Source organism: Schistocerca piceifrons, chromosome 4 (genome assembly GCF_021461385.2).
Source record: "Schistocerca piceifrons isolate TAMUIC-IGC-003096 chromosome 4, iqSchPice1.1, whole genome shotgun sequence".
Lineage (NCBI taxonomy): Eukaryota > Metazoa > Arthropoda > Insecta > Orthoptera > Acrididae > Schistocerca > Schistocerca piceifrons.
Window position 1 is genome coordinate 142,148,940 of NC_060141.1, and position 288,358 is coordinate 142,437,297.

Below are 288,358 nucleotides of genomic sequence, written 5' to 3' on the forward strand. Positions count from 1 at the left end.
GTTGATCATTTCGCCCTACGTAGGCGGGTATCAACAAAATATTTTCGCATTCGGAAGAGAAAGTTGGTGATTAAAATTTCGTAAATAGATCTCGCCGCAAAGAAAACCGCCTTTGTTTCAGTGACTGCCACCCCAACTCGCGTATCACATCACTGACACTCTCACCCCTATTACGTGATAACACGAAACGAGCTGCCCTTCTTTCCTTCTTTTTCGATGTCCTCCATCAAACCTACCTGGTAAGGATCCCATACCGCACAGCAATATTCCAGCAGAGACAGACAAGTGTAATGTAGGCTGTCTCTTTAGTGGGCTTGTTGCATCTTCTAAGTGTTCTGGCAACAAAGCACAGTCATTGTTTCGCCTTCCCCACAATATTATCTATGTGGTCTTTCAAATTTAAGTTGCTCGTAATTGTAAATGTCTAGTATTTAGTCGAATTAAGGGGAGCTGGAGGTGCCTATACTGCCCATGTTAAAATCACTGAGTTTGAGGAACATTTATGAATAAACTACCAAATAGAAAACTTTGAATTTTTTTACATATAGAGTGGTTTAGTATTGCAGTTATGACAGAGGGATTTTGGAGTATCTTTTCTAGTTTCCTTCCAATTATTTTTTTTATTAATGACCCAATTTTTTTTACAAATAATTGCTTTATAATTAAACTGAAATGAAACTACTGAACATATTGCCAAATGGCTGTGTTACAATGTAAGTTTGACCACTAGGAGTGCTGTATAAAAATTTCATCTCTCTAGCTTGAGTGGATTTTGAGAAAATGTTCCTTATATTCGAAAAATTCTAATTTACGGGAAATGCCTATCAAAGTTTCTCAGTACATTCCTGCACTATAGGATGGATTATCAGGATCTTCTCCTTCATCCTCCAAAAGCTTCCTCTTCTGTCTTCTTTTCTGGCCTGTTGTTCCATCGTACTTCATATGCCTTTCTCTTCTTTCTGCTCCTCTTATCCTTTCTCTGTCAATATTTCTTAGTGCTCGTACAGTGTTCACCCCAGCTGTAAATCCTAATGCCTTCAGAACTTCACACTTCACACTGTTCCCTTGGTTGTAGGTTGCTATTGCATTATAAATGCCAAAGTGCAGTGTTTTTATGCTTACAAACACTCTTTTAGGAATCACTTTCCAAATAAAATTATTTACGCTCTCATTCGGATTCTGTGTCTTTCCGTGTAGACATTTGTGTAACAATTCTGGCTGTGCTAAGTCATGAAAAATTGGTTTTATTGCATTTATCACAGCTGCTGGCAAACCATGTTTGTAATCATAGTCCTTTTTTGCATTATATTTGCACCAGGAATCTTTTGGGCACAGGCTGTGTTGAGGGTATTCATTGGAAGAGGCAGTATGAAGGAACAATGCCCACACTGCTTTTTGCATGTCACTAACATTACTAGTATTTTGCCTTATAGCATACCCATAGTATCTCTGTAGATGTTCAGTCACCTCATCAGTAAGCCTGCCTCTCCCTCCTATTGTCTTTCCATCACTGAACTTACTTGAACCCAAAGTTTGTTTCAGCCTTCGAAGCCGTGCACCCATACGCTTTTGCACATGCCCAATGCATTCCAACTTTTCAACTACAAATTCATTTCCATATGGTTTCAGTTCCTCTATAGTCTTGAAACCTTTGGAGTCACTATCCCCAAGGTAGTATTTGTACCTAACATTGTATCTGGGAACTGAACATTCAGAAATTTGTTTCACTCCATCCACTTCCATTGCTCCACTTGATCCACTAAAATTTGCCTCACAGGTTCCACTGTGCTCTCCTTTGATTTTATTATTGCACCTACAATGTTTTGATAATATTGCAACATCTATCACTTTTGCACTATCATCACAAGTAGCAGTTACAACCCCATTCAGGGATTTATGACCCCTCTTTTGCCAGGAACCATCTAATGCCACTACCAAATCCCTAGAACCACCGTTCATTTCTACAGATTCCTCCACTGCTTCCTTCATGGTTTTCAAAGCCACATCTTCAACAGAGGATCCTACCAGTTCACAGTAGTACCCAAATTTGTTGGAGGTGATGGCAAGTTCATAATACCACAAAACAGTTTACCAGCAGCAGACCCTTTTCCCATGGATAGAAGACCATACACAAGTCGAAAATTCACATCAAACACTCTAGATCGTCCATTTTCACCAAAGAGACTGGCATGTGAATTGTAGAAAGTCACTTGATACTTGCAACATGCACAGATTATCTTCATCTCACAAGCTAAACCAAAGTGCTTTGTTATCTCTAGTCCCACTCCTACACTTGAACACATTTTGCACAGAACACTTTCTTTCAGCACAGAAGATAATAATCCAATATTCAGTACTTCGTTAATATCATCACTTTCGCTAACATATTCACGAAATCTGTCACTTCCACCAGTCAGCTTCTTGCTAGAAGATGTCACAGGGCTATGGCCGGCCATGTGTTGCTTAGCAGAAGAACGCACTGTTTCAGTAATTGTAGTATTGCAACTTGGTATTAGTGCTAATTTTCTTTTCCCTACATTCTTCCTCTTCTTATATACACGGTTACTAAAACGTGGCATCGCAACCAGAACAACGCTTTACACAAGAAGTATAATACTACCAACAACAGGCGCAACACTGGACTAATTCGAAACGGTAAACAGCAAAGAGACGATGTTCCGCGCTCTTAGTGCTTCATTTGTCACAGAAAACAATGTAGCCAACCCCTGCACACTCGCTGTACGCGTAACATAAGGCGCTGTGTGCGTAACAGGCCGAGAAAATCCCAAGCAGTTCGCCAGGAAGTCACGAGAGGGTGTTAGATGCATTCAGCGGCCGCCCATTTCCTCTGCAGGCGTGGGGGAAAATGGTAATAAATCCACTTCTAGGGCGAGTAGAACAATAATTCAAAGTTTACATTAAAGAGGAATATTCCAATTAATTTTCGGTAGCAAAAAAAAAAAATCGTAATTTTTTGGATTTGACCACCTCCGGCTCCCCTTAACAGCCATTAGATTTGTGCGATTTATCGTATACCGAGAATTCTTCTGGGTTGTATGGCTGCGGTCGTTGGAACTCTTCTATCCCATGGACAATGGCCATACAACCCAGAAGAATTCTCAGCAGCTGAAACATCCAGCCGTAAAAGCGTTCATTGTATGATTTATCGTATACCCAAAATTTATTGGATTTCTTTTAGTACCCATGTGGACGACCTCGCACTTTTCTTTGTTTAGTGCCAATTGCTACTTTTCGCATCATACAGAAATTCTCTCTAGATCATTTTGTAATTGGAATTGATCATCTGATGATTTTACTGCATGGTAACTTACACCGTCATCTGCAAACAATCTAAGGGGGCTGCTCAGATTATCACCTAGTTAATTTATATAAGTCAGGAACAGCAGAGGGCCTGTGATACTACCTTGCGGAACGCCAGATATCATTTCTGTTCTACTCGATGATTTACCATCTATCACTATGAACTGTGACCTCTCTGAGAGGAAATCACGAATCCAGTCACACAACTGAGACGATACTCCATATGCACGCAATTTGATTAATAGTCGCTTGTGAGGAACGGTATCAAAAGCCTTCCAGAAATCCAGGAATATGGAATCAATCTGATATCCCTTGTTGACAGCACTCATTATCTCATGGGGATATAGAGCTAGCTTTGTTGCAGAAGAACATATTTTTTGAATCTGTGTTGGTTATGTATCAATAAGTCATTTTCTTCAAGGTGATTCATAATGTTCCAGTACAGTATATGCTCCAAAACACTACTGCAAATTGAGGTCAGTGATATGGTTCTGTAATTCAATGAGTTACTCCTATTTCCTTTCTTGAATATTGGTGGGACCTGTGCTACTTTCCTGTCTTTAGGAACAGATCTTTCGTCAAATGAGTGGTTGTATTGCTAAGAAAGGCGCCATTGTGTCTGCATACTCTGAAAGGAACCTGATTGGTATACCATTTGGACCGGAAGACTTGCCTTTCCTAAGTGATTTGAGTTATTTCGCAACACCCAAGATATCTACTTTTATGTCACTCATGCTAACAGCTGTTCTGGTTTCGAATTCTGTAATATTTACTTCGTCTTCTTTCATGAAGGAATTACGGAAAACTGAATTTAGTAAGTCTGATTTAGTGGCACCATCATCAGTAACATTTCCATTGCTATCGCGCAGTGACGGTATTGACAATTTTTTTGCCACTGGTTTACTTTACATATGACCAGAATCTCTTTGGCTTTTCTACCATATTTTTAGACAATGTTTCATTGTGGAAGCATTGACGTCCGCATTAAATTTCGAGCTTCCGTGAAACTTAGCCAGTCTTGGGGATTTTGCGTTCTTCTGAATTTGGCATGCTTTTTTCGTTGCTTCTGCAACAGTGTTCTGACTTGTTTTGTGTACCATGATGGATCAGTCTCGTCTCTTATTAACTTACATGGCATGAATCTATCTATTGATGCCGATACTGTATCTCTGAATTTGATCCATATCTGTTCTACACTTACATAATTAACTTGGAAGGAATGGAGACTCTCTCTTAGGAAGACAGCAAGCGAATTTATATCTGCTGTTTTAAATAGATATATTTTGCGTTTATTTTTAGTGGTTTTAGTTGATATTGTTATAATCCTCGCTACAATGACCTTGTGTTCACTAATCCCTGTATCCATCATGACGCTCTCTATTAGATCAGGATTATTTGTGATTAAGAGGTCAAGTGTGTTTTCGCAACCATTTATAATTCGTGTGGGCTAAAGTACTAATTGTTCAAAGTAATTCTCAGAGGAAGCATTTAATACAATTTCGGAAGATGTTTTCTGTCTTCCACCGGCTTTGAACATGATCCAGTAACTACTAAAGGAACCTTGGTGGTATCAGACGTTACAAGGCACAAAGGAAGCTCGCCTCAAACTGCGCGAACAATGACGTGGGGCTGTCAGACCAGGACGGTGGTAGCCGTACCGCCAGTCTTGATATTGTTGGTGCATCTGTCTCTGACATATTTATGTTATTGAATGCGATAATCTAAATTATAACACTCGTAAACCATGGAATGTCCGCGCACGGCGGCGATGTGTAGTCACATGTTAGCACTCCTAGCGGACAGCGCGTGAATTCAGTTGACACGCAGAAAGCAATAAGTTGACCGCGCGATGACACATGTGTGACAGGTTTTATTTATTTTATTTATTTATTTATTTATTCATCCGTGGAACAATAAATATTGTATGGATGTCGTCAGATTACAACACATGAGCACACATTTACATTTACAATTAAACAGGTTTCTCATATTTTGTGTAGTTTTTATAACTAGTCATACACATATTTATAATTACATAATATTTTGGTGATAATGTCATATGTTGCTAATAATCTACATCTATGTTAAATATTCTTTTACAGTATAACAACTTTTACTTACTAAAAAGGTTTTAAGCTTTTGTCTGAAAGTGAGGGGCTCATTTATTTCTTTAATTTCTTGTGGTAATTTGTTGTACAGTTTTATCCCATTGTAAAATATGCTTTTTTGCGTCTTTGACTTGTTCTTTCTATGTTGATGGAGGTGGTGACAAGCTCTTGTTTCATGGTCATGTATTAGGCTGTTTGTGTTGTACATGTTGAGATTTTTTATAATGAACAGTATGTTCTGAAAGATATACTCACAAGAAACAGTTAGAATTCCTAGCTTTCTAAACAGACAGTGGGCCCTGTTGTTGCTATTTGTTATTATCCTTATGGCTCTTTTTTGTACTTTGAACACAGTTTGTATGTTACTGGCACTTGTTCACCAAAACATGATCCCATAGCTGAGGACTGAGTGTAGATATCCGTAATATGTTATTTTAAGACAGGTATTATTGGATACCGGTGCAAGGATTCTAAGAGCATAGCATGCTGTGGATAATTTCTTTGCCAAAATGTTGACATGGTTTGTCCATTTCAGTTGGCTGTCTACATTCATCCCTAATAATTTGGTACTTGTTACACATTCTAATTCATTATTATTAACTTTTATTCTAGTGGCATTGTGTTTTTTGTTCAATTGGAAGTTAATATAGTTAGTTTTCTTTACATTTACGGTTACTTTGTTTTTTAATGACCAGTTGTGGACATCATTGAGAGCCTCGTTTGCTCTTTCTGACAGTTGTGTTGGATTTTCACCTGTTATTACTATGTTGCTATCATCAGCAAAAGGTATTTTTGCACCATGTCTGATACTTTGTGGGAAGTTGTTAATGTATATAAGAAACAATATTGGGCCTAATACACTTCCCTGTGGGAAGCCTTCATTCCAGGAAAGTATGCATGCGTATGCGTAGATGCGCTTGTCGGGTTCAGCTAAACTGGTGGCTGTCCGACCTTTGCTTAACGTGATTCAGAAGAATAAAGACCTTCAGTTCAGCAACAATAACCTTATTGCGAGCGCGTATCTGACGACGCCCGGCATGCATGGACTGATCGGAGTTACAAAATTTGCTTCCAGCCTTTACAGAAGGATCCTTAATCCTGGGAAAACTTCCGTAGTTATTGGAGAGAAAACAGTACTCGTCCACACGAGCCAGGAGGCACGGAACTACTCATTAACTCAAAATACAAGGCATATTAATAATAAACAGAACGTATATAAAAACTAGAAAACACAGCGCCTCTAGAGGCTGGGCGCGGAACTATACAAACGTCGTGTACAGTAATTACGACCGCACAGCACTGCACTGACACACGCGCACACACCACACACACACACACACACACCGGCGAGCTTGAATTAGCGCGCGGCAGCGTCGCTACACGCTATTAGAAATTTATGTGCATGCGTAAAGTTGAACATGAGGCATCGTGTTGAGTCACCTTAATATGTCAATAAATATTAAATGTGTGCAGTGAGTAGCTACAATAGGCGTTCGGCAGAAATCCGTCAATTTTTTGTTTTGTGGTGACATTTCAAGGGCTAGGTTATGTTGAAAGGTTACGAGTTGGCGAAGCCATAGAATGCCAAAGGAAGACTGCGCTAATAAGGCTTACCTCTAGCGTAACCACTGCTTACGTTCGCGTTATATTTTCTTGGTCGATTTCAAGGGAACGCCAGTTGCACCGTTCACATTATAGATGATCATTAACTTGTAACCTTCAATATCTTTGCATATCTTGACTTATCCACCAACAATGTCATATTTGTATTGAAAATCTTTGGCTGAGTTATAGTGTTTGGTTTGTTTGTGTAGGTATTGTCATGGCGATGTCGGAGCCGCCTGTCAAGCCCCCTAGGGGCGTAAAATATGCTAAAGAAACGGTAAGCTCATTGGTAATCACTTAAAAGAAAATAAACTTTGACATTGTTGCTCTGTTAATACAAAGTAGCCACTCCTTATCACAGCTTGACATATTGATTTATGTGTCAGTTTTATGGAGCAGTGGGAATTAGATCATTTAAGATAATTTACATCTTGACAACCACAATTGGAATGGAGAACATATATGCATAATTTTCCATAACAAGCTATCATACACATGATTTTACAGATGTGCAATAGTACATATAAGTAGTAAAAATTTATTTTCTCGTGTTCGTTTATCAACAAACACGGATCATGTATATTACACGGAGTTTAATGCACTCTGCGCGTCATATCTTGTGCGCCACTATGCACGCTGGAAAATGTTTGTTCATATATCCCCAACACTCCCCCTTGAACAAATATTTTTCAAATTCTCAGCGCTATACATCCGAGGTTAAACCATAATGTTTCACCAGCTTCTGAAATTTGTCGTTACTGAGAGGCTTGGTTAGGAGATCCTATAACATTTCTTCTGTGCATAGATATCTGAGGATTATATTAACCTGTTCCACGTGATGTTTTATAGTGATGCCTTATGTCAGTATGGTTGGATCTTACACTGGTGACATTATTTTTTGCAAGTTTAATAGCTTCCATATTGTTACAAAATACCACAATTGGCTTTAATGTTGGAAGAGATTCTATTCCACTCATCAGTGTATGGATCCAAAGAGGTTCTTGAATAGTGGAGGACAAGGCCATATATTCAGGTTCTACAGTACTCAAAGCAACAGTTCATTGTCTCTTACATGACTATGATATCAATCCTCCCATTAGTCTAAAACAACTTCCAGTGATGGAGTGTCTGCTTTCTAGCTCAATTCCCCAATCTGCGTCACTATATCCTTCCAAATTTACATTGCCAGTTTTAAAATACTTTTAACTTATAATCAGCAGTTCCATCTAAATATCTGAATATTTTCTTGACTGCCATCCAGTGCTTGTCTCTCGGATCATTGTAAAACTTGCTTGCTGCATTTGTGGCAAATGCAATGTCTGGTCTGGAAGTCAGTGCTAAGGACAGTAGACTTCCTACAGCTTCCATATAGGGTACACTTTCCTTACATTTCTTGTCATCATCAATTATTAGCAGTTTTGCATTATTTTCCATAGGAGTAGAAACAGGTTTAAATCATCTACCCATATGGCCATGATTGCAATTTCTACATTGCTCCTTTTATGGTATATACTTGGATCTGCTTTTGATTTTAGCATGCCTAGTTTTATGCAAACATTTATTCCAGCAATGGCCACTTTGCTTTAATCCATATATGTTTTTCTTCAAACACCAAATTCTTCTTTTCTCTTAACTTCATCAGGTGGAATCACATATATTTCCTCTTCCAGCCTTCCATTCAGGTAGGCTGTTTTCATATCCATTCGATGAATTAATAAGTCTTCCCTTACTGCAAGAGCTAAACGGTATCTTAATGATAAATACTTCACCACTTGTGAGAAAGTTTCATTGTAACCTATTCCTTATTTCTGGGAATATCCAATAACTAACTACCAATCTGGCTTTGAACTTTGGTATTGCACTCTCAGGATTTTAATATTAAACACCTATCTTGTTCTTGGAGGCTTTTTAAATTATCAGGCATACCAACCCATTCATATGTGTCATTTTCCACAAAAGATTGCAGCTCCTTTTCAATAGCCTTTTTCCAATCTTGAGCATTTGAACTTGATGAAGCTTCATCAACTGTGATTGGTTCATTGTTGATTGGGCAGCATACATTTCATACTCCAGATATTCTCTTCATTTTGCTATATGTGAAGACCATCTTAAACTGACTTCCTCTGTTGAATATTCTTCCACAATTTGGTTCTTGGGTAGCACATCAACTTCCTCTTTATTCTCGTCTTCCTCTGTTTCAGTTTCCATCTCTGTTTCAGCACTATTGCACATTATGTTTGGTTGCATTACTGTATCATTTTGACTACTGCCCTTTATTTTAGGTCTATAATCCTCTAAAAATACTACATCTCTATTACTTATTATCTTCTTATTCACAGGATTATAAAATCTGTAGCCTTTTGAATCCTCACAGTAGCCAACAAAAATATTTTTTTGAGATTTTGCATCCCATTTTCCACTTAATGGTTTTGGAAACTGAACCATAGCTTCACATCCAAAGACTTTTAAGTGCTTTAGATCCAGTTTCTTCCCAGTACATACTTCATAAGGTGTCTTGTGTCTTACAGCTTTGGTAGGTGATCTGTTAATTAAATACACTGCTGTTGACACAGCCTCTGCCCAAAAACACTTAGGTAGCTCATCATCGCTTAACATACTTCTTGCCTTTTCTACAATGGTTCTGTTGGCTTATTCTGCAACTCCATTCTGAGGAGGACTGTAGCGAATGGTAGTCTGATGCCTAATACCCATTCCATTCAACAGTTTCTTAAACCTTCTGTTTACATATTCTGATCCATTGTCTGATCTAATAATTTTAATTTTCTTCCATTTTTCATTTTGCAATAAACAACAAATACATCATTCACTTGATCCTTGCTACTTATAAAATAAACATACTTATATCTAGGAAAATCATGTATGAAGCTACCTCCTAAGGATTTATTCTCCGTAGGTCTACAGAGATCTGGGAAATACGGAAGCGTCCGATCCCACCCGTATGCATTGACCCATGACGTCACAAATATGGCGGAAACAAAAACACACACACACACACACACACACACACACACACACACACACACACACACCTTTCCACAAGAAGCCTAATGACACTAACGGGACAAGCGCGGGAAATGGGGTGTTTTGGGTGGGGGGCAAACTAAATATAAACAAATTTAGACGCCTTGCGTAGCTACAACGTGTAAGTGAAGACAGCCATGCATGAATACCCACCCACCTCCCCATGGGTCGTAACCCCTGCAACCCATAGAAGATAAAGATGCTTCAGTAGCTGATTAGTGTTTTTTGTCTTTTTTAAAAAAAAATCTCACAGGATAGAACGAACAGATCAGAAAGATAAATATAATGAACTAAAACAGAAATTCGAGGAAACAGATAATTAAAATAAGTAATAAGTGTTTTTAAATTTAAAAAAAAATATCTCACGAGATAGAATGAACAGATCAGAAAAGTAAATAAAATAAGATAAAACGGAACTGGAGACAGCCACACTCAAACCAAACTCCGCGCCGTCATGTCGTCACACACGACAACACCCTTACGTCACGGGTCAAAACAGAGGCGTGGGATCGGACGCTTCTGTCGACCCGAGATCTGAGTGTATGAGTTGCAAGACTTCGGTAGACTTGCTCTGACTCGATTTAAATGACAATCTAGCCTGCTTCCCTTGCAAACACGCCTCACATTGGGCATTATTCATTCCATAATTTTACATCCCAGTTGCCGTATTCTTCAGTAAAGTCATACTTTTCCTATTCAAATGTCCAAGTCTCCTATGCCACAAAAAACCCTTTGCAGCATAAACAGGGTGATTTCCTATTTCAGCAGTATTTTGAGCTGTATTTGCTTTGTAAATACCTCTTACATTACTTGCAGTACCTAAAATATCACCACAAGAGTCTGTCACTTTGGCTCCCTCTGTATCAAAGATAACTTTATTGCCCTTCTTTACTATTTCACTCACTGACAACAAATTAGTTGCAATATTCTTTTCATTATGTACATCATGAGCAGTAACAATTTCCTTTTCCCCATTTGCAAGCAAATTAAGATCCACTTTTCCTGCGAGTTCACACCCTAACTTAGATCTGTCAACTGTGGCAATTCCAATGTCAGTCCTTGACTGACCATCAAACAAACCTGATGGAGCTTTGGTAGTGTGCACAAATGCTCCTGAATCTAGGAACCATTCTGCATGATTGTCACTCGCTTAATTAAAAGAGCAAAAAACAGAAAATGCTGTACCTTTTCCCATAGTCTCTCTCTCTCTCTCTCTCTCTCTCTCTCTCTCTCTCTCTCAGGACTACTAGAATTAACATGCTTCTTTTCTTCTATACTTAAATTTTCATTACACTGTGAAGCAATATGTCCGATTTTCTGGCATCTGAAACATCTTATTGGCTTCTTCTTCTTGCACTTAGAGTATTAAGCCAACCCTGTTTCTTTTTCTGAAGCATTAGATTCTGGTTCATTCTTAACATCCTGTAGAATCTTTATTTTAACACTATCCACTGTAATGGGTATTCCTGAACTTTCCAAACTCATAATCATTGGCGAATATTTCTCTGGTAGTCCAGCTAACAATAAAGTTCCAATCCATTCATCCGCAATTTCTAAACTCCTCAGACGATTGGAGATTGAATTTATTTTATTCACATATTCATCCATGCTTTCATAAATATTCAGTCTTGTGGTTATCAGCTCACGAAGTAATCCTACTTTTCTGGTTAAACCACCATCTTCAAATGTGTTTTTCAGTTTGTCCCATACCTCCTTTGCTGACGTAGCCTTTTCTGTGTGAACATAATTCACTGGATCAATCAAAAGGATTAGTTTTGATTTCGCCTTCTGATCCTTAGTAGCAAAACTTGATTTCGTAGGTTCCAATTTACCATTTACGCCATCCCATAAGTCATCCAAGTGCAAATATGCCTCAACGGCAAATTTCCATGTCGCATAATTTTCACGCCGTACAGGCCACTCTATTTGCGGTATCTGTGTTGTACTCATTTTACAGTAATTTTTCTTCTTCGTATATCGTACACAATCCAACTTAATACAAACTTGCGTGCACTTTTTGTTCAAATACACGTCACCTTGAAGCTTATTATTTTGCTTAAATCCAGTAACTGGGCCCATGACCTGTTGTAGTTTATGCAGATTAACACAGCTAAATGACAAGTAACAACTATTTAAGGGAAAAAATAAACTTTTGCTTTATTCGTACAACAAATATTATTACATGTGCCTACGCAAATATATTACGTTGCCCATCAGCAAACATGGAACATGTATATTCCACAGAGTCTAATGCACTCTGTATGTCATATCTTGTGCACCACTATGCACACTGGAATATGTTCACATATCCCCAACAGTATAAGCATTTTCACAGAGTCTATTTTTCTGCTAACTATCTTAGTAAGTTACCACAGTGATGAAATGCACACTTCAAGTTGACAGACAGCATTAAAATTATAAATTTCATTTCGTGAAACGCTGTACATACGGCTTAAACAGGCTTTTGTAGAAATTGTAATGAATAACAAACTTATTTCTTTTTTAATTAAATTTAACAGCCAGAGTCTTCTCACAACTGAATGCTGGGATGGTTCCTTTGATGAGGCCATGGCCGCCTATCTGCTTGATCCTTACTGTATTGCATCCTATTTTGTAAATATTTTATTTGTATATATTATTTCTGTTTGTTTCTGACATGTTCAATACTATTGTACCAAATGGTCTATGAATGAATAAGTAAATAAATAAATTGACATATATTGTGTGGTTCATCTTCTCTTGCCTGTAATGTAGTAGATTGGGGTTGTTGTCAAAGTTATTTTTTAGTTTGTCCTTTGACTAGCTTATACAGTTGTATTGCAGTATTGCAAAAACAGATTAGTTAAGCTGGACGGTTATTTCTTTAATGTGTCTGATGAATGTGTGGTAAGCTTATCTCAAATAAGAGATTGTATATAAATTTTTTTTAAACTTTCAATTTTCACACCGAAATTTACACTTTTTAGTTAATCCCTGTAGCTGTCATGCACTCTTTGTAACCTCAATTTTGTTTCTTAAAACATCAAAAACATTTATTCCTGGCTGTAACAATATGAGCTTGACTCAAAAAAAAGATTCTGACTTATCCTTAATTAGACAATAGGAAATTTTATTTTATTTGAGATACGTATTCCGTAGATCCAGTAGTGCATGATTACGCATGGATGTGGAACGAGTCAAAGCAGATACAAATATAGATATCATACAATACATACTGGTATATTACACATGGTAGATGAATGATTCAAAACTGGTACAATACAATAATATAATCAAGATGATAAACAATACCATACAATACAAAAATACAGTAGTGATAAAAAACAATACAGATAACAATGACAAAGAAAACAATCTGAATTACTTCTCAAATTATTTATCTCTGTTGAAGAATTCATCTAAAGAGTAGAAACATTTTTCCAGTAGGAATTCCTTTAGCTATTTTTTGAACAGGATTTTATATTCTGTTAGAAACTTTATATTACTCGGGAGTGCATTTAAGGTTTTTGTACTTGTGTACTTTACCACTTTTTGTACCAGAGAGAGCTTTTTCCGTTCACAGTGCATATCACCTTTCCGTCTTGTGTTATAATGATGATATGCCTCATTTGTTTCATATTCAGAAGAATTGAGAAGAGTGAAGGCCATGAGTGAGAGGAGATATTGTGAGGTAGTGGTTAATATACCTAACTGTTTAAAAAGATATCGACATGAGGTTCTTGGAGGAACACTACATATAATTCGGACTACTTTTTTCTGGTTTACAAAAATTGTTTTTGAAAGTGGTGATTTGCCCCAAAAAATTATTCCATAGCACATCACTGAATGAAAGTAGCCAAAATATGCAGACCTTGATACGTTGATGTCTCCAGTTTTGGAGATTATTCGGATGGCAAATGTTGCTGAGCTAAGCTTTTTTAGTGTTTGCTGTATGTGGAATTCCCAGTTGAGCCGGTTATCTATGTGAACGCCTAGGAACTTTGTGCACTGAACGCTCTGTAACTGTTGGCTCTCGTGTGCAATGTTAATCTCTTCTGGGCTTATGTAACTGGATTGGAGCTGCATGTAATTTGTTTTACTGAGGTTTATTGCTAGAGAATTTGCCATGAAACAGTTCAGAGCATTTTCAAGTGCTTGGTTGGTATTTAATTCTACATCAGTGGAGAATTTGCTGACTGTCACTATTCTTGTGTCATCTGCAAACATTGTGATATTGGTAGCACAATTTGAGGACAGGGGTAGGTCATCAATATATATAATAAATAGGGGGGGGGGGGGGGGACCAAGGACTGACCCTTCGGGAACTCCATGATGTACTGTTCCCCAGACAAGACTCTACTTCTCCTACTTGTAGATTGTTAACACCTAATACAATTTTTTGTTGTCTGTCTTGTAGATATGATCTGAGCCAGTTACTGGTTTAGTTTGTAGGCATAATTTCTGTACGTGTGTAAAAACATATGGGCCTTCATTTTTCAATGAGAAAAGCTATGCACTCATCATTTGATACTTGATGCGTGACAAAATGTTGCTTCAGTCTTGAAATATAATTATACCAGGTTTATAGTTTCCGGTCAAATGCTGAGATTCTGCTTCAGATTTGGCCAGGCCAGCCACCAAGATCTCCTGGAGTGTTGTAGTAGAAGAATGATGGGCAGTAGTACTTCAGGTTGAGCCAGTTGTGAAAAATACAACTCTGTACAGTGTATAATTCCATGTAATCTTCCTGGTAAGGAAACGGTGTTAGTGGTCCGTAAACAGTTTATACAAGAATGATAAATGAAAAGGCCTCACTTTATCTAGTGTCAGCCCCCGGTAGGTGAGTGGTCAGCGTGACAGAATGTCAATCCTAAGGGCCCGGGTTCGATTCCTGGCTGGGCCGGAGATTTTCTCCGCTCAGGAGCTGGGTGTTGTACTATCCTAATCATCATCATCATTTCATCCCTATCGACATGCAGGTCGCCGAAGTGGCGTCAACTCGAAAGACCTGCACCTGGCGACCGGTTTACCTGATGGGAGGCCCTGGCCACTCGACATTTACATTTACTTTATCTAGTGTGTTGCCACAAAACTTTGTTCATGTTATTTCATGCACTCACTAAATTGGTCTTTGACAATGAAAATTCTTGTTTCTATTTCTGGTTGGCATAAATTCCTGTAAATCCTTTAGATATTATGGTTTACCCTCATCGCTATTTTTGAATAGTGGGACTAATCCTTTAGGAATCCTGTTTTGTCCTAATGCCATTTTTGAATTTTGTATTTGCCAAAACAAGTCTGGTGCCCAACATAAAAGGTAGCAGGAAGTGAACCCTCTAGCACAGAAAAATCATTGCTGTACAGTGTATCTGGCTTGGACACTAACAACTATACAGCTCATAGGGCGGTATAACTATAGCACACTTAATATCGGTGACACAATGAAGCAAGTAAATATTGTGTATTAAAATTACAGCACCTTCCGTGACCACCGGCGGTGTACGTTGGCCCCAAAAAAAAATGTTCAAATGTGTGTGAAATCTTATGGGACTTAACTGCTAAGGTCATCAGTCCCTAAACTTACACACTACTTAACCTAAATTATCCCAACGACAAACACACACACCCATGCCCAAGGGAGGACTCGAACCTCCGCCGGGGCCAGCCGCACAGTCCATGACTGCAGCGCCTTAGACCGCTCGGCTAATCCCATGCGGCATTGGCCCCACATAATGCCACCCCAAAACAGCTGGGAACCTCCACCTTTCTGCACTTGCTGGACAGTGTGTCTAAGGCATTCAGCCTGACCAGGTTGCCTCCAATTACGCCTCCGACGATTGTCTGGTTGAAGGCATATGCGACACTCATCGGTGAAGAGAATGTGATGCCATCCTGGGAGGTCAATTCGGCATGTTATTGGGCCTATCCGTACTGCGCTGCATGGTATCGTGGTTGCAAAGATGGACCTCGCCATGGATGTTGGGAGTACAGTTTAAGTCATAACACGATGTCCTGTGGCTGCGTGAAAACATTGTTCACCATGGTGGCATTTCTGTCAGGGTTCCTCTGAGCCATAATCAGTAGTAGCCCTTGGGCGGCCTGAGCAAGGCATGTCATCGACAGTTCTTGTCTCTCTGTATCTCCTCCATGTCCGAACAACATCACTTTGGTTCACTCTGAGATGCCTGGACACTTCCCTTGTTGAGAGCCCTTCCTAGCACAAAGTAACAGTGTGGACGTAATTGAACCGTGGTATTGACCAACTAGGCATGATTGAACTACAGACAACACGAGCTGTGTACTTCCTTCTTGGTGGAATGACTGGAACTGATCGGCTGTTGGAGCCCCTCTGTCTAATAGTTGCTGCTCATGCATGTTTGTTTACATCTTTGGACGGATTTAGTGACGTCTCTGAACAGCCAAAGGGACTGTGTCTGTGATACAATATACACAGTCAATATCTATCTTCAGGAGTTCTGGGAGCCAGGGTGATGCAGAACTTTTTTTGATGTGTGTATGAAGGTAAAGATTCTACAGAGCATGAAAAATGATCCAGTTTCATATGATCCAAAGATAGAAACAGTGTCGGCTTTATACCTAAATACAAGAAGGAGAATAAGAAGGAGCCAGTAAAATGTTTGATACCATAACAGTGGACATTTTTCATCACAGTATAACAAAAGGTTGAGTATAATGAAAAGAAGCATGTTAATTCTAGTAGTCCTGAGAGAAAACCACCCGTAAAGGTAAGGCACTTCCTGCTTTTTATCTTTTAGTGAACTGAGTGAGGATCATGCAGAATTGTTTCTAGATTTGGGAGCATCTGTGCATATCGTTAAAGCTCCATCAGTTTTGTAGGATATTCACTCAAGGACTGACACTGGATTTTCCACAGTTGCTCGGTCTAAGTTAAAATGTGAACTCGCAGGAAAAGTTGATCTTAATTTGCTACTGAGTGTGGAGAAACAAATTTTTAGTGCTCATGATGTACATTATGTGAGGAATATTGCAACTAATTTGCTGTCCATAAGCAAAATAATAAAAAAAGGTAACAAGGGAATCTTTACTATAGAGGGAGTCAAAATAATTGACTCTTGTTGCGATATTGTAGCTACTGCAACTAATGTAAAAGATATTTACAAATTAAACACAGTTTAAGATACTGTGCTGAAACTGGAAGTCACCCTGTCTTGTGTGACATAGGGGACTTGGACATTTGAATAGACAAAGTATCGCCTTATTGAAGAATATGGCAACTGAGATGGAAAGTTATGGAAAGAATACTATACAATTTGAGGTATGTTTGCAAGGGAAGCAGGCCAGATTGCCATTTAAATCAAGTCAAAGCTGGTCTAAGGAAGTCTTGCAACTCATTCATACAGATCTCTGTGGACTTACGGAGAATAAATCACTATGAAGTAGCTATTATTTCCTGATATTCATACATGATTTTTCTACATACATTCAATTATACTTTATAAGTACCATGTTTACTTTATAATTACTCAGTACAAGACTGAGTTATATGTGGCACAAGAAAAGGTACTGGTTAGAGAGCAGAATGGGGTGCTCTGCGGAACTCATGGACTTCGAACATGGTCAGGTGAGTGTGTGTCACTTGTGTCATATGCCTGTACGCAAGATTTCCACACTCCTAAACATCCCTAGGTCCACTATTTCCAATGTGATAGTGAAGTGGAAACACAGGAATTCCAAAACGCATCAGGTTCCACTGCAAGTACTATGACAGTTAGGCGGGAGATAGAAAGCTTGAATTTCATGCTCGAGTGGCTGCTCACAAGCCACACATCATGCCGGTAAATGCCAAATGACACTTCACTTGGTGTAAGAAGTTTAAACATTGGACGATTGAACAGTGGAAAAACATTGTGTGGAGTGACAAATCACCGTACACAATGTGACGATCCAATGGCAGGGTGTGGGTATGGCGAATGCCCAGTGAACATCATCTGCCAATGTGTGGTGCCAGCAGTAAAGTTCAGAGGCTGTGATGTTATGGCGTGGTCATGTTTTTCATGGTGGGGTCTTGCTCCCATTGTTGTTTTGCGTGGCACTATGACAACACAGGCCTACATTGGTGTTTTAAGCACCTTCCTGCTTCCCACTGTTGAAGAGCAATTCAGGAATGGCAATTGCATCTTTCAACACAATTGAGCACCTGTTCATAATGCACGGCCTGTGGCGGAGTGGTTACATGACAATAACATAATAACATCCCTGTAATGGACTGGCTTGCACAGAGTCCTGACCTGAATCCTATAGAACACCTTTGGGATGTTTTGGAATGCCAACTTTGTGCCAGGGCTCACTGAACAACATTGATATCTCTCCTCAGTGCAGCACTCCATGAAGAATGGGTTGCCATTCCCCAAGAAACCCTCCAGCACCTGATTGAATGTATGCCTGCGAGAGTGAAAGTTGTCATCTAGGCTAAGGGTGGGCCAACACCATCCTGAATTCCAGAATTATTGATGGAGGGTGCCACGAACTTGTAAGTCATTTTTAGGCAGATGTCTGGATAAGTTTGATCACATAGTGTAGGATTTCACTGTCTCATAACTCACTTCAGCATGTTGCCATTTGATGTTTTCAGATAGCCAGACACTCAATATATCAGAATGATGCAACCATGCTGCTTTTAACATGTTATAAGAAAATAATTTTTCCTTCATCCACAAGCATCGAGATAGCCTTTCGCTATGAACCCCAAAGCACAGCACTTAAAACACCATCGGAAAGTGTGTTCTTTTCAATGGTTCTTAAGACAGAAAGCCTTCCAATCATTGCAGTGTTTGTATTATTAACTTTATTCTCTAATGTTCGATTTGCTTTGCTGTATTTGCTTGATGCATTTCTGTACAACAGTTTTTTCTGATCTTATAGCAGCAATCAGTTTTACAAGATTCTGAGTGTCATAATTGCCCATTCGAAGATCTCCAAAACTTCATTTATAAGTCTGCGTCATTGTCCAATATTCCCTCAATGTATGCAGACGTACAACAGTTTTTTCTGATCTTATAGCAGCAATCAGTTTTACAAGATTCTGAGTGTCATAATTGCCCATTGGAAGATCTCCAAAACTTCATTTATAAGTCTGCGTCATTGTCCAATATTCCCTCAATGTATGCAGACATGTAAATAGTTTACCAGACATTAGTGCAAGAGAGATACATGGACAGTCTACCTTCACATTTCCCTCTTAACATTTAAACAAATAAATTGTAAAGAATTTATGCTTGCCATTTTTTTCTCTTGTAGCACAGTGAAGATAACTAACAATAATTGTACACTGCACTGAAAACTGCTATACACACCTCTGCCCCAACTTCCAAGTGCAAAAATGTATTTTCTGATGTGCCTGACACTATGGAACATTCATCAACACTAATGTAAGAAGAGAATTATGCTGTTCCTGTATGAATTTACCCCCGTGTCCGATATTTCCCCATCTTACAGTATGTGAAACAAAATAATTCCCAAATTCAGCTTTGATGCAGGACAACTCGTCTTGAAAACTTGAATGTAGTGATTGGTCTGTTGTCTCTCACTGCAGTTTTTGTGTAAAACTTTTTGATAGGAACACATTTTCAGGAATCCCAAATTTCATGAACAGTTGTCTTGTGATTTTTGTCAGATGTGTTTCTTAAGATAACTGTACTTTACCTACCAATATTAGCTGGCACCATAGGTTTTGAGGAACTGGATGTTATTTATGTGTCTTGTTGCTGTGGTCTTCTGCAAATTCTTACCACCTCATCTCTATCTCATCTGCCTTCACTTGCTCTTTATAATTTTTATTCTTTAACATGACAGTTTCTGAAAGTATTTTTGAACACCACCCTAATGCTGTGCATTCATATACAAGTTTTTAACCATTCTCGTTTGCTTCTGCAAGTCTGTGTTCAGTTCCTTAACTGTATTATCCCAGAAAGAAAAATGCAATTTTCAAAATTAAGTGATAGCGTTGTACCAAGTCTCCCCCCCCCCCCCTCCCCCCATCCGTATGTCATGCTCGAAGAACATGGTACCAAAGTACAAGTTGACTTACTATCCCATCCTCCTCACCAGATAATATGTTATTGAAACTTCCTGGCAGATTAAAACTGTGTGCCGGACCGAAACTCGAACTTGGGTCCTTTGCCTTTTGTGGGCAAGTGCTCTACCATCTGAGCTACCCAGGCATGACTCATGCCCCATCTTCAGAGCTTTGTTTCCACCAGTGCCTCGTCTCCTACCTTCCAAAATTCGCAGAAGCTCTTCTGCGAAACTTGCAGAGCTAGCACTCCTGGAGGAAAGTATATTGCAGGGGTATATTCTGCAATATGTTATTGGGTCACCAGTCATGCTAATTGTATTTCTTGAAATAGCTTGCGTTGAAATACACAGAAAAGAAAAACAGTCAAGTTTCAAAAGGCCCAGAAAGAAAGGCAAGCAATCCAAGCAATAAAGGTAAGGCACTTACTGCATTTCATTCTTTTGGTAAAACTGAAAGTAAGAGTACAGATTTGTTCCTGGATTCTGGAGCTTCTGTGCATATTACAAAAGACCACTCAGTTTTATATGATGATTCTCCTAAAGCAAACGTTATTGTTTCAACAGTGGATGATTCTCAATTACGGTGTGAAATGGCTAGAAAGATAAACTTTAATTTGTATGTTAATGGAAAATCACAATATATTACGATATGTAATGTACATGATGTGAAGAATATTACTGCAAATTTGCATTCAGTGAGTGAAATAGTGAATAAAGGCAAAGAGGTAACTTTTGATTTAAATATACAGAAATAACTGATCAGAGTGGCAGTGTAATAGCCACAGCAAGTAAAGAAAGGGGTATTTATAAATTAGATGTTCTTGTACTTCAAAATAGTTATCCAGAATATTCTGCAAAAAGATTTTCATGGAATTAAGACTCAGACACCATAATAGGAAAAGTATGGCCTTGTTAAAAGATGTGGCCATGGGGTAAAGGAAAGTAATAGTTGTAACTTACCATGTGAAATTTATATACGAGGAAATCAAGCCAGATTACTGTTTAAAACAAGTAAAAATAGATCTACTGAGCTTTTGTAGCTGATAAATGGAAGAAGAATCTCTAGGAAGGTAGTGGTGTTTCCTTACCTTGATTGATGGTTTTTCAACATATACCCATGTTTATTTCCTTAGAACCAAGGATAGAGCGAGTGAAATATTTACCAGTTTCCGTGCCGTGGTTGAAAGATAGAGGGGTAAGAAGATAAAAGTTATCAGATCAGACAATGGTACCAAATATGTCAACAAAGCTGTAGTTCTGATCAAAATGGAGTAGCAGAATGAGCTAACAGAACAATTCTAGAGAAAGCAAGTGGTAAAGGATGCAGGATTACCAAAATGTTTTTGGTAAAAGCAGTATCAGCTGCAGTATATCTAAATAACAGATAGCGCTGGCAGGTTGATAGACACACGAACAAACACAAACATACACACAAAATTCAAGCTTTCGCAACCAACGGTTGCTTCATCAGGAAGGAGGGAAGGAGAGGGAAAGACGAAAGGATGTGGGTTTTAAGGGAGAGGGTAAGGAGTCATTCCAGTCCCGGGAGCGGAAAGACTTATCTTAGGGGGAAAAAAGGACAGGTATACACTCTCACACACACACACACATATATCCATCCGCACATACACAGACACAAGCAGACATTTGTAAAGGCAACGGTTGGTTGCGAAAGCTTGAATTTTGTGTGTATGTTTGTGTTTGTTTGTGTGTCTATCAACCTGCCAGCGCTTTCGTTTGGTAAGTCACATCATCTTTGTTTTTAGATATATTTTTCCGACGTGGAATGTTTCCCTCTATTATATAAATAATAGATAGCCTACTAAAGGCCTATCAAGCAAGACTCCTGGTCCAAGAATTTTTGGATGTAAGGCCACAGTACAAGTTTCCAAACAACATAGAAGGAAATGGGACTCTGAATCTGAAAAATATATATTTATTGCATATTGTGAAGATTCCAAAGGTTATACATTTATAAATCCTGAAAACAAAAGGATAATAACTAGCAGAGATGTAATATTTTTAGAATCTGGTGAAAATGAAACAAATTGGGAAAAGTAGGTGTAGATATTAATACTGAAGAAGATAACCAAGATCATGCAAAGGTGCCAGTAAATTTAGAAACTAAAGGTCATGGAGAAGTTGTTCAAGAACAACCAGATGTGTTTACTGGAGATGGAATAGATAATGAGATCCAGGAAACTCCAACAGAAGAAAACGTAAATTTACAGCATTCAACACTTATAATAAAACCAATGTCATATCCAGATTTTGAGTTGTATATGGCTGTTCAAACATTCAACAATGAACCTTCTTCAGTTGAAGAAACCTTGGTCAGTCCAAATTCAGATATTTGGAAGAAAGCTGTAGAAAATGAATTACAGTGTTTTTCCAATAATGATTATTATGAATGGGTTGATACACCACAATGAAAGACACCATTACTAGTGAGCTGGGTCTTTAGTATAAAAAAACCCAGAAGATGCAAAAGCAAATTTTAAAGCTCATTTAAGAGGTACGGCTGCTCTCAGATAGAGGGTGTAGATTATTAAGTAACTTTCTCACCTGTGGTAAATGTGCTTCTGTAAGATCTCTCCTGTTCCTTGCTGCAAAAGAAAATTTATTTATCCACCACACAGATATAAAGACTGCTGCATATCTCAAAGGAGAATTGGTGGATGAAATTTTTTTTTGAGTCCGCCAGGGGAAGCCAGGAAAACTCCTTAAGAAAAGAATAAAACTTGATGTCTGAAAAGAGCATGTGTGGTATTAAACATGATACTGCTATATACAGGGTGAAGCGAAATTCACACACTCGGGCTTCGCAGTGTGACACCTCACATGCCAGTGATAAAAAAAATGTCTCTCCCAAAATTTCGTCTCGCGAGTATATCTGGCAGAAAAAGGACAGTAAAGGGTGACAATTGGGCAACGCTGTAACCACATGTATGGAACTACCTCTGTCATCACATCTTGGTTGCACTGTGCTGTTGGTGGAGTGTGTAAAGTTTTGCAGTATCATGCAGGAGGTCGAGGGTTCAATCCTGTGTTGAGGCATACGTTTTATGTTTGGTAAATGTAGTCCAGGTGGTACAGTATCAGGCATCTTTATCGTCAACAGTGATTGCAGCGGGTATCTCTAGATAACATCGTGGGCATGAATTTATTCGCACCACTTCATCTACTAGATGTGAAACCTGTTTTGTTTGTACCTTCCTTCAGTGTTCCCATAGATTAGTACCAACTATTATTCTTGCCTCGTTCACGTCCATTACATTTCGTTAGGGCCTTACGTTACCAGTAGGACTAACAGTGTGCTTTGCGAATGATGCCCAAACTCGGTTAATATTTGTATGTATCACCATGGTCCCACTAATTATGCCTTTCAGCATTAAGTCTGATAACTGCAAGCTGTTTAGTACTATCTCAATGCATTATTATTATTATTATTATTATTATTATTATTATTATTATTATTATTATTCTTTCTTTTCTCGGACGTTATGTCTGGTCAAAAAATGGAAAGTGACGCGGACCTTGATCAAGCGTGACTCTCCTTTTAACTGTATGGTATATGTTACATTGCATTTAGGAACATTCAGGTAATTGAACATGTATCAATAATTACAGATTTCTGTAGTTGTATAGATACGTTTGGATGTAGCTGTATTGCGTTGATGTACTGGTGGATATTGTGTGGTATGACTCCTGTAGTTGATAGTATAATTGGTATAATGTCAACTTTATCCTGATGTCACATGTCCTTGACTTCCTCAGCCATTTGGATGTATTTTTCAATTTTTTCTCATTATTATTATTATTATTATTATTATTATTATTATTATTATTATTATTATTATTATTATATCGATAGGATTGTGGAAACATCACGTCTATTACTGTTAGGGAAACAGTGTAATTCGAAACCAAACATTTCACAATTAGCGGTGTCAGGATGAATCGTGTTTATACTGTATGCACTGTCCACCAGACAGGGACTAGTTGCGAGCAGAGTAACATGCCCGTGACAGACTCCAATGTACATGCATGTCGAATTTTCTCATTGTAAATCTCTAATCAGTGTGGCAGACATATGGCATAGAAAAACAATGTATATGTGGATATGCTTCTGGTTCTTGGTGCATCTGATAATGGGGCTGGTGTTGCTGCTCATGAATATGCTGCTAGATATCCTCATCAACACCATCCAGAAAAATGTGTGTTTTCTCATCTGGAGCTGCGCCTTCGGGAGTCAGGTTGTCTCCTTCCACCATCACGTGACAGAGGTCGTCCACAGACTCACTGTACCCCAGCCACTGAGGAAGCTATTCTGGAGGTCATACACCAAGAACCTCAGTGAAGTACACGTAGCGTAGCAAGGCAGATGCGTGTCTTGCAAAGCCCAGTCATTAACATGCTGCATGAGCATGTGCTGCACCCTTATCATTATGCTTTCACGCAACACCTGCATCATGCTCATCACATCAGAGAATGCTATTCTGTGAATGGTTCCAACAACAGAAAGCCAACGGTGACTTTGTGAACACCGTAATTTGGTCAGATGAACCAGCATTCACTCGTGAGGGTGTCTTTAATATGCACAATGCCCACCATTGGTGTGAGGTTAACCCACACCTCACCCAAGACCGTGGATACTGAGTTTGCTTTGGTATCAATGTCTGGGCCGGAATATTGGGTGACAGGTGGTTGGGCCCTAAATGTTGCCTGACCAGTTGATTGCATGAAGATATCTTGCATTCCTCTCGAACTATCTGCTTGATGTGCAGGAAGATTTTCCACTACATGTTCGGCAGAGGATATGGTTTCAATGCAATGGTGCACCTCCACACTCTTGTGACAGTATTTGGACAGAACATTTCCAGGGAAACGGCACAGACATGGAGGTCTAGTTGTATGGCCACCACTTTCACCTGACCTAAATCCCTTGGGTTTCTTCCTGTGTGGACACCTTGTAACCTCCCCTCACTTATCGACCTTAATGACAGTAAAAATTAAACCACGTGTACCTAATGGAAATTTGGGAAAAGCAGTCATCACCGAAGTTAATCTGTCAGTAAAGAGGGAGGAAAGGGTTACATATAAATGAAAGGAAAAATGCAAATGAAACTGGTGGAAACTAATTTTGAAAAGGGGTAAAGTTAATCAAGAAAGTAAATGTGTGGTTGCTACGTTAACAATTAACTGCCGTTAATTAGATATTTGAGATTTGGGGAAAATTACGGTCGCCAGTCCTATGGACAACTACTATAATAACTGAAAAAGAAAGGTTATTGCACACATAATTAGCACTAAAAGTGTGGCAACTGAAGGTTGACACGTGTCGTGTGAAAACTGAATGTTTGTCAGAAGTAATAAATTTCGCTACACTCTTGACTTAATTTAGCAAAAGAATTAATAAAACCAGAAAATTGAAAGTTAATTTAGTGACTGAAATTAATAGTGAACTTTCTTTCTGAAGCACTACGAAATTAAATAAAATAAGGTTAGTCTTGGGCTACCTCAACAATCATCTCAAAAGCAACTTGAATCTACACAATTTGGAACTAAGAGATTTAACTTTGAACTTGAATTAAATGATGTTGAACAATTAACAATAGTAAAATTTAGTACATGCCAAGCTGAGCTGCAGTCACAGGTAAGCTAAAATAGGGTAACAAAACTCGCACTCTTAATTTGTGCTTGTGTAATCTAAATATTGTAGCCAGCTATGAATACTTTAACTGAACTTTGAAATTAAAGCAGTGAAATGGAATGATGTTACTTTAATGCTGCTGCTTGAATATCAACAACACATGGGTTCATTTCTGAAAAGGAAGCGACCCTGCTTGGTAATGCAATTGGGACAATGAGCAACAAAGGTTCATGCTAAGTTGCTATATTTTTGTGATGCGAATGGAACAGTTTGAAAAGCTGAGGTCTGCCATACAGTTCTAAACCTTTACGTGCTTTCAGTCTTCCTTGTTGGTTGATAGAAGGTTTGAAGTCGTCAATCGAAGAGGTGGCGACAAGCACTTATTGTCGGCCGTCGCTGTTGCAGAAGCTGGATGTTGGCGCACCTTCTTCTCGACACCAGGCAAAACGGGCTCTTGATGTGTGCCTGCTAATGTTTCCCATCTGCGACACCGTGCCAGAAACTATCATAGCAAGTCGAGCGCAATTACATGCTGCCAAACCCCGGAAGCGCGGCAACTCGCGGGAGCGTCACTCAGCACACCTGCTCCATTGCCCTACTCCAGCCAGACTCAGCTCTGCCTGTGCTCCACGCGGCAGAGTTAAAACTAACAAAGATCCTAAACACTTTGGTTCTCCACACGATTGATCGATGTAATTGTTTGATGGCATAGTTTTCCCTAGGCAAGACCCAGCGTAAAAATACAAATAGTGTTTACAAAACAAACCAATTATACATCGACATAATTGCATAAATATATATATACAAATAGTAAAACAATTACAATATATAAAGACACAGAAATATCATATCTTCAGGTAACAAAATAAGGAAAAAAATTTATAGTACAATAGATGGAAATAGGAGGATATGCATCTCCCTGTGTTACAACCTGAAGGAGCACATGTAATCTACTCTGCCGACGAATGTGGAAGAATTGGTAGCGTGTGTTCATGCTGCTCTTGTTACTGTGGATGCACCTTTGGTGCAAAGGGACCAGAGCTTCATGGTCCGGCGAATTGCACAATTTTTGGATGTGGAGGGAGGTCACTTTGGCCATCTGTTGTTCTAAGGACAATGTATTCTGTTGTGAAGGTCATGCAGTTTAATATGGACATTATCGTCACTGGTTGCTAATGTGCGACATCTGAGCGCTCATATTACATGTAGTATAAATGACAAGTAGATGTTGTGTTATTGTACTGTGCTGTCATCTTTAGTATTTTGAAACCGATATTGTTTTTGTAGTTATTCTGTCCTATGACAGTTTGTGTGTTTCAACTGTCTGTTTCTTATTTGTGCAACCACATATTTGTTATGTTCAGCGTTGCAAAATGTTGTAAATTTAGGATACGCGTGACCTAAGAAATGCTGTATATTACAGAATAAAACGTCAGAATGAAATTAGCAATAAAAAGGGGGGGGGGGGGGGGGCCCAACCCAGGATCGAACCCTCGACCTCCTGCATGCTAACCCAAAACTTTATACACTGCACCAGTATGTGCTGACAGAGGTAGTCACCATACATGTGGTTACAGTGTTGCCAGACTGCCACCCTCTTTAACGTCCTTTTTCTGCCAGATGTACTTGCCAGACGAAATTTTGGGAGAGACATTTTTTTATTGCTGGCATGTGAGGAGTCGTGCTGCGAAGCCCGAGTGCGCAAATTTCACTTCATCCTGTATATCGCAGAAAAAATAACGAAGAAACCATAATTTTGGATGTATTGGTTGACGATATTTTTATTTTGACAAAAAGTGAAAGTTAAATGAATAGTTTTTAGAAACAACTTCAATCTGAATTTTTTATGCATGATTTAGATGAAATGAAATGTATCTTGGTGAAGATCATAAGAAGTTACAATGGAGAAGAGCTATTAATTGACCAATGAATGTACACAAAAAGAAAACCAGAAAAATTTGGCATGAATAACTGCAAGCCAGTTTCTACACCTACCACAGGGTGTGAAGTTATTAGAGCCAAAAGATGATGAAATATGAAGGTAGCTTACTTGGAGGCAGTGGGAAATCTTTTATATTTAGCTCAAATGTCTATGCCAGATTTTGCCTTTGCTGCTAATACAGTGAGCAAATTTTGCATTGTGCTGCCCCCTACTGCCAGGTACTCCATATCAGCAGCCTCAGCAGTCACTAGACATCGTGAGAGAGCAGAAGGGGGAACTCTGTGGAACTCAAAGACTTCCAATGTGGTCAGGTGATTGGATGTCACTTGTGTCATACATCCGTATGTGAGATTTACACACTCTGAAACATTTATAGGTCCACAGTTTCCAAGGTGATAGTGAAGTGGAAATGTGAAGGAACACGTACAGCACAAAAAACGTACAGGCCGACCTTGCCTATTGACTGACACAGACCGCCGGCTGTTGATTGGTTGGTTGGTTTAAAGATTAAAGGGACCAAACTGCAAAGGTCATCGGTCCCGCCGGCAGTTGAAGAGGGTCGTAATGACTAATAGGCAGACATCTATCCAGACCATCACACAGGAATTACAATCTGCATAAGGATCCACTGCAAGTACTATGACAGTTAGGCGGGAGGTGAGAAAGCTTGGATTCCATTTTTGAGCAGCTACTCATAAGCCAAACATCACGCCAGTAAATTCCAAACGAGGGTTCGCTTGGTGTAAGGAGTGTAAGCATTGGACATTTGAACAGTGGAAAAACATTGTGTGGAGTGACGAATTACGGTACACAATGTGGCGATCCAATGGCAGGGTGTGGGTTTTGCGAATGCCCGGTGATCATCATCTGCCAGTGTGTGTAGTGCCGTCAGTAAAATTCGGAGGTGTTAGTGTTATGGTGTGGTTGTGTTTTTCGTGGAGGGGGCTTGTACCCCTTGTTGTTTTGCATGGCACTATCATGGCACAAGCCTACACTGATGTTTTAAGCACCTTCTTGCTTCCCACTGTTGAAGAGCAATTCGGGGATGGTGATTGCATCTTTCAACCCGATCGAGCACCTGTTTATAATGCAGGGCCTGTGGCGGAGTGATTACACAACAATAACAGCCCTGTAATGGACTGGCCTGCACAGAATCTTGACCTGAATCCTATAGAACACCTATGTGGGTGTTTTGGAATGCCGACTTCGTGCTAGGCGTCACCGACCGACATCGATACCTCTCCTCAGTGCAGCACTCCATGAAGAATGGGTTGCCATTCCCCAAGAAACCTTCCAGCCCCTGATTGAGTGTATGCCTGCGAGAGTGAAAGCTGTCATCAAGGCTAAGGGTGGGCCAACACCATATTGAATTCCAGCATTACCAATGGAGTGCGCCACGAACTTGTAAGTTGTTTTCAGCCAGGTGTCTGGATACTTTTGATCACATAGTGTATGTTAGATGTCCTGTGATGTAGTATGCCTTTATATCGAGCTGGGAACATACTAAATATAGTAAAATATACGTTCCTAAATAGTGTTTCTCCATCAACACTATTTTACTGTTAAAAAATATAATCCAATATACAGGTAGAAACATTAAAAAAGTAAAACCTTGTACTTAATTCATTTTTTTACTACATAGGACCTTTGTTACATTATCACATGAACAGGGACATATTGTTAAGGGAAATTAATACTAGCCGGCTGTGGTGGCTGAGCGGTTCTAGGCGCTTCAATCTGGCACCGCGCAACCGCTATGATTGCAGGTTCGAATCCCGCCTCGGGCATGGATGTGTGTGATGTTCATAGGTTAGTTAGGTTTAAGTAGTTCTAAGTTCTAGGGGACTGATGACCTCAGATGTTAAGTCCTACAGTGCTCAGAGCCGTTTGAACCATTTTTGAAATTAATACTAATTAAGAAAACATGCCTTAACTGGAAATTAATTACATACAGTATAAAATAAAAGTAAAGCATTTAATGTGACTGCGTAAGTTGTTAATTTCAAATTATCAATAATCGACAGAGAATGAAGATGATGATGACAAGTTCCATTTATTAGGAAGCATCCCAGATTTTATCTATAATTATTTGAGAGCCTGAAAGTCATCTGCAAATTTGTGTCGTGTACAGGGGATAATGATGAGAGACAGATGTTTTCATGTTATTAAGCTAACTTGTTCCAAATGTGTACAGATATAAGAGAATTGTATGTTCAGCATAATCAGATGAAGAATTAAGACACTGGCCACTGATTCATTAGGATATAGTCTCAGTCTCTGTCTGGCTGTCTTGATTTAGGTTTTTATTTTCCTAAACCTGTTCTATTATATTCCAGAAAGCTCATGGCAACCATCTGCCCCTTGCCTTTCATTAAATGAATTTCGTCAAATGTTTTTCCTTGTACTGAGCTGACAGGCCTTATGTCATTGTATAATGATCTTTGTACAAATAAAATTACTAATACTAGTACTAAAGAAAATCCAAATTAGGATGACTGAATGAGATAACAGTCCTGCTACAACACCACACCCTTAGTTGCTGAGATAGGAACTAACAATTCTGAAAGCTAGGATTATTTTTTATTACTTTTGTATGCAACTGTCAGCAGTACTTAGAAGTTTGGTTCTGGGAGAGGCAGGGTGTTACTACATCTTCATCTACATGACTAGTCTGCAGCTCACACTTAACCCTAACACTTGGATCTGTCACATGGATGTCTAAAGGGGGGGGGGGGGGGGGGGCAAAAATTGACCTCGCATTCTTTTCACTTTCTAACATTTTTTTGTTTGTTTGTTTGTTTTGTTTTGATTATTTAATGAACTAGGAATTTCTTTACTAGGTTGCACCACTCTTTGCATAGTTATCAGGAACATTATAACATATAACATGTACAAATGCAATAAATAAAGTAATGAATATGAGAAATATTATATTTGTATCATGAAACTAACACTTTCATATACATCTGACTTATATTAAGAAATCATAAAAAAACGTACAATGGCAAACCACAAATAAGAAAACAGAAAATCAGTCAGAAATCACAATTGAGTTTTTCCCTCACTCACTTTCAACTTCGCAACCTCTGCATATGATTGTTTTTGCAGAATGAGTGGAACACACATACTTGGAACACCTGCAATAAACTATAGACACTTTTGTCATCTCGTCTTTTTCCTTTTTAGAGTTTTTACTCTTCAAACAGAGGTGACATCTTCCTCTTGAATAAAATTCAACAGATTGAACAGTTTCAGTAATGCTAGGCAGTGTTTTCCCTAGAACACTTTCCATTGCAGAGATGATAGGCTTTTGTAATAAACTCATGATATTCTTTGCTCTCTCTTCCACAGCTGGCCTAATGAGCTGTTGACCTAATTCTAGCAGATACAACCTTCTTACATTATACTTCTTATTCCTGTCGACTCATCCACCTTGTTATCATTGTGTTGTGTGGAAAGAAGTAGGAGATTCTTAGTAAGCTTCAGTTTGGAGATGTATGAAAACAAGGTAACTGGTGTGTTGCCTGTTTTTGGATCTGTGAATAAGAACTTAGAGGAATGTAGCTCTTGACCCTGCATCTTCTTTAGCTGTTCTGGTATGTGTTTCCTGTTACTGTAACTTGTCATCATTGTAAAGCTCCTCGGCTAGGTCTATGGATGTATAATAACAATCTGTTGTTATATTTCTTCCACTTCCTACCTGCGGCTTCTAACTCCGGTCCTCGGCAGATCGTTCATCCATCCCTGCACAGACCTCCATTTTTAGAAAATACCGAGTGTGTGCATCTGATTGCATCCTAATGAATATGCCATACTTCCCAATTTTGTCTTTCATAAAGACCCTAGAGGGACATCTTCCTCGAAATTGGGAGAGCATTTCATCAATCGTTTGCACTTTGTATGTAGTATTTCACAAACATTTCGTCAGTTTTGTCGGAAATTTCGCAAAGTGGGCAAAACTTTTCCTAAAACTTCCTGGCAGATTAAAACTGTGTACCGGACTGAGACTTGAAGTCGGGACGTTTGCCTTTCGCAGGTAGAGCACTTGCCCGTAAAAGGCAAAGGTCCCGAGTTCGAGTCTCGGCCCGGCACACAGTTTTAATCTTCCAGGAAGTTTCATAACAGCGCACACTCCGCTGCAGAGTGAAAATCTCATTCTGAAAACTTATCCTGCTTTCATCTTTTAGTTCTTATTCCTTGATCATCACATCGAATCAGGGACAGAAGTTCTCCACATCGAATATGACTTATTGTAGTTATGTAGATGTTCTTTCCAATTACTTTTCCCCATAAGTCCTCAAGAGGCAGTCTAGTGTCATTATTTGTGTCCATGAGTATCAAAATACCAATGAAGGCATACATTTCTTCTATGGTTGTAAGTTTTAAGTTCTTGTTATGAGCTTCTTGGTTTGTATAGTCCACAATAATCCTCATTATTTTGGGCGTTATAAACTTTTTGAAAGATTCCGACACACTAGAGGTCAAGCCTTCATGCGTCAAAACTTCATGAAAATTTACTATATTTTGTACTGACCTGTGTACTTGCCTTGGAGGCACAGTAATATATTCCATACCACTTTTTGCTGTAACAATGATTCTGGAAGCAACTGCATGCTGTTTAGCAGGGGATGAACTCCATGAACTTGACTCATTTTCAATTGCTGTGTCAGTATCATATGTCACAACTATATCATCTTCTTCTGGATCACTTTCATCACCTTCACTATTATACTGACACCTCTTCATCATCTGTGAGAAACCTCTGATACTGATGAGACATTTTATTAGAACTACGAATAATGTACAACTGCTTGAACAACAAGGAGATCTATTTCAAAGCAATGACGGCAACACTATACCGTTGCTTCTTCACTTCAACAATTAGATATATTAGACAAATAAAACAAATACTGTGGCCAATTTTTGCCCCCCCCCCCCGCATAGTGGTGCTAGGATAAAATTCCTGGCAGAGTTCATTGAACCACCTTCAGTCTATTTGTCCATCATTCTGCTCCCAAACAGCGCATGGGTAAAACGAACACTTAAATCTTTCCGTGTGATTTCTGATTTCTCGTATTTTATTACAATGATCATTTCTCTCTGTGTAGGTTGGTCTCAGCAAAATATTTCCTCAGTCAGAGGAGAAACTTGGTGACTGAAATTTCATAAAACGATGTCATCATAATGAAAAAGCCTTTGTTTTAATGACTGCCACCCCAGTTCATGTATGACATATGTGACACTGTCTCCCTTATTTCATGGTGATAGAAAATGAGCTGTTTTTCTTTGAACTTCGACGATCTCATCTGCCAATTCTATCTAGTATCAGTTGATTTGTTTGCACCACTTAACGCCCGCTGTTTACTTCCTTCTTTGTTGCTGAGCGATGTATCACTTTTCGTTCTGACGCCTTTCCTGTATCTTTACTACTTTTTATCTGTATAAATAATGAACTATTGGTTTTGCCGTTTAACAACTTTTTAATAACTGTGGAAGTATTACAGGCATCAGGTCCCACCTAATGTGTCACCCGCCTATACGTTTTACATGAACCTTTCAAGACTCAATCGATCTGTTTACAAAGAGAAAGCAGAATATCTCTTCCTTTGACATTGTCCAACAACGACCTAGGAAGCTCGACACTCTCGCGGCCCAGGCTCTTCCATGGCTCGCGGTAGTTTGCAGCATTCGTTTTATTGTTTACCCACTTGCCGCTACATCGAACTTTCGTGGTGATCGTTGGGCAATGTCTTCCACGTTATCTGCAACATAAATAAACTTTCTTCCCACAGTATTTTTGAAAACCCAAAAACAAACTTAAAGAACGTAATAATAATAACTGTTCTTACAATTATTCATATAAGTCTTGGTCGATTTAATGAGAGGTGGGACAGGCCTAAGCCTTGTGACACCACAGCAGCAATGCCCTAGAAGATTATGAACAAGTATAGTGTAAGCAGTTTCTCTAGCAGACCTGTTGCATCTTCTAAGTCTTCTGCCAATAAAACACAGTCTTTGGTTTGCCTACCCAACAGCATTATCTGTACGGTCATTCCAATTTAATTTGTTTGTAATTGTAATCCGCGAGTATTTAGTTGTCTTTAGTCCTTTAGATTTATGTGTTTGGATGATCTCATGCTTCTCATTATTTAGATTCAGTTGCCCTTATTTGCACTATACAGATATCTTGCCTAAATAATTTTGTAATTGGTTTTGATCTTCTGATGACTGCACTAGATGGTAAATAACAGCATTATCTGCAAACACCCTAAGAGGGCTTCTCAGATTGTTTCCTAAATTGTTTATATAGGTTAGGAACAGCAGAGGACCTGTACCACTTCCTTGTGGAATGCCAGATATCACTTCTGTTTTACTCAGTGACTTTTAATTGGACTGTGACCTTTCTGACAGGAAATCCTTCATCCAGTTCTACAGCAGAGATAATACTCCATAGGCACACAATTTGATTTGAAGTTGCTTATGAGAAATTGTGTTAAAAGCATTCTGGAAATGTGGAATCGTTTGGGATCACTTTGTTTTATGCTGCCTGTTCAACAGATCTTACTCACTCACACCCAGTTTTGTATATCAGTTTACTGAAAGGCATCTCCTACCAGACATTGGAGGAGAAACCAGCCATGTTGTGGTTCAGCAAGTAAGTGTTGTGTGTGGGCATGTTGAAAAAACATGTTGTTCACTTGCACAAATGGATCTGTGAAATCATTCCTTTGAGTGAAATTGACCGCCCACTTGCTGAATATGCTGCTTGATGTAGCACATCCAATTTCAACAGCTGCTTCATACAGAAAAAAATACTTTCTTTATATATTAAATTGGTATTTTATGTTTGTGAAACAGTTCTGACTTGTGGTTGAGTCAGTCTCCTTCCCTAGTCCACAGGCATGTTTTTTCCCCAAATTGTTCTTCCTTTCTTTCTCTAGCCCTTACCCTTTTTTGTGTCCAGAAAACTTCCCTCAGCGAATTTCTGAAACTGTTTCCTGCAATTCTCTACTTATTGTTTTCTGCTGATATCTGTGCTTCAGTATTATTTGGCTTGTAATTTTGGAATGTAATAATGTTAAAAATACTACTAAAAGCATATATTAATTGTGTATTATTGCAAGTTTAACAAAGGGTTAATGATTACAGAGTGGATTATTGATGTCAGTGATACGGACTCTGTCTGCAAGTGAATCAAATGAACAGCGAGACAGAGAAAAGGGTAAATTGGAAAGAGAATACAAGAAAAGTGACCAAAGATTGGATGAACTTGTCTCATTGCATGATCAAGATCTTACACGTGTTATGCAGGTAACTGTAAATTGTATAATTTAGAGTATTAAAAATGTTTTAAGTAATTCGCATGATCATAAAATGTATATATTTTCTTTTTTTTTTTATTCAGCTGTTTGGAAAGCTCTCTACCCGAGTGCAATTGTCACGAGAAAAAATTCATGCTGTTAAAGAAAACTTACATGCTTGCAAAATGCTCCTCCGGTGTCGGAGGGAGGAACTGAAAAAATTGTGGCTTGAGGGAGTTGAGCATAAACATGTTCTGGAACTCTTAGAACAAATGTAAGTTCATTCTTGTGCTTGACAGTAAAACATGTGATTAATTTTAATTAAACGTTATGTTTTGATGTCTATGTGCCATCCCATTTTGCTTTATTAAATCTTTTATCATCATCCTCTACATTAACATTCACCTGATGCAACACAAGTAATGCCAAAACCACACTTCCAAATGTTGTTGAGAGAAATTATTGATAAGAGCTCTTGCTCAGTTGTATGTACCTGTGGCCTTAACATTTGTGTGTTTCTTTTCATGCCTGCGTAAAGCTTGGCAATTTCTCATCCTTACCACTTGAATGTCCTATCTCTCATTACCATTTTCATTTGATTAGTTACACGCTATCCTCCAATACACAACTGTTATTCTACCAGAATTTTTAAATTTTTGAAAAACTGTGATATCTATTCATTTGTTATCCATTATTATGTTTGGGGTGACTGGATAACAAAAGTTCATAATGACAAAAGAAAATTTAGAATAATGAATCAGGAACTGTTAGTTAAACAACCTTCATACTCAAATTGTGGGCAACATTTGTACATAGTCACATTGAATTCCCAGTGTTTCTGCCTGTTCAGTATATTTAGCTTATTGACGTACAACTTATATGAAATCCGTGTCCGGCCATCCTGATTTAGGTTTTCCGTGATTTCCCTAAATTGCTTCAAGCAAATTTCTTCCCAGTTCCTTTGAAGGGGCACGGCCGACTTCCTTCCACATCCCTTTCTAATCCGATGAGACTGATGACCTCCCTGCCTGGTCCCCTCCCCCACATTAACCAATCAACTTATATGAACTTTCTGAAAAGACAACAAAATGCTCTCAGAATCTGCACATTAAATATAGTAATACATATAATCAGTACTGGTCATACTGAGAACAAATCTTTGCTCAATGGCAACTGAATGCAATGCGTGGAGATTTGTTTAAAGTTCTCTTGAAAAAGAATCATTTTATGATCAGAGAACAAGATAATTAGTGAAGTTGCATTTGTTGAATTTGAAGATAGGAAAACCTCTTGTGATATGGAATGAGTCAAGGTATATGTTCACAAAAGACAACCAAACCATAGAAACTTAATCTTTACAATGTACAGATACCCATATCGTGCAATATTGGCTGGATATAACTTTAACCTATTGACTATAGACTTGGACATCTGTGAATTCATTTCAGGTGGTGTGCACAGACAGTTTCTGGAATAAAACCATCAAGAAGGGTAGGGGAATACTTATGCTGGGGAGAGCAGAAAAGCAGTTGTTAGCAGCCCACATAGATAGTGAATGGACATCATTTAGTTCCAGCATAATGGATGTAGAGGAATTATGGGCAGAGTTTAAACTGATTGTCTCTGGAGAAGTATGTGCCGAGTAAGTGGATTCAGAATGAAAAAGACCCACTTTGGTTTAATTATGAAATCTGGAAAATGCTAAGAAAGCAGAGATTGTTGCACTCTCTGGTCATAACAGAACATGGAAATGCCAACAGGTAGAAGTTAATGGAAATTCATGCATCTATAAAAGTCCAATGCGTGAAGCATATAACTTCTTCCATCATCATCGTTAGCAAAGGATCTTGCTGAATAGCATAGAAAATTCTGTTCATATATAAAATCACTAAGTGGGTCGAAGGATTCTATCCAGTCACTCATTTACTAATTTGATGTAGCAGTAGAAGACAGCAAAACTAAAGTTGAAGTCTTTAAATTTCACATTTAAAAAGCATTCTTGCAGAAAGATATACAGACTGAAGTATTTATGGATCAGGTTCTTGCTTTTAACTGAGTCAACAATGGTCCTTAATGGTCTGTCACCCTGATGATGATCATGAGCATTTTTACCTTATTTAAGATTTGCTGCTGCTGTACAGTGCCACGAATGTACCATAGTACTCATTTGCCTCCTGCAGAGGATTGAGAGCTATAAGAGAGCTCACATCTTGAAACACCCCCGTTTAAATTCCTTTATTGGGTTTTGTGTGATTTACAGAAGCCGCCAAGCAGTTAATTATTATGATTATATGACCATGTTCTTAGTGGATGAAAGGCTTCTGTGGCTTCGGGGGGTATTTCAACCGAGTGCGGCTGTTCTGAGACTGAACAGTTAATGATTGAACATTTGTCTATTATTAAGGACCACAAAGGTTGCGATGTACAAACTGGTATATATTTTCTACTAACACACAAATTCTGAGGCAGTTGCTACCTTCGCCTTACACGTTTAGTTACGGTTATATCTTTAATAGGTTGCTGATTTTAGGTACTTCGTCACACACAATGATGATGGTTAACATTCACAACAATCCTCACTGCAATCCATGGTTGTTGCTGGCTGATGCGGTTGACGCGAAACACGAAATTCGGCACTTGTCACTTTTGGTTTTATATCACTCGTGAATTGGTATTGATGAGGGTCAACTCCATGATGATCGGGGGGGGACGCGCTCATTCGTCATACTCCGGTGAATTTGCTGTTTACAACTCACTCGACCACCGTTCTTGCCCGTCTCTCCAGTACTACCGCTCACTCGACACTCGTCGCACTGCCTCCTTCTGCTCTCGTCAATCGACTCCTGTCTGCTATCGACCTTGGTGTCAGATACTAATAACTATGTTTGTGATCACGTCATGGATCCCTTACAGTCTACACCAACTCACTATGAAATGACATAACTGCCTTTTTAGAGAACTTTCTTGTACTTGCTTGTCCTCATATTTAACGTTTACGATGTTAGGTGATAAACCTCTTATTACTCAGAACAACACATCCAAAATGAATCACAGGACAGAACATGAAAGAAAAATGACATTTCTCCTCAGTTTCTTTCAACTGTGTCTGGGTGTTGTCATTGTGGGTAGCGGTGCTTGATCTGGCCTTCCAAAACACTGCCAAGCTTTGATGCCAAAGTATAAATACTATCTCCACAGCAGGTGGACACTCTTGACAGCATCGCATGTTGCTGATGTCCTGTGCTCATGTTTCTCCCATTGTCTCTGCACAAACCAAATTTGAAGCCTGCACAGTGGAAATTCCCCACATTCTAACTACCTGAACAGTGTTTCACATGAACATCTTTCATCTGACTGCAGGGAAGAGATGGAACACCCTGTTACACCACTATACATACCGTTGTTCAACTGTCACACAGTCTCTCATATGTAGGACATAGAAGTTGACATCCCTGGCATTGAGATGCAAATGAAAGAGTTGAAAACAAATAGGAATCTCAGTTCAGTTTTACAGAGAGTACTCTATGGGATGGCCCCTTCTGTTTCCTTGCATTTGTCATGAATCTTTTGTCCAGTGCAAAGTTCAAAGTGACTGGAGAAAAGCCCAGGGGATTCCTATAAACATTTTTATAAGAAGACGACAAACACTGGTCTGGCTATAGAAAGTTTTTTTTTTAACCACGACCAGCTTCATGCCAATTTAGGTGCATCCTCTGTTGATCTAAACAGGGATTACCAAGGAAGTATTTCACAAGTTTCCTTTTTACACTGGCATTTTTAATATTGTTAGGAGTATAATAGTGCCGTGTGTTAGGTGCTTATGTAAATTGTGTCTACAACATTATTGTACACTTTTCTGACACCTCTCCTTGTCCTCCACTTCGTAAATAAATTAAAACCCGCTAGAAGCATTTGTCAAATTAATAAAATGTCGAGGTCCTTAAAACAAAATAAAATGAGTATTTGGTGTGGAGAGAATAAAATAAGTCCTACAAAGCATGCAAAAAATGTATACAAGCACCAATAAAAACATACCAAATTATCAGCTGGATGCAATGCAGGTATGGCCATAAGGAACACTGAACTAGCTAGAGCCCTATGCAAGCTGCAATGAGGAAAAGTACATTGACTGTGGTGTTTGAAGACCCAATGAGATGGCAAAGCATGAAAAGAGGGGAAGGTGCTGTGTGTAAAAATAAATTACAATTTAAGTTGGCAAATACTATGAAACATGGACAGTGCATGGATAGAAAACTAATGCAGTAAAAACCTTATCATGCAGACTACAAAAATTTCTAATGGATTTTATTCCATGCTATTTGAAAACCAGTGAAGAATTTATAAACAGTAAAGGTTTTTACATGAAGCAAAATACGTTGTCTAAAAATAAGAACAATGGGCTATCTGGTTAGATAGTAAAAATTTCCTAAAAATATTCGTGTGTCTCAGTTGTGTCTTGGTCCTTAAGATGAGCTCAGGTGGTTTTTGTAAGTCTCGGAAAATTGCAGTCGCTTAAAAAATATTAAGGTTGCTACTATTATTCTCCAAATGGACACTACTATCCATTAAAATTGCTGCACCACGAAGATGATGTGCTACAGACGCAAAATTTAACCAACAGGAAGAAGATGCTGTGATATGCAAATGATTAGCTTTTCAGAGCATTCACACAAGGTTGTCGCCGGTGGCGACACCTACAACTTGCGGACATGAGGAAAGTTTCCAACCGATTTCTCACACACAAACAGCAGTTGACCGGCTTGAATGGTGAAACGTTGTTGTGATGCCTCATGTAAGGAGGAGAAATGCGTACCATCACGTTTCCGACTTTGATAAAGGTCGGATTGTAGCTTATCGCGATTGCGTTTATCGTTTCGCGACATTGCTGCTCGCTTTGGTCGAGATCCAACGACTGTTAGCAGCATATGGAATCGGTGGGTTCAGGAGGGTAATACGGAATGCCGTGCTGGATCCCAACGGACTCGTATCACTAGCAGTTGAGGTGACAGGCATCTGCACGGCTGTAACGGATTGTGCAGCCACGTCTCGATCCCTGAGTCAACAGATGGGGACGTTTGCAAGACAACAACCATCTGCACCAACAGTTCGACGTCGTTTGCAGCTGCATGGACTATCAGCTTGGAGACCATGGTTGTGGTTACCCTTGACGCTGCATCACAGACAGGAGTGCCCACAATGGTGTACTCAATGACGAACTTGGGTGCACGAATGGGAAAAGTCATTTTTTCGGATGAATTTAGGTTCTGTTTACAGCATCATGATGGTCGCACCCGTGTTTGGCGACATCGTGATGAACGCACGTTGGAAGCGTGTATTTGTCATCACCATACTGGCGTATCACCCGGCGTGATGGTATGGGGTGCCATTGGTTACACGTCTCGATCACCTCTTGTTCGCATTGACGGCACTTTGAACAGTGGATGTTACATTTCAGATGTGTTACGACCCGTGGCTCTACCCTTCATTCGATCCCTGCGAAACCCTACATTTCAGCAGGATAATGCACAACTGCATGTTGCAGGTCCTGTACAGGCCTTTCTGGATACAGAAAATGTTCGACTGCTGCCCTGGCCAGCACATTCTCCAGATCTCTCACCAATTGAAAACGTCTGGTCAATGGTGGCGGAGCAACTGGCTTGTCACAATACGCCAGTCACTACTCTTGATGAACTATGGTATCGTGTTGAAGCTGCATGGGAAGCTGTACCTGTACACGCCATCCAAGCTCTGTTTGACTCAATGCCCAGGCATATCAGGGCCATTATTACAGCCAGAGGTGGTTGTTCTGGGTACTGATTTGTCAGGATCTATGCACCTAAATTGTAATCACATGTCAGTTCTAGCATAATCTATTTGTCTTATTAATACCCGTTTATCATCTGCATTTCTTCTTGGTGTAGCAATTTTAATGGCCAGTCGTGTATGATTTGCATACTCTCATGTACGTCTGTTATCTGATGTCTTGTGTCACATAAATGCGCACTTAGTGCTGATCTTGAATTCCTGCAATTTGTACACTCTTTAAACTGAGTTGAAAGACTTCTGCCAGTTTGGCCTATATTTTTGTCTTCACATTTCTGGCAAGAGGCATGATAGATACCCAACAACTTGAACCTATCGCACAACATACTTTCCTTTTCTCTAAATTTTTGGCCATTACTCATAGGAATATAATAAGCTGTGGCTATATTTTCGAAACCAGGTATTTGCCTACTCTGTCAGAAATCTCTTGAAGGAAAGGATACCTATGGTACCTTTTTTTTTAGATAAAGCTGTATTGTCTATTGTGGTAAGAGAGCTGACAATCTTTGGTTGGGATGAAAATTGTGCCACAGTGTGATTCATATTGAGCCTTCATACTATACCCCTATTAATGTTACATACAAAAACGTTATCATAACCATTTGAGGCTGCTATCAATTGCATGGTCTGAAACTCACATGTTAAAGCATACTGTGTAGTATTCTGTTTAAGTTCTCCAAAATATTATTATATTTCTGAAAAGAGTGTCTCTATGATAGAGAAATGTCATCATTATATGTTGCTCAAATCACTATTTTTTTTTTTTTTTTTTTTTTTTTTTTTTTTTTTTTTTTTTTTTTTTTTTTGGAATATAGTTTAAAATTTTATGTCATATTATGTTCGAATGTAGTCATCAATACATTGGAAGGCAGAAGGATAATGGAGGATCCATTGTGAGAGCCTGTTTCTGTATGTATGTGGTATCTCTGAACTTGAAATAATTATAATTAAAAATTAGGTTGAAGAACTGTAGGGCTTCATTGATTTTGTCCCAGGATCTTTTGTTGTGCTTAAAAAGATTCTTACTTATTATTTGGTACAACTGTTCAGTCGGAATGCCGGAGTGAATTTTCTTTATGTCAAAGGATACCAGCGAATTGTCTTCAGGGATGAAAAGGCTAGAAAGTGTTTTAATGAGGTCATCTCTATGGGAAATTTTAAAATTCAGCAGGTGTTTGAAAATCTTATTTAAATGATCTAACAATAGCAATTCAAATGATATCCAGGCCCATTTCTGGCATACATTATATGACAGATAGGAAAATTATCTTTGTCCAGCTTTATGGAATTCACAGGAATAATTGATCTTTTTTTGGAATGTACTGTAAAAGATTTTTTTGTCCTTCATTGTTTCGTTAATACTAGCAATCTACTGTGCAGTTTGGTCGTATCTACTTTCTTTCTGTGTTGTTTACCCCAATAAACTGTTTAACCATATCATCATATGATTATAGCAGACATTGATTTGTCTGCCTGTGTGATAAGGGCTCCATTGTCCTTGCGTATTTTATTTATTTTCCGTAAAGTAATGTTTTCTGTATGCCTAGAAGAAGTGGATGAGTAGCAACATTGGTAACAGTCAAGTATTTTCCTATTACTCTATTGTCTGTAGTAAGTAAATTCCCATCTAGGGCTGAAATTGAATGAGAAATCAGTTCATTGAATTTCTGTTGTGATGGTTCCTGCTGAGTGTTATAGAATGAGGCCTTGTACAACATTTTTTTTCCTTTTGGTAAAAAATAATGTTTGTCAGATTACTAGTCTTTGGAAGGAATGCGAACTCACTTTTTGGTACTGCAATATTAGGCCTACTATGTTGAATCTCCTGTAGTTTTTGAAATTTCCTATCCTGGTCATTAGACAGCCAGTATTTGAATTCGAGATACATGTTAATGTCTCGCATGATATTTTGTGAACTTTGGATGAAAGGCAACAGGCAGATTCCAATTTCCTAGATTTCCAGAAAACATTTGACACAGTGCACCACTGCAAACTATTAAGGAAAGCATGAGCATACAAAATAGGTTACTAGGTATGTGATAGGCTCAAAGATTTCTTAAATAATAGAATCCAGTATGTTGTCCTTGATGGTGAGTGTTCATTAGGGACAAGAATATCATCATAAGTGCACCAAGGGAGTGTTACGGGACTGTTCTTGTTCCCTGTGTACGTAAATCATCTGACAGATAAGGTGAGCTGCAGTCTGAAACCGTTTGCTGATGACACTGTAGTGTACAAGAAAATATTGTTGTTGAATGACAGTGGAAAGGTAACAATGACAGACAGAATTTCTGTTTGGTGTGATGAATGGCAGCTTCTCTGAATGTAGAAAAATATAAGTTAATGGCGATGAATAGAAAAAGAATCCTTTAGGAAAAGATACAGTCCTGCATACCATATAAAGAAGACACGTTAAGTTGGAGACAGGCACCATTAAAATACACTTACACAAAGCTTTCGGCAACAGCTTTCACCAGCAAAAGAGAAACAGAGAAACATACACCATTCATACACAAAAGCAAGCACACATCACGTGTACCTGACTGCCTACTCCAGCAGCTCAGACCAGAATGCAATTATCGCATCGGATGGCAGCAGCAGCCTGAAGGGGGCAAGGAAGGAGAAGGTATAGTAGTGTACTTGTGTGGGGACAGAGGGATGCTGTGGGGGGACCAGTGAAAAGGAGAGGAGCAGGAAAAGATCAGCAGGTGTGTTGGCAGGGGGTGGCAAACAAAGAGGCTGGGAGACAAGAATGAGGGGGAGATGATAGAACAGAGGGTGAAAACTGATGGGTGGAGGACGGTATGTTACTGTAGGTTGAGGCCGGGATAATTTTGGGAGTGGAGAATGTGTTGTAAGGATAACTCCCATCTGTGCAGTTCACAAAGGCTACTGGTGGATAGGGGGAGCCAGATAGCTGGAGTAATGAAGCAGCCATTGAAATCAAGCATGATACACTCAGCTAGCTGTATTTTGTGCTACAGGTTAGTCTACTTTGCTCTTGGACACAGTTTGGCGGTGGCTGTTGATCATGGTGGACAGCTGGTTGGTAGTAATACCAAGGGGGGGGGGGGGGGGAGAAGGAAAAAAACCCACAGTTCAATGGTTGCAGCAGAGGGTGGCCCCAGCCCCTTGACCCACAACCTCCTGACGCTTCACCTGTTGGCATTCTAGTCCCTGCACACCCTGCCAAACAGTGTTCCTCTGTTCTCCCACCCATAGACTACTGTCCCTTCCCCTTTCCTGCCCCTCCAGATTGCTGCTTCCATTCCATGTGATAATTGCATTGTGGCCTGAGCTGCTGGAGTTGGCAGTAATGTGTGCATGAGGTATGCTTGCTTGTGTGTATGAATGGTGTGTGTTTCTCTGTTTTTTGTTTGCTGATGAAGGCTGTGGCAGAAAGCTTTGTGTAAGTGTCTTGTCTTTGTGGTAAGTAGCAATCTGTCTTTTCCTACACTTTTATACTTCTACTTGGAGTCTCCATTATTTAAAAACAATTCTGTAATGTTCGAATACAGTAGTAGTGGTGTGTTTCTTGACAAAGTCACATTAATTAAATGCCTAGGCATAACATGACAAACTGATATGAAATGTAATGAGCACTTAAGCATTGTAGTAAGAGAGGCAAATGGGCGACTTCATTGTGAGGGGAAGGTTACAGGGAAGTGTAGCTCATGACCCATTCTTGATTACTACTTTAGTGTTTGGGACTCCCACTAGGTTGTATTAAAGTGAGAGGTCAAGCAATCAGATGCCTACTGCTGGATTTGTTACTGGGAGATTCAATCAACATGAGTAAAACAGAAGTGATTCATGAACTCAAACAGGGTTCCCTGGAAGAAAGAAACATTCTTTTCGCAAAAAGGCATTTAGAAAATTTAGAGAACTGGTATTTGCAGCTGACTGCAGAACTATTATACTGCCACCAATGTACATTTTGTGTAAAGACTACGAAGACAAAATAAGAGAAATTTGAGCTCTACAGTGGTATATAGAAAGTCGTTTTCCCTTCACACCATTTATAGCTTGTGGAGTGTGTGTGTAGATGTAGATGTTGTATTCTTTTTTCTATGCAGAATTCTTTACAAATGCCTAATGGAGAGCCAGCTAACTAGCTCTGCTCAGATAAATGTGCCAATATTCTATCATAGGTCACTTAAAAAAAAGTGGGGGTCATTGCAGCATATTTAAGCCTGTCTGAAATGTCCTGAGTCATTGATTGGCAACATAGAGAGCTTAAGGGCATTCCTATCAAATCGTCAGAATACTGTATTTCAATATTATGTTAGAAACACTTTCACAGCTGGCGTCATAGGTGCAATATACTAGCATCATGTGTGCAGTAACTTGCTTGTTTTCTTTGTTACATTCTACGCTGTCATACTCTGAGGTATCATACTATGGTTTGTGTTTTCACAGAAGATATTCTTAGCCAACATTGCGGCTATCAGAGCAGTCTTTTGTAAATGTTCATGAACTTAAGGTTGTGACTGTTCAGTTATTTCAGAATTCTAGTTATGCCATTCCAGTTAAAATACTTTCAGGGATGATTTTAGAAGACATTATCAACACATTCAGTCAGTAAAGACCAGACATAATAACAGTTTGCACTTGCGTAGTACTTACAGAAGATGTACTTCATTCTGCAATTCAATTTTAATACAGAAAAACAGAGGAGTTTTCAACCTGACACATTTAAATACACATAGTGTGGATTCCATGTGACGTGCTCTCTTCTGTGCAGGAGTTCCTCACTGTAGTTTAAGTCCTTTCCTCTGATGTATTGATCATGTTTATGTACTGCAGGAAGACTTCATTTGTTTCACGTTGTTTTGTTTTTTATTGGCTTGCTGTGGACAATATAACTCATTTTCTGAACAAGTATAGTTGATTCAGATAATCCCATGGGATGATAAAAAAATTAATACAGGATATTTCAGAATTTGAAATGAATACCCAGGTGGTATTCTGGAAAGACTTTGGAAATTTCATAGTTTGTTTTGAGAGAATAACTGTGTAGAATCTTAATTTGAGGTGTAACTGCAGTTGAAGATATGGAGACAATTCTGAATAAGATAAATGGATGAATACTGTCATTGAGAGCAGAGCAATATTGGGTAGTAGGAAAGACTATGGAAAAAGACTCTGTAGGTGGGGCTGAGCTGTTAAAGGGAAGAAAAGTGAATGTACAGATAAAGAAAAGTTAAATTGATTTCTGTGGAATGTAAATACTTTGTTGTGGATGGGAGTGAATTGCAGCAAAAGTACTCCAAGAAAGGTCACACTGATAATGCTCGATTTGAAGCAATCAGTGTATTTCATTCATCCTCTTGTTTTCCACTATTACATTTGGGCTTATATTACTGCTAACATTTTGTGCTTATTCCTAGTGATCAGCTTCGGGAGGTTCCTTCAAAGCTGGAAATGCATTTGTCAAAGAAACATTACCTGCATGCAACCAGGCTTTTGGTTTCTGCTCTTTCTATGGGAGAAGGTGACTTGGAAGGTGTTGAGGCTCTTCGTGAAGTCAGGATGGAACTACAGGCCAAGAAGGAGGTATGTTGAAATGAGTTTTGCTGTGTTTGTACTGTGTGTCACACACTGAACAGATCATAGCTGGGCAGGGATGCACTGAGACGTAAAACACACTGCCTCGCGCTGCGTTATTGTCATTGACAGTCGGGCGAAACTGGAATGGGTTGCACCAATGATGTCCAATATTGTAGCAGGCTTGTGATGGAGAAGCTGTGCTTGAGCTTTGGCAAGAAACATTTTACACATATTGTGTGTATTTTAATGATAAATTTCACTGCTGATATTAACAAACTTTGTCTTTGTAAACCATATTCATCAAGAACTCTCAAATTACATTATGAAAAGTGTCTTTTATGCCAGTGAGCCATATGGAACAGTCTTCTTAATGTTTCATATGATGTCACTCAACATAATGGCTTAGAGGTTTTATAAATTGCCTCCCTTGTCACAAATAAATGTTTTTATAGCTTACAATAAAAGACCTTCCCTGAGATGGACTATAGACTGTGAATTTGTAAGAATAACCTATAACTAACATAATACTTTTATATCATGTTTCTTCTTTTGTTATATCATGCAAAAATTTAATTTTTCTCTTAACTTTTGTCATGAATATCTGTAGCTCATACTAAAATGTATTCTGCAATAAAAAATCAAATTTTTCAAGAAAAATTATCAGTAATAAAAAATCAAATTTTTCAAGAAAAGGTTATCAGTTCTTCACCTGACAGTAGAAGCTGTACTATCTCTCTCACTACATTTTTGGAATGAGTCATAGTATCTTATTCCTTCTGTGCTTCAGAAGTCTTACACATTACTGTAAAAACAAAAACAATAAAATATTAAAGATGTTACCAGTGTGGAGTTTCCTCATGTTAAAGGGGTGGGGCAACATACTTGCTGCAGGGCCTAGGCCTTAGGTTGACAAATATAAATTTAATCCAAAGACCTGTCCATAGTTAACCCTCTCTGACTACCCCTTTCCCCACCACTCCTCGTCCTACTTCCACTCTCTCTTTCTCTGACCGTCCTCCTCCCACATATCCCTTTTAACACTTCCTCATCCCCCTGCCTCCCCCTCTCCCCACTGCAACTTTCCACCCAACTCCCACTCTAAGCTCCACTTCTACACAACTACGTGTCTACACTTGACCCCTCTCCATGGCTGCTACCCCTCTGCACAGCTGCTACCCTTTTGCACAGCTAACCTTCATTTGAATGCGGTTTTTGTCAGATCCTGGATCTGTGTTTTGACACCCTTCGAAAATGCTGCTCCAATTCATTAAATGGAACATTGTATGATTTGAGGCCTTGCAGATGGAAAGATAAGTAGTTTTGTTGTATCAGGTATTTCCCGGTGAGGAAACTGGGCTGGTAGTAACTGCATACAGACACTTCAGCGAAGTTTGCCTTGAAACATTGAGCAATGCCCGTCGCTTGAGTATGTTTATCACCATTGAGGGAGATGCCAAAAACTACTGTGTGCAGTTGCTGGTTGCATTTGCTATGTAGGATAGTCCATACTTGAGACAGTGGGGCGTGGGGCACTTGTAGATGATACATAATGTTTCCATTACTTTCTACATTCCGCTTTTTATTAAAAACTTTGCCTTAGCTTAAAGTCTCTTGAAATCTGTTAAATGTTCTGTAGAAGGATGGATTTGAGTTTTTGCAATGACTGTCTATGCTGTCTGACAGCTGCAGCTATTTTTTCAGACCACTGGGGCTCGGGATTCTGCCAGAGGGGAGAAGGGGGAGGGGCCTTGAGGAATAGGGTATTGATTCTGCAGCATGTATGATTGTGTCAATAGTTTCTTGTGCTACAACTTCAGTATGCATCTCTGACTGGCTTCAAAAGAAGATTGGAGGTGAAAGCTTACTAGTTGGCTTTCTGAAGCAACCAACATGGAGCAGCGTATTCCATTGTTTGGCAATTTGAGAAAGAAAGAGTGAGAGGCAAGTAGTCACTATCCCAGAGGAGGTCGTTATCGACAGTGTACTGGATCGAGGGTGACATGCTCAGACTGCAGTTTACAATATCTAAGGTTGAATTGTGTTATAGTTCTGTGTTTAGTAGGCAGACTTTCACTTCTGCATTTATTAGCTGTATTACTTGTACCCTGCTAGGTCTCTTTTTGCTGCCCCATGCCAGATGCAGGGTGGAGGCAGCTCTTTCACTAGTTCCACAGCTTGTGATATGAGTTGCATCTGTGTGGGGGTAGACCGATGTTACATACTATTACCCTAACGGATGGACACAAACAGCCACAGCTTCTAATGCAATGTTTAGTTGCACCTGCTCACTGAAAGTCTGTGGGTGTATGAGCATTCAGGCTCTCCAGATGTCCTCTCAGTGTTAATGTGACTTTTACTATAGGATTTCAACAGTCTAAGGAAAAGATAGATTGCTACTTACTGTAAATATGACAGAAGGTGCTGACAGGCACAATAAAGGATACTTAAACTTTAGCTCATTCGTTCACACAAGCAAGCTATTATGTTTGGATGTATCAATGACCACACCATAAATGAAGTTGCCTGAAATCTTGGTGTATCAGTGCAGACTCTCAAAAGTGTTTACAAGGATGCAGACTTACAAACGTGTTTACGAGGACTGGTTTGCCACTCTCAGACATGTAACACATTGTGAGACCAGTGATTGTAAAAAGATTCTATCTGACTGGGACCACAGACAGTTGTCAATGGTCTGAGCTGCCAGAGATGTTGGGCATTTGGGCAGCTGTTACAATTCCATTGCAGGAACATCAGATTGTGAACTGAGAAAGCAGCGAAGGGGAAATGGGAGTATGAACTACTTTGCTGTTCTGGTGTGCTCAACCTCAATGTGTGGTTCATCATCACTACCCATAGGCTTGTTCTCGGGAAGGGGAGGCCTGGGGGGTTGTGGGTGGTGTCACAGCATTATGTTTAATTTTCAATTTTATTTATTTCTTTTATTTTTTTTCCGTGTGAGGTTTCAGTTTCCAAGTTCCCATGAGGATTTTCCTATCTTGACCTCTGGGACAGAATGGGACCATTCCTTTCTGTGATCCATGGGCTGTGACTTTCAGCCAGTAGTTGGTGGTAGACTGTTGTCTTAGGACGGGGGGTGGGGGGGGGGGGGTGGGTGTCTCACCTTGCCAAGTATCCATCCACTTCCCTGGTGATGTGAAAGGACAATGAGACATTTCCGACAGTGTTGATCAGTTGGTTACAGCCAGTGCTGTGAGTTTAGGGGTCAAGGGAACTGACGTCCATTTCCCCCGGTTGAAGTACGTGCATTGACATGTAACTGATGCCAGGAGTTGGTGTTCTGAAACATTGTCATTACACTACTTGTCTATTTTAACACAACATTTGCAAAGTTTGATGTCATATTAATTGCTTGGAGTTGTTCAGACTTTTTCTTAGCATGCTGATTTGATAGACAGTCAGCTCTAGGTTGTATGTTTGTGGATTTTCTTCTTCATGTTGAAAACTCAACATGTTGGTGGATTAGGGTGTTGGTTTTCTGGGCAATTTACACATGTAGGGGATTGTTCCCAACATCTACCCTCATATTTTCCTTCTACTCATCCAAGAAATATCCCAATTAGTATGGTAGGACAACATGTGTCCAAACCTCTATCATCTGAAACGTCTCACACAAAGAGGAAATAGTGGTTGACACCATACCTATTACTGAGACCATAACTTCCTCAGTGAAAACCTTTCCATTGCAAGCTACGATGAAAGCTCCACTCTGCTCTAGGTCAGTGTACATTTCTTTGTCCATTAATTCGTGATGGAATAGTGTTATTGAAAAACAGTGGATTCATTGTTGCAAAAGATTCAGCATCAGTTCTGGAGCATACCAAGAACTGGGCAAACTGTTCATCTCCAAAACCCTTTATTTAAATCTTACTTTCTAAATGCTAAGACAACTGTGTTGGCACAGCCACCAGTATTGATAAATTTGATTTGTTTCATTGGGGATCATCTGCCCTGATGCCAGTCACTCCTGTTAGAGGCTCTCCTTATGGTTGCCACCTTGCCTTAGCAAAGGCTTTGTGGCTTAATAGCCTTTACCCATAGTCCTGTGCCACTCATTGGACAGGTGCCTACTCCTTGTCATACATGGAGAGGTTACAGCTAAAGGATCAGCAGTGTGATCTGTGTGTTATGAAGGGGCTGCAGCCGTGAGAGTACATGACAACACCCACAGCGGATTGGCAGCCACTCTGTATTGAAAGTGTGAATATAAATTCATCTAATAGTAGGTACAGGGAATCACACTGTACAATAGACATATTGTGCACACCCTTCCACAGATGATCCATACTTCTGTGAAATTGAAAAAAATGGAGGTCAGATCCCGAAAGGAGACTATAAGTAACTAACCCAAGGAGATTGAGAGAGATGTTGTAAAATGAGCTAAAATTAATGGGTGTCCAGGTAATTGCTGAGTTGTTAACATAAACACTTGACTTGTATAGGGTATTGATGCATGAGGAGTAATTACCGAATATTCAAATATCAAGTCACTCATTACTTTAGAGATTTGGAACAATAAATTCTTCAGACACCAGAGCTAAATCAAAACCTATCTTATTGGAAAGCAACTTATTCTTGAGCACAAACGAACACAGGCATATCCTTTATCTTCTCCTGTACCTAGCACTCCGATTACTGTCTTAACTTCCAACAAGAAGACCATTTCGTTCAACCTGCTAGTCCCAATATCCCCTCACCAACTCACCTCCACTAAAATCTAAATGACATGAACCAACACAAGATAACTAACTAAGCCTGCTATCATGCACTATAATAATAATAATAATAATAATAATAATAATAATAATAATAATATTGGTGACACATTAGCAGTGACACCGTATTTCACAAAAAGGGAAGTTCCCTCCTAATGTCAAGAAGGTATTATTATTATTCCTATCTGGAAACTGGGAAAAGACCCTCATATTTTTACTAATTATTGACCATTCTCACTAATGAAAAGGGCATGTTCATTATTTCAAAGAATGGTCAACTGATGAATGTGTTGGTGCCTGGAACCCAGAAAACATTTATCACAATTTTGAAGTGGCTTTCAGTCACTCTGGGCTTTTGGTCACTCTGGTGTAACACAGACCAACTTATAACTGTAGAATCTGCAGTGCACAGTGCTTTTTTTGCATCAACAGCACTTTTTCGCTGTATTCTTCCCGACCTGGTGCCATTGTATCTTATCAGCACACCATGAATGAGGCTTGCAGGGTTGCTTACCCATTTTATCCAAAAGTACCTATCCCTCCTATTGTTTCAGGTCTGGATGATATGTTCGGTCCTCAGCAACCAATGATGTGTTGTTGTTGTGGTCCACACTCGTTGATCCTCTACAAGCCTCTTCATCTGTAAATAACTGTTTCAACCTACATCCATTTGAACCTGCCTACTATAGTCATCTTTTCGTCTCCCTCTACAATTTTTACCATTCTTGCTTCATTCCACTACTAAGCTGATGATTCAGTGATGTCTCAGAATGTGTCCTATCAACTGATCTTGTCTTTTAGCCAAATTATGTCACAAATTTCTGCTATCTCCCATTCTGTTCAGTACTTCCTCTACCCATCTAATCCTCAGCATTCATTTTTAGACCAAATTTCAAAGTCTCATTTCCTCTCCTAGTCTGAACTGCTTATCATCCACATTTTGCTTCTGTACGGAGCTATACTCCAAACAAATATTGTCATAAAAGACTTCCTAATATTTAAATTTGTATTTTCAGGAACGTTTTCCTTGCCGTTGCCAGTCTACATTTTATCTCCTCTTTACTTTAGCCATCTTCTGTTATTTTACTGCCCAAATGGCAAAACTCATCTTCTGCTTTCAGTATCCCATTTCCTGATCTAATTCCCATGGCACTACGTAATGTAATTCAACTACATTACATTACCCTTGGTTTGCTTTTGTTGATGTTCATCTTATATTCGTATTTTATGAAACTGTCCACTATTCAGCTGCTCTACCAAGTCCTTTGCTGTCTCCGACAGAATTACAGTGTTGTCAACAAATATCAAAGCCTTTGTTTCTCTCCCTGAACTTCAGTTCCTTCTACAAATGTTTCTTTGATCCCTTTTACTGCTTACTCAGTTTACAGATTGAATAGTATCATGGATAGACTATAATCATGTGACACTGCCTTCTCAACCAATGTCCCTTTACGTGCCCTTCGACTCATAACTGCCATCTGGTCTCTGTAAAAGTTGTAAATAGCCTTTTGCTCTCTGTATTTTACCTCTGCTACCAACAGAATTTCAAAGATTGTATTCCAGTTGACATTGTCAAAAGCTTTCTCTGAGTCTACAAATACCACAAACATACGTTTGCCTTTCTTTAACCGATCTTTTCGAATAAGTTATAGGGTCAGTATGATTGTGTTTTCCTATATTTCTCCAAAACTCTAATTCATCTTCCTTGAGGCTGGCATCTACTTGTTTTTCCATTCTTCTATAACCAATTTATATCTCTATTTTGCAATCATGACTTATGAAATGGATAGTTCAATGCCAAATTCTTCTTGCATTAACATATCTCTGATCTCATGTTCGTGTAATTTCTCTTCCATACGATATTGCCTTCAAGTTCATTTCCCTTTTTCCTTTCACCTTGTCCTCCTTTGCTTAGTACAGTTTTCTGTCCTCTTGTTATTCATTCAGCTGCTTCTCTTTCCCATAATTATACCTGCTTTTATAGACTTGCATTTGTCTACTAGCCATTCCTACTTAGCCATTTCACACTTTCTGAGGCTTTAGGCATCTGTATTCCCTTTCACCTGGTTCATTTGCAGTATTTTAATGTATTCCTCCTTTCACCAATTACATTCACTATTTCTTGGGATGCCCAAGGATTTCTACTAGGCTCATAGACCCACTAGTTACAATTGTGTACATCAAATTTTCTATCTCTCTTAGATGGAACAGAAATATTTTTCCCCAGTGGAAACAACATGTACGTATTTGTGAATGTTCAATCTTGTGATCATGTACAAGTGCTGCCACCTGTTTGTTTCACTATAAAAATATCAGCTAGTCAGTGAGCAATACATAGTAGCTTGTGACTGCCAGAATATACAGAAGTGTTTGGTTACCTAGTTTCCACTACATAAATTAATATTATTATTACTGTTGTATTGCATGGTAATTATTGAGTGATCAATTTATTACAACAGTGAATATGTCAAAATTAGTTATTTTAGTCCATAAGAAGATGCCAAGTGTTCAAAGTGTGTTTTAAAAACGAGTTCATATTTTTATTTTGAAAATGGGTATATATTTTTACATAAATCTTGCGTCTAAAATCATTAAAAAGTCACCCAACAGCATTACAGCACAAAAGAAAATTTTTCTTCTTCTAGAAAATATTCAGTTCTGAAAGAGCTGTGCTTCATCTTTTTATGTACTTGATCCTGTGCTGCCTTCACTGTTTACGTCAGTTGTTGACTAATGCTCCCTTTGAGACTCTCAATAAGCCCCGATTCTTTCAACTTAACCAAGTTCTGCCTCGTTAATTTCCTACATTTTAGCAGTTTCTGCAGTTTTAACCCACAGTTCATAACCAATAAATTATTGTCAGAGTCCATATTTGTCCCTAGAAATGTCTTACAGTTTAAATTCTGGTTTCAAAATTTGTCTTACCATTATATAATCAGTCTGAAACATTCCAGTGTCTCGACCTGTCTTCCACATATACATATTTTTTCGCGATTCTTAAACCAAGTGCTTGCATTGATTAAAATGTGCTCTGTGCAGAATTCTGCCATGCAGGTACCTCTTTCATTCCTTTGCCCCAGTCCATATTATCTTACTGTTTTGCATCCTCTTTCTTTTCATACTACCGAATTTCAGTCACCCATCACAACTTAATTTTCCTCTTTCTTAACTGTATGAATACTTTCTTTTATCTTATCATACTTTTATTTCAAACTTTTCTTGATCTGCGGATCTAGTTGGCATCACATAAACTTGTTCAACTGTGGTGAAAGTTGGCCTCTTATCTATCTGGACTATGATAATGCTGTTTAGAGCAGCTTATTCACATTCCTATTTTTTTTTTATTCATTTCTGGGCCTACTCCTGCATTATCCCTATTTGATTTTGTATTTATAACCCTGTAACTGACGTGCCCTGAATTCCTATTCATACTGCCACCAGACTTCCCTAATTCCCATTCTATCTAACTTCAACATATCCATTTCCTATTCTAAATTTTCTAACCTACCTGCCCGATTAATGAATCATGCTCCGGCCCATAGAAAACCATTTTTGTTTTTACTGAGGACAGCATCCCTTTGATTAGTCACTGCATCGACATACAAATGAGCAACTATTTTACCTCCGAAATATGTTGCCCAAAAGGATGCCATCATCATTTAACCATACAGTAGAGCTGCATGTCCTTGGGAAAAGTAATGACTGTAGTTTGCTGTAGCTTTCAGCTGTTCGCAGTACCAACACATTAATGCCAAGTTGGCAGATGTTACAAGGCCAGATCAGTCAGTCATCCAGATTGTTGTCCCCTGCAACTAATGAAAAGGCTATTGCGTTTTTTCAGGAACCACATTTGTCTGGCCTCTCCGTTATGATTGTTTCTACAGTATTGATAGCATCGTTGAGGCACGCAAATAACCCCACCTTGGCAAGGTTCATACGTAGTTCAAGGTGGGAGGGGAGGGGGGGCTGTAAACCCCCCATCCCCACCCATCTCCATGCAGGCCCCCCCCACCTCCACACGGACACCCCCCCCCAACAGCACGCGGACACCCCCACCCCCCCAACAACACGCGGCCCCCCCCCCAACTCCATGCGGACCCCCCACCCCAACTCCACGCGGACCCCCCACCCCAACTCCACGCGGACCCCCCCCCATCTCCTCGCGGACCCCCCCATCTCCTCGCGGACCCCCCCATCTCCTCGCGGACCCCCCCATCTCCTCGCGGACCCCCCCATCTCCTCGCGGACCCCCCCATCTCCTCGCGGACCCCCCCATCTCCTCGCGGACCCCCCCATCTCCTCGCGGACCCCCCCATCTCCTCGCGGACCCCCCCATCTCCTCGCGGACCCCCCATCTCCTCGCGGACCCCCCATCTCCTCGCGGACCCCCCATCTCCACGCGGCCCCCCCATCTCCACGCGGCACCCCCCATCTCCACGCGGCACCCCCCATCTCCACGCGGCACCCCCCATCTCCACGCGGCACCCCCCATCTCCACGCGGCACCCCCCATCTCCACGCGGCACCCCCCATCGCCACGCGAGCCCCCCCATCTCCACGCAGCCCCCCCGCCCCCATCACCACGCGGCCTCCCCACCTCCACGCGGCCCCCCCCACCTCCACGCGGTCCCCCCCCACCTCCACGCGGCACCCCCCACCTCCACGCGGTCCCCCCCCACCTCCACACGGCCCCCCCCCACCTCCACGCGGCCCCCCCCCACCTCCACGTGGCCCACCCATCTCCACACGGAACCCCCCACCCTCTCCACGCGGACCCCCCCCCCCACCCATCTCCACGCGGACCCCCCATCTCCAAACGGATCCCGCACCCATCTCCATGCAGACCCCCCCCCATCTCTAAGCGGACGCTTCCCCCCCTCTCCAAGCGGACGCTCCCCCCCTTCTCCACGCGTACCCCCCCCCCCCCCCCCCCCCGATCTCCACGCCGACCCCCCATCTCTGCGGCGACCCCCCCATCTCTGCTGGCCCCCCATCTCCGCTGCCCCCCATCTCCGCTGTCCCCCATCTCCACTGTCCCCCATCTCCGCTGCCCCCCCATCTCCACTGTCCCCCATCTCCGCTGCCCCCCCCCTCCACCATCTCCACTGCTACCCCTCCCCGCTGCACCCCCTCCCCGTTTTCTTAAATAATTTGTTACCATTTGAGTAAGTAGTGGAATAGTGGAATGGTCCTGCTAAACACTTCCAGTCTGTCATGATAATCATTTATCTTCACCCAACAGTTACGCGTGGAGCTCTATGGGATGCAGCTCTCCAACTAATATCACCAAATCAACATACACTTGGATGTCGAGTTAACTTAGTCAGCTTACGTATTCTTCAACGTCATAAACACCATTTCTCATTAACAACTTGTGGAAGACTTGATCAGTATTATAATTGCCAGAGCAGACAATGTTCTCTGTGATTGATTGTCACTCAAGATCCAAATCAACATCATTTGGTATCTCTGCTCAGAGAAGCAGCCAGTCACACATTGTTGTCCGCGGGGCTATTCGTTGGGCTGAGTTGATCTCTGGTGCAGTACCAGCATTGAGTAGGTGGCCCCACTTCACAGCATGTTGCGATGTCTTACCACCTGTACCACTCCCTAGACATATGGCATCCACGAACTACTGTCTTTGCACAGAATTACCCACAGAGTGGGCTGTCCAGTCTTTTTGTCAAACCTACACATTAAGAAATCTTCCTCCATATTTCTTTGGCTAAGTTAAAGCTTGAAGTGACATGCTATTTCCTACGAAATATACTGTGACACTACAAGGGTTTCTTGGGATCCCCATGCATGGTGTTTCTACACTGACCCAGATGCTGTGGCCAAAAGTGCTGTCTTTGCATTATACTCGAATCTTTGAGTCTGAGAATTATGAGCCTGCATTTTATGTCCTCAAATGATGGGTGGTGCAGATTCAGTTACCTTTCACTACTCATCACCTAGAGACATATAATGCTCCGTTCGGTGAGAGGGAATTCATCAGTGTCTAGACCTTTGCTGCGGCACAGTTCCAGAGTCAGACTGCATCCACAGCTAAATGATCAGAAGCCTATCGCTGGTCTGCCAACATCATGTCCTTGCCATTTCCAACCATTTGTGGAGCAAAGATGAGGTCCCACTTCAGAGGCAAGAAAGTGTGAGATCTTGGTACTGAAATCAAGTTAACGCCCCTTGAGATTGACAGTTTACTACTGCACTCTGCAAATTATTCGAACATATCGTGTGCTGGTGGCTTTGTTGGTACTTTGAGTCTCAGATTCTTTTGGCTAAGTCACAAGGTGGTTTTCATCAATGGCATTCTAGTTCTGACAACTAGGTCTGCCTGGAGTCTGCTATCTGGTCAACTTTGCCTGACATCAACATCTTATCACTGTTGTCTTTGACTTGCCAATGGATTATGACACCACATGGTTTCATGACAACCTTGTTAACCAATGTGAGGAACTTCTTGACATACCCTATTTTCTGGGTTCATGTTAATGCTTGCCACAGTACACCCCATATACAAGGGGCTATTTATTGTGTGTGACCCTTTTTCTAGTGGCTATCAATGGCCTAGCTGAAGCTGTGAAGGCCTATGGTGTCACCCTCCATGTGTGCTGATGATTTGTGCATTTACTATTGTTCCTTCACTGTGACTGTTGTCGAACACTGACTGTAGGGCATAGTCCTGGGCTGTCACTCATGGCTTCCGGTTTTCAGCAGCCAAGACATGAGTTATACACTTCTGTCTGCATCATGCTGTCTGTCTACAACCAGAACTCTACCTCAGTGACCAGTTGGTCAATGCAGCGGAGTCTTATCACTTTTTGAAACTGGTATTAATGCCAAATCGACATGGCTCCCCCATCTTCACCAATTTAAGAGAAGATGCTGGTCGCACCTTAATACTTTTAACTGCCTCAGTACCACTAGCTGGGGTGTAGACTGCTCTACACTTTGGTGGCTTTACGGAGCTCTGACCCTGTTGTGCCATGACTATGGGAGTCTGGCATATGGCTCAGCATTGAGAATGATGCACCTTATACACCATTGTGGGTTCTGTCTTGCAACAGGTGGCTTTTGGCCCAGTCCTGTGAGTAGCCTTCTTGTGGGGGCTGCGGTCCATTCACTACAGATCATGTGCAGACAACTGCTGTTCGACATGTGATACACATTTGCTGCTCCCCTTAGCAGGGAGATTCCCCCCCACAACAGAGGCTGAGGAGTGGAATCACAATCACTGTTCGCATACTGTGTCTCTGCTCTGAACTCCAACTTCCCCCCACTCCTCTTGTCAGGTAGCAATTGTGTGTGGCCCCATGGTGTGTATTCAATCCTTGGATCTAAGTCGGCCTATTCTTTGGACCAAAAGATGACCAAACAGTTTGGTTCCCCCCTCCCCCAAACCAACCAACCAACCTACTCTGTACTCTGTTAACCCCCATGGTTTTTCGCTGCCTGCTCGTGGCTATTCTTGATGCAGTACTGTATTTGGAAGTGATATACACCAATGACTCCATGGTCAACAGATGAACCAATGTTGTCACCACACATGCAAGGTGCAGTGAACTGGTCCCTGCCGAACGGATGCAGTGTATTCACTGCAGAATTAGTGGCTATCACTTGAGGTCTCAGTCACATTAGTTCCAGCATCAGTGAGGTGTCCTTAATTGCCAGGGACTCCCTGATTAGTCTTGAGGCTATTGATAGATGCTAACTTCAACAAGTATTAGCTATGACTATCCAGAATCTCCTGTATGATCTCCACCCAGTTGGGATCCCTGGTCACAGTGGAATCCCAGGGAATGAACATGCTGACTGGTTGGCCAAGTGTGCTACCAAGATGTAGACTTTGAAGATTGGGGTACCATAATCAGACTTTCAATGAACTGCCTGCCATCAGTTGTTGGAGGCTTCGAATATGGATTGGTGTTCCTTGGTTCCTCCAAACAAATTATGAAAGTCTTCCCTTCATGCTCCTCTCAGGGATTCTGCTGTTCTCTTTTCGACTAGCATTGGCCACATGTGGCTGACTCATGGTCACATCCTATGATGTGAGGATCCAGCCCACTGTCAATGTGATGTCCATATGGTGATGGCCCACATCTTACTGGAGCGCCCTCTGTTTGGCCACCTTATAGCAAAACCTTATACAGGGTGACAATTATTGAACTATATGAAAAAAATGTAAATTAGTTACAAACTATGAAGTGCACACACACTTTATTCAAGATGTAAATGTCACTACAGACATTCAGATTTAGGTTATAACATGTTCAGTATGTCTACTATCATTGGCAATGATGTGGTGCAGACGAATAGCAAAATTCTGCATGACCCGCTGAAGGGTTGGAACATGGATGCTGTCAATGACCTCCTGAATGGCTGTTTTCTGCAGTGGTTTTGGGGTTATTGCTGTACACTTTGTCTTTAATATAGCCCTATGAAAAGGAGTTGCATGTGTTCAGATCCGAAGAATATGGCGGCCGATCGAGGCCCATGCCAGTGGCCTCTGGGTACCCATAGCCAGAATGTGATCCCCAAAGTTCACCTCCAGGACATCAAACATGCTCCTGCTTTGATGGGTTCGAACTCTGTGTTGAATGAACCACACCTTGTCAAAATCAGGGTCACTTTGGTTAATGGAGATGAAATTGTCTTCCATAACCTTCACCTATCATTCATTAGTCACCGTGCCATCAAGGAATATTGCACTGATTATTCTGTGCCTGGACGTTGCACATTACACAGTCATCCATAGAGGGCAAAGACACTTTTCAATCATGAAATGCGGATTCTCAGTCCCCCAAATGCTCCAATTTTGCTTATTGACAAAGCCATCCAAATGAAAGTGGGCTTCGTCACTAAACCAAACCATACAGGCACATACTAATTCCTATCGTGCACCAGGGCCAGCTGTGCAGTTTGAACATTCTAACACAACCGTTCAGAAGTTATGACGATTTTATTTCATATAGTTCAATAATTGTCAGCCTGTACTTGCTGACACACTATCTCTGGTGCTAGCAGATGAAGCCAAAGTGCCTGATTTCCTTTGACATTTTATCGATGGAAGTAGTTTTTACTCCTTTCTGTGACATAGGGTACATTAGTCTCATCAGCTGCTTGAGGGATTGGAAGGGTGCCCTGTGCCACCTCCAACATAAGGGGTTCATGACTGCCTTTGCTTATTGGTCCAGCCTGGCTCCTGCCCTCCCCACCATTTTAATTCTTCTTGTTCCTTTACATCTGGTGTTGCTTTACTGGCTCATCATCATTGTTTTATTTTTCTGAGATTTTGTCAACTTGTCTGTGTTGCGAGTTCTCTTGTGTTAATGGAGGGTGAGGAAACACCAGTTAGATGCAGAGATTGTGTCTCCAATAGCATAACATGTCCCAAGTCATAACATGTCCCAAGTCCCTTCAGTTGCTTTCTGGGTAGAGCAACTCACCCATCTTTACCCTCTTATGACTTTCTTGTTTACAATTACTTCTGTCTCTTGATTTTATTGATTATAGGTTGCAGTCGGCTTTTTCAGGCTATATCTTATGTGTCCTTCCTCTCTAAGGACTTTTCCTGGCTTGACACTTATAGGATGGAGGGACTGCTAACATTTTAGTTTGGTCCCTGAACCCCATCAATCCAATCTAATCACCTTGCCCTATGCCTCCTCCCCTGCCCCCCTGTGTCTGTCCCCTGCCCCCCTGTGTCTGTCCCCTGCCCCCCTGTGTCTGTCCCCTGCCCCCCTGTGTCTGTCCCCTGCCCCCCTGTGTCTGGCCCCTGGCGCCCAGTGTCTGGCCCCTGGCGCCCAGTGTCTGGCCCCTGGCGCCCAGTGTTGGCCCCCTGGCGCCCAGTGTCAGCCCCCCCTGGCGCCCAGTGTCGGGGCCCCCTGGCGCCCAGTGTCGGGGCCCCTGGCGCCCAGTGTCGGGGCCCCTGGCGCCCCTTGTCGGGGCCCCTGGCGCCCCTTGTCGGGGCCCCTGGCGCCCCTTGTCGGGGCCCCTGGCGCCCCGAGTCGGGGCCCCTGGCGCCCCGTGTCGGGGCCCCTGGCGCCCAGTGTCGGCCCCCCCCCTGGCGCCCAGTGTCGGGGCCCCTGGCGCCCCGTGTCGGGGCCCCTGGCGCCCCATGTCGGGCCCCCAACCCATCGCCCTGTCTCTTCTGCCCCACAGCCCTGTCTCTCCCCGCTATCACCCTTTCTCTGCCCCCCACCCCTGTCGCCTTGTGTCTCCCCCCTATCACCCTGTCTCTCCCCTCCTGTTGCCCTGTGTCTGCCCCCCCCCCCCCCCCTGCCATCGCCGTCTGACTCACCCGTCTCGCCTTCGGTCTTCTCCCTCTGCCCCTTCCTTACACCTTCCGAACCTCGTTCAACATCCCAGCATTTTTACTTCTTGCTCTCTTTTGCTCTTCTCTCCCTGTTTCACAGTTCACCTCTTCCCACCTTGCACTCGCCTCATTACCTCGTCTCCTGTTCCCATTTGCTTATTTCCCTTGTCTTTGCCTTCACCCCTGTCTTTTCTCTCACCCCATCTTTCCCACATCGCACCACCTATACCAACTGTCTGCGTCTTCAGCATCTCTCTAACCCACTTTACTCCCTCTTTCCCCCCTTTGCCTCCTTCTTTCACCCCCCTGTCTCTCCCTCTTTCCCACCACTATCTGCCTGTTACCCACTGCTATCTGCCTGTCTTCCTATCTCGTCCCCTACCCCCCTTTCCCCCCCTCAGCCACTATTTCCTGCCCGTGGCCATTCATTCCCTCCTCTTGCAATTTGTTCCCACTCCCTGCCATTTTTTCTCACCCTATCCCATCTTTCCTGCCCTCAACCCTTTTCTCTGTTCCTGTACTTCTTTCCCACATCCTACCCTTTTTTCCCTACTCCTATACTTCTTTCCCACATCCTACCCTTTTATCCCTACTTCTACCCTTCTCTCATGCCCCTTACCCTTCTATTCTGCCTCCTACCCTTCTGTTCTGCCTCCTCCTACCCTCTTTCCCTCCACCTACCCTCTTTCCCTCCACCTACCCTCTTTCCCTCCACCCACCCTCTTTCCCTCCACCCACCCTCTTTCCCTCCACCCACCCTCTTTCCCTCCACCCACCCTCTTTCCCTCCACCCACCCTCTTTCCCTCCACCCACCCTCTTTCCCTCCACCCATCCTCTTTCCCTCCGCCCACCCACTTTCCCTCCGCCCGCCCACTTTCCCTCCGCCCGCCCACTTTCCCTCCGCCCGCCCACTTTCCCTCCGCCCGCCCACTTTCCCTCCGCCTGCCCACTTTCCCTCCGCCCGCCCACTTTCCCTCCGCCCGCCCTCTTTCCCTCCGCCCGCCCTCTTTCCCTCCGCCCGCCCTCTTTCCCTCCGCCCGCCCTCTTTCCCTCCGCCCGCCCTCTTTCCCTCCGCCCGCCCTCTTTCCCTCCGCCCGCCCTCTTTCCCTCCGCCCGCCCTCTTTCCCTCCGCCCGCCCTCTTTCCCTCCGCCCGCCCTCTTTCCCTCCGCCCGCCCTCTTTCCCTCCGCCCGCCCTCTTTCCCTCCGCCCGCCCTCTTTCCCTCCGCCCGCCCTCTTTCCCTCCGCCCGCCCTCTTTCCCTCCGCCCGCCCTCTTTCCCTCCGCCCGCCCTCTTTCCCTCCGCCCGCCCACCCGCCCTCTATCCCTCCGCCCGCCCTCCATCCCTCCGCCCGCCCTCCAGCCCTCCGCCCGCCCTCCAGCCCTCCGCCCGCCCTCCAGCCCTCCGCCCGCCCTCCAGCCCTCCGCCCGCCCTCCAGCCCTCCGCCCGCCCTCCAGCCCTCCGCCCGCCCTCCAGCCCTCCGCCCCCTCCGCCCGCCCTCTGCCCCTCCGCCCGCCCTCTTTCCCTCCGCCCGCCCTCGTTCCCTCCGCCCGCCCTCGTTCCCTCCGCCCGCCCTTTACCTCTCCGCTCGCCCTCTTTCCCTCCGCCTGCCCTCGTTCCCTCCGCCTGCCCTAGTTCCCTCCGCCCCGCCCCTCCTTGCCTGCCACCTTGCAGCCCCCACCCCCTTGCCACCCCTGGCCCCCCCTGGCCCCCTTGCTGCCCCCGCCCTCTTTGTGGCCCGCAACCCCTTGTTATCTCACCGCATTACTTGCCGCCCCCCCACCCTTCCTTGCCCCACCTCTCTGCTACTTGCTGCACCTCTCTGCTCCTTGCTGCACTTCCCTGCTCATCACTGTGCTCCATCCCTCCTTGCCGCCCCTCACCCTTCCTTTCCACTCCCACCCCTCCTTGCTGCCCCCACCCATTCTTGCCGCCCCCTAACCTTCTCTCCTGCTGTCACCCCTTATTTCCCTCCCTGTACCCTCTTTTCCCTCCCTGTACCCTCTTTTCCCTCCCTGTATCCTTCTTTTCTCTCCTGTATCCCTCTTTTCCCTCCTGTATCCCTCTTTTCCCTCCTGTATCCCTTTCCCTCCTCTATCCCTTTCCCTCCTCTGTCCTGATTTTCTCTTCTCCATCCCACTTTTCTCTCCCTCTTTTTCTTCATGTTATTCTGCTTTCTCCCACTCTTTATCTCCTGTCTACTACATTTCCTTTTCGACCCATTTGTTGTCTTCCTCTCCTCACACATATGCTTCCTCTTCTATCTCTTTACGCAGTTTCCCACTTCACACATCCTTTCCCTCTATCCCTCATTTCCTGTCCCCCCCCCATCTCCCCTTCCCCCCCCATCTCCCCTTCCCCCTCGGGGCGTACTCTCCCCCTCGGGGCGTACTCTGCCCCTCGGGGTGTACTCTGCCCCTCAGGGCATCCTGTCCATACAGATACACCGATAGCAAAACCAGACTTCTAACATGCCCTGTTACATGATACAAACAATGGAGAACAGATAACTGTGGTAAGTACAACTACTACAGAAGCACTAAGAACAAACACAAATGAACAAATCAGCCAATCACAAGATTATCTCAGTAAACAGGAACATGATAAATGAATAACAATTCACTACAGACACCTGCTTAAGCAAACTTGAAAACAGACATATTTCAAACTGTACTACTGTTAGTAACACAACATAATTATCCAGAAGGTAATAAAATATGTTATCCAACTATGGAACAAGCTGATTTCATGGTCCCACGAACAGAAAACCTCCCGACTGACAAACAGAAGCTGTATAGACTCCTAGGGGTGGTGTGTACATGTAGTGAAGAGGGTTTGGATGTAAATAGCATCTACAAGGACTTAGTGAGAGCACAAGAGCACATTTACTTTGAGTTTCTAGAAAGTGGGCCCAAGAGCTATGCATATACAAGATATCACCCATCATGAGTACATATGATTTGAATGAGGAGTAAAATGGTTAGTACAAAACTAAGCAAGTTGATGGACAAAGTACTAGCAGATGTTGTTCATTTACAGGTATCTTATGTGTGTGACGGTTAAATACCTGGTCTCCCAACCCAATGGATAAAAGATGCCAAAGCAGCAATTGTTGTAACAAACACACAAATCAGTGTGACAAATATAATGCAACTATGTACTAAACATTTTGTAACAGCAGAAATTACACAAGGAAGGAAATCACAAATAGTCACATATTTATACATGCAGGACTCACATGACGTAGGATCCTTCGGAAACTCAGTGAGGGAAATGTCGGGTTTCTTCAGGGTAAAAAGACTACTCATCTTCATGGACATTTACACATACTTAGCATTCTGGCATGCTGATTGGACAGAAACTAAAGGACAAGTTATAATGGAGATCATCAATGAGTGGACTTTGTGCTCAGTAAGGCAGGGCGAGCCTCAACTTACTGTAAAAATGCTGGAGGCGTTTTATTAGCAAACTGAACATCTGTAACACATATCACTGATTGGCAATTACATGACAGATGAACTCACAGTGATCACAATGCAATAATTACACACACTCACTCACTCACTCACTCACTCACTCACTCACTCACTCACTTGCTCGCTCTCATCAGCAACCACCCAATTGTTGCTGAAAAGGGCAAACTGGCAGAAATTAAAAGATCCTGTAAAAGAATTTGCCTTGCATGCCACCCAGTGATTGCTGAGTATGCATATTACGTGACCTACTACAGAAGGCTCAGATTGCTGCAATCCCACTAATCAGTGACATATATAAACAAAGTATACCATGATCGACATTATTAACAAAACTGAGGAAGAACTTCCAATATAAAAGACGATACTACCAATGAGCAAAGACAACATAAGAAAATGAAGTCATACTGCAACAATACCTTAAAGCCAAATGATGATACAAAAACAAATTACAAAAAATGAAGCAGGGCCATTGGGACAGTTTTGTGAGGTCCAAGTTACAGAATAACATATCAGGGGAGCTCTTCAAGATACAATCTGAGAGAATAAAAACACCAGTGGTAATGGCAACAATAAAGCAACAAAACAGTACAATGATGTAGGACTGGAGATGCTTGGCCTAGTAGCTGTTAAACAAGCTGCTGCCAGATGATGACCCTCCACATGACTAACACCATCACATAGACCTGTGCAGGCAAATGGACATTAACTACATAAATGGTGGAATCACTACTCCTTTCACTAGTGAAGAGCTTGCATTGAAAATAACAAAACTTACAGAGAGAAAAACTCTGGGTGCAGATGGAATTGACTCAGAAACCATTAAAACTGGTGCACTGCAGATCATCCTCAGCCCCTGTTGGGAGACAGCCAATGCAGTGATTATCAAAAAATGAGAGGACAAGGGCTCAACAGACCCAAAACCATATAGGCTGATCAGTAAACTGAATTTACTAGGCCAGGTCCTGGAGAGGCTATTGTGTGACAGACTACAGTCACACAGACAACTTCTGGCCCTCAGTCCACATCAGTATGCCTTCATGCCACACAAGTCTGTTGATATTACAGTAAAAAGGGCTGTACTTGTAACCCAGAGCACACAGGACGAATGTGTGGTGGCAATATTAATTGATATATCTTGGGCTTTTGACAGCCTGTTGTGGCCTGCGCTATTTGCAAAGAAGACAAATACAAATCCCAACAGTTTTATATAACAGCCTCCTAGACTATTGCAGAGACAGAAATGTAGAATGGCAGATGGGGCACCGAAGGGTTGTCAAGAAAATCGCCTCATATGTGGACCCTATTTTCGGTCATTGCTATTGCGCCACTGATAGACAGCCTAGAAGAGATGACAGAACAAAGGGGATAGTACCATATGATGATGATTTGCTCTTGGTGTCAGGAAACTCAGGAAGAAACTTAGAACAATCAACTACACAGCTCCTCTAAGACATAAATGAATGGTGTAACAACAATAAACCAACAACTGCAGCTAATAAAACAGTGTACTTACTACTAAAAGGTGAACTTAAAACCCCACTATTAAGCTAAATAACACAACTTTGCAATGCAAAACAGTGACAAGATGTCTAGGTTTACACATTGATGACAAACTGAAGCCCAGTCTTGTTCCCTTGCCTCACCCTCTGTGCCCACTCTTGTTCCCTTGCCTCACCCTCTGTGCCCACTCTTGTTCCCTTCCCTCACCTTCTGCACCCACTCTTGTTCCTTTATTCACCCTCTACACTCTCTCTTGTTCCCTTATGTCCCCTTTTCCTCTGCATCCCCCCTCTCCATTCATTCTAGTCTCTCCCCTTCTACAGTAATTAAAGAGAAAGCAAGAGGTCCAGGCTAATGTTAATAGTGACATGTTAGAGTTTACAGGTGAAACAAAACTATTTGGAAATGTCTTTGAGAGAATATGGAAAGCTATAATGAAAATAGGATTAGACAAGCAGTTGAAAACATAGAGCACCTATTACATTTCATCAGCTGAGATAACAACTGACGAAGCAACAACAGAGACAAAACTGTGTAAGCTTTGAAGATTCCTTCAAATATTTCTGTATTTCAAAGTAAGAATTGGAAACACACGTAGTTAATAACATTCTGAAAATAATCTCAGATGACCAGCTTAAAACCATTCAAGGTGATGTATTCTGCTTTGGGTATTTACATTGAATAGGGAAGTGAAGAGTGTGAATGTATAGTGTACTCTCCACTGAGCAGAGAGAGATGCATACTGTTTGTACTTTACTGCTTCTTTGTCAGACAAACGTTTTTTACAATTCTCCGATGTTGACATGTAGATACTCCACACGAAACTTACCGAGGAGCTGAGCCAGCAGCTGTACACACACCGTAAGCTTCAGGAGAACATCCCTCTGCGCCGCCAGGGGTCTGGACGTGACAACTTGCTGTCGGGTTCACTTTCACCATTTCAACGGGGCTCTGAACTTCGTGCTTCCACGAAAAGTTCCAGACACTTGTTAGATCCTGGTACTAACATCAGTCAGGGAAGCAGGTACTTATATTAATATACGCAATGTTTACATGTCTTGTGTGATAATAATGACTGATTCCATGTACTTAGAAACATTTTCTGAAAAAGTCTCATCTCATCCTCACTAGATTGTTTAAAGAGCTAGTATAATAAAAATACCTGTAATGTTACGTTAAAGGGAATGAAATTTATATACTAATGTGTAAGCTGTAGATTTCTACATTCTTTTGAACCTCATTTGTCATGTTATATGAAATATAAAGTAGTTATGTGTAAATGTGAGTTATTGTAAAATTACGAAGTTCTTACTTCGGGAGGTGAAAGTCCAGTACTGTAAGTAGACATAATTACAAGTGAATACACTAATGCTACCTTTTGGAGTTTTTTGTTCTCCTCATCCTCACAACAAACAGAATTTCTTCACCCCGGAATCATCCTTATCCATTTTTTCCTCTGTGAAGAAGGTTTTGTCTCTTTGTGATTTGTGGTTTTCTGAAGTGTATTTTTCTTTTGGGGTCAGTTCTGGGTCTTGAGAAATTTTTAACATCTATCACAGCCTTATAACTATTGTCTTCCTTTCTTGGTTAGACTAGTGATAATTGGGTTTCACACTTCTGTGCTCTGTAAGTTGTCGTAATTTATATTTATAGTTTATGAATTTAAGGAGATGGGACCTGGATAAACTGAAAGAACCAGAGGTTGTACAGAGTTTCAGGGAGAGCATAAGGGAACAATTGACAGGAATGGGGGAAAGAAATACAGTAGAAGAAGAATGGGTAGCTCTGAGGGATGAAGTAGTGAAGGCAGCAGAGGATCAAGTAGGTAAAAAGACGAGGGCTAATAGAAATCCTTGGGTAACAGAAGAAATATTGAATTTAATTGATGAAAGGAGAAAATATAAAAATGCAGTAAATGAAGCAGGCAAAATGGAATACAAACGTCTCAAAAATGAGATCGACAGAAAGTGCAAAATGGCTAAGCAGGGATGGCTAGAGGACAAATGTAAGGATGTAGAGGCTTGTCTCACTAGGGGTAAGATAGATACTGCCTACAGGAAAATTAAAGAGACCTTTGGAGAGAAGAGAACCACTTGTATGAATATCAAGAGCTCAGATGGCAACCCAGTTCTAAGCAAAGAAGGGAAAGCAGAAAGGTGGAAGGAGTATATAGAGGGTTTATACAAGGGCGATGTACTTGAGGACAATATTATGGAAACGGAAGAGCATGTAGATGAAGATGAAATGAGAGATAAGATACTGCGTGAAGAGTTTGACAGAACACTGAAAGACCTCAGTCAAAACAAGGCCCCGGGAGTAGACAACATTCCATTAGAACTACTGACGGCCTTAGGAGAGCCAGTCCTGAGAAAACTCTACCATCTGGTGAGCAAGATGTATGAGACAGGCGAAATACCCACAGACTTCAAGAAGAATATAATAATTCCAATACCAAAGAAAGCAGGTGTTGACAGATGTGAAAATTACCGAACTATCAGTTTAATAAGTCACAGCTGCAAAATACTAACGCGAATTCTTTATAGACGAATGGAAAAACTGGTAGAAGCGGACCTTGGGGAAGATCAGTTTGGATTCCGTAGAAATGTTGGAACACGTGAGGCAATACTAACCTTACGACTTATCTTAGAAGAAAGATTAAGAAAAGGCAAACCTACGTTTCTAGCATTTGTAGACTTAGAGAAAGCTTTTGACAACGTTAACTGGAATACTCTCTTTCAAATTCTGAAGGTGGCAGGGGTAAAATACAGGGAGCGAAAGGCTATTTACAATTTGTACAGAAACCAGATGGCAGTTATAAGAGTCGAGGGACATGAAAGGGAAGCAGTGGTTGGGAAAGGAGTGAGACAGGGTTGTAGCCTCTCCCCGATGTTATTCAATCTGTATATTGAGCAAGCAGTAAAGGAAACAAAAGAAAAATTCGGAGTAGGTATTAAAATTCATGGAGAAGAAGTAAAAACTTTGAGGTTCGCGATGACATTGTAATTCTGTCAGAGACAGCAAAGGACTTGGAAGAGCAGTTGAACGGAATGGACAGGGTCTTGAAAGGAGGATAATGGAATGTAGTCAAATTAAATCGGGTGATGCTGAGGGGATTAGATTAGGAAATGAGACACTTAAAGTAGTAAAGGAGTTTTGCTATTTAGGGAGTAAAATAACTGATGATGGTCGAAGCAGAGAGGATATAAAATGTAGACTGGCAATGGCAAGGAAATCGTTTCTGAAGAAGAGAAATTTGTTAACATCGAGTATAGATTTAAGTGTCAGGAAGTCGTTTCTGAAAGTATTTGTATGGAGTGTAGCTATGTATGGAAGTGAAACATGGACGATAACCAGTTTGGACAAGAAGAGAATAGAAGCTTTCGAAATGTGGTGCTACAGAAGAATGCTGAAGATAAGGTGGGTAGATCACGTAACTAATGAGGAGGTATTGAATAGGATTGGGGAGAAGAGAAGTTTGTGGCACAACTTGACTAGAAGAAGGGATCGGTTGGTAGGACATGTTTTGAGGCATCAAAGGATCACAAATTTAGCATTGGAGGGCAGCGTGGAGGGTAAAAATCGTAGAGGGAGACCAAGAGATGAATACACTAAGCAGATTCAGAAGGATGTAGGTTGCAGTAGGTACTGGGAGATGAAGAAGCTTGCACAGGATAGAGTAGCATGGAGAGCTGCATCAAGCCAGTCTCAGGACTGAAGACCACAACAACAACAGTTTATGATGCCTCCCACATGTACAATTTGACACATGGAAAATGGCTGGTTTTGAACTGGGCAGTACTGAGAGTGCAGTAGTGAGAAAAGATTTTGGTGGGGGGGGAGGGGATAGTTTTTCTCCACACAAGATGCCATTTCAGTTACAGTGGAGCAATGAAGCTTAAAAACATTGTTTGTTCATCTATGACAGTTTTGTTAGAAGTGGTGAGTCTGTTACAGCTACACAACTAACGTTTTATGTATGTTTCAATCTTGGTTGACACTGAGTAAGAAGCATACAGGCCCAAGATGCTCAAAACGTTGCAAGGGTAAGGGAAGCAATAGTCAGAAGCCCAGGATGGTCAGCTAGGTGTCATGGTAGTGAACTAACAATCAGTCTTGAACTAGGACTAAGCCACCTCTGAAAAGTGTTACATGAAAACAGCTACATTCACTGTCAGGTATCATAGGCTGTTACTGGTGAGACACACAGGAAAAACACCACCAAAGAAGAGAACAAGAAACTTATGTGGCTCAATGTGGAAAGTGTTGGAAGCTGGCTCCTGAAGAGACACAGCATCTAATTAATATTCAGGCCACCGAAGGAAAAATGACTGCTTACGAAAACTGTGGACGACGATCTGGCACTTAGAATGCCTGTGGTGTACAAAATACCATGCTAATATGGCTGCTACTATGTAAGCCAAGCAGTATCCACTGTTAAGTGATGTCAGACTGAACACAAGTAGTGCTTACACCTACTCTATCCTGAAAAATCAGCTGTGGCAGAATGCACTCCAGAAAATCCACACCGAATTCTATTCGACGACACATCAGTCATTGAGGATGATGGGATTTTTGGATCACATCATAAAAGAAGCAGTAGAAATAAAAATATCTGAAAACGCTATCAATAAGGACAGCATTTTGAGCTCAGCACAGTCTGGTTCCCAGCCAGTGGGAGGCTGAAGCAGGTGCGGTAGGCGCAGGATGAAAATATTACATTTGGCGAGAAACAGAACACTGCTGAAATCACAGCCAGCAGTGCAGCTATATAACAATGAGGTCACAGTGAGACGGCAGTAATTTACCACTTGACAATGGCTGAGAAGAGCCTGATGAAAAGCTCGTGTGATTTTAACCACTTGACACAGCTGGAAGCCTGAGAAGATTTTATTAATTGTGAATCAGTTAGACGAATTTTGCCTACATTAAAATTCCATCCATACAAACTTCTTATTGTACAACAACTGAAACTAACTAATTTTGCTGTGTGTGAAGACTTGCAGAATACAAGTAATTTTGAGCGATGATGTTATTTTATTGATGGGCGATGAAGCTCATTTTCATTTAATTGGGACTGTCAATAAACAGAACCTGCATTACTGGGCTCATGCGCATCAACACCTTTTTCACCAACATTCTTTACATTCTGAAAAAGTCACAATCTGGTGTGCCCTTGGCTCTTGCGGTGTTATTCTACCATATTTTTTTGAATAAAATGGGGCCACAATCTTTAATTTATTCTGAGTATGTTCGTTTGCATGAAACATTCTTGAAATCAGAACTGAGAAGGCTAAAAATCCCTTGAAAACATGTTTGCTTCCAGCTGGATGTGCTACATCATGCACTGCAATGGCATTTCTACGGTGCATGTTTCCTGGACAGATTATCTCATGTTTTGCCTTTGTTCCTTGGCCTCCCAGATCTACAGACATGTCACTGTGTGACTTTTCCTTTTTTTTGGGGGGGGGGGGGGGGGTACCTCAAGAGCTGCGTCTATAAGCACAAACTGCAAAATTTGGAATGTGTTGAAGAATGCAGTCATGCAAAAAATTGCTGGCATTGCTGAAGATAGACAGGTCTCTGTGATGGGGGATGTGGAGAAGATACTTGAATCGCCTGGTTGGAATGATGGGCATCACCTCGGTGACATTATTTTTCACAAATAAATCTGGCCTACAGTAAATGGCAACTGATGGTCTTTGGTTTAATGTAAATAAGCAGACATAAATTTTAAAATATCCAATGTATTCTTTGTCTCAAAGCTATCTGTCTCCCACATCAACCTGTGTATCTCATATATATCACTTCCAGAATGAATTTCACTCTACAGCAGAGTGTGTGCTGTTCTGAAACTTTCTGGCACATTAAAACTGTGTGTCAGACTAGGACTCCAACCTGGGACCTTTGCCTTTCACAGGCAAGTGATGTACCAAGTAAGCTACCCAAGCATGACACATGACTCATCCTCACAACTTTACTTTTGCCAGTACTTTATCCCCTACAATCCAAAGGCAAGTTTTGCAGGAGAATTTCTGTGAAGATTGGAAGGTAGGAGATGAGGTAGATGTGGAAATAAAGCTGTGAGAATGGGTCAGGAATGGATCTCAGGTAGTTCAGATTGAAAAGAACCTGCTGCTCACAAAAGGTAAGATTCTAGGTTCTAATCCAGTACGACACACAATTTTAATCTGTTAGGAAATTTCCTGCACAACTTTTCCAACAAAAGTCTCCACAAGCAGTGAAAGTTAATTCAACGTATACCCAAGCCTCATTGTTTTGCTGTGTTATCTCTTTTAACCTAACTGTATTTAATCTGCTGCTCTGTTGTTTTCAAGAATTTACCTTAAAAAGTTCAAGCATAAGCCTTGTAAAAACCAGAACTGGACATTTGCAGTTTTTCTCAGACTGGATACTTCATAATCACGGAAAGAATTAGTCTCTTAGCAGGACATATAACGTATTGTGAAACTATTTGACAGTTGGAGCATCAGATGCTTCCATCTGTAAAATCCCTCCTGTTCTTGATACTTTTCCAAAATCAGAGTTAGTGTATGAAGCATGGGAATTTTTGTTTTTCTTAAATTGTCTTTATATTTTTATCAACATCAATTTTGTTTCCTTCAAAGTAATCCCCTCATGTATAATACGCTTGTGCCAGTGCTTTTTCCAATCTTGAGAGCACTTCTGGAATTCACTTTTCATTATGGTATTCATCTTCTTCAGTGATTCTGTTCTTACCTCTTCAGTGGTGGCGAAACGATGTCCTTTCATTTGCCTCGGGAATAGAAAAGAGTTGGAGGGGAGATATGTCCAGTGGATACAGTGGCTGAGACAACATAATGGTTTTGTTTTTTTGTGAAAATATCACAAAGTGTCATTGAGATATATGGGGAAGCATTATCTTGATGCAATTTTCATGAGTAGTTTTGTCGCAATTCTGGTCCTTTTCTTCATATAGCTTCATGCAAACGGCATCATAACTTTCAGGTAGTATTCCTTATTGACCATATGGCCATTAGGCAGGAATCACAATCTACTGTCCCACTGTAATCGAAGAAAATAGTGAGAAGAACTTTCACACATGATTGGACTTGTCGAATTTTTTCTGGTCTTGGCTCTTCAGGTAGTTTCCTTAGGGGCAACTGGGACTTGGTTTTGATCTCATACCTTTATACTCATGTTTTATCACCTGTTATAACCTTCTTTAGAAGTTATGAATTGTTATCAACTTCATTCAGAAATTCCTGAATGATGTCAATGAGTTGTAGTTTTTGGTTGAAATTCAACAGTTTTGGAACAAACTTTGCTGCTGCATTTTTCATGGCCAGAACATCCATAAAAATTGCTTGGCATGAACCAAAGGCTATGATGATATCATTAGCAACCTCTCTGATGATGGTTTGGCGATATTCCAGAAACATTTATTTTCTTTACTTCTTCCACATTGCTGTCAGTAATTGATGTTAGGACATCCAGGGCAGTCTTCACTTCAGTGTCTCTTTGAAACATTTATACCACTCATAACTCTTGTCTTACTCATAGTAGATTCGCCAAAAGCAGCAGTCAACATTTTGGGTATGATGCTGCATTTTATTTCATTTTTCAAGCAAAATTAATGCATAAGCTTTGATCCATGTTTTTCGAAAGTAAAAATTTGCTGAGCACTTGGAAACAAGGCTAACCTCTTCAACTTTCAACAATAAACTAAATATTCAAAACAGCTGAAAATGTAATCATACACCAGGAACATGTGCACCAACAAGATAAAAAACATTGAAAATTGGATGTAAAAAGCCCATCAAATTAAAAAATTCCTGTTACTTTTTGATCACACCTTGTATGTAACTCAAAATGCTTCATTCTGAATGAATCGTACTGCACAGAGTTATATTGATCTTCACACAAATATCTTGAGAATTACTAGTGACATACCCGACTGTCAATAATTGCATAATTAAAGTCTTTATTCAAATTAATGCCTATACTCTTAATGAACACAATCTGCCCTTCTACATCTAACACCCGAACCTCCAGATGACAGACACTCAGATCGGTTCAAAGCATTGTATGTGGATAGAGTATGAATCAAGACTCCAATTTAGTTTGTGTTATGTGCTGTCATCCAACAGAATGGATGTAAACATAAGTTAAAAGTAATCCAGATTAACAGTGCATAGAAAAACACAGTGAGTAGCAGATATATATATATATATATATATATATATATATATATATATATATATATATATATCCCACAGGGAAGTTGGTAGAGCATTGAATCAATGAACAAATGGTCCTTGGTTCAAACACCAATGATGACAATTCTTTTTTCTTTTTCTTTCTGTATTATGCAAAGAAAGTATTATATGCAGCAACACGTTTATGACATGTGAAAGGGCTGTTTGGAGCTTACAGCAATGTTCTCCTGACAGTCAGCTTTTGCTACGTAACCTGTAGAGAACATTGGTAGTTTCACAGAATATACAATTGGAAGAGAAAAATAAACAAACAACTGCATCCTACATGCTGAAGTAACAATAATTATGACAACAACAAAATGATAACGTCAATAATTAGTACATATCGTCCAGCTAACAAAGTGAAAGCAGACTGCCAAAAGAACACTGCTAAGCACTTCAAAAAGTCCTTACATGTCAGGAAAATGTTCTCTCATATGAGAGTTTCACGCACGAACAGTTTTTTTTTTTTTTTTTTTTTAAGTTGTCACCTGTGGTGTTTGAACGTGAGACCTTTAGTACGATGACCACATGCTCTACCAAATCACCCACATAAATTTTACGCAAAATTTTATGACAGATACAGTTTTGATGTGCTCCATAGTTCTCGTGTTACTTTTAATTACCGTTATGCATGTTCTACTGGACAACAGCACATAGCACTAAATCAGTGTGGTGGTTGATATGCTATTGACATACAATGTTTGCACCGATCTGAGTGTGTGACATCTGGAGATTTGGGTGTCAGTGGTTCCCCTAAAGAACCTAAATCACAAGTGAAAGCACTGAATCTGACAATCTGCTCAATAATGTTTGTAATATAATAACCATCACACAAAGATTTCTGCACCAGTTATAAAATTCCCCTTCCATGGCTACTTATGTAGCAGAAGGGGCCCCTTTAGCCTTTTATAATACCCCTAATTAGTTAATTAAGGGATATAAATAAATTTTGTTTGGTGTAAATAGCTTGAAGAATGGAAATTACTTGTTTGCAGGATATGTTACAGTGTACAGAAACAAATGTTCGGTTAATTCACAGTTGCTGCGGGACTATGAATGCAATTTAATAATTTTCTGAATGAATTTTATTCAGTTAATATTTTTTGTACATTTAAATGACATAAAAACAAAAAAAAATTGCAGCAGTATACTAATTATTTTAAATTCAAACGTATCATTTGTTGATCTTTGCAACATTTTTTCCTCAAAGTTTCCCATCTTGGTATGAACAGAGTTCATTTACTCTTTTAGATCTCTGGATGTTGCTTTTCCATGGTTTCTTCTAAATCACTGTATATGTGTGCTGGGATACATACTATGAAAAGATCACAGCCAATATCCTGAATTCTTGTTCATTCCAAGCTAGTACTCAGTCTAACTGGACATTAAACCCCAATCTTCCTGCCTTGTGTCCGAACACACTAACAGGTACAATTAATATTTTCAACTGTGCATCTAAACAGTAAGTTCTGCTGGAAATATCACTTTGCCACGAAGAAAAATGATCCTAATCCTACTCCTAATGAGCCAACTCCCCAAGACACCATCCAAATTGAAGCCTGCCTGGAACAGTTCCGTCCTCCGTCACAGCGGGACCCACCTCCTCTTCCTCAAAATCACCCTCTCCAAACCTTTCAGGAATTTCTGACTTCCAGCCTTGCATCTCAATCCTTCTTAAAAACCTTAATCCTACACCCAACATCACCACTGCTGAAGCCCAGGCTATCCGTGATCTGAGGACTGACCGATCCATCGTCATTCTTCCGGCGGACAAGGGTTCCACGACCGTGGTACTTGATCGTCGGGAGTATATGGCTGAGGGACTGCGTCAGCTTTCAGACAACACCACATACAAAGTTTGCCAAGGTAACCCCATTTCTGATGTCCAGGCGGAGCTTCAAGGAATCCTCAGAACCTTAGGCCCCCTGCAAAACCTTTCACCTGACTCCATCAACCTCCTGACTCCACCGACACCCCGCACCCCTACCTTCTACCTTCTTCCTAAAATCCACAAACCCAATCATCCCGGCCGCCCCATTGTAGCTGGTTACCAAGCCCCCACAGAACGTATCTCTGCCTACGTAGATCAACACCTTCAACCCATTGCATGCAGTCTCCCATCCTTCATCAAAGACACCAACCACTTCCTTGAACGCCTGGAATCCTTACCCAATCTGTTACCCCCCGGAAACCATCCTTGTAACCATTGATGCCACTTCCTTATACACAAATATTTCGCACGTCCAGGGCCTCGCTGCGATGGAGCATTTCCTTTCACGCCGATCACCTGCCGCCCTACCTAAAACCTCTTTCCTCATTACCTTAGCCAGCTTCATCCTGACCCACAACTTCTTCACTTTTGAAGGCCAGACATACCAACAATTAAAAGGAACAGCCATGGGTACCAGGACGGCCCCCTCGTACGCCGACCTATTCATGGGTCGCTTAGAGGAAGCCTTCTTGGTTACCCAGGCCTGCCAACCCAAAGTTTGGTACAGATTTATTGATGACATCTTCATGATCTGGACTCACAGTGAAGAACAACTCCAGAATTTCCTCTCCAACCTCAACTCCTTTGGTTCCATCAGATTCACCTGGTCCTACTCCAAATCCCATGCCACTTTCCTTGACTTTGACCCCCACCTGTCCAATGGCCAACTTCACACGTCCGTCCACATCAAACCCACCAACAAGCAACAGTACCTCCATTATGACAGCTGCCACCCATTCCACATCAAATGGTCCCTTCCCTACAGCCTAGGTCTTCGTGGCAAACGAATCTGCTCCAGTCCGGAATCCCTGAATCATTACACCAACAACCTGACAACAGCTTTCGCATCCCGCAACTACCCTCCTGACCTAGTACAGAAGCAAATAACCAGAGCCACTTCCTCATCCCTTCAAACCCAGAATCCCCCACACAAGAACCACAAAAGTGCCCCACTTGTGACAGGATACTTTCCGGGACTGGACCAGACTCTGAATGTGGCTCTCCAGCAGGGATACGACTTCCTCAAATCCTGCCCTGAAATGAGATCCATCCTTCATGAAATCCTCCCCACTCCGCCAAGAGTGTCTTTCCGCCGTCCACCTAACCTTCGTAACCTGTTAGTTCATCCCTATGAAATCCCCAAACCACCTTCCCTACCCTCTGGCTCCTGTCCTTGTAACCGCCCCCGGTGCAAAACCTGTCCCATGCACCCTCCCACCACCACCTACTCCAGTCCTGTAACCCGGAAGGTGTACACGATCAAAGGCAGAGACACATGTGAAAGCACCCACGTGATTTACCAACTGACCTGCCTACACTGTGATGCATTCTATGTGGGAATGACCAGCAACAAACTGTCCATTCGCATGAATGGACACAGGCAGACAGTGTTTGTTGGTAATGAGGATCACCCTGTGGCTAAACATGCCTTGGTGCACGGCCAGCACATCTTGGCACAGTGTTACACCGTCCGGGTTATCTGGATACTTCCCACCAACACCAACCTATCCGAACTCCGGAGATGGGAACTTGCCCTTCAGTATATCCTCTCTTGTCGTTATCCGCCAGGCCTCAATCTCCGCTAATTTCAAGTTGCCGCCACTCATACCTCACCTGTCTTTCAACAACTTCTTTGCCTCAACACTTCCGCCTCGACTGACATCTCTGCCCAAACTCTTTGTCTTTAAATATGTCTGCTTGTGTCTGTATGTGTGGATGGATATGTGTGTGTGTGTGCGAGTGTATACCTGTCCTTTTTTCCCCCTAAGGTAAGTCTTTCCACTCCCGGGATTGGAATGACTCCTTACCCTCTCCCTTAAAACCCACTTCCTTTTGTCTTTCCCTCTCCTTCCCTCTTTCCTGATGAGGCAACAGTTTGTTGCGAAAGCTTGAATTTTGTGTGTATGTTTGTGTTTGTTTGTGTGTCTATCGACCTGCCAACGCTTTTGTTCGGTAAGTCACCTCATCTTTGTTTTTATATATAATAAACAGTAAGTTTAATTGACATTAGTAGCTCTTCAGAATGAAACAATCTTTTTAATGTCAAAAATTTGTTCATTAAAACCTGAAAGTTGGATGTTGTAATTAATGTGAAAAATACATTTGTGTGTTTGATTAAATAGCATGTATTGTGGTGGTTATAGTGTTGCATGATACAAGCTAATATGAAAATGACATTACTTTTATAGAGCTAGTCCGGGACTAATACAACTAAAAAATGAGGACTTAATGAATATCAAGGAAGATACAGATTTAGAAGATCCAGAAGCTAGCTCTGAGCACTTCATGGCAATTTTGGTAGAATGTTTAGCCTTGCTGCATAAGCTGCCAGATGCTATTGAGGTGAGACATCATTTAAACATACATTCACATCTGCATCATGAAGAATTTATTGTATGTTAAAATATACTATTCTTACAGTCTGTCTCTAAGTTGTTGCTGTAGAGGTCAAAGGCACTTACACTTGTAGGAGAGCCATCATTTTGAGCCGTAAACTGTGATTTTTTTTACATTATTATCAGAAAATATGTAAAATAAATAAGCCTATTTCAAACTTAATTTATTTGACAATTTCTTTCTGAATTAAGTACGGTTGTGAACAGAAATACGTCCAGGAAACTTTCATTAATGTTAATGTGTGAAATGTTCAGTGATGATATGACCAATAAATCAAAATTGTGCATAGCAAAATCTGAAAAATCATTTAAGGAGCATGAAAACTTAATCATAATTTTTAAGAAATTAAATAGAAGATAAATACAATCAGCTCTAGGGATAAAACAAATGAGAATTTGAAGAAACAAACCAAATAAATGGGGACAAATCATATTTAAAAAGAATTTCAGCACCAGTTGCACTTTTATTTTATACACTGCCGGATTTAGCTGCTAAGGCCTTGTACCTGAATTGATTCACAATTCTTGAAGTATCCTCACTTCATAAAGGCTTGTGGGCAAAATCTGGCTGTGTATAAAATAAAAGTACCACTGGTGCTGAAATTCTATTAAAATCATTCCTTGCAGCTATGAATGCCCTGTGTCCCCCTGTTCAACATACAGGACAAGACAATTATCAAATCACTTTCACGACATTGTCTTCCAAATCACTCAACAAGTTTCAAATCAGTGCACATACTGCTTCAAAGTGATATTCATCCAAGAATGAATCCCATAGTCTGTTGCTATGTCATTTTCCTACATTCTTCCAGGGGTGCTTGTCACACAATGTATGTACAAGAACTTTGTGATATTTGGAAAGTTTAAGACAGTTGCTGGTAGAAGTAAAGGTCTGAGGGCAGGTCTTAAGTCATGCTGTCAGAAGAGAATTTGCTCACAAAAGTCACAGGTTCCAAGGGTAAGTTGTGGTCCAGCATAGTTTTAATTTGCCAGGAAGTTGTGAGCATCATATATGTCACCATCTACGCGTGCTTCCTACGTCTCCATCTACATGTGCTCTCTAAAAGTCAGTATACATTGCATGACACAAGGTATTTTGAATCGGTATTGGCAATATCCTTTAATCTTGCATTCACATATGTAGCAGGTGTCTATGTGTCTTAGTACACACATTAATCTCTTGTTATTGTAATGGACCCATATACTGTTTATATGATGGAGGCAACTGGACTTTTGTGGTCTTCCTTGCATATCAGTTACTGAATGATTGAGGTGGCACATCAGTATGACACTGGACTTGTGTTGGGGAGGACAGCAGCTCAGGTCCACAACTAGAGTTCCTTAAATTGCTTAAGGCAGTTTCTAGAATGGATCTTTCAAAGGGCACAGTCAATTTCCTTCTCTATTCTTCCGCCAATCCAAGCTCGTGTTCTGTCTCTAATGACCTTGTCGTCAACAGTGCAATGAGCATTGTCTCACATTTATAAACATTGAACAAGAGCTGACATTCAGTACACCAAGTAGAAATAATGTCTGCTAGTCTGCATTTTCTTACAGTAATCTAGAGATTTGAAATAGTCATCTAAGTCTCTGAACAGGCACAATCTCCTAACTCTGTATAATAAAGTGTGCATATTGAAAACATTAATGGTCCTGCTACACTTTGTATCTCACTGCTGAAATGGCAGTTTCACATTACTCCCCGTCTCATCCACTGCTCCAGTCTTAGCCTCTCTTTTTCTCTGCTGTGTATCGACAGTTACTATTTTCTGCATAACACATTATGTCAAACCTTTTAAGACTACTATGACAATTTTCATTCTGGATCAGATGATGACATGAAAAATGAAAGGCTGCAAGTCAAAACAACTAATTACAGGGTAACAAACTTCTCATGTATTGCTTTGCTTGTTACACAAACTACAATAATAAAAATTGTAGATAGTCTGAAAAATGCCTATATACCATGATTTACATTAAATTATTTCACACTGAAACTTTAAAATGCGACATCAACGTTTATTCTAGCCTCTAGCATCCTGTCAGAAACTCTAATGATTTTAATGATGTGCTCCCCCTCCCCCCCCCCCCCCCCCCCCACACACACACACACACTCACACATACACGCTCACAGCAACACATATGCACCTTATGAACGCTGCCAACCAACTGTATATAATTCTTATTTTATACCTGGTGCACATACAGTGCGAACAGCAACAATCATCCATAAACATTGAAGGCATGAGGGGTCAAAGAATTCTTTTGTGGTTGTTGCAGTTTATATCAGCACATGCATTTGATTTTTTTAACCATCTGAAAGCCATAGTGTGACTGTTGTTGAACAAATAAAGCAGAGTGGCTGACCACCAACTGCTGTCAGGTGGTTGCCAACCATTACAGTAACTATACCAGACATAAAACATGTTGATCACAGCATTCGTGGCAACTGCCAGGTGACAGATGATGAAATATGACACAAAATCAATAAAGATAGTGTTATTTACATTATTGCTAGGACACCAAAAAGTTTTTTTGGACTACCATGTGTATGTTAACTGACCAAAGAAAAGAAACAGGTAAACAGTACCTATTGACATATTCAGCAATTCAGAATGAAAGGGAAGGCCGTCATGAGAAGTTATATAAATATTGCAGCAGATAAATATTGTAGCAGAAGTTATATAAATATTGTAGCACCCTGAAGAAATTTAAAGCATGCACATCTTTATGTGTTAAAAGCTTGCAAGCTCATGTTCAAGTAGACACACAGCTGTATGAGAAATCTTCCCCTAATGAAGTTCAGCAAAATTGTTGTTCCCATTTTATCATGCATAAAAATGGAAATACAGTGGAATCTTGTTAATACATTTTTGAATGTCATAATCAGGAAAATGCGTTACTGAAAAATACCTAAATTGGTAATGATTTGATTTTTTTTTTCAGCAGTGGAAATGCGTAATTTGTATAATTAAAAGTAGCCCTTTTGAATTAATAAGCAGTCTTGTAATAGCACACTTCCTGATATGCTATACTAGTAAATTAGAATTCTAAATGCGCCTTTTCAAGAATATATCCAGAATATCACACCCAGAAACTCAGAATTATGCATTAACACACAAGAAGCAAAAGTATTTTGAATATAGTGACAGTGGCGATATCCAAGGCTGCTGGACATGTACATTTAAGCCTACAGCCAATTGAGGTGCAGGTGCGTCACTTGACGCTAGAGCATAGATAGCTCTAGCCTCCAAAATATGAACCCCTTTTTAGGAAAGTATCTAAAAGACTCAGATATCAACATTTAACTTCAGTTTGAGTGGGATTTTTGTATGTGAATATCTCCTGCATATACAGTATATGTTAATCACATTGACATCCAATTTCAATGTTTCTGTCAATAACAACACCAATACTCATATGTAACTCATAAAACGTAACATTGTGCATAAATAATCTAACTGGTTAATAGAGGCGTGACACCACCTAAAACAATTTGAGTAAATAAAGAATAAATAAATAAATACGAACCTGGCTTGTGAAGAATTTATTTATTCACAAAGGAAGATGGAGTTTTCAAAGATATTCTTAATAGAAAGGAACTTTGTTTATTTTGCTTTCCCCCATTAGTGAATCACTACTGATAATATAGTTTTTCATTGCTAAAGCTATTAATATACTCTACATGTTAACCTAACTATGCTACATTACACTGCAAGGTCCCATCTTCACAGGTGTTTGAAGAACATGTCAACTGTTGCTTGTTTCTTGTGTCATAATTTTAATTTCGTATTGTCCATCTTCATTAACATGTTCATCAACTTCAAAACTTAACACACAATGTTTAATTGTGTCCATGGATTCAGTGGGGATTTGACATTGTAGGATTTGGCAAAGGTTCTGTTTCATAAGGATGAAACTTCCTTGTGTCTCTGCCATCTGCTCCTGCAACATTTCATCAAACAGTGGTAAATCCGGGATTGAATGTAACAATATTATGAAAAGGGTAGTTGCTGCTCACCATATGCAGAGAGGCTGAGTCCAGATAGGCACAAGCTAGCTTTCGGCCAACAAGGCCATTGAAAATAGACAACATACACATAAACACTCACGCAAACACAACTCTCACACACATCAACAATTTCTGGTTGCTGAGGCCACACTGTGAGCAGCAGGGCATGATGGGAGCCGCAAGCTCGTGTTTTGGGTAAGGAGGAGGCTGAGGTAGAGAGGCCAAGGATAGCAGGGCAGGGGTGGGAGATGCTTAAGTGCTGCTTGTGGGAGTGTACAGGGACAAGATGGGGAGATGTTAGGGGTAGGGTAATTAGGTGCAGTTGGGAGGTTAGACAGAGGATAGACGGGGTGGTTGCAGAAAAGGAGAGAAGTAAAAAGACTGAGGATGTAGTGGTGAAATATAGGGCTGTGTTCTCATAACCCTCCTGACCTCAACCTCATTAGTCATTGTCCTTACACATCTAGCCCCTTCCCTGTTCCCATTGCAGCACTACACAGCCCTCTATTCATCTATTCCAATGACACATCCTCAGTCTTTCCTGCACCCCACACCCTCTCGCCCTCAGTCTAACCTCCTACTGCACCTATCTGCCCTATCCCAACCCTCTCTCCACCTTGTCCTGTACATTCCCACAAGCAGCACTTGAACGACACCCCCGTCCCCCCCCCCCCTTCCCTGCTATCTCTCATCCTCCCAGCCCCAGCCTCCTCCTTGTCCCCACCATCTGGTTGCCTCTCCTGTAATGGGCTGCTGCTTGCAGTATGGTGTCAGCAGCTCACCTTCTGACAGTCTTTTTCTTGTGCCTATCTGCTATTCAGCATCTCCACTATATGGTGAGTAGCAACTATTCTTTTCATTCAGTTACTTCATTAGTTGACATGGACTGGCAGACAGCAACACCTTCGTCATAGTCAACGTATGGCATCCAAAGTAAAGTTGTTCCGTATCTTCATCTTGCCATTGTTGAGCTGCAATTTCATTGTTTTCTGACATGATGTTGTCTTCTGCAATGCTATGTTTTCTGAAATGATCTTTCCTGTAAGTGCCAGTATCCAATTAAAGCCAGCCTTCTGAAGACAGTTTGATATTGTGCTGCCTTGCAGAAAATCCCACATGTTTCTCATAAAATAGATAGCATCCAAGATCGTCACTTTTCTTCTTGTACTATAAAGACAGGCCAGCCTCTTTCGTACAAGAGATTTTCTGTAGTTTAGTTTCAGGTATTTTATAATGCCTTGGTCAGGTGGCTGAAGGTGGTCTGTACAACTGACTGGAAGAAACACTACATTTATATTATGAAGATATAATGTATCTTGAGAATGAACTGCACATTTGTCAGTGAAGAGGATGATTTTCCTGTTTCTGACACACAACCTTGCACCCCAAGCACGCAAATATTCTTCAGATGTACTTATTGTTACCCATGCTTTCATATTAGCTGTATATTTGCGTGGGAATGTCCGCACATTTTTGAAACATCGTGGACTTTTCACCTTGTTAATTACTATTGACACCAACTTTTCTGTTCCACTTGCATTGCAACATAACAGAATAGACAGCTTTTCATTGCTAAATTTTCTCCTGTGGTATTTCTCTTTTCTGAACTCAAGGGTTTTGTCAGGCAGAATGTGAAAAAATGGCCTATTTTTCCTGCATTAAAAATATTATTGGCACTGTATCTGACAATGATAGATGGAAGAGTATTTTTCTACAACCCAACAGTTTCGATATTCTTACTTCCAGTCACATCTGGAACACATTTATACACGGAATTGTGTCACCTCTTAAACCTTTTGATCCAACCATTGGATGCCTTGAAGTCTTCGGGTCCCAAATTTAGTGCTAAATATGTAGCTTTAGCATGAACCATAGTACCATCAACTGGAATGTTTGCTATGTGAGCTTGCCTAAACCACGTAAGTAACACACTTTCCAGTTCTGGAAACTGATTACAGTTCACACATTTTCTTTTGCCATTTCCTCCTTCTAGACATGTATGTTCAATTATTTCGCTTGCTCATTATCGTGTTTAATGTCCATGTCAATTACGTGCAGTATCAACTCACTTCTCCTGTGGATTTTGTCTACTCCAGTCATAATATTTCACTTTTCTTCATTAGCAAACTGCCCTCACTATCTTCTCCATGGTGCATTGATATGCTATTTGACACACACACAAAAAAAAAAAATACCGTATGTACTGAGACTTAACTAAACACCAATGTCACGCTATACCGTGCACTAACGAAGACTAGCAACTGAGTTACCTGTGGTTTATTGTTGATGTTTGGCTGCAACAACATTGCTCCAGCCTCCGATTAGCACTTGTCGATAGGTTGCAAGTCATCAGAGATACTGCCAGCTGATACGAGCTACAAAACTGTACTGTACTTCTGCTTGTCAAATTGGTCATTACTAGCATAGCGTATGATTTGCACAGTTGCAGGCACTAAAAAAACCCTGCCAAATTTGAACGCACTAGGTAGGGAGGGAGAATGTGTAAATGAGTTGGGTTCACATGCGTTTAATGCAATTGGTGTTGGGACTCCCAAAAACTGATGTACTGTGCAGGAAAACGTGGCATTGAGGAAAGTAGTAACGAAATTCCACCGTAGTTACTTGGTTGAGCACTTGAAAGCAGACCATTAATCAGTTAAATCTAGAAAACCAGATAGATGACAATCTTGCTTTATTTGCTGTTGTGGCACCCTTTGCTGCGCATCGACCTTAGCAGTCCATCCCCGTTTCATATGCACCTGCCTCACTATGACCATCTACTGATGCAGCAAGTTTCCTTCTTTGTACGCCTACTTCTGCGAAGCTCCCAATTCTGCTGTGCCCATCTACTAAGGTTGGTAACTACAGTGACCAAGACAATAGCTTCCTACTAAGCTACAGTTCTGCCTGCCTATCCTGGTCCTCAGTTCTAATCTCCCTTTTGTGGTGACAGCATTTGGAGTTCGTCCCCACACAAGTGCGGTGGTGTATGTGTTACATAGCTGCATGCTGCATACATGGAGCCCTTGTTGTAAAGTATTGAGACTCACCCGTGCAGGGCGGTCTCAACAGCTTGGTACGTAAAACAGTGCTTCATGCCACAAGACATTCACTTCTACTGGCAAGTGCATATGCCCATATGGGTACTAGCCGAGAATTGAGCTCCCATCCATCATGGCCGGTACACTTGCAGCATAACTGTGTTCAATTCTTTTGGACCATGCCCTGGCCATTTCTTGTAATCAATTCTGTGCCTTGTCTTAGCAACATTGTATTTTTGTCTGTGCTATGAATTGTATGGTGTTAAGGCTATTACTTGATGTTTCACACAATGAACTGCTTATATGCTACAGATGCAATTGTGCCACACACTATGTTTTGTGCTTCAGCCATGAGCATTTTGTGCATTTTGTCTCTTTGCCTCCATGCAACGTAAAGACCTGTTCCTGCTACCACCAGCCCAACTGACACCTCACCTCGTGTGATTGCCATGCCAGCACCCCCTGATGTTATCACTGACCTAATTGGGCATCATGTAGAACTGCGGCGATGCAAACCTGACCTGCCTGCACACAGTGTCCAGCTGCCCAGCCTGTGGCCCCAAACTCGATACATCTGCCACTGTTACCATCCCGTGTGGCCTGGACACTCCCGTGATCGAGGGTATAGACCTTCCCCTCCCCCCACTGCCACCCCTCTGATGATACTGTGACTCACCTACTGTCCTTCAATCCTTGGGATCTGCACCATGGTTTTCCTCAGTAGACACCACTGTCGCTGGCTGTGGCATCACCCATGATGCATGTTATCAAATGGTGATCAGCCAGTCCAGCCATCATACATGTTGGAGATCTGCGATGTTGTCTCATTGCCACCAGCTGCTGATTGCTGTAAGACACTCTGGAGCCCCCTCGCTATGCAAATCACATCGTATGAGATGCAGAATGACTGGGTCCTCCTTTCCCTCATCCAATATGGGGACTGCCAACCCTCTCAGTTCCTGCACCACCTCCGAATCCTGACAGAGGCAAACCAGGTCTCCAACAGTTTCCTTTATAAAATGTGGCTGGCTCACATTCTGGACCTGACACAAACATCTGTACACCAGTGGCACCACATGTCAATCTCTGCCTCGCCAAAGCTGTCAGCCTCGCTGACAGGGTACAGGAAACGATGGCCTCCCAGCGTGCGACTACTGCCATTGTGTGCCAACCACACTCCCATGCGGTGCCACCAGCTGGCCATTACACTAACAGCGGCGTCACTGAGCTTACTCATTGCACCACTGATATCACCAGCTGCTCCTCTCCGTGCCAACCCACAACACAGCACCAAGTAGCCAGCAGTACTACAGCCTCACCCACTTCAGTGCAGACATGACAATGGTGCAGTGTACCGTTGGCCGCCAGGACTCTGATGACCACCAAGTGTGCAGCTGTAGCCACCAGTATACAGTGCAGTGGTGGCTATCGCCACTGCAGCTCCAGCTGCCCCACCAATGCCTTTTGAGCCACGGCCAGTCTCTGCGGGTACCATGAGTGCTTCGGCCCAGACACTGCTAACTGCAGGAAGCACTCCTGTTCGGCCCCAGATGCCAAAAACCACCAGGATTAGGTGCGCTCTGTTGCTGGTCAGTCTCCCAGCTCCTCATCTGCAATGCCTTTCACTCCCACACCGTTCGTGATGGATACTGGCTTTGCGGGGCTGAACTGCAGTTGATGGTGAGGTACCATCCAGCCACCAACGACTTCGTGAAACAGCTCCACTGTACCTTGAAGACCACTCTAGCCTGCCACAACAGTAGGTGGACTGTTGCCCTGCGTCTGCTACTTCTCGCCCTCTGTGTTGCTCACTAGGCCAACCTGGAGATGTCTGCTGCTGACCATATCTACTGCCATCTGCTTGCATGCCAGGTGACTTCCTGGAGCCTGCTGATGCCATCTGCGGATGATGATGTATCTGAGTTTGTTACTTGCTTTCAGGAATACGTGGCTCATGTGTAACACCCCACCCTCCCACCTATTGCCATGGTGAGCACGGGACATTCGTTCACCAAAACCTTGTCTCATGCACTCACATCATACTGCGCACTGAAGCCTGTTACCTCCACTTCATTTGCACTACTCTGACCCCCACTGGGCCCTGAAAAGGGACTCCAGGAAGTTCACCCTACATCTTCACAGTTCCTCTACCATTGTCTTGATCGACAGTCTGCACTGGGTCCTGAAAAGGAACTCCAAGAAGTTCACCCTACATCTTCACAGTTCCTCTACCATTGTCTTCATCGACAGTCTGAAGCTTGCCTGTATGCTGACCGACCCCACACCATTCAGCCCAACAGCCATCCTCAACAACACCTGAAAGACATCCACTGCCAGCAATGCTGGCAACACCACTGAAACTGCTTGAATCATTTCTGCCACTGACCCCTCAGTCAAGAATTAATTTGAAGAGACAGTATTTATCCATTTTAAAATATACTATACACAGTTTAGCTTTCTTATAATGACACAGTTACAGTGACAACGTGGCTGTAACATTGTGATTTCTGTGATATGGCCATATTCCTCGTAAGGAAGATACCTGCCATTCTTGCTTAATACAACAAATGCAAGTGTGTGTATCTCATGTATAATGTCATTTTCTGCCTCAGTTAGAAACAAGATTTTCCAAGACTCAATGTACTATAGAAATAAATCTGCTGTTGTAATATGGCAACCTGACATATTCTTCTCTCTGCCCTTCTGTCAACAGTAGGTGTAATATAGACTCCTCACCTCATTGTTACCCCAGCATGTTTATACTGCAGTAGTGGTGACAGCCACAGAACTCATCAACAATACATATGATGTTAATTTCCATAACAATTTGTTACGAAGTGCATGTGTTTTGGAACAGCTTGGCCAGTAAAAGAAAAGTTTTACTGGTGGCAGAGAAAGTGAAAGTGACTTCGAAGAAAGGCATAAAAGTTTTACTACATGTAAACAAAATGGATGTAGAACTAAGCAGTTATAAAAAGCTGAATGGAGCAATGTGGATAAAGCACTGCTTAAGTGGAGTAAGCAACAGAGAAGGGTCAGTGTACTCATTAGTGCACCTCTCCATGTGACGAAAGTAGAAGAATCTGCTAAGAAGTTAAAAGATGATGAATTTGTGTGCAGTAGTGGCTGAATTGCTTTCAAGCAACATCACAGCATTACCTTTTTCAAAGTGAGCAATGAAGGCACCAGTGTGAATATTGAAACAATCCAACAATGGCTAACTAATGTGTGGCCTACAATTTGTGAAGGATTTGCAGACAACGACATCTTAAACGCAGACAAGATACATTTTCTTTGAACTGACATCTGCCAAAACTCTAAACTTCAAGTGGAAAAAATATGTTGGTGGCAAGTTATCCAAAGAACAAATAACAGTCCTGGTTTGTGCTTATGTACATGGAACTGAGAAGAAAAAAAAAATGGCTCATGATTGGTAAATCAAAGAATCCTAAGTGTTTTAAGCACATAAAAAATGCTAATAAGAGGTCCTGGATGACCTCCAAACTCTTTGAAGCTGAAATAAGGCATTGGTATGGAAGCTTAGAACTCAGAAAAGGAAGATACTGGTTCACAACTGTCCAGCACATCCTGCACTCTCTGGTCTGGAGAGTATTAAGCTCATTTTTCTTCCTGCAAACATGACAAGCTTATTCCAGCCCACGGACCAAGGAGTAATGAGGAATCTGAAATGCCACTATTATAAGGTCATTTTATGGAAAACTGTACAATGCTTTGAGAAACAGCAGGATTATTCTGTTACACTAGAGGATTGCAATCAAATGCATTACAAAAACTTGGAGCTGGGCCACAGCTCAAACCATCAAGAACTGTTTCTTCAGATGATGACCTTGTTACAACTGAAACTGAAACTAAGGACAAAACTGTAACTGAAGTGAAGAATTGGGGCCACAGTGACCATGAAGTGAATGAGGGAGATGAGATAAGAGGAAGAGGAGGAGGAGGAGGAAAAGAAGAAGAAGAAGAAGAAGAGGTAGAAAGAAAGAAAGAAAGGTTGCATCCCTACTGTGAGTGATGCTTTAGAAGCCATTAGAATTGTGAAGAATTCTATGATGCTAGGGGCGGGTGCAGTGAAATTGCAAATGAAGTACTGAACATATAATGTAATTTAGAAAGTGTATTTGGCAAATAGATGGCAGATAAAATTATTGATTAATTTACTCCTAAGTAAAGAAGTTTGGTGAGTACTTGATGAACTGCTGTATATACTATATTCGTGTAAGCTTAAGAGTGAATACTGTATGTAAAATAAAACAAAGCTAAATAAATTTGTTCTTTTCCATTTGCCATCACAATAGACTGAAAATACGAATCTCTGTTACAACAAAACTCATTTATAACAACATAATTTTCAAGGACCTTGTTGTTGTTGTAGCCAGGTTCCATTGTAGATATATTAATTTTGTTAAAACTGTCATTATTGATTAACATATTTTTGTTTCTCTAGTTTCTGTTCTGTGTAAATATTTTATTTGAGCATTTTGCCTCTCAAATTATCAACTGCAATCATACTTTTTATGTATAGTCTGATTATTTATGAATGAATAAATATTCTATAATAGAGGGAAACATTCCACGTGGGAAAAATATATCTAAAAACAAAGATGATGTGACTTACTAAACGAAAGCGCTGGCAGGTCGATAGACACGCAAACAAACACAAACATACACACAAAATTCAAGCTTTCACAACCAACGGTTGCTTCATCAGGAAAGAGGGAAGGAGAGGGAAAGACGAAAGGATGTGGGTTTTATGGGAGAGGGTAAGGAGTCATTCCAATCCCGGGAGTGGAAAGACTTACCTTAGGGGGAAAAAAGGACAGGTATACACTCACACACACACACACACACACACACACACACACACCCATTGACAAATGTCTGCTTGTGTCTGTGTATGTGCGGTTGGATATGGGTGTGTGTGTGAGTATATACCTGTCCTTTTTTCCCCCTAAGGTAAGTCTTTCCGCTCCCGGGATTGGAATGACTCCTTACCCTCTCCCTTAAAACCCACATCCTTTCGTCTTTCCCTCTCCTTCCCTCTTTCCTGATGAAGCAACCGTTGGTTGCGAAAGCTTGAATTTTGTGTGTATGTTTGTGTTTGTTTGTGTGTCTATCGACCTGCCAGCGCTTTCGTTTGGTAAGTCACATCGTCTTTGTTTTTTGAATAAATATTCTAATATTATAGTCAAATTTTGACATATTACTTGCCTGGGGCAACATCTAGTGTGAGTGATGCAGATAATGGTGACATCTAAAATCATTTAAAATTGAACAAGGCTCCCCCAATGGCTACCAGATTCTGTACAGAATTTGCAGCTGAGTTAGCACCTTTTTGAACCATATTATTGTAATGCTTCTCACACTAACTTTTTCTAGATAGCAGGTTCAGTGATTTATGTTTTAGAACAGGAAGAAAACTTGAGAAAATTTAATTGAAATTTATTTTCTCTATTTATTCTAAAATGTAGTCTTTTTTTTCTTTTCTTTTTTTTTTGCCGAGATATAATTTTTTTCATCTACATTACACACGGATCAGTGGAGTTAATTTCTCTCTGACTCTCTCTCTCTCTCTCTCTCTCTCTCTCTCTCTCTCTCACTAGCGAGCAACTCCTACTAAAAACAAGAAAAAACAATTAACAGTAATTATAGATTAAAGGAAATTAAGTGTCAATGCAGCATCAAGTATTTAATCTCCACAATGTTGTTGGACTATGTGGTATAGTGGCTCTTTTTCTCTATCGTTTCTCAATAGCAAGTTCTTCCTGTTATTAGAAAATGCAACTAGCACAGAAAAAGATTTAAATGTGTTCTCTTTTTCATCGATGCTACAGAAAAATACTCTGATTACTTCTGCTGGTGCAAAATTGTAAAAATAGTCAGGTTACATCTAATAATCCAAAATTATTTTTGTAGGATGGACATTACATATTGCCCAGCAGAGTTAATTAACATGTCCCATTCTTCTTTGTGATATCTTCCTTCAGTGAGTGTGGAAAAACAATTGACAGAAATTATTGTTGGAAGAAAGGAAAAAGAAAAACAGCTACATGGTGTCATGCATGTGATATCCAAATCCACAGAAGCTGAATCCCTGCCAGAGGAAACAGACCTAGGTGGCTGTTAGAGGGCATAGTATTGCTGCATTGCTGTGCTCACCATGTGAATATACTGACCAATAGTGTTCCTCGCAGCTGGTATAAACACAGCCACCCAGCGAATGGTCAATCAGTTCTGTAATCATGTCAGATATTGTGGGTTACTATCCTCACTGTACTATGGACTATTTGATAACTTGATCTTTCTCTCTGGTCATGGTTTGGATTCTCTCTCTCTTTGCTTGGTCTGTTGGCATTGTAGGGGCGAAGGTTTCCCCTTTGCACTTTGTTGTTGCATAGAATGCTTTGGGTTTGTCTCTGCATCCTGTCTACTGTCAATCAGCCATATTTGCTGTGACCATCACTTGGTCTCGTGTTCTCCTTTGCAGGCAGCCCTTCCACTTTGCATCTTTACTCATTTTTTCATGTGTCCTGACACGTGCTGATGTTTGGCTACTTGCGAAATGGTATTGGCAGTGAGAATACAGCAAGTAGTTTAGTACTGTGGACACTGAATTGGTTTGCCTGCGGGAGCAACAGCAGCAGCTAATACAAGAGAAGCAACTTCAGATAGACTTGTTGCAAAAGTTGCTTTGGCTTCAGGTGGGCAGACGCGAAGTGCACGAGGTTGCTTTGCTCCAGGCCTCAGCACCCCTGCAGTTGATGCCACCATTCATCCTCCAATTGTTTCCGCCTTTTTCTGACACCACAGAGGACTGGGACACGTATCAATTGTAGCAAAATTTTTAAGGTGCTGGAAGTCGTGGATAATTCATTGCAGTGATAATTATTTCTGTCATGGACATTGCCGGATACATGTTTTCTGCTCTGCAAATTGGCACCTCTGTCTGCTCTTCGGACTGATTATCATTCCCAGAGATTTTATGTGGTTACCTGTAGGTCCACAGTACTAAACTACTTCCTGTATTCTCATTGACAATACCATAAATAGCCTTGGACAATCATACTGCTCCTTGGTCACTGACTTACAAAGTCTCAGCCACAAATGTGATTTCACTTGCACCAATCAAGGCTGCAATACTTCATACACAGACCTGTGATTCGTGGCATCATGATTCAGCTGACACCCGATCCTGATGTCCATACAGTGGCATTGAAACCTTAGAACCCATTGTTGGAGGACGCCTTGTGCATTGCACATACTTAAAATTGCACAGGCTGCTAAGAAAGGACTCATGGCAAGACCACAAATTGTGTTGGTTAATGCACTACCACATGTTCCACCCTTGCGTCCCAGGTGTAGGATGAACCCCAGGTTGCAGCAGTGGTGTGACTCATTATTCATTATTGTCTGATGTCTCTATGATATCCAAACCTCCAGTTGCTCGTCATGCATGGTATGGAACTGCTCCCTTCATGCTCATTACCATGCTCATTACCAAGAAGACTGTTCAGATTGCTGGGAATCCTGCACATGCTGTGGCTGACACAGCCATCTCTGCTTGGTGTATCTAATCTGTGCAACCCACTCCCATCCTGTCCCATGAGTATATTAGCACACTGTACATGCACTGCAGTTGGTAGTCCCTCCGGGCAACCCCTTTGTGTGGAAAATGTTTCCCTACAGTTCACTTTTCTCAACCAGGACACCTATTTCCAGGTGGACGCAAGGGCCACCCTTTCCGTGATAAGTCAGGTGATGTATCCATACCTGGGCCCACCTGAATTGTCCCCCTTCAGTGTCTGGTGGCCTATTTCTCATTGTTGATGTCTCTTGATCACTGTGGCCTACAAAAGTGTTATGTGGTTATCACATTATTTGTCGTGACCACCTGCTACTAACAATTTTGGCCTTGATGCCTTTACATTGTTTGGGTTTTCTGTTTCTGAAGAAGAGTGACTCAGACTTTCAGGCACACATCGCCCTTTGGCCAGACGCCCTGTGTTGATTTTACTGTGCCAGATCAATTCCAGTTACCTTATGTGCTGCTGTGAAGCAGGATGTAAATCAGCTCCAGGTGTTGGGGTTAACAAGCCAGTGAAATCCAGTGCGCAGGCCATACCTGCAGTTATCATCAGAAAGCCCAGTTGTTCTCTCCAATTGTGTGGAGATATCAAGGCTAAAATCAGTGTGATACCTCCCCTTCTCTCTTTGCTTCGTTTCTTTTGCTGATCTTTCCTCTTCTTTCTTCCTTCTTCGTACCGCGGCTATATCTTAGGGTTTTCAGTGCAGAAATGTAGTGAGAAGGGGGCACGTGTGTGGTGGTTCATGATATTGTAGTGCTCGTGCCTCTGGTTTGAGAATACTAATGACTGAATTATGAACATTTTTCAAAAGAAAAACTTTTAAAACTATAAATAATAGTGTAGCTAGTACTATCTATCGTTCTACTAAACTGAATAAGCGCAACACCATTGATGAAGTTTCGACCTCAAAAGTAGTTTATTAATACAAATTAGCTGAAATAAAAAAAAAAAAAAAACCTCACAGTTAGAGTAATTAGTTTCTGATGTTTGTGTAGTGGTCATTGATACTTAAAAGATCGTTTCAATAATTCTGTCACTGTCCATTTATGAGTTGCTAAGCAACGTATCAACAAGCTGACTATGCAATGATTAATATTTGTCATATCCCGACAGTAAATCACTTCTCGCTTGCTTTAAGCATCAAGACGATTACTGTGCCGCTCATATAAGTCTTTGACAGTTATTATCAAGCTAACATCCGTAAATTGCAGTTAATGTTACTGAATCCTACACACAACGATAATGCCCAATATCCAGCTGCATATCTTAAACTCCACACTGATATTTGAGAATTCGCGTGCGATTTGTTTGCACCAAAGTCGGGCCATTGTTCCCTAGAATAATTTTTAAATCAACTCCGGGCTGTAAATTAACAATTCTATGCTCATTCATGAAAGTTACAGAAGATCGTACTCGACGACTACTTGATCACGCTTTCGAGCAACACGGAAGTTTCTGTTCTTACAAAGAGGAAACATATCATGCATAATGCAACAAGGTGTTTTGCTATGTCAAAACATATTTATATCTATCTCATTACCTATTAAATGTTATAAATAATTAAATTCTTTACTCTGTAAATAATCAATAAAATTTAGAAATGAATTACATGTATTAAAAAAAAAAAAACAAAGAAAATCTCAAGTTGATATGACGTCATGGGTCACTACTTGTTTTGGCTCCCCTACCCTCACGTGATACAAAGTAGATCCGACTATATTGGACATACTCGTGTAATGCTGCAAGTGCTTGATCACAGGTGGAAACTTATCCAAAAGACCTTTTCACCAAACTATAGAGGGGAATACTACTTCTAGTTTGACCTCACCAATGATTACCTTTGGTGAGGAATCACGGAACATCATTGTCATTGATATGCCTTTTGGACTGTAGAAGTACAAGCAGCTCCCATTTGGCATTGTATCGGCTGTTGCAACTGTCCAAAACTTTCTGGAACAGCTGATGCAGCATATTCCTGCTTGTGTGAATTACTTAGCCTTTGCAAAATTCTGTACCCCTTTTATGCCACTACATTGTCTTTCAGTGATGTGCGGGTTTTTTCAGATGGAAGTGATGTATTTGGGGCACTGGCTCTCCGAAGAGAGAATCAGGCCCACTGATCGAAATGTTGCAGCAATAGTCTTCTTACCCCACCTGACAAACTTACCTGAATTGTGAGTGTTTTTAGGCAAAATCAAGTATTATTATTCCATGTTCTTTACTGTACATGGACCACATTTCATAACCCCTCAATAAATTGCATAAAAACAGTGTGCCCTACAACTGGGCTCTTGCCTGCAACTAGTGTTTTACCCAATTGAAAACCGTGCTGAAATCTGCCTCTGCCTCAAGCCATTCCCTTCAAGTTGCCTGTAGGTTGAGAAGGCTGACGCACTGCCTGCGACATCAGGGTGGTCTTGGCTCACGGGATGAGGATGGCTCCAAATAGCCTATAGCATATGCATCAAAGATGTTGACCCTTGCACTGTGAAACTATTTCCAGATTGGAAAGGAGGCATTGGCGTTAGTGTTCGCAATTAAAAAATGTCATGTTTACCTTTTTGGGGGACAGTTAGTTCTCATGATGAATCACAGGCTTTTGGTGGCATTATTTGGACCACGCTACATGCTCCTGGAGTGGACAGCCCCCTTCCTCCGTTGCTGTGCATTGTCCCTGAGCGCATGCAATTACACCAGCCGGTATAAATTAATGGCACAGCATTCCAATATAAATGCACTGTCATATCTCTCCTCTGGCCCGGACCCTGATTTTGACCAACAAGAGATCTCTGTTTTCACATTGATACCGAGTGGCAACATATGTTGGATGGTTTTCCCACCAAGCCCTTGTGTTGCTGCCACCACGTGCTGGGACCCAACTTTATGACTGGCCCTCTGCTATATGACCCAAGGCTGGCCAGCTTATCTCACCCGCAGTTGACGAACAAGTTCACCTGCTGGAAACATATTTCTTACAGGCTTGCAAATGTTGCTGATGTCATTCTTTTGGATACTGAGACGGACACCCACCAGATGGTCATCCTGACAGAATTGTGTTGACGGCTATTAAGCTAGCTGCACAAACAACTTTGGGGGATGTTTTAAGTGAAGGCATTAGCTCACCATTTATACTACTCACTGGCCAAGGATAAGTGGCAACATTGAAAGATTTGTCCTTAGTTGCACACTTTGTGTATGGCTCCATGCAGCACACCCACAATCATTCAGCCAGTGGCCAGTGGCCAGTGGCCTAATCTGGGTGTTTGTGTTGTCCTCATCATTCATCATCAGCGTCATTCGTGACCGTGGCTAACTTGGATTTTGTAAAAACTGGACTGTGAAAAAATTGGGACTTTGTACGGGTGCTGATGACTGTGCAATTGAGTGCCCCACAAACCAATCATCATCATCATCATCATCATCTGTAATCATGTCTGATATTGTGAGTTAGTATCATCGCTGTGCTGTGGAACTAGTTGATAACTACTTCACCTGGTGTTTGGTCTTTCTCTTTGGTCAGGATTCAGATTATCTCTCTCTCTCTTTCCTATTGGTCTGTTGACACTGTTTGGTGAAGGTTTTTCTTTGTGCACCTTGTTGTTGCGTATGTTGCTTTGGGTTTGTCCTTGTCTGTGCCCCATGCGCTGTCAGTCAGCCGTGTTTATGTCAACTGACACTTGGTTTCGTGTTCTCTTCTGCAGGCGGCCTTTCCAACTTGTGGCTTGACTCATTTCACAGATATAGCAGTGGAGCTCATCTGCTTAACATCTTTGACCCACACAGCAGACACAACAGTGGCCAGTGTATGATACACAGTAGATGAACTCCAGTTGGCTGCAGAGCTTGCTTACCTCACATTAAATAATAATAATAATAATCAACCAAAACTGAATCCTTGCAAAAGAAAAAATTAAATATTTAAATAATACTCCATTAAGCAAAACTTGCCAAAATAGATATTAACTGTGACTGGACCAGCAGCAGGAGTACAAGCACTAGTGTCAACAGTTTTGTGCTACTACATACCCCTTGCACCTGCTGATCAATCACAGGTTATGAAGTCTGTTTAGTATTAGTTAGCCGGACCTCATATTTATGTGATAGCCCTTGATACACAAATGAACAAGATGTCGCAGATAACTCAACATCCAAATTCACTTTTTTGGAAAAAAAAAAAAAAAACCGTTGGGTAACAACTCAGGAACTTGGAAGAACATATCACATTTTGTTCTTTTGGGCAACAATGCTTTGGCTACCCCAAGTATTAAATGCCCACATAAAATCACATTTCACGTTCGACAGGGAACTGAGCAGTTCCTGATGCTTCCATGCCCAATAAGATATGTATGTCCTATCAATGATAAATTCTAGGAAAAAGCACAAGTGTGTACTATTTATGGGCGTGAGGCTTGCCATTACTTTACCCCCAATACATAGACTTGAAACCACGAAACACAGTATTTGAAGAAGATGATATTCCTCATTCACAATTTTTAGTCAGTGACACAGACTGTCCTAAGATCCTTAAAACTGGAGTCTACCCAAGGAGTTATCAGACTAGAGCTTAACTTGGATAAATCTGTACATAATAGTAAATGTAATTTGAAGCTATTACAAATCAAGTCCCTACTAAATACTCCAGTATAAAAATTACACAAAACATTACCAATTGCAAAAACTTGACTTAATGAACAATCAAATTAAAAATAAGCAGTCACTGATCATGACAGAGGAGTTACTTCCCTGATTTCATTATCTTTTGTCCTCAAAGTATCGTCCTCTACTTCCTGATCAAAGTGGAAAAACCTTGGTATAATTAGCAGGTTATGGTTTATTTTGGTAAATGCTGGAGATACACAAAATCATATTATTATATTTTGCACTAGTTTCATATTGAGAAGAATTCAGCCAGCTGGTGTGGCCGAGCAGTTCTAGGCATTTCAGTCTGGCGCCACGTGACTGCTTCAGTCGCAGGTTCGAATCCTGCCTCGGGCATGGATGTCTGTGATGTCCTTAGGTTAGTTAGGTTTAAGTAGTTTTAAGTTCTAGAGGACTGATGACATCAGATGTTAAGTCCCATAGTTCTCAGAGCCATTTGATTTGAGAAGAATTCATTGCCAGCTAATAACACTACTTTCTTAACTATTGTCAGTAAAAGACTTACAGAAGTTGTAAAAACCCTTCCCTACAACTTAAAAAACTACAGAGCTTACAAAAATTTAAAAAAAAAAGGTTTTATTGTTATGATCTACAGCTGGCAGCTCTTCGTGACACTTGGTGCAGTTTGAATTTCTCCACTATACCTCTTGATCTGTTTAACACAATTCAGTCCCTTAAATCAACCTATTCTGTGGTGCCCAAAGAATTTTCTGCATCTCCAGTTTCAAAAAAAAAACTGTTCGTGCTTATTTACCGTTCTTATGATCTGTTTCCAGTTAACCTTCTCACTTACTAATTGGACCTGCTGTATGGCTTATGTCCTTTTTGTTCCATTACTGTTCTGTAACTGTTTACCATCTTCTCTGGAGAGGTTTGGCTTCCCCTTCTGACCATTCTTTGTCCACTTGTCCTCTTCACGAGCTTTATTAAAGACATCCAGTTATCTCAATAACTTAAAATTGAGCTGTACTTGACCACAACTTCCCAGTCATTTTCTCCCATACATAGGTGGACTTCCTACTGATTAATACTCTCATCAGATAGCTCTCACTTATTGTTACGTATAAGAGCTTTACCATTAAAGGACACTTATGTAAAACTTTGGCCACAACCTTCATCTTTAAAAGAGAGAAACACACCATTGATACACACAAGCAAACACACTTCATGCACACATGACTGCCAACTGCAGCATCTCGGGCCATGATGCCTCTCTTTTACTGATGAAGGCTGTGGCTGAAAGCTTTATGTAAGTATGTTTTAATGCCTGTCTGCAACTTCCTGTTGATAACTATATATTACATACAAATAGGATGAAAATTCAGTTTTAGAGCTGTCATTCTTTGTAAAATTATCTTTGGAACAGGGCTTAGACCTCACAAACTCTACTTAGAAGAGAGTCGCGGTCCACTTTCTGCATGCATATTGCTTCTTCTGCCCCCCCCCCCCCCCCCCCGCCCCCCCACCAAAAAAATCTATTTCCTCTGTGTTGAAACTCAGTCATATATAAAATATATGTTATCAGTATAATATAATGAACTTTGTAACATATTCCTATCATCAATTTCAACTCTCTCATATCACATAAAATAATAATAAAGAACGAAGTTGTATTTCTGAAACCTGATATTCTAATGGTTACAAAGTAGAATGAAATGAAAAGTGGGATACGTACAGACTAATATGAAAAAGTCACTTTTATTCAACAGAAATGTTAACTGTTGACAGCTGAAGGGACACTAGTACTCAGAAGCAGTGAGAAAGCTGGCTTCCTCTTAATGTCATACATGCCATAAGAATAGTGTTAGTTTTTCACCCTATTTCTGTGTAATATATGATATGGATACATATTCTTGCCTTCTAAGTACTAATTTAGTTGTAAGAGACATGAATGATTGTAAAATAACCAGGCAAGAGCTAAAACCCGTGAATCAAAAATGTAACTTACAATATTGTGAACATATACTCCTGAAATTTAAAATAATAGAAGCTTACCCCAACTGGAACCAAGAGAATAGAAACATACTGTTTCACGTGTAAGAAGCGCATACACTTACCACCACATGTTTATTAAGTACTCTTCTTTATTAAAAAGTAAGTGTGACAAACATGCTGCCAAAATAGGAAAATGCTGTCTTCATTATACAAATTTAGGAGTTTGGTGCCCACTAGGAAGAAAATTTTAACAACGTCCCTTACCCTGAGTATTGTGAATCAAAGAGAAGATTAAAAAATGTATGTCATCCACACGTTTAAAGCAGGCTTGCCTACGGCATGCAGAACTTCATGCTTGCTTTTTGGTGTGGCTTAATTTGGTCAGCATGACATTCCTCAGTTCACCAGAAATGTGGTGTAAGCATTGTTTATCCTTCGTCATTTGTTTGTAGTATAAAGAATTTATCATTGCAGTCCTGTACATCTACATCTACATGAACCTGTTTTCTGTCAATCCTATCAGGTAAGGACCCCATACAGCACAGCAATGCTCTAGCAGAGGACAAACAAGTGCAATGTAGACAGTCTCTTTAGTAGTCCTGTTGCATCTTCTAAGTGTTCTGCCAGCAAAATGTAGCCTTTGGTTTTCTTTCCCCACAGCATTAGCTATGTGATCAGTCCAGCTTCATTTGTTCCTAATTTCTATTCCCAGGTATATTAGTTGAATTGACAGCCTTAAATTTGTGTGTGTTATCATATTACTGAAATTTAGTGGATTTCTTTTTGTACTCTGTGGATGACCTGATGCTTTTCCTTAGTGAGAGAGAATTTCTGTATTTTGCACCATTTGGGTATTGTGTTTAGATCATTTTGAGATTGGTTTTGATCTTCTGATGATGACTTTACTAGATGGTAAGTGACAGCATCATGTGCAAATAATTTAAGAAAGCTGCTCAGATTATCTCATTTATGTTGATTAAGAACACCAGAGGGTCAGTATTACTTCCTTGGGGAACACTGGATATCCCTTGTGTTTTACTCAATGATTTTCCATCAGTTACTATGTACTGTAACGTTTCTGAGAGGAAATCATGGATCCAGTCACACAACTGAGGTGATACTCCATAGGCAGGCAATCTGATTAGAAGCCTCTTGTGGTGAACAGCATCAAAAGCCTTCTGTGAATCTAAAAATATGGAATCAATTTGAGATCCCCTGCGAGCAGCACTCATTACTGCACGCAAACAAGGAGCTTCTGTAGTTGTATTTCACAAGAACGATATTTTCGGAACCCATGCTGACTATGTGTCAATAGATCATTACCTTCAAAGTAATTCATAATGTTTCAAAACTCTACTGCAAATCAATGTTAGTGATCCAGGTCTGTAATTCATCAGATTATTCCTATTTCCTTCCTTGAGTATTGGTGTATTTGTGCAACTTTCCAGTCTTTTGATTTGGGTCTTCTGTCGAGCTAGTGGATGTGTATGATTACTGAATATGAGGCTGTTGCATCAGCATACTTAGAATGGGGCCTTACTAGTGTGCTATCTGGACCAGAATAGAAAAGCAACTGGAATCACTCAATAGAGGAAAGTCCACTGGACCTGACGGGATACCAATTCGATTCTACACAGAGTACGCGAAAGAACTTGCCCCCCTTCTAACAGCCGTGTACCGCAAGTCTCTAGAGGAACGGAGGGTTCCAAATGATTGGAAAAGAGCACAGATAGTCCCAGTCTTCAAGAAGGGTCGTCGAGCAGATGCGCAAAACTATAGACCTATATCTCTGACGTCGATCTCTTGTAGAATTTTAGAACATGTTTTTTGCTCGAGTATCATGTCATTTCTGGAAACCCAGAATCTACTATGTAGGAATCAACATGGATTCCGGAAACAGCGATCGTGTGAGACCCAACTCGCTTTATTTGTTCATGAGACCCAGAAAATATTAGATACAGGCTCCCAGGTAGATGCTATTTTTCTTGACTTCCGGAAGGTGTTCGATACAGTTCCGCACTGTCGCCTGATAAACAAAGTAAGAGCCTACGGAATATCAGACCAGCTGTGTGGCTGGATTGAAGAGTTTTTAGCAAACAGAACACAGCATGTTGTTATCAATGGAGAGACGTCTACAGACGTTAAAGTAACCTCTGGCGTGCCACAGGGGAGTGTTATGGGACCATTGCTTTTCACAATATATATAAATGACCTAGTAGATAGTGTCGGAAGTTCCATCCGGCTTTTTGCGGATGATGCTGTAGTATACAGAGAAGTTGCAGCATTAGAAAATTGTAGCGAAATGCAGGAAGATCTGCAGCGGATAGGCACTTGGTGCAGGGAGTGGCAACTGACCCTTAACATAGACAAATGTAATGTATTGCGAATACATAGAAAGAAGGATCCTTTATTGTATGATTATATGATAGCGGAACAAACACTGGTAGCAGTTACTTCTGTAAAATATCTGGGAGTATGCGTACGGAACGATTTGAAGTGGAATGATCATATAAAATTAATTGTTGGTAAGGCGGGTACCAGGTTTAGATTCATTGGGAGAGTGCTTAGAAAATGTAGTCCATCAACAAAGGAGGTGGCTTACAAAACACTCGTTCGACCTATACTTGAGTATTGCTCATCAGTGTGGGATCCGTACCAGATCGGTCTTACGGAGGAGATAGAGAAGATCCAAAGAAGAGCGGCGCGTTTCGTCACTGGGTTATTTGGTAACCGTGATAGCGTTACGGAGATGTTTAATAAACTCAAGTGGCAGACTCTGCAAGAGAGGCGCTCTGCATCGCGGTGTAGCTTGCTCGCCAGGTTTCGAGAGGGTGCGTTTCTGGATGAGGTATCGAATATATTGCTTCCCCCTACTTATACTTCCCGAGGAGATCACGAATGTAAAATTAGAGAGATTAGAGCGCGCACGGAGGCTTTCAGACAGTCGTTCTTCCCGCGAACCATACGCGACTGGAACAGGAAAGGGAGGTAATGACAGTGGCACGTAAAGTCCCCTCCGCCACACACCGTTGGGTGGCTTGCGGAGTATCAATGTAGATGTAGATGTAGATGTAGAATACTTGCCTTTATTAAATGCTTTAAGCCGCTTCTCTACACCAGGGATATCTCATTATAAGCCATTCATGTTGGCAGCTGTCCTTCATTCAAATTCTGGAATATTTCTTTGTTTTCTTTGGTAAAGGAACTTCTGAAAACTGTGTTCATTAACTCCACTTTAGTGGGGTTACCATTGGTAATGTTACCATTGTATCGCGCAGCGAAGATATTAATTGTGTCTTGCGGATGGTGTAATTTACATGTGACCAGAATATCTTTGGATTTTGTGTAAGATTTTGAGGTAGGGCTTCATTGTGGAAGCTATTAAATGCACCTCGCATTGAAGTCCTCGCTAAATTTTGAACTTCAGTAAAACATCACCACTGGTGGAGAGTTTGTGGACTTTTAAATTTGGCATTTTTTTTTGTTGCTTGTGCAACTGTGTCCTCACTTGTTTAGTGTACCATTGGAGGTGGTCACACCTTTTATCAATTTATTCTTTGAATTTAAGTCTTATCTCATCTACCCTTGTTGGGAAGGAGTGGAGGATGTCTCTTAGGAAGGCATCAAGCAAATTTTTTTCTGCTATTTTAAAAAGATGTATTTTGTGTTTACTTTTGGTGGATTTGGATGTTGCAGTGATAAGTCTTGCTACAATAATTTTATGGTCACTAATCTCTGTATTTGTCATGATGCTCCCTATTTGCTCAGGATTATTTGTTACTAAGGGGTCAAGTATGTTTTGCAACCATTTATTCTTTGAATGGGCTCCTGAACTAATTGCTCAAAATAATTTTTGGAGAAGGCATTTAGTACTACTTCTGTTGATGTTTTATAGCTACCACCAGCTTTGAATATGTCTTATCACCAACAAATCGGAGGTAGATTGAAGTCACCACCTACTGTAATTGTATGGGTAGGGTACCTATTTGTGATGTGACTCAAGTTTTCATTGAACTGTTCAGCAACTGGGTATCATTTGAGTTGGGGGGTCAGTAAAAGGAACCAATTATTAACTTATTCTGGTTGTCAAGTGTAACCTCTAGCCATACTAACTCACTTCACTATAAGATAAACTTCTTCTAAAAGGAGCAAAGATGCCACCCCCAGCTGTACTTAATCTATCCTTTTTTCCTTGGGAACCATTTCCATGAGTGAGTGCATTATGAAGTTGCAAATGCGATATCAATATTTCTATCCACGTATGTGCATGAAAGGCTTTTTTTGATTACAAAAATAAATAAGTCATGATAACGTCAGTGACAAAAAATCTGCAGAACTGTCTGCATGCATCCGTATGCTGGCAGTTTGTGCTAGATATAAATTTTGTGATGTCTTCAGTGCTCTAAAAATAATTAAATAATTCCAAAAAATTGTTTTGTGAACTATGCCGTTGAGAAATATGAAATCTGAAACAAAGCTGCATGCAACACTTTCACATCCTCCACCTCCCCCTCCCCCTCCCTTCTTGTTCAGAAAGTGTAGTGTGGTGGAGAGGTAAGCGTGCATTCAGGTGAGAGAGATTGGCAGGCGTGAACAAGCACCTCAAATGGGCCGACTTCTTAGCTGTCCCGGATTTAATGTTAACAGGCAGAAAAATGGTAAGTTTCTTCATTTGTACTCACAGTTAGGTACATATCCAAAAGAGTATTGTCAATACTTCATGAAGTCAGTTCCCCCTTTTGACAACATCTTACAACATAGGGAACTAACTTCATTTGTAATCAGCTTAATGGTGAAGAATGAGCAGATGATTCTGGTGCATGGTTTCTCAATTGTAAATATTTTTATTCATTCATACAATAAGCAGTTGCAGTTGCCAACAGAAAATTCTTTATAATCAATGTAGGGCGATATGGGAGTTAAAGCGATGATACATTTTGATCTTCGAATTTGTTTCTCATGATGCAAGGAGAGAAACTATGCACAACACTGTTATTAATCTGGAGGGATCCCTGAATGTCAACAAGGAACATGTAGTATAAGTTGAGCATTGTACGTAAGATGTTTATCAAACAGGAGTAGGCTGTCAGCTGTGGCAGTTTGAACTTCATTATTGGCTTTCATTTTAAGAAGCAAAAGGATAAAGGATGCAAAAGTATGTATATTGTTGTTGTGGTCTTTAGTCCTGAGACTGGTTTGATGCAGCTCTCCATGCTACTCTATCCTGTGCAAGCTTCTTCATCTCCCATTACTTACTGCAAACTACATCCTTCTGAATCTGCTTAGTGTATTCATCTCTTGGTCTGCCTCTATGATTTTTACCCTCCACTCTGCCCTCCAATGCTAAATTGGTGATCCCTTGATGCCTCGGAACATGTCCTACCAACCGATCCCTTCTTCTTGTCAAGTTGTGCCACAAACTCATCTTCTCCCAATTCTATTCAATACCTCCTCATTAGTTATGTGATCTACCCATCTAATCTTCAGCATTCTTCTGTACCACCACATTTCAAAAGCTCCTATTCTCTTCTTGTCCAGACTATCTATCGTTCATGTTTCACTTCCATACATGGCTACACTCCATACAAATACTTTCAGAAATGACTTCATGACACTTAAATCTATACTCTATGTTAACAAATTTCTCTTCTTAAGAAACGCTTTACTTGCCATTGCCAGTCTACATTTTATATCCTCTCTACTTCGACCATCATCAGTTATTTTGCTCCCCAAATAGCAAAACTCCTTTACTACTTTAAGTGTCTCATTTCCTAATCTAATTCCCTCATCATCACCCGACTTAATTCGACTACATTCCATTATCCTCGTTTTGCTTTTGTTGATGTTCATCTTATATCCTCCTTTCAAGACACTGTCCATTCCGTTCCACTGCTCTTCCAAGTGCTTTGCTGCCTCTGACAGAATTACAATGTCATCGGCAAACCTCAAAGTTTTTATTTTTTCTCCATGGATTATAATACCTACTCTGAATTTTTCTTTTGTTTCCTTTACTGCTTGCTCAATATACAGATTGAATAACATCAGGGAGAGGCTACAACACTGTCTCACTCCCTTCCCAACCTCTGCTTCCCTTTCATGCCCCTCGACTCTTACAACTGCCATCTGGTTTCTGTACAAATTGTAAATAGTCTTTCGCTCCCTGTGTTTTACCCCTGCGACCTTTAGAATTTGAAAGAGAGTATTCCAATCAATATTGTCAAAAGCTTTCTCCAAGTCTACAAATGCTAGCAACGTAGGTTTCTTCTAAGATAAGTCGTAAGGTCAGTATTGCCTCACGTGTTCCAACATTTCCACGGAATCCAAACTGATCTTCCCCGTGGTCGGCTTCTACCAGTTTTTTCATTCATCTGTAAAGAATTCGCGTTAGTATTGTGCAGCTGTGTCTTATTAAACTGATAGTTCGGTAATTTTCACATCTGTCAACACCTTCTTTCTTTGGGATTGGAATTATTATATTCTTCTTGAAGTCTGAGGGTATTTCACCTGTCTCATACATCTTGCTCACCAGATGGTAGAGTTTTGTCAGGACTGGCTCGCCCAAGGCTGTCAGCAGCTCTAATGGAATGTTGTCTACTCCCGGGCCCTTGTTTCGACTTAGGTCTTTCAGTGCTCTGTCAAACTCTTCACGTAGTATCGTATCTCCCATTTCATCTTCATCTACATGTATGTAAGGTAGTCTGTTATTCGCCTCCAACTCATTTCATAACTTGTACAAAATGAATTTGTGTTGCTGCTCCTATAAATAATGCTAAATAAGAACAGCTTAATCATGCTGCTCACTGATACATGCTCTATTTTGTGATGCTGTGCTTCCTGTGCCACTATTATTGCATGCATGCAGCAGTACTAGTTGATTTCGTCAGTACTACGCTGCTCTGATTTCACATAACTCTGGTCACTCACTGGAACCTTAAGCTTTGGGTTGTACATGCACTCTTCTTTGGGGGCACACGGTCGCTCGCACGCATGCGCGCACGCATGCGCGCACGCGCGCGCGCGCGCGCGCGCGCGCGCGGCACACACACACACACACACACACACACACACACACACACACACACAGACAGAGACAGAGACAGAGAGAGAGAGGAGGGGGGGGGGTGTGATGGCACAGTACAGTTCACAACAGAACACATATTTTCATTGTTCCTACTGTCAGTCATGTGAACAGCTTTCAGATGAATCAAAATATCTTACACAGTGTCAAAGAGGTTTTCAGATGTTGTTCCTGACACCAGGTATATATAAGGTTATTCAGAATTGTAAAACCGTTTGTATTGGAGTAAGGTAATATATAACTGTATATATAGGGAAAACAACTCGAGAAGTGTTTGTGGCCATATTCATAAAAGTTCAATGTGTGAACTGTTAAGTCACATGACACATGTCCAGTCTATGGTCAAGGTTTGACCCATACTCACAGCAAAGTGTCCCCATTAGTGTCAATGACAGCTGCCCTGGTACATCCATCTTTACATAGACAGCATGTTTCCTTTAACATCTAAAAATAAAAAAGTAAATAAATAAAAATGCACATATGTGTCTATACATATAATCATTTAATACCTTACCTCAGTATAAACATTTCAAATTGCTTGAAAGTGTCTAGATAATTTTAATATATTTGATTGGCATTAACTTATCATGTACACTTTGTGTATCACCTTGACCAGAAGATACGACAAGTTGGATTTACTTGCGCAGGAAGCTATTAATGTGGGAGAGGCGACTAAGGTTACATGTTGCCTGTAGACATTGCTGGGAATATGATGTGATGCGAAGAGGCAATAAATCCAATTTTTCTATACTTAACACTTAGCTGAAAGTGTCACAGGCAGTAAGTTTATCTTCAGTTTCTACTACAATAGGAATTTACAGTAATGACTAAAAGGTACAAGTTTTTTGACCATGCACAGTATAAAGGATATTCAGTATATCTGTTTAAATAGTGATGATCAGCAGGTCCAAGACCTCTGTTCATTTTATTTTTTATGAAAAAAAAAACAATAATTCTGGCCATTATCTTTAGTTTACTAAAGAAAAGAAAAGTTCCACATCTTCCTTTGAAAATTGTGTTGCACTGCTGGCAAATCCATTTTTAAGGGTTTTTTTTCCCATTGAGAACTGTTTATAGATAGCTTGTGTAACTTACATGAAGCTCTCGGATTTCAAGACTTGGCCCATCAAGTTTTTACACAAATAATTATGATGGCATTGAAACTAGTATTGGCGGGATTTTGAAATGCTAATGCTGATTTTGAAATGCTAATATGGGAACTACTCTGGTTGGTCACACAAGGGGTTAAACATAAGCTAAGGAAGTACTCTGATTGGTCACACAAGCTATTTGTTCCACACTTCACTATTATTTTGTTACTCTGCTTTTACAATACATTGCTTTCTTCCTAATCTTCATTAACAGAGAAGAAACTTAAGGACTGTGACAACCTTTATGTTTCAGGAGAGACACACAGTTGCATTCAGTGAATTATGTGTTATGTTTTGCATAGCGAAAATTTAAATTTCATGTTATGTAACATCTTACAGAAAGATAAGGAAAAAAATGTCTTCTGGCAATGACTTTACATATTGAGAAGATTGTTATTGGTCTACAAAAAGTTAACTTTCCATGTAGTAGTTACAAAACTATCATATATAATTTTCAGCGTATGGTACGTGCACTATTTTACAATGTTATTGATGGATGTATCACATATTCAGCCTCAAAATGCAAATTCCCAAATTTCCCTCACTTGTTCAAAGGTTTCATTGATGTTAGCTGCAATGGGTACCGAAATGTGTCAATGGTAACAGGTGAAAATTTGTGCTGAACCAGAACTCGAACCTGGATTTCCCCCATTACGTGAGCGGTTACCTTAACCACCTCGGTCATCCAAGCGTGCTTTCCTTCCAACCGAAAATTTTTATGTACTACTTCTTTAAAACATTTTAGTGCAGTTTGTTGCACTGCAAAAAATTTTCAGTGAATCATTTTAATCTGCATCTACATCTGTTCTCAGTGAACCACTATGAAGTGCTTGACATTACATCCCATTATACTAGTTATTCAGGCTTTTTCCTGCTCCATTCACATATGCAGTGTAGGAAAAATTAAATGCTTCTGTGTATGCTGTAATTAATCTAATCATATTTTCATGATCCCTATGGAAGCAGTGTGTAGGAATTTTAATAAGTTGCTAGTCATCATTTAAAGTCAGTTCCAAAATCTTTGTTAGTAGACTTTCTCAGTATAGTTTCCATCTATCTTCAAAGTCCACCAGTCAGTTTCTACAACATCTCAATGACACTATACTGCGGGTCAAACAAACCTGTGACCATTCGTGCTGCCCTTCTCTGTATTTGTTCAGTATCCCCTCCTAGTCCTATTTGCTGCAGGTCCCACGCACTTGCACAGTATTGTAGAACAAGTTACACATGTGGTTTGTTAGCAATCTCATTTGTAAACTGAATGCATTTCCTTTGTATTCTACCATTAAACCGAGATTTGTTACTTGCCTTACCCACAACTGAGCTTATGTGATAGTTCCATGTCACTACTAAGTGTTATGCTGAAGTATTTGTATGCATTTATAGATTCCAAATGTGACTCATGAATATTACATTAATGGGATACTATGTTATTTTGTTTTTTGAAGTGCACAATTTTACATTTTTGAACATTTAAAGCAAGCCACCAGTCATCGTACCATTTTGAAATCTTATAAAGGTCTGACTGAATGTTTGTCATCAGTTAATTTATAAATTACCTCATTGGAAATTTGTGAACCCCCAACCTGTTGATAATTCTTCTTACATCTGCAGAAGAATTCAACTTCTATAAAAACCAGGACTCGTCACCTCTTATTTTTAGAAAGACTTTTATTGTGTCTTTAATTACTCGTACCAGCATGATCTGAGTTAATCAACTAGGTACACCTCATCTTTAATGAACTCCAAACTTCCAAAGGAAAAAAAATAAACAAGCATATCCATACATCAGTATTTACATTATTATAATAATCTTCTGATCTTTAGTATTCCTTGATGCCATGATTCATGCAGAAGATTCGTTGCCACCTCTGATTACTTTGTGCAGCATGGAGCTCATGTGAAATACCTCAGGAAAAAAGAAAATAAATAAATAAAATGTACAAAGCCAGCCAGACTTGCTCCTTAATAAACCCTTTTGCATAAGAATTACAATTTTTCCTGATAATCAAATGAACAGATCTTCTGCAAATAAAGCTTGTTCATTTATGTTCAGAATTGGTACATGATTCCACCCTCAGTCAATGAAATGGTTTATTTCCAAAAACTTTGGCTACAAAACATTTGGAAAATCTCTTACCCTGACAACAGCTTTGTTCAGACTGTACTTTGCTGTAGATAACTACATCATCTGCGTAAAGTCAGAGGGTACTGTTAATAGTGTCCGCAAGATCATTAATATATAACATGAACAGCAGGGGATCCAACACACTTCTCTGGGGTACACTCAGAGTTTTTCCAACATCTGTCGATGACTCTCGATCCAAGATAATGCTGTGTGTCCTCCATACCAAGAAATCCTCAATCCAGTCACATATTTCATCTGATACCCATTGTGACTGTACTTTTGAAAAGCAGCATAGATGTGGTACTGAATCAAATGCTTTTTGGAAATTGACAAATACTATATCTGCCAGACTGCCATGATCCATAATTTTTCAGATGTAATAAAAGTTTGAATTGGGTTTCACATGATCTGTGTTTCTGAAATCTGTGTTGGTTGGCATGGAGGAGACTGTTCTGTTCAAGATACATCATTGTGTTTGAGCTTAGGATGTGTTCTAAAATTCCGCAACAAATGAATGTTAAGGATACTGGACAGTAGTTTTGTATATCATACAGTTTTTGTTTGATGGACCTGCAATAGATTATAGTTAACAGAGTGTGTAGAATCTGATAAGATTTCCATTAGGCCCTGTGGCTGTTTCTCAATGCCACTGCCACTAATATCTATTTCACTCTTTTTTTTTTTTTTCAGTGTTAACGAGAATTAAGTTGGGGCAATATTCCTGGATTTTCCTTTGTAAAGAACATTTGGAAACAGAGTTAAGCATTTCTGCTTTGATTTGCTACTTTCAGTGTCAGTTCCTGTCTCATCCATGAGTGGCTGGACACAAACTTTGGTGCCACTAACAGCAGCTTTTACATATGACCAGAATTTTTTTGGGCTTTTTGAAAATTTGTTTGATAATACTCTGCTACAGTAGTAATGAAGCTTCAGCATTGCACCCTTGACATCCAGATGTGTGTCATTCAGCATCTCTCTATCCATAGCCCTATGCTTTGTTTTATACTTATTATGCAGTAGTCTCTGTTTCTTGAGAAGTTTCTCAACAGTGACTGCATACAATGGAGGCTCTTTCCTGCTATGAACTGTCCTAGTGGGCACATATCTATCTAGTTCATAATCAACTATTTTTTTTTAAAGTTGAGCCATAGTTTCTCTACCTGCTCTTGTCTTCTGTGAAAAGTGTCAAGCTTCTCATTGATGTGTAACTCTTGTTTCTCTCTCCAGTTTGCTAAACATGTAAATCTTTGTTTTAGTTGCTCTTTGTGTTCTGGTATTCTTTGTTACTAAAACAGCCTCACGGTCACTAAGACCAGTTTTGATGTGGACTTCCTCAAATAGGTCAGGCCTGTTTGTTGCTGTTAGATCTAATATATTTCCATCATGCGTGGGGTTCTGATGTGTCTGTTCAATATAGTTTTTGGAGAGGGCATTTAATAATATTTCACAGAATATCTTGTCATGCCCACCACTGACAAAACTATAATTATCCCAGTTGTGTGATGGATGAAAAAAGTGTCATCCAATGGTTACAGTAATCTTGTGGAATGTGTGTTGTTAGGATTTATTTATTAAGGTAAAATTGAAAAATTCAGATTGTATATTACTTTGTGCTTCTCTTATGTACATTTCTTTTTTTCAGTGTAGGAATTGTACACAATATGTAAGAAATCTGGACCTATGTAACACTTCTTTAATGTTTAAAAATTGTAGTTAAAACCAAGTTATTTTATTGCCATGGCTCTTTATGCCATATGATAGCCTGTTGTGGTCTTAAATCTGTTACCACACTTTCATGCGCGTAGTGACAATCTAAAATTGACAGCAGTGAGATCTTTGGACAAACCTAAGCATTTTTGAAAGAAAAAGCTATATGCTTTTGTTGTTAATGAAGTTAAATTTACCACAGCCAGAATTTTGTTCTACACATTATGAGGGTGCTCCCATAAGTACCCAGCCTGACTGAGAGATATCAGTCGTTGAAAAATATCTCTGGATTAGAATGTATACAATCTATGAAGTATATATTTCGAGTTTGAAGACACCACATTATTTGGTATTTGTTTGGCAGCCATCAATAGTGAACTTTGTGAGTGAACTTGAGAAATGGAGAAAATAGGTCATTTTTTATTTTTATTTATTTTATTTATTTATTATTTTTTTTTTAATCGCCTCAGCACAGCCAGTATTAAAGCTGAGCTAGATTCTACTTTGGGAGAGTCTGTTCCTTCATTGACAACAGTAAAATATTGGGTAGCTGAGTTTAAATGAGGACATACGAACTGCCAAAACGAGTATCGCAGTGGTCGACCAAATGAGGTGATGACTCCAGAAATGGTGGAGAAAATCCACAAAGCAGTACAGTATGATCATCGACCGAAAGTGCGTGAGCCAGCAGACATAGTAGGCATTTCAAAAAGTATGGTACATTGCATATTATCAGAAAATTTGGACATGAGAAAACTCTGTGCAAGGTTTGTATCATGTTTGCCCACACTCGAGCAAAAACAATGTCTGAAGATGTTTCAATTGAATGTTTTGTGGACTTTTGCAGCAACAAAGCTGATTTTTTTGTGCCGTTTCATAACCATTGATGAAACATGGGTCCACCACTTCACTCCCGAGACAAATGAACAATCAAAACAATGGACACAAATTGGAGAACCAACTTCAAAGAAGGTGAAGACTATTTCATCTGCAGGCAAGGTCATAGCATCGGTTTTTTGGGATACGCATGGGATAATTTTCATTGACTAACGTGAAAAAGGAAAAACTATCAACGGCGAGTATTACACAAACTTATTGCAACATTTGGGCAAAGAAATCAAGCAAAAATGGCCACATTTGGCGAAGAAGAAAGTTGTTTCTTCAGGACAGTGCACCAGCTCACAAGTCCGTTATTGCATTGGCCAAAATTAATGAATTAAAGTTTGAATTGCTACCTCATGCAACCTGTTCACCAGATTTAGCCCCCTTGGATTATTTTCTGTTCCCAAACTTTAAAATAAAATAAAATAAAATAAAATAAAAAATAAAAAAAAACCAGCTCGGTGGTCAAAGATTTTTGACAAATGAAGATGTGATGTCAGCAGTTAATGGCTATTTTGAGGAGTTAGGCAGCTCTCATAAAAAAAAAAAAAAAAAAAAATTAAAAAATATCGTATCAAACTTATTTAACATCACTGGAAAAAGTGTATAGAGCTTAAAGGAGATTGTGTTGAAAAATAAATACATTTTTTCCAAAAATTTTTTGTTTGTTCTTTGTTGGGTCAGGTACTTATGGGACCACCCTCATAAATCTTTTGGGCAAAATTAATTGAGGACAGGCAAAAATTTGTAGTTGGGTATCATGCTCAGAAGTAGCTGAGGACTTTACCGAAGATTATAATCCAGTTTTTAAATATGATTTATAACTTGATTTGCCACATTGGACCACTTGAGTCATTCCATGTTCACTTTCTCTTTGAAGATTGGACTACTTGCTTCTTGCACTCAGCCCAGTACTTTACATTCCATCCGAACACAATTTTCTTAACTCGTCTGAAATCTCTACCAGTCTTCAGTGCATCATTTCTGCTGAAAATTTATGATTCATAAGGAGAGTATTAATTTTGTTTTTGTTCTCTGCATCAATAATTCTAAGTCCGACTGCTTCAAGATCTCGCTGAATTTCTTCGACCCACTTTCCTCCTGTCTTCTTTCCAAGACTTTTCATCACTACTTATTTTAAAATCCTATTGCCAGGCAGTCATAAGACATGAAAGAAATATGAGATTCTTTTCTTCTTCATTGTGCTGGTGATTGGGTCATCTCACAATAGACAGTTTCATTAGGGAGGATTCTCCAGAATCCATCAACCTGATATTTTTTATTGATGCATGTTCTGATAATTCTTCATTCAGTCTTGTGGAGTTGATCAGTTCTTCTTTCATTTTTAATTTGGAACAGAATTTCACAAGCATAAGCTGCTTCCAGGAGAGTTACAGATTTGTAATGTTAAGTCGTAGCGTCTATTGAGAAGCATTTATTATTATATGTTGAACAGGTTAGAAATTGTGCTTTTTTCATTTGGTTGGTTCTATTTACCCATGTTGCTTCCTCACCTAAGTTGTGCAAAATAATTTCTCCGAGATAGTTAAATTGTAGAACTGTGTTAATTGCATGATCATTTATGAAGATTTTTATCTGTGCAAAGAGGTTTCATCTGCATGATTTCAATTTTCTCAGAGGATATTTGTGATCGTATTATTGAGGCAATCTTCTGGAGCCTTGTGATCTGAGCACGAACTTCTTCCATGTCAAGGACTAAGAGAGCTAAATCGTCAGCAAACCCAAGGCTGTTGGCTCTTATTGCTGGTTTTCCTCCAATTTTAATTTTACATGGATTTTCTTTTTGCCAGATTGTCATGATGTGATCGAGGCCCACATTGAAAAGCAAAGGGGCAATTCCTCACCTTGTCTGAGTCCTGTTTTTATTGTGAAAGCTTTTGACATTTTCCTCTAAACTTGACTTTTGAATTTGTGTTAGTTAAAGTTAGCTGAATGAATGAGTCTTACCAGTTAGGGATGCAGGCCATATGATCTAGGGATTTTTGGAAGTTTGGGTCTATAAACACTATCATATGCTTTTTTAAAATCCATGAATGAGATGAATAACTGTTTGTTTCTATACTTGTAATACACCATTAGTAAAAAAAAGTCATAACCAGTATTTTTTGTAGGAGGGGGGGGGGGGGAATATGCAGTTTTCATATGCTACCATATAAGTGTTTTGACAATGTTGCTGAAATAATCTCTTCTAGCCGTCCGAAGTGGCCGTGCGGTTAAAGGCGCTGCAGTCTGGAACCACAAGACCGCTACGGTCGCAGGTTCGAATCCTGCCTCGGGCATGGATGTTTGTGATGTCCTTAGGTTAGTTGGGTTTAACTAGTTCTAAGTTCTAGTGGACTAATGACCTCAGCAGTTGAGTCCCATAGTGCTCAGAGCCATTTGAACCAATCTCTTCCAAATTCCAAAGGTGGCAAGGGGTAAATACATGGTGCAAAAGGCTATTTACAATTTGAACAGAAACCAGCTGGCAGTTACAAGAATTGAGGGCAAGAAAGGGAAGCAGTGGTTGGGAAGGGAGTGAGACAGGGCTTTAGCCTATCCCCAATGTTATTAATTCTGTTTATTGAGCAAGCAGTCAAGGAAACAAAAGAAAATTTGGAGTAGGAATTAAAATCCATGGAGAAGAAGTAAAAACTTTGAGGTTTACCGATGACATTGTAATTCTGTTAGAGCCAGCAAAGGACTTGGAAGAGCAGTTGAATGGAATGGACAGTGTCTTGAAAGGAGGATATAAGATGAACATCAACAAAAGCAAATGAGGGTAATGGAATGTAGTCAAATTAAATCAGGTGATGCTGAGGGAATTAGATTAGGAAATGAGACACTCAAAGTAGTACATGTGTTTTGCTATTTGGGTAGCAAAATACCTGATGATGGTCGGAGTAGGGAGGATATGAAATGTAGATTGGCAATGGCAAGAAAGGCGTTTCTGAAGAAGAGAAATTTGTTAACATTGAGTATTGATTTAAGTGTCAGGAAGTCGTTTCTGAAAGTATTTGTATGGAGTGTAGCTATGTATGGAAGTGAAACATGGACGATAAATAGTTTAGACAAGAAGAAAATAGAAGCTTTCAAAATGTTGTGCTACAGGAGAATGCTGAAGATTAGATGGGTAGATTACATAACTAATGAGGAGGTACTGAATAGATTTGGGGAGAAGAGGAATTTGTGGTACAACTTGACTAGAAGAAGGGAACAGTTGGTAGGACACATTCTGAGGCATCAAGTGATTTCCAATTTAGTATTGGAGGGCAACCAGATTCAGAAGGATGTAGGATGCAATAGTTCTGGGAAATGAAGAAGCTTGCACAGGACAGAGTATCATGGAGAACTGCATCAAACCAGTTTTTGGACTGAAGACCACAGCAACAACAACCGTGTAAGTTTGAGAACAATGAATCTGTATCATTTAGACACACATCATTTCTGTTGCTGATATATGTTACACAGATTTTCTTGTAGAGGAGGTATTAACTCTACTGTGTTTCAGCGTTTTAAGAGAAATGCACCAAATGAGAATTATGGACAATAGTTATTAAATGAGTGCAATTTGTCAATGTTATGTTACAAATATTTGCATTTTCACTACTTTATCTGCTTTAATATTAGATCTCTAATTGTGAGTTTATAAAATTGCTGCAGCAGACAAGTCCTTAAAACTGTGTTCATCACAAAATAAAAATTTCAGTATGGAATGGAAATATATTTATTATCTTTCAATATCAGTACATTATTATTCATCTATATGTATAGAATTGATGTAATCAGAACACAAGCAACATTTCTTCTGATCTTATAAGTAATTAATGTTTGTCCTTTGTCTGAATTCCAGGCTGTAAAGACAAATATGCAGAGTGAACTGCTGGCAGTTCTCTCACGGGTAACTCAACAAGTGCAAGACCATTCTTCATCAAATGCCCCACTCCAACTGCCTGCTTCCAACATTCCAGTGCTGACACCTGTACCATCAACTGGTCCTGCATTTCTGCTGGAGCTGTTCAGTTCTGTATTTGTACAGCTGAGATGTATCACAAGTGCTCATGCTTCATTATTACACATTTTTTCTTGCATTGCTGAAAAACATCACATCGATGTCCACCTGTATGAAATGGCTGATGTCTGGTCAAAAATACAAGCTGTTGTAAGTAAAAACTGTGCAGTTCTTTCTGAGATTAGTGCTGTCTTCTGTGTTAGTGCAGTATAATTGTTTTGTGTGTGATTTTTTTTTTTTTTCTTTTTTTTTTTTCCTGGGACATGTTTTATTCTTACAGAGTGTTTCAAAAATGACCGGTATATTTGAAACGGCAATAAAAACTAAACGAGCAGCGATAGAAATACACCATTTGTTGCAATATGCTTGGGACAACAGTACATTTTCAGGCAGACAAACTTTCGAAATTACAGTAGTTACAATTTTCAACAACAGATGGCGCTGCGGTCTGCGAAACTCTATAGTACGATATTTTCCACATATCCACCATGCGTAGCAATAATATGGCGTAGTCTCTGAATGAAATTACCCAAAACCTTTGACAACGTGTCTGGCGGAATGGCTTCACATGCAGATGAGATGTACTGCTTCAGCTGTTCAATTGTTTCTGGATTCTGGCGGTACACCTGGTCTTTCAAGTGTCCCCACAGAAAGAAGTCACAGGGGTTAATGTCTGGCGAATAGGGAGGCCAATCCACGCCGCCTCCTATATGTTTCGGATAGCCCAAAGCAATCACACGATCATCGAAATATTCATTCAGGAAATTAAAGATGTCGGCCGTGCGATGTGGCCGGGCACCATCTTGCATAAACCACGAGGTGTTCGCAGTGTCATCTAAGGCAGTTTGTACTGCCACATATCCACGAAGAATGTCCAGATAGCGTGATGCAGTAATCGTTTCGGATCTGAAAAATGGGCCAATGATTCCTTTGGAAGAAATGGCGGCCCAGACCAGTACTTTTTGAGGATGCAGGGACGATGGGACTGCAACATGGGGCTTTTCGGTTCCCCATATGCGCCAGTTCTGTTTATTGACGAAGCTGTCCAGGTAAAAATAAGCTTCGTCAGTAAACCAAACGCTGCCCACATGCATATCGCCGTCATCAATCCTGTGCACTATATCGTTAGCGAATGTCTCTCGTGCAGCAATGGTAGCGGCGCTGAGGGGTTGCCGCATTTGAATTTTGTATGGATAGAGGTGTAAACTCTGGCGCATGAGACGATACGTGGACGTTGGCGTCATTTGGACCGCAGCTGCAACACGGCGAACGGAAACCCGAGGCCGCTGTTGGATCACCTGCTGCACTAGCTGCGCGTTGCCGTATGCGGTCGCCCTACCTTTCCAGCACGTTCATCTGTCACGTTCCCAGTCCGTTGAAATTTTTCAAACAGATCCTTTATTGAATCGCTTTTCGGTCCTTTGGTTACATTAAACCTCCGTTGAAAACTTTGTCTTGTTGCAACAACACTGTGTTCTAGGCGGTGGAATTCCAACACCAGAAAAATCCTCTGTTCTAAGGAATAAACCATGTTGTCTACAGCACACTTGCACGTTGTGAACAGCACACGCTTACAGCAGAAAGACGACGTACAGAATGGCGCACCCACAGACTGCGTTGTCTTCTATATCTTTCACATCACTTGAAGCGCCATCTGTTGTTGATAATTGTAACTACTGTAATTTCGAAAGTTTGTCCGCCTGAAAATGTACTGTTGTCCCAAGTATATTGCAACAAACGGTGTATTTCTATCGCTGCTCGTTTAGGTTTTATTGCCGTTTCAAATATACCGGTCATTTTTGAAACACCCTGTATATTGCCATCCAAATGTTTAGCATATTCATTGGGGTTGTATTTAATACTGTGAATGTTATATTTGGCTGTATTTATTTTATTGAAGTGATGTTTTATGCTGCATGCAAGCCTGTTTTTGGCTTAATCTTGTTACAATCTTTGCACTCATAGTGAGTGACAATCAAAATTTACAACAGCGAGTTCTTTGGAGCAAATCTTAAGTGTTCATTAAAAGGGAAATCTACATGGTTGTGATATTCCACTGCTTCATTACTGTAATATTGCTTTATTTCAGCACACTTGCCAATGTCTTCTGTTCGAACTTCATTTTTTGAAGTGCTGCAGTTACTGCTGAAGTTAAGTGTACAATTCAGCATCCAATTCTTGAAATAAATATGATGTGTCTCATAAACAACATATTATATATATTGTACTCTCATTTACAGTGACTGTACATAACAAAGTTGCTTCTTTATTCGGAACATCACAAATACATTGATAAGGACTGTGTCCAAACCGGTCTTAGTTAACAGATTCCATTTGAATATGTGGATAACAAGTTTTCTCTTGTTCCTGTGAGGTGATAGGGAATGTTATGACTGCTCTTTCTCTGTGGCTTGCATATCGTCTCCAAGGCAAAACTTGACAACACTAAATAAACTGCCAACCAACAGGTACCATGAACATAGCAAGATATGTATTGTTGTCCCAGCTTGCAGATGTGTTGCATCCATCCAGTTCATAATTGTATGCGCGTAAATAAAACATACATCCAGACAGTAGGTTATTCTAATTCATTACCTAAATGAACTGTTTATAGCAGTGATTATCTTGGGTTGGTTTGGTAAATGCTTGTACAACACAGCATGTCACCAAATTCCTCCCCTTAGGCGATTGATGCCATTACTACTGTGAAACGTCAACAAACAGTAAACATTCAAATTGCAAAATTAGGTTTAACCTTCTTGACTACAAGTATCATAGTTTACGTCTGTTTGATAGATATTCAGAGTTACAATTGCATCTCATTTGTAATAAATATGCTGATGTATGTTCACTACTTATGGAATACCTCACAGTGAATTATGAACCATTAATCATAGACATGCATGTGCCTGAACTTCACTTTACGTTTTTAACCCCTCTACCAGGCAGTCATTCTTTTACTATGGATATGGAATGTCAGTAACAATCATTTAACAGCTTCACAATATTTCTTTGCTGAGTCTCTTGAATTACTCATTATTAGGACCTACAATCCAGTAGACATTTTGTGTAACCCTCCATACTTTATCTAATAAAAAAATTTTCTTCTAGAACTCAGGCTTTTCTAACCAAGCTCATAAAACGTTTTGGAAATCGCTAGGCCTGTGCTACACCTGTGGCAAGTCTTCGAATACAGGTTTTAATAAATGGATATAAGAAGGGTTCTATGATGGAGACTGTTGAATATGAGAAAGAGGGAGAATAACCGAGGTGCTCCAGGAGGGGAAGAAAGACAGAAAGAAAGGCAGGAAAGTAAAGGCTAAGAAAGTTGTAACATAAGAAAGAAAGAAGATAGACCCCGAAGATTGGTACCCAGCCCAGCCCACAGCCCAAGGATTGGAGAATTTGCCAATTCTGCAGAATGACTTCTCCACACCAGGTCCCAAAAAGTGGTTTATCACCTTACTATTGACACCTAGTGGGGACGGTAGCGACATGACACAGTAATCATTTTTTCCACTGAAAACCCAACATTGAAATTAAGCACACACTAAATCACCCAACTCTCACTAAAAAATTCCTATAAAATCATATCTGTGTTTCTAATCTCATTAAAAATAGACATTTCTTTAGGAAACTCTACAAAAGCTACAAAGCTATTATGGGATGTTCACCTGTGTAAATTCTTATAGAATACACTACTCCTGTTATGAGACTGTGGCTTCAGGTGCCAGAGGCTGCATTACTTTCTAAAATTGATCCATTTTCATCTACAGCTGCACGATGTGCAAGAGATATTTGGATTTTTATGTTAATATTAACAGTTATACATATAATATACCTTTGTACATAATAACACCCATTAATATATCAATTAATGATGAATACTTAAATAAATGTTGTTAACGCTGTATGCAGAGAGATAAAATACCATTGTTCTCCAGAATGAGACTACATGAGTTAACATAGAAAAATTTATTTTTGTAGGTATTCATTTACTGTGTAAAAGCAGTGATCAACCAAGTACGACTTCAATTTAGATTTGAAGTGACCAATGTTTTGTATGTGTTTAATTGTATCTGGTAAGGCATTGTATAGTTTGTTACTAGGATGGATAAGGCTGTTTTGAAATAACTTTGTGTTGGTGCTTTGAACATGTACATCCAATTTTTGTCTTGTATCATAGCTGTGTATTGTGTGATTTTGAGTGATGAGTGGTCTTTTTATATGTAAGTTTTACTTTAAATACATTATATTTTCAAGTATATATATGCAAGGAAGTGGAGGATCATCCTTTTTTGAAACAGTGGTCTACATGATTTGTGATTATCTAACTCCTTCCATTATTCTTATAAATTTTTGAATGTTTTGATGGCATCTCCAGAATTTCCCCAGAATGTAATCCCATACCGGAGGTGAGAGTGTACACCTGCATAATATACACACTGAAGAGTGTTGTAGCTGGTACAGTTTTTTAATGTATGTATCACAAAACAAGAAGTACTTAATTTTTTGTTCATTTGCTCAATATGTGCTTTCCATTTCAAGTTGTCTTGTAGATGAAGTCCAAGAAATTTGGTACAGGCTGTTTTGGCAATTGTCTGCCCATGTAGCTCTAGATTGGGTGATATCAAGATTTTTTGTTTGTGCTGTGTGTATATCCATAGCTACAGTTTTTCCAGTGTTTATTATTAAGTCATTGTCATCAAAGTAACATGTTAGCTTGTCAGTAGCTTCTCTTATGTTTTTTACAAGAGTTTCTTCTGAGTTTCCTGTAATTAGAACACTCGTATCATCAGCGAATTGAAATATTTTACTGCAGTCATTGCTTACGTTAAGGTCATTTACATAGAGTAAGAACAGAGCAGGACCCATTACTGATCCTTGTGGCGCTCCATATTTAACAGTCAGTGGCTTGGAATTATATTTCCTAGTAACATTATCCCTTTCCTGATCTATTTCCACATATTGTTCCCTGTTCTTAAGATAAAATCTGAGCCAGGTGTTAGCCCTTGACAAATCTAAAAATATGCCCATGCTAAGTTTTTTGTTGTCTAATGCTATCAGTGCCTCTAATAGAAAGGAGTGAACTGCTGATTCGGTTGAACAGTTTGCTCTAAATCCATGTTGAGATACTGACAGAATGCCATTATCCTCTAAGAAGTCTGTTAGTCTCTTATTGAAGAGCCTTTCTAATATTTTTGAGAAAACGGACATAAGTGCCAATGGTCTATAGTTGGAAATATCATCTTTGTTTCCTTTCTTGTATAATGGCTTCACTTTTTCTATTTTCAAACATGAAGGAAAAGTTCCTGTAGTAAAAGATAGGTTACGTAGTTGAGTTAAGGGCTCAGTGATAAAGTCCCCACATTTCTTTAAAATGAAATCAGGTATATCATCTACGCCTGCAGAGTGTTTCATTTTGAGACTTTTTATTGTAACTAGTACTACTTCTACATTTGTTGGGTACAGAAACATTGATTTGCTTGCGACTTTTCTCCATGTTTCTGTATGCTGCTTTCTATTAGAGGTCTGATGTAGTAGTTTCTCTGTTACATTTATAAAATAGTTATTAAACATATTAGGTACTTCCTGTGGGTTATTAATGTTTTCCAAGCCAGCCTTTAATACTATATTATTAACTCTATTTGTGTAAGATTTGGTTTCTTTCTTTACAACTTGCAAGATTGCTTTGGTTCTGTTTGAAGCATCTTCTATGTATTTGTCATTGTCTCATTTCTTTGCCCCCTTTATTATTTTATTTAAGATAGATTTATATTTTTTAAAGTAACTGTCAAACTCCTGAGTTGTGTTGTAGCTTCTTGCAATATTGTTAAGGTACCGTTTTCTAGCCAAAGATTTCCTTATACCACTGGTAATCCACTTGTTGCTTTAAGTGGTTTGGGTTGTTTTGGCTTTCGATGGAAAAGCAAGATCAAAATAACATTTAAAAATATTCGTGAATGTCTGAAACTTATCAGAAATATTTTCTGTACTATACAGTAGCTCCCATGATTCTTGTTGGAGATAATTCTGGAATGTTTGTACTGCAGTATTACTGAAAGTTCTGCCCATGTGTTTAGTCTTTCTCATATAATTATAGGATGGATTAGTGTTTACACAAAAGCTTATAGCCTATGCATGATGGTCTGCCAGTCTAGCTTTAATTACAACTGATTTATATTTTGTTTTGGAGCTCATTGTTATTTGGCTTATAGTAGTACTAGAATGATTCGTTTCACATGTAGGGGAGTGGATTGTAATCTCCAAATCATTGGCTGTTAATATGTTCATCAGCTCAGATTTTGAACTGCTTCACTTATTAAAGTCTACATTTAGGTCTCCACATATAAGAACTGTTTTTCGATTTGTTACTACTTTATTTAGTGAAGTATCAAGTCGAGTGTTGAATTTTTTTAGGTGGGTATCTGGAGATCTATATAAACCTATTACAATTAATTTGAATGCTGGAATTTCTGTGCCTAATATTTCAAAATCTTTCCCAGTGTTTAAGGATTCAACATTGTCTAAGTTATTGAATTTGATATCTTTCTTTATGTATATGCAGTTCTCTCCATGTGTAAACTGATTTCTACAAGTTTGTGCTGCTAACACATAATCCGTTATTGTCACTGTCTTTAACTAATTTTCTTTCAGCCAGTGTTCAGTTAAGCAAAGTATGTTAACATATCTGAGTTCACTTGATAGCAAGAGTTCCAGCTCTGTTACTTTATTCCTAAGTGACTGTATATTCTGATGAAGAAGAGTGACCTGTGAGATTTTAAGTTTGTTCTGATTGTACTTGGTTGACCACTTACCTTTATTTCTGAATTTAAATTATGTGGGAAATCTTCATTCTCATCTTGGAGTGTGAGTTGTTTTTTTTTTTTTTTTGGTCATAAGAAAATGTCCTGATGGTGAAAGGGGGCAGTTCTCCATCTCTTTGGTCATTTTACTTGTGTGGTTGATGTTGAGCTGGTGTCTGTTTTTGCTGCAAGGACTGCTACTGGAGGTGGTGGTGATAGCTGCACTAGCTATCCTAATTTGGTCTTCAGGCTTTTTGGGAATAAAAAAATCTTGTAGATGACATGGTCGCCTTACATTTCTTCACTGATACATGTAAAAATAGATGTCCTTGGTGATACTTTTGAGACTTGGTCCACTGACGTCCTTAGTGGGTCTCCTGTGGGTACTGCTTCTGGTTTCCAGTGCCCAGCTCTACTTGTTGTATCTTGAATATCTTCAAGTGTGGAACTTGGTTCAGTTGCTTTTTTAGGGTTAGATGCTTTTGCCGATATCACAGCCTGGTTTAGTCAATGGTAGTTTTGTTTTGCTGTGTCTTCTTTGAGTGAGGATGGTGTAGTACAGTTCTTTATTGTGGCTTCTCGTTTATCTTTGAGTTGGATAAGTCCATTTTTGCTGTTGATTTTTCTTGTGTTTTCACTGTCGTATTTGCTGAAAGGTCTTCACATTGTATGTATGTTAGAGCTGGTATTTGCAGATTGGCACCTACTGCTAGCTGTAAATGTCTACATAATTTCTTTTTGCCTTCAATTTGCAAGTGGAGTCCAGGCCTTATTGGCCGAAAGCTTATATTGTGACAATCTTTCTGTTGTGCCTATCTGCGACTCAGTGTCTCCCCTATATGGTGAGTGGCAACTTTCCTTTACATAATATTGTTACATTCCATTCTGGATTTTCCATTGTTTCATTTCTGAAGAATAGCATACATGTTGATATCATTTACAACTCTACCTTGCCATTCTATACATATATATTGAGGTAAACTATTACCACCATATCCCATATTCATACCTGGCTCCTAATTTGTCTTCTGTGCTGTATTTATTTTAAACCTCTGTGGCTAATCACTCACTACTATAACTCCTTGTGTATGTTCCAGCACACTTACCTGAAAGTTAGCCCAGCATATTTACACTTTATAGCTAAAGGTATATCCCCATTGATTCCAATTGTCAAAAGGGGTGGAGTTAAACTCCAGCGTCACAAAAAAAAAAAAAAAAAAAAAAACCACCACCACCACCTCACCTGGGTTCTGCAGTCCATTTACTGGCCGATGTTTGTTAATTTCTATTGTTTGCCACATACTAAAACAACACTGTCAGTCATTACATATAATTACATCACTGTGTGTGTATTAATAAAACATTCTTGGGTTTCAAGTCACGTCAAGTGGTTTACTGCCCTGACGCAGCTTGAAATCTGAGAATGTTTTATTAACGGATATCGCTGCGAAAGCATGCGTTTGTGTGTGTATTAGTTATCTTGTTGCTTTTGAAGTATAGGATAGTTAAGAGTAATTGCAGCCCTAAAGAAGATGGGGAAAGAAGTAAGAGACTGCTATATGGAAACCTAAAGCTGAGAAATATATCAGATAACTAATGCCACAATAAAGAAAAAGAATAAGCAATTCAACTCAGATCCTATACAGCTTGCCAGAATCTTGCCACAACTAGATGCCAAGCGAAAGTGAAATCATTGTTTAGGTTTGGCTGTGTCTCTGAAAGTAAGTGTGTCGTTGACACTGCTGCTGCTGCTGCTGCTGCAGGTTGACGGGCTGCAGCTCCGATCTGTGATGGTTGCTGTAGACTCATGTAGCATTAATACAGTTGAAGCCTTCCGTAGTCATTGTTGAAAATCTTCCATCCCATGGTCTTGTTAGTTTCTTCTCCATCATAATTGTTCATTGACTACTTAAACCGTGTCAAAATTCTCAATTTGCAGTGCTATAAATTGCTTTTGTACTGCAGTGTAATCTTGGGATGTTGACCCATGTCACTGCAGACAACAGGTATCCATTCCAGCATATCTTTGTATCCAAAAATCACCAATATTCTTCAGAATTTTAGTTTTCTAGTTGCCATTCTTGTTCTTCATCAGCTTTATTTACTCCCAGCCATATTTGTTCTGGGTTGTTTCAGTGGTCATAACATGAAATATTACACTTCTACTCTACCTGTGATATTAGGCAGTGATATAAAGTCTGATTGAGAGCTATGGCTACATTCTTGCTCACCTTATTATTTTTGCACACTCACGAATACCTGCCAATTGAACCTCATTTCTGAAACTACTGCTGTTACTGCTGGAAATTAAGAGTACAGTCAAACATCCAATTCTTGAAATAAATACTTCTCATAAACAATGTAATATATGTTGTACTCTCATTTACAGTGACTGTGCATACAATAGTTGCTTCATTACACTGCCTCCATCCATTCCCTAATTCATGAAGGTATCTTCTGTCTGTGCAACTAAATGAAAGAGAGTATTGCCATACACATTTCACTTCTCTTATTTCTCTTTATACACATAATAAATGTATTTGCAATAGTTACTGTATGTTACAATGTTACATTTTGTCTTGTTTTTATCTTGTTTTTCATATTAGATTCAACTTTTGTAGCACAAATTTCATGAGGTGAAATTATCGTTCGGTGTTACATACGATTTCCAGTGCTGTTAGCCCATACGTGTGGTCCTGGAGATGTGTTCATTGGTTGCCTGCTCCAGCTGGCTGACTTCCGACATTTCTCACCCACATTTGTTACATATGCATTTCACTTACATCAGTCACTTGCACTTTTCATTTTGTGATCAACATGTGTGTGTTTACAGTGGGTAGTGTTGCCTGCTGTCACTGTGTGTTTGACATTCGTCTTTTGTTTGTGTTGTCAGGTTATTGTTGTTATTGTTTTAGTGGCTAACATGATCAGAGAGTTGTTGATTATATAGATATGGCCATTAAGTACTTCCTTTTCTTGTAATGTCAGAAGTTTTTTGTTTTCCTGACATTACAAGAAAACTTTCCGATACAAAGAGACCTTGCAGTTAAAAAGGTAATACTTAATGACCAAATCCATATAGGCAACAACTGTGTAATCATGTTAGCCACTGAAACAATAACAGACATCTGAAACATAATCAGAATAAATAATTAATTCATCAAAGTAACATGTTACACTACATTGTGTGTATTTGCTAATGTAGATAAAAAACTTAAATGTACCACGGTAGACATCTGACGCTCACAACAAATTATTGAGGATAAGTTAAAACTTACAGTTGCATCTCACCCATAGAAGTAGCTGAAAACTTCATAGAAAATATTGTTTCACAAGAAAATGTTTCAGTAGCTATATATATAAATGGATTAAATTCATAAGACTGAAATATTAAATGTTATGTACAGTATGTATATATTAATTTGGTGTTTCAATGGGGAAGAGAATCTGATTGCATAAATCTTTGTTGCTGATTACTTTGTTTGATGTGTGATGATGTCCTTCCCTGTTGGAAGTATTTGAACTTCCCAGATTATTCAGTCATTTTGTTTATTTATTTCTTTATTTTCTTAGCTGCAGTTGCTCCTTACAGATTACTTAGACATTCAGAACACAAGCGGAGAGCCCCAGCAGGCTCCCTCATTTTCAGAATCAGCAAGTGACATGTCTGTCTTCTTCACAAGAAAGAAACCTTCCAGACAGAAAAAGAGTCCTTTGTTTAAATTTGACTATTCGTCTCATGCTCTAACCATGAACAGCTATCTCAAGGACCAGTGGAAGAGTGATAGAGTTATGAAGGTAATAATTTATTCTTTACAGTGAAAATAGTAAAATGTAAGTGCAAAGATAATCTTATAACACACCACTGTTTTATGTCAACCTGTACATCAAACATAATATTTGTGAACTCGTGATAATGAGTATAATTTTCTTGCATGCAGTGCTTTATCTTTTCTTCAACAGTTTGAGACAAGAAAAAAATGCTACGCTACTATGTTTGTGATAAACCATCTGGTTATCATGATTTGCGACACAGCAACTAAGCATTTTCCTACTGCTCCCATGGCAGCAGAAAGGGAAATTTTTCATTGCATAACCTTAGTCATACAGCTTTGTCTGAAGTCACAAGTACATTAGATTAGATATAAAGTGTGTCCTTTTCAAACCTTCCACATTTCAAAAGTCCAGGAAAACATAAACTAAATAGATATGATAATGAAATTACACCATGTGATAGAGCAACTCAAAGAATTTATGTTCTGGCAACAGATGTGCAACTGTTGTTGCCATAGTCTAGCATCATCACATTAAGTGAAATTGGTGACTCTGCGGCAGTGCGTGCAAGCAGTAGTGTGGTTTGCAAAAAACAAAAACCTCCAGTTACTGTGCAAGAGATTGTAGATTGCAAGGATGTAATTCACCTGATGTGAAGACAATTAAGGAATGGTATCATAAGTTTCTGGTAACTACAAATGTTCTGAACATCCTGGCTGTGCATGTTATAGTTTTGAAAGAGGCAGTAGACGGCATCAGACAAGCATTTCTCAGAAGCACCCATAAGTGAATTTGACAGGCATCCAGGCAACTTTATGTACCTGGAGCAACATTGCTTTGTGTAGTGCACCAGCATCGTCATTTGTGTAACATCCAATGCTGAACAACAGAACCATGCTGACAACAATTTGCTACAGATACGCTTCAGCATATTGACATGAATGCCAGCTGTGTGGAAAGATGTTTATCCTTAGATAAAGCAACCTTTCATGTATAAGGGACGGTTAATTGGCTTGATGTCAGATTTGGGGCTTGCAACACCCACACGTTATCATTGAACAAGTAATGATAGCTCTAAACCATGGTTTCCCAAACTCTGTTCCATGGAACGCTAATGTTCCACAGAAAATGAATAAGTGCTCTGTGAAAAACTATTTATAACATGATGTTTTCTTATTTCAACATTTTGATGATACTATTTTTTTTTTTAAATTTTATGATGATTTCTTTATTATTAGTTATGATTTAAAACTGAAGTAATAACTAAATGAAACAGGTTTTTCTCATTTTTGAAATTCTACAAATCTTCAAAATAAACAAAGTGTTCCATCAAAGTACCAGAATTCTCATAGTGTTCTGTTGTAGGAAAAGTTTGGGACTCCCTGCTCTAAACTGAATGTCTGGTGTGGAGTACTGCATAACAGGATTGTTGGACCATTCTTCTTTGCAGAAAACACATTGAATTGATCATTGTATCTACCATATTGGACAAATTTGTATACCCTCAGATATAAGATTTGCAACCCAACTTCATCATTCAACAAGATGGAGCTCTGTCACATTGGTCAATGACTGTTCGCAGGTTCTTAGTTATGAAATTTCCCAGTTGCTGGATTGGACATGGAGGACCCGTTGCCTGGTCACCATTCTCTGCCAACATTACCTCGCTGGTGTTGTTCTTGCGGGACTTGTGATGGGCCGCATGTGAGCGACCAAAGCTGACAATATTTCTGTTTTAAGATTTTGTATCACTGATGCAATGCTACAGAGGCAAGAAATTGAATATAAACTTGATATTCTTCTTGCTACAAGTGGTTCACATATAGAGGTGTGCTGATGATTATTAAATAAATTCTTTGAGATGCTCTAGTGTATGGTGTAATTTAGTTATTATACCTACTGCACTTTTTTTTCCCGGGTCTTTGAAATGTGGGAGGTTTGAAAGGGACACCCTGCACCTTTTGTTCTATAGATCTGTAGTAAAGATCTTCAAGGACGTAGAAAAAGATTTTTTTTTTATATACTAATGTTTTTTCCAAGGACCCTAACGGAAATGGTCATCATGGATATGTGCGCATGCACGCGCGCACGCAGTCTCACACACACACACACACACACAGAAGTGTATAATTTTTAGGCTATTTTGCCATGCATCAAAACAGAAACCGGTTTACAACACTTATTTTATTTACGTTATCATATTACTGCACTGAAGATGTTTGGAAGTTATATTTTGATTATTTGATGTGGTATTATGAATAATGTACACATCAGTTGGTCCTATGAAGCAATTCATGATTGGAGTAGGAGTTGGTCTCTATTAAGTCCTTTAGGTTTTTCATAGATGGGGAGCACAATGAAATTGAATATATTTACACCGGGGGCGGTTACAAGGGTAGGAGCCAGAGGGTAGGGAAGGTGGTTTGGGGATTTCATAGGGATGAACTAAGAGGTTACGAAGGTTAGGTGGACGGTGGAAAGACACTCTTGGTGGAGTGGGGAGGATTTCATGAAGGGTGTAAAACCTGTCCCATGCACCCTCCCACCACCACCTACTCCAGTCCTGTAACCCGGAAGGTGTACACGATCAAAGGCAGAGCCACGTGTGAAAGCACCCACGTGATCTACCAACTGACCTACCTACACTGTGACGCATTCTATGTGGGAATGACCAGCAACAAACTGTCCATTCGCATGAATGGACACAGGCAGACAGTGTTTGTTGGTAATGAGGATCACCCTGTGGCTAAACATGCCTTGGTGCACGGCCAGCACATCTTGGCACAGTGTTACACTGTCCGGGTTATCTGGATACTTCCCACTAACACCAACCTATCCGAACTCCGGAGATGGGAACTTGCTCTTCAATATATCCTCTCTTCCCGTTATCCACCAGGCCTCAATCTCCGCTAATTTCAAGTTGCCGCCACTCATACCTCACCTGTCATTCAACAACATCTTTGCCTCTGCACTTCTGCCTCGACTGACATCTCTGCCCAAACTCTTTGTCTTTAAATATGTCTGCTTGTGTCTGTATATGTGTGGATGGATATGTGTGTGTGTGCAAGTGTATACCCGTCCTTTTTTCCCCCTAAGGTAAGTCTTTCCGCTCCTGGGATTGGAATGACTCCTTACCCTCTCCCTTAAAACCCACTTCCTTTCGTCTTTCCCTCTCCTTCCCTCTTTCCTGATGAGGCAACAGTTTGTTGCGAAAGCTTGAATTTTGTGTGTATGTTTGTGTTTGTTTGTCTGTCTATCGACCTGCCAGCGCTTTCGTTCGGTAAGTCACCTCATCTTTGTTTTATATATATATATATATATGGTATGAGAAGTTCTGAACTCAAATATCATTTGCCCAAGACAGTTCAATTCAACTCAAAAAATCAACATTGAAGTTTTTCGGGCTGCTTTAATTCAATAAATGTAAGGCAGTTTCTTGGTGAGCTGTGCAGCTCGTTGGTAGAATGCTTGTCTCCCATGAAAGCATACTGGGTTCAGTTGCCCACTGCCTCTGACTTTTAAACAGAATTGCATATTCTGTGATCATTTGCATGAAGCATTAAACTCATGAACACACAAACAGGGGGGGAAAAATGGTTATCTTCGAAACTGGTAATCGGTGGTCCAAGTCTCCGTTTGATCATTACGTTTTTTCCCCCTCATTCAGTTATAATATTTACATCATTTAAATATAAAGTTCATCACTTGTGTATTAATATCACATGCCTAATTGATATCCTTTATTAAAAATGTGGGTTGTCTTATTTATAATTACATATTTCATGCAGAATTCCAGTTTCCATTGCAAATACCATTTCTTAATTATCAGTCTTTTATAACAGAATGTAAATAAAGATTGTTTACATTAAAAAAAAAAAAAACCCACAGAAATTAAATTTTGGGGTAAAAATGAAAAATCAAAAAAGGGACTCTGTTGTGTTACAGGGACCACAGTGATAAGCATCACTGTTTCCCTTCACCTCCCATTCAGTTTTCAAAAAAGCAATAATTAGCTATGTGGATGTGATGAATTTTATATTTAAATAATGTAGGTATTCTAATTGAACAAAAAAATAATGGCGGAACCAGAGATTAACAGTGTCGAATGCTACCCCCCACCCCTACCCTCATTCCCAGTCTTTATGTATTTCGTGGAAATGCTCGTAGAACACAAACCTTTGTTTAAAATTGAATCATGGCTGCCCACGTGGCAGGCAAGCATTCTACCACAGAGCCACACAGCCCATAGAAAAACTGCCTTCACTTTAGAGAATTTAAGATGCTCGGAAAACTTCAAAGCTGATTTTCTCAAGAATTTTTGAGAGTTTCTTAAAACTGCTTTGGAAGGTTGATATTTGAGTTCTGAAATTCGTGTACTTTTATTTTTTACAGAAATCCAATTGCCCTTTGATCTCCTTATCTTGTTAAACTGAAATTTACTGGTAGCTAAACATTTTGTTGCTACTGGAAAGTCATTGAAAATCTGTTTACTTGAATAATGAACACTTTTGGGACCAAAACAAGTGACTTTAAAACCTTTGTGAAGAATACTCTTGTTTCTAATGTTGATTCCATGAATAGAGGTGTTTTTCCTCAGTGATTCACATTTATTTGCTTTTATTTAAATGTAGAATTTTTCCATTTAACAATTTTTATTTATTTACGTATTTATATATTTATTTTCTTGACAGAATTGGAGCCTTATTTCTAGCCATGTGTCCTCAGAGATTACACTTCGTAATAATAACAGGAATGTATATAAGTATTAGAATAATTTTGTTCATAGTAATATTGTTTTAAGTCCATTACTTCTGTTATAGTATTACTCTCAAATAAAAGTTAAGATCCAGTAACAGATAGACGTGGCAACAGTGGAGGAAGGCAACTGGGATATCCCAGTAGAAAAACTCTACTAATTGTCACAGGCAAAGGCTTACTCACCTCATGAAAGCAAAGTGATTTTGGAACAAGTGTGACATACAAACCTTGCTACCTCTAGGTTGGAACTGCCAGTGTTTGTAACATGTTGATTCACATTGCTAGAAGCTCACCCAAGATTGTGCAAAGGTCTTTTACTGTTTGAGTTACAGTAATAGGATACTATCAGGTAATATGAAAGAAAATCCTTCACAAAACTATTCACTTATTAGTGTCCAATGCCGTTTAAGGATTGCATGTAATGCCATAATTTTCAGTTTTGACCGTTCCGTTAATAAAAAAAATATCTTCTGGGTCATTTGGCAAACCTGTTATTGTTGGGGTAGCACTTAGATACAGGGGATTTCATTGGTATGTAAGTGTTAAAAGAATGTAACAGACCATGACCTTAATCTGAGGGGCTCCTGGAGACACCTTTTCATATGATTTCTCTGACAACTCATTGATGTCTGTTTCTTGTGAATGCTCTGTTTGAGTAACTCAGCTGTTTTATTTTCAGAAGTAAAATACCAAAATTAACACCATCAGAAATATTACTGAAATTAGAATATTATTGAAATTATACAGCGTTACAATAATCTTCATGTTTGTGCATGGCTTGTTTGAGATTTGCAGTCACTTTGATTAATGCAATTGCCGTAACGTGTTTCCAGAAGCCTGATTGAATTTTATCATGTATGCAATGAGCAATAAGGTAGTTGCAATGTGCCTCACCTGTGATGGTGATACCTGAGTAGGTGCTCATCTAGTGTCTGGCATCTTACATAATTTGGATTAATGACAAATTTGAAATGACAGACACAATACTGCGTAAGTTAGTTTGACACTTTTACAAATTTGTTGATGCATGTATTATTACGATGATCAGCTTGTATACGACAGTTGATACAGTATATTCATTACAGGTTAGCATTTGCATTCCATTGTAGAGAATTTGGCAGTGGCAATATCTTCCCAGTACAGTTCGTCTGTAAAATTCTGATGAATGCACAATGTGAAGTTTGGTTCATTAATATATTTACTGCACATAAAAATTGTTCACAAAGATGTCGTAATGAAATGAGTGCAAGGCACAAACACTTTTACCAACTAAATGCTGTCAGTGACATGCAAAAATCTACATTTCTGTAGTAATAGTGACACTGAGTTGTCAACATTAGGAATAACTACTGTAGACTTCCTGGATCATTGTCCAGCTCTTCTACTTATAGAAGACAGTGTGAAGAATTGTTAAAATTTGTTGTTAGGTTTTACTAGCAAAACTAAACTCACAATATAGCAGAGATGCTGAGTCACAGATAGGCACAACAAAAAGACTGTCACTCAGTAGACTTCGGCCAACAAGGCCTTTATCAAAAATACGCACACACACACACACACACACACACACACACACACACACACACACACACACCTGCAAACACCAAACACAACTCCCACATACATGGCCACAGTCTCGGGCAGCTGAAGCCAAACTATGAACAGCAGTGCAAGATGGGAGAGGTAACTGGGTGGGGGTGAGGAAGAGGCTGGGGCCGGGAGGGGGGGGGGGGGTAGCAGGCTAAGGGTGGGGGACGGTAAAGTGCTGCTGCAGGAGCATGCAGGGATGAGGTGGAGAGAGGATAGGGCAGCTATGTGCAGTTGGCAGGTTAGACGGAGGGCGGGGGAGTAGCAGAAGAGGAGAGAAGTAATTAACCCCCTTCCCCAACCTTGTACAGAAACAGATCTGCCATGCGTTATCTTTCCAGTCACCCACCCTCTCCCAAAGTCCCACTGTCTGGCCACAGAGGAGCAATCCTCTCATGGCTCAGAACTACCCAGGACTAGAGCAACAAATTACATTCTCCACCAGGGTTTCGACTATGTCTCGTCAGGCCCTGTAATGAGAAATGTCGTACCCACAATCCATCTCCCTCCCCCAACAGTATTCCTCCGCCCACCGAACCTACACAATATGCTTGTCCATCCATACATAACTCCTGCTCCCAAAACCTTGCCTCATGGCCCATATTCTTGTAATAGACCCGGTTTCAATACCTGTCCCATACATCCTCCCTCCACCACTAACTCCATCTGGCCACAAACATCACCTATCCCTCCAAAGGCAGGGGTAGCTGTAAAACCACTCATGATCCACAAGCTAAGCTGCAACCACTGTGCTGCTTCTACATGGGCATGACAATCAACAAGCTGTCTCTGTGCATGAATGGCCACCAACAAACTGCGACCAAAAAACAACTGGACCACCCTGTTGGTGAGCACGCTGCCCAACATGATATTCTTCATTTCAGTGACAGCTTCACGGCCTGTGCCATCTGGATCCTTTCCACTAATGCCAGCTTTTCTGAACTGCACAGGTGGGAACTCTGCCTGCAATATATCCTATGTTCCTGTAACCTTCCATGCCTTAGCCTTCATTAGTCATTGGCCTTACCTATCTAGCTCCTTCTGTGTTCATGTTCCAGCACCACACAGCCCTCTATTCCACCAACACACGCGGTCTTTACTACTCTCCTTCCCTGCTGCCCCCCCCCCCCCCCCCCCCGCCTGCCCCCCATCCTCCGTCTAACCTCCCAACTGCACCTACCTGCCCTACCCTCTCTCCACCTCATCCATGCAAGCTCCCGCAGCACCACTTTACTGTCCCCCACCTTTACCAGGCTATCCTTCTCCCTGTCTGCCCCAGCCTTTACTTAACCCCCATGTGGTCACCTCTCCCATCTTGTACTGCTGTTCATAGTCAGGCTTTAGCTGCTAAAGACTGTGGTTGTGTGTGTGTGTGTGTGTGTGTGTGTGTGTGTTTTATCTATTTTTGACAAAGCCTTGTTGACCAAAAGCTTACTGTGTGATAGTCATTTTGTTCTGCGACTCAACATCACTATATGTTGAGTAGCAACAGTCCTTTTAATAATATTGTTACATTTTCCGTTGTTTGAAGCTAGCAAAATTAATAGATATACAATTACCTAGAGCCAAGAAGTAATCTGATTTGCCTATGGATTGGACAATGGGGAAATTGACAAAATTGTTGGTATTATATTGTGAATACTGTATATGTACCCAGGGGGTTTTCCATACTGTATATGTTCCCAGGGGGTTTTCCAATTCCTGCCAAAAATGGCTAAAATATGTAATTTTTTAGATTGAATAATTTGAAAACTAATTTGTTTCCCTTGTGAAAGTGGGTATTTTTGTATTCAGAAAGATTAGGGCTATGAAACTATGTAACTGGATTTTCTAATTAATTAGATTTAAAAATGGAACATTGTGGAAGAAGCAAACTTTAATTACAAATAACTCTTGAAATACGAAGGATTTGGAAACAGTAAGGTGCTTGCTAAGGAAGGGGAATGAGGGCTTTAACCTGAGGTACAACATTCAGTCAAAACTACTTATCAACTCATTCAAAATTCTGTCTCCACATAATTGTACTGATCCTCAAATTATGAATATTTCTTCATAAAAATTATTTCTAGGTAAACCTATCAGGCTGTAAGCATCTGTAATCTGGAAATGAGACTGAACAATAAAAGTTTGAGATTCTCTGCCTGAATAAGGAAATAGTTAATTTGTGTAACAGTCATGTATGATGTTCATGTAACTAAAATCATAAAAGAAAAATATTATGTTAGGGATGGTAGGAATGGTAGAAGAACTAGTAGATGGCTCCAACTTACTCTCTTACGTAGTCCATTAGCCATTCATAAAGCATCTCTTCCAAGGCCTCTGATATAGATAATATACTGATTGAGTTGTAAATCTCTAGGTGATTTTGGGCTATCATTCTTTGGTGTAGTTCAGTTAAGCAATGTTATTACTAAATGAGATATGTACTACGAACACATTTTTACGTTACTGACCTTGTTTCTGCACTTGTTAGGTGCTTTTCTTGATGTCAGTCTTCCTGTAAACATATGGTTTATTGGCAGTTTTGTTAAATGGTGAATACAGCACTGTAGAAGTTAACTTTAATATTTTCACATTTGTTGACAACAAGAGAAATTATGATAAACAGCTTGCATTTCTGAATTTATATAGTTCACATAACACAGGACAACACATCACCTCCACTACAACTGATTTGATAGAGTGGCATGATATTTATAGCACACTTTGACTATTGTGTATATTCTGAGTAATAACATAAAGTTTCCAATTTGATAATGAACCGCAGATTGAATCACTACATAATTGTACATTATGCCTAGTGGCTGACTAGAAATGTTACCAAGTTGGCTGCATAACCTTAGTTCTATACACTTTAAAAGAAAACCGACTATGTGATGTTGACATTGTAAATGAGTACCATAGGCTGCCTGAAGAAATGTCCTAAAAACTTAAATGTGCTTAAGAATAAAATTTGGAATTTGTTTTTATATTTCAGTTTATGATTGGAAAGATAGCAAAATCAGAAAAAACAGATCAATAATAAGCAAAACAACAAGTCTGTTTAACTATGACCTAGATTATCTGAAAAAGGCTAAATTATACATACTGCCTTATGGGTATTATTTCTATTTCCATGGGGATTCATAGAACCTGCAAAAAATAGCAAGAAATGAGATTTTCCGGATAAAACATTTGGCAAATTTTAGCGATTCCTCTTGTGAAAGTAGACATTTGGGAATCAAAAGTATCGAAGCTACAAAGCAATGGTGCTGGATTTTGGAAATAAAATATTTTTAGGAAAAAAAAATGCTTACGGAGAGTAGGAGAATGACGGCTACACTAATTTAGCCATAGATTTCTATTAGCTCACTGCATTTATTAACTCCATATGCTCCTTACAGATCTTAAATTATGGGTATCTCATTATAAACATTATTTCCTTGTAAACTAAGTAGACTGTTTTCATCAGTTATCGGGAAATTACACGGTGAATAATAATTTGTTCAACTGAAGTATGTGTGCCATTCATAAAATGAGATCAAATAATGTGCTTGTGGGACATATTTTTCTTTTCTCTCTTTTTAAATAATGAATGTGGCTGACATGGAAATGCTATTTTGTGTTTGTCATTAACGTTAATCATAACTTGATAAATAACTAGTATTAAGACTAAGTTGCCCCGTCTGTCTGTTAGGATTGGAAAGCACCATCAGACTTTCACCATTAATATGCTCAAAGTTAAACAGTTTTTCCAACAGAGTTATAGGATCTGACACTAGTGCAACCAAACTGCTTTGCCTGATTTTGATGAACTTCACACTGTTCCGCAGTTTTACATGCACTTCATAAAGTTCAAGTGTTCAATTTCACATGAACTTTCTTCGGGCAGAATTTTGTGTATTCATCATCTGTCGGATTAGCCACTGGCCAAGGTGATGCACTGATTTAAAAATTGGAGTGCAGTTCAAATCACCCTCTAGCTATCAACACTCTTAAACCCTGAAGGCAAATGGTAGGAAGGTTCTTTGAAAAGTCTGTCTTATCCAACCATGTACTTCATCTCCAGTGATCTTATCATCGAGACATTAAACCATAAACTTCCTTCGTGGAGTCACCCATTAGACATGACTTTAACTGAACACTGAGAGCAATGTTTTCACAAAATGCAGTAAGTCAGCAGGTGAATTTCCAAACTATGTCACCATATTCACTGACGCCAGTGTAATCCTTGTGGCTAACTAAAAATCTGAAAGACATGAAAGGACAAAGCTACAAAGATATGCTGAAGAGAATGATTCATTATCTTGTTTGCCCTTTCACTTCATAGTAACTAGAGGCTGCCATGCTTTGCATGAAGAATAAGAAAACTCCAGGACAAGATAATATACAAGTAGAACAAATACACACATTTGGACAAGGCACTAAAATTTTGGAATGTAATTCTAATTAATAACTGTGTCTCCAAATCACAGTTACCCGAAATCTAGTATAAAGCGAAAGTAGTAGTCTTACCGAAACCTTGCAAGTCACCAACAGACTGCAAGAATATTCAACCAGTCTCAGTTTTTTGTCAGTTCTACAAATTACTGGAAAGAATGATCTTGAACCGAATATCGCGACATGCAGGCCAGACCCTCATTAAACAACAGACAAATTTCGCACAAGAAAAGTATTATGTGGCCAGATCTTTAACCTGAAAATGTGCATTCCTTGATCTAACTGCAATGTAAACATTCCATCCCACTGGGAAGATAACAGATGTGAAATAGTATACAAGGCATTGATTATTAATACCAGAGAAGGAAAGTTGCTACTCACCATATAGCGGAGATGCTGAGTCATGATAGGCACAATAAAAAGATTCACACAATTAAAGCTTTCGGCCATTAAGGCCTTTGTCAGCAGTAGACACACATACACACATGCACACACAGACACACAGAGATAGTGGCTGAATAGCAAATTGTGGGCTGGATCTAGAGATATAATAGTTTTATCCTTTAAGAGAGGAATTCTCACCATAAGTTTTCTGAAAGGAATTCTCACCATAAGTTTTCTGAAGAGTAAGATTCCACTTGCTAGTCTGTTTTTGTGTCTCCATTGATGGTAACATGTTAATATTGTAATACTCATTAGTGAGGACAAAACTGTGGGATGATGCAATACCAATTTTGGGTGGGTTATAGTGTCCTGTTTAAACATTACTGATTACATGTACTTATTTCGAAAAATAAAAGCTATCCTTCTCTTTTGCTAGTACCATCCAAAGTATTCAATATCTTTGGTTTTAAATCAGATTGAACTTATACATCAAATTTGCATCCATGATGTATTATGTGATCAACCCTTAGAACTGTACCATCTGAGAGAGAAAAAGGGATCATGCTTATCGAAAAATTACATGGAACTTGAATTGCTAGAACACGTCATAGAACTGTCAAAGTGAGCAATTGATAACTGCATGTTAGTGTGAGTGAAAATTCAGTCAGAGGCCTGTCCCAGCATAGCTGCTTACAGGAGCAGCTGTGCAGTCCCTTCCTGATGCCTGAAAGTGAGGCAATGATTTATGTTCACAACTGGAGGTTTTCCCTAAGCATTATTTATTCAAGCTTTTTCTAACAATCATCTGTAGGCCGTGGAAAACATATTGACTAAAAAAAATTTTTGCTGCAGCTTCACATAACTTAAGTTATGTCAAGCAATAAGTGTCTCAAAGAACTCCATCAGTAGTGGTAGGTAGAGTTCTCTCAGAAGTTGTCAGTGCTGCTGGATGTCTGTAAGCTCTTGGTGTGCTTCATAAACCACCACTGGCTGTGGTGGTGGAAAGTTGAGTGTTGAAGAGTGTGGAGGCTCTTAACCTTACTGTCCAGATTATGAGAATGGGATCTAAAAAGAAACCACCCTCAGCTCAAAGATGAACTGCGTACTGATTGGATGGCTATCAGTAACAATGAATCTCTGGCATAATAACCATGTAGAAATTCTATTAGCCTTTCTAAGGTATTTATGATGCTGCCTGAGTGGATAGATATCTCTGTAGCTTCTTGGGAGAACTTGGGGAATCCAGCCATCATCCTTTCAACACTATTATTTAATATCACAAAAATTTGGAAACAAAAAGCAATTTGAAACAAAAGGAATTCTCAGTCAAGGCATTGTGCTGCTTCATGATAATGTTCCCATTCTGCTCGCACCATACAAAATGTTATTCAGCAATTTGAGGGGGATCAGTTAGATCATCTGCTTTATAGTCCCATTCTCGCACCTTCTGACTATCACTTGTTCTGAACTTGAAGCATGATTTTGGAGGAAGACTATTTGACAGTGACGATGATGCAAAAAATGGTGCTCAGCAGTGGCAGTCTTCACTGACAGCATCTTTCTATGAAGAGGACATAGAAAAGTTGGTTTCTCACTGGGATAAATCTGTGAACAATGGTGGCAATTATGTAGAAAAACAGTTTAAGAAAAACTCTCTCTTGTAAAAATAAATTTTGGTTTGAAAAATTGTTTTTATGAGTTTTTTCCAAATTGATTATTACTTTCTGGACATGACTTGCATTTGTGCTATTTTTTCAGGTGATACTTTGTATAATAACTGCATCATCTAAAAATTGTCTGACGTTGCTATTAATGTTATCAGCAAGGTCATTAGTATACAATGTATGCAGCAAAGGTTCCAACACACTTCTCTGTGGCACTTCTGAAGTTTTTCTAGATCTGTCAATTACATTCCTTCCAAGATAACATGCTCTGTCGTCCTTGCCAAGATATCCTCAGTCCAGTCCAGTTTGATACTCCATCTGACCTTTTCTTCTTCAGGGACCTGCAGATACTGAATTATGCTTAAAGGAGGGGCTAGCTTAGCTGCAGATTCGGTATAGAATTCCATTGGTCCCTTTAACTGTATACAGCTTTACCATTTTCAGTTTTTTCACAATGCCATCAACACTAATACCTGTATCACTCAACTTTTTAGTGTTGTTAGAATTAAATTGGTAATACTTGTGTATATTTATTAGTAAAATAATATTTGAAAATGATTTGCTACCTTCAGTTTCATTTCCTGTTTGATCCATTGGTGTCTGGGCATTACCATTCCTGCCACTGACAGCCTTTATAAATTTGTTGGGTTCTGTGAGTGAGTGGTTTTTTTGACAATATAATGCTACGCTAATCTTTGAATGCTTCACAAATTGCTCTTTTGACAGCCAGCTGCATTTCTGTTAATATATCTTTACCTGTAGCACTACCTATAGCACTATTCTCGGTTTTACGTCTACTATTCGGTAGTTGCTATTTCCTTAGAATTTTCTGTACAATGATTGTATAACATGAAGAGTCCCACCTATCAAGGACTGTTCTATTAGGGACATATATATCTAGTGAAATGTCAGGGTCCCTTTTTTTAATTTCAGCCACAGATCTTTTGCATGGTCATGTTCAGAGCTAACTGTTTCAAGTTTATATCTGAGACATGACACTGCTGCCTCTATATCTAGTTTGTTCAATAAATAAAACTTTGCATTGGTTTTAGTTGTCCTTTGTACTTTGGTAATAAAAATGTCGTGTGACTAGGGCCTCCCGTCGGGTAGACCGTTCGCCGGGTGCAAGTCTTTCGATTTGACACCACTTTGTTAACTTGCATGTCAATGAGGATGAAATAATGATGATTAGGACAACACAAGACCCAATCCCTGAGCAGAGGAAATCTCTGACCCAGCCAGGAATCAAACCTGGGCCATTAGGATTGACATTCTGTCGCGCTGACCACTCAGCTACCGGGGCGGACAGTTTGGTAATCCTTGTTACTATAACTGCCTCGTGGTCACTAGTATCAGTCTCAGTGAAGATATCCTCAAAGAGGTCAGGTCAGTTTGTTGGCATTAGTTCATCAAGAATGGACTTAAGGAATTCTGCTCTAGACATTTTTCAGAAAAACCACTTAGTGTTGTTTCACAGGATGTTTTGCAGTACCTAACATGTGAAAAACTGTGGTGGTTGATAGAAAGATTCAGTTATAAGTTTATGCCTAGATTTGATACTGTGTCTTGCTCAAACAATCTCAAATGCAGCTTCAGTTTCTATTTTGATGGATTTGAATTTCTTGTCTCCTAGAGCTGTTATCTGCACTGAATTGAGAATCGCCTAATCTAATTGTATGTACTTCTCACACAGACAGCTACCTGAATAGCAGCCTCTGATGTATAGTGCCCACCTAGTGTTATTTAGGAAGATTGTTCAGTTTCCAGCCCTATGGTGCAAGTATAGGAAATCGTAGCCAGGCTTCTCATAGACTCTTCAAAGTCTTGCCTTCTGCTCAACTCAGAAAGTGGGGGCCTAATGATCAGTTCTGTGGACAGTGCAGCAGATTGTGAGCTTCATTTAAATTTCATTAGCAACTTTCTCTTTCAGTCACTAGAATGATCCAAGTATCATCTCGAAGTCCAGAAAAGAGGTGTCTTTGGTGCAGCCTGTAGCCTCATCTACTTATGGAACTGCCTTGTTAGAGCAGTTCCCTCTGGGCCCTGCCTCCCCTGTGCAGGGTACCTATACCTATCACACACCTCTCAGTCAAGTGGACGAGAGGTGATAGATCTTGTATTTCATGTACAGGAGACGCTATCCTTGAGAGAGGATAGTACTTGAGGTAACTTTGATATTTCCCGGGCATGTCTCTCGGTGGGCCTCCCAACTGATACATTTGCAGCAGGTTCCAACTGTGTGGTAGCAGTCTGTTTGATTTACAGCTTGCCTGTGAATAGCAACTAACTTGTGACGTGCTTGCGAATAGTATTCTCAGTGGAGCTGTCTTGTGGCTGATGCAGTGTTTTACTTAACAGAAAAAAAAACTTTAATTAATCTTGTTGACACACAAACACATGCCTGTGAGTGACAATTTTTTTTAACAAGAATGCTACTGCAAAAATTGTACGTAACACAAATGTACATAAAGACTGTTGCTATAATACAAAATACAATTTTCATGGAAATTAATGTTGTGAAAAATGCAGTGTAGGCATGACAGTTGCATAATTTTTGATATAATCAACACAAAAAGCAAGTTTAAATTTTTCATAAAGTTTTAGGAGCTTGGTTTTCAAAGTAAGTTTATCTGACACACATGACTTCACTTGGACACAAAGCAAATACTATAAGTCAGGTGATATATGTAAACAAATGTGTGAAATTCATGGATTTTGCATTTCATTGGTTGTTTTACACCTTCTGTACAATATTACAAAGATGAACACTTTATAGTCCTCATATTATATAAAAAAAACAACAAAAATTGTAAAGCACAACACAGCTCGTCTTTGGTTTGAGCAGTGTTGGTCGCTGGGTCGGGAGCAAAGTTGGTGTTCTAATTCGAGCCGAAGGTGTTCCATTGAGCTCAGATTGGGACCATTGTCAAACCACTCCAGTTCAGCAATGTTTTTGTCCACAACCATTGCCTCTCAGATGATACTTTATGATGGAATGCATTGTCATGCTGATACAATCGTCGTCTCTGACCTTTTCCTCTAAAATACACAGTACTCAGTGCTGTAAAATGTGTTCGTGTCCATCTGCATTTAATGTCTTCTCAAGCACAATAAGGGGCAACGCATTAATCATTTAAAACAGCCCGTTATCGAAACACTGCTCCCTCCGTACTTCACTTTTGGCACTACACGTGATGGGAGGTAATGTTCTCCAGGAATTTCTCAAAACCAAACCCTTCCATCTGATTGCCAAAGGGCATAGCATGATTAATCACGCCAAATTATTGTTTCCAGTCATATATTGTGCAGTGGTTTTGCTCTTTACACCTCCGCAGGTGGTGCTTAGCATCGACTGCAGAAATACATCACTTATGAGGAGCTGCTCGACCAATGTACCCCATTCTTTTTAGTTCCCCATACACAGTCATTTTGCTAGCTGGACTACTGGTAGTACGCCAGAACTCAGAAGTGCTTCCTTCCGCTGGTTTCTTGTGATTTTTTACAACCATCCTCCGCAATATTCAGCAGTCTCTGTGCATCAGTTCATGATGTCTGCATGACTTTTGTTTAGCTGTGGTTGTTCCTTCATGCTGTCACTCCACAGTCACATAAGCTGCAGTCAACTTGGGCAGCTTTAGAAGTGTTGAAATTTTCCTGATGCATTTGTTGTTCAGGTGACATCCAGTAACTAGTACATGTTCGAAGTCACTGAGCTCTGCTGACTACCCCATTCTGCTATCACTGCTTCTCTACTGACAACACAATACTCCCTGCCTTCTATTATATTGATGGGTCTGTCTCTCATGACATCTAGTGGTCAATTCTGCAATAGGTATGTGCGTTTGGATACTTTTCATTAGATACTGTGCATTTTCTGCAAAAGTAAAAAAGGACCTTCTGATGTGCATTTGCTGTGTGAGTGAAGAAGAGTTTTAGGTGCACAAAAGCTCTTCTGTCTGTCTGGAAGAGTCTTAATTAGGATGTTATCATGTTTGGTTTGTCTATTTCCCTTTTAACTAGTCAGAGTAAGACTCCACACTACACATGATGTGCATATGTAAAAGTACTGCGGCGGGGGCAGTGTTCACGGGTCTTGCTTTGCAATTTATTTAATGTCCACCTACCTCAGTAGAGTGTCCATTCACCATCCGTTGCTCTGCATTTGCTGATACTATGTAGACCATGAGAAATGCAGCATTAAAGAAAACCATCATCCATACTTAAGATTACAAAGTCCGTGTAACTCCAGTAACGAGATAAACCTGTAAATCTCTATTAATAACGGGCAAAGTGGGTGCTTCCTCCCTTCATTGAAAATCTTTCTTTGTAGATACTGATGTTGTAGTACAGTCCTTTTAATTTATTGTGTCTCCAAGCCCACATTTACGTTGGTAGTACATCTACTACTAGTTTGTGCAGCTTACATCACACGTAAGACAGCCAGAAATGTGCTAAGTCCAACCTGAAATATTACGAGATTCACACAGCCAACACACTGTTACAAAACAAGTTGACATTCGGTACTTTTCAGTGGATTCTTCAAAAGAAGATACTCACCAAAATGTTCTGTACATGCATACGGAACACGCCACGCAGAATATTCACAAAGACCAATACTTTCACTCGCAGTTTATTCTGCAACCAACATTCCAAAACCTCTCAAAACTTGACCGAAATGTCCGTAATTGCATCTGCTAGCACGGCGGTATAAACCGAGTGCTATTTAACCTCCTTTCTTCATCTTACAGATAATTTTTTTGGACACATTTAACATGACCTTCTCGTATGACAGCGACTCCACAACTGGCTGAATGCCGTCGCTCACAGGGCATAGAACTCATTCAATTACACGCAAAAGACTTTTCTCTCATTGGTTGATCAAAACGATTATCCAGTCAGATTAACCCTTCATGATCAATTTCGTGCGCAAACCGCTTTACTCCAATCAGCATTCGCAGATGCATCTACGTCATTTCATATTGCAAAAATTCACAAAGTGTTCCACAAAACCAAACCAAATGAAAATTAAAAAGAAAACTATGCTTGAAATGTGCTTTAGAATTAAGTATTCTCTTACTATCTTTCTGGCTGCCATATTAAAAAAGCAAACTCTCCTAGACATGTCGGCCACCAGTTAGGGGTATTCACCGTTTTCAGGACATCCTGGTTATGTAACACTTGCTAGTTACGGATGGTGTAATACATTATAAAATTGAAATTTGACGCATGTGCCCACATACACACTCACATTCACTCTCATCTATTCCCACCCTAACACAAAATATAAATATCAACTGGTGTAATACATTATAAAATTGAAATTTGACGCATGTGCCCACATACACACTCACATTCACTCTCATCTATTCCCACCCTAACACAAAATATAAATATCAACTTTTAAACTATTACTTTCCTTACGAAAGCAAAATTATTAAAAGTTTAGAATTAAAATTCTTTAAAAATAACTTGTGCGCACTGAGAGTGCTGTTAGTATTTTCAAATGACAAAGAAACTTAAACTGTCATGATTCCAATCTGAATTTACTTTACTAAGTGTCAGTTAAGTACTTTTTTTAATAGGTTTTTTTTTTTTATTTTCAAAACTATTAAAGTTATCTGTACGAAAATTTTACACACTGTTCTTCTAAATTATAAAAGTTCCTATACCAAATTTGAAAACAAACAGATCATATTTATCAAAGTTATTTAGTTTCTTAGGTGAGAAGAATACATGATCTTAATATGCTCCACACAGAGCAGTCCTCACAGTCCACACACCGCGACAGATGGCATTATGACGCCAGCAGTCGACTACACAACAGCCAGGGCTGGAGGCTTCATTGCCAGCATCCAATACAGCTTGACCTAACGGAATAAAACTTACTGCAAAACTCTGGAGCCGTGTAAATAGCTGCGATGTTACAGTACTCATTCAGAGTTGCACTTATTCTCCCAACAAGGGTTAAGGCAACTTGTGCTGTCTCTATAGTGACACCTGGGGCTGATGATCTTCTAATTTCTGCATCTATATCTGTAACCCATTTCATGATGGTTGTGGAACATACCTCATATAAACTCCTGTTCCATTTCTAAAAGGTGCAGGGAGAGAACAATTGTTGATAAACCTCTGCGTGAGCTCAGACTTAACTAGTTTTACCATCTTGGTCATTTTGTGAAATTTATCTTGTTGGAAGCATTCTTTTGCTTGAATCTTGTTCCAAGTGAATTCTCAGAATGCTGGCAGTTATTGACTATGTTACACATGCTTCATCTTTACAGTGCCTGTGGTGTTACAAGGGCATCCTCATGACAGTTCCATGCCCAGTGGCTGAACTCATGATGAAACAAGCTGCTCTTCTTTGAATCTTCTCAGTCACATAGTTTGAGCATGCTTGGTAAAGACGTCTCAGAGTAGTAGCATTATAAATCAGGCAAATGAATGTTTTGTAAGCTATTGCCTTTGTGGAATAATTACAGTTTGTTGGGATTCTTCCACTGAATATGCCTCCCATCTGCGTCTCCTGCACCTAGTTTTATGTGGTTATACTACTCCTTTGCCCCAGACACATACTCAGAGATGTTTTATGGTTGTTACTGTTCCAGTGAACTTCCAATCATAACTGAAAACTAATCGGTCATCCTGTTTTGTATGTGTAGTATGTTATAAATGTTCATTGAGGAATCATTCGCAGTTTCAGGACCATGTATTGTTCCCATGCAGGTCTTCCCACATTACCCTACCAATTTTCTAGCTCTATGACTTATCTTTGTATTGCAACCTGATCTGATGAGGTATATAAGCGTATATAATCAAGTGAGGTGACATAATATTTATGACACTGACGTTTGGGAGGGCTGGAGCTCTAATCCAGTTCTAGGTTTTCTGATTTAAGTTTCCCACTTTTCCACTAATTTGATGAAGGTAATTGCTTGGATGGTCCTACTGAAAAGGACAAAGCTAATTTCCTTCACTGGCCCTACTCAGTTCGAACTTGTGGCCCATATCTAAGGATCATATTGACAGAGTGTTAAACCTCAATATTCTTACCTGCTTACTGGATTTAGAGTGTGTGTATTCACAGCCCATCAATCATCTGCAGGTGGATGGTAAGCTTTCCTCTTATTTGTTTATTTCCACTCTAGAATTTTTTCAATGAGCATCTATATCCACCCACAACGGCTCCATATTCACCATCTGATATCGGCCTACATTTTAAGAAGACGTAGCTATTATATATTTTGTCAGTATATAATGCCATTCTAAATAACCTAACATTACATCCTTAATGTATAGTATGTAATGCCATTGTAAATAACGTAACATTACTTCCTTTTTTAATGTGATTCAATCATACATAGTGCCATTACTTTTTATAGGACTATGAAGATCCAGTGCACCCTAAAAAGCCTAAGCAACTGGTATGCCAACCAGATCCTCAGAATATCATATACATCTTCATTCCACTGATGAAATTCATTGAAGAAACTGAAAAAGAAACTGGGTGTATCTCAAACAGTCACTGTACACTGAAGGCATTTTTGGCTGATTATGTGAAGGAAGTCTTCTTGGGACGTCATCATGTGACAGTTGCAGGGAAGATAGAATTTGCAACCAAAGCACCAGACGCCTGGAGAGCCATGACAAATCCAGATACAGTCAAGAACTTAAGGCTACCCAGGCCATTATTACAGGTAATAGAAATATGGTTTATTCTTATTATACCATCACCAAAAAGTAGGCTGATTTCGTCATTGTATTAGTTGCTGGTGTTTCTGAGAGAAATTTTTTAGTCTTACATAAAATTGTATTTCACATAACATCTGCTACTACAGGAGTTTCTAGAAGAAAATTACTGTTATATATTTTAGTAATTAATGATAACACATATAATAAATCTTAATAACAGTAATGTTTTAGTGCTTTTCCTTTGCTTGTCAGCTACATAGTTAATGCGCAGATGAAATGCCCCAGGTTGCATTTTATTTGATTTGTTACTAGTTTTGTTCATCAGAGAAGAGCACCTTCAGAAATTCACATTCATCGCACATTACTTTGTGTTAATGATACTGCTGAGCAGAGCCATAAATTTTTAATGTGTTACCATTACAATAATGAATATATGAAGAAACCCATGTCTGATGAGCAAAATTAGAAATAAATACTCTTTTACAAAAATAATTACTCTTAAAACAAAAGAAACATCATTTATCAACTGTTTGCAGGTGACATGTTACCAAGTCATAAAATGCATTTTAAAAAAGTAAAGAGGAGGATTAGAGTTTAATATCCCTTGTCTTTATGGTCCTTATGCGAGGTATATGTTGGTGGCAGAAGGATCATTTTAAAGTTTGTTGCAAATGCCAATTCTCTAAACTTTTTCAGTAATTTTTCAGAAAAAGGACATCAGTTCCCCCCAACAATTCACATTTAGTTCATGGAACATTTCTGTAACATTCGCTTGTTGATTGTACCTGCCAGTAACAAAACTTGGAACATGCCTCTGAATTGCTTCGGTGTCTTTCAACCTGACCTGGTGGGGGGATACGACACACACTTGAGCAGTACTCAAAAATGGGTCACACAATGTTCTACATGCCATATCCCTTATAGATGAGCTACACAGTCCTGGAATTCACCCAATAAACTGAACTCAGCCATTCATCTTTCCTACAACTGATGATCATGTCACTTAACGTTATGCGTAGATATCTAATTGTGGTGTAAATGCCAAGTTTTGGGGACAGCGTAATATGTAATTGTGATCTAAACACAAAGTTTTGGGGATAGCATAATTAAGGAGTCTATTGAAATAGGTATCAGAAAAACTAATAAACAGAGACGGAGTTTTCAATTTAAACAAGGCTTGGGGTCCGGCACTTGATTTATCATGATCTCGCTGACCATCATGTCCATCAGAGACGAGAAATGCTGAAATAATTTACATTTCATGTAATACCAAGGTGGGATCTGCAATAAAGGTCATCAAAAGGTATAGCAGATGTTGGGAATCGAACTCAGCTATAAACAGCAGTGCAGGGCAACAGTCGGCTGGAGTTCAGTTACAGAGTACTCATAAAAGCATAATTTGTAGCACCTCAAGGGGAGAGCTGGGTGAGTCATTGAAACATTTTGCAATAAATGGAATTAACAACTTGGTAAAACAACACTCAAAAGTACACCATTAATCAGTCATGTGGAGATAACCTATCACATTTCAAATGCTTGTTACAAAATATACAGGACTACTATGAAATATTCATTCATTGTCAGGTTCTATATTTTCCAAAGTATTACATGTATGAATTTGATTGACACATTAATAGAACTGCTGGGGGGTTCATAACTCTTTTGTGAGTACGTGCTTGGCTACTGTGGTGCCACGACCTTTGCAGGATTACTTCCTTTCTGCACTGCACGCTTATATTTCAACTATCCCTTTCTCCCTCTGCCTCTTCATTGGATGGTTTTCTTGGTATCAACCCTGCTTGTAACTAGTTTGTGATTGGCCTCGAGTTTCCACTTAGGTGTGTTTTACAGCTTTTCATCAAATAAACGCGTGGTCCCCATTGTTGACTTTGACCTGCCACCAATTTTCAAAATTCTTCAGAATTGCAGATAGTGCAGGAAAGGTCACCCAGTGTGGTGTGTGCTCCACCTTTGTGCCTTTCCATCTGTGCACCCTATTCACACAGCAATACACTCAAAACTCAGCAAGGTAACCATCCTGACTGCACAGGGATCACATTGTTGGGGCTTGAGCTGAAGACTCCCCATGCATGCCAAGGAGTATGTGCTCATTGTAACTGGGCCACAGGGACTCCGAGCAACAGATTACTGGCCAAGCAGCCATTGCTGAGGCTGGTTGTCGCCCATGGGGAGAGCATCCATTTTCAGTGGTGGCACCATGGTGGATCAGCTGCAGATGAAGCGGATGACTTTATCTCCCTCTGGTGGCCATATGGTCCCAGCATCTCTATGAAAGAACAATCCTCTTTCAATGCAGAGAGATACAACACAGAGATACAAGTGTAAAATGTTTCTGTCCTTTGCTACATCGTGGGAGGAATGTAGGGCTAAGCAGCAAGCAGAGCAATACTTCCCACAGTACTTGGTTTGTACAAGGACTGATGGGGTTTCCTTCTTGGCCACAGCGCCATTGTTCTTTTCGGAGAGCTTAGAAGACAAGTTCGGGGAAGTGGCAGCCACCTCTAAAATGAAAAGTGGGTCAGTTCTGATCAAAATGGCATCCCCTGCCCAGTCATGGGCACTGCTCGCTTGTAGCAAGCTGATTGACATACTAGTGACTGTCACACCCTTTAACAGTCTAAATTTAGTTCCAGGCTTCTTTTCCAAAGAGACCTTCTCTTACTATCTGATGCTGAGCTACCTGCTAACTTGGAGTGACAAGGTGTACACTGTGTCCGTTATGTACATAGGGGACCATGTCAAACCGTATGTTCTCTCCGCCTATGTGGTGCTTCAAGTGCTTGAAATTTGGAGACATGTATTTGCTTTGTAGCATTATCCCCATCTGTAGAGACACTGGATGAGCACTGGATGCAAATGCTCCCTGTGTGCATTCTCCCATCTCTGTCAACCGTGGAGAGTACTATTCTCTTTGCTCACCAGATTGCACTGTTTACCAAGAGGAAAGAAAATTCAAGAGTACAAGGATTTAACAAACTTAGTGCCAAGAGACCAAGAATAAGCATGAGTGGCTGCACCCAGCTTGTCAAATAATGTCGTATGCTACAGCTATGACAACGTCGCCACCTTTTGGTGACGGTACTCCCACCTGTTACACCTCCTACAGTGGGCGTGCAGGACCGCTCAAGCATGGCTGCCCTGTGATGGTTGGGAGCTCTACTCTTGCTACTTCCTCCACACCTACCTTGGGATCAGTGGCTTCCTACCTACCAGGGACATTGGCCCCCATCTCCCAACCAGAGACAAATCACATTTCTCTGGCCTTGCTTGCCAGGGAGGAGTCCCTCAGGACACTTTCGTCGAAGGTTTTTGCTGGTCTACAACTGGATACTAGCCAATGAGTGAAGAAGCCACAGGCTGCTGGTTGCAGGTCTTTGCGATTACCATTATTACCTGAAACAGATTCAGTGAAGCCCTTGCAATCATCAAAACCCTGTAAGGAGAGGAAAGACAAGAGAAAGTCCTCCAAGAAGGAGGACATTTTGGTGGCCCCCATGCCACCAGATCCTGCCTCTTCCACTCCTGTGGCTGAGGCAGTGTGTCCGGTGGCCCCTGAAGTCCCAGTTTGCACTACACAGTGGAACCCGGAACCAATGTATATTGATGCCATAACCCCTCAACCAATGGCAGAAGGTCACCCTAAGGCATAATCTGCCTTCTTGGTCCCTTCATGGCCTCACTGTGTATTGACAAAACTATTCTCCATTGGAATTGTAGCAGTTTTGTCCACCTCCTGGCTGAGCTACAACATCTTTTGAGCACATCACCTGCCTTCTGCATTGCCCTTCAGGAGACTTGATTTCTAACAACACAGACCCCAGATCTTCATGGATACTGGGAACATTATAAGAATCTTGCTACATATGATGTGGTGTCAGGTGGAATTTGCACGTATGTTCTACACACTTTGTACAGTGAACTCGTGCCTCTTAATACCACTTTGGAGGCTGAGGCTGTTTAGGTAAGAGCATTTCAGGGTATTACCATCTGCAATGTTTACTTCCCTCCCAACAGTGAACTGTCTCAGAAATTGTTTGCAGTGGTTTTCTCAGCTCCCCCTCCCCCCCCCCCCCCCTTTCCTAATCTTGGGTGATTTCAATGCCCATAACCCTTCATGGGGTGGAGCCATGATCACTGGCCATGGTAAAGACCTGGAAAATTTACTGACATAACTGTGCCTCTTGAATACTGGCACCCTGCACGCTTCAGTGTGGCACACGTTACCTTCTTGGCCATAGACCTTTCTACTTGCACACCTTGTCGATGACCTGTGTGATAGTGAGCACTTCCTGATCTTCTTGTCTCTCCCTCAGTGTCACTCCCCTGGGTGCCTGCACAGATGGGCTCTCAACAGTGCTGACTGGGGTGCTTTTGCCTCTGCTGTCGACCATGGCTCCCTGCCATATGGCGATATCGATGAGGCAGTCCAGCATACAACTACAGCCATCCTTTCAGCAGCTGATTTAGTGGTCCTCTGTTCCTTGGGCCCTCCCTGATGGAAGACAGTACCATGATGGTTCCCGGAAATTGCAGAGGCCATTTGAGATCGTAGGCTGGCACTCCAATGCCATAAGCAGCACCCATTGATTGGGGCATCTCGTTGCCTTTAAGTGTCTCTGTACCCGGATCTGCCACCTGATAAAAAGACAGGAGCAAGAATGCTGGGAACAGTACGTTTCAACCACCGCACCATGTACTTCTGCTTCACAGGTTTGGGATAAGATTAGTTGTCTCTTTGGATACCAGACACCTGTAGGTGTACCTGGTATTACTTTGAGTGGCATTGACTACACTGGCCCAGGTGCCGTCGCTGAACATTTTGTTCTCCACTATGCTCATCATCTGAAAATTATCAACCAGCCTTTTGTGTCCTAAAACAGTGGTTGGAGCGAAAGCAATTATCTTTTCTACACACCACCTGCAATCATATAATGCTCCATTCAGTGAGTGGGAATTCATCAGCATCCTTGACCACTGTCCTGATACAGCAGCAGGGTCAGACCACATCCATAACCAAATGACCAACCCCCAAACCTACCTGCAGATTGTCAGCATCATATCCTTGCCATATTTAACCACATCTGTAGCCAGGGCACACCTATAGTGAGGGCGAGTTCCCATCGCAGCGGTGAGAAAGCATCATTGTCCCAGTACTGAAATCAGGTAAGCACCCTCTAGAGATCGACAGTTATCATCCAATAAGCGTCATCAGTGTTCTCTTTAAATTGCTTGAATACATGATGAGCCGGTGTCTGTGTTGGCTCTTTCAGTCTCAGGGTCTTTTGGTTCCTTCCCAGGGAAGTTTTCACCGAGGCTGTTCCACTACTGATAATCTGGTTTACCTGGAGTCTGCCATCCAAACAGTTTTTGCCTGATGTCATCTCCTTATAGCTGTTTCTTTGACCCCCAAAAGGCTTATGACACAACATGGCAACACCACATCCTCGCTACCTTATACAAGTGAGGTCTCCAGGGTCTGCACCCGATTTTCATCCAAAACATCCTGTCACACCATAATTCCAGGTTCAAGTTGGTGCTTCCCACAATACACCCCCCCCCCCCCCCCCCCCATATCCAAGAGAATGAAGTCCCACAGGGCTCTGTACTGACAGCCCCTCTCTGTCTATTAGCCATAAATGATCGAGCAGTAGCTGTAGGGTCCTCATTATCACCCTCCTTGTATGCTGATGACTTTTGCCTCTAGTATTCCTCCTCTAGTATGGGTGTCACTGAACGTCAACTGCAAGGCACCATACAAAAGTCAAAGGCATAGCCGTGGCTTTCGATTTTCCACTGCCGAGACATGATTCATACACTTCTGTCAACATTGTACCATTCACCCACAACCAGAACGTACATCGCTTTTTAGGAATGGTCTTCGATTCTTGGTTGACGTGGATACCCCATCTTTGCCAGTTTAAGCGAAAGTGCTGGCTGCACCTTAATACATATCTTCAGTAACACCAGCTGGGTGCAGATCGCACTACCCTTCTGCAACTTTAGAAAACTTTGATACAGGCCCGCCTCGATTACGGAAGTTTGGCATACCGTTCAAGATCACCCTCAGTTTCGTGGATACTGGATCTGATACACCACTGGGGGATTTGACTTGCGACAGGAGCCTTTTGAACTATCCCTGTGAACAGCTTAGTTGTGGAGGCTGTGGTCCCTCCATTGTGGATCAGTTGCCAACAACAGCTTGTCAATTATGCTACCCACATTCGCAGCTCCCCTAAGCATCTCAACTACTGTCTCCTCTCTCAAAACATGCTAATTCATCTGCTGCTGCAACAGTGGCCCTAATCAGGGATTACGATCACTATCCACATCTGGTCTTCCCCCTCTCTGAACTTCAGTTGTTTCCTCTTCCACTTCTCCTCTGAACCCACTCATGTACACCTCCGTGGTGCATCCCTCAGCCACAGCTTCATCTTGACCTGTCACAAGGTCTTTCAGACTCGGTTCGTCCTGATGCCCTCCGCCACCAATTTTTCTCCATTCTCAGCACGTCCCAGCAACACTCTGTTGCCTGCTCTGCCCAGGCTGAGCTGCAGCTGTCTGTGTTTAGTTGTCCAGTCTGGTCCTCACCTTACCTGCTCTTTTACTCACCCCCCTCATGTGGTCGATCAGTTAGACTTGCTCGTCTCTCTCTCTCTCTCTCTCTCTCTCTCTCTGTGTGTGTGTGTGTGTGTGTGTGTGTGTGTGTGTGTGTGTGTGTGTGTGTGTGCTTCTCTATTCATGTCCGTGTTGCTAGTCTTTCCAAGGCAATCTCGGAGTAGAATATCTCTTGTTAGAGTGTGTGTGTGTGTGTGTGTGTGTGTGTGTGGGGGGGGGGGGGGGGGGGGGGGTGGCTGATGGGGCACCTTGCTTGCCTTTCTTCCTCTGTCTCCCTGTCTTCCTTTTGTCTAATACCTCAGCTTCGCTGACATTGGTAGACCTTGGGGTTTTCTTCCCCTGGGTTTTGTGTGGTAGGCTCTGTCTGATCTGCAGACATATAGACCTGTCTGTTCAAGGACAAAAGGACTGTTGACCTAGTAGTTTGGTCCCTTTAAGCATCCAGCCAACCAACCATGAATAGAACTGCAAACTCACAGTGTTTGCATTGTGTCCACCAGTTAGCATTAAGAGTGCAGTGCCTTGACAAAATAAGGAAAAAGCAACAAAAGGGTTTTTGTGTGTTGGAATATGTGAGATGTTTATGTATTCAGTACTGCAGCAGTGAGAGATTGTGGAGGCACTGAAAATCCTTGTGAAATTCTGGTGCATGAATGAGATTCGCTGAAGAGTAAAATTTTCTGTGCATTGTCACACAAAAAGCTTTAAGGCCATATTTCTTCTGTAAGAAGATCATGATGGGCACCTCTTACCCATAAATGGTGCAATTGTAGTTGTTTCCAGTAGTGGCTGCTGATTCCAAGAATTTCATCTTCTAACAAAACAGGGCAACCCTTCATTGAGGCATCAATGTTTGTAGCTACCTAAACAATGAACTTCTGGATATTGCTGGATTGGTCTTAGTGGCGAAGACAATGTGGCTCTGTTCCCTTGCCCACCCTAGACTGCCTGACCTAACACTTTTGTGACTTTTTCCTTTGGGGATACATTAACCCTAGAGTACCAAGTTGTGAATCCCAAGACATAAATTTACCCCACATTTTTCTAAGTTATCTCTGTTTAAAAAAAAAGTTTTTTATTATTATAAAGTTAAAATCAAACATATGTAATATTTATTATGAAGTATTATTAATGTCTTACAATATAGCAAAGCAAATAATAATTATAATATCAATGTATTGTATTGTATTGTGATTGTCATATATGGAAATATGAGATTGCACGTATCTATTGTATTCAATTGCACTTTTTGTTATAACAGTGCGAAACACAATAGAACGTATCATAAAGCATAAGAATCATTGAAGGAACTGTTTAGCATAACCCATAAATTGGTAAAAAATATAAAGCTAACAACTACGAAAAAGTAGTTCCTCATGTAAAAGGAAATAAAGATTTTATAAATTAATTTCAGAATTTGATGAAATTTTGAATATATAAAACATTTACAAACTAAACTGTTATGGCAACTTTGACAAATATTTTTCCAATGGTCTTTGGACACTGGTTTTGAACAGACACAGCATTCAAAGGAACTTTTCCAGTCTTCGTTTTGACTGCAAAGAAAGCATAAAAGCATAGTCCACTGTTTTTTGAAATCATTTCTGGTTGTGCTGCTGATCTTGGAATATCACACCCAAAATGTGTTAAAACCTGTTCCATGGTTATGCGAAGCTCTTTGGGTAATTTTTTTTCTTTTGAGTTTGTCTTTCATTTCTGCTTCAACCAGCCCAAAAGCCAAAGACTTGAGAAAATTGCTTTGTCTCTTTGTGCCACCATTCCCCCTATACAAGACATAGGCATTTATTCCTGATGCATCTAAAAGCCCATACACATATCACATTGACCAGCACCTGGTTTTTTGTGCTGTGGTCTTGTTGTGACTAAGTAAATTAAATACATTGATTCCCCCTTTGATCTTATTGTAGAAAAGTGCTATGTTCGTTTTCTTTGCCTTCTCATTTATTTCACCTAACTTTTGCATCATTGACAAAAGAATAACATTTTTATTTTTCTTTGGAATGTTTGACTCCAATATTTTTTCTCTCCTGTAAATGAAAATGGCCTGTTCTTGGTTTGAACAGGGATTCTGGGATTTCTGGCTTGTTACTGGGCTTCTGGTTTATTATTTCATAAGGTGCCAACAATTGTCAACTTTTTGTCAGCCAGTTGTTGGTTACTTCACAAGAAGCAAATCAATTTCCATTGTAATGTTCTGGTTGGTTCCATGTATAGGTTCACATAATTTCACCACAAAATATGTAGGAATTGAAACACTTTTATACCTAGTTTCTTTTCCAAATATTTTATGCCCCCATTAAAGTAATATGTCTTCTTGTCACACAATGAAATTATCTTTAGCCCATATTTGTCCTACTTGCTTGGCAGTTACATTTTGAATGGGCATCTGCATCGGAAGCAATGGAGTGTCTCGTCAATCTGCTTTGGAAGCTAAGGAGTGTCTCATCAACAGTTAGGAGAACAGGAGAAGTGTACAGTTATTGACTGTGCTTGACAAACATACATCATAAATTAAGGAATGCAGTGAACTTGCCTACCATTCTTCTTTGCAGCCTAGTATGTTGGTCATTAAATCATAGATTATTGATCAAAAAGTCAAATCGGTTTTAAGTCGTAATTCCTTGGAAAAATGGGGACCCTTATACTACAGACCATGCATCAGTACAATTGACATACACATTTTTTAGAACTCAACTCATAAAAAGTACCAAAAATGTTTTTATTTTGTTTCAGTTGGTATCTTCAATATACCGTTGCAGCGATTTGTATTTTTCCCGTGAATCAGCAATTTTTTGGTTCATGTAGGTAACTGTTAGTGAAACCATGTCATTAGTAAACAACAGTTAAAATAATTTCTTGGGAGACGTTTTGTTTTTTGCCTCATTGCACCAAGTACTTGTCCACTATATTTTTTGCTGGGACTGTCAATGCTTTTTTATGGATGGGGTGTGTGTTCCGACATTACCTATTTCTGCCATATAAAATTTTCCGTACAAGGTGATCACCTTCACCTGATGAATCAACCTCAAATGGCATTATGTCAAATTCATCATCCTCCTTGTCGTCTGTGATATGACTGCCTTCAGGTTGACTCACATCTTCATCTGAGTCATGTTAATATACATTTTAAGCCTCTTATTATTTCCTATAGAGTTGTTAATGTTTTGTCAGAAAACATTTTCTATGTCTGTTTTGTAAATAAAAAGCTTTAACAAAAATAACAAGGTGGGGTGATCTTTTTACCCCGACAGATAAATTTCACAATTTGCCTGTTAAATTATGATGAAGAATAAAGCCCCCAAGAAGTCTAACATAGGATAAAAAATTATGTGGCCTGGGGTAGTTTTTTATCCAACCTTGTTACTCTATGGTTAAGCGCCATGTTTATATACCCTCACTGCCAAGAACACTGGAAGAGCTCAGAGAATGCATCATTGCTGCTGTGGTGACCATTGATAGAATGTTGTTACGTAAGTTATGGAGCCAACTCGCTTGAACATATGTCGTGTGACCACAAAGGCGCTGACAGTATGTTTGTAGAGCGCAGAATGCAAGCATGTTAGTTTATGGTTCTGTTCATGCATCAATCATATTTTTACATGTTGTACATGTAGTACTTTGAATTGAACAGAATGGACAGTGTCTTGAAAGGAGGGTATAAGATGGATGTCAGACAAAAGCAAAATAAGGATAATGGAATGTAGTAGCATTAAATCAGGTGATGCTGAGGGAAATAAGACACTAAGACACTTAAAAGTTGTAGATGAGTTTTATTTTTTGGCCAGCAAAATAAATGATGCTGACCAAAGTAGAGAGATTATAACATGTAGATTGGCGAAGGCGAGAAAGAAGAACAATTTTTTAACATTGAATATAGATTTAAGTGTCAGGAAGTCTTTTTCTGGAGGTATTTGTCTGGTTGGGGAAACAAGAAATTTTTGGCACAACTTGACAAAAAGAAGGGATTGGTTGGTGTGTGTGTGTGTGTGTGTGTGTGTGTGTGTGTGTGTGTGTGTGTGTGTGGTTTGAGGTTTTCGGGCGCTAAACAGCGTGGTCATCAGCACCCAGATTGGTTGGTAGGACACTTTCTGAGACACCAAGAGATCACCAAGCATTGGAGAGAAGTTTGTAGTAGTAAAACCAGTTTTTGGACTGAAGACAACAGCAACAACAACAACAACAACAACACATTGGAAAACGTAGAGCTTTGAAAAGAAATGAATCATTTATAGTAACCTTGTACTGTGCATTTCCCAAAATAAATAATGCTCCTTTAGCCATTTGGTGTGACTATTGATTTGTTTTAGGGCAACAATGCTACCCATTTTTAAACTATTGTCCACATTTTTTCTTTTTGTTTTCTCAACCACAAAGTTTTCACTGTTTGTGAAATATCACTGTGAAAGTTTAGTACATGAAATTTTTCATATTGTCCTAATTCTCAGTTTTCTTAAGTGAAACTAAAACATTTTCTTACCAAATAGAATTCATTGTTCATGATTCCTATTACAGCTTTTCCCTTGTCACTAGAAGTTTTACTGCGAGAGACTGATATACCAACTAAATATCACTCTCTTTATTCTGTTTGCTCATTTGAATTGTACCATTAGCCCACAGCCCTCTTGTGATCTCAAAAGTTCTTTTTACGAGGTCCATTATTTGTTGTGTAGGCAAAAGAAATATTTTTAATAGAGAAGAAAATATCTTACTTTTCTTCCTGTGGACTATTTGCTATTTTGTGGCAAGGTATTCACCATGCTTGTGATTTATGATACTGTTAAGTGTTACTTCTCTAACACACTTCAGTCTAACATTTCAGTTTAGTTAGTTACGTGTTCCATTGATCAATAGGATGGAAAACCATTATGATGTGGAAACTGTCAAGTGCACTTTTTTTTAAAGATATATTGTGTTATACCTAAATATTTGTATTATCTATCCCATTCCTTTAAATGACACAAAATGCATATATTATATCTCCAGATTTATTTACTCATATTCAAGAATTCATCTATGGTATAGAAGGAGTTGTCAAGGAGGTATGATTTCAATTTGTTTTTGAAACTATTACTGCTGTCTGTCAGACATGTGTGTATTGCACTAATGATGTTCAGTTGATTATTTTTCATGAGTAATCAGGATTTAAAAGTATTCACCCAGCTGAGGTATACTTCCTAACCAAAAATTTTTATACATTGCAAGTATTTCAGAACAGCATTCATCCCATTCTCTTCTTTGTTTTATCCATATAAGTGACCATCATTTTAATTCAAAAAACAATACAAATGTTTGTATATAAATTTAAACATAAGGGAAATTGTCACATACTGTGAAAGAGATCTGCAAACATCGTAAAATATCATAAATGTAGTTCTCTGTAATATGTACTGTAAATGCTGTAAGTGGCAGAATACAATACATAATTGTTATTGCATAATCAAAATGCCAAGGCCTATATGTAATGATACAACATATATTAATTGAAATATATCAAATGGCTAAATAAATAAATAAATACATAGACAATATGTACCCTGTTGCAAAAATTGGGCTGAATCTTGGTAGGAAGTGGAGGAGGGGGGGAGACCGGAATTGGTGAAGGTAGAAGGAATTACTTAGGAACTGACAGTCCTTCAGTCCTTTTTTAAAAACCTTTAGAATGGGATAGCTTAGATAGAGTGATCCTTGAGTGTTAAGCCACCGGACAATAGATGTACAAAACATTTATTAACATCATTCAGGGAACATACATTGGTACTAAGAACATTAAACAGGATTACTTAAATCATGATCCCAAACCTTGATGTGTTTCACTCATGAAAAATAACATTGGGTTGATGACACTAAGGTTCTTAACAAAATTAAGAAGATTTCTTTAATTACTATGAGCCACTAGCCACACATATTTTAAAAAACAAGGTAATAATGACATACAATGGCCTCTGGACCTAAAGCTGTCGGGTATATCTACAGATTTGCGAAGTGATCACCTGCCGTATTATCTTCAACCTAAGACAAAATCAACAGCCCTTAGTGTACGCAACTAGATAAGTAGTATGCACTGCAATGGCTGCACACCTAACAGGAGCCGCTTTAAAATTTATTATTTAACTTGGCAAAATCTGTGGACCACAAAACATGGGCACTAGCCCCTTCAGCAAAGTGTATGAAGTTTAAAGACAATTTGCTTACGATAAATAAAATTTTTACACCAGAGTTACATAAACACGGACACTAGTCCTTGGGAATTAATGGCCTAAAATGTAAATCTGAAGTTCAGCAAGCTTTCCAAAATGAGTTGGGACGTAATCCTTTTAAAATTACAAGACACATAACCAATACTGAAAAAATTACAACACACATTTTTAGTTACAGACTGTAAATGACAAACTTCAGGCATTAGCCCTGCTTGAAATTTTCCCCAAAGCAGCACAAACAATGATACAACATGGTTATTCAGACTCCAGCACCAGCCACATTGAACTACACGTTAATAGGCCAATTTTCCTTAAGAACTATTGCATTAGTAACAAGAGTAAAGATAATTTCAGTTTGAAATCAACAACCACATTGAGCAAACAATAATTGTCGGTTCCCTTAAAATTGAACACACTTAAGTTTGAGCTTTACATACTTATCATCCAAGATAATAACCCCCGAGAGAATAACCCATGACTTTACTCTTGGAAGTAATGAAAAAAGAATATGTGATCACTTACAGTACCTTGAACCAACAGCCACCTTTTCAGTACTTGAAAATCAAAATTATATCACCTATTCTGTTGCAGTCGGTTTACCAGCGCGTTTTGCTGTCGGCATAGAAACCAGTCGTTGGTAAATACAAGTCATCGGCTGATAACATTAAGCAAGCACCACACTCAGAACGTTTTGTTGCTTACATACACTCCTGGAAATGGAAATAAGAAAACCGTGAATTCATTGTCCCAGGAAGGGGAAACTTTATTGACACATTCCTGGGGTCAGATACATCACATGATCACACTGACAGAACCACAGGCACATAGACACAGGCAACAGAGCATGCACAATGTCGGCACTAGTACAGTGTATATCCACCTTTCGCAGCAATACAGGCTGCTATTCTCCCATGGAGACGATCGTAGAGATGCTGGATGTAGTCCTGTGGAACGGCTTGCCATGCCATTTCCACCTGGCGCCTCAGTTGGACCAGCGTTCGTGCTGGACGTGCAGACCGCGTGAGACGCCGCTTCATCCAGTCCCAAACATGCTCAATGGGGGACAGATCCGGAGATCTTGCTGGCCAGGGTAGTTGACTTACACCTTCTAGAGCACGTTGGGTGGCACGGGATACATGCGGACGTGCATTGTCCTGTTGGAACAGCAAGTTCCCTTGCCGGTCTAGGAATGGTAGAACGATGGGTTCGATGACGGTTTGGATGTACCGTGCACTATTCAGTGTCCCCTCGACGATCACCAGTGGTGTACGGCCAGTGTAGGAGATCGCTCCCCACACCATGATGCCGGGTGTTGGCCCTGTGTGCCTCGGTCGTATGCAGTCCTGATTGTGGCGCTCACCTGCACGTCGCCAAACACGCACACGACCATCATTGGCACCAAGGCAGAAGCGACTCTCATCGCTGAAGACGACACGTCTCCATTCGTCCCTCCATTCACGCCTGTTGCGACACCACTGGAGGCGGGCTGCACGATGTTGGGGCGTGAGCGGAAGACGGCCTAACGGTGTGCGGGACCGTAGCCCAGCTTCATGGAGACGGTTGCGAATGTTCCTCGCCGATACCCCAGGAGCAACAGTGTCCCTAATTTGCTGGGAAGTGGCGGTGCGGTCCCCTACGGCACTGCGTAGGATCCTACGGTCTTGGCGTGCATCCGTGCGTCGCTGCGGTCCGGTCCCAGGTCGACGGGCACGTGCACCTTCCGCCGACCACTGGCGACTACATCGATGTACTGTGGAGACCTCACGCCCCACGTGTTGAGCAATTCGGCGGTACGTCCACCCGGCCTCCCGCATGCCCACTATACGCCCTCGCTCAAAGTCCGTCAACTGCACATATGGTTCACGTCCACGCTGTCGCGGCATGCTACCAGTGTTAAAGACTGCGATGGAGCTCCATATGCCACGGCAAACTGGCTGACACTGACGGCGGCGGTGCACAAATGCTGCGCAGCTAGCGCCATTCGACGGCCAACACCGCGGTTCCTGGTGTGTCCGCTGTGCCGTGCGTGTGATCATTGCTTGTACAGCCCTCTCGCAGTGTCCGGAGCAAGTATGGTGGGTCTGACACACCGGTGTCAATGTGTTCTTTTTTCCATTTCCAGGAGTGTATAAACTTTCCAGCTTCTACAACAGATAACAGAAAGAAATGTAAATCCACACTGGAGCATGAAAGATAGCACCCACCACGCTCCTCAAAGCATGAGCAAACAAAATTTTATACATGTAGTTAATGAGGTGGATCAAAGTAGGACATAGTAGCAACTCGAACACTCATGGTTATAAAGTTCTTACGGGTTGTTTTACTCATCGTATCGGGCAATCTGTCCCAGCATAAGTTCTGGAGACAGTTACTGTAAAAGTCCAACTTCAGAAAAGTTAAAATTAAAAATCATCTTGCATTATGTTATTTTAAATACATTTATTATACTTTCAAAACAAAATTAAAGTATTATTACAAAGGCAAACAATACTTACAATACAAAAGGAGCAGCTACGTGCTCACTGCTCAAAAACTGAAACCAGACTGACCCCCTATGCCAACATGGCAGTCATTATTTATAATTTCTTAACAATCCCGAACAATCCTCGGCATTGTTTAAAGTCAATTTTTGATTAATTAACAATTAAAATTTACTTATAAAAACTGAAAATACATATATAAACGTATGTCTGCTCAGAACAGTAAGTACACTACGATATTAGTACATGTCTGTTATTTCATTCGAGAATAAACTCTCAAATAAGGAATTACAATAATACATTTATATTTTCTATTAATTACTGGAGACTCCCTTCACGGGAATTATTCCCTTCATTTACAGAGCTGCTACACTTTGAACTGAAATAGATTAAAAAGTTATTTTCTCACAAGGGAACCTCCCCATCACACCCCCCTCAGATTTAGTTATAAGTTGTCACAGTGGATAGGCCTCGAAAAACTGAACACAGATCAATCGAGAAAACAGGAAGTAGTTGTGTGGAACTATGAAAAAATAAGCAAAATATACAAACTGAGCAGTCCATGCGCAAGATAGGCAACACAAAGGCTAATGTTAGCACAGAAGCGCCGTGGTCCCGTGGTTAGCATGAGCAGCTGCAGAACGAGAAGTCCTTGGTTCAAATCCCACCTCGAGTGAAAAGTTTACATTCTTTATTTCCGCAAAGTTATGATCTGTCAGTTCGAGCATTGACGTCTCTGTTCACTGTAATAAGTTTAGTGTCTGTATTTTGCGACCGCACCGCAAAACCGTCCAATTAGTGGACGAAAGGACGTGCCTCTCCAATGGGAACCGAAAACATTTGATCGCAAGGTCATAGGTCCACCGATTCCTCCACAGGAAAACACGTCTGATATATTCTATACGACACTGGTGACGGCACGTGCGTCACATCACAGGAATATGTTGTCGACCCACCTAACTTGCATGCTTGGCGAATGGGTAAAAAGATTCTTCTACTTTGGCCGATTTAGGTTTTCTTGTGGATGTGATAATCACTCCCAAAAAAGTGATGAAAACATGAGAATTTGTCACATAAACTGAAAATAAAAAAATTAAAATTTTCACGCGATGGGAGACTTGAACCAAGGATCCCTCGTGCCGCAGCTGCTCACGCTAACCACGGGACCACGGCGCTCCGGAGCTGACCTTATCCTTGATGTTGTTTATGATGCACATGGACTATTCAGTTTGTATATTTTGCTTATTCTTTCATAGTTCCACACAACTTCTTCCTGTTTTCTCGATTGATCTGTGTTCAGTTTTTCAAGGCCTATCCACTGTGCCAACTTATAACTAAATCCGAGGGGGGTGCGATGGGGAGGTTCCCTTGTCAGTTATAAGTTTTTCTAGACAAGTTACATATTTTGTTTACATGTGCGATCCTGAATTAGACTGGGAAATGTTCATTTTAAATAGGCCTCAATGGGCTGTTATGTTTCATGGTGCATTCCCAGTTGAACACAGGCACCTACCTGGCTCGCTTTCACCACTCTCCAGTACATCAAAACAACCGACTGCCGAGGCATGGACGCGTCCACCGCTAGTGATAACCATTAACCCTCCTCACAGGGAACCTCTCCCACTGATGGCCCACTGCTCACTGTTCAACTGCAAGGGCAGAGGGCTTTTTCTATGCTCGGAACGACCATGACCTCTGACTTTAGCCGCATCGATACAACTACATGGCCGATTGACAGGTGGAACCAATACGCATGTATCAACTCTGTTGCAATAAATATTTCCAATGTGGACAAAAGTACATATCACCTAAGAAGTGTCCCTTCAAAATCATAAGTCTTTTTTTTTTATTGAAATTCTCTCTAGATGCTGTTACCCATACAATACATTAAGTTGTCCTGATATAGTAGTGACCAAATATATTCAGTACACAAATATTTAAGACTCACATCATGCATATTGAATAGTTGTTCAAAGTTCCTTAATGAGCCCTCAATGTGTCTTGAAGCAAATTCCTAAAGTGAGAACTAGGAGATATATTTGGGCTCAATACACCTATTTATAAAAATATGACTTTCAAATAGCAGCATATGCATCAAAATAAACATTGGGCACCTGTATTTATGTCACCATTTGTTTCCATTCCAGAGTACTGTGATAGTTGAGCAATGTGTTCAGGAGCTTCGTGGTCTGATGCAATCACTTCCAGTATACTCAGAGCATTTTCTAGCCATAATATGCAATATTGTGCGTGGGTATCGAGAAACTTGTCAGGCTGCTTATCGTGGCATTGTGCAACCTGATTCTGAGGATAAACGAATTTGTAGTGCTGCCTGGTTACGCGATGAAGACATTAGCCGTTTTATCAAGTAAGTATACTGACACCTCCCACAAAGTTACCAGAGTTAGTGGTGATGTGCGTGAGGTGTGTTTGCTTGTGTGAATGAGTGGTGCATGTTTCTCTAGACTGTGGCTGAAACCTTATGTGCGTCTTTTAATTGTGCCTTTCTGCAACATACCATGTCATGTTTATGATAAGTATAAATCTTATCTTTTCTTACATTATTGATATTCCTAACTGAAGTTTCATTGTTTGCTTTTTACTATTCCATACTTCATTCTGCCTACACCACTTTCATAAGCTTTATTTGGCTGCTTACTGCTGTATTCATTTCACAAGATTTAGTGTGCTATTAACTAGATTCAGATACATTTGCATAACACTACATAACACCATCTCAGTATTTAAGTTAATAGTCATCAACCCATCAGTTGTATGTTGCTGTAGGCCGTATGTAATCCTACCTCAATAGATTTCACCGTGGCTCCTACAGTATTCTGATTGTTCACGCTATGCCGTAAACCACATAATTTCTTGTAGCATGAAAGCAAAACAGCAACAAAGAGCATTGCTTTGTATGTATAGGCTGACAGCAGAAGTTGTAGATTTATGCATTAGAGAGGAGTTTTGCTGTTGCCTTCAGGTCCCTACCAAACTGGGTGGACCTCCAAGCATCAAAGAAGGAAAGCACAATAGGAGCTGTAACAGTGGAAGAAGAGAGTCCAGAGGAAGTACGGCAGCGTAACATGAGGGAAGCGGAGATTTTAGCCAGCAACTTGGGAGAAGGTGGAATCAGTCGTTATGAAATATTGTCTGATGTGGGGCAGCTACGTCGCCTTGCCCATCTGCAAGAGAGTATGGTAAGAAAAATTTTCGCTTTCCAGTCAATTCTGTAGTTATATTCCTTAATTACATATCGTAAGTAAGGTGCAATATGTGTCAAATTAAATTTTCATCCTTACAGTAATGTTTTCAATTTTTGTAAGTTTGCCATTGATCTCTTAAACATTCCTCTAATGAGGAATACTATTGAAGCTGACAGTCACTTAGTTCTCTTTGGTTTTAAAGGTAAAGGCTTCAACAATTTGAAGATTATAATGTGCTAACAAAAAAGTAGAAATTTGTAATCACTCTATTAGCCCGCTGCTGAGACGAATAGAAAGTAATTTGTGGTCTATTACGTTTCTCTCTACATTCAATCAGAATTCCATGTAGTATCTCTTACTCAGTAGAAACATGTTCCAGAATGTTAAAATATGGTTTTCATTTTGTCTAAGAGATTAGACCCATTATTTTATATGGCTCCCATATTATTTGTTGTCTGTTCGCAATCAGTGTGTTTGTAATTTTCACCAATCATTTGAATTTTTTACATTTTCATCAAAGTCCTTTGTGTGTGACATATGCCATGTATAAAATCATGGCACTTACAAACTGTGCCCAGTTAGCAGTACATATTTCAAGTTATCCTTTGATTTTGGTGCTACTCTTTGGACCTTTTATATATATATATATATATATATATGACCAATTGTAAGACGTTTTTACTCTATATGAACTGATCTTACCTGTGCTGTCACGCCAAGCTACTTGATTTCTTTTAAGATTTTTGTATTTCATAATTCAGTAAGCAAAGTGGCATTTGTTGTTTTAATTCATCACTGTTCTCTATTCAGTACCAGAACATGTTGTTCTCACAAAGGCTGGAAACAGCTGTTAGCTTCATTTGAGATTTATATATATCTATACTGCCAACCCAGAACACATTGATTGTTTTATCCTGTGGAGCTATGGATGGTGTACTGTTTGCAGTTGATATGTTTAAGTATTTATCCACTGTTATACCATGACCATCCCAGGCACATACTTGTCTCATACTAGCATCTTAGGACATGCTCTCAAGGAGTCAGGTCCTTCCTAAAGCTGTCATAAAATACTTAGTAACCTTGACCCAAGGGAATGGTTTGAACATCAGTACTGGAGTGAATGATAAACGACGTAAAGCTGCTAATCACTTCATTTTATGGCTGTACCCTGTATTAAAACCCAACCCTTTCCTGTATGAATTTATAAGCTAAAGCTGCCCTTAATCTATAGATTAATTTGAACACAGCAGTTGTGCGATATGCATGCTTCTATTGGAGGTGGTATACCCTTGCCTTACTTAAAATTTTGAACTGACTTACTGAATCAGATAGAGGGGAACCTAAAGTTAATACAGCAGGGTGTATACACTCCAGGAAATTTGGGAAAAACCCAGGAATTTTTTCACCCAGGAGAAAAACCAAGAAACACCCGGGAGCTTTTAAGAATTCGGGGAATTTTTTGTTGTTTTGGTTTCCAGTTAAATTTTTGTAGTTTTTACTGGTAAGAACTGATACTCTAAAAAAGAATTTTACTTTAATCTGTTACTGCAATGTAATTTGGCAGCAATAAAACATAAACAAGGAAATAAATAAATAAAACTTAAGTTGCAAAGGAAATGTGCCATTTACAGCAACAAAACACAGCACACACAAGTGTCTGCCAACAGCAGAATGTGTCAAAGGCTTTAGGAGGAAGACTATGCAAATTGCAATACTTCATAACAATAAACTGCTTCCAGTGGACGTGATGTCACAATGGTTAACATTAGGTTCGTTTGAGCAGTTGTCAGTGAGCTTTTGCGCATGCACAGTTGAGTCGCATATGAGCAGTATCTTCTCCCACTTCTAGTTACTTGAAGTAATGCTGTATCCAAGGTAACTTTAGAGACATTAGCTGAATCAGCAGTAGCAACAAGCAGCCAGATGCTATCTGGAAACATTTTTCTGGTGCACCCAAGTTGTCAGATTCACGCATGCGCAGAGCAATCTGAGTTGTCGTAGGATGAGGGGTAGTCTCCACGTGAACCGTTTTTACATTAGTGATTTTGCTGTTTCCTCTTGGTTTACAGCTCTCAAGAACAAAACGGTTTTCTGTGGCTGGGAGCTATAAAGTGGATTAAAATAGTCCTTAATTATTGAAGGCTAAAGTATATTATTAGTTTGTTTTCTGATTTGATTTTATTTCCAGATTTTTGGCAGTTGGATATTGTCTTGCAGAACATTGAAGTTACTTTTGTCAATTTGCTTAAAAGAAATTGACTTTAATTAATCTTTTCAGCAGAGGCAGTCTGTTTATTTAAAACACTGTTAGCAACTAACGGTTTGTGGAATTTCAAGTGCACATTGTTATCTTTTGGGATGTATGGCATTATGCCATAATAAAGAACTAAACATGAGGTAATACAGTTCTGGTACTCCCGAGAAAATTTGCATTCCAAAAACTACACTGAAAAGTTGAATGTCACCTTGGGGCTACTTCTTTGTGAATCTGGACATACGAATGTGCTCTTTAAATCGAATTATGCAGTTTAGTATGGTTTGCGAAATTCCAACGCTTTGGAGTATCTTCTCATATTCTGTTTCATTTATGACATAATGTAAGATCTCTTTATGCCATATACATATGAACATATGGGCTACCTGTGTCATCTTAGCTGCGCAGGCAAAGTAACACCGTTTTCTGGTGCTCTTTGGCAATTGCTGAAATGAGTTTTAACAGGTCAAGGGAAAATATTGCAACTGGTAATTTGAAAAGCGTTACTTCCAAAGTACATTTTATTATATGCTGTAAAGAGTTATGTTATGTGTGCAAACGTTCTTTGAATTTCTTAACCCACAGAGCATTTGGTTTTTATTTAAAGCTTAACACTTTGAGGACCAGCCACTTAGAAGAATTTCGAACCCAGAAGATCAGACATTTACGTCCGTACTTTAAATTTTACTGGCACATTTGTGTGATTTATCGAAGTGTAACACACACAAAAAAGAGAAATGTTATACATGAAAGCTTAGCTTTTCTTGTAGTTACACTGTGTACATTAATTTAAACCATTAACTTTTCCTATTTGTGTGTTTGCGTTACATAACAGTGATGTTGCTGTAGGCACTGCATCATGTACCCATGCTCTGAATCACTACATTTAGATGCGACACATCTTCCGAAAGACAAGAACCGAAGTTTGAAAACCATTTTTCACTGTCGTGGTTACACGTTAAGGTCTGAAGTGCATTTGCTAGCCCAATTAACTACAGTGCCTGGAAAACAGCTGTTACAGTTTGTGATTTAGTCAGCACAATTGCTATTTCTTTCAATTAGACGATTTGTAAACAGTCAGTCTAACATTTCTACTTATCGTTCACTGTACAAAAAGTCACTCTGTCCATATTACCCAAAAATGTTTAAAAATAAGATTAAACCTGACAGCCCAAGCACATTTCAAAACCAGTTACATTTACATGGGAGCAAAAATCGATTGCAGAATTGGAAAATTGACAACCAGAATTGGATATACAGAATCAGTTTTGAAATGTTTACTTTACCACCCAGGAGCGGTACAGGGAGATCCGGTTTTGGGAGCCCCATGTAAACATGATGAATATCTGCTATCATCGGCTGGCAAGATCATGTGACATAAACTATGACTGGCTTACAAAAGTGCATTGCGATCTTGATTTCAATGCTTTGGAACCTAACATTCTGTGTTTGGTGGAATTTGACTATGTACTTTCGTAATACAAAAATATGCAGCGTACATGTTGCTGTGCATCAAAGATCATTCCAAAAGGTATTTTTTTTTCTGTGATTAGTTTCCTAAAGTGGCAAGAGGTTCTATGCCAGTGCTCAAAACCTTAACCATTCAAAGGATTGATAAGTTTTACGATCCAGAGCGAAAGTATACTGTCACTTAATACAAAAAAAAAAAATGTATTTTCACATGGGAGAAAGCGTATTTTTTAACAGGGAAAAACCCGGGAATTTATTCACCTGGTCCGCGTATACACCCTGTATAGACTGTGAACCATGATGCAACATGGCATTTTTCGTATATAGGAAATACGAAAAGTGATAAGTGGCAGAAAAATCCTAAGACTGACTAAAGTATGAAACCTTGACCTTATGATTTGCAATTCGACACTTAGCCACTGAGCCACACGAGAGTTTATGTAGATAGAGATTATGATGGTACTGACATCCTCACTATATGGAGACTTTTTTAGGTATCTTTCAACTAAATAGGCTACAATTGACCACTCATTTCCATTTCATCTGCTATGAGAAACCTCCTTTGTTTCATCTTTACATTAATTTTGAAGCATGACATGTCACCTTAAAGCATCATAGTTTTCTTCGTTACTTGCATTCTGTGGAAGCTACAACATCATAAAGGCTATCGACTTAAACACATGAACTTCCTCCGACCAAATACACTTAGGTTTCTTCAATGCTTTACATGACCACTATTGTTGTAGTGAAAACTGTCATTGGTATGTAGCGAACAACAGTATTTCAGGGTATAAATCTTCTGCAGTGAAAACTGACCTCTTTATTTATTTTGAAAATTATTTCGAAAAAAATAAAGAAGTAGCTGCAGGTATGGAAGATTTATTCACAGAAATATTATTTTCAGCTGCAGATCCATAATGGTTTTCCCTACAATAATGGAGTAAAAAGTATTTCTGTGATAATTACAACTAACTTCTTTGGAATAGCTTTCAGTAGCTATTTAACAGTAAGTGTTACAAGGCACTTCTTCTGAAGTCATGATTTAATGGAAAAAGATGCGTTTACCTCGCAGCAAGTGATTTTGTCACAGAAAAGTGTTGTGAAGGTAGTTAAGTAAATGCAATGAAATGGGGAAATTCTGGTGAAGCAGGAAAACATTGTAATGAGCAGTAAGGTCTGAAAGGGATCAGATCACTATTTATTGCAATTTTTGCTGTGAATTCTCCTTTGGTACAAGGAGCAAGATATACATGCAGGTGGCAGAGGCAATGGATTGCTTGAAAACAAAGAAATGTTACTTACTGTTTTTAAGTGTCCTTCATCATAGAATAAAGTTAGAGAATTCTTTTCAACAAAATTCTCTAGGCCGTGTGGTAGTGCTCTATTTAAAGTACATTAGTAAAATACTATAGATTGTACCTTATACATTTAAATGAGAGGGATAAAATATTGTACAATCCAAAAGCCATTCTCCTTCCTTTGACAGAAGCTTTTATGTTATGTCTTGTAGCTTTTAGATATCCTTACTGCAAGCTTTATTTTGCTGGCCTACCATGGAGGTTACAATCACAGTTCAAAATTATATGAACGCTTGTCCAAAAGAACAGACATTATGCATTTATATAATTGATTTGTCTCAATAGGCAATGAATCCATGACCTTCAGTGTGGATGCACAATTATGTTCGACCTCGTGTGGAAATCACAAAGTAGTGAGTGTGGAGGACATGAACGGGGCTTGAAGATAGGTGGCACTACGTGGGCATGTGGGTAGACTGAGAGACATGATGAGATAGTCCACGCAACTGTGATAAACACTTTGTCCAGGTAGGGCAAAAGCTGCCTAGTAAGCAGGAGGTCCCAGGTTCGAATCCCGGTGCGGCACACATTTTCACTCATTGCAGTTGATTCCACCTAAAGTTTCATTGCATCTGACATCAATAGTTCCATCCCTTTCCTTTCTTCCCCTCCGCTTTCAATTTATATAATATCTAATTGATGCTAAACCAGTGTTTTATTAACACAATTAAAGAATAACTTAGGATGTATATTGTGACCAGTCACTACCACTGCTGTACGAAAGCAAACCTCAGACCACCAAGTTTTGTTAAAAATGTAAGCGTAATTATAAAGGATGACCACCTGACATACAACTGACCAACAAACACAAATATCGGACACTCATGTGTTGCCCATTTCTTGAATTTCTCTGTGCTTTGTACTATGTTCTTACCTGCATAAAGGAAAAAGGCAGATTTATTTTTAATGAGCTTGAAGGATCACAAACATTGTAACAAAATTAATGTGGTCATTCAGTCTTCTTCGGTAACACTGAAAAATCTGCACGATAACAAAAGAAATATGTGCATCAGGGAACTGTGCAAACACACAGCCTCTTTATTTATTTCATTTCATATTATCAGTAACAACAGAGTTACTAAATATTGTGGTTAAGCAAGATACAGTGTTTTCTTATTTTGTGGCATCTGCTTCTGTCATTGTCTAGTCCAGAGGTCACCAACAGTCCGCAAGCTGGATCTGGACAATAATGTCAGCTCATCTAGCCACCTGACAGTTCTCAGATTTGCTTCATAAAATGTATGAAACCAAAAGATATTTCTCACAGCTTTCATTGTGGTTTCCAACTATTGTAAAGAATCATAATGTGGCACCCACTCATCAATTTATGAGTTAACCAGCCCGATCTGGAAAACAGTTGTCACTTATTCAGCCCACTGTGGAAAAAGCTTGGTGACCTCTGATCTAATCTGAACTGACTTCGTGCAAGTAGATAGTTGGTGGGACATCATTTTGTTTAACATGGGTTATGAACAGCTCTGGCGCATTGCATTTTTCACTTGACTTTAGCAGAAGTAAAGAAGGTTGTCTGGTACCAGTTAAAATATTTGCCTGAGGTTAGAGTTGAACATAAGACTTCTTCATATTAAATGTCAACTATTCCACCAGACCACTTAGCATTCCCTAAATATGTGTAGGGAAATCACTATAAAACTACATTGGGATAAATATAGGTTTGAATCACTATATACAGAAGCAAACAGTCGTAAGTAGGGATTCTGCATACACACCATGCCATCAAAAGTATCCGGATACCCCCAAAAACATACGTTCTTCATATTAGGTGTATTGTGCTGCTACCTACTGTCAGTTACTCCGAATCAGCTACCTCAGTAGTCATTAGACATTGTGAGAGAGCAGAATGGGGCACTCCATGGAACTCACGGACTTCGAACGTGGCCAGGTGATTGGGTGTCACTTGTGCCATAGGTCTGTACGCAAGATTTTCACACTCTAAATGTCCCTAGGTCCACGGTTTCCTATGTGATAGTGAAGTGGAAACGTGAAGGGACACGTACAGCACAAAAGCGTACAGGCTGACCTCATCTGTTGACTGCCAGAGACCGCCGACAGTTGAAGAGGGTTGTAATGTGTAATAGGTGGACATCTGTCCAGACTATCACACAGGAATTCCAGACTGCATCAGGATCGATTGCAAGCACTATGATAGTTTGGCAGGAGGTGAGAAAACTTGAATTTCATAGTCGAGTGACTGTTCATAAGGCATACATCACGCCAGTAAATGCCAAACGATACCTCGCTTAGTGTAAGGCTCGTAAACATTGGACGATTGAACAGTGGAAAAACGTTGTGTGTAGTGACAAATCACGGTACACATTGTGGCGATCCAAGGGCAGGGTGTGGGTATGGTGAATGCCCAGTGAATGTCATCTGCCATCGTTTGTAGTGCCAACAGTAAAATTCAGAGGCGATGGTGTCATGGTGTGGTCGTGTTTTTCATGGAGAGGGCTTGTTTTGTATGGCACTATCACAGCACAGGCTTACATTGATGTTTTGAGCACCTTCTTGCTTCCCACTGTTGAAGACCAGTTGGGGAATGGCAATTGCATCTTTCAACACGATCGAGCATCTGCTCATAATGCATCGCCTGTGGCAGAGTGGTTACATGACAGTAACATCCCTGTAATGCACTGGCCTACACAGAGTCCTGACCTGAATCCTATAGAACACCTTTGGGATGTTTTGGAACGCCGACTTCATGCTGGGCCTCACCAACCAACATTGATACCTCTACTCCGTGAAGAACGAGCTGCCATTCCCCGAGAAACCTTTCACCACCTGATTGAACCTATGCCTGTGAGAGTGGAAGCTGTCATCAAGGCTAAGGATGGGCCAACACCATATTGAATTCCAGCATTACCAATGGAGCGCACCATGAACTTATAAGTTATTTTCAGCCAGGTGTCTGGATACTTATGATCACATAGCGTATATGGAGTGTTTGTTTGCACATCACCTGCATCATGGATGGTACCTATCAAGTATTTGTACTCATGACGAAATACACTGCCTTTATGTCAGCTTCATAAAAAAGAAATTGCTTGTTGAACCCAAACAAAAATACATGTTAAGACAAGGTTCGTGTAAGTACTCAGAAGATAATGTTATTCATCTCGTGGCATAAAGAAAGTAGTGTGCTACAGAATGCTTGGCAGGGTATGAGCATCATAAGGAAAACAAAAGAAAAGAATGCAGCAAATATTGCTGTTATATGGTAACTCCAATAAACACACAGCCAGTTTCACAAAAATAAAAAAGTCCAAGGTCCTGGCTGGAAAATAATTTCTCATCACAGTTATTCTTCTTATCTTATGAATAAAGTATTACACTTGTATGATCCCTATTAAACAACCATCAAGAAAGTCACTTTCCAGTTGAAAATGTGCTTCAACCTTGGATTAATAACATATTTAACCCAGTATCCATAGGTTTCTACAGTTGTGGCATTGATAAACTGTCTGAGCATTAACAGATCATTTTTAGATAATGTGAGATAATATATTATTGGTGATTAATCCCTCGCCTATGTTGTCAGTTATGCTTGAAAAATTAAGGAAAAATGCTATAAAATGTATGCTGTGCTAATTTAACTGATTACATCTTATCGAGATAACCTTACAATGAAAGCATATTTGAATGAAATATAGTCAATCCATGGAAAGTCCAGAATGGAATGACAACAAAAGGAAAGATTGCTATCACCATATAGAGGAGACACTAAGTAGCAGACACGCACAACAAAAAGTCTGCTATTCATTTTAGCTTTCAGCCAAAATGCCTCCTGCTGAATTAGAAAGCACACAAATTTTCACGCGACCACAGCTGACATGCACATAACTGAGTGCAGCCGCAGCAACCAGAGACAGTGATCCTTGTGTGAATGAGTGTGTGTTTTTTACTTCAAAGGCCTTTTGGCCAAAAGCTAAAATGTATAGCAGTCTTCTTTTCATTTTGCCAGTGTACGACTAAACATATCCTCTAATTATCAAGTAGCAATATATCCTTTTAATAATATTGTTGTCAATAAAACGTGAAGTAAATGTGAAATGAATGTGCCCAAATTGTCACTAATTAGTAAGCTGTTACAAAATTTTGACCTAGAAGTCATGGGTTGTATTCAAGTAGCAGTACAGGACTTACACAGAAGTAATGAAATGTGACACTGGGATTACGAAACATAGTTAACAAAATATTGAGCCACCATTTCAGCAGTGAAATAATCAATGGTGCTGAATGTAGATAGCGAAATGACTGATGATGCACTATATTTCTTAAGATTGCATTAATGTTTTTTGATTTGGCAGCATGTAGCTCTGTCGTACAAGAGACAAAAATCTTGCCTTCAGCGAGATTTGGACGACGACTGAACACAACCTGTGCACTACATCATGACTGGTTACTACTGAGCTGCAGAATGACTGCCACAGATAGCTGTCTCTGACTGTCTCGGTGATCGCTAAGATAGATAATTCATAATGTAAAAGATGATATTAATTGTAGTTTCTACATGGATCAACCATCTTAGACCCAGAAATGTGAAATTACTACCTAGAAGTCACATCTTAAGTGAGAATAATTTAGAATATTTAATGGAAATGACAAGAAAATATCAAGGGAATGCAGCAGGACAATTCTCAGGTTCTCCATTAGTGAGACGACGGTAACAGCACAGCCAGATATGTTCTGGAAGATTGTCATGTCCCATTTACACTAACATCAGCAGTAATACAGGCATTGGACAAGAATATGAAAACAAGGCAAGAAATCCATGCTTGAACATGATTGCAGATCATAGCCAAACCTTTAGGTTGCCCTGTGGTGTCTGACAATGAATGGCACCTGCAAAATATCCTCAATGTGTTGCAAGTGTCAGCGTAGCCAGAACAGTGTTCTGTGTAATTGTGAGTGCATTTTGTTAGAGCTAAGTGAATTAGAACGTGAGAAAATTATTGGTGTTTGTATGGCGGGTGTTTTGATAACCAAGGTAGCCAATGTATTTGTTGTTTCAGAAGGCACCATAAGATTAAAACTGCATGTAGGGAAAGCAGAAAAATGTCATCCGCTAAGCCTACCATCGACAAAAGTGTGTGTTAAGTGATCCTGACAGATGGTTATTGAAGAGAATTGTGGCGAGAATGCAGAGGGTGGCATCTTCAAAAGTCACTGCAAGACTGAATGTTGCACTCACGAATGCATTCAGCACCAAAACAAAGTGAAAGGAGCTCCATAAGCAGGGAATTGCAGAATTTACTGGAATTCCAAAATGCAAATGTCTGTAACAGGAAAACTTGGTGCTAAAGCCATAAAACATGGACTGTGGAACAATGCAAGAAATTCATTTGGTCAGATGAATCTTATTTCACACTATTTCCAACTTAGGACAAAGTTTATGTTTCAGGAGTGCACATGGCTGAGGTTTAGAGATATCTGGGTTGCCATATCATGGTATTGTGGTGACTCCTTCCATCGCCTCCACCTGTAGCAGCAGACAACGGGCTGTGCGGACCAGAAACCGGGCCTCCCCAACACCCTTGCTGATCACTTCTGCCAGATGAAGAGCTTAGACAGCCATGCTTTCCGGATGCCGCACACACCGAACCACTGCTCAATCAGGCCCTTGTTCTGCTCTGATGAGGCAGTACCTACAGCTGTGCTCTTGGCAGCTTGCTTATGCAACATCATGTGACTCACATTGTCGTCTGCCACATTTCGCTGAGATACACGTGAACGGCAAAATTCTTACTCCACGTTGATCGTCAGTGTTCTGTTGCGGTTCCTTTAACAGGAGGAGTGGTACAGCGTTTTTCCACACCACCTTCCTGACTTGTGTGCCCTCTAGGTGCTTCTATTACTACTGATGTACAAAAGCCCAATGCCGGATGCCTGGTTCATTCTCCTGGTATCAGCAATTGTAATACTGCATGCAGTGTAGTGTAAATAGTGCAGTGAAGTGCAGTGCACGCCAGGAATACCAGGTGGGTTTATTACTGTTCTGTCTCCGGGTGTTTGCCGGATGACGCCGAACAAAGGCTGTAAGCCATTCAAGGTGTGCTCTTCCCAGAGACTCCACCCCAAGCGAGGGCCCTCCTGGATTAAGAGATATTAACCTGATGAATTTTACAGTAATCGTTAGCTTTGAGAATAATACCTCGAAACCAGCCCACGTGGCTCTTCCAGCATGCCCCTTTATTTGTTGTCATCTTCCTTAATTACTGAACTGCTTAGGTGTTTATGCCGTGTAGGAGCATAGAAGGGAATCAAATCTTTCCTTCAGTATTAAATGGGCCCCAAGTGTACACTGCGAATTTGCATTGCTGTACTGCCAAGGATCATGTGACTGTTTTGGCTGATCGGCTCCATCCCATGGTGCAATATTTGTTGCCCAGTGGTGATTCTGTGTTCCAAGAGTACAAGACCCCTTTTCACACAACTCACATTGTCCAGGACTGGTTCTGTGAGTACGATGATGAATTGTCGCATCTCCTCTGACCATAAAGCCACAAGATCTCAATATTGGCGAGCCTTTGTGGTCTACTTTCATGAGAAAGGTTTGTGATCACTACCCACCTCCATCACTGTTACCTGAACTCGCCACTATTATACAAGAATAATGGTATAAAATTCCTGTGAAAACAATACAGGACCTGTATTTATCCATTCGAAGATGAGGGGAAGGTGTTTTTGAATGCCAACAGTTTTCCTACACCATATTAGGCGTGGTAATGTGCTTTGCGTGTATACTTGAGTCCGCACCTGGTACATTTCCATAACCAAACATACTTGAGGTGCACGGCTTGCACATCAGTGAAGCAACTACCAAATCACCTTAAGGCCCAAAGATGAAAAAATTAGGCCAGTAATTTTTATTCCCATTTCTGTAAGTGGGTGTTGGAGCTAAGAATAATATTCAGATTCACAGCCTGGAACCTGAACCTCATTAATTATGAGCAGGGGCTTTTATTTTGGCAGTCTTCATGTTTAGTAGCTGTTACAATTATTTTTATTTTTCTGTTTTAAGTGTACTTCAAATTGAGCTCATTCTCCAGAGGCTATTTACTTTCTTTTTTTAATTATTTTCCATCATCTCTCGTGCTGTATGTGGGGAATCCATTAATGCACTCAAAAACCTGCAAAGTAATGTAACCAACCAATGTGAACAATTCAGGTTTGGTTCCAAGCTCTGTGAAAATGCAAGGAGAACCATCTGTCACCAAAACATGAAAAGGAACCCAAGTCTAGAGATTGTTGCCTAGAATACACCAGCCATAAGTGAAACTGTCATCCAGCCAACAATTGACCAAGGAATGAAAAGCATTTTCTTCTTAAAGGTAACATCACCATTGTCACTGTTTTTTCAATAAAAGCAACAGGCATGTATTGAATGGACTTTTCTGTATTCAATACAGTTAAGGCACATAAACATAATATCAGTAATATGTCCTGAGCATGGGGTGGAGTTTCCATGCAGTGCCTTGAAGTTAGCAATGTTTGCTCTCAATTTAATCCCTTGTGATTTAATACCAATGAAGCATCTTGGCTGTATGTTATCAGAATATTCAAATGAAAATTATCAAGGTGTCATGAATATGGTCTGCTGTGTTAAGGAGTACCCTGCTTGTGGCACAGTATGACTCATTCGGTGATGCTAATTTTAATTTTATTGCATCTACTGACAATATTCAGAATGTGTTCCAAACTGCTCTGGATGTTGTTTTTTGTGCTTTGTGAGAGTTGTCAGCATAATTTTATGTTGGCTGACAACTACATCTGATTGCAGACATGAGCAAAACTCTTCATTTTTGTGGGTTATTATATCTTCTCAGCAGCATGCTGCTCACTACAATAATTTGTGAAACAGGGTAGTGCTCATTCTGCAGAAGGGCTCAGTGACAGCAAGTCCATAAGTATAAATATAAGAATGGGAATGACATTTATACACAGCATCCCACAGTAAATTAATATGATGGTACAGGTTTGCTGATGATGATGGAATGGGCAGAGTATATCCATATTCTCTTGATCCATGAAGCCAAACTACAGTCATTATTCAGCAAGAGATATTGGTTGTGTTACTATAACCCAGACTGAATTTCTCCCAGGGAAAGAATTGGTCAACTGTGCGTGAATACCTTTGTCACCTGTGCATCCCACATTCTACATTGGTACCCTGCCTATGTTGTTGGATATTTATTGGATACAGTATTATGTTCTGTTATCTGAGTACAGTGTCCAATTTAAGCTTAACCATTTCAATGAAGAAATGTTACAGAAGGTCTTAATCCCAAAGAATTGAAATAGTTGGATCAGAAATCTGCAGTGTTCAACACATCATACTTCAGTGAAAAACCAAAGAGACTATTGTAATAACTAAATAATAACACCTTGTGCTCATCAACTTCTCTCGAGATACTACTGCTCGCTAGCTCATGTTTAATTGAATAAGAGGATTCCGCTTAAATAATGCAAAGGCAGAATAGCAAATAGACATGGAGACCACCAACCTCATAGTTGAAATTACCATTGACAGACTTTAAAAATTCATTAAGAACTATGAAAATAGCAAAGTAACTGTTTCATACAATGAGGGTGAATCAAATAGAAACTAGAATTTTTATATATAACGTTATTTAAGCTTCAGAAAATCTCATTCACACAAACTTATTTTTCTTCATAGTATCCTGAATGGGAAATGCTTTTCTTCCAAATGGATAGGCATTTTGTTGTCCCCGTTTTTGTAAAATGAATGTGGCTGTGACCGCAGCCAGTTGCCCATGAACACTTAGACAGCACCATCGTCATCAAATTTGTGTCCTCCGAGTGCTTCCTTTAATGGTTGAAACAAATGAAAATAGCAGAGCAATAAGTCCAGGCTGTTGGGAGGATGTTCTAGTGTGACCCAGAAAAATTCCTGAATTATTTCGTGGTTTTTGGTGGCTTTGTTGGGTTGAGCATGGTCATGAAGCACAATCATATCCCGGATTGGAAATGTGCGCCTTTTCTGGCAATATGCATTTTTTGTTTGGTCCAAAAATTGACGATAGTATGCAGCATTCACAGAGCAACATTTGTGGAGAGAATCAGTGAGAACTCCTTCAAGGTAAAAGAAGACTGTCCTCAACCTTGCCAGTCATTGGTGGGCTGCATTCTCAGCTGTTTCTCATCCGTGTAAAACCTTTTTTGCCATGTGTTCACTTGAGTCATTCTCAGGGTGTTGTGCCTGAACTGTGCTGCAAGTCTCTTCAAAATTTTGGACGGTTTTTACACCCTTTGTTGTGAGAAACTGGACTCAACAGATGACAGTGCATCCTGCTCTGACATTGACATTCTGACTAAAGAAATGGTACAGCTGAAAATCAAAGCAACAATGAGCAGAGATTACACCACTCTCCATTTACAAAAAGGACGTAAAATAAAAATTCTGATTTATATTTGATTCAGCCTCGCACATGAGACTGGAACAAATAAAAACATTTTCAGACCAAACAAATTCATTGGTTCCATTAGTCTTTTTGTGCTGATTTGTCGCATCCCTTAATGACCAACCAACCCATTATGTTTGTTTGTTCAAGTTCCTTTCGAGGCATGTATTTTGCTTGATCATAGTGGTGAGCATCTACACAGTTACCATGCAGTCTCCCTATATGAAATGATTATGGCATTATGGGAACATTTATTTTAGACTCAGATCAACTATCATCGTTTTTGTATTAACAGAATACTTTATATAATGGATACCAGCCTCACCTTGACCTGGAAAACGCCAATAAATTTGTCACCACTAATATGCCACTGTCAGCCGTGTAGTAAACTGTATATATGAGTTCCAGATTCCTACCACTCAGTGAGAAATATATATCGCTGCAAGTCTCCACTTGCCTCTGTGCTCAATCACAATACTCTCCTTCAAAAGTCAGAAAATGGTTATTAAAATCCACACCTGTGAACAGGAACGTACCTTAGAGCAATTGCAGATTTTCTGCACTCAAAACATAAATTGTCCAAACTCTATGCCTCTTAAGTATGTGTGTCTTTGTCATTCAGTCTTTACTCTGTTTAAATGACCATAGGCCGAAGGACACAGCAATTAGTTTCAGTGGACTACCAGTTTCACAGATTAAACACTAGGGACGTGCCAAGCCTTGCTGCAACTTTTCTTAACCAAAATGATTAAGCTCATATTGGTTATTATATTCAGATAACAGACCCAAAAAAAATCCTATGTCCTAGATGGGGTGTCAGTGTTGTGTGTGGGATTGAAAGGAAGCTCAGTAGTTTCAGTGTTCCATTTCTTGTGAGTCATGTGTAATCCTTTTGTATTTGACATCACTAGCTTTGTTTAATAAGATTTTTTTAATGTTTGTTGAGGTTGTACTAGTCAGTTCTCACTCAGCCACACTCCAACAATCTTCGCAGAACTTCGTCTCCTTGTGTGTGGATGGGTGGTGAAAGAGAGCATTAATTGTCCTCCAAGCTACTTGAATGACATACACAATTGAAATTTAAACTTTCTGTTTTTACACTTTCCTTTACAACAACACAATCTCATATAGTAAGTGGGCTGACAGATCATCATAGACATAAGTTGTGCAAAATCAAGGAAAGAAGTATGTTTTACTTAATCAAAGTCAACAGTCATTTTTCATGGTGTCCATTGTAACCATGACCTTTGTCCTTTTTCTTCATGTCTTCTAAACACCTTAAAAACGTGGTGCCAGGGAACAAGTGTCCCCACAGTGATAGGTGCAAGACATTCTCCCATCTGCACATATCACAATAAAATCTCCCACAGTGGGATGTCCTGACACTTACTGATCGTTGTCACATTCAGCTTTCGTTGTCACAGAAGCTTGAAAGTGGAACATGCTATCATAAAGCTATCATGTCACACTTCAGGATGCAGAGGTGACGATGGCATTCACACATAGCTGACCAATTCTTTCACTGGCGAAAACTCAGTCTGGGTCATAATAACGCAACCAGTATCTGCTGTTCAATAACAATTGTGGTTTGCCTTCAAGGACTAGGATAATATGGATATCCTCTGCCCATTCCAGCACCATCAGCTCACCTGTACCATCATATTAATTTACTGTAGGATTTTGTGTATAAATGTCATTCCAATTATTATATTTATACTTAGTACTTGCTGTCATTGAGCCCTTCTGCAGAATGAGCACTACCCTGTTTCACAAATTACTGTACTGAGCAACGCGCTGCTGAGAAGGTATAATAACCCACAAAAATGAAGAGTTTTGCTCATGACTGCAATCAGGTGTAATTTCAGCCAACATAACATTATGCTCACAATCAAAGGGATTAAATTATGGGCAAACATTGCTAACTTCAAGGCGCTGCATGGAAACTCCACCCCACACTCAGGACATATTACTGATATTATGTGTCTTAACTGTATTGAATATAGAGAAGTCCATTCAGCACATGCCTTTTGCTTTTATTGAAAAAGCAATGACAATGGTGATGTTTCCTTTAAGAAGAAAAGACTTTTCATTCTTGGACAATTGTAGGCTAAATGACATTTTCACTTATGGCTTATGTATTATAGGCAAGGATCTCTGGGCTTGGGTTCCTTTTCATATTCTGGTGACAGATGGCTCTCCTTTCATTTTCACAGAGTTCAGAATCAAACTTGAATTGCTCGCATTGGTTGGTTACATTATTTCGCAGGTTTTTGAATGCACTGATAGTTTCCCCACATAGTTCACTTTGTTGTTCTGAAATTTTATTTTACTCATAGCTTTTGAGATAGTGCAGTGAAAGTATTCCCAAGAGAAAATGCTTTTAATTTTCTAATGCTCAGAATATCAGAAAAGTTTTATCCACTCATAATGTTTATAGCACAGCACCAGAGATAATGGAAAATAAAAAACAAAAGTGAATAGCTTCTGGGGAATGAGCTCAGTTTGCAGTATACTTAATACAGGAAAATAAAAATAATTGAAGAGGAGGACTGCCAAAATAAAAGCTCCTGCTCATGATTTATGTGGCTCGGGCTGCAGGCAGTGGAGTCGAATATTATTTCTACCCATACTTCAGCTTCAACTCCTAATTATGTAAATGGGAATAAAGTAGATTGGCATAGTTGTTTGGTATTTTGGCCCAATGCCATCTCAGCGGCTTCTTCGCAGCTCCATTAACTTGGAATTTGTGCACCTCAAGAACATTTGATTGTGAAAGTACACTACTGGCCATTAAATTTGCTACACCACGTAGATGACGTGCTACAGACGAGAAATTTAACCAACAGGAAGAAGATGCTGTGATATGCAAATGAGTAGCTTTTCAGAGCATTCACACAAGGTTGGCACCAGTGGCGACACCTACAACTTGCTGAAATGAGGAAAGTTTCCAACCGATTTCTCATACACAAACACCAGTTGACCGGCGTTGCCTGGTGAAACGTTGTTGTGATGTCTCGTGTATGGAGGAGAAATGCGTACCATCACATTTCCGACTTTGATAAACATTGGATTGTAGCTTATCGCGATTGCGGTTTATTGTATCGCGACATTGCTGCTCGCGTTGGTCGAGATCCAATGACTGTTAGCAGAATATGGAATCGGTGGGTTCAGGAGGGTAATACAGAATGCCGTGCTGGATCCAAACGGCCTCGTATCACTAGCAGTCGAGATGACAGGCATCTTATCTGCATGGCTGTAACAGATCGTGCAGCCACGTCTCGATCCCTGAGTTAACAGATGGGGACGTTTGCAAGAAAACAACCATCTGCATGAACAGTTCGACGACGTTTGCAGCAGCATGGACTATCAGCTCAGATACTATGGCTGCAGTTACCCTTGACAGTGCATCACGGACAGGAGTGCCAGCGATGGTGTACTCAACAACGAACCTGGGTGCACGAATGGCAAAACGTCATTTTTTCGGATGAATCCAGGTTCTGTTTACAGAATCATGATGGTCGCATTCATGTTTGGCGACATCGTGGTGAACGCACATTGGAAGCGTGTATTCGTCACTGCCATACTGGTGTATCACCCGGCGTGATGGTATGGGGTGCCATTGGTTACATGTCTCGGTCACCTCTTGTTCACATTGACGGCACTTTGAACAGTGGACATTACATTTCAGATGTGTTACGACCCGTGGCTGTACCCTTCATTTGATCCCTGTGAAACCCTACATTTCAGCAGGATAATGCACGACCGCATGCTGTAGGTCCTGTACAGGCCTTTCTGGATACAGAAAATATTCGACTGCTGCCCTGGCCAGCACATTCTCCAGATCTCTCCCCAATTGAAAACGTCTGGTCAATGGCGGCCGAGCAACTGCCTCTTCACAATACACCAGTCACTACTCTTGATGAACTGTGGTATCATGTTGAAGCTGCATGGGCAGCTGTACCTGTACATGCCATCCAAGCTCTGTTTGACTCAATGCCCAGGCATATCAAGGCCGTTTTTACAGCCAGAGGTGGTTGCTATGGGTACTGGTTTGTCAGGATCTATGCACCCAAATTGCGTGAAAATGTAATCACATGTCAGTTCTAGTGTAATATATTTGTCCAATGAATACCCGTTTATCACCTGCATTTATTCTTGGTGTAGCAATTTTAATGGCCAGTAGTGTATATTGTGAACTGCCATCATTGGTCAGATCTGGCCTGTGGTCCATAGTTCGCTGACCTCTGGACAAGTCGATGACAGAAGCAGGTGTCACAACATATATTTGTTATTGCTGGAGGTAAGAAGACATCCTGGGGTACAATACTAAATGCCTTCTCTGAAGACTACCTAGAACAGGTACCCCAGAACCCCACTCATGATGGAAATATATTGGAATCTCTTCTGAACAGCATGTTGCAAGGCATCCCAGATATGCTCAATAATGCTCACATCTGGGGAGTTTGGAGGCCAGCAGAAGTGTTTAAACTCAGAAGAGTGTTTCTGGAGTCACTCTAGCAATTCTGGATGTGTGGGGTGTTGCATTTTCCTGCTGGAATTGCCCAACTCTGTCAGAATGCACAATGGAAATGAATGGATGCAGGTGGTGACACATGATGCTTACATATGTGTCACCTGTCAGACTCTAGGTATGACTATCAGAGTCCCATATCCCTCCAACTGCACATGCCCTACACCATCCCAGAGCCTCCACCAGCTTGAACAGTCTGCTGCTGACATGCAGGGTCTATGGATTCATGAGGTTGTCTCCATACCTGTACACGTCCATCTGCTTGATACAATTTGAAACAAGACTCATCCGACCAGGCAATGCTTCTAGTCATCCACAGTCCAATGTTGGTGTGGATAGGCCCAGGCGAGGCATAAAGCTTTGGCTCAAGTCGTCAAGGGTACACTAGTGGGCCTTTGGCTCCGAAAGCCCATATTGATGATGTTTTGTTGAATGGTTTGCAGGCTGACACTTGTTGAGGGACCAGCATTGAAGTCTGCAGCAATTTGCGGAAAGCTTGCACTTCTGTCACATTGAATGATTCTCTCCAGTCATCGTTGGTCCCATTCTTGCAGGATCTTTTTCCAACCACAGCAATGTCCGCCCCGGTAGCTGAGGGGTCAGCGTGACAGACTGTCAATCCTAAGGGCCCGGGTTCGATTCCCGGCTGGGTCGGAGATTTTCTCCGCTCAGGGACTGGGTGTTGTGTTGTCCTAATCATCATCACTTCATCCCCATCGACGCGCAGGTCGCCGAAGTGGCGTCAAATCGAAAGACCTGCACCAGGCGAACGGTCTACCCGACGGGAGGCCCTAGCCACACGACATTTCCATTTTACCTCAGCAATGTCAGAGATTTGATGTTTTACTGGATTCCTGATATTCATGGTACACTTGTGCAGTGGTTGTATGGGGAAATCCCCACTTCATCGCTACCTCGGAGATGCTGTGTCCCATCGCTCATGTGTCGACTATAACACCATGTTCAACCTCACTTAAATCTTGATAACCTGCCATTTTAGCAGAGTAATCGATCTAACAACTGCACCAGACACTTGTTGTGTTATATATGTGTTGCCGACTACAGCACAGTGTTCTTTGACACTTCAGTGTATATGCTCAGTAAACTAAAGAAAAATTAATAGTGTCATATCTCAATGAGGAACTTGAAACTCTCAGCACAGAGCTGGAGCATCTAGAGGAACTATGGCTCAAGTTTAAAACAATTGTTGACGAGCCACTGGATAGATACATACCCAGCAGAACAGTTCTTGATGGGAGGGACCCTCCATGGTATATAGTCACTGTAAGGAAACTTGTAAAGAAACAGAAATTACTGCATTATAGGTGTAAAACAAAGAATAGTGCTGTAGTTAGAGAGATGCTGAATGAAACATGTTTTGCTGTTAAGAGAGTAATGCATAAAGCCTTTAGTGATTACCATATCAGAATACTGTAAAATGATCTTTCGCAAAACCCAAAGAAATACTGGTAGTATATAAAGACTGTTAGTGGCACCAAAGTTAGTGTACAGTCACTTGTGAATGAAATAGGAACTGAAATTGAGGGTAGAAAAGTAAAAGCTGAAATGCTTAACTCCATTCTCAAATGTTCCTTTACAAAGGAACACCCAGGAGAACTGCCCCAGTTTGATCCTCATACCACTAAAAAGATGAATAAAATAAGTATTATTGTCAGTGGCGTTGAGAAACAGCTGAAATCATTAAAATTGAACAAAACTCCAAAACTGATGGAATCCCTATCAGATCGTATACTGAATTTGCAGCTGAGATAGCTCCCACAGATCACACCTGTCTGTAAGAAGGGTATTAAAAGTGGTCCCCATGTCGTTGGCATCGATTTGTTGTAGAATCCTAGGACGTATTGTGACCTCAAATATTATGAAGTATCTCAAACAGAATGACCTTCATGCCATCCAGCATGGGTTCCAGAAACATCGATCAGTGCACTTTTCTCACATGACATACTGAAAGCTTTGAATCAAGGCAGTCAGATAGATGCAATATTTCTTGATTTCCGAAAAGCATTTGACTCAGTACCGCATCTATACTTATTATCAAAAGTATGATCGTATAAAATATCAACTGAAATTTGTGACGGGATTGAGGACTTTTTGGTAGGGAGGACGCAGCATGTTATCTTAGATGGAGAGACATTTTCAGATGTAGAAGTAACATCATGTGTGCTCTCAGGAAGTGTTTTAGGATCCTTGCTGTCCATGGTGTATGCTAATGACCATGCAGACAATGTCAGTAGTAACCTCCAACTTTTACAGGTAATGCAGTTATCTATCATGAAATACTGTCGGAAAGAATCTGCATAAACATTTTGTCAGATCTTGATACAATTTTAAAGTGCAGATATGGGCAACTTGCTTTAACTGTCCAGGAATGTAAAATTTTGCACTTTCCAAAACAAAAAAACATAGTATCCTATGACCCTAATATCAGTGAGTCACTGTTGGAATTGGCCAACTCGTACAAATACCTGGGTGTAACAATGTGTAGGAATATGAAATGGAAAGATCACAAAGGCTCAGTCATGGGTAAAGCAGGTCATAGACTTCTGTTTATTGGTGGAATACTGGGGAAATGCAATCAGTCTGCAAAGGAGGTTGTGTATAAATAACACATGCAACTGGTTCTAGAATATTGCTCAACTATGTGGAACCCATGCCAAATAGGACTAAAAGGGAATATTGAACATATACAGAGAAGGGAAGCAAGAATGGTCACAGGTTTGTTTGATCTATGGCAAAGTGTCCCAGAGATACCGAATAATCTGAACCAGCAGACTCTTGAAGAAAGATGTAAACTATCCCAAGAAAATCTACTAACAAAGTTTCAAGAATAGACTTCAAATGATGACTCTAGGAATAACTATAACCCTCTACATATTTCTCACATAGGTATTGTGAGGAAACGATTGGAATAATTACAGCACGCATAGAGGCATTCAAACAATTATTCTTCGTATGCTCCATACATGAATGGTACGGGGAGAAACCCTAATAACTGATGCAATGGGACGTACCCTGTGCCATGTACATCACAGTGGTTTGTGGTGTACAGATGTAGATTTAGACACAGGTGTAGATGTAGGTATAAAAACTCTGTTTCTTGCTTAACCACATGATTTAATATCTCTGTTGTTACTGAAAAATTAGAAAAAATCATTGTGTGTTTGAAAAATTCATTTGGTTCTACACAGTTCCCTGTTACATGTATTTCTTTTGTTACCCTGCAGATTTTTCACTGTTATAGAACAAGACAGTGAATGGCCACGTTAGTTTTGTAATAATGTTTGTGATCCTTCAGTCTCATTAAAAATACATATGCCTTTTTTTCTTTGTGAAGACCTTAGTCTTGTGCGCAGTTATAGGTTTAATATTTACTATTGAGAAAAGAACAAAGGTAAAAAAATTACTCACTTTACAGGAGTGGTTTTCATCATCAGTGATGTCTTTTGCTGAAGAATTGCTCCATAGTAGCTCTGTCTCAAACCACTCTGCAACTACCTTGGACCAGTTACCGCCATTACCTGAATCATCTGTACAGTGTCTTCTGCAATTGGCTAAAGAATTTGAAGAATTGGCCAACACGTGCCTTTTAGTTCTTCATCTTGAGGTAAGAGTAATTTATTAATGTTATTTTCATTCTGTGATAATGAGAGCTGAATGAGTAGAGCTGTTACACCAGTGGTGGGCTACAGTTGCAGTGATATGAATGAAGTGGATGAGAGGAATAATTATGACACAAGCCAATGTTCTATTTACTGAATATCAAAAGTTAGTGAAAACTTCATGTTTATTATAAATTTCAATATTTAAATTTACACTGAGAATACATCTACATCAGTATGCTATTGAGGCAGAACTGGAAGCTCCTTGAGCATGCAGCCATAATAAATGCCAGTGTTCGTTTCCATTTTTAGTTCCAGTTGATTAGATTGCCTTTCCTTTAATGGAGTTAAAATACCAACCTCTGTAGCTTACGCGAATATGCAATACGTGGAGAAGAATTTTGTCAAATGCATCAGCAAGTCACAAAATGTATATCATTAAATAGAACGTGTTAGATAGTGAAGAGTAAAAAGTTTGATATAGCCAATAGAAATTCAAAATGTGCATATACTTTCTTTTTCTCATAAGGATGCCTTTTCTACTGTTCCATAATTTTTAATTCAGCTGACAAATTTTAGGCCTTCTGACAGTGAGCACAGTCAGTTTGTCAACATAGTGAAATATTTCCTACATATTTAAAAAAAACACAACAGTGGAAAATCTAGGATGGAATGTAACAATACTATGAAACAGAAAGTTGATACTCACCATATAGCGGAGATCCTGAGTTGCTGATAGTCACAACAAAAAGTGTGTCACAAATATATATAGTTTTCAGCCAGTAAGGCCTCCATCAAAATTAGACGACATACACACACATGCAAACGCAACTCACACACACATGACTGCAGTAACAAGCAACTGAGCAGCAGTACCAGTGCATGATGGGAGTGTCGACTGGGTGGGGGTAAGGAGGGGGCTGGGGCGGGGAAGGGGAGGATTAGTAGGGTAGGGGTGGTGGACAGTAACGGGATGTCGGGGAGTGTGGAGGGACATGGTTGAAAGAGGGTAGGCCAGACATGTGCAGTCAGAAGGTTAGAGGGGGGGGGGGGGGGGGCGGGTAGCGGAAAAGGAGAGAATTAAAAAGACTGGGTGCAGTGGAGGCATGATGGCTGTGTAGTGCTGGAATAAGAACAGAGAACGGGTTGGACAGGAGAGGACAATGACTAACGAAGATTGAGGCCAGGAGAGTTATGGGAGTGTAGGATATATTGCAAGGAAAGTTCCCACTTGTGCAATTCAGAAAAGTTGGTGTTGGTGGGAAGGATCCATATGGCACAGGCTGTGAAGCAGTCATTAAAATGAAGGATGTCATGCTTGGCAGTGCTCAGTGACAGGGTGGTCCACTTGTTTGTCCAAAGTTTGTCAGTGGCCATTAATGCGTACAGACAGCTGGTTGGTTAAATACAATGCACCACAGTGGTTGCAGCTTAGTGTGTAGATCACATGACTGGTTTCACAGGTAGCCCTGCCTTTGATGGGATAGGTGATGTTTGTGACCAGACTGAAGCAGGTGGTGGTGGTGGGAGGATGTATGGGACAGGTCTTGCATCTAGGTGTGTTAGAGAGGTATGAGCCATGAGGTAAGGAGTTGGGAGTGGGGGTTGTGTAGGGATGGATGAGTATATTGTATAGGTTCGGTGGACAGTGGAAGACCACTGTGGAAAGGATAATGGACAGGACATTTCTCATTTCAGGGCACGACAAGAGGTAGTCAGAACCCTGGCGGAGAATGTAATTCAGTTTCTCCTGTTCTGGGTGGTACTGAGTTACGAGGGGAATGCTCCTTTGTGGCCAGATGGTGGGACTTTGGGAGGTCGTGGGAGACTGGAAAGATAAGGCACAGGAGATTTGTTTTTGTACAAGGATTGGAAGGATAATTACAGTTTGTGAAGGCTTCAGTGAGACCCTCAGTATATTTTGAGAAGGACCGCTCATCACAACAGATGCAATGACCACAGGTGTCTAAGGGACGTCTTGGGCTTAGCATATCCACTATATGGTGATTAGCAACTTTCCTTTTCACAATATTGTTATTTTCAAAGGAAGTAAGTCAGTTGGTATATTTTGGTTCTGTGTCAGTAAGCAGCTTTGTGTAAGTACCAGGAAGCACCCAGTAATACAGGACTTGGCAATTTGTGCTTACTGCCCTCAAGGGCAGAGCTCAGGTCATTTGTAACACAGAGAGTCCATATTCTGAACTATGTCATACTCACAAAATGTCACGGAAGAACAGATACTCTCAGAGACACAACTAAACTATGCTCTGCAGATAAAAGAAAAGATATTACAAGAGAACAATTGCTTGGCTTTTGTCCAGTACACAGTGCCATTTTCTGTTAAGATTTCAAGGACGCGGACAAATGTAACATATGACACCGTTCCTCCCAGAATGAAAAATAAAATGCGTACTGGACTCCTTCAAAGATCCATTGATAGTGTAATGTCTGAAATGTGAGTGTATTTGGACACCAATAACAAAGTACCACATCTATTACACAGAGCAAGCAGTAAGTGTTCATGTAGCTAACTATGTGAGGATGGTTCTGGAAGGGAGCAGGAGAGGGCATTTGACCCCCACAGCCACTTCATTAAAAGAATGTCTCCTCAAACCAAACTCATGTCCTGCTCTGCAGCTTGTCATTTTTTCCCTTGTGTTATCAGCCAGTGTCAAGAACTGCTAAAAAATTGGTCATTGAAAGAAAGTAATTACATGTATCTGAGCATTGTGTGTCCGACAGCAGAATAATATGTATAAATCTCTCAGAAATTATATTCTGTGGCCAATGCTTGCCTTCAGGCAGTGAAATTCTTAGCACTAGCCAGACATTGTGTCTATAATTTTTTAGTTTTCTCAAGTGAGTTTTTCTTGTGGTTTAACTGTATTCCCTTTCTACACACCAACTGGTGGCAGAATACACACATAAAAGGAGGTCATATTTCTGCATGTTTTCGGCGCCAGTGGCTCCATCTTCTGGCAGAAGGGTTGAAGGGGAGGGAAGAGGGGTAAAAGAAAAGGACTGGACAGGTTTAGGAAAAGGGGTAGATTTTGGAAAAGTCACTGAGAACTGCAGGTTGGGGAGACTTACTGGACAGGACGAGAAGAAAGACGCACAGTCCCCAATAATCAGTCTTTCCTTCTGATCCTGTTCGGTAAGCCTCCCCTGACCCACAGTTTTGGGTGATTTTTCCAAAATTTACCCCTCCCCTTCAACCCTTCTGCTGGAAAAAGGAGCCACTGGCTCAGGAAGCTTGCGTAAGAATAACCTGCTTTTATGTGTGTGTTCTGACGGCACTTGGTGAGTAGATTTTTTTTAGCTATCCGATTACATTATATTCATTGTTATATGGATTCTCTGCCTACTGCATTTTAGGTACTAGTGGTAGCATTAGGGAGTTTTCCATAGTTTTGCATTTTATTTTGTAAGAAATTGTGCTTCGTTTCCCAAAATTAATACAAGTTGCCTGTAGCTTAGATCCTGCATATGCTGTAGTGCAGAACTCCAGCACTTCACGAAATGATGAATAGGAAATTAATGAAAATGTTCTACATATAACATTAAATAATCATGTACTCAAAGCTACATAAAAATTGTATAAGCTAATTGCTATGCGAGCGGCAATTGAACCAGATTTTCTTCAGTTCATGTTGCATTCATGAGTCTGTTCCTAACTATGTCCAATTCCTGTTTTGCCTTAACAGGAAGATTTTACTTGGCTTCAAAAATAGCCATTGAAGCCAAGTAAAATCTGCATTTCAGTAGGACAAAACAGGAATTGGACATGTCTAGCAACAGACTCATGAATGCAACATGAAATGTAGTAGTTCTGGCTTAATTGCTGCTCACATAGCAATTAGCCTATGCAATTTTTGTTCCATCACAGATGAAAATCTTTGAGTAGCTTTGAGTACATGAGTAAATCATTATTTAATGTTTTTATCTTACAACACAATTACGTATGTGAAACAAACCACACTTAGAATATTTTAAAAGTGATTGTATTCCATAAAAAAATATTTTTCACTAGGAACTGTGTGATTGATTTTAATAATTTATATGTTATAGGTCCGTGTACAATGCTTCCACTACTTGTTACCACAGGCTGACACATTCAATAGATTTGCAGGGGGTGGAATGGACTCGCAAGAGCCAGACCCACAAGTTTTTAAACTCAGCCAAGTCCTTATCAACATTGATGAGGCAATGACATCCAGCCTTCAGCCACGAAAAATCAAGGTAAAGTAACCAATATTATTACACCGTATATGAGGGTTATTCGGAAGGTAAGGTCCGAATCGCCATAGCTAATCAAATGACACACGAACATTGAAATGCACGTATGTACCGACTCCCAGTACACCTTGCTCATAAAACAATCCAATTTGCATTGGTATTGTCACAATATGCTGTTAACAGTGTCAGTACAAGATGCTTAGATCAGTTGACAAACCCACCGAGTGTGAAATACGGTCACTGATTTGGTTTTTGATAGTAAGAAATGTCGCAACAACAGAAATTCATCAACAGATAAGTCAGGTGTGTGGCTCCAAAATATGAGTGACAGCAGAGTGTGTACGTGGGTGAGAGCCTTCAAGGACAGATGGATAAATCTCATGACGAACCGCAGTCAGGACAATCATCACTGATCTCAGAAGATTTGGTCAAAGCCATGGATGTGTATGAAAAAATTCTTGAAGACCAGTGATTCACAATTTCAACTTAAGCTTTGGATTTCTGAATGTGGGTTCACAACATCCTCTCTGGTTATACTCAAAGGGGGATACAAAAGCTTGTAGAACATCATGACAAATTTTAAACAAATATGGAGACTATGTAAAAATAGATAAACATTCAAGGAATTAAATGAAAACATCTGTTGTGATGTATGTTTTATAAAAAATTGGATCTTACTTTCCAAAAAATCTCATATGCGCGTGATCGTCTTGTTTTCTAATTTATTCACTCTATCGGTTCTGTTTTGTGTCTGGGTGTGTGTGCACACCTCTGTATGCATGTGCGTGGAGGAGAAGAGGGGGTGGGGGGAGGGAAGTAACTTTTGAAAGCTATCATGTGATCTATAAACTAAGCTGCAACTACTGTGCTACTTTCTACATGGACATGACAACTAACAAGCTGTCTACCCACATGAATGGCTGCCAACAAACTGTGGCCATGAGCCAGCTGGACCACCCAGTTGCTGAACATGCTGCCCAACACAATGTGCTTCACAGCCTGCACCATCTGGGTCCTTCCTACCAACACCAGCTTTTCTGAATTGCACAGGTGGGAACTCTCCTTGCATTATATCCTACTTTCCCATAATTACCCTGGCCTCAGCCTTCACTAGTCCTTGCCCTCCATTTATGTACCCCATCCCTGCTCCCACTCCAGCACAATGCAGCCTTCCATTCCATGAATGCATCAATTAGTCCCTTTCCCCTTTTTCCCTTTTCTACTTCTCCCCACTGTCCCACCTCAGACCTGACTGTTGCATCTAGCAGCCCTACCCCATCCTCACCAAGTCCCTGCACTTTCCCACAAGCAGCACCACACATTCCTTAACCCCACTCTGCTGTCCCCCACCGCCCCCCACCGATGCCTCCTCCTTACCTCCACCACCGGATTACTGCTTCAGTGAGGTGCAATTACAACTTAGTCTGGCCATAGCAGACAGAGACAGTGGTCATGTGTGACTGGGTTGTATGAATGAGCATGTCTTTTCAACTTCAATAAAAGGCTAAAAAGTATAACTTTCTTTTCGTTGTGCCTGTCTGTGACTCACTGTCTCGTGTACAGGGTGTCTCATTTATCTTGTCCACCCTAAATAACTGTTTGTCCAGATGCAAATTACAAAATGTTTCAAGCAAATGTTCCTTAGCCATCGGGGGGACATCAGTCATCATGATTGCCTTCATTGTAGCTTTGTTTTTTACAAAGATGTGAACAGTCGTATGACTTTTTTAAATGGCACCCTGTATTTTTTATTCGGTAATTCATTTCCTCTCCTAAAGACCTATTCAAAAATGTATCACATTGAACCATTTACTGAAACACAACGTTATTAATTACATAACACAACATTGATGTTGACGCTCCCGGCACTTAGTGCAGGTACTCAGGGTAATGGAACACATCCATGTGCTGACGTTCACAGAGGTCAAATGTACACATAAGTAGAATGCACACCTGTCATTCCGTCAACCATCGTCAGTTGAAGAGTTGTGCGAGTAGAATGTAGAATGTACACCAAGGAAGATAAGTTAGAAATGCTACTCACCTATTGGGAATGTAAGTTAGCAGAAAAGTAATTGCAGTACTGTTTTCTTATGTACAGGTACATTTAGTACAGTAGTTTATTCCTTTTAAATACTGTTGTGTAGAGTAGACATACAGTAAAGGCTGTCCTTCCTACAAACTGCATCGCCATAATGTTTCTTTTATTGTTGTTGAAGGTATACGAAATGCTACGCAGGCAGCATAACTGTACAGAGAGCGATATCCTAACAAGAATCCACCTTCCCAAAAGATATTTTCTCGTCTTGTTGCGATGCTTCAGGAAACGTGAAGTTTCAACCCATGGCAATGCAATCATCCTAGCACTTGCACAGGCAAAGCTGCTAAAGTTACTGTTCTCACTTCTGCAGCTATGAATCCACATGTGAGCACATGACAGCTTGAACATGAGATTGGCATTCCTAAAACCAGTGTACATCGTATTCTTACACGTCACCGGTTCCATCCTTACCATGTACACCTACATCAAGAACTGCTGGGGAATGATTTCCAGTATCGTGTACAGTTCTGTCAGTGGGCACAGCAGCAACTCCTGATCAGCCTGAACTTCTTCTCCAATGTTCTATTTACCGATGAATGTTCCTTCTCAAACAAAGGACAGGTAAATACAAGGAACATGCATTATTGGTCCAGCGACAACCTACGATGGCTTAGACAGATGGAACATCAGCGTCAGCGGAGAGTTAACGTCTGGTGTGGGGTGCTTGGTACTGCAATTATTGGCCCTTATTTCATCAATGGCAGTCTAAACGGCACAGCATATACCAACTTCCTCAGATGAATTCTTTCTCCTCTTCTGGATGAAGTGCCGCTAAGAACCAAAATGCTTACGTGGTATCAACACGACGGATGTCGAGCACAAAATGCCTCACGTGCACATTGTGTTCTGAACCGAAGGTATCCTGCCAGATGGATTGGTTGAGGAGGAACAGTTACTTGGCCTGTTAGATCTCCTGATTTAAATCCTCTAGACTTTTTTCATTAAAGACATTGTCTGTCGCGATATTCCAACAACTCCAGAAGACAAGCAGGAACGTATCATGCTTGTTTGTAACTCTCTTCAGCAGGCAACACTGGAAGCAGTAAATTCTTTCATTAAACGAGTGTATCGGTGGCCATGGTCACCACTTTGTGAGCACCTTTGTATGTTGTGCTCCTGGGCAATGGTACAGGAGAGTCAAAGTCAATTTTGTGTTATGTTTTTATTTGGTTTTCATTTGTTTTCTGACAACTCCAGCAAGTGGACGAGTTTGTGATCCCGGGCTCAAAGTTAATGTTGTGTTATGTAATTAATAACATTGTGTTTCAGTGAATGGTACACTGTGATACACTTTTGAATAGATCTTTAGGAAAGAAAATGAATTACTGAATAAAAAATACAGGGTGCCATTTATAAAAGTCACACCGCTGTTCATATCTTTGTAAAAAACAAAGCTACAATGAAAGGAATCGTGCTGATTGATGTCCCCCTGATGGCTAAAGAGCATTTACTTGAAACATTTTGTAATTTGCATCTGGACAAACAGTTATTTAGGGTGGTCAAGATAAATGGGGCACCTTGTATATTATGATATGCCAAACTATCATTTTCATAATAAAATGCTAATTACTGTAATTCTACTCAGGAGAACTACAAAAATAAAATATTTATAACATTCTTTACAAGAAAAAATAAAGACTCTGCGCTCAAAAGTATATAAATCATTACATTTGATGAGCTACGTGTTACTTTAATTGGTCATGTACAAGACAAGAAAAAGGAATGACTAAATAATGCAGTTTTCTTCAAAATTTTAATGTTGGCACTGTTACTAACAATGGAGACTGTCACCTCTAAGACAAATAGCTCTCAGCTATTGAATTACATTATCTTACTTTTCTTCTTAGATATCAATAAATTTTTGTTGATATGATGTAAAGTCCTTGCTTTGTATGGTGTAGAGCAACTACCAATAAATCTGGTATTAAAAGTGGTGCAGATTCAGGGGGATTAAAGTTCTAGTTTCAAACCTCTGCTCAGAATGATGTCAAATTTAAACAAAAGAAGGAGAAACATGCAAAAAAAGAAAAAAAGAAAAATAAATTAAAGAAAATTCTACCACTGAAAGCTGCTGCAATCAGCAGAATGTGCAAAATAAAAAATGCGGGGTTCACGGCTGTTCCCCAGTTTTCATCTGAGGTGCTTGGCTTGATTGTCTCAATGCAGGATCACATGCTGCTGGTAAAACTCTTTACAAGAGCAGTGACTGTGCCAGTGGCTCTGCAGAAGTTCCGGACACTGAGTGAATGTAAAAAGGTGTTGGTCTGATGCCTGACAAGGGTCTGGAGAAAATGACAGTGAAATTCAAAGAGACAGGTTGTTTTGAAGCGCAATGTGGTAGAGGGAGGGAAACAATCGATACATTGTCAGTAGATGATGTGACAACAGCATTTCAGGAGGGATCAAGCGGTGGTGTGCAAACATGCAGTCTACATCTACATCCACATCTACACACACATACACAGTCTGCAAACCACCATACGGTGCATGGCGGGGATGGTACACTGTACCACTACAAGTCATTTTCCTTCCTGCTCCACCTGCAAATAGAGTGAGGGAAAAATGACCGTCTATATGCCTCCGAATGAGTATGATGTTCGTGGTCCTTATGCAAAATGTATGTTCACACCAGTAGGATCATTCTACTGTCAGTTTCAAATGCCAGTTTTTTAAATTTTCTCAATAGCATTCCTCGAAAAGGACATTGCATTCCCTCCATGATTCCCATTTGACCTTCCGAACCATCTTTGTACTACTTCTGTGTTGATAAAATTACTCATCTTGAGGAATTGCTTGGTGCTGACCTGCCAGTATGACAATTTCTTGCTTGCAAAGAAGTGGACAGTGAATGGCCATGGAACATTGTGAGGATTGACAGATTGCATTTCCATCTCCAAAGATATGTAAATACACAGAATGGCAGAATGTGGGCAATGGAAAATTTACTTGCATATCAACTGGTACTATCTCAGTCTGCAAAGGTACTGTGTGTTGCAGATTGAGAGCATCATTTATCATAGGGCCATATTTTTTTGAGGAGATGCTTCTTGTGAGGCCTGTTACCTGTATCATCACTAGTAAATGCTTTGAGAGTCTTTTGCACATCAATGCTGTTCCAATCCTTCAACAGCATATTTGGATGGGATCATTTTTATGTAAGATGGCACTACTGTGTCTATTACACAGCCAATAAAGCAACTGCTGCAGAAGCATTTTGGAAATGCTGTAATTATCAGCCTTCACTTCCCTACAGCCTAGTTGTCCAGATCACATGGTCTTAATATATGTGACATGTGGCCTGAGGGAGTGGGGGCGGGAAGGGGGGTGGTGCGGGTTGTATCCGAAAAATCCTATGTTCAGTTTTCTGATTACAAACATAGCAGAATTGAAGGCATGTTTTGCACAACTCATTTTGAATGTGACCCCTGAGGCACTCTGATCTGTGTAAAACATGCTGTTTCTCAATTTCAGATTGAGGTAGAAAACAGTGTGCCACTCATGTAACTATTAAAAAGTGATACATATGGTTTTTGGTCTCAGGACAGTTAAAAACTGGTTTTTCCCATCAAGTGCAGTACAATGTTGATGTGGTGGATGGGCTTTTGTACAGTAGCCATCATATTGCGATTCAGCTGTCATTTGTAGCTGAACATGTGTACTTTGTGACACTTATAGTGCCATCTAGGGGAATATTTTCATGTGTATATATTTTATGAAAAGAATAGTTGCTACTCACCATTTAGCAGAGCTGCTTAGTCGCAGGTAGGCACAACAAATAGACTGTCAGAAAGTGAGCTTTCAGGCAACAAGGCCTTCGTTGGAAATAGACAACACGTGTGTGCGCGCAAATGCAACTCACACACACTGTGTGTGTGTGTGTGTGTGTGTGTGTGTGTACTTCCAATGAAGGATTTGTTAGCTGAAAGCACACTTTTTAGCAGTCTCTTTGTTTTGCCTGTCTTTGACTCAGCATTCCTGCTATATGGTGAGTAGCAGCTATTCTTTTCATAATATTATTACATTCCCTCCTCAATTTTCCATATATATTTACTGTTTCCCCCTTCTGTGATAGTATTCTGTTCAAATTTATCATTCTGAGCAGTGTTTCTTTCTTACAGCAATTTTGGAACTAGAACTTTAATTGTAATCACCCTGTAGTTCATGTTTTTCGTTGTCGGGTGTCACTCAGGGCAGCACATCTTCTGCAATAAGCAGTATTGAAAAAAAGAAAGAAAAATGCATTAGTAATGACTGCATATTTTAAATATACCATAAATTTGTAGTAAAATTACTGATGAATGTAATAATGATTTTGTGTTTTCTTCCAGAAGTTTTCATCAACATACAAAACAAAAGAGGATGTACTAATACAGGGTGATTTTGTGACGGTGTTACAAGGTATAATGGGGAAGAGTAAATGTATCACTTTGAGGTAAGGGACACCGATCCGGAAACGAGTGAGTCGAAAGCTATAAACAAAATTATTCTGATAACCTCTGACAGTGGAATACATGTACTGGTACTACTGTTGCTAGGATTGTTGGCTAGGCAGCTGTCAGAAGTGGTAGTGTGAATAAAAATAAGCAAAAAGTGTCTGGTAAACATGAGCTCTAAAATGCATACCTTACGAAGTATCACAGTTGTTCATCTGTGCAGCTGTGACACACATCTCTCCTACTGAACAAGCTACCATGGCTCTTGAGGTATGCACTTTAGAAGCCATGTCCATAGAGCCCATATCCACTGGATATTTTTTCTTGTTTTGGTCCATACTACCTCCTCCCAAGACATAGAAGCCAAAGATCTTACAGTGTAAGAGATGTATTTCAGAGTATTGAAGATGAACATATACTAATAGCTCTTAAGGTACACATTTTAGGGCCCATGTATGCTAGATTTTTTTCCCTTGTTTGGACCATAGAACCATCTCTAAAAGTTGCCTGCCAATCAATCTTAGCAACAACAGTACCAGTGTATGTATCCTCACGTCAGAGGTAACTTTAAACTCAGTGGTTTCTGCACCAGGCTCCCTTATCTCAAATTGATACTTTATACTTTTCCATCATCCCAGAAAGTTTGTAACATCATCACAGAGTCTCTTTGTGTAATGAACACACACACACACACACACACACACACACACACACACACACAGACAGACAGACAGGCAAAAACTGTTCTAAGTTGAACTGAGTAGAATCGACACATTGCCATTAAATTGCTAGGTAATTTCTGTTTGCATCCCCCTCTCACAGACTAATTCACTACAGTACTATGGCAAGTTACAATCCAGAGAGATGACAGAGGAGGGGGGGAGATGCTAAACCCTCTGATCAGTTTCATGGCAATTATGCCAGAAAGTTGTAAGATGTCAGTAGGAAAAATGGCTGGAAGTGGCAGAAAATACATAGCAGTTATTGTGCTCATTCTTATAGTCATAGGAAAATGGTGCAAATAAAAGTCATTTTTCCATGTCTATATCGGTCATTTTTCTCTGACTTATCAGCTTTCTTGACACATCTTGCCAGTTTTCATTGCATAAATTTCAATTCACCACATTTTAAATCAGTGTGTTTTATAATCCAGTGAGAGTGCAGTGATAAATTTAGGTGGAGACCTGCACACCATTTTAACTTACAACAAGACAAGTGTGGTATGGTATGTATTTTAAAATTTTATGAATTGGTACAACTCCAGCATAAATTCTGAGGTTGGTAGTCTTAGAATGTTATAGAATGGCTGGCTCATCTATTTAGTATTTTAATCTTCTCTCTCTCTTTCTTTCTTAGTAATGTGCACTCTTGTTCAGAAAAAAGCTTTTAACGGATTCTGCTGAGGTAAAAAGGCAAATGGCGTGGCAAATCAGGTGGTGGGTAATATCAGATTGTGGCTTACCTCCAACTGTTCTCACTTAACTTACAAGAAAACACATTGGATGTAGTTTCTGAGTTAATGTAAAATAATGATCAGTACAAATGCACTTACAGTGCCTGCAGCCTTTCCATTGTATCCTGCTGTTGGTAATGGTTCACATGGGGAATGAACATGACAAATCATCAGTTGGATGTGGGAAGCCAATGACATTGTGCATTTATAATTTCCTACGCTTCGCAAGTTAAGTTATTAGGTGCTTTGTTTCATTCGCAGCAATTGAAACGTGGCTATGAGGCCCCACCCTAACCAACACCTTGGAAAGCGTGATGTTCTTTGGGAAAAGGGGGGTGAGGGGGGAACAGCCAATTATTTATGACAACCAATGTTGTAAAATTCATTTCTGTTGCTTCACTAACAGCAATTTAAGTAGTGGCATTAGGTCCCTCCCTAATCACCACCTTGAAAATCACAATATATTTGGAAAAACAAACAAATATTTAGGCCAACTAGTTCTGCAGATGATGAAGAGATTGAATTAATGTATGATGAAACGAAGGAACTACTCAGATAGTTAATGGAGATGAAAATTTAATAGTGATGGGTCTCAGGAATTAGACAGTAGGAAAAGTAGACAAAGAAAAATGATAGAAGAATGTGGAGATTGGGGAAAGGAATGAAAGAGGAAGCTGCGTGATACAATTTTACACAGACAATAATTTAATCAATGTTAACATTTGGTTTGAAAATCATGAAAGGAAGCTATGTATGTGGAAGAAATCTGGGACACTGGGGAAGTTTTCAGATTTCAGATTGATTGTATACTGGTAAGACAGTGCATCTGAAACCAGATTTTAAACTATAAGACTTTCCAGGAGTGAATGTGGACTCAAACCGTAATTTTTTGCTTATGAACTGAACTGCAGACTAAAACTGAAGAAACTTTAAAAAGGTAGAAATTAAGAAACTGAGATGTGGATAAAATGAAGGAACCGGAGGTTGTTGAGAGTGTCAGAGAGAGCATTAGCTTTAAGAGATTAAATAGTGATGGCAACAGAGGAGATACTGATTTTAATTGACAAAAGGAAAAAGTATAAAAATAACACAGATGAGGAGGATCACAGGTGTCTAAAGAATGAGACTGACAGAAAGTGCAAAATGGCTAAAGAGGAATGGTTAGAGAAGAAATGTAAAGCTGTAAAAGCATCCACAACTGTGGGTAAGATAGATGCTGCCTATAGGAAAATTATAGATACCTTTGAAGACAAGAGAACCAGCTGCTTGAATACCAGGAGCTCAGAGGGCAGGCTGATACTAAGCAAAGAAGTCAAAGTTGAAAGGTGGAACAAATATATAGAAAATCAAGAGAAACAAACTTGAAGACAATATTAGATAAGTGCAAGTAGATGACAGCGCGACAGGAAATATATTGTGAGAAGAATTTGACAAATCGCTATAACAACTAAGTGGAAACAAGGCTTGTGGAGTAGACTAAACTCCCTCGGAATTATTGATATTCTCGGGAGAGCCATTCTTGACAGAAATGTTACGCCTTGTGTATGAGTTATATGAAACAGACAAAATAGCATAATATTTAAGGTAGAATGTAATAATTCCAATTCCAAAATGGGAAGACGTTGACATGTGTGAATGCTACTGAATCATCAGTTTAATAACTCATGGTTGCAGAATATTGCCACAAATTATTTGCAGAATAATGAAAAATCTGCTAGAAGCTGACCTCAAGGGGAGATCAGTTTGTGTTCCAGAGAAATGTAGGAAGCAGTACTCATCCTATAACTTACCATAAAAAGGGTTTGATCAAAGGCAAATCTATGTTTATAGGATTTGTGGATTTAGAGAAAACTTTTGACAGTGTTGACTGGATGTCGCACTAAAATTTTGAAGGTAGCAGAAAGGGAAACGCTACTTACATAAACCAAGCTACACTTATAGAAGTTGGAGGACATGAAAAGGAAGCTGAAGCTGAGAAGAAAGTGAGATAGGATTGTACCTTATGCCAAATGTTGTTCAATCTGTACACTGAACAACCTATCATGGAAGTCAAGGAGAAGCTTGGAAGGGAAAGTTGGGGGGGATGGAAGTTTACCAGTAACATTGTAATGTTGTAATGCTCTCAGAGACGGCCAGGGACTCGGAGGAACACTTGAATGGAATGGATAGTGTTTTTGAAAGAGGTTATAAGATGTACATCAACAAAGGTAAAACAAGGTTAATGGAATGCATTTGAATTAAATTAGGGTATGCCCAGTGAATTAGATTTGAAATGAAATTCTAAAGGTAATATATATGTTTTGCTATTTGGGCAATAAAGTAACTGATGGTGGCTGAAGTAAAGAGGATATAAAACACAAAAAAAAACATTTCTTAAAAAAGAGGAATTTCTTAATATTCATTATCAATTTGTATGTTAGGAAGTCTTTTCTGAAGATATTTTTCTGGATTGTAGCCCTGTACAGAAATAAAATGTGGACAATAAGCACTTCAGACAAGAAGAGAATAAAGCCTAAGCAATTACAAGGCAATAGAAACTTTCGAAAGGTGGTGCTGTAAAGAATGCTGAAGATCAGATAAGAAGATCAAATAACAAATGAAGAAGTACAGAGTTGAACTGGGGGAAAAAGACATATATGGCACAACTTGAGTAGAAGAAGGAATCAGTTGATAGAGCATGTTGCGGGGCGTGAAGGCATCAGCAGTTTGGTAATGAAAGGAAGTGTGAGGATAAAATTTGTAGAGGGAGACCAAGGCACGAATACAGTAAGCAGATTCAAATGGATGTATGTTACATTAGTTACGCAGAGATGAAGTGGCTTGTACATGATAGACAGACAGAGAACTGCATCAAACCAGTGTTTGAGCAAAGACACAACAACAACATGATGTCTTAGGGCATCGTATTCTGGGATAACTTGACACTGAGGAAAAAGTGTATGTGGCACAGAAGTGTATAATACTGATGATGTATGTTATTCACTCCAGAACCTCTTGTAGACAGCTCTTTAAACAGTTGGGCATACTGACAACAGCTTCACAGTACTTTTTCTGCCTTACAAAGTTTGAAAACAACAGTAACATTCATAAATACAAAAGTAGAAGAATAAATGATTTATACTACCCATAGTTCAGACTTAGTGTGACACAGAAAAGAGTGAGGTACAGAGGGCCAAGTGGAGACACCTGTGCTTGAAGTCAGGATAGTTGTTGGGAACATATTAAGTTTCAACACACTAGTAAAACGTTATTAGAGTTCAATCTTTTATTCACAGTCTTTACAAGTTATCATTCTTTCACAGCAGCCTCGACTGTTGTTCATTCGGCTGCATGTCAGATTCCAGCTGACATCCATCGAGTCAGCTCATTGATTGCATGCCCAGGAAGAGATGTTAGCAACCTTGACATGGCAGCAGACTGTTGGCCAGCGAGGCGGCCATTGCCCAACCCAAAATTGTTCTTATTCTGACAGCTTGAGTCTACTGCTGGAGTCTACTCGCCCCCACTCTGAGTTCTACGGTGACCCTTTATGATGTACCTGGTGTCAGTAGTCGTCTGGCAAGTGTCACCACCTGGAGGTACCTGCGTTGAACAGGAACGTTGAACCCAATAGGCCCTGTTGCTGGCTTCCATGTTGAAGTATTGTGCAGGCAGCACTCTGTGATGTGGTATAGTCAGAAGACAATCAGTTTCTCCATCAACAAATGGTAGGCGGCAAGCAGCATGAAGTTCATCAGGTGAAAGCACCACCTTGAATACATCTTCAGCTAGTTCATAGACTGTGCTTGAACATTTAGGACATAGAGTTACTGCAGTATCGTAATCATGTAAACAAGTGCTATTACTGGAGAGCTGGAGTATTTAAAGGGAGCTTGCCTGAGGCTGCGATGGAAGGCTCAGTTCGTAATGACAGAATGCGTTCTCCTTATTCTGCTATTTTCATTTAACAGGCTGTTAACTGCTGTATCGGTCCCTCGCTATGTACTCTTACGAAAAGACAGTCTCTTGCAACATGTCTCATGAGCTAATCAATATGCTTGTCTCACTTTGGTTTTTTGTCGCACTCTGCTTTCAGATGAATGTGTATCCTTATTCGGCAGACAGTGTCGTAATGTGTTGTCGACCTGATCCACTTGTGACATATTGGCTCACTTCATGCTTCTGCCTCTGTCTCTGGCGTGATTTGAATTCGCCTGTGGCAGTGTGTGAGAGTTTTAATAAAAATTTTCTGATTTCTACCCCTTTCCTACTCTGTGCCATAACAGAGGTATTTAGGCATCAAAATCTTTGCCCATCTACGCAGTGATACGAAGAATTTAATGAATAACAACATTAACTTCAAATGCAAACTGAAATCACTTGCTTGACAACTCTTCCTATTCCATAGAAGAAATATGTAGCAGTATTGTGTGTGTGTGTGTGTGTGTGTGTGTGTGTGAGAGAGAGAGAGAGAGAGAGAGAGAGAGAGAGAGAGAGAGATTCTTTGAACATAGTTAAGTGTAAATCACTTTATCCTTGTGAGATCGTTTATGTAAATGGTCAGCATTGTTGTCATTTTTTCTGCTGATAAGAATAATTGTAAATCTTATTTATTCCACACCACAACAAAAGGTGGCAGTTATGATCCATAGGACAGGCAAGTAAATAAGTAACTACTCACCAAATACAATAACCTTCCAAGTCATTAAAGCTCCTGAAATTGCTCTACATCTACATCCACATCCATACTCCACAAGCCACCTGACGGTGTGTAGCGGGGGTTGAGTACCTCCATCGGTTCTCCCTTGTATTCCAATCTCATATTGTTCATGGCAAGAAAGATTGTCGGTATGCCTCTATGTGCGCTCTAGTCTCTCTGATTTTATCCTCGTGGTCTCTTCGCGAGATATATGTAAGAGGGAGCAATATACTGCTTGACTCCTCGGTGAAGGTATGTTCTCGAAACTACTACAAAAGACCTTACCGAGCTACTGAGAGTCTCTCTTGCAGAGTCTTCCACTGGTGTTTATCTATCATCTCGCTAATGCTTTCACGATTACTAATTGATCCTGTAATGAAGCGCGCTGCTCTCCATTGGGTCTTCTCTCTCTCTTCTATCAACCCTAACTGGTACAGATCCCACACCGGTGAGCAGTAGTCAAGCAGTGAGCGAACAAGTGTACTGTAACCTACTTCCTTTGTTTTTGGACTGCATTTCCTTAGGATTCTTCCTAAGGAATCTCTGTCTGGCATCTGCTTTACCAACGATTAATTTTATATGGTCATTCCATTTTAAATCACTCCTAATGCCTACTCCCAGATAATTTATGGAATTAACTGCTTTCAGTTGCTGACCTGCTATATTGTAGCTAAATAATAAAAGATCTTTCTTTCTATGTATTCGCAGAACATTACACTTGTCTACATTGAGATCCAATTGCCATTCCCTGCACAACGCGTCAATTCGTTGCAGATCCTCCTGCATTTCAGTACAATTTTCCATTGTTGCAACCTCTCGAATACTACAGCATCATCCACAAAAAGCATCAGTGAACTTCAGATGTTATCCACAAGGTCATTTATATATATTGTGAATAGCAACGGTCCTACGACACTCCCCTTCGGCACACCTGAAACCACTCTTACTTCGGAATACTTCTCTCCATTGAGAATGACATGCTACGTTCTGTTATCTAGGAACTCTTCAATCCAATCTCACAATTTGTCTGATAGTCCATATGCTCTTACTTTGTTCATTAAACGACTATGGGGAACAGTATCAAATGCCTTGTGGAAGTCAAGAAACATGGCATCTACCTGGGAACCCGTGTCTATGGCCCTCTGAGTCTCGTGGACGAATAGCGCGAGCTGGGTTTCACACGACCATCTTTTTCGAAACCCGTGCTGATTCCTACAGAGTAGATTTCTAGTCTCCAGAAAAGTCATTATATTCGAACATAATACGTGTTCCAAGATTCTACAACTGATCGACGTTAAAGATATAGGTCTATAGTTCTGCACATCTGTTCGACGTCCCTTCTTGAAAACGTGGATGACCTGTGCCCTTTTCCAATCTTTTGGAATGCCATACTCTTCTAGAGACCTACAGTACACCACTGCAAGAAGAGGACCAAGTTCCTTAGCGTATTCTATGTAAAATCGAGCTGGTATCCCATCAGGTCCAGCGGCCTTTCCTCTTTTGAGTGATGTTAATTGTTTTTCCATCCCTCTATCATCTATTTCGATATCTACCATTTTGTCATCTGTGCGACAGTCTAGAGAAGGAACTACAGTGCAGTCATTCTCTGTGAAACAGCTTTGGGAAAAAACATTTAGTATTTTGGCCTTTAGTCTGTCATCCTCAGTTTCAGTACCATTTTCGTCATGGAGTGTCTGGACATTTTGTTTTGATCCACCTACCGCTTTGACATAAGACCAAAATTTCTTAGGATTTTCTGCCAAGTCAGTACATAGAACTCTACTTTTGAATTCGTTGAACGCCTCTCGCATAGCTCTCCTCACACAACATTTCGCTTCTTGTACCTTTTGTTTGTCTGCAAGGCTTTGGCTATGTTTATGTTTGCTGTGAAGTTCGCTTTGCTTCCGTAGCAGTTTTCTAACTCTGTTGTTGTACCACAGTGGCTCTTTTCCATCTCTTACAATCTTGCTTGGCACATACTCATCTAATGCATATTGTGCGATAGTTTTGAACTTTGTCCACTGATCCTCAGCACTATCTGTACTTGAGATAAAACTTTTGTGTTGAGCTGTCAAGTACTCCGAAATCTGCTTTTTGTCACTTTTGCTTAACAGAAAAATCTTCCTACCTTTTTCAATATTTCTATTTACAGCTATTTAATCACTGATGCTGTAACAGCTTTATGATCACTGATTCCCTGTTCTGCGTTAACTGTTTCAAATAGTTTGGGTCTGTTTGTCACCAGAAGGTCTAATACGTTACCATGATGAGTCGGTTCTCTGTTTAACTGCTCAAGGTAGTTTTCAGATAATATACTTAAAAAAATTTCACTGGATTCTGTGTCCCTGCCACCTGTCTCCCAGTCTATATCTGGTAAATTAAAATCTCCACCCAAAACTATAACATGGTTGGGAAATCTACTCGAAATATTTTCCAAATTTTCCTTCAGGCGTTCTGCCACAACAGCTGCTGAGCCAGGGGGCCTATAGAGACATCCAATTACCATGTTTGAGCCTGCTTTAACCGTGACCTTCACTCAAATTATTTCACATTTCGGATCTCCGTCAATTTCCTTTGATACTATTGCACTTTTTATCACTATAAACACACCTCCCCCTTCACTGTCCAGCCTGTCTCTCAAGCACTTGATTTTGTATCTACATGTGATCCTATCCGATTTTTCTTCAAAATAGCCAGTTTTTATGAGCTACTTTGTACCTATTCTGTACTGTAGCTGAAAATAGTTTTACCGTAAAAAATCTTGTCTTATCATGGATGCCAAATGATGGGTGACCCGGGGAAAATGGATGTTTTTAGGTTGACTGTACACCACTGTCAGTGGTGGAAGGGTGATGGTGCATCATTCACTTCCAAGACATCCACTAATTTGGTAGCAGGAGAACAATGAATGATGTGGCGTTGCACACTTGTGTATAATACCTTTGCCCAACACAGTAGATCTTTCAGTGTCATTTTAATTACCTTCAAGTTGCAATACGATAGGTTACAAGTCTCTGAACTATGGAACATATCCTTAAGATGAAGCTGTCAGTTTGTGAAAAGAAATGAGGACAGCTGAAAAAATGGTAGTTGTAAGAGATGCAGACATCAGGAGTCTGAGATGATCCGCACATCAGAAAGCACGGTGTCTGCAGATGGCCCATCATTGTGAGAGAAAAACGTTATGTTCATATTTAAAATTCCATCCATGTAAAATTCTGGTGGTTGAGCAGATCAAAGATGAGAACTTACAATAATGAGAAGAATTCACTGTGTAAATGCAAGTGATTTTTGAAGAAGACTCATTGTTAACAAACCTCAAGCTGTAATGGAGTTGAAAGCTTCCACTGCGGAGGAGGTTGGTTTGGTTGACCAATACCTGTTGGACCGAGTTAAGAGAAACATCTGGCAGAGTGTTTCAGGTTGTGTTGATGGGAATGGCTGCCATTTGGATGACATGTTTTTTTGTAAGTGGCATGTAAACCGAATATAAGGTATAAATATTATGAAAATGAAAGTTGCAACTCACAATATGCTGAGTCACAGATAGGCACAACAAAAACACACACACGATTAAAGCTTTTGGGCATTAAAGCCTTCGTCAACAATAGACACACACACACACACACACACACACACACACACACACACACACACTCACACTCACACTCACTCACTCACGCATACTCAAACTCAAACACTACTCTCACACACAACTGCAGTCTCAGGCAACTGAAATCACCCTGAAAGCAGCAGTACCTGTTCATGATGGGGAGTGGTGACTTTGTGGGGGTAAGGAGGGGCGGGGAGGGGGAGGGATACTATGGTGGGGGTGGCAAACAGTGAAGTGTTGCAGGATAGATGCTGTTTAAACACATTTGAGATCGATATTGGGTCAGACGTGAAATAGTCTGGATAAAGCTGTCAATCAGACGAGGATTGACCATAGTATTAGAATGTTTTTATAGATCACCAGCATCCGCAACAAACATCGCAGAACATTTCAGGAAAGGTCTTGAGTACATAGGAAGTAAATATCCAAATCATTCATTAGTTATAGGTAGCGACTTTAATCTGGCATCCATTGACTGGGAAAATTACACGTTTATCACAGGGGGCAGAAGCAAAGATTCGTGTGAAGTTATTCTACAATCGCTCTCAACATACAACCTTGAGCAATTGGTTAGAAAACCAACTCAAGATGGGAACATATTAGATATCTTGGCGACAAACAGACCTGTTCTTTTTGAGGTTAGTTAATCTAGATGAAGGTATTAGCAACCATAAGGTCGTTGTGTCTTCAATGTCAGTGGAAGTTGCAAAAAAACCAAAGAAACAGTGTAGAGTTTTACGTTTGGGAAAGCAAATAAAAGTGTCATTAATGAATATCTTCATAGTCAGCTCCAAGAATTCATCATGGGACACAAAGATATTGAGCATCTTTGGTCGGAATTTAAAGGTATTGTCCACCATGTACTAGAGAAGTATGTGCCTAGCAAAAATATAGGGGAGGGACAGGATCCACCTTGCTACAACAAACATATTATGAAGTTGCTGAGAAAGCAGAGAATTTTGCACAGTCATTTTAAACGTAGGCACTGCCCCGCTGACAAACAGAAATTATGCGAAATGAAAGCAGCTGTCAGAAGGACAATGAGAGATTCTTTTAACAAATATGAAAGCAATATTTTATATGCAGATTCTAAAAATAACCCCAAAAAATTTTTGTCATACGTAAAATCTATGAACAATACAAATAATTCAATACCTTCTCTTGCTGACAGTATGGGTAACGTAACTGATGATGATAAACAGAAGGCCAAAATTCTAAACCTAGTTTTCAAGAACTCGTTCATGGTAGAGGACTGCAGCACCATTCCCCCTTTCAATTATTGAACAAATGCAAGGATGGCTGACTTAGTGTTTAGTGTATCTGGGATTGTAAAACAGTTAAGATTGTTAGATGCCAGGAAGGCATCTGCCCCAGACGGTATCCCTGTAAGATTATATGTTGACTATGCTACAAATATAGCACCATTCTTATCCATCATCTATCAGAGATCACTGGAACAGCAGAAAGTTCCACGGGACTGGAAGAAGGCCCTGGTCATAGCAATCTCTAAAAAGGGTAGAAAATCGGATGCTCATAATTACCGGCCAATTTCACTGACATTGATTTGTTGTAGAATCATGGAACACATTTTGTGTTCAGACATAATGACCTTTCTAGACTCTGAGAAGCTCATCTGCAGAAACCAGCACTGGTTTAGGAAACAGCGGTCATGCGAGACACAGCTGACCATCTTTGTGCATGATATACAACAGGCTCTAAATACCGGCTCCCAGGTTGATGCCATATTTCGCGACTTTTGAAAGGCCTTCGACTCAGTTCCACACTGTCACTTGCTCCAAAAAGTGCGCGCTTACTGTCTATCTGATGACACATGCAGTTGGATAGAAAGTTTTCTGACATACAGGGAGCAGTACATCGTCCTGAATGGGATGACTTCAACAGAAACAAGCATAATTTAAGGTGTGCCCCAGGGCAGCTTACGATTTACATAAACAATCTGATTGATGGTATTGACAGCGGCATTAGACTATTTGCCGATGATGCTGTAGTCTACAGGAAAGTAGTATAACACGAAAGTTGTGAACAAATCAATGAGGATTTGCAGAAAATAAATATGTGGTGTAATGACTGGCAGTTATCTCTCAATATTAGTAAGTGTAACCTACTGCCGTATAATAAGGCAAAACATCCCCATTAATGTACGAGTACAAAATAAATGCCCAGTCTTTGGAAGCGGTAACATCCGTCAAGTATCTGGGTGTGACTAATCGCAATCATCTCAAATGGAATGATCAGATTACACAAGTAACGGGTAAGGCGAACTCTAGATTGCAGTTTATTTGTAGAATCCTGAAGCGATGCAGTCCTCCAACATCAGAAATAGGTTACAGTATGTTAGTTCGTCCAGTCTTAGAGTACTGTTTGTCTGATTCAAGAGATTGAGAAGGTACAAAGAAGAGTGGCAAGATTCGTGACTGGTACATTTAGCCATCACTAGAGCATTTCAAATCTCATAGAAAGTTTGAAGTGGGACACAATTTCAGATCGACGGCACACTAAACAGAAGGGGCTGCTCACTGAATTCTGAAATCCGATCTTCACCGAGTATGTAGAGCATATATTATTACCACCAACTTTCAAATTGCATAGTGATCACCACTCAGATATAAGGGAAATTAGAGCTTGTACTGAGGCGTTCAGACAGTCATTTTTCCCTCGTCCGATCCACGATTGGAACAGAGCGGCGTAAATATGACTTTGGCACAAATTGTGCACTCCGCCACACAGCACTTGATGGTTAGTGGAGTATATATGTAGATGTAGATGTAAGAAGTGGGGAGGGAGGAAGGTAGCGGAAAAGAAGAGCAATAAAAGACTGGGTGTGATGGTGGAATGACGGCTTTGTAGTGCTGAAATGGGAACAGGGAAGGGGCTGGATGGGTGAGGACAGTGACTAATGAAGGATGAGGCCACGAGGGTTACAGGAACATAGGATGAATTGCAGGTAAAGTTCCCACTAGCGGAATTCAGAAAATCTGGTGTTGGTGGGAAGGATCCATATGGCACAGGCTGTGAAGCAGTCACTGAAATGAAGGATATCATGTTTTGCATGTTCAGCGACAGGATGGTCCACTTGTTTATTGGCTACAGTTTGTCAGTGGCCATTCTTGTGGACAGTCAGTTTGTTGGCTGTCATGCCTACATAGACTGCAGCACAGTGGTTGCAGCTTAGCTTGTAGATCACATGACTGGTTTCAGAGATTGCCCTGCCTTTGATGGGATAGGTGATATTAGTGAGTGAAGTAAGTGGTGTTAGGAGGATGTATGGGACAGGTCTTGCATCTAGGTCTATTGCAGGGGTATGGGCCATGAGGTAAGGGATTGGGAGCAGGGGTTGTTTAAGGATGGACAAGTATATTGTGTAAGTTCAGTGGACAGTGGAATGCCACTGTCGGATGGTTGGAAAGGATAGTGGGCAGGACATTTCTCATTTCGGGGCATGACAAGAGGTAATCAAAACCCTGACAGAGAATGTAATTCAGCTGCTCCAGTCCTGGATGGTACTGAGTTACAAGGGGAATGCTCCTCTGTGGCTGGACAGTGGGAGTTTGGGAGGTGATGGGAGACTGGAAAGATAAGGCAAGGGAGATTTGTTTTTGTACGAGGTTGCGAGGATTATTACGGTTGTCAAGGCTTCAGCGAGACCCTTGGTATATTTTGAGAGGGACCACTCATCACTGCAGATGCGACGACCAGGGTGGCTAGGCTGTGTGGAAGGGACTTCTTGGTAGGGAACAGGTGGCAGCTGTCAAAGTGTAGGTATTGCTAGTTGTTAGCAGGTTTGATATGGATGGAGGTACTGAAGTAGCTATCTTTGAGGTTGGGAGTCAGCATCCAGGAAGGTGGCTTGTTGGGTTGAGTAGGACCAGATGAAGCAAATGGAGGAGAAGTTGTTGAGGTTCTGGAGGATTGTGGGTAGGGTGTCCTTAGCTCCTATCCAGATAGTGAAGATGTCATCAATGAATCTGACCTGGTGATGGGTATAGGATTCTGTGTTTACAAGGAGGGTTCTTCAAGATGGCAAATGAATGGGATGGCATAAGATGGTGCTATGTGGGTGCCCATAGCAGTTCCCCAGATTTGTTTGTAGATTATGCCTTCAAAGGAGAAGTAATTATGGGTGAGGATATAGTTGGTCATGGTGACTAGGAAGGAAGTTGTTCGTTTTGAATCCGTCAGGCATAGTGTTCAATAGCGGTAAGGTCATGGGCATTAGGAATGTTAGTGTACAGGTTGGTGGCATCAATAGCGACTTGTGGTAAAGGGACAGGAACTGTGGAGAGGCGGTGGAGGAAATGGTTGTTATCTTTTATATAGGAGGGTAGGGTCTGGGTAATAGGTTGAAGGTGTTGGTCTGCAAGAGCGGAGATTCTGTTGGTGGCAGCACAGTAACGGGCAACAATGGGGTGCCCTGGTTGGTTAGGTTTATGGACTTAAGGAAGCATGTAGAATGTAGTTGTTTGGAGAGTGATAGGGGTGAGTAGTGAGAGGGACTCGGGAGTGAGGTTCTGGGATGGTCCTAAGGATTTGAGGAGTGACCGGAGATCCTGCTGGATTTCTGGAATGGGATTGCTGTGGCAAGTTTTGTAGGTGGAAGTATCTGACAGCTGGCTTGTCCGCAGGTAGGATTATAAGTTTGGGATCAGTTTTTAAATAGTGGACTGTGGTTCTTGCTGCGAATGTAAGGTTAGTTTGCATGTTGAGGGATTTGGGGAATGATCGTGTGGCAAGGTTCAAGGTTAAGAAATTCTGGAAAGTCAACAGGGGGTAATTTTGGGGCAGTGTGTGTGGATCATGGTTGGAAGTGGAGTTAACTGAGTTAGGCAAGGTTCAATATTCAGTTCAACCCTACCAGTCAGACTCTACCAAAGACCATGCACCCGCATGGCACCATCCTATGCCAGCCTATTCATGGGCCATCTAAAGGAATCCTTCCTAAAAACCCAGAATCCTAAACCCCTCACCTGGTTCAGATTCATTGATGACATCTTTGCTCTCTGGATTGAAGGTGAGGACACCCTATCCACATTCCCCCAGAACCTCAACAACTTCTCCTCCATTTGCTTCGCCTGGTCCTACTCAACTCGACAAGCCACCTTCTTGGATGTTTGACTTCCATCCCAAAGATGGCTACATCAGTACCTCCATCCACATCACACTAACCACAAGCAATACCTCCACTTCTACAGCTGCCACCCATTCCCTGAAAAGAAGTGGCCCTTGCGTTCACCTAGCTGCCATAGTTGTCGCATCTGTAGTGACGAGCAGTCCCTCTCAAAATATACCAGGGGTCTCACTGAAGCCTTGACAAACCATAATTATCCTCGCAACCTCGTACAAAAACAAATCTCCCGTGCCTTATCTTTCCAGTCTCCCATCACCCCCCAAGGACCCACTGTCCACCCAAAGAGGAGCACTCCCCTTGTAACTTAGTACCACCCAGGACTGGAGCAACTGAATTACATTCTCCGCCAGGGTTTAGATTACGTCTTGTCGTGCCCTGAAATGAGAGATGTTCTGCCCACTATGCTTTGGATCCCTCCCACAGTGGTATTCCACTGTCCACCGAACCTACACAATATACTTGTCCATCCTTACACAACCCCTGCCCCCAATCTCTTACCTCATGGCTCATACCTCTGTAATGACCTTGATGCAAGACCTGTCCCATACATCCTTCCACCACCAACTACGCCAGTCCGGTCACTAACATCACATATCCCATCAAAGGTAGGACTACCTGTGAAACCAGTCATGTGATCTACAAGCTAAGCAGCAACCACTGTGCTTCAATCTATGTGGGCATGACAACCAACAATCTGACTATCCACATGAACGGTCACCATCAAACTGTGCCCAAGAAACAAGTGGACCATCCTGTTGCTGAACACGCTGCCAAACATGATATCCTTCATTTCAATGACTGCTTCAAAGCCTATGCCATATGGATCCTTCCCACCAACACCAGTTTATCTGAATTGCACATGTGGGAACTTTCCCTGCAGTACATCATACGTTCCCATAACCCTCCTGGCCTCAACCTTCATTAGTCACTGTCCTCACCCATCCAACACCTTTCCTGTTCACATTGCAGCACTACGCAGCCATCATTCCACCATCACACCCTGTCTTTCTATTTCTCTCCTTTTCCACTACCCCCCTCCCACCTGCCCTCCATCTAATCTGCAGCACTTCACTGTCTGCCATCCCCAGCATACTGTCACTTCCCCTTCCCACCCCACACCAGCCCCTCCTTACCCCCACCCAGTCACCACTCCCATCATGCACTGGTGCTGCTGCTTGAAGTGTCGTTTCAGTTGCCTGAGACAGTAGTCATGTGTTGAGTTGCGTTTGCATGTGTGCCTCTGTGTGTGTGTGTGTGTGTGTGTTCTCTATTGCTGGCGAAGGCCGTAATCGCCAAAAACTTTGATTGTGAGCCGTTTTGTTGTGCCTGTCTGCAACTTAGCAACTCCACTATATGGTGAATAGCAAATTTCCTCTTCATAATATTGTTACATTCCATCCTGGATTTTCCATTGTTTGTATATAAGGCAATTAACTTTCAATTTGGTATAAATTAAAGTTATTCTTCTCTTTAAAAAATCAGCCTAATAATATTTATTTGGAAACCATACTTTTACTATAGGTCTCCCTGTAAGTGACTGAACCTGTAATGTGTCAAAGTATTTGTAGAGAGAATACAAAGAAAAAAGTATTAGCTGTGGAGCACACAGTAAACAACATGTATGGAGTATTCATCATGTATGAAGTTTAAAATCATCCCGAAGTTTTCAATAAAATAGGTGTATGAAACCACTGACATGCAGTTTGTCTGGGCAAGTGACAGAGTAGTTAATGCACTTGGCTTCTCTTCGAGATGATGACTATGCATGTCCTTGTCCAGATATTCAAAATTAGGTTTGTGATTTTCCTAAATTGTCAAAAGCAAATGGTCGGATTGTCCTTTTGAAAAGCACACAGCTGAATTCTTCCTCCAATCCCAGCTTGTGTTTGATCTCTAATGTCCTTGGTGTAGATGGAACACTAAACCCACATCTTCCATCCTACTATCCTTTCTTTCATGCAGGCTTTTGCTTAAAAAATCTTGTAGTTTTAATAGTGGCTTCTGTGTACGTGTGATTTGTTAATAATATGTACTCATTTAAATGAAAATATACCATGCACAAATTGAATGAGACAGAAAATGATGTGCATTTCCTTAACATTTGTACAGTGAAATGTGCATGGTTATTCCACTGTATTGTCCATAGGTTCCCAGAAAAATTGAAAAATACTAGTTGTTAACTCTAGACTTTTCACATTTACAGTGAAAGGCTTCCATGTAGCTGACTCCCATAAGGAGTTTCTGCAGTACTACAGATCCTTTACTGTTTTGCATTACTTATTCCTTTTTTAAGTCTGCATGCTGTGAATTGTTAATTTGGGTACTTATCAATGACTGATGAGTATGGGCTCTGATGGCACCATAGAACATCTGAGAAAATAAAAGTATAATGTTCCAGCAATAAGTGAAAATTAATTCTGAAGTTTTGATGAATTTTGCTGAAAGTTCACTTCTTATAATTGAGTATGTTTTTCAGTATATATTTGAAGGTTTGGGACACCTGATTGCAAAAATCTTGATCAGCTCTGCACAGTACATCAGACAGATTGACGAAGGCGGAATTCGAAAAATGTGTCGCAATATTTTTGCTTTGCAACAGACTCTCACCAACATTACAATGGCCAGAGAGATAGCATTGGATCATGCAAGACATTACTTTGAGCTCTTCTATCTCACTCCAGAGGTAAACAAATCTCTTTTAGCTTACAAATATTTATTTTTATCTTTGCTTTTGATTGTGTTATTACTTTACTAGTTTACTTGTGAGAATAATATCCTTATGAGTTCAAATGTTACAAATGTATATCAAATAAGAGTGGTACTAAAATGTTCGAATCACATTGGATTCATATATATAAGAAAGTGAATAATTGTATGATGATGTGAACTAGAGAAGATTCTTGATTCACTTTGTAGGAAGTACCAGAAATTAATTATATGTGGTGACTTCAATATTAATTTTGTATATGATAGTGCAAGCAAAAGGATGGTGGTAGATCTCCTAAATTCATATGATCTGATGCAAACTGTGTGTTTTGCAACTAGGGTGCAGGGAACAGTAGCACAGCTATAGACAATATTTTTATTCATTCTTTATTATTAGATGGGCATTCTGTTAGTAAAAGCGTGAATGGCTTTTCAGACTATGATGCACAAATTTTAACACTAAAAGGCTTTTATACTCAAACAAATGTCATATTTAATTATACTCTACATGGGAAAGTTACCCAACAGCAGTAGAGAGTTTTTTAAAACTTGTCAAGGAACAAGAGTGGCAGGATGTTTATAGTGCCGATAATATAGATGATAAATACAGTGCTTTTCTTAACACATTTCTCTTGCTCTTTGAAAGTTGCTTTCCATTAGAACATTCTAAATGGGGTACTAGCAGTAATAGGCAGCCTGGGTGGCTGACTTGTGGGATAAGGATATCTTGTAGAACAAAGCGGGAATTATATCAAAATGTTAGAAGTAGTCACAATCAAGCTACAGTAGCCCATTACAAACAGTATTGTAAGGTGCTTAAAAATGTTATTAGGAAGGCAAAGAGTATGTGGTATGCAAATAGAATAGCTAATTTACAGGATAAAATTAAAACCATAATGTCAGTCATGAAGGAAGTGTTTGGTCAGCAGCACACGGTCAACGATATAAAGTCAGTTCACAGTAAAAATATTTCTGTTACTGATAAATCAGATATATGTACAGTATTTAACAATCATTTTCTGAGCATTGTTGGTGAATTTAAAAAAAATTAGTTTCTACAGTGAATCGTATAACTTTCTTGGCAAATGCTTTTCCGAGATTGATGTCTGAAATACTCGTTCGCGATACAGACAAGAAGGAGATTGAGTCAATAATTAAATCACTGAAGACTAAGGACTCTCATGGTTATGATGGAGTGTCTAGCAGAATATTAAAGTACTGTGCTGCACATGTTAGCCCTGTGTTTAGCCATATTTGTAATTTTTCCTTTAGGAATGGTCAGTCTCCTGAGCAACTAAAGTACTCAGTAGTAAAGCTGCTTTATAAAAAGGGAGAAAGGGATAATGTAGATAATTTTAGACCTATTTCTATGCCATCAGTGTTTGCAAAGGGTATTTAAAAGGCTGTGTATGTAAGGATAATTGATCATTTTATATCATACGATTTGCTATCAAATGTACAGTTCGGCTTTAGATGTTGTTTAACAACTGAAAATGCTATATTCTCTTCTCTCTGTGAGGCACTGGATGGGTTAAACAAAATGTTTTGAACACTTGGCATATTTTTTGATTTAACTAAGGCATTTGATTGTGTTGATGACAAAATATTGCTCCAGAAGTTGGACCATTATGAAAAAATGAAAGAGGAACCCACCTGGTAGAATTTTGCACAGAGCATAACTTAATCATAGCTAACACTTGCTTCAAGAATCATGATACAAGGTTGTATACATGGAAGAAGCCTGGAGATACTGACAGGTTTCAGATTGATTATATAATGGTAAGACAGAGATTCAGGAGCCAGATTTTAAATTGTAAGACTTTTCCAGGGGCAGATGTGGACTCTGACCACAATATATTGGCTATGAACTGTAGATTAAAACTGAAGAAACTGCAAAAAGGTAGGAATTTGAGGAGATGGGACCTGGATAAACTGAAGGAACCAGAGGTTATAGAGAGCATCAGGGAGAGCATTAGGGAATGATTGACAAGAATGGGGGAAAGAAATACAGTAGAAGAAGAATGGGTAGCTTTGAGAGGTGAAATAGTGAAGGTAGCAGAGGATCAAGTAGGTAAAAAGACGAGGACTAATAGAAATCCTTGGGTAACAGTAGAGATGTTGAATTTAATTGATGAAAGGAGAAAATATAAAAATGCAGTAAATGAAGCAGGCAAAAATGAATACAAACGTCTCAAGAATGAGATGACAAGAAGTGCAAAACGGCTAAGCAGGGATGGCTAGAGAACAAATGTAAGGATGTAGAGGCTTATCTCACTAGGGGTAAGATAGATACTGCCCACAGGAAAATTAAAGATACCTTTGGAGAAAAGAGAACCACTTGCATGAATATCAAGAGCTCAGATGGAAACCCAGTTCTAAGCAAAGAAGGAAAAGCAGAAAGGTGGAAGGAGTAGATAGGGCGTCTATACAAGGGCGATGTTCTTAAGGACAATATTATAGAAAGGGAAGAGAATGTAGATGAACATGAAATGGGAGATATGATACTGCATGAAGAGTTCCATAAAGACCTGAGTCGAAACAAGGCCCCGGGAGTAGACAACATTCCATTAGAACTACTGACAGCCTTGGGAGAGCCAGTCCTCACAAAACTCTACCATCTGGTGAGCAAGATGTGTGAGACAGGTGAAATACCCTCAGACGTCAAGAAGAATATGATGATTCCAATCCCAAAGAAAGCAGGTGTTGACAGATGTGAAAATTACCGAACTATCAGTTTAATAAGCCACTGCCGCAAAATACTAATATTAATTCTTTACAGATGAATGGGAAAACTGGTAGAAGCCGGGCGCGGGGAAGATCAATTTGGATTGCTTGGAAATGTTGAAACACGTGAGGCAATACTGACCCTATGACTTATCTTAGAAAATAGATTAAGGAAAGGCAAACCTATGTTTCTAGCATTTGTAGAGTTATAGAAAGCTTTTGACAATGTTGCCTGGAATACTCTCTTTCAAATTCTGAAGGTGGCAGGGATAAAATACAGGGAGCAAAAGGCTATGTACAATTTGTACAGAAACCAAATGACAGTTATAAGAGTCGAGGGTCATGAAAGGGAAGCAGTGGTTGGGAAGGGAGTGAGACAGGGTTGTAGCCTCTCCCCGATGTATTCAGTCTGTATATCGAGCAAGCAGTAAAGGAAACAAAAGAAAAATTTGGAGTAGGAATTAAAATCCATGGAGAAGAAATAAAAACTTTGAGGTTCACCAGTGACATTGTAATTCTGTCAGAGACAGCAATGGACCTGGAAGAGCAGCTGAACGAAATGGACATGGTCTTGAAAGGAGGATATAAGATGAACATCAACAAAAGCAAAACGAGGATAATGGAATGTAGTCGAATTAAATCGGGTGATGCTGCAGGAATTAGATTAGGAAATGAGACACTTAAAGTAGTAAAGGAGTATTGCTATTTGGGGAGCAAAATAACTGATGATGGTCGAAGTAGAGAGGATATAAAATGTAGACTGGCAATGGCAAGGAAATCATTTCTGAAGAAGAGAAATTTGTTAACATCGAGTATAGATTTAAGTGTCAGGAAGTCGTTCCTGAAAGTATTTGTATGGAGTGTAGCCATTTATGGAAGTGAAACATGGACGATAAATAGTTTAGACAAGAAGATAATAGAAGCTTTCGAAATGTGGTGCTACAGAAGAATGCTGAAGATTAGATGGGTAGATCACATAACTAATGAGGAGGTATTGAATGGAATTGGAGAGAAGAGAGATTTGTGGCACAACTTGAGTAGAAGAAGAAATCGGTTGGTAAGACATATTCTGAGGCATCAAGGGATCACCAATTTAGTATTGGAGGGCAGCATGGAGGGTAAAAATCCCAGAGGGAGACTAAGAGATGAATACACTAAACAGATTCAGAAGGATGTAAGTTGCAATAGGTACTGGGAGATGAAGAACCTTGCACAGGATAGAGTAGCAGCGAGAGCTGCATCAAACCAGTCTCTGGACTGAAGACCGCAACGACAGCACACAATTTAACAAAACCTGACATTTTAATTTCACAGAACGGGCATGAGATTAGTGAAACTGAACAGTTCAAATTTCTAGGTGTTCGGATAGATAGTAAGCTGTCGTGGAAAGCCCATGTTCAGGATCTTGTTCACAGACCTATTACTGCCATTTTTACTATTCAAACAGTATCTGAAGTGAGTGATCATTTGACACGAAAATTAGTCTACTTTGCCTATTTTCATTCGCTTATGTCATATGGTATTATATTTTGGGGTAACTCTTCCCATTTTAAAAGGGTATTTTTGGCTCAGAAACTGGAGGTTTGGGCAGTAAGTGGTGTAAGTTCATGAACCTCTTGTCGACCCCTGTTCACGAGTCTCGGTATTTTGACATTGGCCTCTCAATATGTATATTCCTTACTGTCATTTCTTATTAACAATATTATCTTATTCCCAAGAATATGCAGCTTTCACTCGGTTAATACTCGACAGAAATCAAACCTGCATTTGGATCAGACTTCCTTAACTCTTGCGCAGGTAGGTGTGCAGTATACTGCTGCATCCATTTTCAATAAGCTACCTTTCAAATTCGAAAATCTTAGCTGTAATCCATGCACTTTCAAATCGAAACTTTAGAGTTTCCTCATGGGTCACTTCTATTCTGTCGAGGAGTTCCTTGAAAAATTAAGCTGATTCTTGTTGTATTGTTGATTGCGTTTACTTAAACTTATGGACTGACTTTTTCAGGTTCATAAAAATTTATTTTTATCTGTTATTACTTTTATGTTGTAATTTCATGTACTGACACGTTCCATGACCTTGGAGATTTGTTCCTCAATTTGGTCCTGCAGAACTTGGTGTGTAAATAAAAACAAATAAATAAATATAATACTCACCCTTGTTCTTGACAAAAGCAGACTATGAAAATCATTCTTGCACAATAATACGTTATGACCTTAAATATGGTGTGTGTGTGTGTGTGTGTGTGTGTGTGTGTGTGTGGTGGTTGTTGTTGTTATGCATAGTTTCACTGCAATCATCTTTGGAGATTTGATTTGCACGCTAATTGAATAATTTATGAAAATTTTGATATTTCAGAAAATTGCTGGGCATAGATATACGTATCACTGATCTACTTATAGGTACTGCCTCCCTTCTCGCATGTGCGCGCCCACACACACACACACACACACACACACACACACTACTTTTTTTAATATCAGATTAAATAGATATTGGGACAGTATTGCTTATCGCAGAGTCCTGTGATTCAGAAAGTAATCTGTTAAATGCATTTTAATTTGCACTAAAAATTCCCCTTATAACTGCAGTTCTTAAATATAAAAAAAATTTTACAAACAGTAAAACTTCACCTTAAGTTTTTCTTCTATTGTATTAGTTTTTTTTTCCTCTCTCTCTCTCTCTCTCTCTCTCTCTCTCTCTCTGTGGTATAGTTCATAAATTAAAGATGACTTGAAGAAATAGATGGGTAACTGTTAACTTTCATCTTCAAGACTTTTTTGTTGTGATTTCTTATGATTTATAAAAATTTCTAATACCTTTATTATATTAATCTTTTTCACAATTATAGAGAATTTAATATATTCCATTAAACTTTTGAATGTGTGTTCAATATGTATTGGAATGTATGATTTTATGTGTTGATCATTTATGTAGCAGTTTATACATCCATGGGATATTGTTTGCAAATTTCTGCTTCTGCAGTGTAAATACAGAAAATTAACAGAAGTAAGAAATGTAAAGTAACACACACCCAGATACTATATGTAAAATCAGCTAACTTCTAAAACACATCAAAATGGTAACAAATACGTGAAAAATGTAATTGTTGCAGTAATTTTGTTCATGGAGACCTCACGTGAAAATGCTGAACATACCTTCATTACCTTTCAAGTACATCTTGGGAACATAATTGTTTGTCAAGAAATGTAAGATTAATAAATGGAGAAAACACACACACACACACACACACACACACACATATATATATATATATATATATATATATATATATATAGTCGACCTGCCAGCGCTTTTGTTCGGTAAGTCACCTCATCTTTGTTTATATATAATAATAATATATATATATATATATATATATATATATATATATATCTAAAAACAAAGATGATGTGACTTACCAAATGAAAGTGCTGGCAGGTCGACAGACACACAAACAAACACAAACATACACACAAAATTCAAGCTTTCGCAACAAACTGTTGCCTCATCAGGAAAGAGGGAAGGAGAGGGGAAGACGAAAGGAAGTGGGTTTTAAAGGAGAGGGTAAGGAGTCATTCCAATCCCGGGAGCGGAAAGACTTACCTTAGGGGGAAAAAAGGACAGGTATACACTCGCACACACGCACATATCCATCCACACATACAGACACAAGCAGACATATTTAAAGACAAATATGTCTGCTTGTGTCTGTATGTGTGGATGGATATGTGCGTGTGTGCGAGTGTATACCTGTCCTTTTTTCCCCCTAAGGTAAGTCTTTCCGCTCCCGGGATTGGAATGACTCCTTACCCTCTCCTTTAAAACCCACTTCCTTTCGTCTTCCCCTCTCCTTCCCTCTTTCCTGATGAGGCAACAGTTTGTTGCGAAAGCTTGAATTTTGTGTGTATGTTTGTGTTTGTTTGTGTGTCTGTCGACCTGCCAGCACTTTCATTTGGTAAGTCACATCATCTTTGTTTTTAGATATATATTTCCTACGTGGAATGTTTCCCTCTATTATATATATATATATATATATATATATATATATATATATATATATATATATATATATATATATATATAAAAAAAAAAATCAAAGATGAGGTGACTTACCGAGCGAAAGCGCTGGCAGGTCGATAGACACACAAACAAACACAAACATACACACAAAATTCAAGTTTTCGCAACAAACTGTTGCCTCATCAGGAAAGAGGGAAGGAGAGGGGAAGACGAAAGGAAGTGGGTTTTAAGGGAGAGGGTAAGGAGTCATTCCAATCCCGGGAGCGGAAAGACTTACCTTAGGGGGAAAAAAGGACAGGTATACACTCGCACACACGCACATATCCATCCACACATACAGACCAATATATATATATATATATATATATATACACTCACAATCATTGCCCAAGACAAGGCAGGAAGATAATATTCATGTCATGTCTACAAACACTAACAGGTGTCATAATAAAATATATAGCTTGGGGATAAAACTGTACAACAAATTTTCAAGTATTATAAAACCTATCTAAGGTACACAAACACTGTCCAAACAGGCCTTGGAAGGCCCAGCAATACCAATCGACCATCATGTCATCCTCAGCCAATAGGCATCACTGGATGCTGATATGGAGGGGCGCATGGTCAGTACACCGCTCTCCCAGCCATTATCATCTTTTGTGACTGGAATAAAACCTAACGCAGATCTAGAAACATTTGTGAGACAAGTGGTAGTGAGCATCCATGGGTGCATACAAGCCTCAGTAAATCCATTTATGCAAGAAAACTAACAATCTCAAAAATGCCAAATAATGCTAATAAATTACAAACTATGTTTAACTCGGGATAATTTTCAATTTCCTGCAGAGCACATTCCTTCTAGGTAAAGGCATCCATTAACAGGCTGACCATACCTCCTGCCAGTGATGAATCCAACATGGTTCTTGGATTCACAGGTAGAACCAACAAGCGTCAAACTTCCGTAAGGCAAGACAGACAGGGAAAGGGATCCTGTATGAAAAAGGTAGATAAAGACTTCCTGATCTTAGGCAAAAAGACTAAAACAAACAGCATTTCTCTCATTTCATTGACATGCTCATGTAACCATAGGCTGCAGACTTGTATTCACTATTAACCTTGAAGTCTCAGTTTTAAGGGGGGTCTGAAATTTTATTGACATAAGCCGAATGAAGCAAAATGAGTGTAACTGAATAGTGCCAAATGGTACTTTTTGTGACCTCTCTAAGGCATTTGATTCTGTGAATCACAATATTCTCCCAAGTTATGGGACTGAGGGTATAGCCAGCCTGTGGTTAAAGTCGTATCTAACCAAAAGACTACAGAAAGTAGTACTGGGTATAATTCAAGCACTATAATCAGGGGATGTTATTCTGAGTGGAGTGAAATCATGTGTGGGGTTCCCCAAGACCCAATCTTATGCTTGCTATTTTTCCTCTATATAGAAATGATACGGATCTAGCATACAACAAGCAGAATTAGTTCTTTTTGCATATGAAACTAGTATTGTAATCAATTTAAGCATACCTATACCAACAGAAGAAATCGTAAACAATGTTCTTAAAAGCATCGAACAATGGAAAATCAGAGATGGAGTATTGACAATATTATGAAAAGGATAGATCGCTACTCACCGTATAGTGGAGACCGACAGGCGCAACAAAAAGACTGCTAAACAAGTAATTTTTCAGACAAAGGGGCTCCTTCTGGATTAAACAAAACACACACACACACACACACACACACCACACACACACACACACACACACACACACACACACCTTTCCACTGTCTCTGGGTGCTGAGGCCAGACTGCAAGCAACTGTGAGGAGAGAGGGGGAAGAATAGCAGGGTGGGGGTGGGGGACATAAAGTGCTGCAGTGGGAACAGTCTGTGGCCTCAACTTTTGTTCTGTTTGTTCCTGTCTTTCACCCACCTGTCCCCTTCCCTGCTCCCATTTCAGCACTACACAGCCTTCTATCACATCAACAAACCCACAGTCATCTTTCCCATCCTCTACTTCTCTCCTTTTCTGTCCTGCCCCACCCTCCCCCCTTCTCCCCCTCTGCTCCTCCCCTCCATACCTCCCCTCCGTTTAACCTGCCTACTGCACATATCTGCCCTGCCTTGTTCTCACCATGTCCCTGTAAGCTCTCACGACAGCAATTTACAACCCCTCACCCCTACTCTGCTATACCTACCCCTCCCCACCCCAGTCTCCTCCTTATCCCCACTGCCCAAATTGCTTTTCCCATCATGCTCAATTGCTCCCAGTCTGGCATCGGCAACCAGACACAGTGGTCATGTGTGTTACAGTTGTGTTTATGTGAATGTGTGTGTGTGTGTGTGTGTGTGTGTGTGTGTGTGTGTGTGTGTGTGTGTGTGTGTGTGTGTGTGTTTTGTTTACTCCAGAGTAAGGCTTTTTGGCCAAGAACTTACTTGTTTAGCAGTCTTTTTGTTGGGTCTGTGTGTGACTCAATAGCTCCACTGTATTGTGAGTAGCAGTAAATCCTTTTCATAATATTGGCGTTCTTAAAAGTGCCATTGACTGGTTTTCTGCGAATGGTCTCACCCTCAATTTTTAAAAGCTACAACATACTCAGATCTGCACATGTCAAGGTACTACCCCAGTGGTAAGTGTAACACATGATGGGGAAACAATAAATGGGATGGAAACTTAAAAATTCTTAGGTGTCCATATTGATGTCAATTTTAACTGGAAAAATCACATTTTGGAACATATAACACAACTTAGTTTGGCCATATTTGCACTTAGAATTATTGCATATCTTGGAGAGAGAGTGACAAATCAGTAAGTTAACATATTTTGCATATTTTTATTCAGTGATGTCACAAGGAATAATATTCTGAGGTAACACATATTTCTTAAAGGAAGTCGCCATTGCGCAAAAATGTGCTGTAAGACTATGTGGTGGTCACCCCAGATCATCTTTTAGACACATGTTTCATGAATTAGGCACTCTGACTACTGCTTCATAGTATATTTGTTCCCTCGTGTAGTTTATTGTAAATAATACACTGTGGTTCAGAAGGAACTATGATGTACATAATTACAATACCAGAAGAAAAAAATGAGATGATTACTTCACTTTAAGATTGTATTTAGCATAAAAAGAAATGCATAAAGCCACAACTAAAATTTTTGATAGCTTGCTCAGTAATATAAAATGTCTGACAGACAACGAAGTAAAATTTGAAAACAAACTGAGAAGTTTCTCTTTGGAAACTCTGCCTATTTCATAGAACTTCTGTTGTTGTAATGTGGAAAAGGTGGTGGGTAGTAATCACTAACTCACATATGTATATTTAATAATAATAATAAAATCAAATAACTTGTAAATATTCAGTACATAGCCATATTTACAAATTAATTTGAAGTGTGAATGTAAAATTCCACATCATTGTGATTTACCATGCAAATGATCGCTGGAACATGAAACTATCTAACTAATGGAAGAAGTGTTCATTGAATTTGAAAAGAAAATTTTGACAGCTAATCTGACCAAAAATCCCAAGAAGTTTTGTTCATATATGAAGTTAGTAAATAGATAGAACTATTTATTCAGTGATTCACTGGCACTGAAACTGAAGATGAAAAAAAAAAACTAGAATACTGAATTTGGTCTTCCAAAATTGTTTCTCTGTGGAAGATTGTAATATCATTCTTCTGTACAACAATTGCATGAATGATGCGGTGGCAGGTATTGAGACAAGTGATTGTGGCATAGAAAATGAACTAAAATCACTTAACAGCAGAAAGTATTCTGCACCATCTCAGATACCTGTAAGATTCTACAGAGATTATGCAATCTTTCTCCTCTTCTAGTTGTAGTTTATCCGTGACATTGGAGCAATGAAGGATACCAAGTAATTGGAAAAAGCACAAGTCATTCCCATTTTTGAGAAGGTTCATTGAACTTCTGTGTATAAATTTTAGACCTATATTGCTGACATCAGTTTTTTCTATGGAATCAACGGGCTATGTTGTTCAGCACAAAGCATTTTATTTAAAATATGCTATACCACCACAACTTGATGATGTTATGATGTTGTAGAACATTGCAGCATGTACTGCCAGCTGCGGTAAGTTCATCAATCACCCGTCGAAAACAGTCAGTACCCTTAAAAGCTGCCAGCTGCAAATCTTCCGACTTGCAGTCTTAATAATATTTTGTGTCATATATAACGCCATTAATTTTAATTGTAGTTCATTGTCAATATACTCCTTTTTTAATAACTGGCTTTTAGTGCATGTATTTATTTGTGAACCACTTTGGTCAATCAATTGTTGATTTGGTTGTCAAGCATAATTCTTCATTCAGAATGGATTGTATTTCTCTAATAGTTCTATTTACTAATTGTTCTTGTCACTGTTTTAGTTTCTGACTTTCCTCCAGCAATAATTGGTTATAATATAGTTCTGCTTTTCTTCATATTTTATTTGACCATTACCTTGGAAGTGGCAATAATGGACTTCATCTCCTCATTGTTCTTTTTGCTGGAAGGGACTGTAATGCAACAACCTCCATATTTCTTGAATTACATCTTTCACATATAAATTCCATATGTTGTTGATAATTGTGTACAATAACTTTCCGCTAACATCAAACATCCAATCAGTGTGTCCATCTTGAAACTTCTACATACAAGTATATCTAAAAACAATGATGATGTGACTTACCAAACGAAAGCGCTGGCAGGTTGATAGACACACAAACATACACACAAAATTCAAGCTTTCGCAACCAACGGTTGCTTCATAAGGAAAGAGGGAAGGAGAGGGAAACACGAAAGGATGTGGGTTTTAAGGGAGAGGGTAAGGAGTCATTCCAATCCCAGGAGCGGAAAGACTTACCTTGGGGGGAAAAAAGGACAGGTATACACTCTCTCACACACACACACACACACACACACACACACACACACACACACACACACACACCCGCACATACACAGACACAAGCAGACATTGAAAATGTGTATGTGCAGATGGATATGTGTTTGTGTGTGCGAGTGTATACCTGTCCTTTTTTCCCCCTAAGGTAAGTCTTTCCGCTTCCGGGATTGGAATGACTCCTTACCCTCTCCCTTAAAACCCACATCCTTTTGTCTTTCCCTCTCCTTCCCTCTTTCCTTATGAAGCAACCATTGGTTGGGAAAGCTTGAATTTTGTGTGTATGTTTGTGTAACTCTATGTATATTGTGTCTAGGTGATGACATGATCCAGTTACAGACCCAACAAGACTATCACCAGTTAGTATGCTTGTGAAGTCTATGTAGTCACAATAGTTCATTTGTTTAAATTTTATGATGACTGTTGTTAGTGTTACATTTATATGCTCAGAGGACATTGTACTTCTCCTGGTAGGCTTGTGATGCAGGGACCTCATATATTCACATCCACGCAGGTACTTACTGTCACTAAGTTACTGTGATTGTCATCCCACCTTGAAGACATGCATCATCCCTAGACATGATTTTCCACATCAATATAAAACAATAAATGTGCACGGTACTTTTATTCTCCTATATAATAACTTGTTTTATAGTTTTTTGTTCACAAGTGTGTTTCATCAGTAAGACATGTAGGGATAAACATTGCACTTATAGAGTGGTGTGTATGTCTCCCTTTCCTGCACCTTATATGAGATAAACACTTTTGCAGATTTGGAATTAAAGTATGCACTTTTCTAACCATGGATACTGTTACTGTAGTTCATTTCTAATACTATGGAAAAAGTAGACATTGCATAATACTCAAAATAGTAATTATGGGAGTATGATGCTGTATTCATCTGTATAAGAGTTCCAGATTAGAGACTCTTTTCTTCCATTGTCTATGGAAGAAAAAGAAGTCAAGGTTTCTGGTTTGTAGTACAGAAGTTTTTCTTCGATTTCAGTATCTACTGATTTATTTCACATTTGTGATTCTCAGTAGCATATTAACACTTCACAAAGAAAATTCCACCCCGTGCTGAAGAGAGCTGCTTTATAATTGCTGCTTTTTCATATTAACTAAATTCACAGTGCATGCACATAAACTTGAGACACAATATTTTCTCATACTTGCTCCCAATTGTTATTTGAGACAAAACACAAACAGCTCACGCACAGTTCACATAGTAGATGTTGTCTTAGCAACAGCTGTACATCGACACCTACTGTGATGCTCAGTTTGTTCTATATGTTGGAACATAACTGTCCAGAATGTTCCAAAAACAGTAATGACTTGAATTACAGTTTTTCAATAGCGAATAATTCAAGCAAAGTTACAATTTTTTAAAGTTTACGAAAATGCAAGTATAAATTTAGTAGCATTGTTTGCTTAAGTAACTGAAAAATTTAAGTTTTAAGATTCTTCTATATGTTAACATGCTTGAGGCAATTAATATTTGGCATGTTCTACTGTGTGATTCTATTTATGAAAAATTAGGTCTGATTTTGATAGACAGTAATGATTTTCCTTTTGTATAAAGGCAAAGTCTCGGTTGTACAGTTATTTATATGACAATTCCATTTACTGAATAAATAACTTCCCTAAACAATTACATTAGCAATCTGTTGGCAGCTATCTGAAATGTGTGGCCATTTTGATAATTCACGTACAGTGGAATACAAGATTAATAAGTGTACAATGTAAAGGTTTGGAAAATATGTATCACATAATTTGAAACTGAAATTTAGTTAAACATTACTGAAAATACTGTGCAATATGAGCTCTGTTCAAAAAATTATGGAACATTTGTAATTTGACACCAATGGTGTGTTGGAGCGAAATGCAGTTGGCATCCTGGCACATGTCTGTGTTTAATGTGCAACTGCCAGAAGCTTAATTATTGTATGTCTGTCAGTTATTGTTCAGTGCTGTATTTAGTAGTATGTTGTGTCACACAGTTTGCAAATTTCGAAATGGCAGAATAAGAGGAGCAATGCATCTGTATTAAATTTTGTGTTAATCTCAAGAAAATCTTTGTAGAGACACACCAAATGATGCAGGAAGCCTACAGTGATAAGTGCTTAAGCCGTACTCAGTATTAAGAATGATTCACATAGTTTAAAAATGGCCTGATGGAAGATAAAGATGACCCTCGTTCAGGACACCCTTCGATGTCTCCCAATGATGCTGATGTCAGGAACATCAACAAAATTGTGCATGCCAATTGAAGACTGAATGTCCGCGAGATTACAGAAGAATGTAACATTTCAGTTGGACCACGTCATGAAATCCTGACACAGCATCGTGGAGTGCATTGTGTTGCTGCCAAGTTTGTATCTCAGCTCGTGAGTCAAGACCGGAAAGACCTTTGCCTCACAATCTGTGAAGAGCACTAGGATCACACGTATCAAAATGAGATGTTCCCTAAGGCCTATATTTCTCCTGCGAACTTTTTTTTTTATTTCCAAAATTGAGAAAGGACAAAGATTTGCAATGGCAGGTGAAATAAAAGAAAATTTGCAGACGGCACTTCGCATGATCCAGCAAGAGGCATACCAAGACTGCTTCCGAAAATGGAAATGGCATTGACAGCAGTGTATCAATTGTGGGGGAGAGTATTTTGAATTAGACTGTGCGCAATAAGTAAAAGGTAAGCATACAAAAATTTTGTGGATAAAGTTCTGGAATTTTTTGAACAGACCTCGTATTGTGGCTTTTGGAGGCCGTTATTTTAAAAATCAGAGTCAAATGTTGTGGTTTAGGAGTCTACAAGTTTTTTGGATGTTGAACTAATACGTAGTTAACACTTTAGTGGGATCCCTTTCATAAATGTATTTTTTACTGTCGCCAAAATACCTCCTCACTTTATCGACCGGTGGTTCACATTTATTGGGAAAAACTTTTGTAAATGTTGTAACTCTCTCATGATACTTTTCTTATATGATAACAGTCAGTATGTGTGAACTTCCCACCTCCCCCCCCCCCCCCCTCACCCCCCCCCCCCAAAAAAAAATTAAAAAAAGTTAAATAAAACAGCTTTTTCCATGTAACACAGTGAGCAAAGATAAATGATGCTTTTTCAAGTTACATAAAAAATGAGATGAACAAAGGTTAGATGTTTTCTCAGATCTTGTCTAACAAGGAAACAGCCTTGCTGTGTAATTAATGCACCTATTAAATTTTTTTCTAAGTAATCAGAACTCAGATCTCAAAAAGAGCACACATTCTTGCAAAAATCAACTCCACCTATGAAAGAAATAAAGATCGAGATAAAAAGAAAAACGTTATCATATCTTTAATAGTCTTGCCAAATATCCTAAAAATTCAATTCGCACCTACATAAACTGGCATGCTATGGAAATCACTCCCATGCCAACTTCTAAGGTAAAAGTTGTGTTCTGTAGTGTTTTGAGACAGACTAGACATCCATACCCATTCATTAGTTGTGTTCTGTGCCTATCTGACATTGTGTTGGGAGCAGACCTTAATGTAATACAACAGGTGTAAAATTTCCTTATTATAATGCAACTTTTTGTTACTAAATAGACAGGTCATGTCAAAGAATATCATAATACAATATTTAAAATGATAACATCAAGTCATACACTGCATGTACTTTAAAAGAATTGACTGTCGTGTAACTGGCAAGCTTATAGGCCTACATAGATGAAACTCGTTACACTCAATAAAATGCAAACTATGAACAGTATTGTTGATGTACTTTGTTCATAATCATTTTATGAACATTAAATCTGAGAAGGAAATGTATGGCCTTGGGCTCTCATGTGTTACAAAACATGAATTGTAGATTTGCAGAAATTTAAAAAAATAAAATAAAAGTTTTTAATAGTTCTTTGTGAGACACGCATTAGTGGAGAACCGTGCAAATGTAACGAACGGCTGCCTACGAAATAATCAAATAGCTAACATTTTCCAAATTACCATAAGAAATAGAAAAATACTCATTGCTGTAAAATTATGGAACAGAATTGGTGCCCAGTGCTTACAGTTCACAAGGCAAAATTCTTAGTACTGCCAACAGAATATAAAAAACATAAAAGTATTATCTTTTTGAACAAATATAATAGGAAAGTTCTGGTAGAATCCAAATAATTTAGGAGTGAAGGAGGCCACTCACCAAATAGCAAGAGACCAAATGCTACTATTATTCAGTGAGTGGTCTCCTTTATTCCTATCTTTTGTAACTACTAGCTCCCATTCTCAAGGAGGAAATAGAAATAGTTTTAGGAAGGTTAAAAAGGAAGGGCAGGACAGACCCCTGGATGAGAGGGACCTGTATTATGCCAATGTTTGACTATTACAGCCAAATGTTTGTCATGCTACTACATTACATCCTTCATACTAATCAAATTGGAAATTCTTTTTCACTGATGAATTACATCATTTTACACTGATTGATGCCAGTTCGTAGTTCCTCTGACTTTTAATGTTAATTTGAAGAGAGGAGAACAATCATCTCTTGGATTTGATAACGTGTAAAGTTGCATTACTTGCTAAGATTGTCATTTAAATCTTGTTGACATTGGCAGCCTTCTGCCTATGTTTATATACAAGGTGTATAACTTTGCTTCTGCCATTTGCCGATAGGTGGCGACAACGGTAAGTAGCGATCGAAAGAAACAGATCACAGACGCCAGGCAGTTAGCTTGGATCTTGGTCGACATAACCTCATTCAAACATTATTCTATTTTTGTCTGCATCATGAAGTTGTTCTCGATTGAAAATGACAGTTTACGAGCCTAATTCTCGCCATTTGCAGGAGGCGTTACTGTTTTGTTTCAATATGAAGAAAATAGCAGCTGAGTCTCATCAAATGCTCTCAAGACCATATGGTAAGGGCGCAGTTAGTGAAAGAATGTGTTGTAAGTGGTTTCAACACTTAAAGAACGGTGATTTTAACGTCGTAGACCGGAATAATGATGGAATGTTTTCAAAGGTGCAGAATTGGAGATATTGTTGAGTGAAGACTCGTGTCAAACTCAAGAAGAACTGGCACGATTAGTGGGAGTGACACAGCAAGCCATTTCAAAATGTCTCAAGGCTATGGGCATGATTCAAAGAAGGAACTTGATCCTGAGTGAGCTGAAACCAAGAGACATTGAACGGCATTTGTGTTTTTGTGAACAGTTGCTCCAGAGGCACAAACAGAAGGGATTTCTGCATCGCATTGTGACTTGGAACAAAAAATGGGTTCATTACAATAACCCTAAACGCAAAAAATCGTGTGGATATCCCGAACATGCTTTCACGTCAACGGCCAAACCTAATATTCACGGCTCCAAAATCATGCTCTGCATTTGGTGGGACCAGCTCGGCATCATGTACTATGAGGTGTGAGGCATGATAAAGTGATTTTGCAGCATGACAATGCTTGACCCCACGTTGCAAAAGAGATTAAAACATACTAGGAAACATTAAAATGGGAAGTCCTACCCCACCTGCCGTATTCTCCAGTCATTGCTCCCTCTGAGTATCACCTGTTTAGATCAACGGCGCATGGCCTGGCTCTGACCAGCACTTCCGATCTCATGAAGAAGTCACAAATTGGATTGATTCGTGGATCTCTTCAAAAGATGAACAACTTTTTTGCCACGGGATTCATACACTGCCTGAAAGTCTGTTATTTGATCCGGTTAAAGGCAAAGTGGTGTATGTGGCAAAATAACAATTCTGAGAAAATGAGCTTCAAAACTTGTATCAAATTTAAAATTCTGTGTTCATTTGTGTACTGCATGCAGTAACTATCATTTGCAGTGGTTGGTAATGAAGCTATGTATAAAAAATCAGTGAATAAAACTCAGGATGTTGTGCTCAGTAATGCTTTTACCAGTAATCTAGTTGGCATTTACACTCCTTTGCTCCCAAGGATATCACTTACATCCCTTTGACTTTCATTAACATCAGATTTGGAATGACTCACAACAATGTAATACAGTATTTTGTTCTATTTTCATGCATTAATGTAATACATGCATGTGACTTATTGGTTATGCATATAATGAAGTGCATAAGGCAAATGAATAAACAATTTTACATACAGGAACATAAATTCCGAGCAAGCTCTTAGCACATACACATCCAAATACACCTCCCCCAATTTTTTTTATTATGGGAAATGTCTATTCCAAGCCCCATATAGCATCATCAGAAGGCTCCACATGACGAGCAGGTTGCGTGCTTCACCTCCATTTTAGATTAGATTAGATAAATTATTTATTCCATAGACCCACAAAAGATGGAATCCTCCTGGGTGTGGAACATGTCAGATAAACACATTACAAAAATGTAATTAGAAAAACTTGAGTTTCATTAATTTTAATGATCCTCAGTCAAAACAGTAAAATTATGTACATGAATTAAATTTAAACTTTTAATATTTACAGGTTTAACACTTACATCTGCTTTCATTAAATCCATCCTTCAGACATTTGCTAGTTTCTTGGCTATTACAACCAAGTATTGTCAAAAATTAAAGTAAATTATTCATTTCAGTGATCCTCAGTTAAGAACAAGATATATGTACAAGATTTAAAATTAAACTTCCACTATTTACAGATTTAAGACTTACATCTGTTTTCCATACATCCATCATTCACACAGTAGGTAGTTACTTGGCTGTTACAACCAAGTATTGTCAAAATTTAAAGTATAATAAATTTTCATTAAAATGATCTACTGCACTTGTTGAGAAACTCATGGATGGAATAGAAGGAGTTGGCCACCAACAATTCTTTTAAATTATGTTTAAATTGTGCCTTGTCTCAAACTAAACTCTTAATGGTTGCTGGTAACTTACTGAAAATATTCGTTGCTGAATACTGGACTCCTTTCTGGGCAAGAGTAAGTGATTTTAAATCTTTATGTATATTGTTCTTATTCCTAGTATTGATACTGTGCACCAAGTAGTTATTTGGAAAAAGAGATGTATTATTTACAACAAACTCCATTAAGGAATAAATGTACTGAGAAGCTGTGGTTAATATGCCCAATTCTTTGAATAGGTTTCGACATGATGTTCTTGGATTTACACTACTCATTACTCTTATTATACGCTTCTGTACTCTAAAAAATTTTTCTCTGTTTGTGGAGTTACCCCAAAATATGATACCATATGACATAATGGAGGGAAAATAAGCAAAATATGCCAGTTTTTTTTATATTTATATCTCTTATGTCTGACATCATTCACATTGCAGAAACAGACTTGTTTAGGTGCTTTAGCATTTCGTTAGTATGTTGCTCCCAACTGAATTTAATATCAAGTTGTAATCCCAAGAATTTTACACTCTCAACTTCTCCTATTCCCATGTCGTCATATTTTATACACACACCAGAAGGAAATCTCTTGGAAGTTCTGAACTGCATATAGTGGGTCTTTTCAAAGTTTAATGGCAGCAAATTGGCTATGAACCACTTATTAATGTCAGTAAAATTTTGATTAGCTGCCTGTTGTAAATTTATATTTGATTTACTATTTATTGCAATGTTTGTATCATCTGCAAATAAGGCAAACTTGGCATCTGGTAATGTAACAGATGACAGGTCATTAATACACATAAGAAACAGTAGTGGACCTAGTATGGAACCTTGGGGAACACCACATGTAATTTCTTCCCAGTCAGATGTTGTCTGATTGCCTACTGCTGAAGTGTTATGTAATGACACCCTTTGTTTTCTATTAGTTAGATATGACTGAAACCACTTTGCAGCACTACAAGTGATGCCATAATATTTTAATTTACTTTTCTGGTGATATCTTCTATGTTTTAGAAACAGATGTTTTTGGCCTGCACTTTAGATTTATATAGAATGCGTGGTATATCGGAGGCACAGATTGAAGTAGCTGTTGCAGATTCTGACATTTCTCTGTTGTCGTGGCAGGTGATGACTGTACATTCAACTGTATTATCACTGAGCTTTGACAAGAGAGGTTTCATTGTCTTAAATCAATGGAGTCAAAATTCATGTCGTCATTGAGGCTAGTCTTATAAAATATTCCATATAGAAGTGGCCTGAAATCAGGGAATTGTGGTCCAGGATCTTGAGTGAGTTGTACTGTATGACATAAATCTGAAACTTGGTGATGTTTTTGTTTTTCTTCTGACCTCTGCATTGTCACTAAAGGTCTTTCCAGTGGGTCATTACAGACTGAGAAAGTTATTGCAAATATCCCAGCATCATCATTATTAGCATTTTCAGTCCTTGCCCTGTTCTGTATCTCCATTCTTCTTAGTATGATCACCTTCTTCCATTCTTCTATTTTAATGTTTTGACTGCAAAAGTGCCATCTAATCTGCCAATTTCTAATGCAGTGAACCACCTGAATACAGCAGTTTACAAAATATTTGGAACCAAAAATATGTCTGTACACTTGCATCTCTTCATATCCAAAGAGAAAACACTTCTTCAGGGTGTATACGACCCGGGACAACCGGGAGATCCGGGAAAAACCCGGGAATTGTTTAGAATTCCGGGAGTTTTTCATTGTTTTAGTTTTCAGTTAAATTTTTGTGATTTTGACTGGTAAGAACCAATACTCTTAACAAAGGAATTATTGTATCCCGCTACTGCAGAATGATACTGCAGCAACAAAACATGAACGGGAGGGAAAAAAAACGAAAATAAAACTTAAGTTGCAAAGGAAATGCGCCGTATACAACAACAAAACAGTGCTCGTACAAGCGTCTGCCAACAGTAAAGTGTGTCAAAGGCTTTAGGAACACTAAGCAATGCTTTATAACAACAAATTGCCACCGATGAGCGTGACATGACAACTGTATAAATTAGATTCGTTTGAGCAGTTGCGGGCGGGCTCTTGCGCATGCGCAGTTGAGTCGCGTATGAGTAGTACCTTCTCCCGCTTCTGGTTACGGAAGTGTGGCTGGGCGCCACTACTTAATATTGCCCCGGTTCGGAAATATCATAGATCCGGGGCTGATGCACAGAACAGTCAGAGTTGTGGTGGGGACGGTTGTCTCCACGTGACCTGTGTTTACGTTCAGTGATTTTGTTGTTTCCTCTTCATTTATTGCTCTCATGTTAAATGATAACAAAACGGATTTTTGTGGCCGGGAACTATCAGATGATTTAAAATACGTTCGCATAATTACGGCAGGCTAAAATATGTTAATAATTTCAGATTTTATTTCCACCTTTGACAGTCAAGCATTAATCGCCTTACAGAACAATGAAGTTATTTTTGCTGGTTTGCTACAGAGATTTGGCTTTTATTAATCCTTTCTACTGAGGCAGTCAATTTATTTGAAACGAAGTGTTTAATTTCACACTATTGGCTAGTTTCAACCGTTCGCTTCATTTCAAGTGCACGTATGGCATTATACTATAATGAAGAACCAAACTTGAGTACTGGTACTCCAAGAAAATTTACATACGGATGTGCATTTTAAGCTGAATTATGCACTTTAGTATGGTTCGTGAAATCCCGACGCTCTCGAAGTATCCTTTGATGTCTTGTTTCTTTTATGACATATATAAGATCTTTTAATGTTTTACACGTACGAACATATGGGCTTCCTGCGTCATTGTAGCTGCGCAAGCGCGGTGACGCTAGTTATCTGGCGCTTTCTCGCAACTGCTGAAACGAACCTATTTCTAACAGGTGGCGGGAAAATATTGCGAATGGTGGTTTGAAAAGCGTTACATTCAAAGCAGATTTCCTTTTACGCAAGATGAATTATGTGCGAGAATGTACAATGAATTTCTTAAATCACAAAGCATTTGACTCTCATTTAAAAATCAACTCTTTGAGGACGACCATTTAGAAGTATTTCGAGCCCAGAAGATGAGACATTTGCGTCGTTATTAAAAATTTTACTGGCGCATTTGTGTGTTATCTTAAAGTGCAACAAGCGCAAAAAAGATCAACATTATATGTGGAAGCTTAGCTTCTCTTCCAACTTATTAATATTCGAGACCAATGTTATATGCTAAGTATATTAATTTAAGCCATTAACTTTTCTTATTTGTGTATTCGCGCTACTTAAGAATGATCTTGCTATTGGCTGACTACATCACGTGTCCTATTGTTGTCATCAGCTAGCGGGATCACGTGAATGAGCTATGACGCTTACAAAAGCGCATTGCAGTCTCAGTATCAATGCTTCGGAAAGTGACATGCGTTATTTGGTGGTATTCAAATTTATAACGTCGTAATTACGAAAATATGCAGCGTACATGTTGCTGCACATCAAAGGTCTTTCAGAACGTGTTTTTCCTCCTGAGTTTCGTTTTCTAAAGTGCCGGGAAATTATATGTCGATATATAAAACCATAAACATTCAAAGGATTGATGACTTTTACAGTGCCGAGGAAGAGTATACTGTCACTTAACACGGAAAAAGTGTGTTTTCATCCGGGAGAATGTGTATTTTTAACCGGGAAATCCGGGAATTTTTTTCCTTGTCCATGTATACACGCAGTTCTTGTTTAGTAGTTCTTCAAATGATTATTAGGAAGCAGTTCAAATCAACCAATACATGTATATCCCTTTGCCACCAAGTAGATTGGTTCTTCCACAACAGTATGGTGCACGTCTCCAAATATTCTGTTTTATCACTTACACCTCATTGATTGCCTCATTTGAAACTGGCATTCCTTTGTAATTTTATTTTTCCATTATTAGTAGTTGTCAAAAGTCTGTGACTAAAAACAGTGATTTCAGTTCTAACATATAAGTATTTGCATACAAGGCAGTTTGGGAAATAGTTTCAATTTTAAAGCACATTTTAATTACATAATGACTAAAATGTGATGCTTGTTATGCACAAATTATTCATGGTTTGGAAACTTAACAATTATGAGAACAGGTAGGAGACGAGGTATTGGTGGAAACAAAGCTGCGAGGACAAATTGTGAGTCATGCTTGGGTAGCTGAACCGGTAGAGCACTTGCCTGTGAAAGGCAAAGGTCCAGAGATTGAATCATAGTCTGGCACAGAGTTTTAATGTGCCAGGAAGTTTCAATTTTGAGAGTTCTGTTATGCAGAATCTCATGCAGGTCAGTTGAGTAAGCAACACAAACAAACAATGTCAAAAGTTTTACATCATATCCCTTGTGGATACTGTGCTTCTTCCACTTAAATGCTAACCTGCTGCTTGACAGTTCAGCACAAGACACACACACACACACACACACACACACACACACACACACACACACACACACACACACAGTCTTCAACTCAGTAGCAAAAAAAAAGTATAGTGCTTTTGAACCTCAGTTTCTTTCTGTGAATTGTTAAGAAAAATGCAGGATGTTGATGTCAGTAGATCATTGGTAACATTTTCTTCTCTTTTCACAATTTACTTCTTGAAGAAAGTCTGCATAAACTGCACAGTGTATTCATGAGCTGACTGTTTCAGGCTGTCTTAACTGTGGAACTAATTTTTTCATGGTAAACAAGTAGTGAAATTTTAAATTAATAATTTTAATTGATTTGTTGAATGTGTTCAGTTTTTAGATTAATTGTTTGCATGCTGAGATTGGATTTTTTATGCTAATTGTCAAAGTGGTGTTGTACATAAAATGAAAAATTTGTGTCGTAAATAAAAATTAACACAGTTCATCACCAATGACCTGTACTCATTGACTAACTTGATTTGTTTTCTTCAAGGAAATACTAAGCAGAGTGATGGAGAAAGGACCGAGTTTCTCAGAACTGGAATACATGAATGCCTTCCAGTTAATACATCGCAGTCAATCTGATTCTGATTATGGTGCTGTTAACCTTCACCTTAAACGCTTATCTGACATTTTAGGAGAAGTGTCTGTAACAGTGTAAAGATTTGCAAGTGTGCTGCAATTCAGGTCTCTTGCAAGGTATTGTGATCCAATTTTTAGCACTGTGAAGCTTCAGCCTATCATTTTGACTGCTTGTGTCAAATTAAACTGATAAATTCCAGGAATAGAATGGAACAAGTCTACCAAAAAAAAAAGTCACACTTAATAAATTACTTTATTTCTTGTTGCAATGCCCCCCCCCCCCCCCCCACCACCACCACCACCACCTGTAGACACACACACACACGGTTTTTTTTGTACTGAGATGAGGAAGTGACTTGTTACTTTCTCAGTTTACTACCGAAGAGGTACGTATTCAACTTCTCTAAAATTCAACTTATTGTCATTTACTTAATATCTGCCTTTTTTCTTGGAACTGTCTTTCACACTTTGAGTCTGTCTGATATATTTGCATATAATTACTCCAGTGTGTACAAAAAAAGGAGACTGTAACAACTGAACAAGAAAAGAATCTGAAAATGTTGACAGAAAAGTGACAAAATTACAAAATAATGCAGGTGTAAAATGACTGATTTGTATACACAGGAGTGTATCAGCAATTGTATTTGCTTCATTCAATCTGGTAATGTCTGGTTAGTGCCACTTAGCATATAACTATAACATCATAATAGATTATATCAACCATACTAATAACTATCAATGTTGTAATTTTTTATGACATACATAAAAACTTTTTGTCAGAATGACCTAAATGCTAAAGTGGCACAACTTAAAACTGTGCAAATAAGTTACAAAATATTTTAAAAGCACTTACCTCTGCCCAGAGAACAAAAAAGATTGACACAGGAAGTGATGCATTAAGGTTTCACTGTGTACATGGATTATTTAAAAGAATCAGTAATTTGTGTACTTCAGTGCAGTTTTCTATAGCACTGTATTTTTTAGGCAAGCATCTTTCAGTTTCTTACTTTTTGTATTGAAAAAGTGGAGAATGACAACTGCATTAATCTGTACACAGTCTTTGCTTCTTATTATTGCTTAAATATTATTTCCAACTGTTTGTAAATAAAAAATTAACTTATTTAAAGAGCTAGGGGTAAGAAAGAAATTATGTTTTAAAAACTAGCTTACATGTGGCATATTGTGTACAGACACATGAGCTATATTCTTATGATAACAGCCAAGACAATAGTAATGCATGTCATTTCAGTATGTGCCAACTCACTTGTTACTGTTATGGAAGAACATATTGTTACTATCCTTGTCTACTGATAAATCGATAAAGTACAACTATTGTTTTTGTGTACCTTTTTGTTGAGTTTCACTATAACAGAAGTAAGTAATTGCTATAAAAACAACGTATTGTACTTCTATACATAGCTGTTAACATAGTATATTATAACAGTTATATAATGCTTTTTCTGTCATTACAATTTGCCATTGTTATGGCTTACGTGCTGTAACTAAGTTTTGTCAGATGTAACTGTTATCTCACTACCTTTTTTTCCATAGTACCTATTGTACAAAGATGTTCTTTTGACTGAACTTGATTTCCTGTAATGTCATGAAGAATATACAGTAAATAATATTAGAAGACATGTTATACAAATTTCAGTTATTAAATGAAGCTATATCCCTATCCTAGGAACTGACTATTCCACAGGTTTTTCCAAAGTTGAGAGTTGAAAACCCAGTTGTAAGCTTTTCTGCGCTCCTGTTTGAACCACCAGCAATGAAGAAGAGCTTAAAATTGGTGCACCATGTAAGGAATCCACAATGTTTTGCTCAGAGTTATTCATCATTGCTGAAATTAAATAGTCGAGGGAGTAGTAAGGGACAAAATAGTGGTTGCGTGTGTCGCCATCATAGATGTGGATACTCAGTTGACTAACATTATTGTACTAATTCATAAGAAAAATACAAATATTTGTTTTGTTTTTAAAAGCAAATATCAGAATATCAAGTGTAAATTACCAGTTTTCATCAACTACACTGTCCACTGAAGCATGGTGTTGACTACGCGGCTGTATCAGTACAGACCGTAACAATATTTCAATTTATTTGATCTGTGTTGAAATTAGACATGGATAATCTGTGAGATGAAGGGTTTCTATCTCTCATTGTGTTTAAAAAAGAATGATTGATTTAGATGGTGCAAACCTAACAATGACCTGGATTAATACCATACCTATATTTTTTAATCCAATATTATTATGCAGCCAAAGTTTCATTTTAATATCTCATGTACCAAAACTAATCTTCCTTAGCCATTAGGCACATTCACTAAACTCAAAATCTAGGCCACATTATAATTCTCAGATTTTTGTTAATCAGTCAATTCAGAGTGTTACTTCTTTTCATTCATCTCAGCATTTATTTCTTTGGATTGAACAGTAGTGAGTGTTAAACTTTGACCAGTGTTATAAAACACAGTTTTGAAATTTAAACATTTCAGAAAGGAACAGTATAATTTGAACTATACAAAGCAATAATAGATGGGCCTTATATCTTGTAAATCGCAAGTGAAATGTGTTTTCACCATATTGGACATCAGCAGCAATTTTAATGAACTGTGTTAAAAGTACGAACATTAAGATCTGTGTGAGTGACTCTAATATTCAGACACTACGGAAAAACACATTTGAATGCTATTACAACTAAACAGGCCAAATATCCAATAAAAACTTAACTGAGAAGTTTTTCCTGGTTATTTTAAGCTCTAAAGTGCTTTTTGAAAATTTTAAAATATCAACCGTACAGTTCTAGATAGTTGTCGTACCTCACAGTGATTTTGTTTTATGTAAATGAGTATGTATCTCACAGTGTCTACAGGGTGTAATACTTTCCTTGAGATTTATTTTAAATTCATTTTGCAATGCAGTATGAGATTATCTGGAATATTTTTAATATCATTGAAACCTTGTGTTCTCTGCAATACAAATAAAGCTATAAAAACTGGCTACTTACCATATGGTGCATGAACACTCACAAACATACAAAATGGAAACAGCACTAACCAGTTGTCAAGCCACAAATCAGAAGAAACGACAGTAGGAAGCAACACTTTTGGAGAGAAACATAATTTTAAAAAAAGTAGGTTCATCCACTGTCTTTAAAATTAACAATTTCAATTACCCCCAATATAGATTTAGTAGCATAACTTCCCCATTACAATTTCAGTACTAAAGGCTCCTCATTGATTAATCTTATAAAGTGTTTTAATTTCACTGTATGTGATCTACAGGTTCATTACATACCCCTCAGTATTTCATATGTTTTATAGAACTGAATGGAAAAAAGAAACACCACAGTGAAGTTGATTAAATTCTCCAACAAACTACAGCGTGATCAAGAAGTTGCACACACAAATAAATGTATTGACAAATAGGGCTTGCCACTGCAGAATATCACAACAGGTGAGGTGTTACCAACAACAAATGAAGGCACCAGTGTTATGAATTCATCTGTAGTATTGTGCAGTTCATTGCTTGGTAAATGTGTCTTTTCCAAGACCGTTGGGTTTTGTTGAACAACATTTTGCTGGAGGTTCCTAGGCACAGGTTGTAGATGCATTTCTTGGGAAATAACAAAATGCTGCAGTGCCGAACAATCCACAATAACAAGAGCAATCAATGGTTTCCAGGAATGTAGATCATTTCGAGACAAGAAGAGAGCTAGGGGACCGGCTATTTTGATGGACGCTAATCTGGCTGAGGTGAGGAATGTGTCACTGCTTTCACCTTCAAAAAGTGTGAGGAGACTGTATTGAGAGTCTCAAATTTTGTATGTAGTGCTCAGAAACTGATGCAGAGTTAAACATTTCTTTCATATCTTGTTCTTAGTGTCCAGGGATTGAAAGCATGGATAAAGAAAAGCATCTAGTGTACTGTACATGGTTTCTGTCATTTGTTGACATCTTTGAGATCACAGAATTGGGCTACGTTTACGTCTGTATCTACATAGATAGTCCACAAGCATAGTGCATGCTGACGGTAGTGTTCCACTACTAGTAATTTCCTGTACTGTGCCACTCTCAAATAGAGCGAAGGAAAAATGATTATCTACAGTGAAAAAGGGGGGGGGGGGGGGGGGGGTTGCAAACCAAGAGGAAGTAGAAAGTTGCACTACATAAAATTTGGTAGGTGTGTTGATGTTAGTCAAGAATGCCTTTAAGGCAACAAAGATACTATTATCGACACCTGACCGAGTTGGAAAGAAGTCGTGTAATACAGCTGTGAGAAGCTGAATACTCTTTCTGTGATATTGCAGAAAGACTCTGCAGGAATGTAGCCACTGAAAATGATTGATGGTAGTAGTGGTCAGAAGAACGTACGGTTGCAAGAAACCAGGTTCCGGACAGCAAGGTGGCCCTACCATAGTGTATGACCATCGTGCATCATACTGGATTTTTACAGCAGCAGTTTGCATCACAGTGATGCAACGAACATCCACGACAGCTCCGAACCAGACACCCTGTAGCATGCATTTTACTGACCCCCAAACTGCCACCATCTGTGACTTGGGTGGTGTCAAGTGAGAGCTCATTGGAGTACGATGGAGGTCTGTTATGTTTTCTGATGAAACCTGGTTCTGCCTTGGTGCCAGTGGTGGCCTTGTGTTGGTTAGGAGGAGGCCAGTTGAGGGCCTGCAACCAGGCCGTCTGCATGCCGGACGCATTGGACCTACACCTGCAGTTATGATCTGGAGTGTGATTTCATATGACAGTAGGAGCACTCACATGGTTATCCCATGCACTATGACTGCAAGTTTCGTTTGTCAGTCTGGTGACTTGACCTGTTGTGCTGCCATTCCTGTACAGCATTGCAGGGGTGTTTCCCAACAAGATAACGTTCGCCCACATACTGCTGTACAGTGTGTCAACATGAACCCAACGTGCTGTACAGTGTGTTGACATGTTGCCTCAGTCTGCTGAATCACCAGATCTTTCTCCAATTGAGCACATATGAAACGTCATCAGATGACAACTCCAGTGTCATCCACAAACAGCATTAACCTTCCCTGTATCGACCCACCAGGCATGGGAAACCATCTCACAAACTGACTTCCGGCATCTGTACAGCACAATGTATGCACGTTTGCATGCTTGGGTCCAAGATTCTGGCAGTTACACAGTTATTAATATGAGGGTTGGAACTTTAATAGTGACGAGTATTTATTTACAGCTCATACAAAATAGATACTTGTTTCAAAGTTTTACTGACCTACAAAGTAGTCACCAGCATTGTGTATAACCCATTGCGAGTAATGTGGAAGTCGTAGGATACTCAAAGCAGTGCCAGTTGTGTTGACAGTTCGAGCGGCGCGGTCTATTGTCCGACTAATTTGTAGCAGTTCTGAAGTGAAATCCGTGAAGTGTTTCCTTCAGTTTAGAAATTGAGTTGAACTCACAACGGCTTAACTCAGGGGAATGCAGTAGGTAGTATAGCACTTAGCAGCCCCATCAAACAAATGAGTAACAGCTTGCACTGTACGTGCTTGAGCATTGTCCTGCAAAATGATGGTCAGGTCCTGCAGGAAGTGTCATCACTTCTTTCTCTATGCTGTTCATTTTTGTAACACAACCTACAACTAGCTGTTTTCTTAGGGAAACTGTGTTCAAAATTACTTGCAAACATATCATGAAATAAGTTATATTTTAAATTAGCATCAGGTTCCCGGTATACCTCATCTGAGTCTTAACTGCTGCAAGCTTTCCCTAAAATTTGCGATCATTAAATCATTAATTGACTGCCCTATTTTGGAGGATTGTTTTGCATTACTGTATGAAGCTATGTTGTATACTGTAGTCTGCCTGCTTAGCTGAATGGTAGCTTACTTGCCTCCCATGCAAGCAGGCTCGGGTTCGATTCCCAGCCGGGTCGGAGATTCTCTCCGCTTGTGGACTGGGTGTTGTGTTGTCCTCATCATCACTTCATCCTCATCACTGGCATGTGAGTCACCCAATGTGGTGTCAATTGAAATAAGAGCTGCACTCATCTGCCGAACTTCCCTGGATACGGCCTGCCGGCCAGCAATGTCATACGGCCATTTCATGTCATATAATGTAACTAGCTGTGAATCTTCGTCAGAAAGACCATTCTTTACAAGTTAAATGTTTATTTGATAAAATTTATCTTGGTCTATGAAAATATTTTCAATCAGTTTGCTGCTTTCCTGTACTACCCAAGTAGGAAAATCAATAACTGATGTCAAACTGAAAAAACCTAGTAGCACTTCAAGATCATTCTCCCTATCAGAAAATCCCTACAAATAATAATTTACTTCCCACTGTCTGATAAACAGCACAACAAGAATCCAAATTTTTCAGAAATAGTAGGGACCTATACACAATTATAAAATGACCATTATTTACTTTAAGCTCATGGGCACATGTGTCTGTGTGTTGCTCGACACACAATTTTTTAGTTTCTAAATTTTTCACACTGTGATAACTCATCATTTTTGGAAAGTCCATTTCTGCACACCCAAATTACAATATTCCTGACGGGGAGTAGGTTACACTGGAAAATTTGACCTGTCCAAGATGGCACTTGGATGAGCAAAGTGACTGATGGAACTCATCATACTTCCACTCTAAAATGAGACTTACCATTTTACAAGATAAACATAAATTTAACCAGCAACAAATGAAAATGTCAATTTCAAACAAGGAAAATAATAAAAATTTACACCACTAGACACACTATCAGGGCATAGTTTTGCATTTTCGGAATACCATTTTTTACTATGTTAGGATGATTTGAAAATGGGTCCCAGCTTGAAACTAGCCATTGAGTGAATTAATTAACTTTTGCACACGGGTAGATAAAGACAGTAGGATACTAATTGATGGTTTTCTTTGATGAGTTGCAAAGCAAGAAAATAACAGTTCACCCAGTGACAAATATTTTCTCTGCTCATGCTGCACTGTTAGGATAAGTAATGTGGCATCTTACAGGGATGGATACTTCTTAGTGGAAATCAGTTAAAATAATTAATGACTCTAGGACAAATGTTTTTAGGAATAGTTTACAGGAGATGATGTGGGACATAATATATAATGAACCAAATGTTAATATAAAATTTAATCTATCCCATGATGATTTCATATCATTATTTGAAAATAGCTCTCTGCATAAAATAATAAGAAAAGGGCACTCAACATCCATGTAAAAAACCATAGATCACTAGAGGGATCCAAGTATCTTGCGGAAGGAAAACGAAATGTATCTCTTAGCAAGAACAAGTAGGGGCCCTGCTGTAGTTGCACACTACAAAAACTACTCAGAATTGCTCAGGAAGGTTATTACTTGTAAAAAATTAAAGAACATGCACATCATGTCAGAAATCAGTACTCGCAATAACAGACTTAAGGCTATATGAAATGAGAGATAGGGCAATCAGCCACAGAACAAGACAACATCACTATTGAATTGAATGGAAAGGCTATAAATGATGAATCACAGGTACCAAATACATGTAATAATCATTTATATATAAAAACAAAGATGAGGTGACTTACCGAACGAAAGCACTGGCAGGTCGATAGACACACAAACAAACACAAACATACACACAAAATTCAAGCTTTCGCAACAAACTGTTGCCTCATCAGGAAAGAGGGAAGGAGAGGGGAAGACGAAAGGAAGTGGGTTTTAAGGGAGAGGGTAAGGAGTCATTCCAATCCCGGGAGCGGAAAGACTTACCTTAGGGGGAAAAAAGGACAGGTATACACTCACACACACGCACATATCCATCCACACATACAGACACAAGCAGACATATTTAAAGACCAATGGTCTTTAAATATGTCTGCTTGTGTCTGTATGTGTGGATGGATATGTGCGTATGTGCGAGTGTATACCTGTCCTTTTTTCCCCCTAAGGTAAGTCTTTCCGCTCCCGGGATTGGAATGACTCCTTACCCTCTCCCTTAAAACCCACTTCCTTTCGTCTTCCCCTCTCCTTCCCTCTTTCCTGATGAGGCAACAGTTTGTTGCGAAAGCTTGAATTTTGTGTGTATGTTTGTGTTTCTATCGACCTGCCAGCGCTTTCGTTCGGTAAGTCACCTCATCTTTGTTTTTATATATAATTTTTCCCACGTGGAATGTTTCCTACTATTATATTGTAATAATCATTTCTTAGATATAGTAGGAAGCTTAGGGACAAGCAGTTCAAGAGCAAAATCACAGCAGTATGCTGAAAATGTAGCTTTCACAAAATTCAATCATATTAATGTATCACCAACTTCTCCTTTTGAAACTAAGAAAATTATACATTCTCTCATAAACAAAAGCTTATCTGGTCTTGATCGTGTTTCCAATAGAGTACTAAAAACTTGTTCCCATGTAATATGCCGAGTCTTATCCAAAATATCTAAAGCGTCACAAACTCTATGCATTTTTCCTCTCTTTAAGAAATGTGATAAGCAAGATGTCAATAACTACCAACCTGTTTCAGTGTTGACATCATTCTCATCTTAGCAACAATAGAAGCCTTAGCAAATCACAGTTTGGGTTTCAGAAGGGTTCCTCTACTGAGAATGCCATTTCCACATTCACTCATCAGATTTTACAAACATTAAATAATAAAACACTGCCAGTTGGTATTTTCTGCGACCTCTCTAAGGCATGTCACTATGTTGATAAATTAACATTTTATAGGATTGATTTTGTAGCCAACCAATGGATAATGTAATATCTAACCAAAAGGCTGCAAAATGTTGTACTTCGTAATTCAAGCAATATAGTCCATGGACATAATTCTGACTGCGGAGCAATCATGTATGGGGTTCTCCAAGGTTCAATCTGAGGTTCATTACTGTTCCTCATATACATAAACGATCTTCCATCTAGTATACAAGCAGAATTAGGTATTTTTGCAGATACTACTACTATTGTAATCAATCCTAGCAAATGTACAGAAACAGAATAAATGGTAAACAAATTTCTTAAAAGTATAATTGACCGGTTTTCTGTGAATGGTCTCACCCTCAATTTTGAAAGTACATAACATATTCAGTTCTGCACATCTAGAGGTACTACACCTATGATAAGTGTAAGACATGGTGAGGAAATAATAAATAGGATGAAAACTTCAAAATTCTTAGAGGTCCATATTGATGAGAATTTAAATAGGGAAAAAACCCTTTTTGGATCTTCTAAAACAACTTAATTCAGCACATGTGAGGATCATTGCAAAACTTGGGGAGAGACAAATCAGTAAATTGACATTTTTCATGTTTTAATTCAATAATATCATATGGAATAATGTTCTGCAGTAATTCATCTTTAAGAAAGAAAGTGTTTATTGTGCAAAAACATGCTGTAAGAATAATATGTGGTGCTCACCCATGATCAACTTGTAGATATCTGTTAGAAGTTGGGGTTTCTGACTGCTGCTTCACAGTGTATTTATTTCTTCATCAAGTTTGCTGTACATAATCCACTACAATTAGAACAGAACAATGACGTACATAATTACAATACCAGAAAGAAAAATGACATTCATTACTTCACATTAAGGTTGTATTTCGCACAAAACAGTGTGTGCAGTGCTGCCACAATAATTTTTGATAAGTTATCCAGTGACATAAAATTTCTGATGGACAGCAAAGTAAAATTTGATAACAGAGAGAAGGTTTCTCCTTGACAACTCCTTATATTCCATAGAGGAATTTCTGTTACTGTAATGTATAAAAGCTGGTGGGTACGAATTACTAACTCACATCTTTATAGCTTTTTTTTTCTTTTTGTGAAAAAAAAGCTTAGAAATGTTCAGAATATAACTGTATGTACAAATTAATTTGTGATGTGAATGTAAAATGATTTGTTTGACATCATTATGATCTATTGTGCATAATGATCCATGGAATATGTAACTAACTAACCAGGTTCTGGATAGAAAGATCATAGGCTGGAACAGTAGGTGAACCAAGTGTCTGTTTGGTTCCAGCTGCATCTCAGGGGCGCCTCTGAGGTTCAGCATTACCCGGTTTCATAAAACCATCTTTGCGTCTGTCATGTACAAAACCTCTTTTATTGTCCAATACATGGTATTTTAAAGTACTTAATTTTGTGATGAGTGAATTGATAGCGTCAAAATCGAGTGCATCTGTTGGTCAACTTTGTATTGTTTCAAAATATATGGTTAAAATAACAAAGATGACCGATAGTTGCAGCAACAATCAGGTCTGCCGCCTGCCCCACAGAACAGTTGGCTATGCCACTGTGTATGCTTCTAGCATGTTGAGCACTCAAGTTCTTCGTGTTTGAAAATGTCCAAATACTTTTTTTACATGTGTTTTTCATCAAAAAAATATAGGTAACATGTTTATAGAACAAATGTGTACAACCTTTTGTCTCATCATGAACAAGGATAAGTACATCACAAGAGGATAGTAGATTTCAGAGTTCGTAGTATGTAAGTGCAGAAATTTTTCATAGAGCTTGCTTTGGTATTTTAGTTTTTGTTGTCCATATCAACACACCCTAACACATTGACAGTCTTACTCTGCAATAACTATTTACATGGTGGATTCATCATTGTCTGATATCTTCATTGTGTACGTTCTAACACAGTAACTGTTCAAAAGTTGTGTTCCCTCTTCCACAGTTTTAGTCATTTATAGTAATCATTTTTAGTTTGTGCATTCACGTCACTGCCATGAATCTTAAATGTTTTTCGTCAAGAAAAGATACTTAACATGTTTATAACAGAACAAACATGTATATCCTTTTGTAGGAATCATGTCCATACTTCATTACAGAAATAAGTTTACAATTAGTTTTCTTTTTATGACTCTAGCTTGACTATATATAATCCTGCAGTTTGAAAGGATCACATTTCCTGCAGTCCAGTACAACACTGCCTATTTCTAGGAGAAAAAATTAACTTTTTTGTAGAGAGTTTAAGCAAAACCACATGCAGAACATAAAAAAAGATAAAATAAAATACGATAAAATTATTGGGATAAACATGCTCAAAGCTGAGCTTGTATAGAGCTAGGATGTCTATACTCATTCACAGCTGGCTTCAATGGCAAATATTATTGGATTGGTGTATCCCAGCATTTTTCCAAATGTTCGATACAATAGATAAACATAACAGAGACTTTTAGTCATCAACAATATAGTTTCCTCCACTATTTACATCAGTCTGTCAAAGTTGAGGTAACTTTTCAGTTCCGTGACTGAAGAAACCATGTGGTTCTGAGGTGAAGAATTCGTTGAGCCATGTTCAGAGCACATTTTCATCCAAAAAGGAAGTTCTTGAAGGTTGTTTGATAGAGAGCAGAAAAGGTGAAAATCTGAGGGCACAAGATCAGGTGAATAAGTTGGGTGTGGAATGACTTACCAACCCAACTCCTGTATAGTGTTTTTTGTCAGTCTAGCAGAATGTGGATGGGCATTATCATGGAGTAGCACCACTTCACGCTTTCTTCCTGGTTGTTGCTCTTGGATTACATCAGCAATATGTCTCCATTGTTTACAGTAAACATCAGCAGTGATGGCTACAGCTTGGAGAAGCAGTTCACAGTACATCACAACATTGCTGATCCATCAGAGGCATAACATTATCTTTTGTAGATTCATGCAGCTCTTTGTAAGGGGAACTGTTGCTTTGGTTGGGCTCAACCATTCCTTGCTTTTCCTTATGTTAGCTAATATTCCATGGAATACAGTCATTTCATTTCTGTCACATGACCAGAAGTAGTGGAACTTCTCACTCAGTTCATGAGTCATTGCATCTACATCATTTATCACCACAACACGTAAGTTCTGTCTCCTATAATTCACTGTCCATTTTGTATTCATACTGCTACTAAAGTGTCTTTTGACCTTATGTTCATAATGACCACTATTTACATACATACAGTATATCAGTAAGTATTCAATTCAATTCAATTCAATTTTTATTATCACGTAACATGCCTTATACAATCAAAGATTGTGACATAGGTGACTTGTCAGTTTTTACACTATATATAACAATACTAAAAATAGACAATAAACTAATAATATACATGTTGTAACATCTTCAAAGAGGTATTTTAATTACAATTATAATGCATTGTTACCATTCATGAAATCTTCTACACTATAGTAACATTTATCTTTCAGATATTTTTCCAGGTCTCTTTTGGTGCCTTTTATATTTGGGTCATCCATATCTTTCCATATTTTATTTACAAATTTCATGCCCATATAGTATGGGGTTTTTTCATATGATTTTAAACGGTGGGTAGGTAACATGTAGCTCGTTCTATGTCTTGTATCATATTGATGCAAGAAGAAGTTGCCCTCAGAAAGTTGTGGGTTTCTTTTCGTGAAAGTGAGAGTTTCATAGATGTATATGCTTGGAATGCTCATTAGATCCAGTTTTACAAATAAAGGTTTGCAGTGTTGCTTTGGTTTTGCTCCCACCATTGCTCGGATGATTCTTTTTTGTAGTCTAAAAGCTCTAAGTAAATTTGTTTTTTCAGACCCCCAGAAAATTATACTATACCTAATGACTGAAACAAAATATGCATTATATACAGTTTTTCTTACAGCTAAATCAGTAATACTATACAAGATATTCATAATATATACAAGGCTATTTAGTCGACCCAGTATGTTGTCCACATGGCAACTCCATAACAGGTTTTTATTGACTAACACGCCAAGGAATTTGACACAGTCTGCAGTCTCTAATTTTTTGTCCATATACCTTATTTCACTTATAGACTGTGCAGATTGTTTTGTGGTAAAATGAACACTTTCTGTTTTTGTAATATTTAATGTCAAGTTATTGTTTTTGACCCATGCCTCCACTTCCCCAAGTGTTTGTTCAATATGACGAATTAGGTCTACCTCATTTTTACAACAGACTACAGCTGTTGAGTCATCTGCATAGAGGATAGTATCAGACTGGACCTGACATGGCATATCATTAATATAATATAGAAAAAGCAGTGGCCCTAATATTGAGCCTTGTGGAACACCTAATTGAGTGTTTTTCCAGCCAGAGAGAAATTTCTTGCCGTTGATGTTAATAAGTACTCTTTGTTTTCTGTTTGCCAAGTATGATGACATCCAGCTAAGAGATTTGCCTCGAAAACCATAGCGTGCCAATTTTTGGAGAAGCAGGTCATGATTTACTGTGTCGAAGGCTTTGGACAGGTCACAAAAGATGCCTGACACACACATTCTATCATCAAGACATCTGCTGACTTTTGTGACTAATTCATTTATTGCATGGATTGTGCTGCGGCCTTTTCTGAAACCATATTGATTGCCTAAGATAATGCTGTTAGATGAATTGTGATTTTCAATCTGATCACATGCAGCTCTTTCAAATATTTTTGAGAAAATTGGTAACAGTGAGATTGGCCTATAGTTTCCCAATTCATCTTGTTTGCCTTTTTTGTGTATGGGCCGAACTTCTGCATATTTTAATTGATCTGGAAAACATCCCTCATCAAATGATTGGTTGATTATGAAAGAGAGTGGATATGCAATACTGTGACGGACTATTTTTATTATTTCAGTGGGGACCTCATCTCACCCCGCAGATTTTGAATTTTTTAGGGACATTATGATTTTGATGACATCTGAGATGGAAACATGAGAAAACTTAAAACATGTGCAATTGCCATCTGTCATATTGGGCTTTGTATTTGGTGGTGAACAGTCACCAAATTTGTTACAGTTTATGAAAAAGTCATTGAATGATTCACAAATGGCACTGGGTTCTGTAACAGCTCTACCATTTATCACTATTTTAGAAGGGCATTTTCTCTCTGCCTCACTGCCAACTTCACTTCTTATAACAGATCAAACAGCTTTTGATTTGTTTTTTACATTTGAAATGAAGTCGTTATTTGCAGTACGTTTTGCTAGTTTAACTATTTTGTCAAATGTTTTTTTGTATGTGCTTACATACTTAAGAAATTGAGGGCTTCGATTTACTTTTGCCTCCATATGCAGTTTCCTCTTAGTAGGACTAGACACTCAAATTCCCTTTGTTACCCAGGATCTACTTTTTTGGGACCTGGTCCTCACTGTTACAAAAGGGAAGCATTCATTGAATATACCCAAGAATTCAGTTAAAAAGTTATTGTAATTGTCACTTGTGGAAGTGTGTTTGCTGACTGTCCACTTGGTTTGGCTTAGTTTTTTGCAAAATACTTCCACATTTTCTTGACTGAAATTCCTACATCTTTTTGTTGTGCAGACTGAATTTTGCTTCGGTAGTGATACAAATAGTGCTTTATGGTCTGATACTCCTAAATCTAGAAGAAATTTTTCTTTTACATAATAATTATAACTACTTAGAATATTGTCAATACATGTTGCAGAGCTTGCTGTAATTCTTGTATACTGATCGAAATTGAGATTTAGCCCATTTGTGGCTACCAGGTTCTTTAAGTGTGAAGAAAATTGGTCATCAGTCCTTACATCTACGTTGAAGTCAGCACATATAACCACTTTCTTGTACAGTTTCTCACATTTTAATTTGTGTAGCAATGTATCAAACTTATCTAAAAATACAGAGCTTATATGGTACCCAGGGGTGCGATATATGCTGATAATTAGTGTGTTATACTCTTTAAGTTCTATACAACAACTTTCAAATGTGCCTTCTTCATTCAGATGGCTAAAATTCTGTCTGATATCATAGTCTACTGTGGAATGAACTAATATGCAAGAGCCTCCATACCCATTGGTCCTACAAAAGCTGGTAGCCAGTTTATAACCTGTAAGTTTATTTAGGAGACTGATATTATCAGATTTTAGCCAATGTTCATTAAGGCATATTACTTTCACAGATTGTGTCACACTTTCTGGCAAAATTTCTATATGATAAAGCTTCCTGATCATTCCTTCAGACAGACCTCTTATGTTCAAGTGCATAACGAAATTACTACTGCATATATTATTAGGTAGAGGGTCTTTAAAACTAATTTGACTATAAAGTAACGGAACGTCCACCAGAGTGTTGACTACTTGTTCTGGATTCGTTGTATTGGGCCAAATTCGGATAGAACTGGCCCCCTTCATCAGTTTCCCCGTGTGTGAGCATCTGGATGACGAGTAGGTACAGTTTTCTTGACGATAATTTCAGTCTGAGGCTGGTTCTGGCCCCTTCTCATCTTCTGGACGTGATGTTCCTGTTTGAGCTGGCGCTGTGGCTGTGATTTTGAAATTGCTTTCTCGTTTATCCATTTCCTTGGTCGAAACTGGTTGCACAGCAATTGGTTTTCTTGCAATGTCGTCGTCTTTTTGTATTAATTTCGATAGCATTTTGCCAACGTATGACTTGCCAGCGTTATTATAATGTAGTCCATGTTTCGTAAACAAATCTCTTGCATCTGGAAGATCAAGAAATGTTACATTTTGTTGGGACTTGCATATTTTGTAGAATTGTCTGTTTACTTTTGCAAGCTCCAGTTTTACGATGGAATTGTCTTGCAGGTCGTATCTGTGAGGCAAACTAGTAACTATGATGTTCGGAACTTTCAGATCAAGTAATGTAGTTTTTAAACACTGGGTCGCATGTTTACTCCCATTTCTGTATACATCATTACTTCCACCCATGATTATGACGGCATCATTCTTAGATAGCTCATTAAGTGAGTTGCTGCTCTTAATTATCTCTGTCAAAGGTGCACTGGGTTTCGTCATACCTGTTGCCGTGAATAACGTACTGTACTCATTTATTTTTTCGGCAATTTTCTTGGCGTGGCTATCACCAAGTACAACAACTCGTCGTTTGATGTATTTGAATAACCTGGGCAGTGCAATGCAATCCCTAGCAATCCATTCATTTGACATACATAACTAGTTAGTGAGTATTAACTTCACCTGGATACTAGTTGCCTACATTTTCCCATTGTAATTAATATCCATGTACCAATAGTAGTGATTTCATAGTATTCTTCCAGTCCATATAGATACTTGCTTGCATGTAACTCTAAAATTTTTCTGCTAACATTGTTCAAACCAGTTTCTGTATCACATTTAAAAATTATTTTAAGTACAAATATCTCACATAGTATAAATATAGGTATCTTTTAAGATTCTGATGGGCATATAATCCCGTAATTTTATTTGTGTTATAATAGGCCAGGAGGTAACTTCATCCATGCTGAATCCTGACTATTTTATAAAGACCTATGTATAAAAGCTGCCGTTTACATTTTATATTGTGAATAAGAAGAGGTTTCAAGTTTGTTTGTAACAGAATACTTTCTTCTGCCTGATAACTTTGCATTTGTCATGATCTTTTATCATGGTGTTTTTCTCAAGTATATTTATTCAGTGAGTGCAACTAATAGTGATCGTACCTTTTCCTCCCAGGATTATTATTCTTCTCTCTGAAGTCATGGAAACAGGTCCACCCATTCTTTCTTCCCCTTCATCTTGCAAACTGGTTCATCTGCAGTGAATTGTGTGGTGTACAGTGCAAATTGTTTACGATCTCTTCAAATAATTCTAAATTCTCTATCCATTGTGCATGATGACTGTGTAATATCTTCAGATGAAACAGTTAAATTCAAGAAAAATATATGTGATAGGATTGCTTTCTGGGTGAAATCATGAGATTATTATCTGTTTAATTTCGTACTCATGTAGAAATGTTTCCTGCATTCAACAGCTGAAAATTGATGCACTGACTGACAGCAGTGAGGCGGCCTTGCCAGCTGTAGGCCTCTAATCATGTACTACTCTTTTAATAAGAAGATCCACTGCATTAGACTTTGTAGATATAGTCTAACATACTTTTTTGCCTTATCTTCTCAGTGATGGCCACTCTCTTGCTCCGAGGAATGGGATATGTATTCTGATTGAATATGTCATTGGTAATGATACGTATGAATTTTACCAATTTTGGTTCTAAATACATGTACATACTTCAACAGTAATTCTATGAAGAAGGTAGACTATTAACTCAAAATAAAGATGCTCCATTGAGTTGCAGACATGGATGATGAAAATAATGTTACAAAAAACTTTCTGCCAATGTCTTCTTTTGAAAAGAAAAAAGCACACCTCACACACACATGACCACTACCTCCAACCACTCCAGCCAGAATGCAACAGAAATCATCGAACAGGAGCCACAATCTGGAGTGGGTGGTGAAGGGGGAGGCATAGCAGGATACTCTTCTTGATATATGTGAATGACCTCCATTCTTATGTGAAACAAGATGCTGAACTGACACTGTTTGCTGATGATACAAGCATAATTATGAATCCAGTAAAAGAAAGTTCGATAGAAAATGATACAAATACGGTCTTTGGAAAAGTTATTAATTGGTTTTCTGTGAATGGGCTTGCTCTGAACTTTGAAAAAACACAGTACATCCAATTTGCTGCTGCAAAAAGTACAATTCCTTCAATAAACATAACATATCAAAAGAAGTCAGTAGGCAGGGTAGAGCTTACAAAGTTTTTGGGTGTACATGTAGATGAGAATCTTAATTGGAAAAGTCATATTTTGGATCTCCTAAAGCGAGTAGGTTCAGCAACTTTTGCAATCAGAATAATTGCCAATTTTGAGGATGTAGAAATTAGTAAGCTAACATACATTGCATACTTCCACTCTCTGATGTCATACGGAATAATATTCGGGGGCAACTCAACAACAGGGTATTCACTGCTCAAAAGAAAGTAGTTAGAATAATGTGGGGGGTTCATAGTCGCACATCTTGTAGGCATCTGTTTAAAAGGTTAGGAATTCTTATAACTGCTTCACAGTACATTTACTCAGTAATGAAATTATTTCTCAACAACATGGACCAGTTTAAAATCAACAGTGACATTCATGATTACAATACTAGAAAAAAAGAAAGATCTACACTATCCTTTACTTAACCTATCTTTGGCACAGAAAGGGGTAAAATATGCTGCTATAAAACTTTTTGATAAATTACCAGATGAAATAAAATGTCTGACAGACAGCAGTAATGGTTTTAAAAACAAATTGAAATCATACCTACTTGACAACTCCTCCTATACCATAGATGAATTCTTGAATATGAGTAAATAAATCTGGAGATATAATATATGCATTTTGTGCCATTTAAGGGAATGGGATAGATAATAGAAATATTTAGGCTTTTGTTGTTGTTGTGGTCTTCAGTCCTGAGACTGGTTTGATGCAGCTCTCCATGCTACTCTATCCTGTGCAAGCTTCTCCATCTCCCAGTACCTACTGCAACCTACATCCTTCTGAATCTGCTTAGTGTATTGATCTCTTGGTCTCCCTCTATGATTTTTACCCTCCACGCTGCCCTCCAATGCTAAATTTGTGATCCCTTGATGCCTCAAAACATGTCCTACCAACCGATCCCTTCTTCTAGTCAAGTTGTGCCACAAGCTCCTCTTCTCCCCAATCTTATTCAATACCTCCTCATTAGTTACGTGATCTACCCACCTTATCTTCAGCATTCTTCTGTAGCACCACATTTCGAAAGCTTCTATTCTCTTCTTGTCCAAACTGGTTATTGTCCATGTTTCACTTCCATACATGGCTACACTCCATACAAATACTTTCAGAAATGACTTCCTGACACTTAAATCTTTACTCGATGTTAACAAATTTCTCTTCTTTAGAAACGCTTTCCTTGCCATTGCCAGTCTACATTTTATATCCTCTCTACTTCGACCATCATCAGTTATATTGCACCCCAAATAGCAAAACTCCTTTACTACTTTAAGTGGCTCATTTCCTAATCTAATTCCCTCAGCATCACCCGACTTAATTCGACTACATTCCATTATCTTCGTTTTGATTTTGTTGATGTTCATCTTATATCCTCCTTTCAAGACACTGTCCATTACAATCAACTGCTCTTCCAAGTCCTTTGCTGTCTCTGACAGAATTACAATGTCATCGACGAACCTCAAAGTTTTTATTTCTTCTCCATGGATTTTAATACCTATTCCGAATTTTTCTTGTGTTTCCTTCACTGCCTGCTCAGTATACAGATTGAATAACATCGGGTAGAAGCTACAACCCTGTCTTACTCCCTTCCCAACCACTGCTTCCCTTTCATGTCCCTCGACTCTTATAACTGCCATCTGGTTTCTGTACAAATTGTAAATAGCCTTTCGCTCTCTGTATTTTATCCCTGCCACCTTTAGAATTTGAAAGAGAGTATTCCAGTCAACATTGTCAAAAGCTTTCTCTAAGCCTACAAATGCCAGAAACGTAGGTTTGCCTTTCCTTAACCTTTCTTCTAAGATAAGTCGTAAGGTTAGTATTGCCTCACGTGTTCCAACATTTCTACGGAATCCAAACTGATCATCCCCGCGCCCGGCTTCTACCAGTTTTTCCATTCGTCTGTAAAGAATTCGTGTTAGTATTTTGCAGCTGTGACTTATTAAACTGATAGTTCGGTAATTTTCACATCTGTCAACACCTGCTTTCTTTGGGATTGGAATTATTATATTCTTCTTGAAGTCTGTGGGTATTTCGCCTGTCTCATACATCTTGCTCACCAGATGGCAGAGTTTTGTCATGACTGGCTCTCCCAAGGCCATCAGTAGTTCTAATGGAATGTTGTCTACTCCCGGGGCCTTGATTTGACTCAGGTCTTTCAGTGCTCTGTCAAACTCTTCACGCAGTATCTTATCTCCCATTTCATCTTCACCTACATCCTCTTCCATTTCCATAATATTGTCCTCAAGTACATCGCCCTTGTATAAACCCTCTATATACTTCTTCCACCTTTCTGCCTTCCCTTTTTTGCTTAGAACTGGGTTGCCATCTGAGCTCTTGATATTCATACAAGTGGTTCTCTTCTCTCCAAAGGTCTCTTTAATTTTCCTGTAGGCAGTATCTATCTTACCTCTAGTGAGACAAGCCTCTACATCCTTACATTTGTCCTCTAGCCATCCCTGCTTAGCCATTTTGCACTTCCTGTCGATCTCATTTTTGAGACGTTTGTATTCCTTTTTGCCTGCTTCATTTACTGCATTTTTATATTTTCTCCTTTCATCAATTAAATTCAATATTTCTTCTGTTACCCAAGGATTTCTATTAGCCCTCGTCTTTTTACCTACTTGATCCTCTGCTGCCTTCACTACTTTATCCCTCAGACCTACCCATTCTTCTTCTACTGTGTTTCTTTCCCCCATTCCTGTCAATTGTTCCCTTATGCTCTCCCTGAAACTCTCTACAACCTCTGGTTCTTTCAGTTTATCCAGGTCCCATCTCCTTAAATTCCCACCTTTTTGCAGTTTCTTCAGTTTCAATCTGCAGTTCATAACCAATATATTGTGGTCAGAATCCACATCTGCCCCTGGAAATGTCTTACAGTTTAAAACCTGGTTCCTAAATCTCTGTCTTACCATTATATAATCTATCTGATACCTTTTACTATCTCCAGGATTCTTCCAGGTATACAACCTTCTTTTATGATTCTTGAACCAAGTGTTAGCTATGATTAAGTTATGCTCTGTGCAAAATTCTACAAGGCGGCTTCCTCTTTCATTTCTTCCCCCCAATCCATATTCACCTACTATGTTTCCTTCTCTCCCTTTTCCTACTGACGAATTCCAGTCACCCATGACTATTAAATTTTCGTCTCCCTTCACTACCTGAATAATTTCTTTTATCTCGTCATACATTTCATCAATTTCTTCACCATCTGCAGAGCTAGTTGGCATATAAACTTGTACTACTGTAGTAGGCATGGGCTTTGTGTCTATCTTGGCCACAATAATGCGTTCACTATGCTGTTTGTAGTAGCTAACCCGCACTCCTATTTTTTTATTCATTATTAAACCTACTCCTGCATTACCCCTATTTGATTTTGTATTTATAACCCTGTAATCACCTGACCAAAAGTCTTGTTCCTCCTGCCACCGAACTTCACTAATTCCCACTATATCTAACTTTAACCTATCCATTTCCCTTTTTAAATTTTCTAACCTACCTGCCCGATTAAGGGATCTGACATTCCACGCTCCGATCCGTAGAATGCCAGTTTTCTTTCTCCTGATAACGACGTCCTCTTGAGTAGTCCCCGCCCGGAGATCCGAATGGGGGACTATTTTACCCAAGAGGACGCCATCATCATTTAATCATACAGTAAAACTGCATGTCCTCGGGAAAAATTACAGCTGTAGTTTCCCCTTGCTTTCAGCCGTTCGCAGTACCATCACAGCAAGGCCGTTTTGGTTAATGTTACAAGGCCAGATCAGTCAATCATCCAGACTGTTGCCCCTGCAACTACTGAAAAGGCTGCTGCCCCTCTTCAGGAACCACATGTTTGTCTGGCCTCTCAACAGATACCCCTCCGTTGTGGTTGCACCTACAGTACGACCATCTGTATCGCTGAGGCACGCAAGCCTCCCCACCAACGGCAAGGTCCATGGTTCATGGGGGGAATATTTAGGTATAACACTATAATGTTTAAAAAAAAAACCAAAACTTGTTTCCTGTGTGCATTTCTTGTGCATTTGACACATTCCACATCATAACGGTTTTTCCGTGCTATTTATCAATGGAACACGTAAATAACTTGCTTGCTTACTTACTTACAGGTGGGGGAAGATGAATCAGCACTGCCCGATGGAGCACTCAGGGACTATAGATTGCAGGACAGGTCTGCCACCTGCCAGGCACAATCTCTGTAGGCTGTGGGAGAGAGAGAGGGGCAAAAACAGGGAGCAAAGAAGTGAAAAGAAAGGTGGGTACACTGGCAGAGAGGATAAGTGGAGGTGAATTATGAGGAGGTGAGAGGACAGAGGGAGTGGAAACAGTTGGTGGAGGGTGTGAAGACAGTAGGTTACTATAGATTGAGGTCAGGATGATTTAAGGAGAGGAGAATGTGTTTTAAGGATGGCTCCCATTTGCAGAGTTGAGAAAAGTGGATTGTGAATGGAAGGGTCCAGATGACCTGGGTTATGAGGTAGACATTGAAATCGAGCACATGATGTACAGTTGCATGCTATGCCACAGGGTGGTCTGCTTTCAAGCTGGACATTCATCCTGGTGATCAGCTGGTTGGTAGTCACACCAACATAAAAACCTGAGAAATGATTGCAGCAAAGCTGGTATGCAACATGGCTGCCTTCAAAAGTGGTCTGGCCTCTGATGAGGGAGGATAAGACTGTGACAAGACTGTATTGGTAAGTGCTGGGTGGGTGGACTGGACAGGTCTTGCACACGGGACTTCCATAGAAGCAGGATCCCCGTGGCAACTGGTTGGGTTTGGGAGTGACACAGAAATGGACTACAATGTCTTAGCAGTTGGGTAACCTTAGGGGGGTTGTTCAAGATCTAGCTTAGCATGTCCCCCAATTCAGGGCATGATGGTACTTACTCGGTGCCCAGACAAAGGATGGGGTTCAGTTGTTCCAGTCCACAGTGGTACTGAATGACAAAAATCTCGTTTCCTTGTAGTTGGTTCCTGTGGTGTGCAGGGATATGTACAGGAAATCTGTTTGAGGACTAGGACCGGAAGATAGTGCCTATCTGTGAAGATCTTTGTGAGAGCCTTCAGCATAATGGGCAAGGGAGCTCCACTCACTTCAGATATGCCGTCCCTGGGGGACCAGGCTGTATGGGAGGGATTTTTTGGTGTGGAAGGGATGACTGCTGTCAAAATGCAGGTACTGTTACTGGTGGGTGGGTTTAATGTGAACAGATGTGTGGATGGAGCTATCAGAAAGGAGGGGGTCAACAGTGACAGCAAAGAACTTGGTGTTGTGTGGGATGTGTATAATATGGATTGCTGATAAATAAAATATTTGCAGACTTATAAAAATTGAAAGTTTATGGCAAAAGTTATACCAAAAATGTTCGTGAAATTTACATAACTTGTAGATCTTCATTCTTGAGGTGTAGCTTTACTGCAAATACTCCTGAGCTCTTTTCTGTGCTGCTGTACATCCAAAATTAATCATGTAATTTACTAGATAAATTCCAGGTACAGATCTTCCACAAAATTGTGTTATTCGCATGCAAGATGTTCGGCAGCAAAAAATACATAACATGCTGTGTTGTTGATGGTTCATGACAAGCTGCCTGCCTGCTGTACACAAACTGCTGGTGTTTATTTGATTTGCAACAATCACTGACAATCACAATTTACAAATTTTAAGAAATGACATTTAAAGGTGTTTAACAAAATTAACTCACAAACACTGAAAAATAACAAAAATAATGCTTCACAATTTTGTGTGGGCGTGGACATAGTTTCATTAAGAATTGCGAAGTAATTTGTAAGTTTCATGAAAACAAAAATACACATTAAATTTTACTTAATTACAGTTGAGAGAAAGAAGGAAATGTATTTCTACTATGTGTAAAAATTGCAAATAATATGTCGGTCAAAAATGGTTGGCCAACTTGTGGAAAAGCTTGTGTGTAAGCTGCAAAATATACTTTGTTTATGTGGGTCATTACAGTTTTTGATAAATATTAATCAACAGACTCATTTGTGTAGCAAGTTTGGATAAATTATGTAGTAATTATTGAAAACAGAATATCCCTAGCATGTTAACAAACTTGATATTGAGTGCAGAATGCAACTTGAATTTTACTTAAGTTGCCTCAAACAGACTAATTACTGGTATAGGTGCATTGTAACATTGAGTATTAAACAGTTAATTAAACATATATTAAAAGTAGTCTCTTGGGGGGGGTGGTAAAGGATGCCCAAGGGCCTGTTTTATTACGATATCCCCCAAAGAGGCTTGGCCTCCTAAGAGGGAGAGACGCTTCCAAACTTCTTTAATTAAATCAAAATTGAAGAATTTTAAAAAATGTACACTACTGGCCATTAAAATTGCTATACCAAGATGAAATGCAGATGATAAACAGGTATTCATTGGACAAATATATTATACTAGAACTGACGTGTGATTACCTTTTCACGCAATTTGGGTGCATACATCCTGAGAAAACAGTACCCAGAACAACCACCTCTGGCCGTAATAATGGCCTTGATACACCTGAGCATTGAGTCAAACAAGGGTGGGATGGCGTGTACAGGTACAGCTGCCCATGCAGCTTCAACACAATACCAAAGTTCATCAAGAGTAGTGACTGGTGTATTGTGACAAGCCAGTTGCTCAACCACCATTAACCAGACGTTTTCAATTAGGGAGAGGTCTGGAGAATGTGCTGGCCAGGGCAGCAGTCGAATATTTTCTGTATCCAGAAAGGCCTGTACAGGACTTGCAACATGCGGTCATGCATTATCCTGCTGAAATGTAGGGTTTCGCAGGGATCGAATGAAGGGTAGAGCCACGGGTCGTAACACATCTGAAATGTAACATCCACTGTTCAAGGTGCCATCAATGTGGACAAGAGGTGACCGAGACGTGTAACCAATGGCACCCCATACCATCACACCGGGTGATAAACCAGTATGGTGATGATGAATACACACTTTCAATGTGCATTCACCGCGACGTCGCCAAACACAGATGCGACCATCACAATGCTGTAAACAGAACCTGGATTCATCCAAAAAAATGACGTTTTGCCATTCGTGCACCCAGGTTCATCGTTGAGTACACCATCGCAGGCACTCCTGTCTGTGATGCAGCATTAAGGGTAAACGCAGCCATGGTCTCTGAGCTGACAGTCCATGCTGCTGCAAAATTTGTCGAACTGTTCATGCACATGGTTGTTGTCTTGCAAACGTCCCCATCTGTTAACTCAAGGATCGAGACGTGGCTGCACGATCCGTTACAGCCATGTGGATAAGATGCCTGTCATCTCAACTGCTAGTGATATGAGGCCGTTGGGATCCGGCACGGCGTTCCATATTACCCTCCTGAACCTAACGATTCCATACTCTGCTAACAGTCATTGGATCTCGACCAACACGAGCAGCATTATCGCAATACGGTAAACCGCAATCATCATAGGCTACAATCCGACCTTTATCAAAGTCGGAAATGTGATGGTACGCATTTCTCCTCCTTACACAAGGCATCACAATAACATTTCACCAGGCAACGCCGGTCAACTGCTGTTTGTGTATGAGAAATCGGTTGGAAACTTTCCTTATGTCAGCACATTGTAGTTGTCACCGCCGGCACCAACCTTGTGTGAATGCTCTGAAAAGCTAATCATTTGCATATCACAGCATCTTCTTCCTGTCGCTTAAATTTCTCATCTGTAGCATGTCATCTTCATGGTGTAGCAATTTTAACGGCACAAACACACACACACACACACACACACACACACACACACACACACACACACACAAATGCAACTCTCACACAACACAGCAGACTCAAGCAACTGAAACCACACTATGAGCGACAGCACCAGTGCATGATTGGAGTGGCGACTGTGTGGGAGTAAAGAGGAGGCTGAGGTGGAAAGGGGGAGGGATAGTATGGTAGTGTGGCAAATAGTGAAGTGCTGCAGGTTAGATGGAGGGTAGGAGAGAATTGGGAGGGGGGGGGGGGGGGAGTAGTGGAAAAGGAGAGAAGTAAAAAGACTGGGTGTGATGGTGGAATGATGGCTGTGTAGTGCTGGAATGGGAACAGGGAAGGGGCTGGATGGGTGAGGACAGTGACTAATGAAGGCTGAGGCCAGGAGGGTTTGTGGGTAAATAGAATGTATTGCAGGGAAAGTTCCCACCTGTGCAATTCAGAAAAGCTGATGTTGATGGGAAGGATCGTTATGGCGTAGGCTATGAAGCAGTCATTGAAATTAAGGATATCATGTTTGACAGCGTGCTCAGCAACAGGGTGATCCACTTGTTTCTTGGCCGGTCACCATTCATGCAGACAGACAGCTTGTTGTTTGTCATGCCCACATAGAATGCAGCACAGTGGATGTGCTTGTAGATCACATGACTGGTTTCACAGGTAGCCCTGCCTTTGATGGGATAGGTGATGTTAGTGACCAGACTGGAGTAGTTGGTGGTGAGAGGATGTATGGGATAGGTCTTGGTTGGTTGGTTGGTTTAGGGGATTAAAGGGACCAGACTGCTACTGTCATCGGTCCCTTTTTCCTAATACTAAAAACACCCACAGAGAATTACAAAAAACGACCAACAGAAAAGATGACAGACGACACAGTACAAGAGAAACCAGACAAAACGAATTAAGATCACACAGAGTGTGACAGTGGTTGGCCGACCATAGAAACAAAAAAAGGAGAAGCCAACCACCGAGACACATTAAAAACTCGGTCTAAAATCATAGGCCAAAGGCCAGAATCATAACAAAAAGGACATAACAAACACTCAGACTAAATGATAAAAACCCCCTGCCCGAATAAAACGCAAAACTAAGTCCACCATGGCAGAGTCATCTCTTAAAAGGGCAGGGAGCATATCAGGCAGCACAAACGTCTGGCTGAGCATAGTTAAAAGTACACAGGCCAACAAAATGTGGACCACCATCAAAGCTGACCCGCATCGACAGAGAGGCGGGTCCTCATGCCACAATAAATGGCAGTGTGTCAAGCGGGTGTGGCCAATGTGGAGCCAGCAAAGGACTACCGATTCCCTGCGAGTGGCTCACAGGGATGACCGCCACACAGTCGTCGTCTCCTTGATGGCACGGAGTTTGTTAGGGGTGGTCAGACTGCTCCATTCAGCGTCCCATAGCGCGAAAACTTTGCGGCGTAAGACTGCTCGTAAATCAGTCTCCAGGAGGCCAATGTGGAGGCTTGGTTCACTGATGGCCTGTTTGGCCAGGCGGTCAACATGTTCATTGCCCGGGATACCGACATGACCGGGGGTCCACACGAACACCACAGAGTGGCCGCAACAGGCAAGAGTATGCAGGGACTCCTGGATAGCCATCACCAGACGAGAATGAGGGAAACACTGGTCGAGAGCTCGTAAACTGCTCAGGCAATTGCTACAGATCACAAAGGACTCACCTGAGCAGGAGCAGATATACTCTAGGGCACGAAAGATGGCGACCAGCTCAGCAGTGAAAACACTGCAGCCAGCCGGCAAGGATCGTTGTTCGGAATGGTCCCCTAGAGTTAGAGCATAACCGACCCGACCAGCAACCATTGAACTGTCAGTGTATACAACGCCAGAGCCCTGATACGTGGCTAGGATGGAATAAAAGCGGTGGCGGAAGGCCTCCGGAGGGACTGAGTCCTTCAGGCCCTGTGTCAAGTCAAGCTGATGGCAAGGGCGAGGGACACACCATGGGGGTGTACGCAAAGGGGCCTGAAAAGGAGGTGGAACAGGGAAAACCCCAAGCCCGGAGAGAAGCTCTTTGACACGGACCGCAATCATACGACCTGACTGGGGCCGACGTTCTGGCAGATGGACGACCGATTGCGGGAACAGAAAACGATAATTTGGATGCCCGGGCAAGCTAAAAACATGGGTAGCATGTGTGGCCAGTAAATGTTGGCGTCGCAACCGCAGTGGAGGGACACCTGCCTCCACAAGGATGCTGTCCACAGGGCTGGTCTGGAAGGCACCAGTGGCAAGTCGTATCCCACTGTGTTGTATTGGGTCCAGCACCCGCAATGCAGATGGGGATGCTGAAGCATAAGCCAGACTCCCATAATCCAGACGGGACTGGATTAATGCCTGGTAGAGCCGTAATAGGGTAGATAGGTCGGCGTCCCAGCTGGTGTGGCTCAAGCATTGCAGAGCATTTAGATGCCACCAACACGTCTGTTTAAGCTGCCGAATATGAGGCAGCCAAGTCAACCGGGCATCAAAAACAACTCACAAAAACCTATGTGTCTCCACCACAGCAAGAAGTTCGCTGGCAAGATAAAGCCGCAGCTCAGGGTGGACTGTTCGGCGCCGGCAGAAATGCATAACGCAGGTCTTGGCAGCTGAAAACTGGAAACCATGCGCTACAGCCCAAGACTGCGCCTTGTGGATAACGCTCTACAGCTGACGTTCAGCAGCTGCAATGCCAATGGAGCTATAGTAGAGGCAGCAGTCATCAGCATACAGGGAAGCGGAGACAGAATTTCCCACCGCTGCAGCGAGCCCATTTATTGCAATTAAAAACAGGCAGATACTGAGGACAGATCCCTGTGGTACCCCGTTCTCCTGGACTCGGGAGGAACTATGGGAGGCCGCGACTTGCACGCGGAAGGTACGATACGACAGAAAATTTCGGATTAAGATCGGCAGAGGGCCCCGAAGACCCCAATCATGAAGTGTACAAAGGATGTGATGACGCCATGAAGTGTCGTACGCCTTCCGCATGTCGAAAAAGACAGCGATCAGGTGCTGACGGCGGGCAAAGGCCGTACGTATGGCTGACTCCAGGCTCGCCAGATTGTTGGCGGCGGAGCGGCCTTTACGGAACCCACCCTGAGACGGAGCCAGAAGGCCCTGAGACTCCAGTACCCAATTCAACCGCCAGCTCACCATCCGTTCAAGCAACTTGCAAAGAACGTTGGTGAGGCTAATAGGACGGTAGCTGTCCACCTCCAAAGGATTCTTGCCATGTTTCAAAACTGGGATAACAATACTTTCCCGCCATTGCGACAGAAACTCACTCTCGACCCAAATACGGTTGTAAAGGTCGAGGAGGCGTCGCTGGCAGTCCACTGAAAGATGTTTCAGCATCTGACAGTGGATGCGATCTGGCCCAGGAGCGGTATCAGGGCAAGCAGCGAGGGCACTGTGAAATTCCCACTCACTGAATGGAACATTGTAGGATTCAGGATGGTGGGTGCGAAATGAAAGGCTCCGACATTCCATCCGCTCTTTAATGGAGCGGAAGGCCAGTGGGTAATTCGAAGAAGCGGAACACAGAGCAAAATGCTCTGCCAAGCGGTTGGCAATTACGTCGGAGTCAGTACAAACTGCTCCATTCAGTGAGAGCGCAAGGACGCTGACAGGGGTCCGGTAGCCATGGAGGCGTCGAATCTTAGCCCAGACCTGCGATGGAGTGACATGGAGGCCAATGGTGGACACATACCGCTCCCAGCACTTCTGCTTGCATTGGCGGATAAGGCGGCGGGCTCGCACACGCAGCCGTTTGAAAACGATGAGGTGTTCTAATGATGGATGTTGCTCGTGACGCTGGAGCACCGCCGGCGATCTTTACTCGCTTCAGCGATCTCAGGCGACCACCAAGGCACAGCCCTCCGCCGAGGAGATCCAGAAGAACGGGGAATTGCAGATTCCGCAGCAGTAACGATGACGGTGGTGACTGAGTGAACCACCACAGCAATGGCGGCATTAGAGAGAGGCTCAATAGCGGCAGTGGAGAAGAACAAGTCCCAGTCAGCCTTATTCATAGCCCATCTGCTAGGGCGCCCAGAAGGGTGACGCAGTGGCAGTGACAGAAAGATCAGAAAGTGGTCACTACCACACAGGTCGTCATGCACACTCCATTGGACAGACGGTAAGAGGCTAGGGCTGCAGATCGAAAGGTCAATGGCGGAGTATGTGCCATGCGCCATACTGAAGTGTGTGAAGGCACCATCATTTAAAATTGAAAGATCGAGCTGCGCCAATAAATGCTCAACGGTGGCGCCTCGACCTGTTGCCACTGACCCACCCCACAGAGGGTTATGGGCGTTGAAGTCGCCCAGTAACAAGAAAGGTGGCGGCAATTGGGCTATCAGCACAGCCAAGACATGCTGCGCGACATCACTATCTGGTGGAAGGTGAAGACTGCAGACGGTAACAGCCTGTGGTGTCCACCCCCGAACAGCGACAGCCTCTAAAGCTGTTTGTAGAGGGACAGACTCGCTGTGAAGAGAGTTAAGGACATAGATGCAGATGCCACCAGACACCCTTTCATAAGCTGCCCGGTTCTTATAATAACCCCAATAGCCATGGAGGGCGGGGGTTCGCATTGCTGGAAACCCAAGTTTCCGGAAGAGCAATGCAGACGAAAAAGGTGAGGGCTGATAAGTTGTCGGAGCTCAGCTAGATGGTGGAAGAAACCGCTGCAGTTCCACTGGAGGATGATATTGTCCATGGCTGAGAAATGCGTGAAGGGACTGGGAAGGCAGATTACGCCGCTGGGTCACCTGCTGCCTCCAATTGAGCACCTGTGTTAGTGCTATCCATGGTGTCTGAGGGACCGGCGAGATCGAGGTCCTCAGCGGACGCCAGAATCTCCACCTCATCTTCAGACGTAGAGCTTGTAGGAAGCGGTGGGACGGGTGCCACCGTAATGTCGTTATTCTTCGGGACTTTCTTCTTTTTCTGCTTCTCTCGCTGTGCCTTTGGTGGTTCAGGCTTGGAGGGCTTCACAGGATCAGTCTCAGGGACGGACGACGACCGTGAGGCCCTACGACCAGGGACTGGTGGTTGTTTCAGTCACTTGCGGGTGTCCACTTTTCCGCTGGTCAGAACTTGCGAATGGAGGTCCCCAAGGGGCCCCTTCCTGGCGAGAGTAGCCGAAGAAGTCTTACTCTTCTCCAGCTGGGAAAGGGGAAATGATGTCCCCGATGGTTGGGGGGTGTTGCTCCTGAAGTAGTAGGAGCAGGAGCAACAGGGTGTGAAGTGCCCCCCACAATCAAGGGGGCTGTGGTGGATTTTGACCAATCATAGATCTAACTGGACGGGACAACACAGGAGATGGGAGAACTGTCGTTGCAGCAGTGGCGTAGGTCGACATCATTGGCACAGGATGGAGCTTCTCATATTTCTGCCTCGCCTTGGAGTAGGTCAGGTGGTCCATGGTCTTATATTCCATTATCTTCCGTTCTTTATGGAATATCCTACAGTCCGGCGAGCAGGGGGAATGGTGTTCTCCACAGTTAACACAGATGGGAGGCGGAACACATGGAGTATTGGGATGCAAAGGATGTCCACAATCTTGACATGTGATGCCGGAAGTACAGCAGGATGACATGTGCCCGAACTTCCAGCATTTAAAACACCGCATCGGAGGAGGGATATATGGTTTCACATCACAGTGGTAAACCATCACCTTGACCTTTTCGGGTAAGACGTCACCCTCGAAGGCCAAGATGAAGGCACCGGTGGCCACCTGATTATCCCTCGGACCCCGATGTATGCGCCGGGTGAAGTGAACACCTCGTCGTTCTAGGCTGGCACATAGTTCATCGTCCGACTGCAGAAGGAGATCCCTGTGGAATATAATACCCTGGACCATGTTTAAACTCTTATGGGGCATGATACTATCAGAAACGTCCCCTAACTTATCGCAAGCGAGCAACCTCCATAACTGGGCAGAGGATGCTGTCTGCATTAGAACTGAACCAGAGCGCATTTTGGACAAGCCCTCCACCTCCCCGAACTTGTCCTCTATATGCTCCACAAAAAACTGGGGCTTGGTTGACATAAATGATTCACCATCAACACAGGTACAAACGAGGTACCGTGGTGAATAATCTGCACCGCCTTCTTTAGCCATACTTTCCTCCCATGGAGTGGCCAGGGAGGGAAATGATCTTGGATCAAATTTCTTCCCGTTGAGGTTAGACCTCGATCGCTTGGAGACTGCTGGTGGAGGCCCACCAACGAGAGGTGATGTATCACGCTTCATTGCGGGTCATCTGCCCTGATGCCACCCACTCCGACCAGGGGCTCTCCCCACGGGCGCCACCCAGCCACAGCAAAGACCACCTGGCAGGATGGCCTTTCCGGGAGTCCCGATGCCCCAGAGGGATAGGCATCTACTCCTCGGCATACGTGGGGAGGGAGCAGCTCAGGCATCAGCAGTCCGATCCCTGTGTAGTCAGGGGGCTACCACCAAGAGGGTACATGACGACCCCACCACAATGGACTGGCTACCGTGCTGGTTGTCGGGTGTCGAATATCCATTAATAAAGGGAGCAAAGATGGAAGTGCACAATGGAGGGAATGTAGGCTACCCGGAACACGCTGTAGTCAATGTGGCCGGAAGCTCAGTGTAAGTCCAACTCCATGAGAAAAACGAATATGCCAGATCTTAGGGCAAGATGGATATAGAATGCACCACGTAAGGCATCCTTCCCCAAATGGTATGCACTAACTGAAAAATTTGGAAATGGAGTGGTCAAACCCCTTAGGGGACCATCACATTAAAGGCCAAGACAGTTGAGACTCCTTTTAGTCGCCTCTTACGACAGGCAGGAGTACCGCGGGCCTATTCTTACCCCCGAACCTGCAGGGGGAGACAGGTCTTGCATCTAGGTCTATTACGGGGGTATAGGCCATGACATAAGGGATTGGGAGCAGGGTTTGTGCAAGGATGGACAAGTATATTGTTTAGATTCAGTGGATGGTGAAATAACACTGTTTGCGGGGTGGGAAGGGTAGTGGCCAGGACATTTCTCATTTCAGGGCATGATGAGAAGTAGTTGAAACACTGGTAGAGAGTGTAATTCAGTTGCTCCAGTCCTTAGTGGTTCTGAGTTGCGAGAGGAATGATCCTCTGTGGCTGGACAATGGGATTTTGGGAGGTGGTGAGAGACTGGAAAGACAAGGCATGGGAGATTTGATTTTGTACAAGGTTGGGAGGGTAATTACAATATGTGTAGGCTTCAGTGAGACCCTCAGTATATTTTGAGAGAGGGACCACTCATCACTGCAGATGCGACAACCATGGGTGGCTAGGCTGTATGAAAGGGACTTCTTGGTATGTAACAGGTAGAAGCTGTCTAAGTGGAGGTATTGCTGGTGGTTAGTAGGTTTGACATGGACAGAGGTACTGATGTAGCCATCTTTGAGGTGGAGGTCAACATCTAGGAAGGTGGTTTGTTGAGTTGTGTAGGACCAGATGAAGCAAATGGGGGAGAAGTTGTTGAGGTTCTGGAGGAATGTGGTTAGGATGTCATCAGTGGATCTGAACCAAGTGAGTGGTTTAGGATTCTGGGTGTTTAAGAAGGATTCCTCTAGATGGCCATGAATGGATTGGCATAAAACGGTGCCATGTGGGTGCCCTTCATCTACATCTCCATCTACATACTTACTCCACACTCCACCATAGGGTACGTGGCGGAGGGTACCTCGTACCACAACTAGCATCTTCTCTCCCTGTTCCACTCCCAAACAGAACGAGGGAAAAATGACTGCCTATATGCCTCTGTACAAGCCCTAATCTCTCTTATCTCATCTTTGTGGTCTTTTCGCGAAATATAAGTTGGCGGCAGTAAAATTGTACTGCAGTCAGCCTCAAATGCTGGTTCTCTAAATTTCCTCAGTAGTGATTCACCAAAAGAATGCCTCTTTTCCTTTAGAGACTCTCGCCCAAGTTCCTGAAACATTTCTGTAACACTTGCATGATGATCAAACCTACCACTAACAAATCTAGCAGCCCGCCTCTGAATTGCTTCTATGTCCTCCCTCAATCCGACCTGATAGGGATCCCAAACGCTCGAGCAGTACTCAAGAATAGGTCGTATTAGTGTTTTATAAGCGGTCTCCTTTACAGATGAACCACATCTTCCCAAAATTCTACCAATGAACCGAAGACGACTATCCGCCTTCCCGACAACTGCAATTACATGCTTATCCCACTTCATATCGCTCTGCAATGTTACGCCCAAATATTTAATCGACGTGACTGTGTCAAGTGCTACACTACTAATGGAGTATTCAAACATTACAGGATTCTTTTTCCTATTCATCTGCATTAATTTACATTTATCTATTTTTTGAGTTAACTGCCATTCTTTACACCAATCACAAATCCTGTCCAAGTCATCTTGTATCCTCCTACAGTCACTCAACGACGAAACCTTCCTGTACACCACAGCATCATCAGCAAACAGCCGCACATTGCTATCCACCCTGTCCAAAAGATCATTTATGTAGATAGAAAACAACAGCAGACCTACCACACTTCGCTGGGGCACTCCAGATGATACCCTCACCTCCGATGAACACCCACTATCGAGGATAATGTACTGGGTTCTATTACTTAAGAAGTCTTCGAGCCACTCACATACTTGGGAACCAATCCCATATGCTCGTACCTTAGTTAGGAGTCTGCAGTGGAGCACTGAGTCAAACGCTTTCCGGAAGTCAAGGAATATGGCACCTGTCTGATACCTTTCATCCATGATTCGCAAGATATCGTGAAAAATGGGCAAGTTGCGTTTCGCAGGAGCGATGCTTTCTAAAGCTGTGCTGATGCATGGACAGCAACTTCTCTGTCTCAAGGAAATTCATTATATTCGAACTGAGAATATGTTCGAGAATCCTGCAACAAACCGATGTTAAGGATATTGGACTGTAATTTTGAGGATCCGATCTTCCACCCTTCTTATATACAGGTGTCACCTGTGCTCTTTTCCAGTCACTCGGACTTTACGTTGGGCAAGAGATTCACAATAAATGCAAGCTAAGTAAGGAGCCAATGCAGTAGAGTACTCTCTGTAAAACCGAATTGGAATCCCATCAGGACCTGGCGATTTATTTATTTTCAACCCATTCAGCTGCTTCACAACCCCAGGGATGTCTATCACTATGTCCTCCATACGGGAAACTGTACGAGACTCAAACGGCGGTATGTTTGTACGATCCTCCTGCGTGAAAGATTTCTCAAATGCTAAATTTAAAATTTCTGCTTTCGATTTGCTGTCTTCCATTGCCAGGCCAGACTGATCAGTGAGTGGCTGGATGGAAGCCTTCAACCTGCTTACCGATTTTACGTAAGACCAGAATTTCCTTGGGTTTTCAGCAAGATCTTTTGCTAAGGTATGACGGTTTTTGGATAATGTGTTAAAAGTAACTCACATGACAGCTTGTCTGTACCACCTGTAATGAATCCATAGACATCCCAGTCTATACTAGCTAGGTTGAAGTCGCCTCCAACCAATATAGCATGATCTGGGTACTTCTGCGATACAAAATGTAGACTCCTTTTGAATGATTCTAGAACTGTCACGGTGGAACCTGGTGGCCGGTAATAACACCCCACAATTAACTTTATTTCCCCTAGCTCTGTTATCTGTCTTTCTGATACACGTTCCAACCCTCACTAAATATTTCAGAACTTCCTATCTGAAGATTCAGCCAGGTCTCCGTCCCGAGAATAATTTGCGCGCCACACACTTCCTGGAGGGCAGTAAATTCAGGAACTTTATTCTGAACACTATGAAAATTTACTGTTAATATCTTGATAGCTGAACCGACTGGTGAGTGTTCATCAGGACACCTCGCACTACTGCCTAGCCTAAAAAAGTCCCATGTGCACGCTACAAGTACTATGCTACACTAGTAGCCGCTTCCTTTGTGTAGTGCACCCCTGACCTATCTAGGGGCGTCCTACAATTCCCCACCCAATAGCGCAAGTCTAGAAATCTGCAGCCAAGACCATCACAGAGCCAACGAAGCCTCCAGTTGAGACCCTCCACTCGGCTCCAAACCAAAGGACCCCGATCTACTCTGGGAACGATGCTGCAAATAGAGAGCTCTGCTTGCACCACGCGTGCGTGGCCAGCGGTCTTCACCAAATCCACCAGCCATCTGTATGAACTGAGGATTGCCTAAGAACCCAAGCAACAGACATCATTGGTGGCAATGTGAGCTACTACTTGCAGACAACTGCATCCCATATGCTCGATAGCCACAGGCAAGGCCACCTCCACATCTTGGATAGGGTCCCCCGGCAGACAAACCGAGTGCACGTTGGATTTCTTTCCAGCCCTATATGCTACTTCCCTAAGGGGCTCCATCACCCGCCTAACGTTCGAGCTCCCAATAACCAGCAAGCCTTTGCCCCCGTGTGCCTGCTCGGGCCCTGCTGAAGGAGCGGCCACCTGTCCACTGACAGGATGAACGAGTGAGGCCAGCCGGTCAGCCTCCACATTGGCCCTCCACCTCGAGTGACGCGAACGTGTTGCAGTCCACCACTCACCCTGAGGTGAGGGCGGCTCCAATGCGCCGGTTACACTAGGAGGTGCCTTGGCGGCTGAGTCAGCGAACGCAGCAGCGATTCGCCAGACCCTCTGCCATCGCTGCACCTTGAGGCAGCAGCCTGAAGGCGGCTGACCATGGTCAACAGCACGCTCAGCTGCTCACGAACTGCGTCCACTTCCTCCTGCGCCCGCACACAGCACGCACACACCCTATCCATCCAACTGCTAATATCTAATGACTCCGTGAATTTATACTCTACGGCTATCAATAAGCAATATTACTCCTCTCAAATACGAGAATATGCAAGGATTTTATGTAATTAAATATGCAAGCGCACAAGCACTCGGAAAGAAATTAAGAATCAAACTACAAAACAAATATGAAAGCTAAATATGCGAATCGCTACTGCACTGCTGCTGCACTGATATTTCACCAGCGGCTGCTCAAGGCTCCTTAGCAGAACCCTGGATTTATTTGTAGGTAATGGGTGAGGATATAGTGTCCATGGCAACTAGGAAGGAGGTTGTTGGTTTGGAATCCATTGGGCATTGGAAAACATAGTGTTCAATAACAGCAAGGCTATGGGCATTAGGGATGTTAGTGTAAAAGGAGGTAGCATCAATAGTGACGAACTGGACACCATGTGGTAAAGGGACAGAAATTGTGGAGAGTCAGTGCAGGAAATAGTTGGTATCTTTTATATAGGAGGGTAGGTTCCGGGTTATACGTGGAAGGTGTTGGTCTACAAGAACAGAGATTCTCTCAGTGGGGGTACAGTAACTGGCCACAATGGGGCATCCTGGACAGTTGGGTTTATGGACTTTAGGAAGCATGAGTGGGGGGAGTGGTATGGGTAAGCAGAGAGGTGGATTCAAGGGAGAGGTTGTGGGGTGAGCCTAAGGATTTGAGGAGTGACTGGAGATCCTGCTAGATTTCTGGAATGGGGTGGAATTAGTGGGTGCAAACTGGGACAGAACGGAGACCTGCTACACACAGTAAAATATATATAGATCTATTTAAATATATATTTTTTATTTGTATATTTTCTTTGAACTCTTTATGACTTCATGCCAATTTTAGTTAGTTTTCGCCTTTGCTATCATCAACTCCCTAGAACTCACTGTAGAGAATTATTTATTAAACTTGGTATTATGACCTTGCCATGTATATACATATTTCAATGTCTCTTGTACATTAAAAAGAACTTGTCTAGTTTTGATCTGAATTCTGATGTACATAGTTATAACACACGACACTGTAATGATGTAAGAAAAGATTACTGGTCATATACCAAAACTCTAAACAGCTTCAAACACACATCTGTAAAGCTATTTAATAAACTACAACAGTCAGTTAAGAGTCTGGAGCTGAAAAAATTTAAGATATTTGTAAGAACTTTATTAATTCAAAATTGTTTTTATACAATGGAAGATTTCGAGCATAATTTCTAACATAGATTAATTATTTGTGTATTTATTGTCATTGTTGTTTGTACATTTATTGAAATTGCTTATACAGGCTTTATATCACTGTAAATGTTTTGTTTTTGGGCAATATAAATCAATCAATCATATTCAGATCATTTGTTGAAGTGGACAGGACCAAGACATTTGTAACTGTTTTGTGTCTCTACAAGCCTAGCATGATATTCTTCTACTGCAAAACAAGTGGTAAGAATTATCGCTGATTCTGGTAGACCAGATTCCTGCAAGCCATTGTTTGTGAAACTTAAATTTGTGATTGTTCTTAATCTATAAAGATGAGGTGACTTACCGAACGAAAGCGCGGGCAGGTCGATAGACACACAAACAAACACAAACATACACACAAAATTCAAGCTTTCGCAACAAACTGTTGCCTCATCAGGAAAGAGAGAAGGAGAGGGAAAGACGAAAGGATGTGGGTTTTAAGGGAGAGGGTAAGGAGTCATTCCAATCCCGGGAGCGGAAAGACTTACCTTAGGGAAAAAGGACGGGTATACACAAAAAAAAAAAAAAAAAAAAAAAAAAAAAAAAAAAAAAAAAAAAAAACCATGGCAAGCATGGCGGCGTATATGAATGTAGTGGCAAATCGCTCCGTGAATATCGGTAAATTACTGTCAGTGAATTGTATGCTATGTGCAAAAAAAGTGATAAAAGGTGTTAAAATATGTGTAGTGGCGCATAAATGGTATCATTCTTGTTGTTTCGTGGAAGCAAATCTCGGTCAACATAGGCCTACATGTGACTGTGGAACTGAGTGCAAAGGTCTTGAAACTGCATTTGAAATGTGCAACGCTGGACTCGAAATAAGTGTGAGGGAAGAACTGCAAAGTGACTTAAGTAAAGCTAGACAATATGCAGAAATGCTGAAAAGTTTGATCGACTATATGGACCTTCCCACAGATACGCAAACAGGCAAACGAGAGTGTGTATATACTAGGCCTAAGAAAATCTCTCGACCTGTCTTAAATACCAATGTTTTTCGTGTTCCACTAATGAATAAATACGATGTTCTAAGTGCAGACAACTCAGAATCACGGACAAAAAATCTCAGTGTAACAGGTAACTGCTCGGAAAGATCTGTTGAACAAAAAAGTGCCAGCAGAAACACGTTACCATCAAATACTATTAAACGAAAAAATCGTGTGAGAGCAACTTGTAATAAAACTGAACACGAGACAAAAAAGGAAACAGAGAAGAAGAAGGAAGAAATATACATATTATCGACGAGTCATGGCAAGGGACTGGCTACAATCATGTCTGATATGCAGTCCGAATATAAAGTGATTGGAATTTCGAAACCTGGTGCTCCTCTACGAGAAGTGCTGAAAAACTGTGAAAGTTCCGTGAAAAGCGACGTCAACTGTGTCATAATCGGAGGGGGAAACGATGTCTATAAAAATGAAAGCAGCCTTGCTGTAAGAACACTGAAAGAATCGCTAGGAAAAATTTCACAGGCGAAGGTATTTGTTGTAAACATTCCCTACAGACACGACTTAACGGAAGACTCGTGTGTAAACAAAGAAATCATCGCGACAAATCGGAAATTCAGGAAGATTTGTAGCGGTTTTGTGCACACAACTTTCATTGAAGCAACGAGTTCAGTAAGAGAGCATTTTACTAGACATGGAGTGCACAGAAACAACCTAGGCAAGAAAGTGCTGGCGAAAGAAATTCTCCAGGTGATAAAGACAGCAGGAGTGGGTGCCTATGTAAAAATAGCACTACCTGCAACAGGTTTTCTGCCAATGACAACAGAAAAGAAAAGTGCACCAACAGCATATGAGGAAGAAACATCTGCAGATACACCCTATGATGAAAAAATTACAACTGTGCAAACATGTAAAGCGTCACAGTCACCAGTGGCATTATCAGTAGCAGCAGTGGAAAAGGAAGTAACAGTAGCATCAACAGCAGAAGTTTCACCAGCAACAGTTACTATAGTGCCTCCAAAAGGAGAAATGAGAATTGCAGCAGGAGAAGCAGCATCAAGTGTTACGTGTAGACGGAAAACAGCACCTCCTGTCCGTCTAAATGATTTTTTAGTGGAAGGCAGCAGGATGAAGCAGCCCAGGAGATAAGTAGTGTAACAAATTTCACAACACCTCACCAAAACGTTCAATCTAAAATAAACAACAATTATGATCTTAAAATTTGCTATCTGAATGTTCAAGGACTAATAGATAAAGAATTTATTGTAAACAGTTTTGGACTAGATAACAAATTTGATATTTTCTGTCTGAGTGAACATTGGGTTACTGAGAGTGTACTTACAGTTGTCAAACTTGATAACTATAATGTAGCAAATAGTTACTGTAGAAAACTGCATATAAGAGGTGGTGTGGCAATATATATTAATCAGTCATTCAGCTGCTCCATTGTTAAGTTGGACCTAGATTATTTATGTGAGGAACAGAACTTTGAAGCCACTGGTATAGTTATGGACAGTCTTAAGTTAGTAATAGTATCCCTTTACAGGTCACCTAAGGGTATCATCAATGTATTTCTAGAAAAATTGGACATGCTGTTAGATGTACTAAGAGGGACCAGATGGTTGCATTATGACATAGTAATTGGTGGAGATCTGAATGCAGATTTTGATATAACAACACATAAACGTACTGTGACTGAGTTGAAAAACCTTTTAAGACAGTGCAATTTGCACTCAATCAATAACAGGCCCACAAGAGATAAAGCATGTCTTGACAATATTTTTGTCAACTTTAAAACTACAGAAGAATCATGTGCTGTTACAGCGTTTCCATTTTCAGATCATGACTCTGTATTTTTAAACTATACAAGTAGGTTCTGTATTGATAATAGTAATATTCCTAAGCCTGTCCCAAAAGTTATAATCACCAGGCCTGTCACAGATGACAAAATTGTTCAGCTCTGTAAGTCCCTTGCTGAGAGAGACTGGTTCAACCAATGTCATGGTGACACAAGTTATAGTCTTAGTGATGATTTGTCAGGGAAACTATTATCTGAGAGATTTTTTAAAACATTTCTGACACAATTTAATGACAATATCCCCATAAAGAAATGCAAATTAACTGACAAAGGCTTTACAAACAGGGCTACAAACAGACAAGATTCATGGTTCACTAAACAATTATCAAGTATGAAAAACCAAGTTATGGTGTTGCACAATATATGTAGCAATCAGAAAACAGAACATGCCAGATAAGCCTATATAAAATGCAGGAATGAGTGTAAAAAAGCCATCGTGGAAGCCAAAAAAGCACATAATTTCAATACCATTGATAATTCTACAAATAAGTGCAAAGCTGCATGGAAATTAATAAATGGTGTTGCTAAAGATGTAAGAAGCAAAAAAATTAATATAAGTCCCCAAAAATTCAATGATTTCTTTATTAAATCTGTTGAAAATGTAGGAAATACTATAATCAAACCTGATATCAATTCATCAGAGTTACTTTCTAAAAATGTTTGCAGAACACCAACAGACACAGGTACGTTTATGTTCTCCGAGGTCTCACCTAGTCATGTCCTAAGCATTGTAAAACGGATGAAATCTTCAGACAGTGTAGATATATACGACATATCCTGTAATTTACTAAAGAAAGTAATAGACTGTCGGGTACAGCTAAACTGGTGGCTGTCCGACCTTTGCTTAACGTGATTCGGAAAAATGAAGACCTTCAGTTGAGTAACAATAACTTTATTGCGAGCGCGTATCTTGCGACGCCCGGCATGCATGGACAGATCGGAGCTATAAAATTTGCTTCCGGCCTATACAGAGTATTCTTAATCCTCGGAAAACTTCCGTAATTAGGAGAGGAAACAGTACTCGTCCACACAAGTCAGGAGGCAAGGAACTACTACTCTAACTCAAAAAAAACAAGGAATAATAACAATAAACCGAACGTATATAAAAGATAGAAAACACAGCGCCTCTAGAGGCTGGGCGCGGAACTACACCAACGTCGCGTAAAGTAATTGCGACCGCACACCACTGAACTGACACACGCGCACAGCACACACACACACACGGGCGAGCTTGAATTAGCGCGCTGCAGCGTCGCTACATCAGCCCCCCGGGCGGAAGCGGAGCGTCAGCGTCGAGATACCGCGCCGGAAAGTGCACCCGACGTCCAGAACGGGTCGTCCTCGTCGGAGGAGGAGGAACAATGTCAGGAGGTGGATGTTGTGCTGCGTTGGGCGGCGGATGTTGAAGAGCCGGCGCCGGAGATGTGGCGTCAGTGTCTGGAACAGCGGTAGGTGAATGCCTGCGACGAGGTGCCGCTAGTGGGGTGTCAGGAAAAACATACGCAGGTTTAACCCGATTCAACGCGACATTCGTAGTTTTGCCGTTCACTAGGATATCCATGGTGTGGGCACCGCGCCGTAGCACTTCATATGGACCAGAATAAGGAGCTTGTAGAGGCGGTTTAACGCCCTCAGTGCGGAGCATGACGTGACGACATTGTTCCAGGTCCTGGTGCACGAAAGTGGGCGGCTTGCCATGACGTGTGGCTTTCGGAGGGCGAATCTTTGATACATGGTCCCTCAATCGTCGCAAGAAATCCGGCTGGCCAGTAGACACTGTCTCTGTGGCATCAGCGTCTACAAAGTCACCAGGAAGGCGCAGTGTTTCTCCATAAACCAGTTCTGCCGCTGACGACCCCAGGTCTGGTTTGAAAGTCGTCCGTAAGCCTAACAAGACCACTGGTAGTGCGGTTGTCCAGGTTTCTTCGTGGCACATCAGCGCGGCCTTCAAACAACGGTGCCAGCGTTCGATCATTCCGTTGCTTGTTGGGTGATAACTTGTGGTCTTATGGTGGGTGTAACCACGAAACTTGGCCAGCTGTGAGAACAGGTCTGATTCAAATTGCCGTCCGCGGTCAGTGGTAATATGTAGTGGGCATCCAAATCTTGCCAACCAAGTCATTGCAAAAGCGGAAGCTAATGTGTCTGCTGTGATATTATCCACCGGCACTGCCTCCGGCCAACGTGTAAAACGGTCGATCATTGTAAACAGATATCTTTGCCCGTTCGAAGGTGGAAGTGGTCCGACTACATCTAAATGAACGTGGGCAAAGCGGGCGGTGGTATCCGGAAAATCGCCGATCGGTGCGTGTACATGGCGGTTAATCTTGCAGCGTTGGCACTGAAGACAAGATTGGACCCACTCGCGGCAGTCTTTTTGCATGCCTGGCCACACGAAACGTTGCGATACTAGGCGGAATGTCGGGCGTACCCCGGGATGGCACAATCCATGTACTATATCAAAGGCTTGTCTTCTAAAAGCCGGCGTCAGAAAGGGACGAGGTCGGCCGCGAGAAACGTCGCAGTATAGCTGTGTATCTTCCCCCGGAACATCAATGAGTTTCAGTTGCAATGCGGAAGCCGTGTCTTTGACATAGGCAAGGAGTTCTTCGTCGTCTCTCTGTGCCTGTGCCAGTGCAGGAAAGTCTATGGTCCTGGAAACACTGCTGATCCGTGAAAGGCAATCCGCAGCAATGTTGTCGATCCTAGAAATATGTCTAATGTCGGTAGTAAACTGGGCCACGAACTCAAGGTGATGAAATTGACGGGGAGAGCAGTTGACACTATTCCGACGGAAGGCGAACGTGAGTGGCTTGTGGTCTGTATATATCGTGAAAGTTCGCGCTTCCACTTGGGGGCGAAAATATTTCACTGCCTGGTATACTGCCAGGAGCTCACGGTCATATGTGCTCCATTTTCTCTGTGCAGGCGAAAGCTTGTGGGAATAATACGCCAGTGGCTGCCATGCGTTGTCGGACCATTGTTGTAACGCGGCACCGATCGCCGTCTGGCTCGCATCTACGACAATTGCTAATGGCGCGTCGAGCCGTGGGTGTGCGAGAAGCGCCGCGTCGGCCATGCTCCTCTTTGTTGCCTCGAACGTAGAACACATGTCCTCTGTCCACTGTATCAGAGACTTGCTATTTACTTTAGGGCCCGATAATGCCGCCGTCAAAGGTTCCTGCAGCTCCGCAGCGTGAGGAAGGTGTCGTCGATAAAAATTGAGCATCCCCAAAAAACGACGTAATTCTTTGATCGTAGTTGGTCGGGGTAGCTGCAAGATAGCGTCCACCTTCTCGGACAGAGGAAGAGAGCCTTCAGCAGAAATCTTATGGCCAAGAAATGTCACCTCTGACTGCCCAAAAACACACTTGTCCACGTTCAAGACGACACCGTAACGCTCCAACCGCTCGAAAATCTCTGGCCAAGAAATGTCACCTCTGACTGCCCAAAAACACACTTGTCCACGTTCAAGACGACACCGTAACGCTCCAACCGCTCGAAAATCTCTCGCAGATGTTGTCGGTGTCGATCGTGGTCAGCAGAGAACACTAACACATCGTCCAGGTAGGCGAAACAGAACGGCAGCCCCTGGAGAACCGAGTCTATAAACCTTTGCCAGGTCTGAGCGGCATTGCGTAAACCGAAAGTCATAAATTTGCTTTCAAATAAACCGAAAGGCGTTATTATTGCAGTCTTTGGAATGTCGTCATTGGCCACCGGAATCTGTGTATACGCTTTAGCGCAGTCCAGAGCTGTGAACACCGTGGCACCATGTAAAGCGTGATTATAATCCCTCAGTAACGGAACGGGATATCTGTCCGGCACTGTTCGCGCGTTAAGCGCACGGTAGTCACCGCATGGGCGCCAAGCTCCACCCTTCTTCGGAACAAGATGTAATGCGGAGGACCACGGGCTCTTAGATGGCCGCATTATGCCCTCGCAAATCATGGCGTCAAATTCTGCCTTCGCTATCTTCAATCGGTCCGGAGCGAGACGCCTAGGTCGGCATGCTACTGGGGGACCGTCCGTCGTTTGAATGTGATGCACCGTGTCATATGGTATGAACCTGGGAGCGCCGGGCGGCCTGGTCAAGTTCGGATAGTTAAGCAGTAATTCAGTGTACTCACCCTCCGTAGCATGGACCAACTTGGCACTGTGCGTTGCGGTGTTGCGACGGAAACCCGTGACTGCTAAGCCAGTGACGCTGTCTACCAAGCGTGCATTCGCGACGTCCGGCAGCAGGTGGTAGTGTGCGAGAAGATCAGCCCCGACGATCGCCTCCGTGACGTCAGCCACTGTAAAATTCCACCCGTACGCGCGACGTAGGCCGAGATTAAGCTCCATCCTCTGTGTGCCATATGTTGCGATGGAAGAATTGTTGGCAGCCGTCAGACGGAAGGCAGTTGGCGGCCGGCAACGATGTATGGCTGTTCGTGGTATGATACTCAGGTCCGACCCCTTGTCTATTAAAAACTTAACGCCGGAACTCCTATCGGTAACGAACAGGCGCTTGGAGGATAACTGGCAGTCGGTTGCGCCTATTGTCGACCGCCGGTGGCATTTGGGTGCGAGCATGGCGATGTGCACTTCCTTGCCTGATCGCCGAATCGTCGGTGGTACCAGCACAACGGTACCTCGCCTTGCGGAGTGGTAGTACCGCCGGAAGATCTGCTTCTCGAACGCCGCCGTCTGTATCGGCTTCTTCTATTATTGTCGTCGTCACGTGCCAGCAGCGCACTGACCTGGGTGCACAAAAGCTCAACCTTGGCAGCGAGAGAATCATGGTCGGCTCGTGCTACAGACGCGGTACTGTTTGCACTGTTGTCCAACGCCGCGACTGCGCTGACCGGAGCCGGTGTGATCGCGTCCTGAATCCGGTCTGCTAGCTGCGCCACGTCATCCAGCGGCATGTCCGTTTGTGAGGCGATTATGGCTTTTATTTGCGGCGGCAACCTACTGCTCCACAGTGTTCTGAGCAGACTGTCTGGCACAGTAACGGTGTCAACTTTGCTGCGTAGATGTCGCAGGTATTGAGAAGGCTTCCTGTCGCCAATTTCTTCCTGTGTCAGAACCTGACGTATCCGGTCCTCTTGTGACGCGGCCACCCGTCGAATCATCTCTGATTTTAGCCTGGCATAAGCTCCAGCCTCGGGCGGTGCTGTGATTATGTCCTGCACCTCGGCTGCATAACGTTGGTCGAGTTGGCTCACAATCAGCGCAAATTTAGTTGCTTCGACCGTTATTCCAGCGCAGCTAAAACTTGCCTCTGCCTGCGCGAACCAGAGTACCGGGTTGTCGGGCCAGAACGGCGGCAAACGGACTGCAATCCTGGAGACGGCCTGCTGTTCGGTCATTATGTGCTCGTTACTTACGTAGCTCACGGCTGCTTCTTCTTAATCACGTCGGTCTCTGCTTGGATCACGTCGGGGTCACCACTTGTCGGGTACAGCTAAACTGGTGGCTGTCCGACCTTTGCTTAACGTGATTCGGAAAAATGAAGACCTTCAGTTGAGTAACAATAACTTTATTGCGAGCGCGTATCTTGCGACGCCCGGCATGCATGGACAGGTCGGAGCTATAAAATTTGCTTCCGGCCTATACAGAGTATCCTTAATCCTCGGAAAACTTCCGTAATTAGGAGAGGAAACAGTACTCGTCCATACAAGTCAGGAGGCAAGGAACTACTACTCTAACTCAAAAAAAACAAGGAATAATAACAATAAACCGAACGTATATAAAAGATAGAAAACACAGCGCCTCTAGAGGCTGGGCGCGGAACTACACCAACGTCGCGTAAAGTAATTGCGACCGCACACCACTGCACTGACACACGCGCACAGCACACACACACACACGGGCGAGCTTGAATTAGCGCGCTGCAGCGTCGCTATAAGACTATATTGTGTACCCCTTAACATTCTGTATAAATAAATGCATATCTGAAGGATATTTTCCCGAAGAACTCAAAGTGGCTAGGGTAATTCCAATATATAAAAAGGGAGATATGGACTCACCTTGCAGTTACAGACCAATCTCCATAGTCCCAGCTTTTTCTAAAATACTGGAATGTGTAATTTACCAACAGCTATCTGTCTATTTTGAAAAATTAGGAATAATTAGTGAATCTCAGTATGGTTTTAGGAAAAAGTTGTCTACTGTGGATGCTATAGACTTTGTAGTCAAATACTTACATCAAGTGTTTGAGGATAAGGGCTATGCTCAACTCACATTTTGTGATCTAAGCAAAGCTTTTGACTGTGTAAAGCATAAGCCACTCCTAGAAAAACTGGAATTCTATGGCATTAGACATAACAGCCTTAAATGAATAAAATCATATCTTCAGAATCGTATGCAAGTTGTTTGTGTAGGGAGAGAAATGTCGAGTATAGAGCAAGTCAAGGTAGGTGTTCCGCAGGGATCTGTGCTGGGCCCCTTTTTGTTCCTGATAATGATAAATGATCTGCCGTCATTTATCAAGTCCACCACTGTGTTGTATGCAGATGATACAACATTTCTTCATGCTAGTGAGGATTTCAATAGCCTTAAAACTTGTGCAGCAAAGACAATTGACCAAGCATCCTATTGGTTCAAGGCAAATGGATTCCTACTGAATGAAAACAAAACACAGCAGATGGTCTGTAGTCTTAGAGACAAGCTGCTGTCAGACGATCCAAGTTATGTCAAATTTTTGGGGGTATACATTGATGATAAGTTATCTTGGGGTCAACATGTACAATATATTAGTGGTAAATTGTCTAGAGTTATTTACCTGTTAAGACGACTTATGGATCGTGTTCCTGAAAAATATGTTAGAACATCCTATTTTTCATTCTTTCAGAGTATAATAACATATGGAATTATTTTGTGGGGGAACTCTAGCTGTGTACATGACATATTAATACTGCAAAAAAAAGCTATTAGGATAATTACAGGTTCTGCATATAAGGCACACTGTAAACCATT

The 288,358-nt window shown here is 40.3% G+C and overlaps 1 protein-coding gene across 1 annotated transcript; it reads left to right on the top strand.

Annotated features, from left to right (window-relative positions):
* Positions 1–7,232: 7,232 nt before the first annotated feature.
* Positions 7,233–241,594, top strand: LOC124795203 (exocyst complex component 4). The gene is made up of 15 exons (XM_047259109.1): positions 7,233–7,311; positions 34,856–35,017; positions 35,112–35,281; positions 46,221–46,386; positions 67,215–67,429; positions 78,825–78,978; positions 117,083–117,391; positions 127,621–127,845; positions 148,013–148,327; positions 165,804–166,024; positions 166,640–166,856; positions 189,352–189,540; positions 193,604–193,774; positions 217,672–217,878; positions 241,255–241,594. The coding sequence occupies exons 1-15, from the start codon at positions 7,252–7,254 to the stop codon at positions 241,420–241,422; spliced, it is 2,949 nt and encodes a 982-aa protein (XP_047115065.1). The 5' UTR covers positions 7,233–7,251; the 3' UTR covers positions 241,423–241,594.
* Positions 241,595–288,358: the final 46,764 nt, after the last annotated feature.

Coding starts and splice junctions, on each gene's coding strand:
- LOC124795203 (XM_047259109.1), top strand. CDS start 7,252: ATGGCGATGTCGGAGCCGCCTGTCAAGCCCCCTAGGGGCGTAAAATAT. Junction 7,312..34,855: donor TAAAATATGCTAAAGAAACG/GTAAGCTCATTG, acceptor TAATGATTACAG/AGTGGATTATTGATGTCAGT. Junction 35,282..46,220: donor CTGGAACTCTTAGAACAAAT/GTAAGTTCATTC, acceptor GCTTATTCCTAG/TGATCAGCTTCGGGAGGTTC.